The sequence below is a fragment of the Triplophysa dalaica genome, chromosome 17 (assembly GCF_015846415.1).
Source record: "Triplophysa dalaica isolate WHDGS20190420 chromosome 17, ASM1584641v1, whole genome shotgun sequence".
Taxonomy (NCBI): Eukaryota; Metazoa; Chordata; class Actinopteri; order Cypriniformes; family Nemacheilidae; genus Triplophysa; species Triplophysa dalaica.
Window position 1 is genome coordinate 254,161 of NC_079558.1, and position 256,331 is coordinate 510,491.

General features: G+C 37.2%; 8 protein-coding genes and 2 long non-coding RNA genes across 25 annotated transcripts; 4 read left to right on the plus strand and 6 right to left on the minus strand.

Annotated features, from left to right (window-relative positions):
• Nucleotides 1-12,446: 12,446 nt before the first annotated feature.
• Nucleotides 12,447-20,037, minus strand: LOC130439530 (uncharacterized). Its single transcript, XR_008909465.1, has 3 exons — nucleotides 19,980-20,037; nucleotides 18,001-18,178; nucleotides 12,447-12,573 (listed from the first exon to the last, which is right to left on the minus strand). It is a non-coding gene; the product is annotated as an uncharacterized LOC130439530 (long non-coding RNA).
• A 1,982-nt stretch (nucleotides 20,038-22,019) lies between these two features.
• On the plus strand, nucleotides 22,020-28,872 carry LOC130438578 (uncharacterized). Its single transcript, XR_008909350.1, has 3 exons — nucleotides 22,020-22,124; nucleotides 23,426-23,463; nucleotides 28,645-28,872. It is a non-coding gene; the product is annotated as an uncharacterized LOC130438578 (long non-coding RNA).
• An 8,588-nt stretch (nucleotides 28,873-37,460) lies between these two features.
• Nucleotides 37,461-52,371, plus strand: ppp2r2d (protein phosphatase 2, regulatory subunit B, delta). Its single transcript, XM_056771422.1, has 10 exons — nucleotides 37,461-37,659; nucleotides 37,908-37,982; nucleotides 44,981-45,078; nucleotides 45,181-45,346; nucleotides 45,494-45,606; nucleotides 47,484-47,661; nucleotides 48,080-48,244; nucleotides 49,476-49,645; nucleotides 49,816-49,907; nucleotides 50,120-52,371. The coding sequence occupies exons 1-10, from the start codon at nucleotides 37,650-37,652 to the stop codon at nucleotides 50,397-50,399; spliced, it is 1,347 nt and encodes a 448-aa protein (XP_056627400.1). The 5' UTR covers nucleotides 37,461-37,649; the 3' UTR covers nucleotides 50,400-52,371.
• On the minus strand, nucleotides 41,361-58,119 carry bnip3 (BCL2 interacting protein 3). 2 transcript variants are annotated; one of them, XM_056771424.1, is made up of 6 exons: nucleotides 57,981-58,119; nucleotides 56,447-56,612; nucleotides 56,198-56,276; nucleotides 55,595-55,701; nucleotides 55,352-55,501; nucleotides 41,361-41,892 (listed from the first exon to the last, which is right to left on the minus strand). In XM_056771424.1, the coding sequence occupies exons 1-6, from the start codon at nucleotides 58,021-58,023 to the stop codon at nucleotides 41,859-41,861; spliced, it is 579 nt and encodes a 192-aa protein (XP_056627402.1). In that variant the 5' UTR covers nucleotides 58,024-58,119; the 3' UTR covers nucleotides 41,361-41,858. The 2 variants fall into 2 exon arrangements, with proteins under 2 accessions (XP_056627402.1, XP_056627401.1); XM_056771423.1 differs by lacking the exon at nucleotides 41,361-41,892 and adding an exon at nucleotides 52,611-54,097.
• A 511-nt stretch (nucleotides 58,120-58,630) lies between these two features.
• jakmip3 (Janus kinase and microtubule interacting protein 3) lies at nucleotides 58,631-90,696 on the plus strand. 12 transcript variants are annotated; one of them, XM_056771414.1, is made up of 26 exons: nucleotides 58,631-58,769; nucleotides 59,412-59,612; nucleotides 59,827-59,921; nucleotides 64,709-64,947; nucleotides 70,825-71,067; nucleotides 71,152-71,394; nucleotides 77,977-78,177; nucleotides 80,618-80,737; nucleotides 82,161-82,307; nucleotides 83,536-83,667; nucleotides 83,752-83,787; nucleotides 84,014-84,085; nucleotides 85,376-85,498; nucleotides 85,708-85,836; nucleotides 85,935-86,018; nucleotides 86,372-86,434; nucleotides 86,669-86,767; nucleotides 87,000-87,098; nucleotides 87,330-87,389; nucleotides 87,499-87,564; nucleotides 87,637-87,705; nucleotides 87,792-87,869; nucleotides 88,852-89,058; nucleotides 89,565-89,630; nucleotides 89,754-89,851; nucleotides 90,127-90,696. In XM_056771414.1, exons 4-25 carry the CDS (start codon nucleotides 64,813-64,815, stop codon nucleotides 89,802-89,804), a joined length of 2,523 nt encoding a protein of 840 aa, XP_056627392.1. In that variant the 5' UTR covers nucleotides 58,631-58,769; nucleotides 59,412-59,612; nucleotides 59,827-59,921; nucleotides 64,709-64,812; the 3' UTR covers nucleotides 89,805-89,851; nucleotides 90,127-90,696. The 12 variants fall into 12 exon arrangements, with proteins under 12 accessions (XP_056627392.1, XP_056627386.1, XP_056627394.1 ...); XM_056771408.1 differs by having other exon boundaries at nucleotides 89,785-89,851; XM_056771416.1 differs by having other exon boundaries at nucleotides 87,330-87,383.
• Nucleotides 90,697-92,430: 1,734 nt separating this feature from the next.
• dpysl4 (dihydropyrimidinase like 4) lies at nucleotides 92,431-102,926 on the plus strand. 2 transcript variants are annotated; one of them, XM_056771950.1, is made up of 14 exons: nucleotides 92,431-92,994; nucleotides 96,227-96,315; nucleotides 96,680-96,864; nucleotides 97,291-97,455; nucleotides 97,632-97,693; nucleotides 98,231-98,311; nucleotides 98,441-98,509; nucleotides 98,798-98,918; nucleotides 99,014-99,170; nucleotides 99,275-99,416; nucleotides 99,493-99,663; nucleotides 99,752-99,931; nucleotides 100,124-100,295; nucleotides 101,750-102,926. In XM_056771950.1, the coding sequence occupies exons 1-14, from the start codon at nucleotides 92,632-92,634 to the stop codon at nucleotides 101,839-101,841; spliced, it is 2,049 nt and encodes a 682-aa protein (XP_056627928.1). In that variant the 5' UTR covers nucleotides 92,431-92,631; the 3' UTR covers nucleotides 101,842-102,926. The 2 variants fall into 2 exon arrangements, with proteins under 2 accessions (XP_056627928.1, XP_056627929.1); XM_056771951.1 differs by lacking the exon at nucleotides 92,431-92,994 and adding an exon at nucleotides 93,429-94,346.
• Nucleotides 102,927-103,334: 408 nt separating this feature from the next.
• LOC130439117 (E3 ubiquitin-protein ligase TRIM39) lies at nucleotides 103,335-107,704 on the minus strand. The gene is made up of 6 exons (XM_056771547.1): nucleotides 107,243-107,704; nucleotides 106,307-106,402; nucleotides 105,642-105,872; nucleotides 105,482-105,504; nucleotides 105,278-105,396; nucleotides 103,335-105,130 (listed from the first exon to the last, which is right to left on the minus strand). The coding sequence occupies exons 1-6, from the start codon at nucleotides 107,636-107,638 to the stop codon at nucleotides 104,595-104,597; spliced, it is 1,401 nt and encodes a 466-aa protein (XP_056627525.1). The 5' UTR covers nucleotides 107,639-107,704; the 3' UTR covers nucleotides 103,335-104,594.
• A 2,266-nt stretch (nucleotides 107,705-109,970) lies between these two features.
• kif5bb (kinesin family member 5B, b) lies at nucleotides 109,971-123,170 on the minus strand. Of its 2 annotated transcripts, none has more exons than XM_056771394.1 (26): nucleotides 122,953-123,170; nucleotides 118,882-118,969; nucleotides 118,610-118,683; nucleotides 118,272-118,376; nucleotides 118,029-118,077; nucleotides 117,772-117,827; nucleotides 117,581-117,668; nucleotides 117,123-117,247; nucleotides 116,594-116,698; nucleotides 116,359-116,504; nucleotides 116,008-116,156; nucleotides 115,729-115,919; nucleotides 115,549-115,617; nucleotides 115,229-115,435; nucleotides 114,996-115,139; nucleotides 114,676-114,864; nucleotides 114,295-114,412; nucleotides 114,086-114,141; nucleotides 113,838-113,947; nucleotides 113,661-113,762; nucleotides 113,520-113,580; nucleotides 113,363-113,434; nucleotides 112,967-113,071; nucleotides 112,660-112,876; nucleotides 112,391-112,522; nucleotides 109,971-112,302 (listed from the first exon to the last, which is right to left on the minus strand). In XM_056771394.1, exons 1-25 carry the CDS (start codon nucleotides 123,076-123,078, stop codon nucleotides 112,395-112,397), a joined length of 2,880 nt encoding a protein of 959 aa, XP_056627372.1. In that variant the 5' UTR covers nucleotides 123,079-123,170; the 3' UTR covers nucleotides 109,971-112,302; nucleotides 112,391-112,394. The 2 variants fall into 2 exon arrangements, with proteins under 2 accessions (XP_056627372.1, XP_056627373.1); XM_056771395.1 differs by having other exon boundaries at nucleotides 114,676-114,861; nucleotides 122,953-123,168.
• Nucleotides 123,171-136,246: 13,076 nt separating this feature from the next.
• On the minus strand, nucleotides 136,247-161,992 carry epc1a (enhancer of polycomb homolog 1 (Drosophila) a). 2 transcript variants are annotated; one of them, XM_056771051.1, is made up of 14 exons: nucleotides 161,606-161,992; nucleotides 153,351-153,510; nucleotides 145,305-145,450; nucleotides 144,764-144,970; nucleotides 143,769-143,917; nucleotides 142,748-142,895; nucleotides 142,512-142,670; nucleotides 142,301-142,390; nucleotides 141,862-142,010; nucleotides 141,428-141,780; nucleotides 139,781-139,881; nucleotides 138,607-138,748; nucleotides 138,190-138,523; nucleotides 136,247-137,830 (listed from the first exon to the last, which is right to left on the minus strand). In XM_056771051.1, exons 2-14 carry the CDS (start codon nucleotides 153,448-153,450, stop codon nucleotides 137,764-137,766), a joined length of 2,145 nt encoding a protein of 714 aa, XP_056627029.1. In that variant the 5' UTR covers nucleotides 153,451-153,510; nucleotides 161,606-161,992; the 3' UTR covers nucleotides 136,247-137,763. The 2 variants fall into 2 exon arrangements, with proteins under 2 accessions (XP_056627029.1, XP_056627028.1); XM_056771050.1 differs by lacking the exon at nucleotides 161,606-161,992 and adding an exon at nucleotides 158,231-158,644.
• Nucleotides 161,993-163,806: 1,814 nt separating this feature from the next.
• On the minus strand, nucleotides 163,807-216,437 carry si:ch211-27e6.1 (serine/threonine-protein kinase H2). The gene is made up of 5 exons (XM_056771988.1): nucleotides 216,399-216,437; nucleotides 216,060-216,274; nucleotides 190,122-190,205; nucleotides 171,476-172,379; nucleotides 163,807-165,687 (listed from the first exon to the last, which is right to left on the minus strand). The coding sequence occupies exons 1-5, from the start codon at nucleotides 216,435-216,437 to the stop codon at nucleotides 165,367-165,369; spliced, it is 1,563 nt and encodes a 520-aa protein (XP_056627966.1). The 3' UTR covers nucleotides 163,807-165,366.
• Between the last annotated feature and the right edge of the window lie 39,894 nt (nucleotides 216,438-256,331).

Consider the following 256,331-nt stretch of genomic DNA (forward strand, 5'->3'; position numbering starts at 1 on the left):
AATATATGGCTTCTTGCACTGCCTCAGAGTGCCTCCATCTAGCGCATCCACAACATCAAGTACTTCGTGATTATGTTTGAAAGGTCACATGTGACGTAAGCTGAAGTTCCGGCCCAGTGTTTACGAGTGTGGAGAAGACTGTTCGAAAGTTCTTGGATCTTAAATAACACGTTGTGTATCGTTGTGCAAGATTATTGTTTAAAATGGTCAGTTCGTGTGCATAACAGGGATGTTTGAATCTTTTGAAATCTACGTCACGCGAAACCTTTCCGACGTGGTTGCGTAATACAGAAGTCTTGGACATGCAAGCCATGTATTTATGTTTTAAATGCATATCATTTTTTTGTTTTCTTGGAAAATGACAAATCGTTTCGCTAGACAAGACACTTATTCATCGGCTGGTGGCGTATGGAGCCTTTTGAAGCTGGGGTGCAACTGAAATTTGGTGCATTATATGGAGAAGAACCCGAGAAAGCTTTCCTCAAAAGCCTCAATTTGTTTTCGACAGAAGAAATTAAGAGACACAGATGTATGACATGTGGGTGTACTATCATACAATTTTCATTATTATAGTGAACTATTTTTGGAGTAGTTTGGATTGTCTGATGTACTGTTCATGCTTTTCTGTACTCATTGGACACCTTTCGGTCAAACTGACTGGTTACAAGGATAGGGCAGAAACTAACGTGGCCCACATCAAGAGGGGTTAAAATGTCTCTCACCTTTTGATGTAGATTCTGATGGAAGACTCCGAGCATTGGAATGTGGATAGATGAACACGAATATGTGTGAAAAATGACTTAAGGGGGTGAGAGAGAAAGTCTGGTAGTGATGAAAAGTAGAAGCTGGTGTGCAGTAGAAGCGAATGGAAACGAAGCGAGAGCACGAGCAAGTGTTTTATAGAGAGGCCTTGTACCCATACAGCATAAATTAATGGATGTAAATTAGCAGCAAACACTTACGCAGATCATAATAAGCTGCCGCCTGTAGCGTGTGGCCTTCCTCTGAGCTCAAACCCTGTTCTCAGCCCGTCCCTCATCGGATCTTACACAAGGACACTTTCTTTTAATTGGCATGTAATGCTCAAAATCCCACTGAAGTGCTTGCTAGGCAGCGCTATTGAACGCGGCCTTGTTTTTTCTCTCCACATATTTCTGCAGGTACTTCAACTCCAAATGGTGATTTTTTTCTTGATGAAATATTTTCTTATTTTCTAACTTAATATGAGGAGCCGCTATTTGATAAGTCATGTTGATTCCCCTTCTACCAATACTTCCCATAAGAAAATGATGCGCTCAATCACAGTGAGATTAAACAGATACCAAATAAAAACTTTTGCTTAAGTCTCCTGTGTCTCACATATTTCTCCTGAGAAAAAAGCCAAATGAAATCTCGCAAATGTCTCCGAGATTCAGAAGAGATCTCGGCATTATCTCAAACTTAGCTCAGATTTGTCAAGTCAAAAGTGGAGACCTCAATATGAAATCTTATTTTACATCTACATTTATTTTACACTTTCATACTCTTCATCACTTCAACAATTCTCTCATTTGTTTCTGTTTTTATTGATCCTTTATTTTAAGTTGATATTTAAATTATTCAATCAAATCTCCAGAGCTATGAAAGAGCATCATCTGAGCAATAAAATAAAGAGTTTGCGTGCATTCAAGGTTTTGTTTTATAGTTTTTTTTATTTTATTTTAAGATGAAATCTTGAAAATCTCCCTGATTTCTTTGCTAGAAAACAGTTTTTCATACTTACGTTTTCTTGCATTTATTTTCATACTAAACTGTGATCCGCTATAGTGTTCGCCTGTAATGTGGCGTTTCATTTACACGAAATAAGTGTTGAACCTCCTCTATGAATCTTTCGACATAAGCACTGTTCTTGAGCTTAATTTATGCTGTGTTTCTATCAAAGTAACTTTCAGCTGTAAATGTGTCTTATTCCTGGCCCTCAAAAGATAAAACACGACATCAGTGCTTCTGTTAGCTTTGCAGGTGTTTCATTTGTCAGCAAAGATTTTTCCTGCAAACCAAAGACTATGCAGTGCTAGAATTTTCCTGTACACCTGTTCTCCAGGTGCCTGGTTATCAACAAGAGAATCGTGTACCTTGTTTTTCTCTGCTAACGTATGCGAAACAGGTCTTATGTTTAGGCCGTGTATGAGTTTACGTAGGGCATTTTGTTTGCTTATTAAATCTCAGTGGCGCTGTCATGTTGATGAACACACATCCGGTCTATAAGTCCAACTTTAAGTGGCATTATTTGCCTGCTTTAAAATCAGAAGCGGGTCACTTTCTGATTGGAAATGAAGCGCAGAGATATTTCCATTTCGTATTTTGTTTTCTTGTCTGTGTGACTTTTGTTTGGGACACATCTCCAGTGATGAGACAGAGATGCACAGTAAGAGTTTGTCATGAGAGAGATAAACTTCTGACATCTGAATACAAATAAAAACAACTCTGTTTTTCTGCATGCCTAGAAGCTTCAGATGTAGCCACTTGCAATACTAAAGCTAGAAAATCTAAGTCTGCTGTTATTCTCTCTCCTTGAAGCTAACAGCAGGGTTTAATTCCCAGAACCACTAACCCTGTTTAAACTCATTGATTACAAGTGAGCAGGATTCATTGAGAAGAGGCCAGATCCTGAAAGATCTGGTGAAATCTTTTCATCGAATGGCAGATGTTGACTGAACTTCTTCCTGGAGGAGAAAGACTGTTGGGTAAGATATATATATATATAGACTCCCTCCTACAAGCCCACAGGCACACGTTTCAGTTTATAATGTGAGATTTGAAATCTTGTTGAAATGAATGTTTACACCGGCCGAGCATGAAAATGCAGAGAAGTCAGATAGTTGTGCAAATGCCACCAGCCATGATCGATTTTCCGCCAGGTTAGAACGATTAGATTTTTGTCGAGATAACATGCAATCTCTTGAAGTCCCCGTGAACCGGAAGTTGCCATCGTTTTTACTTCAGTATTCTTACACATTTCCGAGTGAAAAGGAATTTCAAAGGTGAAAATTTGTGGGAGTGTCTTTTGTTTTTTTACTCCAAATTGATTGGATGTGTAAAAACAGATGTTGAATTGATTTTGAAATGAAACTGGAAACAGACTGACAGTTGAACGGGAGGAGTTAACAGATGCTCCGCCCAAGCTATCTAATTTACATCATTTGAGGTGGATAGTCATTTAAGGGCGGAAGTACATTCTCAGTTTTTAATATGAGGGTACATGAATTTTCAAAAGAAAACTACCCACATTGATAAGCTTTTTCCTATAAACGCTACGATATTTCATGAAAAAATAATTTCACTGGGACTTTAAAATGTGCTCCTTAAATAAATGGCATTCTTAAAAGCATGAAGCATGCATATGCCATTGGCATTATATTTAATAGTCTACTGTTAAATTGGATAAATGTAGTTATTTCTGAAAATTGAGTGTTTTCATATCCAAATCATACCCTCACATCATTGGTGTGATGCTATAAAGTTAAGCTAAGTAAGTCAAAAAATTTGACTTAAATTGAACTTCACATCGTGACAAATCTGCGTCTGAAAAATATATTTTGGATTTTTAGTTTGCATTACGTAAGACTAGTTCAAATATATTCATCCATGCATTTCAAAGACTGTGTGGTGGTGTTTATGTCTAACTAGAGGCGGTACACAATATCTTCAGGTTGATTTGAAGACAAATGTTGCAGCAGCTTTAGTGGAGGATATGATGCGTAAGGAAGCGCCATAAAAAAACGTATGAGCTTGAAACCAGCGACTGTGTCCTGATATAGAGAGATAATCAGTTTTCTGGAGCACAAGTATCAAGGGAAAAATCCCAATGAAATATGAAATGAAAGCTTTCAATGTAAACCCAATCAAATATTCATGACAGAAGAAACATCACAACTAAAAACTTCAAACATACTCTGTGTGAATTTATTTCTCTATTTAAATCAAAGGTGATAGTGTATGTGCTTCTACTGAAGTCTCTCTCAAGGGGGAAACAAAGACGGCAGAAGGATTGTAAAGGTTAAATTTGGATTTTTTTTATGTATGTCAGGAGTATTATTTCTGGGGTACAAAATTAGATGTTTACATTTCCTGAAAAAATGAAAGCGAGTCATGCTTGTTGTCTGTGTATTAAACTGCTACTGGGCTCCTGAGATGTTGGTTGTTGCTAAGGTGTTGCTAGGGGTGCTCTAGTCGGTTGCCAGGAGGTTGCTTCCTGTCTGTTTGGCATTAAATAAATATTGCAACATTGGCTTATTTGTTTATCCCAGCAGTAATGCCATGTAATTCCATCTAAAATCAATAAAATGACTATGTTTTGCAATATTTACAATGTTTTTCAGATTAATCCTGGATGTCATGGAGTTGTGGTGAAGATAGACCTCATTGAAGTGCCACAAAGACCTTGACAGTCAATCTGGATGTGGGGTCACGGGTTATGTAATTTTTTATCTACGTGAGTGTTTCTCTTTCTTTACAGCTCGTTTCTCTCTATTTCTCAAGCCTTTTATTACTGACAGACCTAAAGACATTCGAGCAATCACTCTAGCCAGTAAACAAAAACATATTTTTGTGGCAGTCATGTTGTTTGGGATTCAGGTAAAGTGCACTCAATGGAAGCTGTGTTGATATGTCATCGCAGCATGTCATATTCGATTATTTTAAAGGGTGACTGAAGAGTGTTTGGTCGCCTCCAAGATTAGGGCAGGAGTAGGCGTGCTGAACGAGACGATTTTTCTAGGAGGTGGGTGGATATCTTAATTCAGTTTTGTCCCTTTTTCTTAAGCTACTTCTCATGCACACACAGTTTTAAAACCCACACGAAATTAAACGGAGACCATCTCCTAGAGCAGACTTCCCAAAATGTGGCTTTTTTGAAAGCAGCAGAACTTTTATCCATGATATAATAAGAATATATGAAGAGTTTGGTACCAAAATGATATAATAAGATTTAAAAAATCATGTTTTTTTATTGTGCAATTATTATCAATCAAACTTCAATTGGTTTATTTTTTAAGCCATAATAACCAGAAAACAATTGATAGAATAAAGCAATGTAAGTCGCTTTGGATAAAAGTGTCTGCCAAATGCGTAAATGTAATGAAACAGCTAACTTATATAATAAAACATAATAAAAAACATGACTTTGATCTCATGATCTCATGTAATATATGAAATTCATAATTGCTTTAAATATATATATATATATATATATATATATATAAAGCAGTAATTATTTTGTTTTTTTACTAAAATAAATTAATAAATGTTAACATTTTTACACATAATTATTATTTGTATATTTTTTTGCTTTAGTGTGTTTGTAGAAAGAAAACTATTAAATGTTGTTTTAAGCATCTATCTATATTAATCTTGATTTCATTTATTAGCAGTTGGTTCGTGTCATGGAATCTGATTGGACGAGAGGAATTCAGAGAATGCTGATATTGGAGTAGCACAAGTAAAGTTTGGTTCATTGAAAGAAACGTAAAGAAAGAAGCTGGATAGGAGGCATTTTTTTTTACATCTTTTAATGTAAGTCAAGCCTTTTGTGAAAGTCATTTTTATCAATTATGCATCCAATTTTAGTTTGTGATTCTTGATGTGCAGTTTTCGTAATTAAAGAGTGAGAAAGTGTCTCACTCTCCTCCTTATATTGTGCCACAACAAAATGTGTAGCTAAGAGTGATTCCCTAACACACACATAAAAAACAATACTGTCTTTCTACCTCTTTAGTATTTCTGTAATTTGTTGCCTAAAGGTGACATCAAAGTCTTTAGTTCTGAGCAATAACACAAGCCAGGTGCATTTTTGTGAAAACATGGATCGCATTAAACCTAATAATCCAATGACAGATGCTTCCATTAAGAGAAGTGCAGGTGTTTTGAAAATGGAGGAAACAAGATGATGTGTACGTCATGCTATAGATATTTCATTCACATAAACCCAGATAGGGTCATTGTGACAGGCATTAAAATGTATCAGATCAGAAGAGAAACAACACGTTACGTCAAAGGAAGCAATTTACTATAAAAAAATTCACATGCACAGCGTCTGTGGCACGGAGACCTGCCTCTGTGTTCAGATACTAAAATGTCTAATTCATAATAATTAGAGCAGTAATGATGTTCTCAGGAGGGAACCAATATGGCCCAGGCACAAATGTCAAGAGATAGAAAAACAGAAAAGCAGCAGTTTGTCATTGAAAAGGCAATCGATCCACTAGTCTATGAAAACAAAACATAAAGGTTAATTAATCCCTCTAAACTTGATTTTTCTCATTTTTGGAACAGGAAATGAATAGCTGTAATCACAGTAGTATGTCTATCATGCTAATTTCCCATTAAAGGCTTTTTATGTAAATAACAACGTTTAGTTGTGGCTGACATCACTGGTAATGCAGCTCTAAACAAACTTATATTTCAACATATAATAAATATAAACAATGTCATCTTTTACTCGCCCTTATGTCGTCCTGAAACTTCAGGGTGTCCTTAAAATGTCTTAAAAAGTCTTCAATTCCATAATGTCAAAATAAGGATTTATTTGCATCAAAATGTCTTAAATCCACGTTTCCAAGGTCTTATAAATGCAGTCGAACCGACACCGTAAAGATTTTATTTTCATTTTAAACTCATGTACGTATATTTGTCACACAGAACAAGATAGGAGTAACCAAATAACACGTTCGAGGGGGGTTCGTTAGGTGAGTTTACAGGACATTACCACATGGAGAAAAGTTAGAGCTTTAGCCGCGGGGAAGTGCAAATTTGTTGCTATGAAATTGGTCTTAAATTTCATTCTGCATGGTATTAAAAACGGTCTTAAAAAGTCTTAAATCTAACTCTCAGAATCTTGCAGAAACCCTGAACTTTATGACTCAAAAGAAGATATTTCGATAAATGTCGCGGGGATTCTGTGTCATAATGGAAACCAATGGGGTCCAATGTTGTTTGGTCACTAACTTTGTTCAAAAATAAATTGTGCAGATGAAGAAGTCATACGATTGGAATGACGTAAGGTTGAGAGGGATGAAATAATTATCATTTTTTGACAAAAGGTACAAAAGCTGGTGCATTACCATTTCAAAAAGTACATTTATGAACCTAAGGAGTACATATTAGTACCTACTACCTATTAGTAAATATTGGCATCAAATGTATACATATCAGAACATAAATCGTAAACATATCAGGAGTACCGTCCAAATGATTAATTTTTTTGAGTAAGTAGACAAGATTATATATATCTACAATCACGTTTTGAGCTGAAGAACAACACTTTTCATTAGATAAAATAAAGGGTTATTGTCATATGAGTTGTAAATGCATTCTAGCTTGGCATGAAAATGGTATTCGTCCACCTCCGTAGTCTTTTTATCTCACATACTTTTTTAATGATGTACTACTGCATGTTAAATTTCCGCTTATCACTTATGCAAACACACCATTATGATGTGTGATGGGTGGTTGTCAGGGCGTTGCTATAATTGTGTTGCCAGGATGTTCTGGGTGGTTTCTTTCGGACAAACAGTGGAAGAATGTTTAATACTTGAGGGCTTTAAAAATTCTGCAAGCATCACTTGTTGATTTAAGTGAATTTTATTTTTCACGTGATGATGATTTAAAATAGGATTATATTTTGTATTAAGAAAGATGTAACGCTAAATAAGTCTCACACCGTCGTCTAAGAGCACACGCAGACATCACAGAATGAAGCCACGATAATCACACCCGACAATATCTGCCTGAATAACAGTTCATTGAAGTATAACACAAACCCACTGGCACAGATTTCAAACACTGCTCCTTTTATAGGATGCATGCTTAAGATCATTCTGAAGGTGACTGCCTGACAGAAATGACGGATTTAAGAATTATGGGTTTGCATATTTTAGGATCGCACCGTCGAGTTGAGCATCCCTTTGAATCGCATGTATGTGGATCATCTTTCTCCTCGCATTTCGAAATTGATTCGGTAAAAGCACAATAATGGCAGATTTCTTTCGTTTTCTTTTATGTTCTGCCAGATACAACAAAAAATATCCTATGTTGTCCATTTGGGAGACACCGCTACATTTCTATGATAATTGCTTACATGGCATATTATTGAGAGTCAAAGCTATCTGCGAGAGCACTGCTAATAAACAGTGTCCGACTGTGTCTTAAAACACATGTCATGCCATAACTTACGGTCAATTATTTTCCTATAGGGTACGGTTATGATACAGAAGTCACTTTGACACTCACAGGTTAATACAGAGGACTGATATTCAGCGAGCTTTACTTCACCTAATTGGCCCTTTTCTTGGAGCAGGTGCAATAGATGCATCTTTCTGCGAGTAAATTTGGGCCCTGATAGTGTCATCAATCACTTGACCAGCAGTCTTGGCCTGCAGGCTTCTCACACCGCCCGCGTGCAAGGATTTAAGGTGACACGCTGTTTTGGTAGGAAAGACGAGACTAAGTGGCTTTTGTACGATGTAATGCAGTTTACAAAATGAAGGGAAAATATTTGTTCTGGATTTTCATAGCCAGAATGTACAGCTACTAAATATTCTGCAAAAATATACATTTCAAGCCATATAAAGCTTTCTGTAATTTGCACCAAATGCAATGTGGTTTGAATAAATAATTCTCATTGAGGTTGAAGAAAATATGACCAAAATAAGACGTTTTATTGTCGCCTTGGTCATATTCTTGTTTAGGGTTTTTTGAGAACGAGGGCACGTCACACAGCTTGTCTATGTTGGCATCAGCCCGATTTGGCTTTTCCTGTCGTATGAATTTGCATTTAGTGTCAACAACAATACATATGGGAAGTGTTTTCTACTCCTTTAAAAATCTGATAAGCAGATTAATTTAGCTTTCCTAACTATGCATAATTATATGCTTCGTTGCATTTTAATATTTGCATTCACCATTGTTTTTCCCCGGTGGCCGTGACCCAATCAGAACAGAACATTTCTGAGTCACGACACGGGGGTTCGAGAACCGTTGATTTCAAAAGTTAGGAATAGTTTGTGACTTCAGCATGACAAAACACGCAAACTATGCATAAAGCTTTATATGATTGCATGATTGAAAACATATGATTGATTTTTTGTAGTTTCATCACCGTGCATTACCTAGTTCTATAAACGCTTTGAAGGGGTTTTTGAACAGATGTTGGGGTGACAGGCACAGATATAGCCTGGAGGAGATTTTTCATCCCTGTATTTCTCATTCCGTATGGGTTTCCACCCTTGTAGAAGGTTTAACAACCTGTCACAGAGTTGAGGGAAATATCCGTAGGTAACGTTTAAAAGACAAAATTATTTCTAAATTATATTTCTATAAAAGTTTGTAAATTAGGGTTGTCAACCTTTTGATTCATACAATTCACGTTTTTTATTTATTTAAAAAAATTAAAAAAAATTGAGAATTCAGAATGATTCTGTTTGATTCAATACAGCAATTTATAAGAATAGTTCACCCAAAAATGTAATGTTGAGTCACGTTCATGTCATTCAAAACAATATACAAGTCTTTCTTTCTGTGCAACACAAAAGAAGATATTTTGAGGAATGTCTTAGTGGTTTTGTGTCCATTTGGTGGTCAGCTTTGTTTGGTTGTCAATGTTCTTGATCTTCTTACGTGTTTTGAAGTAGAAAGAAACTCATACAGGTTTAGAGGAAATTGTCATTTTTGGAGTAAACTTCCTTTTAATTTGGTTATTTTAAAATGCTTTTATGGGAACATTCACTAATGTTTCGAATGCAAGAAAAGAGTGCTCATTGCTGTATATGTAAATGGAAAATATTGCAGCATTTCCTGGACATAAGGCTCCTAGAATACCACAAACAACTAAAACATGTTACTAAAGGAATAATCACAATGGAGGAAATAAAAAATCAACAAAAAATTCTTATGTACGCTGACCAAACAATGTGACCTTAAAATTAAAAACGTACATTTGCCTAGAAACTTATTTTATGTAAATATTGCAGCATTGTGGAAAACACATTCACACCATTATTAGATAAAGGCCTGTAGCTTTACTGTGAGCCAGAAGTCATTATTTTACTATTTATCAGTCAAACTCATCCATACAAAAATCTTTAACTTGCATTTTTGTTCTATGATTATTGACTTTGTCGTTTCACCTGCAAGAAGATCAAAGAAGCAGTAATTCAATAAAAAATGTCTTAAGCTTCAGTGTTTTAGCGTGATGTTCTATTGGGTGTTTTTTGTGGTTTGAGGTTTGTGCTCAGTCGAGTGAATGTACCGCTGTCAAATATGAATGTTATCTACGACTGAGCAATGATGTGGAACAAGAAAAGCCCACACACTGCACAATGAAACATGTACATACTGAAAACATACTATATACTCCAGTGTAACTTGCCAACTTATTTTAAGAAACTGTGTTTCATGAAAAAAATTGAATGGCTCGTGAAGGAAAAAAGCAGCTGAGATGTTGGTTACAGCCCCGTCAGGCTTGCATGTATTTTTAGACTGTAGTAATTACTACTGTCAGCTGATTATCTGTACTTGTTAATATGAATTAATATTCATTGGTAAAAACTGCATTCATGCATGCAGTTGTCTTGATGATGTCTGAGGTGAAGAGATGTTAGAGAAAAGAGAAAAACAGGTTTCATAAGTTTCATTTTACACGACATATTTGATTGACAGTGTGCAAGAGTATTTGCTGTCATTGTTTAACATGTGAACAGAGAAAGTAATGAAAACACACGGCGCTGCTTAACATATTCTTTTCAATTCTGAGCTTTTATTGGCTATTCTTTGTTCCTTACTTGGCCAAAGTCATTATTTAAAAGACATTTTTTATTAAAAAAATTATGTTCGTTCATACTGAAAAAGGTTTAGAGTTGCACAATTTCATACATTTAAGCGTACACCATGCGTGGAAGACAAAGAGAAACATTTTATTCAAGCGTTCAAAAACTTTGACCGTTCAGTGTATACATTTTTGGCTGGTAGTTATACGCTACATCAGCAAGAGGATAGAAAATATTTTCTAGCTATTTGAGACTGATATGTATTTCAATGAAGGGAGATATCAAAGTTATTTACAGAGTAAACTATGCTACACAACTCCATAAAGTGCTGTATGCCTTCCTAAATATGGAAGCATATGTGGTGCAAAATTCAATTTGCAATGTAATATGCAAACTGGCAATGCAGTATGTAAATTGACAATGCAAGTGTGTATCTAAATATACATTTCAAATAACGTATGTGCAACATAAAAATAAAAGTTCATTTATATCAATTTAATTTGTCAGTTCCTACACTAGTTTTTGCACCACAAAAACAGTCAATATCTTAACATAATCATTCAGAAACAAAGACAACAAATACTGAACGTGTTTATGATGAAAACGTGTATGTGCAAGCGATTTAATGCTTTTATTATCTCTGCAGTCAAACGTGTTTTCAACACCTCAAAACAACACACCTAACTAGCAAATAGCGATGCTGGCTCCGCCTTTACGCAATGACGCTGTACCGGGGCGGGGTCAGCTCGAAATGCATTTTCAAGTCCACATTGAATTTTGCACCACTCAACGCGCTGTGTGTAAATGAAAATGCAATCCCAAATGTTCACCACTTAATGTTAATGCATTAAGGGAAAATTACATTATTATTTTCTTTTTGCTACAGTTTTGCTTGACTATCTTAAACATATATAATCAATCTGGGGAATGCATTTTCATTTTCATTTTGCAACTTATAGAGCGTTAAAAATATCCATTTAAATAACATTAAAACTAGTGTAGGAACTTACAAATGTAATTGATATAATTGAATTTTCATTTTGCACCTAATGTTGCACATACGTTATTTGAAATGTGTATTTAGATACACAATTGCATTGTCAATTTACATACTGCATTGCCATTTTGCATATTACATTGCAAATTGAATTTTGCACCACATATGCTTCCATACCTAAATGTATATGTAAATGCTTTTCCTTGATTTATTCTGTGTGCTTGTAGCACCCCATATATTAATTATGAGTTTCATGAGTTTATTATGAGTTGCAAGTGAACTTTATTCCTGAAAGTGCTCCTGTGGGGTTAACAGCACAGCTTCTGCACAGAACCTACTTCTGTGTCTAAATGTCAGAAGTCCTTTTTGCAGAACCACAGGGAACATTTCAACATCATAACTCAGTCTGCGGCACTCGGATTTGATTGGAACCTTTCTTTAGCAAACCTCAAAAACACCACATTATCAATGGTAAGTAAGCTTTTTTTAGAGGTGCATTACATTTAAATAAAAACACATTCAAAATTGATTAAAGAAGAATGCAAAGACGGAACATTCTGTTAATTTATGTACATCTTTTAATGCTACAAGAAGCCCCAAAGGCTCACATGTAAAGACACTACAGTACATGAATTACATCTCGACTCCTTCACAATAGTTATTGATGATGATTTTCAGGTTGATTTGCAGGTATAATGGGATGTTGCACTGAACGGCGATGTCAGGGGCAGTCCTTTAATCACTCGGCTTACATTCTCAATAAGCATGACAGACCTGTAACAGAAGAGGACACGATTTCAGCCGCGAAATCAACATTTTTTTTGCTTCGGGTCACAAGCAACCTGTACTGCGATACACACCTAAGGTGAAATAAATATATCATTGTATATTAGTCAGATAAATCAAACAAAACACCTCGAGCTTTGCAAGGTGTCCTCCAGCTGTCTTTCAAGCAGAATGTTTCCTGCGTATTCAGAAAAATACTGGGTTATTTTCAACCCAGCGCTGGGTCAAAAGGGGACAAACCCATCTGCTGGGTTAAATTAGCCCGTGTTTTTATTTGACCCAACAGTGGGTTGAAACAACCCAGCATGCCGCTGTAAAAACAATCCTGTTAAATAATTACCAGCACATTTTACGAACATTTCCATCAATGCATGAATGCAACTTTATGCAGTGCAAAATGTAAAATACTTCTTAGATGTAGTAGGCAACTGTACTCTAAGTTGTTTTTACGGGACCCGCGATTAGATTGTCTTGAGAGAAAAGGCGTAGTTTAGTTTTTTCAGAATACATTGACCTGTCGTTTGTATGTGATGTGTGCGTTAGGAAAAGAGATTAGTGATGAGAAGAGAGATAAGAAAGAAAAGGAAGGTGCAGTTCATTATAAAGAGGAGGAAAGAGAGCGAGAGAGAAAAACAACAATATACACAGAGAAGAATGGATTATTGTTTGTTTCGCAGGAATAGCTTTCAGTGCCCCAGTGCTGCTCTGCAACTGTATTGATAGCCAGACCCGACCAATTTACTACAACTTTCTATGTACAGTGTGTTGCCCAAGTGATAAAGCGTCTCTTCAGAGGTTTATTAATTATTTATAGTGTGTTTCAAAAGGAGAGCAGATAACATCACTAGCTTCCCTCTGCTTTGTAGGAGAGAAAAACTGCCGTGGCTTGAGTGGATAATGCTGTGGTTGTGATCTTCCAGTGTACTCTTGAAATTTTCAGAAGCTTTTGAGCTACACTTATCTGTCTGTAACTTTGGAAATCTTTCCGACAAATCTGCTGTGGTCAGAGCTTAAGGATCGTACAATGCATACTACATTGTACATGGATTTTATATTGAATATGTGAATGGCCATTGCCTGGCGTTGTGGGTTGTTTCCACTATTTGAAGGCAAAATTGTTCTGGGTGGGTTTAAGCGCATTGCATATTGGTGTTTTGTGCTTGTTTAAAGTAGTAAAAAACAATATGGTTCGTGTTTTGCTGTCAAAATAAGTCTAAAGTAAATATCACAAGCAAACATTATACGTTTAATAGCTTACGATCTAAAAAGGGAGATCATGTTAAAGGTATAGTTCACCTCAAAATGAAAATTCTGTCATGAATTACTCAACCTCAAGATGTTACAAACCTGCATGATTACTTATTTTAAGATATTCTGAAAAATGTTAGCAAATTACATTTCTGAGGCACAATTGACTACCATAGTACAAAAAAATCAAAGGTGGCTCAGAATTGTTTGTTTTCCTAAATTTTTGTTTTCAACAGACCAAATGAATGACTATGGTAGTCAGTGGTGGCCCAGAAATATCAGTTGCTAACATTCTTCCAAATATCTGGGTTAAAACAATCCAGCATTGGGTCAAATATAGAACATTTTCTGGGTTAATTTAACCTAACGGCTCGGTTTATCACTTTTGGACTCGATGCTTGGTTGAAGACGAGTGCAGATCCTTTATAGCACTTCTCTTCTCTACATTTTAAAGATGTGAGAAAGAAATATATCACTTACAATTTTTTAATGCCAAACCTTAAATATGAGCAATATCTAAAGTGAAGCTAAGCCTACCAAAAGAAAGATAAAATTTGAGTTTTATACAGTGCCTGCCAATCTTCTTTTAAATGGGCTTGACCACATGCCAAAGAGAGCCAAATTAAGACGGCAGGCACTAAAGGGAAATTGCACATTTGACATCTTACCTGCTGTCTCCTCATTTCCATCCGCTCCATCTCTCCTCCTGACCCAGAAAGACGGATCATTGCTATTATATACAGGTAGAGCACAGCTGTTTCTTTCTTCAGAAAAACAGGCTGTTAGAGAAATAACCTGGCCAATATCCCACTGGCTTCTGGCCCTTGAAATCTTTAGAGAAGGATAAAGACACTGTGCTGGCGGAGAGATTCGGAGTAGGCGCGGAGGGCTTCATGGCTCAATGGTAAACGCATTCAAACAGTCCTCATGCTGAGATGGGTTGAGGGTTGTCGTCCTAAATGAGATGCTTTTTGAAATATTCATATGTGAACGGTTGTGAGGGAGAGAGACCTGACAGACAGACACGGCTGGAGGGAATCGTACAGTATTCTTTTCAATATCTCCGGGGCACACGCTCACAGACTTACGATTCATTCATTCTTCCCAATTTCGCCCAAAATGACAACCAATGGTGGGGTCGTATTTAACGCCCTTGTGAGTGAATTTAATTTACATATTTAGAACGTAAAGATGCTGTGAATCATAATACAGTACAAAAAGAGCGGGAAATCTGACCAATCACAGAAAGGCCTATTTTATTCCCGAAACATTTCGACTTTATTCTCGAAACATTTCAACTTTATTCTCATTACATTTTGACTTTATTCTCGAAACATTTCGACTTTATTCTCGAAACAATTCAACTTTATTCTCATTACATTTTGACTTTATTCTCGAAACATTTGGACTTTATTCTCGTTACATTTTGACTTTATTCTCGAAACATTTGGACTTTATTCTCGTTACATTTTGACTTTATTCTCGAAACATTTTGACTTTATTCTCGTTACATTTTGACTTTATACTCGAAACATTTGGACTTTATTCTCGTTACATTTTGACTTTATTCTTGAAACATTTGGACTTTATTCTCGTTACATTTTGACTTTATTCTCGTTACATTTTGACTTTATTCTCGAAACATTTGGACTTTATTCTCGTTACATTTTGACTTTATTCTTGAAACATTTGGACTTTATTCTCGAAACATTTGGACTTTATTCTCGAAACATTTGGATTTTATTCTCGTTACATTTTGACTTTATTCTTGAAACATTTGGACTTTATTCTCGTTACATTTTGACTTTATTCTCGAAACATTTGGATTTTATTCGCAAAACATTTCGACTTTATTCTCGAAACATTTCAACTTTATTCTCGTTACATTTTGACTTTATTCTCGAAACATTTGGACTTTATTCTCGTTACATTTTGACTTTATTCTCGAAACATTTGGACTTTATTCTCGTAAAATTTAGACTTTATTCTCGAAACATTTCAACTTTATTCTCGTTATATTTTGACTTTATTCTCGAAACATTTGGACTTTATTCTCGTTACATTTTGACTTTATTCTGGAATCATTTGGACTTTATTCTCGAAACATTTCAACTTTATTCTCGTTATATTTTGACTTTATTCTCGAAACATTTGGACTTTATTCTCGTTACATTTTGACTTTATTCTGGAAACATTTGGACTTTATTCTCGTAACATTTGGACTTTATTCTCATTACATTTCGACTTTATTCTCGTTACATTTCGACTTTATTCTCGTTACATTTCGACTTTATTCTCGAAACATTTGGACTTTATTCTCGAAACATTTGGACTGTATTCTCGTAACATTTGGACTTTATTCTCGTTACATTTGGACTTTATTCTCGTTACATTTGGACTTTATTCTCGTAACATTTGGACTTTTTTCTCGTTACATTTGGACTTTATTCTCGTTACATTTCGACTTTATTCTCGTTACATTTGGACTTTATTCTCGTAACATTTGGACTTTTTTCTCGTTACATTTGGACTTTATTCTCGTTACATTTCGACTTTATTCTCGTTACATTTCGACTTTATTCTCGAAACATTTGGACTTTATTCTCGAAACATTTCGACTTTATTCTCGTTACATTTGGACTTTATTCTCGTTACATTTCGACTTTATTCTCGAAACATTTGGACTTTATTCTCGAAACACTCCGACTTTATTCTCGAAACATTTCAAATTTATTCTCGAAACATTTCAAATTTATTCTCGAAACATTTCAAATTTATTCTCGAAACATTTAGACTTTATTCTTGTTACATTTCGATTTTATTCTCGATATCTTTTTTTATAATTTTTTTATCGTGGCACTAAAAGGCCGTCGTAGTGATCTAGATTTTTCACTTTATTGCCGCAAAAACTCGTCAAGTAAATCCTATAAGCTCAATTGTAGTGTCTTGCACAGTGTCTTGCACAGTGGCTTCAGACCCGTCTCTTATAAACTCGGCCGGTTGGATGCACATACACTAGAGTCATATCCAAGATGCAATGAATCAAGGCTAAAACATGCTAATGACTCTAATTGAAACGCTCTCTGTACTCAAGTAGGGTGGAGTGTATTGGCTGGGCTTTAGGCTGTGTTTTAATTAGCAGACTCATTCCTTGTATTGAGCCACAGGTGAGAGGCCACAGGGACACACTTTTTGAAATATCATCATGGTTGTTAGCCACATTGCCGGCGGACAGAATTAGGCCCAGTGAAAGAGTGAGAATAATTAATTCATGAGGAGGTTATGTCATACATATTGGAGCTGCCTGGCACCTCAGACTATCATATATAATGCAAAGAGCCTCCTTGAATGGATTTGCACAATTTTGCCAGATTTGTTAGACAGTGCTCAGAATATTTAAGTTTAGTTTCAGAAGTGTCAAAATGGAAACAAATGAGAAAATATATACAGTGGTGTTTAATAAATGAAGACTGTAGGGCTACAATTATCTATTAAATGTATTGAAATGTTTTTCAGGATTCTTTTAATGCTTATTTCTATTTATGTACACATTCTGTGTCTATTTCTTACTATGCAAATAAAATGATATTTAGTCTATGTGGTGCGGTCAGCCGTTATATATCGGGGTATTTTATAATGGCTTGGTACTCCGCTCAGCCTATCAGTATCAAGGACCAGAACCGACAGTTTTATAATATACAATATATATTAATAATGAAAACGATTTAATTTCATTCCTCAATTGTACAGTCGTTGACTAGGGCTGTTGAGCTATTGTTTACTCATTTTTTTTTTAGTTAATTGAAAAAAATGTGTCTGTCTGTTAGGGCTGCTATATAAAATATATTTAAAAACTGAAAATTACATTACAAATCCAACAATGTTTCACATTGTTTTTGGAAAAATATAAGCATACTATCTGTCTCGCTGGTCTCACTGCAACCTGCATCAACCTAAAACTTTAACTGCAAAAACCTTTTGAAGGATTCAAATGACTCATCGCAAACCATTGTGAGACATTTGTGATATTTTGATTTTTTTTCAATATATTTTACAGCACTGCTGTCTTTTATTGTATATCTCGTCCTCCATATGCATCATAAACGCAAGACAAACTCTGATTGGTGGTTTTACATGTCAATCATGCGACTCTAGTTATGTGCGCACCTTTTGCTGTGTGTTTGAGGGAGAGTACTTCTGTATCTTTAGTAGTTTTCCAAGGGCATCTGTTCTTGTTCATGAACACAGGAACGAGTGGCATCCATCTCAGGAAGATTGCGTGCTATCAGTAAACCACAGAGGATGAGCCGCTGCGGGTTCCACACAGGAGAAAATATTGAGACACCTGGATAATGGAGGAAAGGGTGAAAAAATGAGCACATTTACAGCGGTCCCTCTTCCACAGCTGAGGCCACAGCAACCAATAAACCTTCGCCTGCTTCGAGGGAAACACGGTTTTGTTTCGTGGGTTTATCAGGCAGACCCACACGAGCCTCCGCAACCGAAATAACACTCCTGACAAAAACATTTGGATCTTGGTTCCTCTTGTGAGAAAAGCAGCGACGTGTGACTGCAGTCAGTCAAAAGTAATCCTGGGGTACGACCTCGGTAGGCGTTCTAATTTTAGTCACTCTATGTTTTTCACAGATGAGACAGCGAGAGAGAGTGAGAGAGAGAGAGAGAGAGAGAGAGAGAGAGAAAGAGAGTGAGAGAGAGAGAGAGAGAGAGAGAGAGAGAATTGACATTGAGTGAGTAATGTCAGAGACAATGAGGAAGGGATGCAGAGATGTTAATTGAGCAAACAAACGTATCTCCACGCTGCAGCCCTCACTCATACCCCGGGTACCCCTGTACCAGCTGATGGAGAATAAAATATAGAGAGAAAGAAGAGCAGAGGACTTTACAAGAGAACTTTCTTAGAGGATAATAAGCTTATGATAGAAACTTCTCTCTGTTCCCTTCTATGTAGGCCAGTTTTCTTTTGACTGGACTCGTTTCACTTCTGTGCTGGTTTTACTGGGAGAACCCAGATGAAAATGGTCTGGCTCAGAAATTGCTCTTTCATAGCTCAGGAGATTTCATGGTTTCAGATGTTTCATTCGTAAGTATGAACTTAGTATTAGATGTTTCAAAACAGAAACAAATGAGAACATTTTTGATATATGGAGAAGTTAAATAAATTAAAAACTAGGGCTACAATTATCATTTTATACATTTTTACCAATATCTTCTTTATTTTCTTTCCTTATTTCTTTTCATTTAAACGTTGTATGTCTATTTCTTATTAGTTTTCTTATATCTTTATTATATAATGAAATTTTGTTGCTACTCTGTTTAGTTATATTTAGTTTTATTTTATATGTTAATTTTAATATTCCTTTTTTATATTTGTCTTTCTTTCCTTATTTTAATTACATAATAATCTAGATTAATCTAGATTAAAATGGCTCATTTGAATTCTGCCGAAGGCATTCAGAATATGTGTGCTACCCAAATAATGACTAAAAGTAAGTCTTTGAGAACGGGTTTCTCAAGCCAGGTGGCGCATTAGACCAGGGGCTCATCTCCTGTTTCCAAAATGCATCACAAACTGCTTGAGAAAGCTGTTCTACTATGATAATTTGTGATGAAAATTAAATTATGTTCAATAAGATGAACTTGTGTTTACTTCCGCATTAGCTAAGGGATGATTTGCGTTTAGGTCGTACTTGAGACTGCAAGAGCTCCTACAGTACATTTACATTTAGTCATTTAGCAGACGCTTTTATCCAAAGCGATTTACAAAGAGTGAGGGAGCAACAAGCGATATGTCATACAGGAGCCATAATACATTAGATCTCAATACAAAGTTACTGGTTTCAACTAAAGCTAGACCACTACCTGTTAAGAGAAAGTGTTTTTTTAAACCAATTCCGCATTGCACAAGGTGCAAACAACCTTAGTCTTGTCGATGTTTCTATTGGGAAGCTACTTAAAAATTAATATTCCCTGAAGCAAACGCGGCGGCTTTATAGCTGCATCCATGTTAGCACTTCACGTTTGATGCGGTAATTTCACAGTAACGTTATGTTGTGTTCAGACCAAACGCGAATGGCGTGTCAAGCGCGAGTGATTTATATGTTAATGCAAAGAGCCAATAGACCTACTTGCTGCGCGAATCGCGCGAATGAAGCCCTGATTATGAGATGATGAGGCGGCTTCTGCTTCCGCGAATGACGCGAATCACGCGAGTTGAAAAATCTCGTTCTCGCTCCGTACAGTGCAGTTAAGCTGGTATACATCCGCGCTAAAATATCAAGGTGAAAGTCATCATAGCTTGCGTAGTATAGACCCAGCTCACAACCCAACTTTGAGAATAGATTAACGGCGACATTTTTTTTATCGCGCGATAAGAGTCTCACTGCGTTAACGGCCCACCACTAATAGTAATATACTTTTTAAATTTAAATATATACAATTCAATATTATATATATATTTATAAATAATTATATTTATTATTTATTTAATGAAAAACTGTGTAATTGCTGTATATTTGTATCGTTATATTTAGTTTTATTTTATGTATTTTCTATCAGTTGTATTTGATTTTTTGTGAAATCCACGATGTAAATAAAATGGCTAAACTCCTATCTTTGGGTTGTGGGGAACAAAATTCTTGTTTCATACTTTCACATATTTAGGTAAATTTGATGGTTTGTACTTTGTTGTACAGTGATTTTGTCTTAAGAATGCATCCGTATGCTAATCCAACACAGCACTGATAAATAATATATTTATATATTTTGGAAAAATTAAACATGAAACGTTTGTTGCCAAAATTGTTTATCATTTGTTGTTATTTGTTTTCTAATGTCATTTGAGCTCCAGGTGACAATTTAAAATGCATTGAAGATGACAGAAAAGCAAAGAGAATATATTATTCCATAAATTACACTTTTATACATCAGTAACCTAATCCAGCTCCACGCTTGGCATTTCTAAATGACATCTCACAGTGCGCCATAGAGTCATTTACTGTTATTATCATTTCGTTTAGCTGGTAATGGAAATACAAAAATAGATTTGAATGATATTAAATAAGATGTAAAACAACACTTTCTCCTTTTTCTAAAGAAAATTCAAGTCGCTGTGGGGTTGCTAACATGTTCCTATTATTTATTCTGGTTTCTATGGTTGTAAAGATATTCTAAAGCCTGAAGTTTCTCTTTAAACATATTTTTTTACCCATTTTTGTATACAAGGCAAAAATTGTAAATTGTTAGAAAATAAATACCCGTTTTTGAGATACCATATTTATGCGTGTACCACAAATGTATAAGAAACTTTCTACTGTATGTTTAATAGTTATTGTTACGGGTTTGTTCATAAAAGCAATAGGATTAGTGAGGTTGTCTTGTGTTTGGCAGTTCAGTTATTAGAAGACATCGAAGGCAATGGGAACTCTGAACACATGAGTTATGAAAGAAAGGAAAATGGAGATTATTTGCCACCGGTGAGAGTGACTGTGTTGAACTAAGCTTTAGATCAAATATACACAGTCCATTAAACCCACGAGGGTCGCTGTAAAACATTTCCATATTAAAAGGAAAGGAAGGTCATTCCTTTTTTCATTCGAACACTTCAGAATAAAACAACTTGACCACTTGTTCTTTAGCAGAGCGAGTAATGATGCAAAATGAACTCTTATGATAAATTAAACAGGCATGTTATATGCTGTCAAGAAAGAATATATTCTTGCAAGCGTCTGCGAACGGGAGAGTCAAGGGTTTCTGCTTTGAATACATTAAACCTCGATAGCTACATAACACCAATTGCAAGTGAATGAAAGTGTGGTCTATTCTTCAGTCTTTGAATGTATCGTAGATCTGATATCATAGCAGTAACCCACAAAATCAAGCACATATTCTGTCTTTTTCTGAACACATCGACTCTTAACGTTACAAAAGTCGCTGAACTCTATGGCCTTTCATACGGTAAATAAAGACGAATGTTTGTCGTGGAAAAGGCTCTAGAAGATGATGAGGGCCAATCTTGATGTTCTCAGATCTGCTCACCATCGAGAGTGAGCAATCCTTCACACTTATGTTGAGATATTATCGCTCTCGCATCATTCTCTCTTTCTCTCCTTGGCTATCAGGAGTGAGATTTCATCTCCTAATGTGACTCTCCCTCTGGAGGAGACTGAGAGAGGGGGCAGATATCAGTCAGAGATGCTTCCAATTGTTGGAATCGCATCGTCAGAGGGAACCAGGGTCGACAAGGGTCAGCGTAACCTCATGAGAAGCAGCAGGTACTGTAAGATACATGGTGGTGTTTATGTGAATCCGTATGGTGTGATTAGTATTTACGATGTACGTACAATCGAAGCCCCATCCCTAAACCTTATAGCATTTTTTTACTGGAGCTAAAGATGATTGTACCAAAATGTATGAACAAGATATGAAAAAGTCACCATTGTATCTGAATAGTTTTTCACTGATGCATTCTGGGGTCTTCTTTGAGGATGGTCTCTCTTGCCCTGCATGCATTCGTTCAAAAGCTGCACCAGGGGTTTGTGGGGACAATGCAAAACCTTCAAACATTTCTGCCGAAAACATCTTTGAGCAAGAGCGAAAGGTTTTTCAGGTTGCTGTGCTGAGCATGTAGCTGTGAGCCAAATATGTCCAAATGTTCTTGCCTCTCCACAGTTTTGAAACTTATTGTTGAAGATATGTGTGGACCGTTTTTAGCATTCGCCCATTCCCCTGACAGACTTTTTGGAGATGTTGTAGAAAACCCCAGAAAATGGCAAACTGCATAATTTACAAATAAAGGATTTTTTTAATTTAAAAGGATAAATTACGTCTCTAAACGTGGTTGTCATTATGTTGTGGTAAATCTTTAAAGCACAATGGTTTGTGATGTTCAATAGTCCAGCTTGTTTTCAAAGCGTTCTCTGTGTCGATGAGCTGACAGCTTTTCTCTTATCTCCATAGAACCAGCAGCTTAGAATGAACACGCGTTTATTTACATGTATTGTTCATGCTTTCAATTTTTGCTGCCTAAATTATGGATATATATATATATATATATAAAGTTCACAGTTGAATTTACATGATTCTATTTTTGAGTTTGTAAGGGTTTCTTTCACAGTCACATAATTTATAATGTCAAAAGTTTAGGGTCCCTTCCTCATTCTTAATTGAATATATTATATTATATGTAATTTCAAACATTGAAAAATACATCTCAAATTGAAATATTTTAAGATCATGAGAAACATTTTTGTCAAGTTACCCTACACTTTAGTCTATAGGTCCATCGGCAAAATCTTTCAACTATTCTTTCAAGCAATTTTATACATACGTTTTTTTTAAGATGCACAAGATGAGATTGCTATGATTAAAGGCAAAAGGCAGATGGATGAATAATAAAGCTAAAAGAAGTCAGAGAGGGAACAATTATTGTGTAATTGGCTATTTTATGGCTTCAGAAGACCTGAAATACAGCCATGAGAAATGTAATGTTGACTCTTTTTATGTTTGTGGGTCTTTTATGTGCTGACCATCAATGCTGTGCAGAACTTAATACATTCTCATTTATGCTTCACAGAATAATAAACCAGCATGCAAGTTGGGACCAACATGATGGTGAGTAAATAAGGACCCAAAAATGTTATTTTTGTTTAAACTACTCCTTAAAGGAACAGATCACCCGAAAATATAAATTCTGTCTTCATTTACTCACCTTCATGTTGTACCAAATCTGTATCAGTTTCTTTATTCTGATGAACACAGAGAAAGATTTTTGGAAGAATACTTTTAACCAAACAGTTCTTAACCACCATTGACACCATCAATGGGGTCCAAGAACTGTTTGGTTACAGGCATTCTTTCAAATATCTTTCTCTGTGTTCATCGAAACAAAGAAATCTTTACAGATTTCGATCAACTTGAGGGTGAGTAAAAGATGAAAGAATTTAGATTTTTGGGTGAACTATCCCTTTGCGCAAACTCCTTACATAGGCTGGATAGAAAAACATGGTCCAAACAGAGCTTTGTCGCAAACGTAGAGTTTATCACACAGTTAAGTGATGATTCCCATCATTTCTAAAAGCTATTCGAGATCTGTAACCTGATGCAATGTGGGTTAAAACCTGAAGAAAAGCTTTGTTTCCATCTCCTTACACCGCCTGCAGAACATGATAATTGGGGGGAGTTTGAAAGCCCATTTATATTTGGAGATGTGAAGAGACAGAACCTGACGTCAGGCATGTGTCTACTGGTATTAAAGTAAACATCACTAATGGACAACAGTCCTGAAAGCAGATCGAATCTCATCTCTGAGTTTGTAGAGATCAGTTTGGTTTCTGTACGTCGACAGCAGTTGAAACAAATCCATTAGGGTGCATTTACTGACTCGTGTATGGGGATGTGAGTCCTCTTTGATATATACTTCCATCCTCCATCACAATAGAACAAGTAAACATGTGTGTTTCAGATTTGTGGACTTTCTGTGCCTGTGTCTATAGATTTACAAAGAAAATGTCCATCCATACGTGTGAAATAAAACAAGAAGAATTTATTTTCGTGTAGTGATGCAGAATAATTTGATATTAGCTAAATATTACAAATTCATATTGTAATGAGTCACAATAACATTGTCAGATTTGTTTTTTATGTCCGTTCTCTTTCAGAAGTTGCAATGACGCTTTTTTGGCCAAGAAAGACTTTGAGACATGTATGATGTCTATGTAACTTTTAGCTTTTTAATTCGTTTGAATTTAAATTCATTTGACAAGAATAAAGCATTTTCGTATCACTTATTTTTTCCTCAACATTGTGCAGCTCTACCTTTTAGAAGTGATGGACATCTACCATACTCCCCTTCGCTCAAAATGCATTTTTTTATGTTTTATCCCACTGGTTGTCTTTATGACAAATCTGTCGTAATTAGTAGTTCTGCCCTGTTTTATGATGCAATTAGTATTTTCTCACCCTCCCCGCATCACATTTTATGGATTTTTCCACTAGCACAGAGCATTCTGAATTAATTCCCCTGGTCATCAACGCACCGCAAAGATTTGTTTAATTAAATGTTTACTATAAATGACTGAGTCGATGGAAACCAATTAACTCTATGCTTAACAACACCGCACATCTATATAGGTGTTTAAAATAAAGAGGAGACGAAACGAGCCATGGGTTCATTTTGGGTGCATCAATTTAAATCTTTAATGGAGACAAAGGATGATTTGCTTTTGAAAAGTAATCTCTTATATTGAGGTTTTAGGGGGTTCGGCATTATGTCAGGGAATTTATTTGAATCTTCAATGGTGTCTTGTTTGTGAGAGATGTTACTTCCGTTAAGGACTATTGATTTGCCCCTCGCCTGTAGATGTAGGACAGCAGTATATGTGCGCTGCCCCCCCTCAGGCCAGTTATAAGTCAAGTTTTCTTTTTTTACTTCCCCTTATTCTTTGACCACAGATTTTTTTTTACATTTTCCTTCTTTACTCGCACTACCTGTCATCTTCTTGTGTTAGAAACATTTATACATGCCAAAGGTATAAGGACCCTAAACGGATATGTAATGAGAAAGACATCATACTATTCAATTTAATACAAGAAGAAAATAATATTTACTTTAAAAAGTTTTATTTTATTACTCACAGTAGTTTCTTATTCCAGCCTGCATGTCAAATGTGTTATGAGATGGCTTATTTGTATGAATTGTTTGTTGTACAGAAACATGATTACAAGAAAAAAGTCAATATTCAAGCCCAGCCCCTAACTCTAACATCACTGGCGCTAAAGCAAATTGTACTAAAATATACGAAAGACATCGTTCCAATTCCTACGAATTAGCCAGATGGTAAAACAGAAAAGTTTTTGCCGTGAGATTTTTTTGGTAATTCTTGTATCGTTTTGCATTGTTTTTTTTTACATTTTACCTCAATATGACATCTCTGTTTGAAACATCAAATTAGAGGTAAGTTTATATGATAAATCATTATTATAAACTTAGCATTGTGATTAGGGGAAAGGAAAGAAGATAGTTTTCGACATTTTGTCACTTGCTAGGGAACCAAAGATAATGGACTGTAGATTTAAAAAAAATCAGTTTTACTTTATTTTAAAAAATAAAAGGTTACCTGTATACTAAAATGTACCGATCAAGTCATAAACAGAAATAAATTCCTATTTATTTAAGTTTAATGAAATGTGATGCATTTAAAACTAATCTAATTGAATTTCATAAATTAAGCATTGTAGCACTAGTTATAAAATGTGAATTTCTTGCAGTCGAATTAAATTATTTTATCTAACAGCTATAAGTTTGCATCTACCATTTAAGTGAAGTTTTACCTTACAAATAGCTTAAAGGGATAGTTCACCCAAAAATAAAAATTCTGTGTTATTTATTTACTTTTAAATAACTCTTTCTTCCGTGAAACACAACAGAAGATATTTTGTGAAATGTCTCATTGGTTTTGTGTTCATACAATGGAAGTCAATGGAGGCCGATGTTGTTTGGTTATCAAAATTCTTTGAAATACCTTCTTTTGTATTCTGCAGTCAAAAGAAACTCATGCAGATTTGAGGGTGAATAATTCATTATTATTTATTTACTGGGTGAACTCTCTTTAAAGAAATGAACAAACTCCTTGTTATGTCTCAAATTCAAGCCTCTCTCAAGGTCACGATGGATCATTAAAATCTCTGCGACAATGCTGAAGTCCTTTGCGCTGACCAACGTACAGAAAGCCGAGACCATATGCTCCACGCTTAACAGCCGAATTTTAACCAGCTCTGCTTCTTCCTCACACCGCTCGTGTCGCTTTGGGATATGCAAAAACGAAGGCCGCAGAATCGCTCATAAATGCAGGCTCCACGTGTCCCATAATTCTCACTCATTGTGTTGCCGGGTTTTAATAGGCCGGCAGTGTCTGAGCACCGTTTGCTAGTCTCTTCCCAGCATCTCGTTCCCTGAAGTGAATCTTCATTGATTTAATACGCGCTGGGAATCATTAGGGGTCTGCCGCACAGACTGTTGACCGAGCGTAACGGACCGTCAGCTTACCTGTAAATGTGGCTGAGGTGAGGAAAACGCCAGGCCGGACGGAGCTTTTCTCAAACCTGGAGAATGACTAATAAACTCAACAGTTTCTGTCAGCTGAACCTTTCGACAAAGTGCCAATTAAAGCGCCGCCTGAGAAACAGTCTGTTGAGTTTGAGAGATGATTGTTTGGTGCCCCCGAGTTCTCGCCCCCTGGTGCCTTTGTTTTGCAGCCAGATTGAAACCCGCTCCTTCACAACTGAAGGTGCATACTAAACTAAACGTGGTCTGAATGACATGTTAAGTTCTCGAAATAGAGTTTTTGCTCTGGGACATACAGGGGTGCACAGAACAAAGTTTGGAAAGCTACAAGTTTAGAAACGTTGTATACACCAAGCTGGAGAAAGTGCTTTTGTTTTTTACTCACTCTTGATAATTACCTTTTTCTAGCACGTTGTAACGTGGACGAGCGTGACTCGAACAAGCCTGGGGTTACGGAACTAACATAGACTATTTACAAACGTCTCGGTTCATTACAGTCATCTTTGAGTCTAAGACTTGCAAGGTTTTTTTCATCCCGTGTGCAGCAATAATCATCATTGAGTGTCAGTAAAATAAAACACATTGAGCTCAGGGGCAATGAAATGTGACCGTTGTGATGCTGAGAAATGAAACTTACAGATGCAAGAATGCGGCGTTTCTGAAAGGAAGCCAACAGTTAATGCACATCATTTTTCTCATTGATTAGCACGTTTTACATAAAAATACATCACGTTGCAATGGCTGAATGTGCCGAGAATGTCGTACCATCTTTTTAGAAATTGCAGACTCTAAAAGGATAAATATTTATATTTTGTCAAAGAATGATGTTATTGCTCTGAGGTTGCTCTTTTGTAGCTCCGGAGATTCGAAAGAGCTCTCAGTTGTGTTTCAAAGATGTGTTTCTTCAAATTGCTTAAGATTAGATTAGATTCAACTTTATTGTCAATACACATATACAAGTACAGTGTAAATGTAGTTTAGGTCTAACCAGAAGTGCAATTAGCAAGTGCAGGATATACAGTGTGAATAAATACAGAATACAATATTAGGAAAATACTATACAATGGGCATGTACTATGAAAATATGACAGTCGGTATGTACTATGAACAATATAAACAGAAGGATATATACTGTGAACATTGCGATACCAACCTCAACCACTAGATGTCAATGTATTATACGGTTTGTTGAAATGCGACCGACCTATAGGACCCATTGAACAAATTGTTTATTCAATAAAATGAACATACAACAAAATCCAAAAGATCTTTTATTCAATACAAGTATTATACAGAAAATATTACTACAAATTAATATTAACATAAATAAAACAAAAAATATAGTTATAATATTAGACACTAGCCAAGCACAAAGTTATCTGAGGGTCATTGCATCCAATGAAACGGTATATATATAGACCAAGAGATTCTCTTTCTCATTTTATCTCAACATTCAACTCGCAGTGAATTTAAACTTCAACATGATTAATTATGAGCTGTTTATTAATGTTAACATTTTGCATCATCGAAACTGCGCTGTCACACCTTTATATATTAGCAATTTTGCCAAACGACCTGTCGTCATCCAATCAAAAATCTTCAAGATAACCGCCAACCCGAGATGCTGATCATATCACATTAACATCATTAGTCATTGGAGAGCAGACTTGTTCGCCGAGCGGCCTCATTTCACATTCTTTGCTTTCCCATCACTGATTTCTCTCTTTCAGGCAGTTTGCTGATGCAAAGGAAGACCCCATGAACCTGTCAACTCTCATCCATGAGCTGTCTACAACAGCCATACCGTGTTAAATCCTTCCGTCGCTGGGTATGACATGGTGAAAGTTAGCTGAGCTCGTGGAGTCCTGAGTCAGTCGGTCTGCTGATAAAATCACTTTCAGCCTGCAGTCACCAGATAGCAGCTCACAGACCCGGTCCAAACACGGCAGGAGCGAGTAATTAATCGCAGGGGTTAAAGGCCGTCAGACACGGTGTTAACGTAAACTGATGCAAGCCTGGAGATTACAGTAGTACAGTGTTTTCTCACAAGCACGTCTCTGGACTTATCATTCGCCATTAGCGTGTTTAATCAACAAGGCCTAGAGAACAAATGATAGCGGTGAATAAATGAGAGCCAGCAAAGCGATGCAATCCAAATCAATCTACATGCTTCATTTCTTCTGGAAATGAAAAGCAAAATAAACGAGTAATAAACTGCTGCGTCAGAATATTTCCCTGCTGTAATTTTAATATCGCTAAAGGAGCAGACTCGGGATATTCAACAAGTCACGACTTGATAGCGTCCTGAAATATTTAAACAAGACTGTCTGTTAACAAAGACTGTGGTGAGGTGGCACTGCCCATTCTTGTTACGCAGTACCTTTTGAACTTTGGGTCACGGGACATGACAACATTAATTTAAAATGAATTGGGCCAATTGATTAAATCTGCTCCATTATGTTTTCTTTATTGTAATAGATTTCAGCAAAGCATCTTTGACATCTGTCTTAATAGTTTTAGTTAAGTTGTCCACACCACAATTATTTTTAATAGTTTTTATAAATGTATTGTTTGTAGAAGGTTTTATCGGACGCACAAGTCTGGCCCAAAGTTATCTTCCTTCTATCGTCTGGGTTTGGTTATACTATAACCATTTATTATACATTTCATAAATATTCATATTAGTTAATATTAATGTTTTATTGTATGTTCATTATAATTATACCTTCAATTAAAACTCCTCAACAGTTATAGATTCGAAGAGGTCTACCGGAAATTGAAGCCACATAACACTTAAAAAACAGACAAAAGGTCAAAATAACAAAAAATGGTGCAGTGTTTTCAGATCTTGAGTACTATAAAAAACGAGTTCATATTTATGTTTAAACAATGTTTAACATATATTTTAAAGGTGCAGTTTGTAACAATTTTGCAGAAAAATATCCAAAAACCACTAAGCTTGTGTAACAGTATATATTTTGTTTTTTCCAACTACTTGTGTATCATGAGTCAATCGCCATTCTAAACGGTGACACGGGGCTGTGCAGTTGCCTATCAATGTCATCATATCCGTGTTCCCCTTTGTTACCACCTTTAATGACGTAGAAACTGCACGACAACCTTCACTGCATTCCATTTCGAAGGGCTCATCCCTATACCCCAAGCCCTTGGAATGGATCAACCTCTGGAGTGAGAGCTTTGATGGGTTAAAGGGTCTAGGGGACCAAACAACTGTTTCTTGAAGTGCCGTTCTGCGTCATCATCCCACGACCATAAGGAGGTGGCGTCACCACGCAAAGAATCTGCGCAAAGAATCATGGGAGCCCGAAGTGACCATCAGTTGTAATCTTCGAAATCCTTCATTCTGAAGGGCCGTTTGAAGTGGCCAGTTATGAGCAATTCGGTTTGGAATGACCCTTCAGTATGGTGGCCATGATTGTTGTCACTCCGAAGTTCCCTATCCCAGTTGGAACGCAGGGAGTGTCGTGGACAAATGCGGAAGTAGTGTCTTGCGAGCCACTTCATTTTTTTTTAGCGGTCACTTATTTATGGACCACAATTATTATAACGATTATAAACATTACCTCATCTGCTAACATGATTACTCATTCCCGTGTGATTGATGGCCATCAGCGATGGAGTTGAAGACAACAGATCGCATCATTCCACTCTCCTTCACAGCGTCATCAAGCTACGCCATTGTCGTTTGGATCGATCGGTTTTTATAAACTGCACCTTTAAGCTATTTTTTCACAACTTTCTTTTTTTTTTATTCTTAAAGTCTTTCAAATTGGTTGACTTTATAACTCCTGATGTATGTTTCTGTTGAAATCCAACAAATACATGACTGAGATGGCATCAATACATCTAGATATGCAATTTTAAGTAAAGCAAACACGTACGTTACGAATGAATAAATGTAAAGAGTAACTGGAGTGGTCTCTTGAAATGTATTCCTTAAAAGCTGCATCTCTCACCGTAGCTTTATACCATTTGACCTCAGCATAATTTATGCTCTAATTGATTTACTTCACATTCACTGCATATGCAAATCCCAGCTTTCTATTTCCTTCTGTAAAACATCTTATTGAATATGATACTGTTTTAATTGCTGCATCAGTTTTAATTGTGTATAATTTAATTGATCAGCTTGGAGGATATTGTAGTGAACTGTCAAAACCCAGAGTTTTGCATTGCAGAAGACGGTAATGTGGTGCTCTGCCTCCAGGCGTCAAACAGAACTCATGCTTATGAAAACTGGATTGTAACGAGGAAAAAAATTGCAGCCATAAGTTTGGACAGAGTTCAACACAATTTTAAAAACGTTTTCCGTCTCCAGAAAGCTCAAGGGCACAACGAATCGTTGAGAGAATTTTGTCATTTGAACATTAGAAAGTATGAAGAAGGCGTTTTAAAATATTAATCTGGCGTTGGATTTGTAGCAGTGTTGTCACAAAATGTCAAGTATTCATATTTCATTTAAACGTGTACAAAATCTATTCTTTTTACAGAGGAGTACTCTCTTAAAGGAACAGTGACCCCAAAAATGAAAATTTTGCAAACCGGTATGAACAACATAAGCAGGGAAAATTGTAAATTTAACGATTCTTTTCCATGACTACCATGTTTTATCACGGTTTATCATAGTTTCCAAGTAAAAATGACGCAGTTAACAGAAAATGTCACAGCAACAGCCTTGTATAAAACACGTATCTGTCTGTCAGTTTTGCAGTATTTACGAGAGAATAATGAAGCTCATCAGGAAGGCAGATGGGAGGTCATTTCAACCTTTCAGCTTTGTTTTTTCCACAAATTTCTGACACGCTTGGCTGCAAATACAAACAATTAAGCTTCCAAAATGCGCTCGACCTAAACTGTCTGCACAATTCAAACGGGTTTCTAATGAACTGTTTTGGGAGGTCAGCAATCAGTTGTTGTTCAATTTACATGACAAGCCTGAGTGAATACAGAGAGAGCTTCACCAGTCGGGTTCTGTTGAGTCGGCTGCTTTATACCTCTAGAAAGGGCACTGGGGATGAACGTGGAGCTTCGCCATTTGTTACGCCTTAAATAATTCAACAATGCCAAGGCTTTTTGTCAGCAATAATTTCTCATGGAGCTTATTGTGACAGAATACTTTTGTAGGTGTGGAATGACATTTTGAACTCACAATTACGTTGGTTTTGTAATGGTGTATGAATAAAGTATTTAGGAATAAGATTTGCGTGTTATTTCCAAGAGGAACATTTTATTGATCAAAGGATTGCACTTACCTATGAAGTTCTACCTATGAAAAACAAATGATACCGTACTTGAAAGATCGAGAATGGAGGTGTAAAATGCATGTGGATTAGGTCAAATAATCCGGATTTGGGTACATTTGATGAGAAATTAATTATATTGAGATATTCAATAATAATGACTTTTGATTGCAGCTCAGTTTGAGACGTTGTTGAGATCTCTTCTGAAACTCCAATGGAGACATTTGGAGAGATTTCTGATTCTTTCTCAGGAAAATTATCTTAGACACAGATGACACTAAAGCAAACCTTTCCATTTGATCCATTTTATCTAATTGATGTCTATGAGAAATAATTGAGATATTTAAGAGATTTCAACTGTGATTTTTCTTTCTCATGGGTAACAAATCAAGAGACCAAAGAGTTATATATTGTCATAGAGTTATATAGACTTGTTGTATTATTGCTCCTGTATGACATATCGCTTTATTGATCCCTGAACTCTCTGTGAGTCACTTTGGATAAAAGCGTCTGCTAAATGACTCAATGTAAATATATCTGTTGTATTTGATCCTGTTATTTTATGTAACATGTGATGTTTTATCTACAAACATTATATTTTATAAAAAATATGCAGACACATTCATCTATAATGATATAAACAATATGCATCAGTTATCCAAACATGATGTGAAATTCTGCAGGCTAAAGCATACATTGTGCACTGCACCTTATGGATAATGGTGCTCTTTCAGGTTTGATTTATTGATGTTCATGCCCTTACTGGCCTCCAAGAACGCCAGGACCGATTTTCTTCATCGCACACTTGACTCCGCCTCTTCAATCCAGCAGGTCTCATCCACCGCAAACGGGTGTGTTATGACATGTAAGTGGCTGATTATCCCAGCTCAATAATGTGCTGCCACACCACACACTTTCATCTGACGGTGATGTTGTGTGTCTGTTGTTGCTTTTGCCGTGAAGAATTGCCACTTTGCTCCCTCTCCCCCTGTCATGTAAAGAGCCATCATGTCAAAACAACGAAATCACAAACATCAATCTCTCTCCCTGCTCGCCCCCGACACACGTGAGATGTCTAAACATTACGATAGTGAGCTGACTACCTAGACAGCGTTTTACTGTAGATGCCTTTCCCAAAAACAATGATGATGTATTCTGCAGTAGACAGCGAGGTGGCTCATTATATTTTGACACAGAACTAGAAACGCATGCAAACACTACTTAGTGTTTGCATTTCATTCATCGACTGGATAGGACTGTATTTCAAATGTTTGCTGGTGTCCTGTACATATGACCTAAGGTCTGGTTTCACATACAGGGTTTAAGGCTAGTCCAAGACTAAAATAAATGTGTGACCTTTCATTATTCACTATAACTTCCAATATATCAGTGCCATTGTTTTGTCTCAAGATGCACACCAGTAACTAATGCGTTTTTATAAAAGGGACATTCATATCTTAATTCAACTACGGCACAGTCCTGACTTAAACTTAACCGGGTCTGTGAAACTGGGACAAAGTTATTTTAGCCCAATAATCTGCGTTCCAATTGTTTACCCTGCTGATAAGCTTAAAAGGCCTGTGCTCCCATGACTTAGTTTGATCCGAGTATAAATAGTTCATTGGAAAAAGGGGTTCTTAATATTTTATGAACATGGATAAGTAGCTGGATATCAATGATACAAATAAAATGAGACTAAAGTGGAAGGGAATAAAAGAAGGGCCGGAGAGAAAGAGAGAGAGGGAGAGAGCCCATAACAAAGATAAATCACAGATGAGATCTCCTCAATATCTCAATTATTTCCCTTAGATGTGAATAAGATTGAAACTTTTTGAAGTCTCCTGTGGTTATTTCTCCTCAGAAATAGCAGCTCATCTCAAATTGAATTCAAACGTTTCTCATCAAATTGACTCAAATCCAGATTATTTTACAATCTACATTCATTTTTACACCTCCACACTTTGTGGACCTTCAATATTTAAATCTTGCTTGAGAGTTTAAGCTTATGAAAAGCATAAACAACTTTAACAAATAAAAAAGCAATAACGCTTTTCTGAGGAGAAGCATCCAATGACAACAGTATTGGCGTAAGCCTCTTAAAGAAATGTCTTGAGGAGCTCACAGCGGATAAGAAATCACATCCCAGCTAATGTCTGCTGTATTAGGACAAATGTCACATCTGCAGCAGGAAAGTTGCGTTTAAATTTTCTCCGGACTGATGGAGAAATAAAGGCGTAATAATTGAGGTGAACGAGATGAAAGTCTGCTTTTCTTCCTCTTGTAAAGTGCGCAGGGTTTTCGGTGCGATTTCCAAGCTAATTTAATTCTGTTTATTGCACTTAAAAGCTTGTGTTAGTCCCCACATCGACTACTGACACAAAGTGTGGCTTTCATTTCCAGCTTGTCTGGTTCATTAAGAGACACTAAAACACTCCCTTATATAAGATAATTGCATTTCCCTCTTTCTCCTCTCCTGACATCACTTATCTGTGGATTTGCAACCATAAACGCAGGCACAGGCCCTGTTTAACTGTGCCTCCACTGATTTTGCATTAGACTGTGTTTTGTTGCCTTTTAAAGGTTATAGTCTTCATGGACAATTCCCAGTTCGTTAGTTTGGTGTCAATATTTATCAATCGTTAAACTTCGATAAGATTTCTGCCTGTGTTAAATAACCCAAACAACATTGCCTGCCTTATCAGCAGAGAAACAGCTTTGCATTAGATACCGTAAATCAGGTTGCAAAATAATCAACCCTTCACTTACCGCTGATGACTATACAGCCACCAATGTATACATGACTTATACATAGTCGTTGGATGGGGATCAAAAGTGCATATGTTGGCTTATACTGGAGTCCATTTATATTTAAAGTCTGCCATCTGGTGGTCTTTATAGCCATTACGCCACAGAAATGGTCTGTTAATGTGGAAAATGAGGGTATGATCAATCCCTCAGTAGGGTTCTAATGCACAATCAATGTAGTGTATTTCAAAGCTTTCAAAAAAGTGCTGTCAGAAAGATTTAATTTAATGTGACCAAAATAATACGTCGTATTAATGACTAAATATGACTGTTCTGATTGAAATTCAAAATGTTTTTGAGCACAATAATTACAAAAGCTAGACATACAAATGCATATTTGTGATAATCTTCAACACTATTCATTTTTAATTATGAAGAAGACATAATGTGTAAACATGATCAAATCATCTAAACAGCATGCAGGCATACTTCAGCATCTGTCGCTGCAAGTCATTTATAAACGATCAGTCAGAAAAGCTTTTATTAGGTGTTAAAAGAGTGTGTCTGTTGTTTAAGTCACTGCCCATTTGTTTTATTTCTCATTACGGGTGAAGGATGATGGGTTCATGTTGTTGTGATGATGGCTGGTGGTAATGACAGTCTCTTGAAAGATGTCTCTGTTGATATTCACTCTAGTTCACTCTAGAGTCGTGCCAACAGATAATTTATTCATTTTGATATTACTCATTATACTATATTTATATTCTCTTTCAATGGACTAAACAAGACATTGGTTTTCCTTCTTAAGTCATTTTTGAATGAAGTTGTCTTATTGGTTGTTATTAAGTTTAAATCATGTAAGCGTCTTGCTCAATGATGTAAAATGTACAGACTTCATACTGTTATATCAATATTTGATCATGTAAATTCACAGGACCGTTATAGGAAGTGTAATATATCAACAAAAACTCACATATAGCAACAATTACTCTTCTGATTTATATCAAATACAAGTGGCTCCTCCTTGTGGCGACCAATTTCAACTACAGCATCATCAAACAGATAAAAAAAACATCATTTCTAACAGAGAGTTTCAGATGTGTGTTTATTTAGAGACATGGTCAGAAATTAACTTTTCCATTAAGGGCTTTTTAAGTATTTGTAACTTTATTAAATGTATACGTGAACCTGGACAGCAAAACCAGTTTTATGGGTACATTTTTCGAAATTAGCGTTTTACATAACAATAACATTTAATATTGACGTATGAGGACATGGAAACACGTACATACACAGGCGTTTTGCCCCAGACCACTCTTTAAAGGACAGTTTGGCCTTTGATGTTGTAATGTAACAATTGTGGCCTAAGAATGTCATTGCTATTGTTCATTTTTGTGTTTCTTTTTTATTTTCCACCGCTTTTTACTTGTTCATTTTTTTTCCTGGCAAAGTGTCATTCTGTTCAAAGAAAATACACTCCATTGTCCATGGACAATATCCGGCTGAGATACAACTGTTTAAAACTCTGGATTCTGAGAGTGTCAAAGAAAATGAAGATATTGTGAAAATGGCCTTTGAAGTTGTTAATCAGAGGTGCTGTGACAGGCCATCCACTTACAAAAATAAAGTTGTTGTATATTTAAGGTAAGAAATTTAAAAAATATCTTCATGGACCATGATCTTTACTTAATATCCTAATAAGTTTTGCCATAAACGAAAATCTATCATTTTGACCCATACGATGTATTTTTGTCTTTTACTAAAAACTTTCCAGGGCTATTTAAGACTGGTTTTGTGATCGAGGGTCACATATGTGTTGTCTTTTGTACAGTCATGATTTAGAAGTTCATAGGCCTACTATGAAATACCATAAATGTCAACTAAAGCCATATTTACACTTCACCTTGGATTTGGGAGGATTTTGGCCCCAAGCTTCAGTTAATTTTCAACCATTTTAAGGTCTGTTATGTTTTTTTTTAATTAAACACATGCATGTGTTCACAGAACAGGCCTCGAAACCTATTCTAAAAGACTTTATAACATATTTAGCCTTTAAATATTTCAAACATTGTTTTTTAGACAATGCTCAAAAGCTATGTGGAGGAAGTTGTCCCTAAAAACAGCTTTCCTAAGGTCAATTAAATGTATAAATCAATTATGTTTTCTTAAATGTCAGCTTATTTGTCCTCTCAATGATACCACACCTGTCACTCATCCAATCCACACTAGCTTTTTATCGACAGTCACATTATAAATAGATTATATTATATCTACATTATATAAAATATTATAAAATATATATTTTAAATAGGAATAAATAATAATATTTCAATGTAAAAACTGGTATACGATCATACAAGTAACTTAATAACAAGTGCTTTTGTTAAGCCTACTGCCTTCTAAACACTCTGCACAAATCCCTGCGCAGCAACAGTCAACCAAGCGCGTCGTTTGCTGTATTGAATAACGTCACTCCCTGCGCAAAGCCCCGCGCAGTGACGACGCGCCGGGTGCGCTGCTGCGCTCGATTAAATGACGTCACCGCGTCATGTCGACGGGCACTGTGCGCCATCTTGAACCGAAGCGAAATCACGGGTAGGTCCCGATCGCGCTGATTTCGTGCGTCTCAGCTCGCTCTCACTCCGCGCTCGTTCGCACCGTGCGCCCGCGATCACCCGGCTGAGCTCGAGGAAACTCCGTACCGAAGGCTCGAACCCGAGACGGAGGCGATGATGGCAGGTAAACGCGCGGCGCGGGGGTTTTTGTGTTGGTAGGCGGGGGCGCGCAGCAGCGGTGCGGCCTAAACATTAAACCAGACCCCTTAAATGACACTAAAGCGAGCCCTTGTGTGTGCTGCTTTACGGTAGCATGCATGCTCGTGCGGGGTGTTTGTGCATGCGAATGTTTGCATTAGGGGGTTAGCTTGATCGTGTGATTCTATGAGGTGGATTCGAGCATGCATTTAAATGCACTTGTGTTTGTTGCAGGGGTTGGTGGAGGCAATGATTTCCAGTGGTGCTTCTCCCAGGTGAAAGGAGCCATAGACGAAGATGTTGCAGAAGGTAAATGATGCTTTTTTCGTGTTTTTCGACACACTTGAGTGAGTGTTTTATGTTTGGAAAGACAACTGGATGAAGAATGATGGCAGGGATCGTTATGAATTCCCACTATTATAAATGTAAATGTTCATATTCAAGAGAGTATCGTTATATTTAAAGGGGCCGTGTTTAAATGTTGGTCTTATGTGTCTGCCAAACATATCTTATATACAGAAGATATTTTGTTGATTTTAGTTCGTGATTGTTAGATTTGATGTCATCTTTATGTTAGGGCAACTGCAAAGTTGACGGTTAACATTTTCACATAGATGGTGTAATACTTTATTAGGATGACAGTATTTTTCCATTCAACTATGTGTACTTAAAATGTTTCATATAGGTAGGATAGGATAATATTGTGATGGGGCAATTGCACTAGAAATACTGTGCATATTATTCCATGTTTGATTTATGTTTCGCCATCTATATGGTATGGCAAATGAAACGTTGACAACTGTCTCAAACATTTGGGCGTTTCAAATGTACAGCCTGTTCTGTCAAAACATGCCAAAAATATTGATGACTCGTCTTGCGTTCACAGGCGTGCTCTCATTTTTCTATAGAAATGCAATCTTTAAAGAAAATGATCCTCGCCTCTGACTAGTTAGTAAATTGATGTCCCACCTCAACTGTCTGTCCTGAAGGAATAACGTCATAACAGGAGAGAAATCTTCCAAGATATTTGGGTGATTAATCCTATGTAGTAATTTGCTGGGCGGTCTGAGGGACCATCATGGCACATTGTGGATTATAAGTAATATCATTTTTTTTTGTTATGACACGTCTTAAATTGATGAATGAGGCGGGTGCCGGTGGGTTAGTGGGAATGTGTGCTGAATTCCTGGGCTTCTTAAGGGAAGCACATCCTGTCTTTGAAAGAGCGGAAAGCACGTCTGACTGGTCCGACCAGCTTGTTTTATCCGTGTGCCTCATCCAAAGATGAGTCTGCCTCCATGATGGTGATCCAGATACGAAAGTTACATAGAAAACAGATTTGAAGATGTGTGTTCTCCATACAAGACTATGTTCAAGAACATGAGTGCATTGAACTTTCCCACATGGTTTTGCAGGGAATAGTTGTGCGATTGTTGTATTGTGACCATTTGTCAGTAAGATGTGTTCAGGGAAGCCTTCAAGGTTGAAGTTTGATATTTTCTGTAATGCGTTTCAATTCACTTCATTTTGTTACTTTATTCGTTTATTTGACCTCCAGACCTCCGCTTCGCCCTCTGTGAAAATAAAAACAGATTTTTAGGAAACGGACACACATGGACTTGGGTAATATCATCCCAGCGGAGTGGCCCTTATGTGCAAGAGATGGTTATTTAAAGATCACCGTGTGATTGCTTAAAATGATAATCTTCCATGTAGTTCTGTGGCGGTGGGAATTTCTTTAAAATGCCGATGTGATAAGTAAACACACTCAGGAAAATATGTTTGTCTTGTTTTATCTTTACCCATCAAGGCATGTGTTTGTGTATCTGGTCCAGTGTTGTGATAGTATTGTCATTTTTTAGTTCCGACACTGTGGTCCATAGAATCGATTTTATTGTGACTGCCTCATATTTATGATTATTAATTTATAACAAACATTTTTGTAACTAGAAGTTAGACTTTTTTAATCTGCACTTTTTTGGTTTTACTTTCATAGCTCAAACAAGAAACTAGAGGATTAGTTGTGAATCCAGATAATGGCGTCATCTTCTTGTTATTAATACGCAGCCTCATTTTCATGTGCAGTAAAAATGGATCCTGGAGTACCGTGGATGCTTAAGACTCATTTATTTTATTGAAATAGATGTGCAAAACATCTTTATAAAGAAATAGGTTTTGTAATGTTGTTAGTGTAGCTCAAACCTTCTGCTATATTCTGATAACAACCATTGTTGCCTCTTAGATCTAAGAAATCAAGATAACACTGCGGCCCTTTTAAACATTGTATCTCCCTATTTGATGACTTTTATTTTTGTCATAAATCATTATTATTTGTCATCCTTTATGTTTGTCTCTCGCAGTGGTGTGGTCTGGGCTATACGCATGTATTTCGGTGTGCGCTTACTTTTTCCACAGCGCTGACTTCTGAAGATCTATATTAGCGTATACCCTCCTTATACCCACTTGTTTTGCTGCTTAAAACATCTCCAAGCTGCTTTTGTGGTGATTTTGATAACCACTTTTTTCTTATTTTAATCACACGATTATTCTGTTAGTGCATTTTATAAAAAAAAACAGTATTTCTCACGGCCCGCCTACGACAACCACATCAGAGAGAAATTGACACTGGATTCACGTGATATTATGATCATTATGATGAATCATGAGTCTTTGATATCCGTCACAACTTTAGCTTTTAATGACATTAAAATGGCACTTCCTTAGCCCTACTGTTTAAAAGCTCACATGTCAGAATCCTTACGTTTTCTCTGTGTCCTCATTCCCTTTACAATGGTTTTACACATCATCGTTAAGTTCATTCTAAGTTTTTCAACCACAATATAGGCATATACTTTTGCACAGAGCTGGCAGTGTTGCAAGTTACATCTGTATCAAGTAAAATCATGCAAATGTTTTTAAGTTATCTTTTGCAGCCTATGTGATGTGTTAGAAACATACGATGTTAAGTAAAAAAAAAAATACTGTGGTCAACAGTGCTGGCAGAGACCTGTTTTTTTTCCCAATGCTAAAAAATAGTTAAATGATAAAACTCTCTATTCCTTAAACCTAGTTATATACGTGCTGCTGTATTGCCTGAGTGACTTTTATTCGAACAGAAAAAAAGCAATGTAAGCACAATCAAATTTGTATGAGTGAACGAGTTTTGGTTGAAGGGTCCGTGTCAGAGTTTCCTCATCATCTTACCTGCCCAGCGCGGTCGCAGGACACCCCTCTATTACCCTCCCCTCGGGCGAGCCCACGCCGTCCGCACCGCATCTTCTCCCCGGCTCTTAAATCTTCGGCGGCTGTCTTGTGTTTGCGCTGCCGACACCCTCTCTCTGTGCTATAATGGCCTCTCTCTGCCTTTCAGGATGGGTATGTGCGCGTTTATCTCCGTCAGACTTTCGCAGCGAGGGCATTGCTTGTTTTTCAGCCGTTCCAGGTCAGGCTTGGTCTGCGTTTCCCAGTCCGAAGAGGCTCCACGGTGGTCTCGTGTCATCTGATGTTGTGTTGTTTGGGTTTGCTGTGTGATGCTGAGATTTTATCTCTATCCGAGAGGCGCTGATGTAATCGATGCTGTAGGTTGTGGGGGGATATCCGATGTGGACGTTGGCTGCTTCGGGACGAATCGCTAATATTTGCTTAGTTGGCGCTTTTTTGGGGGGATGGGTGGGCATCATTGGTGATATACCTGACTGTCTTCTCCGCAGCTGATGCTTTTATTGTTTGTATACAGTACTGTAGCTCAGCTCAGCCTTTACAGTTTTGTGTTGTTGTTTTCTTGACCAGGAGGAGGATGTGCAGACGCAGCACAAGATTAAAGATCAGAATAGTTAATAACTGATCGTGTTAATAACTCAAACATGTTTAGTTCACCTTTACTTTTTAAAGACGCTTGCATTATATTCGTGACAATTATGGCACATTTTTCCTCCATTTTTTATAGCTTTTATTTGTCTAAATGTTTTGTAATTCCATAGAATACAACGATGTATAAGGGTTGAGAATATACGGTACATGTGAACTATGGTGTGATAGCAAACATTTTGATTATATTTATGTTAATGTGATATTATTATATATATTATTTTATAGTACATATATTAAATCACAAAAAGCGTCCTTTATCCAGCTCTATCGTCTCAGCTCTTGTCAGGTCACCACTTCCCATTCTCAGCTCTGCCATCAGGTCTGGGCATGAACTGCATCCTGCGGTAACCTTGGAACAAAGAGACAAGACTGGCTGAGAGTAGACAAACATGAATGTACTTTGTTGTTAACCAGTCTATTTATGTGATGATCTGTAGATTTGTGTTTTTTAAAGATAATAACAGACGTTTTATACTTGTGCTACCTGTACTGTTTGGGCTGTGCTACAAAACTTCAAACCTCTGTAGCACTAGTGCTATTTGCAAAAACTTAATTTTTCAATCATCTGTATTTCAATTCAGATTGTGGATCGAGATTCTTTATGAAGATCATGATCTGCTTTTTTGGGAAGATTGCCAATAGCTCTATGAGAACTTCACATAAAATCTTCATGAAAACTAGTAGGGATGCACCGATACCAAGCTCGTGTACTCGTCAAAATAAAAGTCCTGTTAACTTAAACAAACGCTTTGTGGCGTCACGTCAAAATAAAAGTCAGAATGACTTGAACAAGTTATAATGCACCCACATTTTACCACACCACCCCCCTTGAATTTTTTATAATAAGTATATTGTTTACTTTAGCAAACTGAAGTAAATGTGCTAGTAAAATTGTCCTACTTATCATATTTTTTTTTACTTCATTTAAAAATAGTACTTCATTTTAAGTAGACCTAAAAACAAAAGGAAAAAAAATATTGTAATATACTGGTTTATATTACTGGTACATTATACAGGCATCGGGTATAGGTATCTGTATCGGTGAGTACGAGAAAATAATATCGGTACCCGGTCTTTAAAAAATGGTATCGGTGCATCCCTTAAAACTAGTTTTAGAAGAATATAGTTTCTCTCTTAAAGATTTGATTGAAATATAATCCTGCACAATCTATCAGGTTTTATGAGATTTACAGACTAATGCTCCAGTCATCCCATTACTTTCTCATGTAGGTGTGACTGGAGATTGATTCATCGCACGCACACACCTCTTGTTTTATAAATTTGTATTAACTAATGGCTTTTTTTGTCTTGTGGAAAACGAATGTGGAAAATGCTCTTCCTCTCTCTCAGGCTTGTTGCTAAACTCTCGGGACGTCTCTATTTATATATCATAGTATAAGATGCTCAGAAAAGGCTGTTCAATTCTCCATGAAATCAAACTGGAAAATTCTTAGCGTTACACAGTTTGGCGGTGATTATTATAAATGATTTATCCGTGCACACCGTTATTATTTTTAATTAATTTGCACTTATAATCTTTAATCAAAAACGTTAAGCTCCTCTCCACCTCTCAATAACAACTATTCACTACATGACGGTGAGAACAAAAAATAGGTAGAACTATACTGCTGTCCAATGGTCAGGCATTGTAAGCCCTCCCCTCCAGACCCAACTAACCCCCAACCAATCAAAAACAGAGTGCGGAAAAGAAGTCAATCGCAACTTCCGTTTCATGGTGACTTTAAGAACCTAAAGGGCCAAAAAGCAAAATAAATTTCACATATATCTACATGTTATGCTTTCAGAGACTGGAAACATAAAGCATAAGCTATACTTATTTTTTCTGAGCTTCACAGCATCTGGGCTCGTTTTTTCGTGACTTTCACTTCTGTTGTGCAATCTAGAGTTGTTTCATAGATCATAATGTTGCCGAATCAAATGACTCTGAATGTTAAAATATGTTCTCCGAACACTGGGATGTGCCATGTTATTTGTGGATCTACAGGGTAGGTCTGATCGTTTTGGAGGAACAAGTTGATTTGGTGTCTTGAAAACTGGGTGCGATGAAACATGCTGTTTATGTTTTGTATTTTCTCATATCATAGCCTTCAAATCTTTTTTAAAATCTGACACCATAAAGTGTTGTCATGCTTCAATCTTGAAACAAAACCTGTAGCACTGTAACTTCCTGCATAGTAGCAATTCTCATTGGTTGTTTCTTACCATGTTTTACTTTGTGTAATCTTTGTTCTTAATAGATACTGTACTGTCTTTTCTTCAAAGGCACCGGATTCTACATTTACCACAACTTCTTTGTTGGTTCAGTAATAATGTTTGCAGTAAAATAAAAATGGATTGCGTCACTGACGGCAGATTATTAAGGTGTGAATTTGGCACCTGTAATAAACTGATGGTTGAGTTTCAGGAACACTGAATCGTGCTTCTGTTCCCCGACGTCCTTCCCTCTCAGTGAGTGATCAGAAGAGAACGGGAGGGAGAGAGAAATTCACATGAAACCAGATGTGTTAGGATTGTGTAGTGTCACAGGTTCATGTTTAAAGGAATAGTTCGTCCAAAAATGAAAATTCTGTCATCATTTACTCGTCCTCGTGTGATTTTTATACCTGTATAAATTGCTCTGTTCTGATGAACACAGAGAACGATATTTGGATGAATGTTAGCCATTTTCAGTCCCGGACAACATTGACTACCGACAGCAGGAGAAAAAATGTAATGGTAGTCAAAGGTGCCCCAGAACTGTTCTTCCTCAATGTATGTGTTCAACAGAACAAAAAAAATACAATATCGTTATTCCTACTATGGTCGTGGATGTCCCAGAATTGAAAATGTTTAACATTCTTCCAAATATCTTTCTCCGTGTTCAATGGAACAAAGAATTGTATACAGGTTTCGAACAACCTGAGGGCTGAGAATATTCATGTTTGCGTGAACTATCCCTTTAATGTTCATCATAAATGAGACCAAGCACAGTTTTTTCCCTGTGTTGATGTATTTCCTATTGGAACAGGAAGTTGTGATGGACATATATTGAGATTTTTTTATATATATATATATATATATATATATATATATATATATATATATGCTTTACATACTTTGCTGGTCGTTGCCAGGTAATGTTGGAGACGTGAATGTACAATGTTAAGAATGTATTTCGCAACACATTTTATTGTAGTAATGATAGGTTGTTAAAGTTTAAGCATTTAGGAGACTAGTTTAAAGGCAGGAAGTTATTTTTTATGGATTGATTGTGCACCATGAGACTTTAAAAATGTCCATTATGTAAATAAATGGAGGTCTTTTATGACCTTACGTTGGCTGAAGTGTGATTTTGTGTGAGATTTATTTTCTCAGTTTACGCATTGAATGCATGAAATAAATGATCGTTCTTAACTATCTTCCTTTTTGGTCTCCAGCGGATATTATATCAACTGTTGAATTTAACTATTCGGGAGAGTTACTAGCAACAGGAGACAAAGGGGGAAGAGTCGTCATATTTCAGCGAGAACAAGAGGTGACGCCACCCAAAGATTTCTATTATTGCGCTTCATCTTCCTATTATCAGTAAAATGGAGTTGGTGTTAATGTTTGTTCACTAACCTGTTCCCCCTCGCAGAGTAAAAACCGTTCTCTCTCCAGAGGAGAATATAACGTGTACAGCACTTTTCAGAGTCATGAACCGGAGTTTGATTACTTGAAAAGTTTAGAAATCGAGGAGAAGATCAATAAAATCAGATGGCTCCCGCAACAGAACGCTGCACACTTTCTTCTGTCCACAAACGGTAAGAACAGAAGCTTAACTTATTGAATTATTATTTTTGTGATGCCTAGCAATTTCTTTAAATGAAGTGAGCTCACAGGTTGACAGTTCTTTTTATTGAATTGAAGTAGAATTTCATCTGTACGTTACGTTTTGTTTTCTCAAACAGACAAAACCATCAAACTATGGAAGATTAGCGAGCGAGACAAACGGGCGGAAGGATATAATCTTAAAGATGAAGATGGAAGACTGAGAGATCCGTTTAGAATCACATCGTTACGGGTGAGCGATGCTTGTTCACACTGCTTTAACAAATATTAAATGGACAATGTTAGATCTTTATTAAATATTACATTGAAAGAGCTCATTGAACCGTTTAGATGTGTTGTTTTTACTTTTGAGTCATTTTTATGTTGTACATTCATGTTATTCTTTATTTTATTGTTTTTTTTATTATGCTACATTGAGTCATTTAGCAGACGCTTTTATCCAAAGTGACTTACAGAGAGTTAAGGGAGCAATAAGCGATATGTCATACAGGAGCAATAATACAATAGGTGCTTATACAAAGTTACTAGTTTTAACATAAGCTAAACCACTACCAGTTCAAAGAAAGAAAGAGAGCGGGTTAGTGTTTTTTTTGTGATAGCAACTTTTTGTTTGCCGATTAATTGAATTAGAAATAATTGCTATAGTCGACATTATTGTTATTTTATAAATATTTAATGCCACTGATTAAGGAGTCATATGGCGCGAATACGTGTTTTTCTGTGTCTTTGGTGTGTTATAAATTGCCCATGCATGTATTAGACACGTAAAATTGCAAAAATTAAAGTGTCTGAACAAAAGATGAATTCTATCTAAATGCTCACCCAGACCTGCCTGGTGTCTGATGTAACACCTTGTGTAACCACACCCCCAAATCTACGTCAGTTCGTGGTATGATTTGACTTGGATCCCCCAAATGTATACGCAAGTAAGGTGGGAGTACCTGTCAGTACAATTGCTTTGGAACCTGATGTTCCAAATATGTTAAAAGGTGTTACACTTCCGTCACACGCTTGCAGTATTCTACCAATCACTACGCACTGGTTAACTGGACAATCATAGCACAAAATGACATTTGAGCGCGCCAAATCACAGAGATGCCGATTTGCACGGGACTAAAATAATCACAGGATCTCTATGGTATTTGCAGGGGGATTTTTACTTTACAAAATATAGACATGACCGATTCGCTCAGGATTAAGATCACAGACAACCTCTGCAATTATTACAAATGACTAGAGGTCCACAGGTAATTTTATTCTCGAGCGAATAGGGCTTTAAAGTCACCATGCAATAAAACAGGAAAATTCTAAGGCCGTACTCGCATATATCCCGGTTGCTCTCAACTGTGCCGGAGCGCGACTGTCCCCAATCCCCGCTGGACTGCACTCACATTGCACTTTACAATCCAATTCCGGACATGCTTTCATCATTACGATGCGACTGCATCACATGTAAACAAAGCGATCACTCTCAGCACAACAGAATCCATATCAATGTTCAGTTTGGGGCTTTTTTGAGGTGTTTAACTTCATGTGCGCTGCACGGACCGATCTGCTTAAGAGATGTCAAACGTGAGCGGCTCGTCATGTTTTTATCTCACATACTTTATAATCATAAAGCCGATCGTTACACACAGGGTTGCATTATGTTTGACAAACCTAATATCTGGAGTAGTTTTGGCTAGGGCAACACACCCTGAACGTATATTGCATCACCAAAAACTACAGATGTCAAGTTTATATATCGCGTGATAAGTTAAGCCATAATTTGACTATCGCGACAGGCCTACCTCGCAGTGTTCATGTCTCGTAGTCAGGCTGGCGTCAGGTAGCTGAGCTGAATTCTTTTATTATATGTGAAAGCAACAGATATTTCAAGTCGACTACAGAACATTTCATATGTTAGACATTATGGAAAGTAAGAATTTGAACATTTTGGTCGAAGTACATTTTATATAACAATCAAGAATAGTTCTCTGACATAACTCCTCAGAAATCAGTACGTTTCATCATGTGAATCCAGGATGAGGGAGACTCATTATGGACTTATGTTTTTTCTCGACCATGTTAATATTTCATGAATCGTGTCTCTCTCTGCCTGATCTGCAGGTTCCTGTCCTGATGCCGATGGACCTGATGGTGGAGGCGAGCCCGCGCAGAATATTCGCAAATGCACACACATATCACATCAACTCCATTTCAGTTAATAGCGATTATCAAACATACCTTTCTGCAGACGACCTCAGAATAAATCTCTGGCATTTAGAAATCACAGATAGAAGTTTTAGTATCCTTTTAGTCATCAGTTTTTTTCATCGTTTCCTTTTGACCAAAATATAATTTCGTTGTGTCTTAAAGGGATAGGTTGATAACAATGAAAATTCCTTCATTTAATTTTAAACCTGTATGACTTTCTTCTGCAGAACACAAAAAAGATATTTTAAAGAACACTGATAACCAACCTACATTGGATGGAGATAAAACCGCAGAGACATTTTTCTAAATATCTTGTTTCACAGAAGAGTCACATTATTTTGCTGTGGTATAGTGAACTCTAAGGTCAGAAGGTCAAGGACACAATCCCTTTAAACATCCACCAATCGCCTGCTACGGACCATCGTGTCTCCAATCATTAGAGGTTTAGATGTTTTATGGCTGAAGTTCTCTACTATTTCTGTTGGTTTCCTTGACCGGTTCACCCTCAGACATTGTAGATATAAAGCCGGCCAATATGGAGGAGCTGACGGAGGTGATAACAGCAGCCGAGTGCCACCCGCATCAGTGTAACGTCTTTGTGTACAGCAGCAGTAAGGGAACCATCCGTCTGTGTGACACGAGAGCGGCCGCGCTCTGCGATAGACATAGCAAATGTGAGTACCTCTGTCTGAACGCTTTGTTTTTAAACCTTCTGTTTCCCTTTTGTCTATTTTTAAGCGTTAAGCGTGTCCGTCCCTGACACAGTGTCCTCTTTTCCTGGAACCCGATCGTGTTCTCTCATTAACAGGCTATGGAAAGACCGTTTTTTTTTTTGTCAGCAGGGCTTCACGTTACGTAATCTCAGGATTATGTAATTGATCGAACACTCTATTCTCAGCCATTTAGAGCAACCAGCTGTTTACTTCCTGTGCAGGACATTAGGCGTTCAAGTACATGTCATTGAAATTAGATGTGAGCAACAACCCCCCTGACACACACCTTTAACCCCTCTTTCATTTCAGTTACTTAGTTTGCAACATTTACTTTGCGTATCTGTAAAACTAGTCTCAATTTTTGGTCTCATCCTATAAAGTGGTAAATGAAACTGTAGGCATAATTGTTTAAATCTTTCAAACTGTTGTATGCTAAACTATTATATGCTAAATAAAAAATTATGTTTTTTAGTGCACTATTATTTTCATTACATTGAGGTAGTGATGCAGGGCTCAAGACTGCGACCAAAATGGTCGCAAATATGATAGTTTTTTATAACGTGCGAGGTAAATTTGTGGAATATTTCCATATATTGAGCTTTGCAAATGCAGTGGTTACCAAAACACATTATCACTAGGTACCCGTTTACAAGTTCGATAAATCATTTTTCAACTGAGTGATTCACATTGCATTTTTACTAATGCAACTGACATCCTCGCTCTTCCCTGGTTGGTTTATTTTTAAGGTGCATAAGCATTTAATTCGAGAGTCATGCTTAAAGCTGATGCGTTGAGGGTGATGAAGATTATCTTTTACTCCACCCTGAGATTTGTTTTTTGCTTTTATGGAATGCAGTTGTGCTTGTTATTTATAGCGGACAACATAACAGAGTTTGGGTGTTGCTCTGCCCTGGAGGCCCCGGGGTTGGCCGACACAGACATTTATTTCATGAGTCTCTACGTGATTAAAGCTAGTAAAGGTGATTTTAAAGTATGAAATTAAGCAGAAGTTTGTGGTGTAGCTGTGACTTTTAGGAGTCACGCAATACTGTATTGCTATCTCTTGAAGGGGAAAAACTAGTATGATGTGCCAAATGCTGCCTTGGAGGGCATGTAAAATGTGAGCTGGACGTTTCTTGAGATTTGCACAACACAGAAAATTGTCATCTCAAAATTATTATTTTTCCTAAAGTTTTTGAGGAGCCTGAAGACCCCAGCAGCCGGTCGTTCTTCTCTGAAATCATCTCCTCCATATCCGACGTGAAGTTCAGCCACAGCGGGCGATATATGATGACTCGCGATTACCTCTCCGTCAAAGTCTGGGACCTGAACATGGAGAACCGGCCCGTGGAAACCTACCAGGTTATTTATTTTGACTGCTGACATTCCAAATGTGCTCGTGCATGTTTCTTAAACGTTTTGAATTATAACATTCTTCAAATACTACTGCGCAAAGTTTCAAGATAAGCTTAAACATGTCTTGTCTCCTTGTATCTTACAGTTTTATTGATCATGTGCTCCTTCAATTGCAGGTACACGAGTACCTACGTAGCAAGTTGTGCTCGCTCTACGAGAATGACTGCATTTTTGACAAATTTGAGTGCTGTTGGAACGGTTCAGACAGGTGAGGCCTTATTTAAATATTTTATTTTATAAGGGCAGATACATAACGGCAAAGTGTTCATCTTTGCAAAGTAACGATTGATTAAAAAGTTTAAAATTTGTTGTTTAAAGCAAACCAATCAAAGCTTTGTCTTCCTGTTATTGCTTGCAAATCAATAAAATGTGATCGCGTCCGTCTCTCATTGGTCAATTTCCCGTCTGATTTCCGTTCAGTGCCATCATGACGGGTTCCTACAACAACTTCTTCAGAATGTTTGACAGGAACACACGCAGGGACATCACGCTGGAGGCTTCGAGGGAAAACAGTAAACCCCGTGCCATGCTCAAACCGCGGAAGGTGTGCACCGGCGGGAAACGAAAGAAAGACGAAATCAGCGTGGACAGTCTGGACTTCAACAAGAAGATCCTTCACACCGCCTGGCACCCGAAGGAGAACGTCATCGCTGTGGCCGCCACCAACAACCTGTATATATTCCAGGACAAAATGAATTAAAAAAAGTGATTTAAAATAAAAAACGACGACAAAAAAATAAAATCATGAATTATCCCCGTCCCCGTTTCTCTTGGCGCAGGCCCGAGGACGCTCGAAAACACTTTGCAACGTTAAGCCTAGTCGTAAATCTGTATGAGAAATATGGCCCTATCGTCCTCTCGAAGAATGAATTGAAGCACTTGTGTAAAGGGAGATGAGACAGACCGCATATTTGGAAAAGCCCGTTAATAATTCACGACGACCCCTCCACACCAAACAACCCCGGGGGGTCGATGTCAAGCAACTTACACCAATGAGCATTAGGAGGCCAGAAATCACAAGTCCTACATGTATTCGTCTTCGGCTGAGCCTTACGTTTTTATGATTGACGACCAAAAGTATGGAAACGCTCCACAGGACGAGTAACAAGTCTCGCTGTCAAAATCGTATGTAGTCACTGTTCGACTTGAAATTCAGACCTTTGTGAAACACCATGTTTTGTTAACATTCCTTCCCCTGGCCTACGTCTCAGGCCCTGTCTACCTTTTTAAGCACTTGAAACAGGTCTCCATTTTGGTCAGTGGACAGTTGTTTTTACTTTTGTTCTGTTTTTATTTTCTATTGTTTTCTCATGCATAATATCTACTCACTGACTGTATCTATATATTGCACCATCCGGTGTCAAACCACTCAATAAAAGTAACATAACTACAAAGAGAAAGTGTTTTTACATTACGAGCAGGTATGTATGGGTTTTATGTTCTTCGTTCGCATGTAATCTGCATTTGTAGATCTGGAGAGTGAAAATGTGAACCCGGACTGCTGAAGCCGGACTGGAAATGTTATAGAGGAATTCCAGAAGAAAAAAAATGTGTAGTGTATATAGATGAATTTGGTTTTTAAAGATTAGGCAATGCGAAAGGTAAAAAACTGAATAGGAAAGGGAATTCCTCTGTAATGTGCCGGTCGGGAAGCAAATCTGCATATTGTAGTACTTGAACTTGCGGTTGCACTGTTAGAATGAGGACATTGGCCATGATAAGTGTCAGTATTGCTGTCTGGTTTTCATTTTAGATCATGTTTTTTATTTTGTTTTTATTACAGTTATGTCTTTCTTTATTTTGTAAAGGGATTCTGCCGCCTTATTAATTACCTCGAAGACTAGATCTCAATATTCCCAGCGCTTACCCACAATGCTCATCTCCCTACGTGCTTTTCTTTTTGAGCACTTCGTTGTCCGTTTATGTGCTGCTACGGTTCTGCGGCTTAGTATTTGGACACTAATAGAGACATCACACGGTCAACGTTGACCGGCGTAGAACACTCCGATCAAACACGATGTGTTGAGTGCCTCTTTAAGACAGTACTGACGTTCCTCCAGTCAACCGAAGATGAACACAGATCACGTGCTGTTTTTGAGATGCTCGTAGTTCACTTCCTGTGCAAATGTAAATGATTTGTGCAGAAATGTGATCTGGTTTCTCCCGCATCAGTACTTGGTTTAAGGAAAGCAGTGATGACAAACTGAAGGCTGCTGAATTTTGACATGCAGCAGCTAAACTTATGTCAAAATGACAAACGTTAACTTGACGGTTATAAAGTACAAAGTTATTGTATAGCTGATTGTGACGCTCTTGAAGTCTGGGAGCTCGCGGGTCGGATGAGAACTCTGACCGTGATCCTTGTTAAATGATGATGATGATGCTAACATTGTGAAAGTGTACACTTGTTTGATTATTTTTGACCAAAGTTAAATAAACTTTTAATTGTGTTTATCTGAAAACAGCACACTGCCCAACACTTCTTCAAGCAACACTAGCCAATTTATAATACAATTGTATTATCCTGCACATATGTGTGTGAAGCAACATGTAGAATGCTTCTTTGTCATGTGACTTCACGATACCTCAGATATATACGTTTTTTTGTTTGCATGTATGTTTTTTGTTTGCATGTTTATGTAAATTTGTGTTATAAAAACTTATTTACAGAATGAATCATAAGGTTTTCTTATGAGGTTCCAAAAATCATGATATTATTATTACTTTTGTGAAACCTGTTAATGGGGTAGTTTGTGCCTTTGAAAAGCCAAAAGCATGCTTTTTCTGCAGAAAACAAAGATATTTTAAAGAAACAACATTTGACTCCATTGACTTCCATTGTATGGACACAAACCCACGAGACATTTTTTCAAAATAACTTCATTCGTCCCACAGAATAAAGAATCATACACAGGTTTTGAACGACATAGGGGGAATTGACAGTGTATATATTTATTGGTGAACTTGTTCCTAAAGAAACGTAAAGGACAATTTTAAGATACTCTAACAAACTACACCGTATATGACTCTGAATATAAAACGGATTTATGAATTAAGTCAAAGAGATGTTTGTGCTGAACCATTAATGCAAGTAGTGCAGACAGGTGTTGAATATTTTTTTTAAATGTAAGGTTAGGTTTAGGGTTGAGGTAGATGTAGATGTAGACGTTAGCTTATACAATTTATTGTAATTTTGTAAAAGTTTGAGAACCACTGCTATAAGCAATAATCTTTGTAATGCCCACCTTCATATTCAAATCAAAATATAGGACTTCAACCTGTAAAAGTATTGACTTAGAATAGTGTTTTATCACTTTGCAAGAAATTTGAAGATTCCAGGACACCTGTTACAATTGGCAGACATTTATTTCAGTTTAAGTCCCTCCATTGATACAAAACCTCTATGAAATTAACACATACACTGAATGTGATTGTGAAGGACTACAAAACATGCACAAAATTTCCCTTAAACTCCCTGCCTGATTCAATAAGGCAAACTTTGAACCGTTTCAGACGGACAAGAACATTCTTGGAGCTCAGGTCAACACGAAGGCAAGCTTAAACAACATTGCTAAATGCATATCTCAGGTTTTTCTCAAATAATGTGTACCTGTCATTTAAATTCAATTGAGATTCAGCTGTTCATATAGTAACCAAATGTGTGGCTATTATTTTAACAATATGAATCTTGAGGACGGTTGCTGTTACAGCAGTTGTGTTCTATGTAATACTGTGTACTGCTCAATTCCCAAAGCATATGTGTATGTTGGTGTTTGAAATAAAAACCAACAACCTCATGGCACATGTAACTGCACGGTGTCATTAAAATATATGATTTATCAAAGCGTCTCATAAATACAATCCTAGTTTTGATATGGGGTAGAAAGTTGGAAATCTCTTCGAAATTCACAGTCTTGTTTTCAAGTACGACATATCTAGAGCACTCAGAATCCAGCATCTTGTGATCCACTTGTCTTTCCGTTCTACCATTTCTTTCTCTCTCGCTCTCATCCCTTATTCCCCTATTTGATAATCCTGCCGTAGTATTCAGTCTTGTTACAGGACAATACAAAATTATGAGCAGGCATAACATCTAATTCTATCTCGTGGCCTTCCCGTGCAGTGATAACCATGGAACGGCGTATTATCTGTCGAGTCAAGAGAGGAACTGTGGGAAAGGCCAGTTAAATACACATGGGGAATCGAGGCAGTGTGGCCCACAGCCAGGGAGAGGAAGTGGATCATGTGTGACCTCGTCTTATCTGCATCTACACAAGCACAGATTGAAGATAAAGCAGCAGAGATGGTTGATGTGCGGATGTGAGAATTTTCTTGCGTTATCCTTTCACGGGTTCTCAAAAGGTGCCGGAGGTGGTTATACGTCTTCCAATGTACACTCTAAAGAGGAGAAGAGGGTGGTTTGTTGGAACAGATTGATAACGTGGATATTCAATAACTAATAAATTCAGTGAGGGATTGAGATATTTCAGTATGTCCTCAAATGTCCTCAAAACTCTTTCAAAGCGATACCCAATTTGAGGCTTTATTCTTCTCGCTGTTGCCATGAGCAATCAGAAGAGAAGTGCCAAGTCATGATAACCCCTGTCGAGCACGCTAGCATGCATTCCAGCACGCAGACTGCATCCACCGCTGACCCGTATCAAGAGCAGGACTGCTACTGTTAAATATTGTGTCTACCATCACAAGTATAAATACATTAAACTAACTGGAGTTTATTAAAATTCCATTGCTGTTCATTGTAGTCATTGTATTTAATAATACAAAAATCACATTTTACAATACTTGAACTTGTCTATCCTTAAATTGTTTTGTGTAATAATATTTTGGCATATACTGTATCATGGGTCATATAGCTGTAGAAGACTTAAACCCTGTCTACACCGGACCGCGCCACAACACCGCTTGTTCTAATGAGATTGTTGTGTCGCGCCTCATCCAGTGTGAACAAAATGGTTTCTAATGCGTTTTATTGTCTTTTGTCTTGTCGCATCGCAGACATGGTTTTAAAGGAATAGTTCGCCCGTAAATGACAATTTTGCCAGTTATTACAAACCTGCACTTGTTTCTTTGTTGGGCTATTAAAGATATTTTAATTAAATTTTGTAACTAAGTCGTGTTGGGTCACCACTGACTCCCATTGAATAAAATACTTCTATGGGAGTCAATGGTGACGCAAAACGGACAACAAAATGTACATTTTTGGGTGAGCTATTTCTTTAAATACAGTGTATAAGATATGGACCACTTTAATGTTATTTATTAAACTTGAATTACAGGCTTAAACTTCTTTTACTTTACAGAAAAGAGTAGCTTAGCTACTGGGTTTCAACAAGAGGGTGAGTACTGAGTATATAATAGAACATGTCATGAACATGACATCATTCTGCATTGAATTTCATCTTCTATTGCTTTGATTCTTCTATTGCAAAGTTGACGTTGTTGTTTAACGTGTACTTTGAAATGGAATTCAACCTTTTTTGTTTGGTTTGAATAGATACATCAGCTGAAAATATTCATTGGGTTTGTAAAGCATAAAATGAGGCACTATGATTCTGATTTAACAATACTTAGCCTAATGTTACTCTGGTTACGTATCATAAGAACTGTTCCTGGTTCATAGGTCATACTCACCCGAGACCGACAGCAAGGATGTGTGAGATGACGAGAGAGGGCAGAAACACTTTAAGGAACTCTGTAGAGAAGATTCCTCCTTTCTTCATCACACTGGTGTTCCTCATGCTCAGTGTGCTGGAACGCTTCGGGTGCTTCAGTATAAACTCCCTACAAAGGGTTAATTTACTTCATTATGTTCTTCTTTTTATCATCTAAAAGCATGTGAAATCAGATGTCAACTTTGTTTAGGTAGGTATCTACTTGGGCGGTAGGTTTTCTGGTCGACTGGACCAGTCCCAGATCCAGTCTGCATTTTTCGTCATCAGCGTCTCCACCTCTCTTCGCCTCTCCATATAATCTTCCTCTGACTTAACCCAGACAAAACAAAGACCAGAAAAGATGACTTTCTTTATTTCAAGACATAAGGTTTGTTGACAGTATCATAGAGGTTCATGTTGGGTGGTTCTTAATTAACTAAAATCCTTTAATGCGCCTTAAGCCGTAGATTATCCCTTACTTAACTGATCTTTTTAGTGGGACATATTAAAAAAATGTATAAATAATATACGTTTATTTTACATAATTTAACTGTTGGATTTTTTTTGTTTATTTAATGAAAAAATAAGTATTTAATTAACAAATTAGATTTTTAAAATACACATATAGAAATTTTTGAGTTACTTAATTTACTTATTTTTTTACCTACATTTACTCAATTTAAACAGTGTATTTCTTTGATTTCACACCTTTAAAATTGACTTGTGTAAAATCAAATTTTTGTGTGCACTTGTGTACAGGTATGTCTTCAATTTGAATCACTGTACATCCTAAAATTAGTGTGTTTTTCAAGGCAGTAATATCTACCTGAGAGCTGTTTTTTTCTCCAGAGCTTTGGACCTCTGAGCCCCTGCGCAGTTGCAAAGGAGTCTGGGGCCTCGGAGGACTGGTGAGAAAGTTGACAAGATTTATTACACGCATGTTTCACCTCTTATAGGTAAACTGTGAATTTCGCAGCCAGGATTAATACCCAAAAAGAGTGTCTATTTAAACTGCATTTAACATTAACATACAACAATTTATAACTGAATCTGATTAAAAACTGATTTCACAGACCTGTCACATGGTAAGCTCCCCCTGGAGCTGCTCCTGCCCGACTCGTGCTGAGCATCTAGGAGCATTTTCTCAAGGTCTCCGCTTGGGGCGCTGCTAGCGCTTTGCTCCTCTGCGCATCCTTTAGGAGTGCTGCCACCTCCATTAAAATTCAGCTCCACCCAGGAACCTGCAGGAAAGGCAAAACAATATCTATAAGCTTCTTGTTCTTACAGTTTTTCAAAGAAAGCTTGAATATCATCATTTTATCTGATTATTAAAATGCATGATCATTTTATTTAGATTAGATTCAAGATTAGATTCAATTTTATTGTCATTACACATATACAAGTACAGTGTAACGAAATGTAGTCAAGGTCACTCTTTTTAACAAGAATTGTTTGTCTTTTGACCAGTACATTTTCATGTTTCTAATTCAGTGATTTTAACACTCCTTCACAAATAATATATGTATAATACAGATATTGCTCTCATAAAATGTATTCTAGCTGATAAAATATTCTTAATCTTAACATAAATATGTATATTGAGTATAAACACATTTCCACAGTTTTGCATCGCAAAATTCTATAGCAAATGTAATTCAGCTTTGCATACATACAGACATGAGTAACAAAAGTAAAGTGGTGTAATCATGGAAAATATTTAAAAAACATAGTTTACGTGATATTATGGCAAATTTTGATATTGAAAAATATATTAAATATTAAAAAAATCATTATGGACTGGAAAACATTCCAAAAATTCACCTTAATCACTGGTTTACATTGAATACCTAAACATAGTTTCTCCACAAAATGTCATGAATATTGCTGACACTCGCATATAAAGATTTTTCAAGCTCTTATTTCTCATTATTTTACGGAATATTAAATGCACAAGTCATAACTTTATATTTTATCAGCTTCATTTAAAAACGGGATAGGCAAGAGTAAAGTAAAGTATACAGATAAACGAGGGCATGTACTGTAAGCACATGAGACTTGACCCAGAAGAAAACAAACAGGACGCTATAAATAGCTCAACCCCGCCCACTGCGTACTGAAGGGCAGGTCCGAACAGATCGTCACTACTTGATCATCCAATAGAATTAAGCCTTGTGTAACTCCCGCCTTCTGTTATAAGGGAGCGCCGACGTGGGTTTGTTTTTTCTCACTTTAAAGGGAAAACGGGTTTAAATGAGCATTTATAAAATCGATTGCGCGACATCTCGTACGCTCAACTCGATGAAACGTAACTTTATTCATGCAATAGTGAATTAATATATACTTCTGTTCACTCCCTTGTCAGAGTTAAGGGCACGTGCGTCATGCTGTTTTTCATCGCACCTGCCCCTCGGCACATATGCCCGTAATGTTATTAAGATCTGGACAGCACAATTCATGTACAATTGGATTGCGATACATTACAGATTGTCACACGATATGTATCCGATTAAACACAAGATCATTAATTTAGCAATTTTCACTTTACTATTTTACATTCAATGGCAAGCTTGGTTGCGTTACAGCACAAGTGTGTTTATTTGTTTACATACCCTGAAGGTTTTCGTCGGGTACGCTTTGTTTCTCTGTCGACATGTCGGTCCCTTAACAATAACAAACAACAGAAGATGATTCGAGTCCTTATGGATCCTTAGAAACGAGTCGATATTAGGATAACGTTATATAGTAACGGCCAGTGTTGTTCATGGGTTATATCACCCGAATAGTCTGTTTATATTGCACGTCAGGCATAAACGGCATGCGGATTTATATGACGGACGGACGAATTGGGGTTTTTATTCTGTGAATGTACACAGCTTGTGATGACGCAAGAGACGAATGACAACAATACTGAGACACTGGCACACAGGATGCCAGATTGGGCGAATTCTCATCGTTGTTGCCACTTGCCAGATTGTGCAGAACCCTCATTTGGTTGTTGCCAGATGTTTATTTTTGCCACATTTGAATTTGTAGTCAGGGGTGGATTTATTTTAGTAAAATAATTTTGTATTATTTATAATGCATTTCTGTATGTTTACCCAATTAAGTTACAGCGGCTAGTTTAATAGTTTAGGAAAATTGACTCCCTTTAAAAATAATTTGTCATATTCAGACAAACTAAATGTTTACATTCTACATGTATATGACGGATGTTTTATCATGCAACGGATGTTTTCACAGTATTTTTGATGGCTTTAAATGTCATGATGGATTTATTTCCTGTTTTGAATGCGACACGTCAACACTAAGGGCTGGAACTGTCATCATCTTTAGCCAATCAGCCGTCAAGATGTCTTTTTCTTGTGGTCCAGAGGAACCATGTGACTTTTACAGCTCAGGTAATTTAGCACCTAAATCTCAGGATGAATGGGAATGTTTGCTTTGGATATCGTGTATTATAGATTTTGAAAATTAATGTTTTTTGCAATACTGTCTGATGCCTTTACTGTCACAAAAGTGACACCATGCCCCTTTAACACCAGTCATTATAAGTGTCGAGATGTAAACATCTTGGCTCTCTGTTGCCATCTGTTTGGCTGGAGGATAAATCTTATCTCATCTACACTAGGATGAAAACAGTATGTGGGATGCAGTTTCTAGCAGCATCCGTCTGGATTGATCCGCATACTGTATGAATCCTATAATGCTTCCAGATGTATGAGATCTATACAATGTGCACGGCAAAATGTGTGTATAGCACAGGCTGTTAGGTATGTTTATTTGGTTCTGTTTGTTTTTATCTGTAAATGCATGGGAAACACATACGATCTGTGCAATGTGTAGGATAGCCCATATATGCGTTCATTTATATATGCATATTTGTGTAGTTTTTATTTCTGTAATGGGGTGAATGGTGACGTGATGTTGTGAGAAGATGCAGTTGCTGTGCATTGACCAGCGGGCGGCTACATTAGCTGCAAGCATTCTCAGTTTTCCAGCATCTTTATACTCCTCTCTCTCTTTCCTTCTTGCATACACAGGCTGTCACAAAACCGGGAGAGAAGCCAAATATACAGCGCATCCAGCTGAACTGCCAGATCTTACCGTGTGTGTGTGTTCTCTCTGCATGTGTGTTGCTGTGACTGTCTCCACTTCTCTGCCTCCTCCCCTCCTCTCCTCCTCCTCTATCCTGCCGGCATCATCTCTCGCTCTCCATCAGGGATGGTGGGAGAATGTTTATGGTAAGTGCAGGGATTCATCTCTCTCTGCCTACAAAATCTCCCTCCATTTCTCCATTTTGCATTTGTTTTTCTTTGCTGGTGCTGTGCATCTCTACCGGCTTTACCGAGGATTCATTCGTCAGCGCGGGATCCACGCAACCCTGTTCTCCCTTGGACACAAACATGTTATGCGTGGAATTCAGGCCATGACAACGTCCATCCCTTGTCGTTTCAGAGCATGTGCAACGACTCGCACGGAACGATGCAGGACTGTGAGCATCTAAACCCTGCAGACTAAAACAACATCAAAACCCAAATCATGCACTTAAGGTTAGTCTTCTTTGAGTTAAGTCCCATCCTTCACTTTTGGCTGAAACGGTGTGATGGGTTTGTGTGATTAACGGTTAATGATCCTGATCACAGCCTGCTGGGATGTTTGTCAGAACAGTCGATACGAGCTGTGAAATGCCCAGTGCAGTGGGGGAATGTTTATCACATGATGCTGGTAGCAGTTGCAGCCTCGCATGTGCAAGATGGAATAATGTCCAAGGGCTGTCGTCTTCCCACTGGGATATTTGTTGGAATGTTCCCGGAGGACCATCTGCGATGCAGAGCCTCGTTCTGCTTGATGTTTATTTTATCGTTAAACCTCGGCACAGGTTTCATCGGTTGTATGGGTGGTGTTAGGAACCAATGACAACATTTTGTTTTGAGTCTCTGTCCAGAAGCTGTGAACTCGTTGAACCAGACAGTGAGTTAACGCGAGGGTGTAAAGGAGATCTACATAACCTACAAATGATGTCTTAGCTCCGCTGGCACCTTATTGATTTATATTCAAAGTTTGACATCCAGTGCTTTAGTCGAGCTGCTAATAGATGATAATGGAAAAAGTACACAAAATATTGACAAAATTGTCATGCTTCAAAGTACGTTTGTCTCCAAATGCCGGCAGGTTTTGAGGGATGCAATGTAAATTTAGAATTAACATTCTGTTATACTTCAAACTTAAAGGGATAGTTCACCCAAAAGTTAAAGTTCTGTCTTCATTTACTCACTTTACGAGTTGTTCCAAATCTGTATCAATTTCTTTGCTTTGATGAACACAGAGAAAGATATTTGGAAGAATGCTTATTATAGTTCTTGGATCCCATTGACTACATTTTACATTTACATTTAGACATTTGGCAGACGCTTTTATCCAAAGCGGCATACATTGCTTTATCCTATACATTTTACATAGGTATTTGCAATCCCCTGGGATCGAACCCACAACCTTGCGTTGTTAACGCAATGCTCTTACCACTGAGCTACAGGAAAGCTAGCGTAGTTGGATAAAAACTTTATAATTGTATTGTTCTGTTGAACACAGAAGAACATATTTTGAAGAAAATCAGACAGCAAAAGGTTCACGGGCACTTTTGACTTACATTGTCATTTTTCCTACTAAGGTAGTCACTAGTCAACAAAGAAATGTTTACAGGTTTGTAACAATTTGAGAGTAATTCATGACAGAATTGTTGTTTTTGGGTGAACTGTCCCTTTAAAGTAATTTATTTGTATGTTTTGTTAATTTGCATGTGATTGGAGACAATGCAAATCATAAAAGTCATAGGTTTTTTTTAATCAAAATTTATTGAAATAGATGAATGACCTTCGAGTTATTAATCTGTACAGTACATTTATGCTATGGCCGTAGTTTCTTAAAATTTCAGATTTTAAAAGGATCATTTTTCTCGGTCACTTTATAACGTAGAAGTCACTGTAATTCAATCAGATTAGAGGCTTTATGTATTCCTACATCCACAATTTTAAAGGTATAGTTCACTGAAATTATGAACACTGTTATTTTTTTCGATATAATGGCAGTTTATCATAAGCACATCGATAACTAAAACAGCAATTAAAGTTTAACACCAACTGCATGTTTTGAGAACAATAATTCTACAACTTTTATTTATCATAGTTCATTTTACATTTATGCATTTCGCAGACGATTTAATCCAAAGCGATTTACATTGCATTATCCTATATATTTTGTTTCTAAGTATGCTCGATCCCAAGGGATCGAACCCACGACCTTGCATTCTTAACGCAATGCTCTTACCACTGAGCTACAGGAAATATATATAATTTAGATAACATTAACAAAGATTTACGTATAATGATAAAATGCATGGCTCGCTGTTAGTTTATGCCAGCTAATGCATTTACTAATGTTAACAAACATTACCTTTTAGTAAAGTCTTACCATTAATAGTTTTCTTTAAAGAGCTGTTTTCTTCAGATATTTTAAATTTGTTTGCGTGGCCTAGAAATAATAACAGAATACAAAGCATTCAAAGCAATGACAAAGCATTCCTTAAATTCTATTCACATAGTTCAAGTTTTATAGTTTCACACTTTCACACTGGGATTAGTCCAACAGTAAAAGTGTTGTACCTTGGAAATACTTAATCCCTGAATACCAAAGTTAAGGCTTTTATGCCTGAAAGGTTCTTTGCGAAGTGCCTATTAAATAAAGTTATAGCACACTTCGTAGCTTGATTCTCATTTGTTGGAACTTTGTTAAAATTCTCAGCAGTTTCCCGACAAATGTAGTATCCATAATGATTTCAAACATCATTATAGTTTTTAAGATTTATGCGAGTGAAAGATTGCTGCCAATGTGTAATTCAAGATTCATTATTTATTATTTGTCACATACATACAGTCAAGTAAATATGCAACTACTATTTTAATACTATGGTAAATGCCGTGTCAGGGATCTGTCTGAAGAGACTATTTGAGACTTACTTCAGACCTGTCAGTATAGCTGCTGTTCATATGAAAAGTGCCGCTATCCTTCCCGATGATCCACATAATGTATTCAGTGTGATTGACAGAGATTAAGGGAAACTCATGTAAGAGTCACCTGCTTCAATACATAATTGCTGTCAACATCTATTATACTTTCACAGGTACATAAGTCGACGGAAATATGTGCAATATATATGCCACATGCTTCTTAAAAATTGAGCAGAATTGCAGTCTACAAGTCTGCAATACTTGAAGTAAACTCGTGCAGTGTACTTTTAAGTGCGTATCTTATTACACGTTCAATAAATATGTGATGTACTGGTGGTTTTGAGAGCCAATCTGGCACCTTTAATGACTTCATTAAGCACTCGCTGTAATTTTTTTGTTTAAAAGTTGATGAATATGTGGCTTGTCCCTCCATATAGCTGAAGGTTTTGTGCATTGTTTTTAAACTCCGAGACACAATAACAAGTTGTTATGTCTATACAAGAAATCATTGGACAGAAATCCTGTGCAAGACATTGAGGACTTCGATTATCTTTCACAGTTGACAGTCTGCTGAAGTGATCGGTCAGCCATATGGGGGAAGGTTTCTGCTGATATTAGATCCGGATTTATGATCTGTCATAGTATTAAATTATTTATAACTGGAGAGAGGAGAGAAACTTGTCTAGAAGGGTTTTTATGTAGATAAAGCTCAGAATGTGATATTACAGCTTTTGAATTTCCATTACTGCTGTTTTACTGTGTGAGAAATGCCATTTTGTGGTAAAAATGAGATTTAGCATGTGACATTAATGTCTTTGCAAGGTGTAGGTGTTTTAGAATGCTCCAAGAAATTGTATTTATATATTTGTTGCTACAAAGACTTCAAAGTTGTTAAAATCGTTTCACTTTCGGCTTTGACTCAAATGTTGCTTCTTGGAGAAATAAATAATGGCAGAATAACACAATTGTTAACATACGATTAAAGTATCGATTGAAAGCAGAGCGTTGCATAGATCAATTTTATTGGAGTCTTCAAAAATCTGAACACAGTTTGAGACATTCATGAGATCTCATAGCACTGAGACTTGCAAACCAAGTTTTTTTCTTGGAGTATCTTGAAAGAAATCTAAATTCACATATGTCTGATGCTGATATAACAAAGAAAAATATGATAATAATGAATGTCATGAGTCAATAATTGTACTCAAATGCAGAAATAAGTTAACGTTGTCGCCCAACAGTGTTTTGCATCTTAACGTGATGTTGCAGTGGTTATTGCCGTTGTAACTGGTGCATGGCAGCATTTGTCTGGTTAAGATGCACCTGACCTTACATGTATTTAAATGTTTTTTATGTACGGAAAGGGCACTACCGAAAACGGAAAAGTGCCATCTGCTAAAAGCACAAAATAGAGAAAGATTTTAAGAATATATACCACCTACCGCGAATCACTTCAGCTCCTCTGAGGCCGCCGGAGGAATAACCAATGAACTGCTGCCTTTTTCCTGTACATTTTGTGTATTATGGTATTCAGGATACTTTACCAGGGATTGTCTGAGCCCTCCGACTAAATGGGGCTCTCTTTTATGACTTTGATGATGCCATCTCAGTTCAAAAAAAGAATTTGGCCAAACAAACTATATTCATCATGATGTTACCCCTTTAAAATGAATGCACACAACTTGTTTATCACATTGTGTTCTGAGTTGTGGAATTAGGACATTTCACACAAATCCTAAATTTGGAGTTGTACAGCTTGGTGAACTTTGATGAAGATGTTTTGATGCAACAAAACTCATGTAATTCATCAAACTGGCAATTACAGGATGGCTCGAAGTAAATGATCCGCCTACAAAATATTCCTGGTCGCTCAGTCTTTTGTCTTTGTCTCTGCACCTGTTTGCTGCCTTTTTCTCAGTCGAATGAAACGGATGAAATAGTCACATATTTTATATTCAACTCACGAGTCTCTGTTTTGATGTCTGTGACTTAATCAATAAACAGTAGCATACCACTGCAATGTGCATACTGAGACCAGGAATGTGCATTACAAAAGAATCAGAATGATTTTAACTTTAAACAAAGCAGAATATGCAAATTGAGCAAGAGAGAGAATTTTAATTATTAAGTTCATTATTCAATTAAAGATTTAAATCAAAATTTTGCAGAGCTGCGAGGCTTTTGAATAAAATAGGCCTTGATGTGTCCTTCCCCAGTAAAAATCTGAATACACGAAAAAAAACTGCATTAGATCAGTCCATAAGTTTTGTGTTTTTGCATTTTGTGAAAGTCAATCAAAATGTAAGTAACGAAGTCTTGTGTGTCTATTGCAGGCGGGTGCAAAGATGTAGCTGAAGAACGAACGTTACAAAATCTTGACCCTTCACAAACTCAGGTCATCCCTGAAAGGGGCGTGGCCTGTGGCGCATTGCCCAACATGTCCAAGAAAGCATCCGGTGGGCGGGGCAAAGGGGAGCGGCCTGCTTCCATGGCAGCCTTGCAGGCAGCCAATGAGGAGCTGAGAGCCAAACTCACGGAAATCCAGATTGAACTTCAGCAGGAGAAGAGCAAGGTTTGTGTCTAAAGCTGCTTATTATGCCGTGGCCTCATGGACTTGTACATCCAGTGTAGTGATGACAAACAATTAATATCTATGAAAAATAATCATCAGCTAGCGATTTAAAAGCGTTACCCATGTGCACCCGGGTGTTGATTTTAAACCTTAACCTCAATCAGAACCGCTTCTCAGAACAACAGAGACACTCTCTGTTTCTCCAGTAAGCAGTAGCAGAACCCTGGAGACAATTTACAGCAAGAGACATGCTGTGTAAGACACCGGGCGCATCCATTTGTGTCATACATGAAGACTATTGTTCACTCAGGCCTGACAACAGGAGAGACAGCTCCTATGTCCCCACTTACTGTCAGTCTAAAGAAACCCAACATAGATGCGTTGATGCTGGATGCCAGCAGCCGTATGACGACACTTCTGTAAGGCATTTGCTGTCAATATGCTAGAAAAAGAAATCTTTATTTTTTACAAAATAAATAAAAGATGGTTTATAACAGTAAAAGTATAGTAGCATGTTTTTTGGCGTGCTGATTTCCATTTGTAAAGCAAAAGTTTTACTACAAAAACTGTTTAAGTTGAGGTTAATATAGTGAGACTATGGTTTTTCTACAAATAAAACTAAAAACGTTAGTTACTATAGTTCATTCGCATGTTCCTAATCCTATTTCACATGTCGCATTATTGCTTGTATAAGATGTCTCGTTTCAGTGGCTTATAGTCATTTTACGCACAGTTCTTTACAAGTTGTGTTTATCTTTTCTGGGTTTCTTTGTTGTTTTACTAATCTGTCATGATTTTTGGAGGCGTCAGTCACTCACAGGCAGGGTAGGGCTCAAGATGTAACGCTGGCTATCAGACAAATGTCTCCAAATTCTGCAGTTCTTGACATTAAGTCTATATGCGCTTTGTTTTTCTAAAACGATCATAAATATATTTTCTCTTTCTCTCTCTCTGTCTCATTGAATAACATGTTTGTGTAATCAGAAAAGCAATTTTGAAAAAAGGTAATAGCAACACATTTTGCTTTTGGACATAATAGGCCTCTTGGAGTGTTTTATCAAGGATGGGAATATTAAAATAAAACACTCCCATTTACGCAGGATGTGCACGGGCAGAAAACATGATTCCGGGTAATTTACTCTTCACTTTTGAATTAAGATGAATGTCTTAGAAGATCACAAATGTAACAAAAGGAAATCTGGACTACCGTCTGGAAAATAGGACAGCCATAGGTGCGAGAAACAATTCAAGCGATAAAATGGCATGCTTTAAATAGATCATATTTTACACTAACTATCCATAACTATAGTGAACGTTTTGTTTTGACACATTTACCATTGTCAAAAATAGTTTTAAAAGTTAAACTGTCTGATATTATGTCATATGTGCCTCATTGTTTTATCTATTATTCATCATTCAGTAACAATGATTACAATGATTGTTCATCGTTTCTCTGGTCTTTATCAATGGTGCCATTACCATTAACAATGAAACTGATGCTGTTGTGATTAATTGCGGTAATAAAGATTTCACTCTTGGTTGCTTAAACATATTCCGATCATGACACTGACATACATTAATGTCTTCAGTGATATTTATGTATACAGTACAGAAAGGCCTAAGCACCGAGCCTCCATGTTTGTTTGTGTGGGTTATTAGTGGCGATCAATGTGTTCCTGGGTTCTTTCTTGCAGAACCTCGCTGTCATTTGTTCTGACACAGTGAGGTGTGTATTGATCCTAGCGAGACACTGCAGTGTGCACACAGACACACTACAGGCGGACACTCAAACATACACACACACACACACTGGACAGCCTCGTGTGAGAGTCGCATAGCATCAGACTGGTTTACTTTGAAATGATCATGGCCATTTAAATCAATGTACATCACATTTTCGATGCACGCATTTTGGTTCTGTTTATCGATTCCTGACTTTTTCAGTCACTCGCAAGTGGCAGTGAGTGTCTGCCAGGACCTGAAACAAGGACCTTATCTCATTATGCACATGCGCAGTACACTACAATCGGCACTATGGCTGACCGCAGAAAACGTTCAGAAGTATGGTTAAACTTAGTGAAAAAAAGATGATAGTAAAATGACAAAATACAGCTAGTGATAAAAAGACAATCAGTTTTGTTTGTTACTTAAAGAAAATAGTGATCAGTTAAATGCATTCGGGAAGCTTCAAGACAACATGTTCTTGTTTGTTTAAATTTTATTCATTTGAATTATTGATTAAGTTACTTTTTAATCTAGTTTGTTTTATTTACAAATAATTGTTCAGATAATGGACTATTTAGTGTTTTGAACGACTCCTGAATGAATGATTCAATAAAAAATTCATTTAAACTTGGGCTGTCGAACGATTAATCGCGATTAATCGGATCCAGAATAAAGGTTTGTGTTTATATCTGTGTAATGTGCATATTAATTTTGTATTTATAAACACAACACATACACATATTTAGGAAATATTTAAATGTATTAATTTAGTTTTTACCAATAATTGAAATTTTAAATAAAAGTTAACAGATGGCGTACTGGTTAGGTTATAGCCTAAATGTGGCAAGAATAAAAGGTAAAACATTTTTCTTTATGTATAATCTGCTATTGTTTTTTTCTCCCCAAAAAATATTGGAATTGGAACAGAGAATCGATAAGAACCGGATTCGATAAGCAGAATCGGAATAGCTAAAATTGAAACGATACCCAACCCTACACATTAATAAAAGCTATAAAACTGCATTAAGAGACGGCAGCTCTCATTTATAAAACATCATTGTAAAATATTATAAAGCGTTAAATTAATTTGTTTTTTGATTCATGAAAGAGATGAAATAAAGTTGTCTTTAGAATAATTCTTCAGAATAAAGATTTGTTTGCGTTGTGAAATCAAAAGTCTAGTTTCTGGCTAGTTTTGTATGACCATTGGGATGATTTGGTTATGGAGATCTGGCAACCCTGTCTATAGCCTAACATGTTATTTCGTAAATTAACTGAGAACATTTTTGTATGTGCTTAAAAGATGTCTCCCCGCTGTTTTATTAAAGGATAATGTATGTAATCTTCAACGATCTAATAATATCTGTGATGTCAGTGATATTGAGTGTCATATCAGAAGTATTGAATCATTGCCGTTATCCAATCAGATGAAGTGTTTATATTCCCAGTGAGTTTCACACTCCTGTCAATCATCATGACATGGAATACACAGTTTTAACAACCTCTAAGAACCCCCTTCCCCTTGAGAAACCCCTTGAGATCATCAAGACATAGATGTAATGTAATGTAAACCATTAACCCTTAACCGGCTGTCGGTCAACAGCTCGCCTGACACTGAACCTGCTTTGACAGAATGTGTATAGTTCATCTCCGCTGATTTAACAGTGTTTCTCAATACTAATAGACCAATGAAACCATGTAAAAAACACACGTGATTGATCAATGTCGAAGCCATAAAACCTAATCTTGTGAAATGGCAGCGCCTACATAGCTATTAGTAATATAAATAAGGTCCTTCCTTATGTTCTTCTCCATAAAATGTTTCTCATCTGTTTAAACAGGTTTTCTTCCATGTTATAAAGGGATTTTCTATCATATTTCCAGAACACCCGCCCTCAAGTCTAAATGTCAAGATGTCTGACAGAGAAACTGAGGACTGATAGAGACGTATAGAAGAGACTGATATAGCAGAATTTATTTGACATTCTTTGCATTTACCAAACATCAAAGTATGACTTATTGATTTACTTATTCAACTATTTTCCACTACCAATGATGCAATCTTTTAATGAACCGTATGTTTGGGTGTTTATTCGTCATCAGTGACTAATGGGATTTCTTGGTCTTCTGCACTGCCGACTCTCTGGATTCTAAACCTCATCTCAACATATTCTTCAGATGTATTTAAATGATAAACTCCCTGTGGATTCACGGTAGACTCATGTCTTCTGTTATTTTGCTCCACTCTGAAAACAGACGGAGCTGAGCATCTGACCCAGTTTAGATTCAGTTTGATGTTGTGTCAGCCCTTTTTTCATTTCAGTTTTACTGTGTTCTTCTTTCTGCCAACAATCAGTTAGATGTATAGAATTAAGCAGACCTACAGGTTATAGTAGGATTTGTATTGTGTTTTCATGTCCGTGTACTGTACTTTTACAAGCATGGTAAACATCTCTGTTACTGTTTCTTTTTAGTAATTTGAACATTCGTAACCGTAAATATTCTATATAAAGCCGCGGATTAAATTAAGAGGCCATTCCAAATGTTCATGTATTCAGCATTTCTAGATATACTGTGGTTATTTCAGTCCAGTGTCTGTTGAATTTCAATCAAATCAAACCTCAGGAGAGACATAAAGTCATCCAACAGCAACGTGAAAAGACTGACAGCACGACAAGACACATGAAAACTGTGATATAATCCAGGTTAATATATTAAAAAATATGTTTCAACTTTTCCTAAATACATGTAGAAATATCATTGTTGAATTGTTTAAAAGTGAATATGAACTTGTTGACTTTGCACATATTTACCCGTTTCTCCAGTTTTAATTTTCTTCAAATAAATACAAATAGGAACAATATTTTATTCAAAATTTAGGATAAATACAGTCATCCGTCGAGTGTTGTGTTTTGGTTACATGTCAATAAGGAATCTCTTGGTTGCATTTACAGTAGTAGTTGTTTTGTTCCTCATCACTAGCCTGTGGCAGCATCTGTTAGGTTGTGTTTGAGGATGGATGGACGTGTCCTAATGTGACCCTCAGTAGTTTGTTCTAGGGCCTTGTCCTGACACACTGACGCTCTATTTTTAGGCCGCTCTGAATGTTTTGTACTCTTGACCGAATTATAGAACATTGCCCACCGCTGTTGTGCAGTGTCACTTTGCATAAACATCTCAGTGTGCATTATGCATGGTATGATAAAGCAATAAGCCAATCTAGGTCATAGCGACTTCACAGTACATAACAGGTACATGAACGAGCGTAAATATAGCTCAGAGGTTAGAACATGATGGCGCTAGCAACACCAGAGACATGGCTTCGATCCCAGGGCTTGCACAGAATCAAAGTGTATAGTATAGTGCAATGTAAGTTTCTAAATGTAAATTCTCGGTAATGCACAACCTCAGATAACGTACTGCTTTTATGAATGATGAAAAGATGCATTTGTTTAGTTAAGATATTTACACTACTAAGAAATGCATTTTACCAACCAGCTTCCATATGCTTTAAAACAGTATTAAAAGAGTTTTGATCTATTCTGGGCTTTTATTGGTTGCTTTTTTCTAATTATCCATCCCAGCTCATGCATTCAATTTTTTTTGCAATTTTGGATTTCTGACAAGAAATGAACATGTTGGAAAACTAATCGATTTTGTTATTTACATCCAATTTCATACGTTTAAAGAGACAGTTCACCCATTTTCTCTCATTTTCCCTCGACTTCTCAAAATCTGTATAAATGTCTTTGCTCTGATGAACACAAAGATAGATATTTTGAAAAATGCTTGTAACCAAACAGTTCTTGGTCACCTTTGACTACCATATTTTTTAAAAAAATAGTCAAACGTGCTCCTGAACTGTTTGCTTTACCACATTCTTCAAAATATCTTCTTTTGTTTTCGACAGAACAAAGAAATTTACGAAGCAATTCTTCCTACTTTGGTAGTCAATGGTGGCGAAGAACTTTTGGTCTTCTAAATTTCTTTTATACAGATTGGAAACAATTTGAGGTGGATTAAATGAAGACAAAATTTTCATTTTTGGGTGAACTGTTTCTTTACTCATACAACACTAGATTAAGTTTCCTAATGCCATGGCTCAATTGTGACTGGTGTTGTACATTTAGTAATGGTTATATCTCCTGTCAGGTCAGTAAGCTGGAGAGGGAAAAGTCTCAGGAGGTCCGTCACGAGCAACACAAGTCCACAGTGGTGGTGACGGAGTTAAAGGCGAAACTGCACGAGGAGAAACTTCGAGAGCTGCACAGCGTCCGGGAAACGCTCCTACGCCAACATGAATCCGAACTGGTGCGAGTCATTAAGATCAAAGATGGAGAGATCCAGAGGCTCCAGGCACTCGTGTCTGCCCTCAGAGACGGTTCCACTGATAAGGTAACGCAAAGTTCACATTAAATTCCGGGAGATACATTATGGACCTCAAAAAGATGATACCTGGATGGTTTTCTCAATTTGCAGGTGAAGTCTGCGCTAGTGGCGGACGCGCGAGAGGAGGCCAGGCGGAGTTTCGAGGGGGAACGCCTACGACTGCTGCAAGAAATCACAGAGCTGAAAGGGGTGAAGAGGCAAATGGAGGAAGCCTTAACCATGGCTGTGCAAGCGGATAAGATCAAAGCTGCCGAGATCCGCAGCGTCTACCACCTCCACCAAGAGGAGATCAACCGCATCAAGAAGGAATGCGAAAGGGAGATTCGCAGACTGGTGCGTTGTGCTGTTTTGATGCATGTAATGTGTGAATCTATATGACATAATCTGTCTGAATACATTCCGGACCCTGAGTAAATATCCAGTCATGTTTATGTTCCACACTTTAACCATAGACTCCGTAAATGGGGTGGCAGCCAATAATTAAAGCTGTGAGCTGCTAACACAAAGCATGCGGGCTGAACTCAAATCACTTAACCCCAGGTGACTCTATAGGGACCGTCCGTGAAATGAATGTGCTGAAGGAAAATCTTTTGTTAACTGGCGAGGCTTCGCACTAGGGAAAACGCCACATGTGTTGCCACGATAACAGTTCAGATCGCACGTAGTTCACGTTGCACCTTTAGCAGTTTTCGTTTTCCTTCAATTGATGTTCAATTGACATCAAATTGTGTGCACATTTAGTTTTTGGAAATCGTGACTCGTGACATAGCAAGACAACAGGCAAAATATTTCTAAAATCGCTGGCAAAAATCTGAATTAAATAGCAAATGCCTGATTTGAACTGTACCATAACATTGGTTTGCTCAGCTTATATTGTGCTAGAATCACATTTTTTGAGGGCCGTATTGAGCGCTCCTTTCCTCTCCATTCATTGTAATGGCGGTGGCACATCTTCTTAATATCATCATATTTAACAATATATTGAAATTATAAAAAATAGCAAAAAAGTTTACTAATAAATATGATTTAGTCAAATTTTTAGGTAGATGAAGGTAGCAGAGAGGCTTCTACATGAATGTTAGTGCCTGTGAAACATCAACGATCATTAAGAATTGGAAACATGTATGTTGTATATATCATTTTCCGTTGTTAAATGCATTTTATTATAGTTTTTATTGATGTAAAGTATATTTATATCGTATTTTGCAAGCTATTCTATTTCACATCTTTCTTCAATAATGTGCATAACATGTGATGTAAACCTTCCTTTTAGATGTTCCAGGAAATCTTCCTTATCAGTAAACTCAGGTTGTATATTTAGCTGAAAGTGTGAAGATCGCAAAACAGCAGTGTGTGTTTCTGTGTGTGCTGCTTTGGGTGTTTTCTGTAAGATTTTATCTTCTCTTATAAAGCTTCTCTGGGCTTTTTGCCATTTACTGGAGTATGAAAATATCAGAGCAGGTAGTGCCCACTTGTATCGATCCCTTCCTCCTGTTGCAGAGAATCTACACTAACTATATCACTTGACATCTCCAGTATAAGTCAAAAATTGTGGAAATGGGGGTCAGTATGGAGCTTTGAAAGACATGTAGATTTCTAACTATGGAGACGTTTTGGAAAGAAAGAGGAAAACTGTCTGATTCTCTTCCTGTCTTCTTGCTTGATCTTATGTTATGGTTAAAACTTTTGGTCAAACTTTACTTTAAGGTCCAATTCTCAATATTACATTAACTATGACTTTTACCTCAGTAAACCAACTATTTGTTGCTTATTAATAGTTGGTACACTCTACAAAATGCTGGGTTATTTGTTTAACCCAACAGCTGGGTTGAGCCTGTTAGGTCATTTTGTTGGGTTATTTTCTTAGTGTTGGGTCGTTTTTTAAATAACCTAATGCTGGGTTTGTCCATATTTGACCCAACGTTGGGTTACCAAAATAACCCAAATTGGGTTGTTTTTACCGAGCCTTTTTTTAGAGTGTAAGGTAGTTGTAAGGTTTAGGTATAAGGTAGGATTAGGGTGGAATATGGTCATGTTGAATATGTGCTTTATAAGTACTAATAAACAGCCAATATGCTAAAATAGGCATCTAATAAGCAGCTAGTTAATAGTGAGAATTGGTCCCTATACTAAAGTGTTACCAAACTTTGATAAAAATCCGTTGAGTAAAAGTTACTGGTGTGTTTTATGTGGATTGAGATAGCAGATGTGTGTGTGTTAAGGCCTGTGGTGTTGTTGTGTGCTGAATACGTATTGATCTTTTTGAGTATTTATTATATCAGGAAGGTAGACTTGGGAATGGTAATATCATAATCACATCAAGAGAGCCATGTGGAGGGGCATGCAAGGTAAACACAGTTTGTGAGAGTGTGTGTGCTGATCTGACTCTATCTCTGCCCTTTGTGGTTGGGACAGCGCAGTCAACCAAAACAAGACTCTGCTGGAGGCCTGTTCATCATTTTAGATTTATAACCAGCTGTCTCAGGATAGTATGCTGCGAAGATGACCTTGAGAATGATTTTACATACTTAAGTACATACTTGGGGGGCACGGTGGCTTAGTGGTTAGCATGTTCGCCTCACACCTCCAGGGTTGGGGGTTCGACTCCCGCTTCCGACCTGTGTGTGTGGAGTTTGCATGTTCTCCCCGTGCCTCGGGGGTTTCCTCCGGGTACTCCGGTTTCCTCCCCTGGTCCAAAGACTTGAATCGTAGGTTGATTGGCATCTCTGGAAAAATTGTCCGTAGGGTGTGAGTGCGTGAGTGAATGAGTGAGTGTGTGTGCCCTGCGATGGGTTGGCACTCCATCCAGGGTGTATCCTGCCTTGATGCCCGATGACTCCTGAGATAGGCGCAGGCTCCCCGTGACCCGAGGTAGTTCGGATAAGCGGTAGAAAATGGATGGATGGAAGTACATACTTTACTTGTAGGGGTTACCCAAAAAAACTATTTATCATTTTTTATGTTTTTTTTGATAGATGCTGCATTGACCACTGAACTGTACATCAATGTATGTCTATGAACCTAACAAACGCCATGACACATGAAATCATAAAAAAATAATGATATTAATTGATTTGTAATTTAAGCACAACTGTTAATCATTAGATAGGCCTATATTTAAAGAACAAACCTACCTTACAGTACAGACCTTACTTCTAACTCTTAGTGAACTGAAGACCACCTGCCCGCCCACACCAGGGCACTATTCTATTCACCAGAGTTAGGAAACAAACAACCTAATGTTGCACACCAGATCTAGTAAACAATCTCAAATATAAAAAAAAATAGATGACATCAAGAACTGAAGACCACCTGCCCACCCACACCAGGCACTATTCTAGAATCAACACTATATCTGGGACATACCAGAGACGTACATTATCTGTCCTTGAACCGTTACAGTGAATATTTCATCAAAAAATTGTCTAAATCTAATGTTTGATTTCTGTGAGTTGTTCTGTCAAGGAATATGTCCTTTATTAGGTTCTCAGATATTGTCTCTTTATTAAAAACACTTTTGAAAATCACACATCCTGTCCTTGTCCTCAGCCAAATTGGACCTACAGCTTTAATGCTTTTGTTATGCTAAAAAAAGATATTTAGAATTAAACCTCAATCAATAACAAGTTTAACCTGTTATCATTCACATATCAAATGATTGAAATCATACAATTATACATGCATACTACAAATAAATACTATTTGGCAACCGTCCCCATGTTCTTGGTCAGTCCTGTCCTGTCACAGTTACATTAAACTCGACATAAAATGTGTCCAATACGCCTTTGGTTTGAAGATGACACTGATCAACTGCGAGTTCTGTCGTTGAATTGTATGATTTTTTGGGTTTTTGAGGAGGGCGAGCTGAAGCGTTAAACGGTAAATGTACATTTCTGGTAGAATTTTCGATCTAAACAAACTAAACTACAGCAGATATATCACAAAAGTGTGTTTATTTATAAATAAAATATCTTCTATTGTGTTCCACAAACAAAGTACAGTTTTTGAAAGACAAACTAATCCTTTCAGTCTAGTTAAATTTGAGTAAATCGGAATAAAAAAAGAATATAGTTGCCTTTCATTGCACACACCATGGTGGATAAACTTCTCAACATTATTATGTAAATTGTTTGATGGATTGTACGTCATTATTTTTTATAAAATTTGATTTCTAGTTTTTGGTGGAATTTTGTATTTTTTTAGCTATGATGTGTCTTGATGTATTGAACTTTTTAGTGTTTCTTACCTAGGGGTCCGGGGCCCTAGTTACTCTTCATATGTGCCTTACTGGATACCTGGATGTTACAAAAACAATGATTGTTTTCAGTCAGGTTTCCTGAACAGATTGTATTACTGAGTCAGTGTTGTTATGCTGTGCGGGTTGATAAGTTCAGATGTTCAAATGTTTTTAAAAAGATTAGACTTTTAATCAGTATATGAATGGCTTAAAGTTGTGTCTGCATATTACAGACTGTGTGAATAGTGTTGAGTCTGTGGATACGGGGTGTAACAGGTTTAGTGTTAGAGTCACAGTCTGACAAATAAAAGAGAGACTCGGTCATTTGAGGGGTTGAGATGGCAATACAAGACGGGTTCTGATGCACTCTGGGGACGGCGGATTACTTCTCCATGCCATCTTTCTATCTACCCCATTCTCCTACACAATGCATAAATATATGAATCTATAAATATAATATATTTTTTTTACAGTTTCTAAGTGTATTGTCACTTAACATAAGACAGTGAACACCATAGGGAGGGACAAACTGCTTTAATGTTATGCTCACCCATGCTGAGCAAAGACTTTAGTTGGCTTGAAATTCAAAGCTCTGTTGGAGAGGACGCCGTCAGGTCTTGCCGAGTTCACACTCATTGTTAAACGCTGGAGCAGCAGGAGTTTGCTGTGTGGGGTCCATTTCTCATGTCCGGTCCTGAAGCCCTGCGGTCTTGCCTGTAGCCAGAGTCATCACTGATATTTCTGTTTAGCTTCAGATGAAATTAATTTATCATACGCATGAATCACCGAGGCAACAGAGGCGTGTGTAAAAGCATGCATCATAATCAGTGTGTTCAGGAAGGTCACAAAACATGACATTTAAAATGCAAACATGCTGTATAATGGGTTTCTATGCTGATTAAGTGACTTTCTTTGGCTGCAGTGCATACGCACGTTAGGTATTATAATAAAACAGAATATGGAGTTTTCCTCCTAAATATGTCCTTTGATAGAACACAGATACAAATAGACAGGCCTAGGTTTGCATGGAGATGCTGATCACCGTGGTAACGACTACATTGGGCGTGTCACTCTGAGCGAATGAGTCACCAGATGGAAAAGAGAGAGATCAAACGAGAGATGTTCTTTCATTCACTTAAACCCGTTTTTCTTTGGTAGGTTTAAAATGACTCACATGCTATCTCTAATGAAGAGAATCGGACAAAAGCGTTGCCAGTATATCACCACGTGTGTTTATTGTCATTTTAGTGGACCGAAAGGGGCCGCGGTGTGTTAGTTGTGTTACGGTTTACATTTTGGTTGTGTCATAACCCCCGTTGTAGGTTATTTCATGGCAGAATCTCATTGTGACAACGAGCCCCATGCAGTGTGACAACATTAACTGCTGTTGGGGCATGTTGTCACAAAGGTCTATGTGGTTAAATTACTTTTTGCCTGTGCAATAACGATGAAAATTGAGTAAAAGTCGACTTTTAAAAAAGAACCCTATCCTGAGAAAGTGTGGCAATTACAGTCAAACATGTAAAATGTTTGAATTAGCATTTTTATCATGTTCACATTTACATGAAGAGCAGATGTCATGAGAGGTGTTAATCTGATTCGGTGTTTGGATGAGTGTTTATTTAGAGTTTGCTCCTCATGTGTGATGTATAGCTGGTCCGCATGAGGCCGTCGTGTTCATCATGTGAGTTGTTAGAGTTGTTATTTGAGGAAGTTCAGTCGAATGATTTTCCCTTCGTGGAATGTGAATGAGTTTTGATATCACAGAGATCTGAATACTACTGTACATCCCAGTGTGTGTGTGTGTGTGTGTGTGAGAGAGAGAGACAGAGAGCATGTCCTGATAATAGCAGCAGAGGAAGGCTAGAAAATATAGGGAAGCATGCAGGACAATTTTTAGTTTTGAGAATAAATTTAGGCTCGTAGGCTTCTTCTATGTGCTCTTTCTGACATGAGAGTCATGTGCTCATTTTTTGGTGAACTGTTACTTGAATGTTTCACATAGTCAGTCTTTGATCCAAAACATATGATAAAGGCCAAACATGATGTCATCATGGTTAAATGGTTGTGTATTTTGGACGGTGTGTAGGACAGAATGCTGTTGATATTATTTTGAGGAAGGGGTGTGGCTCATCACTGTCCACCACCCAAGTTGTCATGGTGACTGCTGCATCAGTGCTACAAGATAATGTCGGTGGATGCGCGTGTTCGTGTACCATTTACTTGGATGGAGAAGGCAGTCCAGTGATGTATTTGTGTTGTGTTTATAACCTGCCACGTGGACATTCAGTAATGAGTAATGGCAGTAACTGCCATTTACAGTAATATGTCATGCTTACAATATATTGACTCAAAACGTTTGGAGATTATAACGTTTTTATTAAGTAATTTCCCTACTTCTTCTTTCAAATTACATCGTTAAAAAAAAGTTGTAAATTTAAGTATAAAACCCCAGAGCTGGTGACAGGTCTGACTCCAAAGATGTTTACATTATTGCTATACATTAATTTTCTATTGTTAAAATGATTGGATGCTTATTTTCTGGTTGTGCAGCCCAGTGTTTGATCTCGCTGATGTCATGTTGTACTGTGCTCTTCTCACCGTGTCCTGCATTAGCTGTATGTATGATCATGTGTATATACAGTGTGTTTGCATGACTGTTGTGTTCTGTCCTGTAGATGGATGAGATTAAAGTAAAGGAGCGTGCCGTCTGTGGGCTGGAGAGAGAGCTGAACGCTCAGGCGGGCTGCACGTGGAGACTACAGCAGCAGAAACAGGCTGTAGACACGCAGCTGGCCCTCCTGCGAGACTCCAGCCCCAGACGAGAGGGCCCTTATTCACCCGCTACAGGAGATGCAGCAGACGCCATAGCTAACCCTGTAAGAATCTCTCCTTCATTCAGAAAACCCTTAGCTTTCCACACCTCACGTTTGCTTAAAGGAGCTGTATGTAATACATTTGCTGTATTCAATCAAAACAATACCTTAACATGTCTGTAGGCATTTAGGAAACATGCTAAGTTCATATATTGGTTTGTCCAAAAAACAATGCTAGAGCCAGCTAATCCACTCTGAAATGTGCCCTAATGTCTGCTTTTGTTTTGGTCCGTGTGACCCCGCCCACTGACAATTTACCCACTAGAGTATTAAACAATTTTATTACGGTTATTAAAACGAGACAACAATATGCCCCGTAAATACGACCTCTGCATTTTGAATTTGGACTGCCATACAAAGCTCAACCGCTAGGTGTCATTGTTACATACGGCTCCTTTAACTGCACTGGAATCAGTTTTCCTCAACCCATGTGTGTCATTTATATTATAAAACACGAGGGTTCTGGAGATAAAACGTTATGTAGTTTTCCATGTCTGGACTGAATGTATACAGGGAATTCTTAAGCAGATGGATTTTGATACATTTGGGTTGGAGGAAGACATTAAATGTCCAGTTTGTGATGGCAGCTTTAGACACATTGAGCTTTGCTCGCATTTTCACACTGGAGAGCATGACACTATCATCTGTTTCTACATCACACACATTTATAAACATTTCATAATAAGTCATATATAATTTAACATATTTTAGCAAAACACAGCTAATGGATCAGTCCATGCACAAATTTGGTTGCGTGTTTGTGTCTTGTTGGCGTTTGGCTTTGCGCTTTCTTTTCACCTCAGCTTTTTCTGCCAAACTGTCCCGTCATTGAATTTTACTGACACTAGTATCTTCATCAAAAACTGCTGCAACGTGAATAAGGGCCTGTTTAATAAAAAGTCTGATATATTCATCTTACATCTTGCTCATCCATTTGCTGTATAATGGACTAATAGTATGACAGGTGTGGCGTATTATTGATGACATTAGACAGGTAGTAGCAAAATTAGTTTTAAAGCAACAAAAATTTCTGTGCCACTAGCAATAGAAAACAGTATTGCAAAATGAATATAATGTAACAAATAACATTTTATCATTGGAAACAGCCCCATTGGCTTCTCAAACACACTTCAGTTTTGTATGGACCCCTAGCACAGAAATGACCCACTGCACCTTTAAAAAAGTATAAAAATGATCTCTTGTCCATCTGCATCTTCACCTGAAGTCTTGTAGGCTAGAGGTGAGATTGATGTTTCTTAAAAATCACCTTCTCACGAAAGTATGGAATCCGATGGATGATCACGTCATACACTCACACAAATACTTTGTATTCACACCTTTGGTGTAGCCTCACATCTTTAGATATCATATGATCATATCTGCGACTGCTTCTCCACACCTGCAGAATGTCTTTGGCTTCTCTGTGTTGTGTGGTAGCAGTCACACCTGTGTCGGGTTCAGCTTTGATTTTCTCAGCGGGAGAGAAGTCCAGTTTGTTGTTTGATCAGTGACCTTTAAGCTCTTTGTCAGATGTGGTCACACCAGAGCAGTAGCACCTGCCTCTCTTTCCTCAGTTTCTACGGTTACCTACTGCAACAGCATCTCTTAAATACATATTGTGTATCTGTGTTCACTGGAGACTTGATCTCACAACATCAAATGACTTAGACTGTAAATAAGCATTAATGTTAAATGAAATGTTAAACTTTGTGATCAAAGATTTTGTATTTCGCATGCATAAAGCAGAATATATAATTCTGTCTGAAACAAAACTGAGTATTTGATCAAAGATTTGAGGTCATCAGCTTTGGCAACTGATTATTTCTCTTCTTACTGTAGAAGATTTTTGTGGTTTCATCTGAACCAGGATAGATAGTGAAGTTTGGCGGAGTAATAACGCTGAAGACACAATAACAGCATTTTTTAATTTTTGTGTTTTGCTTATGTGACCCTGGACAACAAAACCAGACATTTGGTACATTTTTGAAATTGAGAAATTGATCATTTTGAACCAAACATCGATATTTTGGCTATTACAAAAAAATGTCCCGTCCTACTTTAGACTGGTTTTGTCATCCAGGGTCACATATTAAAGTTGCAATCCATAACTTTTTTGGTAAAAAGAAATGAGCAAGTTATTGAGCAGGTAGATATTGAGCAAGTAGATAAAACATAAGTGTGTTCTTACTCCACCCTGATTTGTAAAAGATTTTCAGAGATGTTTGACGTCATTTGACATCTTAAAGATAATAAGGGCCAACGTAAAGTAACCTGTGATTTTTTTTGTTTCAGATAAAGATCAGACAAAAGTTATGGATTTCAGGTTTTACCGCTTCGGTTGTGTGATTCATTGAAATGGGAATATGTGCTTTACAGATGAACAGAATTACACGTCAGTCTGTAGTGTTTTTTATTCCAGTTATCTGCAGTTGGTTTGTTCCAGGTGCAGCAGTTGGATGAGAAAGACGCTCGAAGGTTCCAGCTAAAAATCGCAGAACTGAGCGCCATCATCCGGAAACTCGAGGACCGAAACACTCTGCTGTCAGAAGAACGCAATGAACTGGTGAGTATGTGCTGCTGTCAACTCTTATTTACTGATTACAAATTTTGGTTTATAGGTTTTTAAGACGTTTCCTGAATTTGAAGCTCAATTTTGACTACCTACAGTACCATGTTTAGTCTCATAAGAATTGCTGTTTGCATTGTGAACCTTGTTTGCATTTTTGATACTGTATTAGCATAACGTATGAGAAGTGCTTTCTGGGTGTTATTTGATAGTGTAAATGTTCTTAGTGATTGCAGTTTTTCGAGACTCTAATCAGTGATGAATGACTGCAGTATTTTCGTCTCTCGGCTCAGACGGGCTTTAAGATCTGTAGTATCTATCTAAGATCTATAATATATTGTATCATCCAATAAGTCGCTCTGGAAAAGTGTCTGCCAAATGCATAAAAATGTAATGTAAATGTAAAAGAGGGATAAAAACAAGTCACGTTGAGTATACACTTGTATAGATTGTATTTGCAATGTGGTAATGAATTGATCTTTTATCAGAATTGCAAAAATGATTGTTTTCAAACAGTTTCTTTAACTTGTTGCACAAACAGATACAAAAGACCGACCTTAAACTTAAGGGCTGTTCACATTATAATGATTACTATAAAAAATTACTTAATTTAGGAGAAAAGCATGGTTCACACCATAACTATAAAGATAAAGATACAGAGAACGATATCGTTGGGAACTTTCAGAACTATTTTTTTCCATCTGATGAACGATAAAACACACTGTCTACAGTTTCTGCCGGATAATGTTTGACTATTGGTCATCGCAATGCAAGTTTTATGTCTGAATTAAAAACTGTTGTGCACGGATCGCTGTGTTTTTACGGCACGATGGCAAAACAAATGCTTTACATCCCGTATACATCACCCAGGCTTACAATTAACGTTACGTTATTCTTATCGTCCGCTGAGATGTAAATATAGTTATCCTTATAATGTGAATGTGAACAACTCAGAACGTCTGTATAGACGGAAGCAACAACATAAATAAACGTTACTGCGCATGCACCTTTTTGTGGCCTTAACTTGATTTCTGGTTCACACCCGCAAAGAAGAGAGAAGATTATTTCTGATGACAAGCAAAATAAATTACAAGTTAATTATTTGGCTATAGCGAGATAAAAGCAGGTCTAGCCAGTATTATTTTGGGTTACCAGTAAACTTAAATGCGACAAAGTTGAATAGAAATATGATATAGAATCAAATTCAATAAATTGTGTAATTAATACAATTATTATACAATGAAATGTTCATATAAATTAATAGGAATAAAAATGTATATAGTTATATAATAGCCACTAGCCAGACCGAACATGCCACATTTTTGAATTATGTGTTTAAAAATGTGTTTAAACCTCAAAATTTCAACCTGTGCCATCCCAGTACTCTCAAAAAAATCAGTTTCTGTGTGTCTTTATCCAGTTAAAGCGCCTGCGAGAAGCTGAGAGTCAGTATAAACCCTTACTGGACAAGAACAGACGAATGAGCCGAAAGAATGAGGAACTGGCTCACGCTCTGAGACGCGCGGACAACAAACTGCAGTTCATCACTCAGGAGAACATTGAAATGGTATTAAACTCACTAAACTTACAGTATCTACGTTTGGAAAGTTGACATTAAATAATTCATCTGTTATTTTCAGCTGTGCTTTTTCACAGTAGTTTGTGTGTAAAATAAAAAAATATATTTCTAACCTAAACATATTTAAACACACTATTCACTTTTTTCAAATCCTGAAATATATCAAGGATTGTTTGAACTAAATTCTAATGCTGAAAATAAGTTTATGGAAAAATCTTTTTTAAATTACCAATGTTTTGCCGTGAGATGCATTGCTTGTATCAAATACAGTAAATGCACCTGAGATCTGCTTTTGAACAGATAAAAATGCAAAATTCATCTCAGAAAATAAATGAACACTTCATTGCAGTAAATATATTTTCCCGTCTGGTTAAAATATTCTTCCATGGTAATTTATCTGCAACTGTTTAAATGTCTTAAGACATCATTTCCAATTTCAAGATAATTTTGCTTTTGATTTATTTCTTCTTTCTGCTTTATTCTACCGTGCAAGCTATATAGGCAATTCTAGCGCTATGGACGTGACATAAAAATGCCTCGAGAATGTATTTGTAATGAATATAGTGAACCATCCGTCCGAGTCTTAACAACAGAAAAATATCAGTCTGTGCAGAAATTTTCTATTTAAAAAAGGGAAATAAACAAGCATTACGGATGTGACAAAAAACGACAAACTTTGTAGGATTTCTGTGAATTAAAATGCAAAAACCTGAGGCAATTATACCCAACAAATGGAGAAGGGATGGCTTTTGATATTTATGACTTTATTTTATGTGATCAACTTGAAATCTTGAAAAAAGCACTTATCTGATGATGAAGAATGATGCACTAAAAGATAAAATAAAGGCTTTAGAACCTTGAGGAGAGACCTCACGTGGGTATTTGAACCACCAGATGTTGATTTGTGTGCTGTAAGCATAGTTAAAACCTTTGGTAAAACATCACTTTTAATGCTAAGCTTGACATTGTGTGCTGTAAGCATAGTTAAAACCTTTGGTAAAACATCACTTTTAATGCTAAGCTTGACATTTTCACGGAATTGCCCATATCAGTTTTCTTGACAAGGTAGTATGAGTGTTTGATATTGGCGTAACGGGCTCTTCATCTCACGTCCACAAAATCGGATTCTGATCGGCAGACAGGAGTCATCCGGTGACACTCTGCTGTCAGTCACTTGCATGAGATGTTAGTCGATCTTTCCGTCTTTCTTTCACAGAGAGAGAAGGTTGGAACGATCCGCAGGCCCAGTTCTCTGAACGATCTGGATCAGAGTCAAGAGGAGAGAGAGATCGAGTTCCTCAGACTACAAGTCCTGGAACAGCAGCACATCATCGACGATCTCTCCAAGGTAATCGCTCGACAGACGCTATCGCAAATCTTCTGGACATCTACAGTAGATGTGCAAACTGTTCTGGGATCTTTTTTTTTTCAGGCGCTGGAAACAGCTGGATATGTGAAGACTGTGATTGTGAGTTATTTTACCTTCCAGAAATATTCACACCGTAAGATGTGAGAGGAAGATGTGATGAACACAGTCCAGATCAAAATGTATCTAAATGTGTCTCTTAATGACATTAGCAATTGCTATAATTCTGTTGTTACAGTATTTCTTAAAGGCCTCTTCAGGTCTTCTCATACAGTAGAGAATTTGGTTTTATTTCATGTGTTTTGATCTTTAGTGTGTTGTGTTTCAGGAGAGAGACATGCTGTTGAGATACAGACGACAGGACAGTCTGCGCAGGAAGAAACCAATCAGAACCTGTCGGGTCTGTCAACATCTGCACATATATTGTCAAACACTTTTTTATTTTTCCAATGTGACGTGGACTTTTTTTTCGCTCTTTCCCCGCCATTATTATACATTAAGAGATGCTTTTATGCTTTTGAAATAGTAGAGCATCTCTGTGTGTTTTGATCATTGTTTTAAACCAGGACTATCTGGGGTGCGTTTCCCGAACAACCACAAAACTCGCTGGTTAACCACCATAGTACCACTTTGTTTGAGAAACTAACTAGCTACTCGGGACTGTTTTCTCGAAACTTCTTCGCACATCTGTCGTTTGAACAACATAGGTTCAACAACATAGTAGATGACGTCACGTAGGTGGTGGAGTAATACCGTCTTCTAACAAATCCGTTTATATCGATTTATTGTCATATGATTGCTTTAAATGATGTACACTGCATCTGAAAAAAAATGTTGTGATCGTATTTTTGCTCTCTATTGTTTTATTTTATTATGTTTAACTCATTCATAAGTTTCCTCCTACGTAACTCCGCCCAGGGATTCCCCAGGGTCCTAGGTAGGTCAACGCACATGTGAGCTTTTAATAAAACGATGCTTCATTTTTCTTGACAATTTTTTTTTTCTTGAATTTTTATATTTAGAATGATTGATATTGAATGTATTGTTTGCTTATATACAGCTCTAGACCTGTAGTTCCAACAACACAACTTTGCAATGCTGCTTGCGATTGATCATGAAAAATGGCTCTTGGGAAACATTTGAATCGTTGGACTATGCTGAAACGACGGAACTTGCGACCGTATTTGGCTAACTATGCTTTTGGGAAACGCACCCTTTTGGCAATTTGATCAGTGTGACCATTTTCTTTGCTTTTTATTTATATATGTACCCACATTCGAGAGGTGCTAAAAACAAAGAGCAAATTAAGATGGACTAAAACTGTTTTTGTAATGCAATATGCCTTTTCTCTTTTTTTTGCTATATTTTATGTTCATAATTGCATAGAAGAAAATATTTTTAGGGACCATCAAAGTTTTATGAAAATTATAAAAAATGTTGTCGCTGTCTGGCTACTTAAAAAGAAATGTGTGCACGGAAGGAGTAATATTTAATATTTATAGTTTGTTGTTTTTCACAACTTTATTGATCTTAATTTCTTTTACAATATATGAAATATATATAAAAAATAAACTATATGTAAAACTTATGAAATGTAGTGATTTGCAAACTTCCACTTTTCTCTCACTTCTGTGCTTTTTCTTTCTCTCTCTGTCTCATTCTCTCGCTCCTTCTTTGTTTCTCTCTGTAGCCGGTGATAGAGACATTTTTTGGCTATGATGAAGAAGGCTCTATAGACTCGGACGGCTCCTCCATTTCTTATCACACAGACCGAACGCCGTGCACGCCAGACGATGACCTCGAAGAGGTTTGTGTGCGTATGTGTCTGCTGACCTACTTTATGGGCACAAACATTTAGGAAAATTCCACTTACAAAAACAACTTGAGTTTTCAATTCCATGGGTTGGCATCTAAAGCCCCATCTCTGAATCAATACTTCAAAGTGGAAACCCGGCTTATATCTTTGTGATGCTCCAAATGTTGTGTTTGCACGGGTTACAGCTGTCGTCTCTCTGTATTCAGGGAGTGCTGAAAGAAGACACAGAGCATCGTTTCCATCAGCTGACGATGGAGTATCAGGCTCTTCAGCGGGCGTACGCTCTCCTTCAGGAGCAGGTCGGAGGGACGTTTGATGCAGAGAAGGAGGTCAAGGTAAATCCAGGTCAAAAAAACTCCCCATGGTGAGTCGCTGTGGGTCATACATTCTTATATTCAAATCAACATCCTGGCTGATGGTTTGTGTGTTTTAGACTCGAGAGCAGCTGCAGGCCGAACTGATCCGCTATCAGAGCAGAATATCAGATTTGGAGTGTGTTCTGAGTCAGCAGGGACAGGTGAAATACTACATTACAGGCGACTGAATGCATTTTAATACTGCGACTCATTCAACAGTACGTGGTGTTTACATGATGCATTACAAACGGGTGTGATGTATCTTATTGTGCAGTGGTTTAGTTTGTGAGATCTCAGCTGAGCGTTTTTTGTACCTGTTGCTTTGAGAGCGCCTGTTTGGGCTCTTGTGGGAACACAACAGATACATCATAGAACCATAAAGCAAAGACCATTTTCCTCCATTTTGCTGGAAAAATCCTGAGATCAGAATGCCACCGGAGACAGAGAGACTATTATGGCTGTGGCTATGGTTATGTTAACATCAATCGACTGAATTCCTATTGACACTTTTCAGGATATGAAGTGGATCGAGGACAAACAAGCTTTGTACAAACGCAACCAAGAGCTTGTAGAAAAGGTAATGTCGCACACTTAATGCTGACCTTTGACCCCGAGACCAATAATATTGTTACCTTTAAGTATTTGGAGATCATACTGTACAAGATTTAATGTGCCTTTGATTCTAAACTAAATAAATTTGAGTTATTTTGTTATAAGCTTCAAGGCACAGAAGCCGTAGGAATGGCATGCAAATGATTGTTTGGACATGATGTTAATTCTGTTATAAAAAGCAACATGTTTTCGTTTACAGCTTAAACATATGGAGAAAGAGGAGACGCGGTTGAAAAATGAAATTCAGGACATAAAAGACCAAAACGAACTCTTGGAGTTCCGAATTCTTGAACTTGAAGTGAGTTTTAATGTCATTTCACGGCCAATACATCAAACAGGATTTAACATGTTTGCAGCAAAGAAATTTCAATGATAAATCACTTTTGGCAGAGCAATTTCGATCCAGTCTGGAGTTAATCTCCATTCTGAGAGACTTGCCCTCATGTTATGAATTACTACTGTATGGCTTTATATAAATATGCATAAATGGTTTCTTTATAGTGTGTAAGAATCATCTTGTTTTTTCACAGGAAAGAGAGAGGAGATCTCCAGCCATAAACTTCCAGAATATTCATTTTACCGACGGCATGAGTCCCTTACAGATCTACTGTGAGACAGAGGGAGTCTCTGTGAGTTGTGACGACATGCCCCGTTCTGAAAAAAGCATTTTAAAATACGTTTGGATTTTACGTCAGCTGTTCTTTTCATGGTTTTGAAGTCCATATCAGAAAGGAAATTATAGTGATTATAGTCAGGTTTCATTGAGTTTTAAGTGGACCTGACGGACTAACGCTGATTCAGCACCGATTTAATCCACTTCTGTATGAAGTCAGAGAGTAAAAGTCTCTTTCACGTTACAGGACATTGTGATCTCGGAGCTGATGAAGAAACTTGATATTCTGGGGGATAACGCCGTAAGTGTATGTTGATTTCATATGTAAATGTGTGTGTTTAATAATGCCTGAGTGTGTGTGATGTTCGTGCGTGTCTCCATCACTAATGCGTCTGTTTTCATTGGATGACACACAGAATCTGACCAATGAGGAGCAGGTGGTGGTTATTCATGCCAGAACGGTACTAACCTTAGCAGAAAAGGTATGGGATGTTTTCTATTCTTTTCAAGGGAAGCAGTGATGTTATGAGTGTTTGATGATGTGTTGTGTTCAGTGGTTAGAGCAAATTGAGGTCACCAAATCAGGATTACAGCAGAAAATGTTGGACATTGAAAGCGAAAAGGTATGTTTACATCAGTGTGCAAGGCTTTTCCTGGTGTGGTGTACTGTTGGATGAGAGTGATCATATTCTGTGGATTTTTACCATAGGAGCTCTTTTGCAAACAGAGGGGATATTTAGATGAGGAGTTAGACTACAGAAAACAGACTCTGGATCAAGCGCATAAGGTAAATTTGTCCTTTAGGTTTATGTTTATGTTTATGTTTATGTTTGTTCTTCATTTAAATATCGGACGGTTTGCATAAGCATCACATTTGAATGCTTGTATTGTGTTTGTTCTTTGGGAATATTATTAAAAGGAATAGTTAATCCCCAAAATAAAGTCATTATTTATTGTCTATTCGAACCTGCTCAAATGCAGAACACAAAAGAAGATATTTAGAAAAAAGTTGGTAACAGAAACCCTTTGGTCCCCTTCAACTTGCATTGGTTTGGTGTCCATACAATAGAAGTCAATGGGGACCAACAGTTTTTGGTCAGTAACATTTTTCTAAATATCTTCTTTTGTGTTTTACAGAAGAAAGAAAATCACGTAGGTTAAGTAAATTATGACAGAATTTTCATTTTGAAGGTGACATGTTACCTTAAATATTAGGTTTAGGATTAACATTATCAAATAATAAAAAAAATTGTTTTACTTAGTTCTGAAGTTACATATCTTCTTCATTATCACAATTCAACTAAAATGTTATTGATTTAATAAAAAAATTAAATTCAGCTTTTGTTTTAGTTTTTTTGGGACTGACATTGAATTATAGAATGTAATGGGAAGATATACACTTGACAGTTTCACCTTTTCAGATAAATAATATAATAAAATGTTGCATCAAATGACACATCTGCATCTGTATCACATTTAAATAGCTTTATATAAAACTCAAAATGTTGATTTTTCTCTATTAAAATGCATGCTTACATTGGTTTACAGTGTGTACTTTGGGGCTATCTTTGAAAAATATTAAATATAAATAATAATAATTAAATCCTCAAATGCCCAAAAGACACTGGGATTCATTTGAGAATGTATTTTCTTCTCAAGCACTGCAGACATACAATGATCTCTCAAGAAGTGCATTTCTGTTGTCTTGTGCCCCCTGGTGGTCAATATTTGTCACGACTGGCCCACACCCCTCTTTCTTTTTCTCTCAGCGTATTCTTGAGTTGGAGGCGATGCTGTTTGAAACTTTGCAGCGAGAGGAGGCGGGCGGGAAGATGTCCGAGCTGCTCAGCGAGCTGGACCGTGATTCGCTGAGGGAAGCTGTCAGTCAATGGAAGAGGCAGGTCCTCAGCGAATTACGAGAGAGAGACGCGCAGATACTCAGAGAGAGGATGGAGATGCTGCAACATGCTCAAGCGGTACCTGACTCTTTATATACACTGTGTTATAGTTCATAAGATCTTATTTCTGTTATACTTTTGTACTGTTTGCATGGTTTATGAGTGCACAAAGTAAACAAATTAATCTTCGTTTTCCTGTGAAAATGTTTAACCATCTCTGGCATTCATTTATGTCACTATTCCTTTTTTTATCGAGCTTAAACCTTCCTTCTGGCCATCAGTAATTTTTAATGCAATGGATAAAATCACCCACATATTAGACAAGAACGGTTGTTTTTGACCCCAAGTATTAAAATTCGACGCATAACGTGTCTGTTTATGCTACAAAAAGTATGGCCAGAAAGCAAACATTTATCTAGAAACCCCTATAAACCCTCCAGCATCGCTACCTTGGCAACCGCATAGCAACTTACTTAAATCCATCCAGAACTCCTCAGAAACAGGTAGCACCAGCATCATAGTGACTTTGGCATGGGTAAACAGTAACATGTAACCTGCTGCTGATCTGTTTGTCTCGTTCACAGAGGATAAAAGAGCTGGAGGAGTGGATAGAAACACAGAAACGACAGATTAAAGAATTGGAAGAGAAGGTAAACGCATGTACATTTATCTGTTTAAATTCCGATTTAATTTCTCTTCACCCCTTATATCTAAACCAATATTCGTTCTCTTCTCTTTGTTCCATTGTCTTGTTTTTTTGTTCCCATGTTCAGTTTTTATTTTTATTTTTGTTCTTTTCTTTAGCTTTCATTCTTTGGTCGTAGCTCTTCCAACAAGCAGGAAGCGATGTCACGTGGCGCTGTGGATCGGGGTAATGCATGACAACTTCAAGTTCATTTTATTAAGTAGCCTTAAGCAAAGCTCAAGTTAAGTATACTTGATGTAGTAATTGTTAGTACTGGTATATTTGTAATTGTATCATTTCAATATTTTTTGGGCATTATTGGCCTACTTTTTAGTGCACTACTTAAATATTTTAGTTAACACAACTAGTTCACAACTACGATGCAACTAAGACAACATCAACACTTCAAGTTCAACAAGTTCATGTTTATAGCTGATTTTTGATGTTGTTTTTTTGTGCAGATCATGGACCTCAAGTGTTCTATCTTCTATAGCAGAGAAGCGGTCGCATTTGTTCCATCACGGGTTCAGCTATCAAGCTTCTGCTTTTGTGAGACTTTCAACCATTCCCGTCAAATCTCCACTGGCCACCTGTTGATCTACGGCTAATGGAATATGGTGCTCTCTATCTTGTGGACTAAAGCTGTTTTTATCCTTCTGACCTTTTCAAATTTGCTCTGTTTGACCTCTTGCGTGAGGTTTTTAAGGACTCTTAAATAGAAACGCTCTCCTTTCCCTGCTAAGCAGGCGGTGCTGGAGGCTGCTTCCCTTTGGAAGCCTAATGGAACGAGAGGTGTTACGTGGAAACCCTTCCCCTTCAACTGTTTACACGCACTGTGCTTTGGTTCCTGGTGGTTACGTCTGGCATTGGCGTGGTGGCGCTAACCTCCCTGTGCGTTGTGAGAAATGTGACCGAAAAGTATATCTTGGAATTAAAATGTTTTATTTTGTATTGTAAAGGAACTGTATTTCAAAATAAATTTCTCAGAGGATTATGGAAAAGAATATGAAAAAGGACGGTATCTTGGTATCTTTGCTTTGAGTGTTCTGGGTAAAGGGGTACGATCAATCTTATATCGTAAAATATAAAGATGGCTTTGATATTTCCGGTGCCTCAGGTGTTAAATGTGTTTTTTTGGCCTTTGGTGGTCATGCATTGTAGGGCTTTGTTTTGCAAGCAGCACTAGAGTCTGAAGAGGGCACTGCAGAGTTGCAATTGTGTAAAATGAGGACTCCAAATTTTCTCCAAAAAATGAACAAAAAATAAAACGCTGTAGTAGGTCAGACAGTTTATCAAATCAGCAAATAAATGTGTTATATTAGAAGCTAAACAGTTGTTTATTTAGTTAAAAAAATCACCCACTGGTTAAATTCAGGTATAGAGGGTACGAGAACTGGAATGAAGGACGCAAGATAGTTTCCTTCCTCTAGCTGATCTGTTTTTTTCATTCCATCACATCTGCAGCTCCCAAATGTCTCAGCTTTACAATCAAAGAGGGATCCGGCAAGTGAACTGCTGTCCAATATGTGCTGCGGTGCACAGATACCCAGAGATCCTTTGTGTTTTCAGAAATAGGAAAATGAAAAGTAGATGTCCTTTATGATTACAACCTTTTAAGTTCCTGCAAAGTATGCTGCTAAACTTATTTGTAGATTTTTGGAAACAGCATTTAATATGGAAATACAGTAAGAACCTTATTTCATTTTCCTACGATACACAACTAAAACTATTCATTTCAAATGTTATCATTGATATGACATGTTACTGTTAGTGGTTTGCTAAATTGCACTGTATGTTTTTTTGTTTAGATTCCACGTGTCGGATGCAATGGAGTGCAATCCTCCCTCTGGTCATGTCTGAATAGAAATGATTCATGTATTTTAAATAGTTGGATGTTGGATGAACTATAAACCTCATGTCTTCAGGCTATTCTAACACCACTGCCTGTATGACGCATTCTGGTTTTAAAGAGTTTTTAGCGTATTCATCCTCGGGGGCATTCAGCATATGGAGCAGAATTCCTTATCCTTCGGGAAGATCTTTAGATCTCCAGATGGACTTTCCCAGATCTCCACGTGCCCAGATGAGGCCAGACACATTGTAAATGACGCTCTGTGAATTTGGCATCTGTCCGTTTAAAGTAACGCATTTTAATTCCAATTTACAATGAATGCGCCAATCCTTCTGTCTAACTGAAGATGATGCATAGAGTTCAACATTTGATAGCAGATCTGTGGTCAGTGGAATCCAATTTCTGAACGGGGCATCATGAGACCTCTCATGGGTCAATGAAACCATGCATTGTGAAAGATTCTTTGCTGCCTTAAATTTTTAAGTAAAGTCAACTTGGCGATTTAATTTAGTTTATTTTGATGTGTTGAAGTCATGTAAAAAAGCTGAAAGGACTTGTAAAGCCAAATAGTGCTTAGAAAATGCAAGGCAGCCGCGTGTGTCCTATATTTGAGTGTTTAACATTTCAAAGATTGAACTGTTTCAAAAATACTTTAATGTATATGTAGCAGTTAACAGTATTTCTAATCTAATGTAAATTAAAAAAAATCCAAGTTTCTTTGAAAAGATGAAATTTTAGAGGATTTATTGTTGAATTTAGCAACGTTCATATGATTTGTCTGCTACTCATTTACAGCAGAAGAAACTGGTTGTGTATTTTACAAATGTCTTCTGTTGTCACATTGTATTGATTCACTCTGATTGGATTCTTTGCAAAACAATCGATGTGTGTTTTTTTCTCAAGGGAGGGCTTGTGTCTTTCCTAATCCAGTGAATGGAGGATTTCAGCACCACGCCTCTCTGGACAGCTCCTATAACTGCGCGTGCTGGACTGACGACTCGAGACTTGATACCCACAAGGAATGACGGTGTCCCTGGAATACTAGACATACTCAGATTTCCTCATTTCTTGCTAACTAATTTCATTTGGTAAAGTCTAACGCGAGTTCAACTCAATGGCTGAGAGAAGACTTCTTCCCCAAGATGACGACCAAGGTTCCATGCTTTCCAGACTTGGGACGGACAGCCCCAAACCCCGGGTGAAGTTCGGAGGCATGTTCTGTAATGTCGAAGGGGCTTATGAGAATAAGACTCTGAATTTTGAGTCGTACAGCCCCAGCTCTGCCAGGAGGAACCCCAAAGGACGAGTCGATGATCAGAAAGACAATTTCAGCGATACTTCGAGTGTCAGCAACTTCTCCAGTGTGAGTCAAACGCCTCCTAGCCGAACACAGCCGCACATCCCGTTTTGTGCTTCACCGGGTCAGACGATCGTATACCCGACAGGACACAACCGTCTACAAAACGAAAGACGAGAGGTAATAACTGCTGTTTCAACATTAAGAATATCTATAATATATATATAAAAGTTAAGAACCAACTTTTAACAGACAGCTGACATGTTAAGCAATCCGCGTTTTCATTGTGACGTGCGTGTGACATCTGAAAACATTTTTGCTTATTCGTACATCTAGTTTAGATCATTAGCTTTGTCTGGATACACACCACAGCTGATCTACTTTTATTTTAAAATGTAGATCTACAAAATAATGTTGATATTTATGAAAGTCTAAACGTTGTTCATCTATACATAAAAATAGCAATAATTATATAAAATAATATTTAATATAGTAAACTACAGTAGAACTCTAGACACAATGTGTTTTAAACCTTACTAAATACGAATGTATTGTCTACTCCCAAATAAAGGTGCTTAAATTATTTTATGGTCCTAATATTATTAGTAGTAGTAACAGTCAAGCTCTACACTGTTAACCTTTGCTGTTGTTTTGCAGCAGGTTTGCCAGTAACTTGCTGTAGATGTAATTACTTTCTTATAATACTGTTTTCAATTTGAGTTAAACTTTACTTTTACCAAAATTAAAATACTTTGACTTTTGAGATTCAAAATGAAGAGACTGGGTGACATCCTTCCTAAGCATTTTTGTCTTGTTTTTTAATTAAAATATTTGAAACTTCTTAATTTACGATACATTTACACAACAAGAAAGGTGACCTAAGATATTTAGTCTTGTTTCATGAAAAAAAATACATAAGGTTAGGTAGGTAAGTTTGTTTAAAACAAAATTGTAAATCTAAAGTAACTTCCTGGCAAACCTGCTGCAAACTACATCAAAGTTTTACAGTTTATACTGTTATTTGTAAATCATATATTTTTATATTATCCAGTTTTTTAGAAAAGCGTCCACTTGTTTTCAAAAAACTTCGAATTAACAACAATAACTTTTTTATCTCACAAAGAACTAGCAACACAGCCCTAAAAACAACAGTGACAAACAAATCGATAAGAAATGTGTTACTTCCTGAGATCTTTATTTTAAAGAGCGTCTTTCTATTCAGCCTCGCCCCATCCAGCCTCCGTGAATAGGCTTCAAACCAGCAGATGGTAAGCGGACAAAGAGGGTGGGGGTTCCAGAGGGCTTTTGTCTACTTTGCCTATCGAACCCCGATACTAGGAAACTAAATTACACCCCAGAATATTGACACCCGTCCACACCCGCCCGTGCTCTGCGCCTTTATCCTGACGCTCCTTTATAGTGACGAGCGCTGAGCGGCCGCGCATCTCGCGTTTTCCCATCTCGGAAATCAAAGCTCTTCCCAAACCTCCGGCATGTCTTTCCAAGGCAAGAAGAACATCCCTCGTCTAACGGTAAGCAATGTTAACAGCAGTGATTGGAGTGTAAAACCCGAGGCCACCGATGTTTTCTGAACGCGTAACGGAGAGATGGTGGTTTTTATTGTGCAGTCATGGATGCGAGCCGCCGCCGGCAACAACCTGCTTCTAAAAACGCCGGTAACACGAGACGAGTTGCACTAAATGCACTTAAATAATGCGTTTAAACATGTAGATAAAAGCACCCTGAGATGTGTTAGATCAAAGTCTTTATATATGCCATGGCGGAGGCGTTAGCATTATACACCGGGTTTGCACGTCCATTGTGTCTTCCAGTCATGCGTTACGGTACTACTGGGTCATCCGCGGTGCGTTGCTCTTATTTCTTTCCAAACAGCTCAATGACATCGATGTATCCGTTCGGTATAGGGGTATGTGTCCAGTTGCGCGGATTGGAAAACGTGAGATTTGCGAGCAAAGTCGGTCAAACGTTCAAAGTGCTTTTCTGGCACATACGTCTGTCTGGGGGCGCTGCCCATGATCGGAGGGCCCTGCCCGGCTTTTAAGAAACGAGAATCCATCCATGTGCACGGCAGGAGCGAGAGCGCTGTTAACACAGCCAAATCGAATCCAATTCTCTTCCGGAATTTGAGTTTCCTGACCCACATTTCAAGCACAACGCAAAGTAGCTTACAATGTCAATCACCATTGATTTATATAGAAAACAAGAGAATTCTTTAATAAATCATCTTGTGGTTTAAATAACCAAAAGAATAGATTGGGATTTATCCAAAGCACAAAAACGTCTCATAATGCATTACAAAAGAAATCAGGGAAATTGTATCATGAAGTGCAGCTCTGATGGTGCACACTGCATCCCAGACTTCCATGCCTGGTCTCTCCTCAAGCAACGTTGTGGCCCAGAATCAAAGACGCTCGGTGGAATTTGGGCTGTGCCAGTGATGGGCCGCCCGTGGAAGTGTCACATTGCATTAATGTGAAGCTTTGTAGGTTGCACACCATCAAGGCTGTGACCCAGAGCTGTCTGATAGAGATAAAACAGCCCTTAGCAGGAGTTTAGGAAAGTGTCTGATGATCTTGGGCAAGGAAACTCCGGTTGGCACGTTTAACAGCATGAATGTTGTGCTTTAACAAACCCTGGTATAGTTTCATGGCAGGGGTGAGCGAAGGGGCATCACTACAACTAAACAAGGTCTCCTGTAAGATGACTCATATATTGCATTCATAGGGCATAATAGTGCGAAAATGGACAGTGGCAAGTGTCATTACCATATTTTTCCCTGTTAATATATTCATTTATGCAAACCAAAAACCAGCCATGCATGAATAATACAGTAAATAGAAAAACTCTTTCACAGATGAATAGAGTTTTCTATTATCTCTCTTTTGTATTCTTCAACTCTGTCTAGAGTTTTTGTTTCTGGTGTTTGAATGATTTAATCTCTCATTTGCTCATTAAAGAAGTGTGCATATTCTAGATTGTAGGATTTGCATTAAATTAGAAAGTTTTTTATGCTCTCTGTGAAACTGTGATGACCCAGTTCTGAGTTGGAGATATACTTGATTTTATTCAACTTCAAGGCAATTTTAGTTTAATCTGATTATTTTGTGATTGAAGGTTTTACCTAATACCTTATGACCTGACCTAATGCTTTATGATAAAATAATAATAGAAACGATATCAAATTGTTTTTATTTATAAAGAAATTGTCTAAAATAAATGTTCTGCCATAATTTTTTCACCATAAGATAGATCCAAACCTTTATCTCTATCTTCTGCTTTTATTTTTGACCAACCCATTGTTATGATATTATGATCTATGAAACCATGCTGCACTACATATACAGTACACAAGTCAATCATTATTTTATTCTGTCTTTTCTTCTTTGCTCAGGGTGATAAACTCATCATTAAAGGTGGAAAAATCGTAAATGACGACCAGTCGTTTTATGCCGATATTTACATTGAAGATGGGATTATTAAGTAAGAGACTATGATTTAAAAAGTTTTTTTTTATAAAGTTATTTTTATATTATTTGCACACATTATTTTATTTTATACATTATATATTCCAATATGTACAACGAAAATGCGATTATTAAGTAAGAGTGTATGATTTAAAAAGTTTACATTCTTTTAAAAAGTTATTTATACATTATTTGCATACATTATTTTAGTTCAGTTTTTATTGCCTATATTAATATATAAATATATATTAATTATTATATCTTTCGTGTCATTTTTTATACTGCTTGCACCCATTTAACAAATTTATCATTTGAAATAAAATATAAAGAGATGTTCTGCTTTTATTCTACAATGTTAATTCTTTTCTTCTGGATGGCAGGCAGATTGGAGAGAATCTCATCGTACCTGGAGGTGTGAAGACAGTGGATGCATACGGGCACATTGTGATTCCGGGTGGTATCGATGTGAACACAAGTCTCCAGGCCTCTCACATGGGGATGAGCCCGGCAGATGATTTCTATCAAGGCACTCGTGCTGCTCTGGCTGGAGGAACCACCATGATCAGTATGTCAAGATCGTCTTACACCCTACAAATGAGAAGAATCTCAATTTTATGAGGTCATTAACTCATGAAGTGAAAACATCAGAAAGCGTGTGTGTGCTGTACAGTATTACGCTTACGAGCTTGTCCGGTCTCATAAAATCAGTTGAATTGGGGACGCAGCGCTGTCACAGACGGTTCCTCACTGCACATCTTCCTGAGGCCATTCAGGAGGAACAAATGTCTTCCTTTCTTTCTGTGTTTGTACCTACAACGCTTACATTTTAATTTGATAAAAAATGCTTGTCACTCAATTCATGAGGTCATATTATAATTGTATAAGGATCAAATATTATAGTTTAGCTGCACACCACGATCACTGCTTGAAATGTATTTATGAACACGACAAGTATATTTCATCTGTGTGTTTGTTTGTTGCCTTATTTCAGTTGACCATGTTGTGCCTGAACCGGGAACTACTTTAATGTCCGCGTATGAACAGTGGAGGGATATAGCAGACACGCGGTCTTGCTGTGATTATTCTCTGCACATTGACATCACACGCTGGCATGAGGGTCTGTTTGAGGAGCTGGAGACTCTGGTCAAAGATAAAGGTGATGTGACATTTCAGGTGTGACTTACATTTTTCTGCAAAATGCATTCTAAGATTTTCTAAAGCTAAACAATTGGACGTCCCTAATTTAAATCAAATACAATGATTGCCAGCACATTAACGTTTACTAGACATTTCAGAGATACATAACATTAACTTTATTCTGTCTTGGTTTAGGTGTAAACTCTTTCCTTATCTTCATGGCTTACAAGGACCAGTATCAGAGCTCTGATACTCAGGTACACTTGCTATGTGACATTTCTTTATTTCAGGTTTTTAGCCAAAGGTTTTTGTTCAATGTTTACTGTACATTTATAACTTGCATGACCATACAATATGATTAAAGCTGCTTTCAGAACCCCTACAGTTATGACCTTTTTTAATGTAACGCCTCTTACCATATTTGATACGTCTTGTTCCAACGCAATTGTACTGACAGGTACGCACACCTTACTTGTGTATGCATTTGTGCGGTCTTAGTCAAATCATACCACCAACTGACTTAGATTTGTGGGGGTGTGGTTACACGAGGCGTTTCAGGCAGGTCTGGGTGAACATTCGCTTTTAGATAGAATTTTGCAATTTAAGGTGTCTAATACATGCATGGGCAACTTATAACACACCACAGAAAAACATGTATTCGCGCCATATGACCCCTTTAAAAAGTAAGGTTAAGTTTCTTGAGTAAAGATCTTGTTGTAGATTATCAGGAAAGAGACATGACATACTGTCTACAGGTCTTTTCTTAAAAACTGACACATCTCTTGTCTTTGTAGATCTATGAGATGTTTAGTGCTATGAGAGAGCTGGGGGCCATCGCACAGGTTCATGCTGAAAACGGTGACATCGTTGAGGAGGTAACCATTTATAATGTACCCCGAATCTGAATGAGGTCTGAGTTAATGTGTTAACATTAGGCCCTTCATTTTTTTACGTTTCAATTCCATCCTCTTCCTTCTGTTTAATGCTTTATACTCAATCTATAGGAACAAAAGAAGGTTTTGGACCTGGGGATCACTGGGCCAGAGGGACACGTCCTGAGCCATCCAGAGGAGGTAGGTCCTGACGTTCTGTGAAATATCTGAAAACACCTTAGCTTTCAAAATCTATGAATGCGTGTTCATCTGTGAGAAACTGGACAGAAAAAGAATCCAAAACTAAATATCACATTCACACCAGTCGGATACATTTCCGAACGATACCTCAAATGCATGAATTTAGTTTTGAGAAAAGAAACAGCACCATCTGTTTGTAGCGACTTTGCTTGATGTTTCCAATCACTCAAATTATGAATCATGTTAAAATCTGATTTGCTTTAATAATCATATTCTCTTTTTCTCCAGGTTGAAACTGAGGCTGTGTATCGAGCGATCACCATTGCTAAACAGGCCAACTGTCCGCTCTACATCACAAAGGTGATGAGCAAACCAGCCGCAGATGTCATCGCCAAAGCCAGGAAAAAGGGTACGGAAATCTATAGCGTGTAGAGCTGAAGCAGATACTGAAAGGAAAAGACAAGAAGAGGAAGTAGATCTGTTTTAATTTATTAACATGATTAGGTATGGTCATCTATGGGGAACCAATCACGGCCAGCCTCGGCACGGACGGATCACACTATTGGAGTAATGACTGGGCCAAAGCTGCGGCGTTTGTGATGTCCCCGCCCCTCAATCCTGATCCAAGCACTCCAGATTACCTCAGTTCACTTTTATCCTGGTAAACAGCCAATTTATTCTCTTATTTAGGCTTTTGGTGATTTTACCGAATGTCCTATTTTTTCACAAAAATAATGTAATAACACAATCGTATTGTTTTGTCAGTGGCGATCTTCAGGTTACAGCCAGCGCTCACTGCACCTTCACTACCGCTCAGAAAGCCGTCGGGAAAGACAACTTCACCTTCATCCCAGAGGGGACCAATGGCATCGAGGAGCGCATGAGCATCATCTGGGAAAAAGCTGTGGTATGTGTCCTCGCGTCAGTTCGTAAGGACATCATCTTTAACTTAAAGACTGAGCAGTGTGTTTTTTATTGCACAGGCGACAGGTAAAATGGACGAGAACGACTTTGTCGCGGTAACCAGCACCAATGCTGCGAAAATCTTCAACGTGTACCCACGCAAGGGCCGAATCGCTCCGGGATCGGATGCTGATCTTGTTATCTGGAACACCAAGGAGACTAAAACCATCTCTGCCAAATCTCACAACCTCGTATGAGAATTCCTTCCTCAATGCATGTGTCTAATATAATATTTTTATTTTTATTTGAGGCTGTAGTTTAACATTCCATCTTCTGCAGAATGTGGAGGTGAATATCTTTGAGGAAATGGAGTGCCGTGGCTTCCCTGTTATAGTCATCAGTCAGGGCAGGATTGTTCTTGAAGATGAAAAACTCAATGTGACAGAGGGTTCGGGGCGTTTCATCCCCAGGAAAGCCTTTCCAGACTTCGTCTACAAGAGAATCAAAGCCAGAGGCAGGGTGAGATAAACGGGGCCCAATGGTCATATTCACACTGATTGCTTCGGGAAAAGCAATGCTCTTGTGTTTAAACTTATGTTATGAATACATTTGGAGGTATACATGTACAATTATTTTCTCTGCTTTTAATGTTGCAAAATATTAAACATTAATCCTCTCAGGGGTCAATTTCTCCAATATTTTGTTTTGCAGATGGCCGATGCTCGCGGCGTTCCTAGAGGAAACTATGACGGCCCGGTTCATGATGTCATCAGCATGACTAAATCTGTGCCAGCCACACCGACCACTAGAGGACCCTCCTGTCCAGGAAAAACTCCACTTGGGCCAGCCAGAAACTTACACCAGTCTGGATTCACCCTGTCTGGTAGACATTACGTTGATTCTGTTTTCTCTCCCTGTGTTTCTGTGTTTGCTAGTAATGCCATTTTTGAGTAAAAGAAAGTCCTATGATTTCTTATGTACTTTTTTAAATGTAAAAAATGACACAATTTTATGAAATACATAATAGGATGATGGGGCACGGTGGCTTAGTGGTTAGCACGTTCGCCTCACACCTCCAAGGTTGGGGGTTCGATTCCCCCTTACGACTTGTGTGTGTGGAGTTTGCATGTTCTCCCCGTGCCTCGGGGGTTTCCTCCGGGTACTCCGGTTTCCTCCCCTGGTCCAAAGACATGCATGGTAGGTTGATTGGCATCTCTGGAAAAATTGTCCGTAGGGTGTGAGTGCGTGAGTAAATGAGTGAGTGTGTGTGCCCTGCGATGGGTTGGCACTCCATCCAGGGTGTATCCTGCCTTGATGCCCGATGACTCCTGAGATAGGCGCAGGCTCCCCGTGACCCGAGGTAGTTCGGATAAGCGGTAGAAAATGGATGGATGGATAATAGGATGATATAAGCTATGCTTTATTATGTAGAGTATTAAAATTTTCCAAAGTAAAAACACTTGGATAAAGATACTTGAGCCTTCAGAGTAAATATACTCATTTTATTTGACTCGTTTTCTTTTTAATGATGGTATGAACCTTTCGATCAGACTTACAACAAATTAAAGCCAACAAGAAAGTGTCATTTTGAATTTATTTAAAGTAGAATTTATAAAAAAGCAGAAATCACATCAATACCATAATCTTAGAATCAGCCCATTCTCAAACTACTTATATATTTGTTCTTTTCAAATATTTGAACATTTGCAATATTACAATATATTGATTTTTAACTCATCATCAGTAACAAAATTGAACAATTCATTGTTTTATGGAGCTAATGGATTTTCTCATTGAATGCGTGATTCCCTCATCATTTTTTTTAGCACAACAAGACTTTTCATTTGATTTAGTTTCTTAATTTTATTTAATTTAGTATTTTATTGCATACTTTTTATTTTATCTCATTTTATCATTACTTTTTGGAAGAAAATGTGAAAAACAAGTTCCACCTCTAAACTCTGACTAACGTAAACTTCAAAGAAGCAGATCATTTAAAAACCCCAACACATGAATACTGATAAAAACGACTAGTATAATTTATTTTTTGTGAGCAAGTTATTGCACACAATTTTTTGTAAAGAATAAAAAACTTTGTGAAAAAAACTTGACATTAAAAAATGTGTGCAATTAACACAAAAAATTCAGTTTGACTTTGTAGCACATTACACATATTATGTCCTCATCGCTTTGTAGAAGAGTGTTAAAAGCATAAATGTAAATGATCTAAAATACATCTTGAAGATGTTATTGGTAAACGTCTGTTTTGGATTCAGTGCAAGTGTACTCCGAAGTCTCCAAAGCCTTCTTATCTTTTGTTTTTTTGGTCTGTGTCAGGCACTCAAATGGACGACCACATTCCCAGGCGCAACTCTCAGAGGATTGTAGCGCCACCTGGAGGCCGTTCCAATATCACATCCCTCTCTTGAGCTGTGTGTGCACCCAGGGATCTGAGCCACGTATAGCAGAAGTTCCTCTTCCCTCACCTTCCGATTTTATAACATCTATACCATGCAAATATTTATTCCAATAAATCCATAAACGCTCCATGACCTCCAGTATGCAGCACTACAGCTTGTCATGAATTCATAATCTTTCTGTGTATCTGCCTCTGTTGTTATCTGATCAGACTCACTCATAATGTAGCATGCTCCTTTGATCAGATCAGACGTCGTTCTGCTTTAGCATAGCATCGATGGCATAAAGACGGCTAGTGATTGTTGTGTTTGTGAACTGAATGCATCTCATTCACTGCCTTTAAACCTGCGCTTATTTTCTCCTCCAGCATAGATTTTAAGTAAAAAAAATATGTGATTTCTCGCCACTAGCAGCATCAGATGAGATAAAGCCAATAAGGAAGCAACATTGAGATGTACTGTACTGCTTTAAATTCTCGGTTGTTTGTTGCCATTAGTGATGCAGAAGTGACCTGTGTGGCTCTTAGGTGCCGTAATCTGTTAATGTGCTTAAAAGGAAAATTAAAAACGACCTACTGATGGTCTTAGTGCTAGAGTTCTATAAGAAAACTGTCCATGATGGATCCCTGTGAATAGAGCAAAATATGTATTGTAGACTAATGCTTATAGCCACATCTATGATTTACAGATTTTGCAAAGAAAAGTGTCATTGTGCAAACGCTCATCACACAGATACTGTGAACAGCAATACATTTTTGTAAGTTTCTACAACAAAACAATTGGTGCTCTCGATCTTGAAGTGCAGAAGTCACTTTTTGTACCCAGACAAAACTTTTGATTTGTTTTGAGGTGAAACCTTGTTTATATTTCTGTAATGCAATACATTACAAAGAGTCTTTTGTAGTCCTTTGAATGTGTGCTGGGAAATACGTAGTAGATGTTATTTTCGTGAGATATCTCGAGGCCTGTCGACGGCGCTCAGATGAGAGAAAATGACCTGTGGTTTGTCTTTTGTACCTACTTGTTTATTTGTGTAAATATTTTTCGGTTTGTTTTTCATATTTTGTGCATGATGTGCATGTCCTCAATACAAAATAAAACGTTGCTTTCATTTGGGGAGTTTCTTTTCAATATCATTGTTTTAAATGATCCACTTCTCGAGTTTTAAACACAAGTTGGATGCTTTACAATCAACTCTACCCTAAGCTTCGTAGACTACTTAAGTAGTTTTTTAAATTATACATTATGTTGTAAGTGCATAAGCGTGCTAGTACTTGGGACTCAATTGGCCCACTTCTAAGAGTTTATTTAAAGAATTTATTTTGCACTATATTTCTAAAAGTTCACAAAAAGTAGACTAAACGTGTATTTTTAGTTTAAATGAAGAAGACTAAAATTATTCCTTTATTTTCAAGGGTGTGTATTTTCTGAAACCCTAACCTTTTTTCCAGGCATTTGTGAGATGACATTTTTAAAATGAATTAAACACACTGCACTCACGGAAAGCAAGTAAAAGCTGATCAAATCTTTTATTAAAGAAATTCTACAATAAATAAACCATGTGATCATATAGGACAGTATTTAAACAATATTCCAAACTGTAATCTTAAATCTCATGACAAGGCTTGCTTAAACATTTAATATGCTTCAGTTTTTAGCGCATCACAATGTTTCATAAACTAACGTTGAAACACCCAACAATGACATTTGTTTACAGCTCTAATTCTAGCTAATATGAATCCCTTCATCCATGTGTGTTCAAGTTGATTCTGCATTAACTAGTTATTATAATCTTATCAATACGTTTTTATTGTTGAGTTTTGCATTCAATCTTCATCTTCAATCTTATTCAACTAGTTAAACATATGGTATTAACTAATGTTAACAGATGAAAATGTATTGTAGTTTTAGCACGTTAGTGTAGTAAGTGAACCAAGTGGCTGCTTAGGGGCTCAGCACCACTAGGGGGCCCCTAAGAGCACATGAATTTACAGCTTTTCTTGTGATATAGTCACAACACACATCCATTTCCTCACGCAGGGCAGTATTTTTTTCTGTGGTGTGTGTCAAAATTTGATATATTACCGACTAAACGCAACATTGCAATATGATTTACGCGATTCATGTAATTTATGATTATCTGTTATCTATTATATATTACAATAGCCAGTTGTATATATTCTGCTCAGAAGGCTTGGGCGGACCCATTTTCTATTCAAAGTTCCTTCTGTATATTTCATATCTGTAGTAGGGCTGTGGTTGCAGGAAAGAGTTAAAAACATTATGTACATTCCAACAATTCAGACGAGGGAGAGCGAGTATTACTTTCTTCATATATGTCATCCACCGGGACTGATGAATCTGACAGCTGGAGATGACATCAGTGTGTTATAAAGAGATCTGTTCACACGCTTTAACACAAGAACCACATACGCAACAACAAATTCATGTTCAAGATTCACTTTATACATTATTGTAAAGTGATTGTTGATGATTCAAATTTGGGTTGGATAACAACACTTAAAACATTCAAATGACCTTAGATATTTGGATTCAAAGAAACAAGTAAAAACTTTACGCATTATGAGTTCTGTTACCTGCCTAAGATGCTTTTACGCACCATTTTACGCACAACTAAAGACCTTTAAAGAACGTTTAACCTATACAGCTTTTATCATACTTTGATGATTTTGCTTAACGTGAGCTAAATCTTATTGAGGATAAAACTTTAGAACGAGGTCTTAAATCTCAATAAATTCCCTGACTTATTCCGTGTAAACAGACACTTTCTCTCCCAAGATACGCATCGGATGCCTCTTACACGTGTTGGAGAAATAAGGAGACAGCTTCTCCGTGAACTTGTGCTTGTATTTGTACAGCAGAGTGTTGTCGCTGGCATCCGAGAACATGACTCTTCCACCTTCCCAGTCGAGTTGAACTCGTATCTTCTGCGGTTTCTTCTTAAACGTCAGGGGAGCGCTGGTTGGCGTCTGCGCGCGATACGCGCCGCCAAACAAGCAGACGGTCCACATGCCGCGTTCAGGGCTCGGAGGCAACCATTCTTTACGCTGCACGCTCTCTGTTACCACCCCCAACGCCCATTCGGTGCAGTCTCCGACCTCAACATCCCAGGTGTGACGACCAGAGCTGAAACTCTCAGAGCCCAGGACGCATTCGTAGAAGCTGAAGCGCTCAGGGTTGTCGGGGACCTGTTGGTCTTCTTCAGAATAGCGAATGGTGGTGAGGTCATCAGAAAGAGTTACGCAGACGTCTGCTGTGTTGGGGTCCAGGATAACGGGATCTGAAGGGATGGGACAAAATAGCAATTTAACAAATGCATGTGCAATACTTTAGTATTTTAATTTAATTGATAATTCAACGTTTCAAGCCATTTTGGATAAAAGCGTCTGTACATGCAAACGAATGTAAATTTGCTGTATCCTCTCACTGTATGTGACAATGCTCTGCATGTTCTCCCACACTCTGAATTTAAGGCAACCAATGTGTTTGGCAACATCAATTAGTGCCTCCGAGATTTCCACTGGGTCCTTTACCATACACTCAACCCTGGGATGGAGAATGAGAGAGAAAGTGTATCCTTACTCTGCAGCTTCATCCAATCAAAATCGGTTAAAATCATTCGTGTTTGTACCGTTCTGATGTCTTCTTGTAGTTCTGTAACAAAAAGGAAGATCTATAGAGAACTTCTAAGCATACCTGATACTCCTAACGGTTTCTTAACTGAGATCTCATTAGGTCATAATCGATTGAACTAGGAGTGGTGTTTCTTTAATGGTTGATTGTTTCCTCACCCTCAGAAACTGGAGTTCATCTTCATTCATGGCCTCTTCTTTTGAACGAATGGCCTCTTGTAATGTCATGATCTCATCTGTTAATCTGTCCATCATCTCCGTCATCTTCTCACTCTTCTGCTCCTCTTCTTCACCAAGAGCTCTCAGCATTGAGATCTCCTCGTCGTGCAGAAACTGATGGAGTTTCTCAAAGTTCTCTTTTATCAGACGGAGAGTGTTCTGTGCCTGTCTCTGATCACAGGTAGACAAGACTTTTAGTTTTATACAAATTGTAAACAAACTGTAATTTCACAGAATTTTACTGGTATTTTTTTCACAGATTTAGTTTTTTCTACGCATTACAGAAAAAGATGACACGTTTTTTTTATAAGAAAATAAGTATTTCTGGTACCCCAGGTGATGGAAAATGTTGAAATGAATATTTAGTCTACTTTTGAAATATATATATAATATTTTACAAGACAATTGGGGAAAGTATAAGTTTACAGGAAAAACTGTTATTTTACAGAATATTTCTGGCACCAAGTATATTCTCTCGGCCACACTGGGAACAAACTCATTAATCTGTTAAAACTTGTAAAAGCCCCACAAATCAGCCAACCTATCTTGTTAATTATGTCTTAAATTGATTATTTTACTCTGAGGATTATGAGAGGAGATGTTACCCTGATATGTGCTGAAGTTTGCTGGCAGTTTTGCTTGGCTGTGTTTAACATCTCCAGTTTCTCCTGCAGGGGGCTCAAAGCTGCTCGAAGCTCCTTCTGTGAGAAAGAAATCAGGTCAAAATACATTTGTATGAATCAGCTTTTGTGTTTTGTGTGCATAAACATTCATAAATAAACAGAACTAGCTGTTTTTCAAAACTTTTAAAGAATATGAAATCATTTATATTTTAAAGTTCATAGAGTATTATTTATATGTTTAGGGCTATATGAATACAACATGTTCATTTTTGTAAGTTTAAATCCAAACAACATTTTTAATACTTTAAAGTTCACATGCATCCAGTATTATTTATATTTTAAAGTTCACACCTGTATAGAGATTTTTTTGAGTTCACATACAGTTTTTTTTAGTTTATATCCAAACTGTGTTAGTTATATTTTAAGATTTTACATATTTGCAATATTCTTTATATTTTTCATTCCACAGGCATACAGTATTTTTATAGTTTAAAGTTCACATGGATACAATATTTGCTAATATTTTCAACTTCACAATGACTACAGATTTATTTATTTTTTAACATCCACATGCACACACTATTGTTAATATGCTATTTTAAATGATATAGAATTATTAAAATATTTATATTTTAAGTGCACATGGGTACAGTATTATTTATAAGTTTAAGGCTTTATGCATACAATAATGTTCATATTTTTAAGTTCATCTGCATAAAGTGTTATTTATATTTTAAAGATTACACTTCCTACAGTGTTTATAGTTTAGGTTAACATGTATACAGTATCGTTTATATTTAAAGGCTATCTGCATAGATTTGATATTTTTATGGTATATGAATTCAGTATTATTTTTCATATTTTTAAGGAATCTTCATTCCCCCACACATTTATCAATACTTTATACCTTCCCCCCACCTTAAACTCTTGTGTAGCCTCTTCTATGGAGTTACACTCATGATCTTCATGTTCTTCCCCTTGACATTGATCACAGATCAGTTCCTCATCCTCCACACAGTACTTCGTCAGCTTCTCTCCATGCTGTCTGCACAGTTCCCCATCCTCCTGGCTTTCTCGTCCCTCTACTCCGTCTCCCATCCGACACGGTTGCCCTTGAAAGAGCGAGTCGAGGAGACCATTTAAAACACTGTCCAGCAGCTCACGCCCGTAGCACTCCGTACACCCCTGCCGGTCTGGCCCGAGCTCATGTTGACACAGCCTTAGACACTCCGGGCACAGACTGTGTCCACAGGGTAACAGAACAGACCCTCCACACTGACACCCGGGACATACAGAAGACTGATCTTCTGACATTATGATGGTCTGGATGTGTTTTTGAATGTCCTTCCCCCACTCTGTGTGGTCTGAAGATCTTTGGTTGTTACACAATCATATGCTCGTGGTTATTGAGGGAAATTCCCATCTGTCTATTTATAAGAGAGAGTGTCCATTTACAGTGCTGTCAAAAAGTTCAGAGTCACTTGAGTGAAATGTTTTTCTTGACTATTATAACTTTTGCCCGGACAGCATGTCTCTAAATGTTTAAAATAAGTTTTGTAGCAAAACCATAATTGTGCAAATATATTCGTTACTATAATGGCAATATTTGAAAAATGTGTATTCAAAGATAAGATCCAATAAAACGTTTTTTAAACGGACAGAGCAATGAAGAAAAGCAAAACAGGACTTCCTCTAGTGTGATTTAGAAAGCATCTCAGGCTGAAACCCCCAAACATACTTAATAAAATATTAAAAATACAAAGTTTCTGCCAAATTTAGTCAAAGGGTGACTACACTGAAGATGCTAAAATATTACAAGTTTGTCTAGATTAATATTACAATGTTTTGTTTTTAGTCACACTATTATTCTCAAATGTATAAAAATATCAATACAGAATGAATAAATTATCCATAACTTTTGAACAACTTGGCTTAAAAAAAAGTTATTAGAAGATGACAATAGTGGAAAAAGACGATTTAGGAATCTAAATGTTGTTTGAGCTGTACTTTTCTCAAAGGGTTTTCAAGATGTATAAACCTACTTTTATTAAGAGCCTTACAGCAAGTGTGATTTTTTAATCTATTTACTAGCATTGGACACAAATATTGCAGATATTTTGACAACTGTGTGGAGCAATATAATAATTTACTATTTGTTGATACAGATTAATAGCCCTGCTGAGTCACTGAGTCTGTGTGTGTGTGTGTGAGAGAGAGAGGGAGAGAGAGAGAGAGAAAACAAGAGAGAGAAAAAAGTATGTCAAGTCACATTTCGAAACGAAATCACTCTCTCAAGAAAAGAAAACATTTAACCCACCGATGTGAACGGGCTTCAATAGTTGTTTTGCACGAAATTTGAAACTTTTCTTGGGAAAGTTCCGTCAGCACAAAACAGAATCCGCCTCTGATCCAGTGATTTCCACACATGTTGGTGAAAGTACGCAGCGATATAAACAAATACAAATATTAAACTAAATATTAGCAACAACACTGACAAGTATGACATTCAAAGGATATCTGTGCTCAAAATGAGGCAAAAATGTAGATAAAAGCTTAATGTATAGGTCCATTCCCAAAAGCACAAACATAGAAAGATATTTTAAAGTTTGAATTACTGGTTGACTGTATACGGTTTGTAAAAACGAATATATTAAATACAATTAGAGAATGTTAAAAATGGTAACTACATGACTATTTGTCAAATGTTTTTACATTTGTTACCTTTTTGTAGTGTTATTCAATTTGCTGTTAATGGATGCAATTGTTTTGATCATTTGCTATGGTTGGAATTTACTCATTTCACAGTGGACTATTTTTCCGTAGAGTTCTGCTAAACTTTATTTAAACCAGTTGTGGTCAGTTTGATCTGCAAGCAATTTTTTACCATTGTAATTAATCGCAATACTACAAAAGCTCAATCATAATGTGCTACAAGCAACATTTGTCAAACATCATCATCATAAATATAGCATATTATCATTACAATACCTCAATAAGGTTTTAAAAAAGCGACAGGAATATGACCATTGGCATTTCCTGGAACTACCTGTTAATCGTTTTCCTTCTGCGTACCATATTCGAAGTCTCTGAGCGAGAGCGCCCTCTGGCTTTCGGATGTGGCGGCATTTTACAGCAATTCATTGAGAAGCAGAGAATAAGAATTGCACGATATATCGCCTCACAGCCCTAAATTTACTGAACAAAAAACAAAGTTCAATAAATAAAATCTGCCAACTGTTTCTCACGGAGTTACATAATAACACTTAACATTGAGTGCTCCATTTATTTATGAATAGATTGACTATATAGTTTTATATTTCTGCACCCCACAATACGTCATGCACAGATTTTGTAGTACTGTATGTGTGGAGGGATTACAGAAAACAGCCTCCCGATTTGCGCTACAGTGGATCTTCGCGATTACCAGGATAATGAACTATAAAATCTACCAAAATCTCTTTCCTTAATGTTTTGAATTCAGGATAATACATTGACACCAGTTGTTGAATAAGCACGCACACCACATGCACTGATGTGGTATTTTAAATAATAGGCCATATTCAGTATCTTAATAATAATATAATATTCATACCCGTTTAAAACACCAGTTATCCACATTGCATAAAAACAGGACAGACAAACTTAATTGTGTTTATTCTATACTTTATTTGCAATTCATGTCAAGGGGTGAAAACCTGCCTACAGTAAGCAACTGAAGGAAATATACACAGCAATTCAGTCTAGACACTTTGAAGAAGCAACTGTACACACATCATTCCGTTACCATCAAGTCTTTACATTAGAGTGTTTTCCTCAGCGACTGTTAAAAAAGCAGATTCAAGGCAAAAAAACAACAACAATGACATTCCTTAAAACACATGACCTTCTAAGCTCTTCAATGATAATAATGATAAAATTCAGTGAGAAATTCAATGTTTGAGATGCAAATTTTCAAGTGCGCTTTCAATAGAGATGGTACTTTTTAAAGTGCTTTTATAAGTTCTCTGACGACACGACTGCTAAACACATGAAACAAATATAAAATTGCAGGACTGCTGAGTGTGGTTTTGATTACTTAATCTTCCGTACTGCAAACCTTGCACAAAACCAGATTAATATTGCACACAAAAATCCTAAAAGTCCATCTTCAATATTCCTTCTGCTGCTACAGTACTACAGTCATTTACAAAGGACACCTAATAGGATCTGGATTCAATTAACACGGAAAATATAAAGGAAAATGGAAACCGAGTACATTGGTATCTACACATACTTTTCATAATAAAACGACATTTGCAGACTTATAAAAAAAAAAGAGAAAAACAAATGAACGGCAAAATTATCTATCCTAAAATAACACAAAATAAATAAAACATTACCTAGTTGCGAGTACTGTAAAATGAAAACATTGCCTAAATTGTATTAAATAAGCCCCGCCCACCATTAAACAAGCCCCACCCATTACCTCCAAAACTCAATGAAAGGCAGTAATGTTGTGCTGAATAGAAAGCACTGAACGGAGAGCAGATCTAAAAAATCAAACACGAGGAAAACAGAGTACACAGCGGACAACATACAGACAATATTTGGTTGTGTGATCCAGAACAAAAATGCCGCATGGGTTCCCCGGGTTGTGCACCTTGTTGAATTGATCGGCAAGAATCGGATCTTTCCAATATGGACCCTAAACTGCACCAGCTAAAGTCAAATACAGTGTATGTTCAAGAGAGGAGGTATATCGTGACTTCAATGGCTGGTTGACCACCGCACAAGCCTCTCTCCTAACAAGCCAAACAAACTAACGTGATCGTTCACGTACCTTCATGTTGTTCTAAACCCATGTGACAGTCTTTTGCACAATGTCCAGAGGAATCTATCACAAGGGGAATGTGCCTGATTGAGCCGGACACATTTTTAAAGCTGAAAATCAGAGTCAGTCATTTGGATCCACAACGACATGAAGGTGTGTAAATGACAGAATTGTCTTTTTGGGTGAAGTACTCCTTTAAGCAAACAGCGAGGTCCCCTGCCCAGGCATGAATAAAAACTAACTTCTAAATAATGTATATACAATCCCCTTTGAGCATAGTTTAGGAAGATCAACGGGGAGAAGTCCACACGTGATAAATAAAAATGATCGGTAGGGATTTCAGCTGTAGCGACACGACTCTAGCTTATGTCAGAACTAAAGCTAAACATTGAAATGAAAAGGGGACATTAAATTCTTGTTCTTTACACCTAGCGTAGACTCATCTAACACATCAGGCTGTGACATTAACACCAATGCAGATGATTATTATTATGTGGTAAATTTACCTGTAGCTCAGTATCTACATGAAGCAGCCGTTTTATTTATCTTTTTGTCTAACTAACTTTACTCTCCTGTGCGTGTCTGAAACAAACTATTCCGTTTTTCGTATATACAGATCAGTTGTAGTGTTTAACATATGTAGGCGAAATGTTCGATAGAAACGATTGAAAGCGAGAGAGAACAAGCTAACTCTCTATACAAAATTTAAATTCAACCGTACATAAATAAGGCTAAAAGCTAGGGTTTTTTTGTATTCCTTTAACCGTGATCATTCATTTTTGCCTTTTTTCTTTTGTAAATTTGTAATACATTCAACTTGGCACAGTGAGGAACGTGGAGTGCAGTATTTGAACAGAAACCTACTTTGCAGGAGTGAAGAGTTACACGTGTGTCCACTGGTGCGATCTTTTCAAAGGGATGATATAAGAGATAATAATGGAGAAACAACTGTACAGCCCAGACGGGGATAGTTTTTCTTGTTTCATAAACACAAACACACACATACATATATATATATACATATATATGTATATATATATATATATATACTTCTATTCATTTTTATATGCACTAAACCCTCTCGTGAGATGGAATGCCTGCTCAGCTTTTTGGGGTGATTTCGGCTTCAGCTGGGGCTACTGGGTTATATATATTCAGCATTCAACAGCTAGAGAGACAGAGAGACGGAAACAAAAAGATTAAAACTGCCCAGAAGAAAGAAAAAAAAGTACATTTAAAAAGATAAATCTACTCACTTTATTACTGTTTGACTCCGCCTCCACGGATGCTCAGTGATTGGTTATTCTGGAAGAGCCCTGCCCCCGAGCGGTTAACATTAGGGTGGGTGGGGGAAGCGACAGGGGGTTGGCCTGGTCTGATTGGCTTGGCTACGAAACGGAGAATTATAGAAAATAATTCTGACTTATTAAACATGCATTTTATTGAGGTCATGTGACAACAGTAATAATGTCATGTGACAAAGTAGCATTTGCCTAGACATTACGCATAATGTGAGCGTACTGACCGATCTGAGCCGAGTGTCCTCTGCGGGCCATGTTCTTGGCTCTTACAGCCTCTTTGATGCGGTCCACCTCCTGCTGATAGCGCTTGCGGTCACGAGCCGCGTTCTCTTTGGCCTCTTTGAGCGCAGACTCCAGAGCCTTCACGCGTTCCGCCGTCGCCCGCAGACGCTTCTCCAGCTTCGGCAGCTCACAGCGCAGGTCTGCATTGTCGCGCACCAGCTGCGGAAGGATGAATCAAGACATTGGGTTAGTGCGAGTTGCAAGAAGTTAATGAGGTGTGTCTGTAGTACGTCATGGAGGTGCGTTTACCTGCTTGTGGACTTTAGTGAGCTGTTCCAGGTTGTTCTCAAGGAAAGAGATCTTCTGCTTTTGAGCGGCGCTGCCACCCGTGTCGTCAGAATCCATCTCAGCGCTCTGTAAAATTTAGTTTTTACTACTTTTCACCAGTATGCGCATTCTAGAAAAGCATCTTTATAAATGAATCTACAACTATCAAAGCGAAACCGGAGTTAGCTTTGACATCATCTATATGCAAGCATGCTACTAAAGAGTTTGGACGATTAAGTTATGATCCTTCTTTGAGAGATAACAGACCAAGTCCGACAAGTCTATCATTTTTAAAATATGCACACTTAAATTTTGATTTTATCTAGAGTCGTATTCGACCTTGTGACAGTAGGAAATACTATTTTGAATCTGTTGTACCTTCTTGACCCGTGTGGCCAGATCTTGAACAAATAGTTTCCTCAGGTTATGAAGAGTCTGCAGTTCTTTGGCCTGAGGAGACAGAGTCAAAGATCATAGAATGCACAGATAGATCCAGATAACCCACATCTCTCAAACACAAAATAAAATGACGTACCACCGTCTCCTCCAGGCCTTTGAGATCCTGTCTGGCCTGCTCTCTTCTGTCCTGCATCACCCTGCGAACACATTTCATCGTTACCATAAGAGAAATCTTTTCACATCGACTTTGAATGTCTCCGTGCTGTGCGTGACGTACGTGAGATCGTGCAGTTTGCGGCTCTTCTCCTGGTCTGTGGATTTGAGCTTCTCGTGTTCCACCTTCAAGCGCTCCTGCTCCAGCATGATCTTCTGGTTTAGACTGCAGACACAGAGATATGTGAGCAGGTGAACTTTATCTAATATGTTCACTAAAGTGTTTGTGTGAAAGGCTTACTCCTGTAGCTCAGTGATGAGTTTCTCCTTAATCTCCAGCTCGTCTCTCAGGCTGCTCAATTGTTTCTGATGAGCTTCTCTGTGATTGTGGATCTGCTGCTCCACCGCGGTCTGGACACAGAGAAACTTGAAGTTACAATCCCTCTTTAAACATTGAGAATCTGTACTATATCAAACCTTAATACATTTGTGAAGTGTGCATGTCTTTTAATAGAGCTTATGGTGATAATGAAATTGCAAAACATTCACCTGGACTTCATTGGCAGACTGTATCTCGTTCTCCTTCTCCATGGCGTGAACTTTCTCTGCACGAGAAAAAATAAACCGAATCATAAAACCAAGCCGCTCACCACAAGAGGGCAGTGGTGTCCAAAAGAAGAGGCCTGTTTCTCAGATTTAAAAGACGAATTTATAGCACAATTGAATCAAGTTAAGAGAGAAAAGAAATGTGCGTGTACCCTGAGCACTGAGTTTGACCAGTTCTTCATTTAGAGAGTCCACATTCTCCTCCAGCAGCCTCTTCTTCTGCTCTACGTTCTGTAGATACTCCGTCAGAGACTTGATCTTTGCTTCATACTAAAGACAGAAAAACAAATCACAGAATCCATCGTGAAAACGCCAAACTATAGCCTTTTTTTGCTTTTGTCTAAAGTCATGCATTAATGAACTGGCTGTTTCAAAAAGTAAGGTAATGACTATCCATTTTGTGTGGTTCCTCAGACAAACCATCTTGTCTTCAGAAGCATTAGAATGTAGATTGTATGGATTTCTAGATAAAGTAAATCTTCAAGGTGGAATATGTCATATACTTTATGGTGTAAGATAAGCTGAGGCAGTACCTGAGAGATCCGGAGCTGGCAGGCAGCGAGCTCTTTCTCGTTCTCGTCCATCTTTTTGTTGCTCTCGGCCTGAGTGCCCTCCAGTTGTTTGCTGCGCTTCACCAGAGTCTTCACCTCTGACTTCATCTTACTGATGTAAAGACGAGCCACTGTGAACTCTTCATCGATAAGACCTCCACCCTCATGCTGCTGAGAGAGAAAATTAAGGTTAAAGAAGTTGAAAAGCATAAAGAAATGTATATACGCCTTAAAATAAGACAAACATCCATTGGGGTTTGATGGTACTTTTGCGAGTACAATCATGATTCTACGCTTTATACCTTGATGTCATTGCTGCCCACGGCAATGCCGATCTCAGCCAGATCTTTGAGTAAAGATGACATCATCTCAGTCACTCTCTTCTTCTGATGGTTGGTCATTTCCTTCAGCTTCTGCAGCTCCGAGTCGATAGATGCAAGAACACACTAAAATAATAAAGAGGACCAACGTAACCTTTTTATTAGTGATAGATACGTTCAACAAGTATAAATAAGAAACACGAGTTCATCCTCACAGATTTCTGATTCAGCTCATCGCTCAAAGTCTCGAACTCCCTGGTCTTGTCCTCCACCTCCTGACTCTTCTGATCATAGTTGACTGCGAGCTCCTCCAGGGCCTGCAGGACCTCCTTGACTTCCTCTTTAGACGCCTCATTCTCCATCTGCAGACGCGTGAGCTCCGCCTGCAGGTTATCGTGGTCCCGTCGGGTTGAGACCAGCAGCTACGATGCACATATTGAGACACGGAGCGCAATAAATATGCAGCAGCCAATCAGAGGGCAGGACACTGATGTTTAAAATCTCAGAGGAAATACATTTGATGTTCACATCTCACCTCTTCCTGATCCAACATCTGCTCCTTGAGTTTCTCAGCCAGCTGAGACTGCTGGTTTATCTCATCATCCTACACACAAAAAAGAAAACAGCAATAAGGTAACACGTTCCATGACACACAAGGTATGCTAATGTGCAAATCTCGTCTATTCATTTTTTTATTTGGTCTGTCTGGTCTAACCTTGTCATCCAGCTGTTTGTAGAGTTTGGCCAGTTCAGCCTCACATTTCTCACGCTCAGCGTCAGTCAATTTGAGGCCGGGCATGCTGGGAGACGAGGCAAATTTTTCGTTATTCACCACATTATCCAGGGCCAGAACATCTGCGTTGGCCTTCTCTTTATCGTACTGTTCCTCGACAGGCACGCTCTCGCCTGAAACACAAAAATAACAAGTTGAGATGTGCGATTCTCAATAAACATACTGTCTATCCTACTGTTAGACTAATGTGTATGTTTTTACCAGTCCTCCAGCGGTTGAGCTCGTTCTCCAGCCAGGTGATGGTGTTCCTCAGGGTCTTGTTCTTCTCTTTCTCCTTCTCGTATTTCTTCTTCCACTGTTCTGCTGTCAGCTCCACATTGACAGACACAGTGTTCTTAATGGTCTTTGCTCTGAGGACATCAAAACACACACACACTTAAAATATAATGCATCAGAATACCACAGCGAGCCTATTTTGCCTCCTAAGCTTTCAACCGTGGCCTCTGTTGGCCTTTAAGAAAGAGGATTTTTTGTGTTCTAACCAGACAAAGGTACCATCGTGCTGTGTAGCCCCACCCACATACGATGAATCTCATTGGTCATTACCCTCACCTCTGTCCGAACATGAGTGTGGTTTTGGTCTCTGCCTCATTATATGACGAGGGGGAGCAGCAGATGACAATGGTGGTCCTGCAATTTCCACCCAGAGAATCCTGCAGGATCCTGGTCATTTTACTGTCTCTGTAGGGAACATACGTCTGACAGAGAGAGAGATCCATCATCCCTCCATTCACGTAATGTTGCCATTTAACACAGAGACATACACCGTCAGGTGCAGAACACCTACCGAACCCTCGGCCAGAGCAGAGATGACGTTGCCCAAAGAAGACAGAGATTTATTGATGTTTTTGGCCTCATCCAACACAGCGCCCTCTGCTCCAGTTTTACTGACCTGCGATTACACACACAAATCACGTTGTGCATCATAGACAGATTGGTGCGCGGACACATTAACACCCCGTAATAATGAGCTTTTCCTCCTCACATCACTCCATATATATTCCCATGTGCTCTCACGTGAAAATTATGCTAAACAGCTTTTTCTTCCGATAGCCAGTCGCGCAAACAGGATATGAATCTACCAGGATATGAATGTCTCATAATGCATTGCATTCTATCGACAAAGGACACAGATTTCTTGTGGTGAGTGTTAACTTGCGTCCAGCATTTATAAAGAAATACTCAAGTCACTTCACAGGTTATGTCATTATTATTATTATTACAAAAAAGATTTTAAAGAGAAACAGAGGAAGCAACTAATAGAGAAAGGAGGAAGTAAAATGAGAGAAGTGTAGGAAGAGAGGATGTGAGATTACCTTCTCACTTCCTGCTAAATCCACCAGGAAGAGTTTCCCGCTCAGTTTCTGCTCTGTTTGTGTGTTCTCCTGCTTGACATTGATCAGGAAGATACTGTGACTCCTGGAGCTGTGCTCATTCATGTCTGACACAAACAGAAAACAAAGACAAATATACACCTGTCATTGAAACTTAACTATGGCTACATCAAACTCCACAAGCAAACGTAAAATATAGTGTTTTTATTGAAGTGGTAATGTCATTATAGACCTCATATGAAGAACAAAACAGGCAATATTTTAAAATGCCTTCTTTATAAAGCCAGTGGCCTGATTATTTTTGAAAAACATTAAACTTTGTGTTTCACAGAAGTATCTCATATGGAAATAAATGTTGATTCCTTTTCCTTTAATAGGACAAAAGGTGACAGAAGGGTTATGAAAGAAGAAGGGTATTTGACTGATTTGGGTGGACTTACTTGTTACTGCCACATGTCTGTTGGATTTGCCTTCATCTATAGTGTCCATGACCTCGTCAGGGCTGCACACAAACCGTTCGGTACAGCCCTGAAGAAACAGAGAGAAAGACAAAGAGAAAAAGAGAGGCAGAGTAAGCCATTTTGAATTACTGCATATACATTTTAAAGTTTTTTACACATTAAAGACAAACCTTCACATAAGGGACCCTGTTCTTGTCTTCATGTACAGACAGATTGGTCTTGGACACTGTGTGTGAGTGAGAGAGAGAGAGAGAGAGAGAGAGAGAGAGAGAGAGAGAGAGATGTCATTTACAATGTGAAACAGATCTTTTCTAAAGAAATATTATGAAAATCCTGTTGGACCTGAGACAGTATACTGCGGTCCATAACTCTCAAAGAGACATGAACATGACCTGTCCATAACATATTCAGCTCAAGTCATACGTACCATCCAGCAAATCCCTGATCTTGTCCAGGTAAATCTCAAAATATGAGACCTGCCAATACAAAAAACATCAAGATTTAGCTAGTTCTAAAGTGCAGGATTAAAGTTTCTGTAAAATAAAACAAATCCCAGATCTTTTGACAAATACATTACAAATATTTCCTTAGTCTTTTTTTACAAATCATGTCATAGAGATCACACTCATAAAGAGTAGCTATTAAACCTTTTCCTTCAAGTAGATCATACCTTGATGTGGAATTCCAGGTTTTCATCCATGGAGTAAATGTAGTTGAATATATCCTGGACGATTCGCGGAATAATCCCCATGCCGTCTGGATCGTGCAGGTTACCCTACATGAACACAGCCAAATACTTAAGATATCAACATATTCAATTTACTGTAGCTGGTGTATGGAACAGTTAAAATATTAATTTTAGATCAAGATATATCCTAACATAAACCATGAGCAGATTATTATATCCTAGGAATATCACAGCACAAATTTGTATTAATTTCATCATAAACAAAACACTGCTACCAGAAATTATTATTTATTAAAATGTTTCTAGATGATTTATTTTACCTCCATGGTGTGTGTTTTTCCAGAGGAAGTTTGTCCGTAAGCAAATATTGTACCGTTGTAGCCCTCAAGCACATCTGCAAAGAACAAAGACAACAGTTCAAATGATTTAAATATGGTCCATTATAAAAATACAGTATAATGAGGTAGTGGCAGAGACCAAACCACATAAATAAACACTGTATTCTGTGACAATTATATGAGAGTTAAACACATGTTGCTCCTAGATCATGTTCTCTGATTGTTTGCCGACTCCTGAAGACCTTGCTGCTCACCTTTAACAATCTTCTGAGCACATGCGTTATAAACCTGCTCCTGAGAAGTGTTCGACTGAAACACACGGTCAAACATATACGGCTTTCCCTAGAAAGAGAGAGAATGACATGTTATTATACATTAAAGTCTATTTTATAATATTATAATATTATTTTCCATTATATTTACACCTTTGATGGCCTGAAGCAACAGGGCAATAGAACTGAATCTGCTGACCGAAGTCATAAGATTCAAAGACTCTCTATTTAAAGCATCATTTCATTCTTGAAGGAACAAACAGAGACTTAAGCTGTTTAAGCCCTTAACCAAAACATCTTATACATGATTCACAACATGACCTTTTCATTTTCAATTTCCGTCAAATATCAAAGGTGGTTTTCCACTGTTAATCAGACATTTTTTTATTCAGACATTCATTCACTTTCATTCATGTCAGGCTAATATACCAAGGCAACTGTAGCTTTACAGGTCTATATCATGCTTTATGTACGCCCACATCCTTCAGCTGTCCGTCCTAAAAATAGGGCGAGAAATTATAGATCCACCCAATAAAAGGCATCAATTACATACCGATTTAACAATCAATTGGTCTAATGATAATCTTCTCTATGTGCGTGTGAGATGCCTATTTTTCCTTGAAGCATTATAAAACAATTAATGTTTAATTGTGTCTGTAAGACGTTGTAAGGATGTGTCAGCATTGAAAGCCTATCATAAGAGGAGAGGGTATTGGACTGAATAATCCTTTTTATGCAGGAAAAGTTAGGGTTGGGCAGATAGACGATGACATCGCCCATCGGAGATGGCTGACAGCCATCACGATGTTGGGCTGGTATAGTGGTTCCCCTGCATGACGTCATTTTTGTCATCAGGAAGTTCAGCGGTCGTCCGCAAGACAAATGTTAACTGCCAAGTCAACTGTATGACATTCTGCGCATGTGTCAAGCTTATCCATTCGTTCTTTACTGCGGTCGAGCATGACTTGGAAGTCGCGAAACTTGTCAATGATGACCTGAACTGTGCACGTCCACGATGGGAGCGGGAAACAACAGTGACGTGTGACCCGCGCAGTTAACAACCTATTCACACACACAGACACAAGACTCGTCTTTCCACGTGAAATAACAACTGGAAGAAATTCAAAATGTTCAAGTCGTACATGCACAAATACACGCTGTCTTGAAAACTGGTCGCTAAATGCGATTTGGTGGCAGCCTCGAGCCCTGTATAAGTGTTTTTTTATGTTTTGGCATAGGAAACTGATACAACCCAGCCCCCCATGTCATCGTCCATCACGGTCTTTCACTGTAGGCATCGTCCGATGCCAATTTGGTAGACATCGGATGGTCTCTAATCTTCTGTTTCACACACCCATCAGAAGACAACAGTTATCAAAATCCTGTCAAATCCACCCCTCACAACAAGACAATAGAGATCTTCTCTAGGCCACCTCTGTATAGGATGTACTACTGATGGCAATAACATTAAAAACTAATTTATTATATTAAACACGAACAATGTATCAAGTTCATCACTCGGTCTAACATTCAGCGACCCAAAAGCGGCAGTAAGCAAAGGTCATTTAGGTCAGCGATTGCAAAACTTTTTCATTCTAGGACCCACAGGTATAATCTATGTTGAGATAAAATATTTTTAAATGAAAATATGGGGAGTATACACACTCATCCTCTATAAGTAGAAGAGTTTTAATTTTCCCTAAATAGAATAAATGAAATAAGCTGCAAAATATAAAAGCGACTGTTATTGCCAGTCATTAACTGGACTAAACAGTTTTTTTGTGTGTCATTCAAAAGCCAAGTGACTTTCCACGGCCCACCTCATGCCACTGTGCGACCCACAGTTTGAAACCCCCTGATTTAGGCAATAGGACGGTACAACATCACAACCCAGGAATGCCAAAATGATGATTTATTTCACAGTCTTCAGACAGTCACAAGACTACATGAAGAGTGTTTATGTGTTTCTGCACATCCTGAGGCCACCTCCACCACCGAGAATGGAACAGCACTGTTTACAGCTCTCAGTATTCCCATTGAGGGATTATACTTGCGTACAGAACGGTTATGGTGATGGGAATGTGCGTCACATGTTCGCTTCAAACTTTGAATAAGCGCGTGTGTTTGCACGCAATAAAGAGACAAATAAAATATTCATGTGTTGTTGTAATTACAGCTTGTTCTGTTGGGAATTCACTGTGAAATTATAGAGATATCGACATAATAAACACTCCGGAGAGAGCTGGAGATACAGGTCTGGGTTTCTTCAGTGCAGCATGATTTATTGCTCATTTATGACGAGATTTACCTGCTGAAAGCCATTACGACAACACACCCGCTCCATAAACATAAGCAGAACTGGTCAAGTGGTGTGTGATAGTTGTGCTGGTGCCCAATGCTGACTGTTCAAAACAGCTGGAGGACAAAACCCGTTTGGCCGACTCACAAGTACACACAAGCACACACACTCACACACACATAAGTCACCCCACCGGCGAACAAAAGGGCGAGTGTTGATCAGACAGTAGTGTCACAGCAGAAATCACCGCCCAAGAACGATAAAGATACAAACGGTAATAGCATTAGCAAATAAACATATTTGTAGTCTTAAACAGACCATAAGACAGAAAAACAACCAAAACAAATACTTTTTAAAATTAAAATGACCCATTACAGCCAGCTCACTCAATGGGACAATAAATACGGTGCATCAGAAAACTTTAGGACTTAAAGGAACAGTTCAACCAAAACTGAAAGCGATGTCTTCATTTACTCACCCCTTTTACATTTCTTTGTTCTGATGAACACAGAGAAAGATATTTGGAAGAATGTTTGTAACCAAACAGTTCTTGGCCACCATTGACTACCATTTAGGAAAACTTGCTTCATAAATGTCTTTGTTCTGTTCAAAACAGAAAAAGATATTTTGAAGAATGTAGGAAAGCAAACAGTTCTGGGACACTTTTGACTACAATTGTAATTTTACTTGTAATCAACGGTGGCCAAGAACTGTTTGGTCACAAGCATTCTTACAAATACATTTCTCTGTTCATCGAAACAAAGAGTGAGTAAATTATGACAGAGTAACTGTCCCAATAAGTACCAACCCACTGTCAGTCAAAAACAATACTACACATTTCGTACATGCGAATGCATTTTCAGATGGCAAATACATGTTGCTTTAAAAAAAGCGTATTCTGGTCTATTTATTATAGAAAACAGCTGTTCATACTTATGTCATTTACTACATTTATTTAGTAAAGACTTTAGTAAACATGACATATAGAAACATATCTACAGGGCACAAATCAATGAACATTCTGGCAATAAGGTGGCTTTTCATATATCCTAACAAATATAAGAAAGAAAAGAAATACAAGTAAACACACTAAAGGATTTAAAACAGGCTTCGATCATTTAGACAAGTTTTCCAAGTACGTTAGGCCACATCATAACCGGTTATCCCCATTACATTGCACAAACATGAAAATTATTATATTATACCGATATTTCACCATATATCATATTCGCAAACGCATTTATTAAAAGCAATACATTTATATACGCTTTCTGTTTGTGATGGTTTAGAAATGACAACAACCGACCATATATATATTAGCACACCGGCTAGCTGTCACTTCAGATTTATAACACATATTCTTTTCAAAATCTGCCCTTAAGTGAAAAAGTTATACTGTAATATTAAGATTCATTCATTTTATTTTGAAAATGACGTAGTTTAATGGTAACTTCAACACCCTCAAGTGTGCTGCTGCATTACGACCGGGGACTGTTAGCCACCGAGCTAACAACGATAACAACTATTCACTGCGCTTTAATATTAGTCGTTTACAAGCTCACATGTCAATTTTACACAGAAAACGATGCTAAAACATAAACTGCGCTATTATTTGAACAAACATACCCATTAAATGTGATATTTTCTGTCAGGAAATATCCGCAGGTGGTTAGCAGATGCTAATACAAATACACGGCGGGTTTTCCGCAGTATGTAAAGCGGGCGTTTAAGATGAAATAGCGACACAAACTCACCCCTACGACCACATTATCTTCTCCTTGAAATTTGGGGACGTATTTGTCCCCTCTTGTCACCTCCGAGCTGTTTAAAGGCCGAAAACGGCACATGACTTTGATGGTGCACTCGGCCGGGTCCGCCATCTTCAACTGTGAAGAGGAGGAGGTGGATGAAGACGATGAGGAGGAGATCTCCTCCCGACCTCGGCCCTGTGTGTGCGGTGTGTCGGGGCCGGACCTGTCGGGGTGGGGCTGGACCTGTCGGGGAGGAACTGGAAGTGGGGTTTGATTGAAGGGCTTCTGGATGGGGATGAGTGACGTACAACCCCCGACACAACACAAATACACACATGAGAGAAGACTCATACACTCACAAATGCATTTTTTAGTTATTTATTGCAGCATTTGTCAAAACCTTTTTTTTTGTAAAAAGGCTTTTGGATTTATCTCGGTGTAAGGCTCCAGTTATGTTTATGCATCTCTTGGTCAGTTTTAAAACTGAAAAAAGTTGCATAAAGTTAACATTTTCCTGCAAACCCATACACACACACCACCCTACAGTAGATATATTGCAGATACAGCATTGATTGGGATGATTCAGGGATTCGTCTTGTCCTGATGGATGTGGGATGTCAAGGGACGTAAAGAGAAGCTTCTGGAGAGCTGAATGCTGAAATCTTGGCAAATGGATGTTGCACGGTTAAATTTAAACATCTTACATCAGCTCTGATTCAAACCCAGAAACAGTATTTGTGAATTTAAGCTTGTTGATTTACAAGTGTGTTGAACAGATAAAGATAAGGTTTTTATAAGACATTTTTGTTTGCAGCAATGCTTTTAATATATATATATATATAATATACACCTTGCATGTACCTTATAACTATTGTATAGAAGAACATATATATATACATAACAGAAATTTAAAGCAGACGTGTAATGGATGTCAAAATACAATCTTTATATCGCGTCTTGAAAATATCTTAACTTGTTAAAGATCTCATATCCAACACAGCTGATATATACAGCATAACGTGTCTGATTCGTCAAATCTGTTAGAAATTGAGTGTTGTATAAGCACTTCTGTATTCATAACCTCATGCAAAGCACTGAAAATGACTCAACACAAGCGCTGGACACACAGACATTCTTGGGTGTGTCAGGACACATGTCTGCAAACTTTCCATAACCTCACAGGCTACAGTTGTCCATGGCTGGAAAATATGTGTCTGTTTTGTCACATTCAGATTGACTGAATATCAACTGTGAGATGAGCTCAGCATGTCATTTTTTTAACAAAACTAATGTTTCTTGTTTTCTCAAGTTGATGGCAAGATGTGTTAGTGACACCTTTTTACATTTACCTTGTTTTTAATAAACACCAAATGTGAACCATGTTCAACATTTATTCTCACTTCCTTACACCAGAATTTTTAAAAGTATCAGTAAAATCTTCATTGATTTATAGGTTGAGTTCCTGTCACATCTCTTCAATAGATTACACATAAATGTGTGTGTTTCTGTTATCTCCGGTCACCACACTACATGATCCAGTCGTGCATGCTGTCATCCTTGGCGAGCATCATCAGGATATCACAGCGGCCGACCGGAAGCTGGTGCAAGATAGGTTTCAATGGTTCTTTCAACAGCTAGATGGATGAGATACTGTAGAAGGAGAGAGAGAGAGAAAGTGTGAGTATGAGTGTGCTGGGATCCAAAATAAATGGGTGTTTCTGGGTGTTGCCAACATTAAGAGATTTATAATTTTCAAAAATTTGACTGATGAAAACAATAGGATAGAGTTTCTTATTATAAATGAGTAATAAAACGTAAAAAAAAAAGAATTCTCTTTGGCAATCTTTTAGGGATAATTCACCCAAGATAACTCTTTCATCATTTGCTCATCTTCACATCATCCTAAACCTGTATGACTTTCATTCTTCAGCTGAACACAAAATAATATATTTTGAATAATGTCGGTAACCAGACAAAAGTACTTCACATTGATTTCCATTGTATGGACACGCAACCATATTTCTCAAAATATCTTCTTTTTTTGTTCTACAGAAGAAAGAGTCACGTACAAGGTTTTGAATGAAATGAGGGTGAATAAATAGTGACAGAATTGTTATTCTAGGGTGAATTATTCCAAGTTTGATCTCAGCTTCAATTATGATATCTGAATCTGCAGTCGCAGTTTTATGAATCTGCTGTTGTCTTCATGCGTGAGATCATTTTACAAGCAGGCATTAAGTAAATACGTGAATTATTTCAACATTCTGCAGCTGGCCCTTACTCATACAGAAGTCAAATATGATCTGCAGGAAGGACAGAGAATACAGTGATGTGTGTGTGTGTGTTTGCGTGTGTGTGCCTCTGTGAATAGTGAGAAAACAGCTGTTCTTGTCATCCTAAATAGTTACCCTGTGAATAATCACATAGTTTGAGAGATCAGAAACATTTGGCAGACACTTTTATCCAAAGTGACTCACAGTGTATTCAAGCTTTAGATTTTTGTCAGTGTTTCCTTTGATCGATACATGACCTTTGTGTTGCTACCACAATGCTTTACCTACTGAACTACATTAGTACTTTTGACTCGTTTGGCATAGAGGATACAACAGCGCCCACTAGTGATGATAGAAAGCTATGACATGTGCTTGATGGTTTGCATTTCCATGGCAGTGCTCAGAAAAGTACAGGAAAAAATGCTTTTCATATTTCTTTTCAGTCTATGTTTTATGTACATCTCAAAAATATACTTAAAATTACAATATAAGGAATACTCCACCCAAAAATGAAAATTCTGTCATCATTTACTCAACCTCAAGTTGTTCCAAACCAGTTAGTAAAGTTAATTATTTTAGTTGTATTAATATTTTAAATGAGCTTCTGTTTTTAGATCTTTAATTTTCGTTAAAGTTTTAGCAATTTTGGTGTATGGTTTTGTCATTTTATAATTAATTTGTTTATTTTTTATGTTGTTATATAATATTAATTCATTTCTTTTTTTAGTTTTATTTGAGTTCTTGTTTATTCTTATAATTTATTGCTTTATTTTTGAGGCAACATTTCAATTTTTGATTTAGTCAAGTCTTTCTTAGAATTTTTAGGTCAACATTTTCTATTGAGATATTGATTTCAATGAACAGAGACGTTTTTAAAGTTTCAATTTTAGTCAACTAAAATCACCTTGTTCCAAACTTGTGTAAATGTATTTGTTCTATTGAACACAAAGAAAGATATTTGGAAGAATGTTGGCAATTTTCAGTTCTGGGACATCATTGACTATCATAGAAAATTTCAAACGGTGGTTAAAGGTGACCCAGAACTGTTTGCTTTACATTCTTCAAAATATCTTCTTATGTGTTCAACAGAACAAAACAAAAAAAAAATCTACTATAGTAAATGATGTCACAGAACTGAGAATTAGCTAAAATTCTTCCATATTTGTGTTCAACATGTTTTTATATGAAAGAGCTATTTCTATCTAAATACACTGAGGATCCCCTTGCATGGAACTCACCATGTTGTTTCTACAGTATCCCTAAATGGACAAACAGCTCTACCGAGCACGTTTCGCAAGTACGTAGTCTCCTTTGGCAAAGAAGCGAAAACGTGACGACATCTTTGTCCTGTAAGGTCCATAGTTGTTTGAAAGGGAGGGGTGAGGGAGGGTTTCATACACTTGACCTTTTAAGGCCTGCAGGCTAAAGCCTGAATCTGAAGGAGGAGAAAATGTAAATATTTTTTGGAGTGACGCATTTGGAGAAAATTCTAAATAATCAACATTATCTCACAGGCTTCATTTTGACATGTGATGGCTACATCTCGTTACCATAGTTACACAACCACCCCCAATCGAAGTCGGGGTGCCGGTGCCGTGACAAGATTAAACAAAACTAAATTGTCATTAGTGAATGTTGTTCAGCAAAAAGCTACAGATTATCCATCATGCTAATGTACGCCATATTATCGAAATACAGATGTTTCCTTTGCTATCAGCTGTCTGCATACATAAAACTAAACTACAATGTAAGATGGGCACATGATTGACATTGTCATTCTAGAATGAAAATAATATAAAATGAGATGAACAATTTCTGAACATTTTTTATATTTGTGTCACTGTATGATCATTTTTCTATGATTTACGGTTTTCTACATAAAATCATCCTACATAATGTATAGAACATTCTGTGAACATATGACAGTGAAATCTTTAACATTGACTGAGTGAGGGCATGTGAAAGATTGAAATCATAGTGAATGAACTTTATTGCTCCTAATCTCAAAATAAGATTGAAAATAAGAAAATAAAATGAGATTTTGATCACATGTCTTCTCATCTGTTTTTAAGAATTTGCCGAACTGAGACTGTGATACTTACACCCACATACCACCCACTGCATCATAGCCACAGATTTACTCAATCTATTTATGATTTCAATAAATGTGGTATTTGTTATATCTATTCCAAAATATGTTCTTCCTCACTGCCTTTAAAAATGTTGTGTTAAAAACATCTCTGTGTCTTGTTGAGGGCCACACATTATGTGCAACTTTTATCTTGTGTTGTCCCATTATTTACTTCACATAAATAACAAATGTGAATCAAAAAGTGTTAAAATTTCCAAAATATGTGTTATTATTAATAACATCCTTTTTGAGAGAGCGTGGTAGTCATGATAAATAGTTTTCTGTCTAAAGGTTTTACCGTAAAAATAACTACTGATTAAAAAAGAAAAAAGTTTTAAGGTTATAATGCTGATGAGAGTTTCTGTGGTTTGTCGTGGTCTGTGGTCTGTTGATTGTCTTATTTTGACTACAAAACGCCGCAGAGCTTTACATTTACTGCCTAACCAACTAGGCCTACTTTTTGTTACTGTTGTTGTTAAGTGTGTACAGACATTTCAGTCCACTTGTACACTTAAGTGATGACAAACGTTACTTGGCATCTGAAACGTATTGTGTTGGGGTTGCACAAATGCCTTTAGACTTCAGCTGAAGTTACTATAGCAACTGCTGCAAATTCATTTGCCAGGTTTTGTGTTAGCATTCTCCTGTTGCTTTCAATATACTGAAGGTTAATTGCCTGATCCCAGCCTGCTATACGTGACGGCACGGACGGTTCAGAATAGCCGGGTCCCTTCCGGTCAACGGTACCGATGCGGAATGTGAATCTAATACGAAATATGTCTGCAATGCAGCACGCCTCCCATCACATTTGGGAATGTTTGGTGTGTTTTTTATCTCACCAGGGCCTGTGTTGGGGAAATCATTAATGTTGTGTGATATCTGAATCAGCATTTTGCATTTGAGTTGTTTTTTATGATTATCAGGTAAGAGTGAAGCCAATTGATTCAAATAGACGTATATTTATATTCCATTATGATTTTAATTTAAGGATGCGAAGATAAACCTTGTAACGCATGCATTGGCCACTAAGGGGCGCTTTAGGTCATTAATCACAATCTGACAATTTTTTCTTTTAGTTCAAAACCTACATTAGTTATTTCAGATTGAGTATACCAGTCAGCTGTCTGAAAGATTAATCATATTTATAAATGAATGAAAATGTCAAATGGAAAAGCTGGCATCCATCCGATGCCCATGTGACACAACAAAAATGATGAAAAACATGTTTTCAAGACATTTCAATTCATCACATTTGTGAAGATATTTTTTAAACAATTGGTTCTTAGCCAAACCAGTACACACGTTATATTTGTCCTAGAATGGAAATATTGTTATAATCAGACACAACCTAAATGCTCATTGGAGCAGAAAATATATCTAGTATAATAAAAAATAAACAATAATATTAATATGGATAGTACAAATATAAATATCATAAAAACAAGCTAGTAAAGAATGTAAATTTAGTATACCCTGTGTCTTCTCAAATCTGCTTATAAAGGAAGAGATTCATCACATTTTTTGGAAAGCATGTCATTAACATAAATGCTGACACAATTCACACATCAAAGTCACATTAGTACAGTGACCAGGTTTTTTTTCTCTTAACCGGATTTTTACCCCACCATGACGACCGTTTGGTTTTTCACATTGACTTTCACACTCCCATCTGTGCTGTGAAAGATATTCTTTAATAACTTATAAAGCTTACATAACATTTAAATTTGTCCTGGCAACACTTGTTAAGTGATAACTCATTTAGATTCTGCCATTTCACAGCATTTACTGTATGTGTTAGATCACTTGAGTGGATTGACAGAAGATGTACCATGTTTGGACCTAAGAAAGGGTTCAGAATGAAAGGAAGCAAATGTCTAATGAGACAAAAAGGTGAATAATACGAAAAGAGAAAATGTTTTAAATGAAAACCAAACAGTTTAGTAGAACACTGTCATTTTTAGAAACGGATAGTTCACCAAAGAATGCAGGTTCAATACTAAAATGCTCTGCTTTTGCATTTGTATCCTCATTTTTACTCTAAATTATACTAAATAGTTTCTGTGTTTTGTATGTTTATAGTGTGTGGACTTGCTTCGTCAACAAAATATGTTTTGCTTGATCGCACAATAGCTTTTTGATACTAATTGTTTCATAAATTAAAATCTGATGTTTTGCACAAAGGATTTGACATGCAGAATGTTGCCCATTTTATTATCTTTAATAGTTCATCAGTTTATGTCATAACCAGACTTTTTTACTACGATATTTTGTCTTGCTTGCTTGTTTGCATCCTCACTGTATAGAGTCCTTAATGTACAACTGATACAATTTATTTAATTATAAATAATGTCTTTAAAATAAATAGCTTTATAAAGCTGTTGATAAAAAATTATGTTTCTCTGAATCTGCCACAACATAGACTGATATAAAACATCGACTATAGGGGGCGCCAGAGCATTGCCCCATTTGCACAACAGCATCATACACAGGCATAAATGTTTACAAATCACATCTTACAAAAATTAACTGTAATTACCACATTTCACAATATCATAGCTACAAGTTTGTGCAATTTCGAAGAAAAGCTCAATTGTAAGAGCATTGCAGCATAGGTTTAATGTAGCCCACTCATAAGAACATTTAGCTCCTAAAAGTGACTTTGAGTCCAAGTGTGTCAAATACGTCAACTTCTAACTTGCTCTTAGTAAATTTGTCCAGCTTCTTCCAATGTTAGATCTCAAGGTTAATTCATATTTATTATAATTTATAGAACAACTATATCTTGATGCAGTGTCCTTGCATTGCTATTCAATCACAGTAATCTGGTTTCCGCTCACAATGACTGACCCTCCAGCGTGACATCCTACATTTAAATCTGATAACAGATGTCAACTGCTCACTTTTTGGGAGTTTTATACACAAAGTCGATTTAAACAGTCAAGTTTCAAGTTTTGTTAAAGCATCAAATTATGAGGAAAATGTACAGAAGGAAGTAAATACAATTGGGAAAAGGTATTGATTAGACACAATTTATTGTGTGTTTTGTTCTAATATACGAAAAGAAAAATGCAAAGACTAACAAAACACTGAAAATATAGTATACATTGACGCAGCTAAATCGTTTATACATACAGTATATATATATTTTGTCGATCCTGTCTTGTTTTTGACTACAACAGTCAATCTCCTGGGACCTGAATCCTCGGTCTGTTAATTTTGGTCATGTGTTGAATTTTTTGAGCAACAACCCCACACACGACCACCCAACACACATATACGACTCTTAATACACCTTTAAAAATATATTTGTGACTTGAAGGAAACAGTGTGGAATGCATTTCTATTTCCCACAATGCATTGAGCTTGACTGTCAATTTCCAATGTGGCCAGTATAGAAAGAAACCCCCCAGTGTGCACAGTTTAGAAGATATAATAAGCCACACGGGGAATCTCTGCATTCACAATATTGGTATTCTGTAGTGTAAAGTAAGAGGTGAGATGGCTTGTGTAGGTAATACCAACTTATTGGTCTCACAGGTGCGTTTCATTAAATATTAACTAACAACACACACACACACACTAAGCTATACGATGCGTTTCAGTCTGATGAGTCTAATTGTTTTGGATGTGGTTGCGGGGCACACAACACACACAGCCCTGGTGTGTCCGGGAGTGGAAAAACTAAAAGCTTTGTGACAAAACTCTAAATTTAGAAAGCATGAGTAAGACTGCAGGAGCTAAAAAAATCCATCTCAGTATACAGCCAAACTGTTCTACAAACAAACACACTGCACTACATCCTCTCTCTCCAAAGTCCGTCTTCAAGAATCTCTCATATCGTTCGTTCCCTGCCGTTCCTCTGGATTGAAATATTGATCTGATGACACGTTTGCAGCTCGAAGGCAATTTTAGAAGATTAACAGCTTCACTGAAGAACAAGAGAGAACTAAGAAAAATAACGCTTGTCAAGACAAACTTTGAACGTTGTCTTTGTTAAAACAATTTGAAGATTACTTTTATGGTTATATAGGGCTTGTGTACTTTAAATGCTCAAGGTGAGATTTGAAATGTAGTTTAGGTCTTGGCAGGAGTCTTCTACGGTGCTCTGGTTGCTAGGTGGTTATTAGACAGAATTACTTGTATTTCCTTCGTCGTGTTTTAACTAGTGCTTTTAAGCCTGATTAAAGCCCAGAGTTTCTTTTCCATCCACGCCGGCAGAATAAATCTCACAATGTATCACGGAAGCCAATTACAGTGATTATCCTCAGATCTGTCCTTCAGTATAGCTGCTACACATTGATCACCGTATTGACTTGGAAAGGAATGATTACGTAACCCCACTCCCATGTAAAAGGCATCACAGCATTTGAAGAATATTAAGAGATAGTCTTGTGTAATTTAATGAATAGAAGTGTTAAGAGCACCTTACACAATGTGTAAGGACCAGATGGAGTCTCGGGGATAGAGGTTTATCTGATTTTGTGCACTTAACACACAGAAGACCCCCACAACCACAAAGACCAACCATATAAACAACACAACTACTCTCCTCAACCCAGTGTCAGTTCCGTTCTCCTCTTCCTCTCTCTCTCTCCGGGTGGATGAGGGTGAGCCAGGTGCACCAAACACAGAGACTCAGTTGTGACTTGAGGCCTCTCAGTGATCTCGCTCTCCTCCAATCTTTACGTCTCTCTCCTCGACCTCTCTGACTCTTCATACTTTGAACAGGTGCATACAAATACTCTCTCTGCATGGATGCCAAAACAATTCCTGTGCCAAACATCTCAGATGCTCTATTTCTGGTTGGCGTACTGTAAAAGAAAAGGTATAAACAAAAATTATTTAATGTTGTGACAAATAAATGCTCAAAACAGAGCCAAACAAGTTAACACAGTAAGCGTAAACAGGGCTGGGTAAATAACAGTGTTTAAAGGGATGGTTCGCCCCAAAATGAAATCATATCTTACTCTCATTTATTCATTCTCATGTTAGCCTAAACCTGTATGAATGAATAAATATAATGTACAGAGTAATTTCACCAATTTCTAAAAAGAAGTTCAACCTTGACCACATGGACAACACTTTTTTTTATTTCTAAAGTCTTTGGATATTTACATGTAAATATTACGCACATTTTCATATTTATTTTATGCATAAAATATTCTTATTCATCTTCTTCACATAAATTAGAATTTATGTTTTTTTTTCAAAATATTGAATGTATACAGTATTTAATGCTGAAGAAAATTAACTGTAAATTATTTGAAATTGAAGAATAATTTAGTTTATCCAGAGAACTGTTATATACTGTAATATACTGTAGGGCCTAATCAATTACACTTGGGAACAATACTGTATTAATATTTGTTTTGTTTGTTTTGTACCTATATTTAAAAAAATCACTTGATTAAATTGCATTTTAGCATTAACCAAAATGTCCGTAAAAAAAAGGAAAATGTAGGCTACTCGTAATTTTCTTTCGATACTTTATCAGTTTTTACTGGATTTTTTTGCAGTGTACTTAAAACAAAGCGTAAAAGACTTACTTTTTTAGAATTTAAGGATCAATAAGGAACTATTTAAATATATATTTTTAAGTGTTCCCAAGCTACTTCTACACTAAATACAGCAATAATGATGAACAATGGTGCTAATGACATAAAAACAGGCTATAAAACAATGAACAAACACTCCTGGGGACTTTTAGTCGAATCAGTGACTCAAGACGTTATTAACTCCATAATTCACTGAAAACCAAATTACAGCACAGACAAATAAAGATAAAACATCTTTGTTTTCTAGAGACAATAAAAAAAAGATATATTTTGTGACTGCATTGTAATGAAGTAACAACGGCACATTTTCCCAGCTGTAAATGTCAAACCCGCTCAAGACACTACAAATCTCCAGGGAGGAAGAGGCGGTTGCCATGGCGTTCGGAAGGCAGCAGTAAGGATCTATTAGAGAGAAATCAAAGTGACATTTTGAATGGACATTGATGAGTAGCTCATAGTGCAGCTACGGATCAATCATTCTGCACCACAACACCGTCTCAAGACGGCAGACAAATTGGATTGCGTCTTAGTCTAACAACAATTAATTTCACAGCATTTCTCAGTTTTTTGAAGGTTGCGTAGAAGAAGATTCAAAGTCTTTTATCGCGTATGATCTCTGCACTGCCTTTGTTGTCGTGATGACTCAATTTTGGCAGTCGTATTGACGGAAGCGCAACAACTTTCTCATCTGCAAGCATTGCAAGGGAGACTTCATTAGGAGTGTCTCTGTTTTTAATGTAGGACGCTTGTGAGCATTTGAAAATGATGAAACATCCATATGCACAAACTTATGTTAACTGCTATCTTAATATGTGGAAAATTAATTGGGTATCATAGCAACAGCAGCGTCTCTTACGACTCAATGGAAGTCGGCAGGACTCGTCCTTGCTTTCTCTCTTGGAAAAAAATAACAAAAAGGTCAAATGATTTTTCTCACACTCCATCAACTCAACAAACGGTGAACATACTGCAGGATTTTATACTCTCACAGTAATAGAATCTAAAGCCAACAAACCCACAGGAAAAATAGTATACTTCAGTATATACTAAAGCAGTAAAATTCCTAGATACTTTAGTGTTTGTTGAACCATACCAGAGTAAGTCTGACTACAGATTATTCATTCACTACAAATACAGCTACAGAACATTGTAAATTACATTAACAAAGGGCAGTTACTAAACTAATATAAAGTATATTACAGTTTTCTTCTGTGGACAAGTGTAAATGTATACTTTAGTACTTACTACACTTGACCAATTCACTAGTTAATACTACAGAATGCTCAGTATGTACAGTAAATACTAAACTATACTACAGTATTTTCTAAAGTTGAAATAGAAATATCGAAGCCACTTTATAGATTAACAGTCCTCAACATTTATGAAATGATGACAATGATGAATAAACATGATTCAAATGTGTGGTTTAAAAAGCAACTTTCACTCAACCATTCATTTAACAATTGTAAAAATATAAAGCAGATATTTTAGCACCTTTTTAGATACATTTGAGTGAACACATATTTGAATGAAAATAGTCAAGACGATTTATCTTCGCCGCACTTCATCTGACAAAACATTTTGATTCTCATAAGAGCAGAATGAGTCATGAGTATGTTTGGCTTTCCCAGAAAAGACAAATTGAAATACATCCATTCATCTACTATACAAGCACACAAAAAGCGAACGAATGTGAATGTAAAAGGCTTGTTCTAGTGAATGTTGTTCTAGTGGAGGCAATTTAATTCTTGGAGATGCTTCAGAAGGCTGATGGGGACTCAACCACGTGATGCGCCGGGTCGTGTTCTGCCTCATACACATAACTTTGCATCTGTAATCCCTCTCTGATGTTCGCTCATCATGTTTATTTCCTCGGATCAAAGCATAAGGAGAGTGCTCGGACGCACACAAACACTCAATAACCATTTCCAGCATTTGCTCTCCTCTTAGAGAAAAGACCCTGAACCTTCCAAAAAATTCACCTTGAACAAATCTGAAGAATTCAACTCTGACGTATTGAACTTTTCCTGGATCATTTATGCCACGGACATGAATCATACCTCAAATATTGAGGCTTATTATGATTAAGAAAGGGTTACCATAGCTACGTTATTCCTGACTTTGTCAGCAAGGTTAGAAGATATAAGCACTTAGAAAATACTGTCTCTCATTCCTGCCAAAAAGTATCAACATTTTTTATGAAATCATTCTGCACCTAAAGTTTTTTTTCAGATTGCAGGATGAGGTAAAGGAAATGCTTTAGACTTTTTAAATAAAGAGGGAAGAGCCACTCAATGTCATAAATCCAAACCTCCTGTTTTTTGCTTAAATTACATCAACGAATTGAGCAAATCTGGCCTGCGTTTCCCAAAAGCATCGTAACCTAAAGTTGATCTTAGAACCATGGTCTCAAATGGAGCTACGATCATCGTAAGTGTAGGATTCTTTTGGAAAAACACAGCTCTGTGCATTTCAAGGCATGTGATAAAATTTTAGTTCCGTGTCAGCCACCGCTCTGCTTTGAAAGGGGAAGTGAACCATTGGTTGCAATTCGCAGCCTTACCACCAGAGGCGCCAAATACACTGGAATCCAACTTTCAACTTTTTCTCTGATAACAATCAACAAATAGATTATAAAATATGTAATGCAAGTCGCTTTGGATGAAAGCGTCTGCCAAATGCATAAATGTTAATATACAAAACAAACAAAGAAGAAACATATTGATGTTTTTTTCAATGATGTGAATGATTGTGATGTCTCTGCGGATGTCAACAGCTCTTTTCACACTGGAGTACAAACTCCTCAAACACACAGATGAAGCAAATGCAGGTTTTACTCTAAACAAAACATGAAGCAATCAAAAAAAGCTATTCAAGAAGCTCAATATGAAGCTCTCGACGTTCAAATGTTGCTATGGTAACTGTTTCAGCACTCACAACTAAAGGTCGATAAAAACAATGTTTAGCTTTCTGGCACACTGAGAATTAAAGAATAGACCTTTATATTCAAATTCAGTTTAAAAGCTGTAAAATAATCTTGTATAAGAGACAGCGAAGAACAGACGTTTATTTCACACAATCGATTTATTGTGTGCATTCCCTGACAGAGAGGGATCTCATCTGAGAATCTGACAGACCAATCAATGCATGCAGTATATAAAATTGAATTTGTTGATTTTGAGAAGGAAATGTCCTCCAGCTCACTTGCGATGACTTTTAATCATTCAATAAGACTACATTAAAAAAATGAACATTTCGTATAAAACTATTGTGCTTTTGACACGATGAGCTTTCTGACACGGTTCACACAAATGAAACAAGAAAAACAAGAGACATGATTCACATTTAATAACCTGGGCTTTATTGTCTGATTTATGTTTGAATTGTCACATATCTTTTTTCACTTATTCAATAATATTTTGTTTTATACTTTTCACATTTTTATTTAATTTTTTCGCCTCCCTCCAGATCAGACCAAAAAACCCCTGGAGGAGGGATCAGTTCAGCCAGTGGACTGGGCATTGGAGACCCGAGCTCGAAACAAGTGCATACCGCATTACAGCGGTCTTGATCCGGAGCATCCTCTTCACGGAAGAGACTGAGCAGGACATTCCCAAAGGAAGGCACAACCTTTAACTTGTGGTTTTTCAGGCCTTGAAATGGTCCAGAGTCTGCTGGGTAACATTAAGAGAAAGAGGACAAGATGACGGCGGTTTTCCGTCACATTTCTCCCTCCTGCTATTTAACCGGAATGATGACTCTGATGCAGCGGCGGTGGACATTTATTGGCCGTCGCGTATGTGGTTTATCAACAAGCAACCAAAAGATGAAGTCTTTAGTTGACGAAGCGCTAAGGACGCTTCACCACAAGAACAAAAAAAAAAACGAACTCTAGAAACTCAAGATGATACAAAAATAACTTTGTCGTACAAAGCAATAAAAATGGGGACGACCTGTTTCCATTGTATGAATTAACAGACACGGAGTTTATACAAAAATAAAACAAAAAATATCAAAAACAATAGTGCTTAGTTGATAAGGAAGCTATGGAAGCCCCCATGAGAAGACTTCATCCCTGGTTTTGTTAATATTTGGGATGATAAAAATGGAAGATTCCTTTAACCACGCCCATAATTTGCCTCCCCTGAAACCAAAGAGCGCCAACCCCAAACATCCCATCCCTCCTAGAAGAGAAGGGCAAAAAAATAAAAATTATGCATGACACCATTAACGTTCAAGAGTGAATCATCTGAACTGAAAAACCGAAGGGGGAATTTAGTTATCGCCAGCTATCAAAACACTTATAACATCACAGAAAACAACCGAGACACAGTGTACGAAAAAAAAAACGGGAGAAAAAAAATAACTGTAAACACGGCACAATAAATAGGCAGAACAGCAGGTTTCCCCGCCATGCACATAGCCAGTCACACTCTTTGCCCGCCGACCTCACGGCTCACGCTCACATTCCCCCCGACCCACCCCTTCCCGTTTACTTTTCTATATTGATTCCCAAAGTGCAAAACATCACAACTCAACAGTTCGTTATTCAAGTAGCGTATATACAAGGGTGGTGGTGGGAGTTTTACAAATATGTAGTTTCTGTACATTGAATATTTGCCGCATTCATATTTAACATGTCACTTTTCTGAACAGAAACAAAGTATACTTTTTTAAAAGGGTAACAGAATAAAAAAGGGCCATAAGAAAAAAAAAATAACGAGATGAAATTTGTCATCAAGTCTAAACGGTTGCCTTGGAAACCTGCAGTCCTTTTGCTTCCCCAAACCCGGTTGGTGCACAGCACCAGAAGACTGGACTGGGCGGAAAGAGAACGTCGCCCAGGCAACGGTCACTACGTCACCTCCATGGCCACTGTGTTCTCTGCTATACTGTTGAGCTTTTCCTGTTCATGGTTCTCCCTGTGAACAAACGGGACAAAATTTGAAGTAAACAATATGATTCATGCAGTTGCGTATCACATGCAACGTTTCTGTGATGCCTAAAGGTGAGGTCACAGCCAGCAATCATATACCGGCAAAGAAAAACTATTCATTCTTTAATGTACAACTTAGTTCAAGGCTAAGTATCAATGTGCAGTAGCAAAAACCGTAGCACAGTTTTTTTTTATAAATCAACCCACAAATGATTATAACGTAAAATTTAGTTTCAAATAAAGTTATAGCTAAATTACTCGTTATTCAAGATTCGGTTTGGTGTAGTTCACAGAAATAAATTGCAGTTGAAATAACATTTATAGAGAAAGTTCATATTTCTTTACCCGGTGTTGATTTTGGGGAGCTGACAGTTGCTGGCGGCAGCGAGCTTCAAGGCAGCGGGTGGCACATTGCTAAGACTTCTGGGAAGGTGACGGGCGTTCAGACTGGCGATAGAGGGTGCGGTCACGCTGAGACGCAAGTTGTTGCCAATCAGGACCTGAGAGGTGGAGTTGGCCGTGTTGTTACCGTGGTTGCCTACGGGGTTGTGGACTGTGTGGGCGGGGTTTACGTTAGAGTTGGCAGAAAGAAAGGTGGGTGGGGCAACGGTGGAAGTTGGTTGGCTGTTGAGTGCAGAAGCTGAGGATGTAGTGGAGATACTGAACCCCTTGTTAACTCCTAAAAAGCGAAAAACAAACAAACATGAAAAGCAGGATCACATGCTGATTGAAACCAATTAAAAAAGCTCTTAAGTGACAAACCTGAAGCCTGGATGACCCCGTTGACTCCACTTCCCACAACGCCATCTTCTTTGACCTTTAGGGTCAACAACTGGTCACAGGTCATGAGGGCAGAGGCGGCAAACTGGGCGCTGACCGAGTCCAACGTCTTGGACACCAGAGACTGAAAACAGGACAGGAGAGTGTTACACAAACCGTCAGACTTCAGGAGCCTCATTTATCAACAGTTTATATATACACAAATGTGTGCGTAGTGTGTGCGTAAGAACAGCTTCACACATAGTGTGGGATCCACAAACTTCTACTGTATTGTGTGTAAATATAAGCACACCTCAGAGCAAGCTTACGCAGATTATGTAGTGGTAGAACAGTGACACTACAAAAAGAAAGTGGGACCATGTGTTTCCTGTGTCCTTTATTTGCAAATACTCAATGACTAAATTCATAGTTCAAACCAGTTTGTATAATTGGTGAGAGAAGCTATAAAAGACCGACGGGAAGCCATTTAAAATGTAGTTATAGTGTCATGGCTGATCTCACTTTGCTGAATGATTTGGCAAACCTTCTTCTATTGAAAGCACAATGTTAAAGACACACGTAACTGAACAATTTCTGAAAAAACAAATAAAAGAAAAAAACATTCAAACAAACTGAAAAAGAACAAAAAAACTTTGCACGTCAATCATTTTAACAAAAAATATATAAATTCAAAACGTATTGCTTTTCTATTACTACATCGCTTTACCAAATCATAATAATGTTGGAATTTCACCAAAAAATAACTGTAAACTCTGTTTATTTTCTGAACATTTTAATTCATGCTAAATAAATCTGCTATAAATCATTTTGAAATTAAAAATTGAGCAATACGTGGTTTGTGCAAAGAATGCGTTTTCATAAGACCGCTGTGATCTGTTCAGTGAGACCGCAGAGTACATTCACGTGATTTTTAAAGGGAGGTTTCATCACCATGACCATGAACGAGCATGGCTCTTAAGAACATATGGGATTTATCAATAATGATTACTCACTCGTGTGCTTAAGAACCGTGTGCACACGTTAGACAAATACAGATTTATTTGTACGTAAACACATTCTAGATTTCATCCCTAGGATAAAATGTATAATCTTTTCTATGCACTGTTGATAAATGAGGCCCTGGGACACAAGTGACATGCACGCCTCTCGTACTCACCTGGTTAGAGAGCGTGTCGTTGGCCTGTATCTGCTCCAGCTGTTGTTTCCGCATGAGGGCCAGCTGTTCCTGATGCTGTTGGTACTGATCTGCAGTAAACACTGAGACACACACACACACACACAGTCAACATTCAACAAATTGTAGATTATTGAATTGCATGTGCAACCAAAATGAGAAAATCCAGTTTGGATTATAATAAATTTGTTAAAGGGACAGTTTACCCCCCCCCTTTTTTTAATCACTTTTTCATCCTAGTGTCATTTAAAACATTTATATGACAATTTCTTCTGTAGAACACAAAAGATATTTTGAGAAACGTCTCAGCGGTTTTGTGTTCATTCAATGGAAGTCAATGAAAACCAATGTTGAAGGTTACCAACATTCTTCAAAACATATTTCATATTTTTTCAATCATCATACCTTCTAATTTTATCAAGGTTTTCAACTATTTCACCAGATCTGGCACCAGCAACACTCAAGAGACTAAAGCATGTTTTAAAAGACGTTTTTGGGCGAATTACTCCATTATATCTTTTTCCTTGGTTACATCAACAGAAAAGCTTTTTTCTCAGATGATGATGAAAACACTTTCTCCAGAATAATATGCACCGATCAGTGTTGGGTGTAACTAGTTACTTAGTAATTAATTACTGTAATGAAATTACTTTCCCTTTGAAAAAGTAAAGTAAGGGATTACTCTTATTTAAAGTCTAACTTTAAAATCTGTGTTTTAATGCATAATTCTCACATTTGTCAGGTATTAATTCTACTTTGTGTAGTTTATATAATTTACTTGAATGATTTAAAAGAGCCATTTCATGTCTTTACTTGAATCACTTACTAATCAACGTTGATAAATACTATATAGAAAGTAATTAGTTACTAGTAATTCATTACTTTTTCAGAGTAACTTACCCAACACTGGCACCGAAAAATCACATTTATAACATTTATAAACAAAGTAGACCGGGTTTAACACACATGACCTGGAGAATCTTGCAAGCATGATATTTAACAAGAGATGTGACCTCTCAGTACCCAACACCCATCCCTGAAAGAGGCACAGGTGAAACTGACCTCACACCAAACACAACCACACAATAACGCCAAACACAACACTGCAAAGTTCCCATTAAAAAAAGAGCAGATCCTTCACACACACAATAGAAATCAGGCATGCTCGCCATGATGCACAAATATGAAACAGAGAATAAATCGCCTTCACAGTTTGCAAACACTTTCTCCTCTGCATCATTTGAAAGCATTTCATTTGAATGTTGGCCGTGTGTAATGAGGTTTTATGAAAAGATGCAGCTGTGTGTTTGTCCCTCCTGCTTCATTGCTTTCCTTTGCAAACCAGAGTGAATTAATTGCTCATTTAAATACATTAATCTCTTGAGTGAATCTAAAATGAATATCTGGTCAAGTGTCGGAAGACCTTAGCTTTTTAAAAAAATCCCAAATCGCCATAAACAAGTAATTACCATATATGCATTCCTAATTAAATTTAATTTAATGGATTTTTGATTTGTCTGTCCTTTAAGAGTAAACAACAGCAAAGATAATCAACAATCTACATTCTTCACACACTATCCCTGATCAACCATGAGAAACACACCCGCTTGCATGCACAAGTTTACTCACCTACAGGTGGTGGTCCCGCTGCTCTTCCCTGCGTATTGGCACCAATCACGCCCCTGACAAACCCCTTAAATTGTTTCCGTGACAGCGCATCCCCTGCGCCCGATTGGCTGGTTAGTGTCCGCGGTTTAAAGTGCCTCCAGCGGCATGCTTTGATGTTTCTAAGGATCTGTCTCATGTCTGAATAAGCAGGAAGCGAAGAGGAAGGTGCGGGCTGAGATGAAGAGGACGCGTGGATTGAGGTAATAGTCTGGGAAGTGGTTTCCAAACGTACAGCAGCAGCAGGTAAGGAAAATTCCGGATCGAGATTTTGAAATACGCCGTCCAAATCCGAGTAAGCTCGGTCCAGGAGAACCCTAAAGGAACGAGAGTTATCAGATTAGGAAAATGTTGAATTAAAAAGTAGGACGTTGTGCAATGTAGGAGGCTTTGCTAACCTGCCGCCCCGTCCCACCCGTCGCCGTGCCAACCCGACACAGCGGCAGGGAACGTTGAGAGTGGTGAGGGAGTACCGGAACCGCGGGTTACATGATCCTCCTTCTCTTTCGCTGCACCAGGGCCAGCTGCCGCTTTGATCCAAACGGGCCTACAGGTGCAATAAAATAAGAACATCAACAGAAAACAAGAAAAAGGAGGAGGGGTGACTTGTGTGACTTGGAAAGCTGTGGACCAATCTTAACGGAGCTCATTTAAATACAAGCACATACTAAAGATGCAGTCACAATTGGTATTTCAACTCACTATGGTTTGACACAAAGGTATTGGCTAAATTAAGCAGATTTGAAAAACAATACTTGAAAAAAGAGGACAGAATTAAAAGACGTGTTCCAGAGGAAATGACAGGACATGAGAAATGAGGTCAGGGTTGACACCTACAGTGTGATATACGCATCCAGCTTTCCTCCTGAAGGCAAACGCTCCATCAGGCTCGTTTTCTTCCTCTGCCTCTGATGACCCAGAATGCATCTGCACAGGAACAGGAAGTCCAACATTAAGAACAAAGTGCAAAATTCAAACTTAAAAACCAACTTGGAAGTCTGACATTACTGCACCACCAAATCGTCACAATCGCACAATTCATGTTTACCTGTGAAAAGGGCTCCTCATCTGAGCTGGGAAAGTCGTACTGGTTGAGGTCTTTAGGGTTAAACATTGAGGGGCCAGTATGCAAGGGGACGGAGAGAAGTGGCATTTTGGGCTTCTTCTCGTATTTCCTTTTGGTTCTGACCACTTCGTTTTTTTCAGGCTGAGAGAACAGAAACAGATATTTTACCTCTGGATCTTCTTGTAACTGGTGATACTTTCATTGCGTTTGATCCCTACCTTGGTCTTGTAGTCTTTAAAGTCCATATGGTCCTGATGGCGGTACTGACTGTTGCTAGAGAAGGGCATTATGGGAATCTTGTAAACAGGTTTTGCCATCGCTAACGCTTCCGCCATCACCTCCGAGCCAAGGTCTGGCATAGTGTTTCTGAAAAGGCGAAATTTGAACACTTAACTTTGTAGCCGTCTCTGATCTCATCTTTGTGAATGCAGGGCAAATTGGCTACATTTCAAAATATTTCACTGCATCAGCAACGCTTTTTGACAGGTAATAGCTCTGTAATGAGTTCCAAGTGCTAACAGTAAATCACACATTATGCACACACTATGTATGAGAGTTATTAAGCAAGACAAATCACTAATGGCGCTCTACCCTGATGATGTGCCCTTTACGTACCAAGAAGGTGAAGAATAATTGCTCATCTAGCTATATAAAACAACCATTAATTAGAATACGTGGCTAAGCCTTAGCCAATTAAAAATACACGACCCATTCTCATTATGCTTGAATGTGCACGGCAGAACGCTAAATAACAGATGCACGTAAATATACTCCAGAGCCAAGAAGGTTATTTTTAAATACAATTTTAAGAATAAGTCTAAGAATAAGAGCACAGAAGAAATTAGCGAGTTGCGTTTGAATTAGTGTGAGAATAAGGATGAGCGAGTGGGAGAGAGAGTGCATTTTTAATTGTCTGTGTGTGCGTGTCTATGTCTGTGTGTGTTAGTACATGTGAATATTGTGTGTGTGTGGAGCGTTTGTATGTGGGTATGTCTGTCTTCTGTGTTTTCACCTTATTCTTGTTTTTACAGGTATAACGTTTATGGTTTTGCTTATAGTCAATACATCTCATGAACAGCTGCACTGTAGCAAAGAAAATTGTAAAAAGTACTATATAAATAAAGTTGAGTGCATGTGAATGTATGCATTAAACACTTGAAAATCTGTGTGTATTTGTGAGTGTATACATGTGTGTGAGTGTGTATATGCAAGCGTGTGTGTATCTGTGAGTGTGTGTACCTCTTCTCCACAATCTCCAGCGTGAGGTGCAGCAGTTCTCTCTTACTCTTCTCTCGTTTCTTGATCATCTCCAAGATGGTGACAGCGCGACTCAGGTCCCTTCTAAGTTTGAGCATCTTTTCATACGATGCCTCATCATTCTTACGATTCTGTGAGACCAAGAACAATAACGGTTTAAAGAAAAACATTAAGAGCCTGGTTTGACAGACAAGGCACAGCTTTAAGTTTTCAAGTTAGCTCAAACATGAATTTTAGTCTGGGAAAATCTATGTATTTCGATACCAAAAGCAAGTGCTATTCTGATAGCGGTTTAATAAAACAATGGCCAGTGATCATTTAATAAATAAAAAAAGCAAAGATAATTTGTCACACAACGCAAAGATTTTCTGTATATCTTTCACGCTCCATAAGCTAAGCAAATCTCAACATGACCGCAGGCGTGATGCAGAATTACTCGCCGCCACAGAACCGTGTATAATAATCACCATCCGATGTTATGTGATTCTCAATTTCTCAGCTCAATGATCCTTAAACTCAAACTCATAACCCCAGACTGTTTAGCAGACAAAATAAAGACTAAACAGTCGGAGACAATCTGATAACTGCTTACGGCAAGATTTTCACATCATTAAGAGTCGGATTTCAGAACGGATAGGCCATCGCTTGGTCAACTGAGATGATCTGCAAATCTATTGAACGTCACACTTGTCAATTGTGCCACAAAATGACTCAAACATCGGTCAAAAGACTCCAAACGCTCATCCCTTTAGTCCATTTTCATCCAACTAAATTACAGCCGTTTCTGCTGCATAAACCTGGACTAACACCTAAAAAAGGACCTCAGGGAAAACCACGGAGTTGGTCAATAAAGCAGAGCCATTTAAGGGCTGGATGGATCGAACCAAGCAGATGCCATGTTAGGCTGCTTCAATCTGCACAGCGGGACCTGTTTTAGAGAATAAAAGATCAATACAGCCTTCGGTTGGAGCGCTCACCTTTCTTGTCTGCATCTTCTCGGTCCGCCGCCTGAAGGCCACGTACGGGTCGTTGGTGCTGGATCCGTCACGCCTCTCCTGTTTGATGGTCGGAATGAGGGATCCGCTTTTACTCATTTTCCTCTTCCTGCTCCAGTACTCGAACACGTCCCTGATCAGATCGTCATCCTCTTTTAGTAACAGCTTTGCTTCCTGTAGGGTCACCAGCTGTGGCAAAGAACAGAGATGTTTTTTATATTGTAGTTTGCTTTTGTTACTTTGTTATGTATTTATCTGCCAACCTATTAACAACACATTATAAAACATAATTAATATTTATATTGACATTGACAAAAAAAAAAGACTAATTTCCTTCAAAACTAAAGAAGCAAGCACAGAATAAAAAGGGCATAACTAATAGAGATGGAAAGATTAATAACTCTCTGCAAGGTTTAAAGATTTCATGTCAAGAGGTTCTCCTTAATCTTTGAGTCCATGGCAGGTAAAATCCCTGAGGTTGCTTTCTAGTTCACACTAAAAGTGGCAAATCTTTCTTAATAACCTGCTGTCCGCTGCCTTTCTCCAATCTGTCAATCATCTCCTCGAACTGCAGCGCTCCCACCTCCAGCTTTTTCTTTAGCTTATTCACAAAAACTTCATCCTCCGAGTCAAGATCATAGTCCGGCTGTTCTGCATCCAGACTGAAAGCTGAAGAGAAAGAGACACATTAAATCTCACGAACAAATTCAAATGTCAAAACTTGGTCACGATATTTCCTTTTCTCAAAGTTCGTGATTGTCTCAAAATAATATCTATAAAAAATGGTAAAGGCCAGGCAAAATAAGAAGCCTCAATTCTGATACACAACTTCTGGTAGTTAATAGCTTTCTATTAAAAAAATTCCAATACACAAACTTTGTTAAGTCAAACAATGACAGAGGTTTGACAGTCAAAGATTCAAAGCATTAAAGGAACGGTTCACCCAAAAATAAAAAATTGTCATCAGTTACTCGACTTTGAGTTGCTCCAAATCTGTATAAATGTATTTGTTCTGATGAACACGGAGAAAGATACTTGGAAGAATGTTTGTAAACAAACAGTTAGTGGCCACCATTAACTACCAAAGTAGGAAAAATTGCTTTCTAAATTTCTTTGTTCTGTTAAAAAAAATGTAGGACAGCAAACAGTTCTGGGGCACTTTTGACTACCATTGTAATATTTCCAACTATGGTAATCAATGGGATCCAAACAAAGAGATTTATACATGTTTGGAACAACTAGAGAGAAATGTATGGGTGATCATTTTGGGGTGAACCATCCCTTCAAATGTTTGAAGGAAACATCTTGACAATATTAAAATCTTGTATCTCCATATTTTGTGATAACTTTTTTTTTTTACCATAAATCATTATTAATAGTCACCCTTTATGTTTTTCACAGGGGTTTTGCAAATGTCAATAATAAGTACTTTTTAAATTTGATAACACAGTATTTAAAGGGACAGGTTACCCCAAAAATACAATTCTTTCATCATTTACTCACCTCCTTGTCAATTCAAACATATAGGACCTTCTTTATTTTGAAGAACACAAAGATATTTTGAAGTAATTTGGTAACCGAACACTTCATCACATCTATCATGTGAACAGAAAACTAATGCAAGTGAATTTGTGCCAGTTAAAAAAACATCTAAATATATTTTGTGTTCTGCAGAAGACAGTCATACAGGTTTGAAATAAATTTGGACATCCAAGGTTTTGGAAAGATAGCAGAGATAGAATTATAACGACTAGCCTATGCAAGCGGAATTATAGACCAATCATATTTAACTGTGCATGAGGCACATTTTTATTGCTTTCGTCTTGTTAGAGGACAGTTAACATCAAAGCTCAGATGTGAATATTATAACAAGATATGAATATTCATAACAAGTGGCATTGACCAAAAAATAAAGACTCATTTCCCTCAAATCTAAGCAACCAAGCAATGAATAAAAAAGACAAAACTGAGACAAAGATTATCTTCGCAAAGTTGCCCGTGAAATATTTAGGCTAGACATTTTCTAATTGCTAAACAACCTTCGGCTCAACCTTCACTGGAGTCTGCCGTGTCATTCTTTGAACTGCTTGGCACTTTGTTGTCTATTATTGTGCTCGCATCGATTTCAGGTTCCTTGCTCCACGCTACATAAAACTTAAATCTTGGCCAAAATAAACTGCAATGTGGAGCAGACGTGAAATCTCAAGAGATCAAGGAAACGCTTTAAAATACGTTCCTCATTTCCGTTCTTCAATATCCCATAATTCCCACCGCCTTAAATCCCCTCTCTCCCTAATTCTCAGCTGTCTGGAGTGTGAAGGAGCGTGCACAGACAGTTTCTGACAGCAGGACACCTCCAGCTTCCATTACAGACACCCCAGGGGCTGCCAGACTTGCTTTTACTCTCTCTCTCTCTCTCTCTCTCTCTCACTCAAAAACACACACAGCTATAAAATTCCCAGTGATCCCAGTTAAATATTGACTACCACACACAGTGAATTTCACACATTAAAACAAGGCCTGAATAAAAGGCTTCTTAGAATAGGGCTGGGACGATACATTGTGCAATTCTCATGCTCAGTTTCCTCAATGAATTACGGTTAAAATGATAAATATGATTTAAGGTGGTTAAAATACAGTATAATAGGGGTGTGAATCACGATACTGTTCATGATACTTTACTTGCGGTACGATAATATCATGTAACGCCAATGTTGCGGTAATCAATATATTGTTTGGCAATTCTATTACGATACATCACGATAACTGCCTAACTATGAAAACAAAATGACCATGAAAAGGATAAGTGCAACATTTGTCTCTTTATTCAAACATTTTTCTGTAGGTAAATTAATAATACCAACATGTGTAGCCTTTCAAGTAAATTAAACATTTTATGCTTAAATGAAAAGATTATTTTAACTCAATTGAACATTTAATATCTTTTTTATATTTCTAAATATAACAGCCACTCTTTGCAAGGTCCAGTGTGAAATTCCTGGGCTGATCTATTCATAAATATTTTAAGTTTACACACTGGATACCCAACATATTGCCACAGAATTTGTTAAAATACATAGGTATAAATAATAATATAGGTATAAAAATACCAAAGTAATATTAAACGATTAACAATAATTCATTTATTACCATAACTTGTTCGGAGCGGTTGATATATAAATATATTAAGTAATGGCAATTTCAACAACTGGAAACATGAAAATGCACATTTCACTGCAAAAAATGTTAATGAAGTTGGCCTTAACATAAGACTGGAACTTTTTTTCCGTACCTAAAAGCAATGATTTTCCTCCTAGAAGTTCAAATAGGGTAGCGGCCTTCAAATCGCACGGATGTTTTTTTGATGTTTTAAAACGCGCTGTGATTCTTACGTTAGTTGAAATAAATACAATTCAAAGCTTAACAACACAAACACTGACCGTGAACTACAAAGAGAACAATATTTATGCGGTGCTGATCAGAATATCTTCCTCAGATGACCATCACGTAATAAACAGGGAAACACGCACTATATGGCTCCTTCTTTGTTGTGGGGTATTTTTTAGGATCTTAAAGTTATCAAGCCTGTTTACTTTATTAACATAATAAACAATAAAGCCAGATATTCTTGTCAGATCTGGGTTTTGTTAGCGGGAGTTAGAGAAGAGCAGGGCGTTTTCTCCGCTGTCTGGTTATTTACGGTTGAATAAAATAGACCTATATGCTTGTTTTCCTTATAAAGATGTAAAACAAAATAAACAAGATAGCCATAGATCACAGACGGTCAAAATATGTTGCGTTTTGTTAGCTTTGATACGTTTTTGTATTATACTGTTCTGAGCAGGTTTAAATGCAGTTTTTATGTGTTGTTCTATTCTTTTAATTTTAAAAAACCTACATAGAGCAAATAATATCAATGCATTATGAATATTTAATGATAATTATAAGCTTGATGTGAAATTTTGACTAAATAAAAACGTAACAAATAATGTCATTAATTTAATTTAAATAAACCAATATTAGAATATTCGTTTTTTTATGAGCTTAAATATTCGAATATTAAATCATTAAAAAATGCACATCCCTACTAGAAATGCATTCAAAAGCTGTTGAAAGTGGAAAATTTAACATATGTATAGAAAATATGCTCCATGGGGCGTTTCGGCCAGCAATGTTTTTTTGTCGAGCTTGGACCTTCTCGACCAATCACGTTGCTCGTATGTTGTCATGGAAACGACAGGTCTATGTCATTGGTTAGCTGTGAAAAAGGGCGATTTTTTTCCAGAAAAGTTGAACTTTTTTAACCTCATACTGTAAGAAAAAGATGCCGGTGCTGACATTGAAAAAAGCACTCAGGACTTTTAATGAAAACAGACGCTAGCAGCTTCATGTGATTTCCGGTTAGGGAACATAGGGAGCGTCGATGCACCCTGGTTTTAGCGGTGAATTGTGGGAATTTTTAGAGAACGAACTTTTCAGTGGGTAGTATCACAATCAGGGCTCCAGACTGCGACCAAATGGTCGCATTTTGCGACCAAAATTTGAGAGTGTGCGACTGAATTTTACATCCAGTCGCACATTTGCTACCAGTAAATTTGCCTCCCCCACCCTCCGTATTTTTTTATACATTAAACGTGGAAGGGGCACGTCAATGATCAATGAAATGAGCAATGAAATAATCAATGAGACGCGAGCGCACACGCACGCAAACACACACACACTCGCAAACATACTCATGAGACGCGAGCACACACTCGCGTTTCATTGAGTGATGCCTGTCTGTGAGGCGGCCAATGCGTGTGAGAAGAATAGGAAATGGCCACTGTAAGTGGCTAAAATGCGTGGAGGGGGAGGGGCCTAGAGATAATCGAGCGCGCGTAAACATCTGTGGGAAGGAAACGGAGACAAATATCATCACAACCTGATATGTGACCCTGGACAACAAGACCAGTCGTAAGTCGCACGGGTATATTTCTGACAAAAGACGAAAATACATTGTTAGGGTCAAAATGATCAATTTTTATTTTATGTCAAAAATCGTTAGTATATTAAGTAAAGATCATGTTCCATGAAGATATTTTGTAAATTTCCTACCCTAAATATGTCAAAACTTTATTTTTGTGAGTCGATCCCTTAATATCGCGAACAAAAAATGGTCAGAAACATGCCTACAAACTTAACTCGCTGCTGTCCGCTCTATGAAAACTACCCATTCAAGTTTGCTATCTATGTAAAGTTAAGAGATTCCGCTTTCAAGTTAATCTACTCTCTTCTATGTCATTACAAGGGTAAGCCAATAGAGAGTGTTAAAACAAACCTGTTTCCTCTTAGCAACGGCCTGCTATAGCGTCTCACGTGCGCAGCGTACACAATCCGTCATGATCGCGCTTCAAAACATGGATTCTGATGGAAGCGCGTTTGCTCAATCTAAACGCTAATGACAGCAATAATTTAACGAACCTAGTAAATGATTGTTTCGCAAATCATTGGGAAGATAATACAGAATGTCCAGAGACCGGCTTGACATAAGGGGATGCCCCAGAAGACGACGAATTCAATCAATGTTTAGATCGCTTCGACTCCATGCCATGAAGGAATACAAAGTGTTCACTGCGGACTCAGAATTCAACCCGCTTGAGTGGGAACATTTTTCAAAGTTCAGGTCAGTCAGTCACATACGTTCTTAAATACCTTCTTTACAAAGTAGTGGTTTTCATGAGTTGTTTATGTCAAAGTTATGCCAATTTTGCTCTGACAAAATGTAAACAAAACATCATCTTAGCATGTAGATCTGCCTCTGTTAATGATGACTCGTGGCCAGCTCAAGTGTAAAATTTTATATGTTCCTGGAGAATTATTTTTATGAAATTGTGTGTGTATACAGTTTAAGCTGTGGTAAATCAATGGTGTAAGTTTCATTTATTTCCCATCATTAGTAATATGCGTTGCTAAGGACTACTTCTGGAAAACTTTATAGGCGATTTTCTCAATATTTTGATTTTTTCCACTCTCAGATTCCAGAATTTTAAATGGTTATATCTCGGCCAAATAGTGTCCTATCATAACAAACTATATACCAATAGAAAGTGTATTTAGTCAGCTTTCATGTGGTGTATAAATCTCAATTTTGAAAAATTTACCCATAAGACTGGTTTTGTCGTCCAGGGTCACATATGTGCGTGTGTCTGAGCTATGAGCAAGCGAACTATTGATTCGTTCATCCGACCTGCGGCTAGTGTACCAGTGCCAGAGTCTACAGTGTCACCATCGGATGATGATGCAGAGTCAGAGGTTGGTGTGGCGAAAAAAAGTCACATTGTAACTGTGAAATGACCGAAAGGTTACTAAGCACTTTGTTACTAAGCACTTTTTTTATTCTGAATGTATGGTATTTTGTTTACTATATGTACTGTCATGACAGCGATGGTGCTGTCAGTTTACCTTGTTGTTGCATCTTCAAAAGTGCAGAATAAAATGTGACACTGAATTTGAAACAGAACATTGTAATTTCTGCATCTATTATTAAAGTATTTATTAGTAATACAGTGGAAATTAGTAGATTTGGTTAGCATGTTGATTTACGGTATGTGCCCCTAAATTTTCTGGTTGTGCCCCTAAAATTTTCTGTTGGGGGCCACTGTGCTCCTGGTGAAAAAAGTTAGTCTGGAGCCCTGACAATGCAGAAATGTATAAAAAAACAGGTTGAAAACAAAAGCTTTTATCATTGTTATAGCGTCAAAAACAATAACTTTTACAAATATCAACCAATAATAAGAAATAAATTGAAAGTACATCTTATTGATTATTTGTCAGGTGTTTAATTAAATATGATGAAACATATTTTACTCCATACTAGATTTGAATAAGAGAACACATGTTAGGGCGATGATTAAGGTAAAGATGCCCAAATTACTTGCTGTACAATAGTGTAGTTAACATACCTAGTCAAATACATATGTAACAACATTCATTGCTTGATTTTTAAGTAGTAATTTTTTGACACATCAGTACATTATAAAAAATTACCCGTCAGTATCAGCACCAAAATATTGCTAATTGATATTTCTTCCAGATAGCAAGCAGTGGGATGGCTTATACAGCTTAATAGACATTCAAAAGCCGCACTTTGTTGCAAGTTACGATTGTGTTGCGTTTCATATTCACATTTACATCAAAATAATTATTCTGCCACACGCCCATTAATAACTATAAAACTACGATTAGCGGATCATTGCATTTTATATGTTAAATTACGTGATGCCATCTTTAGCGTAGCTAGCGGACTAAGCCAACTTTTTTAACTGTCAGGAATGGAAATACAATCCATAAAATTTTGCGCTTTAGATTTGTTTCTATGTGGTATTCAAAAACACGTTAATATGAAAATTTACATGACATAACTCATATTTCACCTTAGGTCTGCAGGTGGGCGATTAATTGAAAAGTAATAGAAATCGACATTAAGAAGCTCTAACCGACGCATTGTTATTTTGTATAAAATAAAGTGAATAAACGGGGCACGTTATCAGCCGTCTCGACGCGGCTCACATAAAATTTCTGAAATGCGTGACTGATCCAAAACTCTTTATCTTATCCAACAAACAAAACGTACGTCTTAAGAAAGCTTAAAATGTCTGCTTTTAAATGACCCGATTCAAATGGAAATCAAATATTCTGTGTTTATGTAATATGTGTGAACATTGATACGATATATTCTTCCAGCTCTGCTCCCATTTAGACTTTTAGTCCAAAAATGTGCATATTGTGAGAAATACATATATACTGAAACACGTTTACTTCATATTTCTTCGGACAGACTGATGAATATAAAGCTCCATTCAACTATTAAAAACTGCATTAAACTCCGTCTGTTTCTTTCGCGAGACAGCTCTTGTGACGGCAGGGTCCTAATGTACACCCGATTTCTCACGACAAATGTAAAAAAGAGGATATGCTAATTTGAGTTTGTTTCATTAGAAATAATACACCACCTTTAGTTAGGATATACATACAAAAACAAAATAATCGTTCAATAATTGCAATCGAGAGAAAATGTTCAATTAATCAAAATTTAGATTTAAGACCAAATAGCCCAGCCCTAGTCTGCAGCGCTTCGCCTTCCCCTACTCTTCCCAACGTGAGGCCGTTTACATCAGAGCGTGCGACTGCGAATGGCACTTACCCAACATAAACTTAGTATCATTTAATCCAGTCAAAGGAAAGGCACATTTTCTTCACAGTGATTTGACCTGTCCGCAAAAACACTACATGCATTTTCACTACCGTGATATACCGTATTACCAAACACACATGCATACATCCAAAGCGTCCACCACACCACCAAATCACAACCTTTAGCTCAAGGGGCATTGAGTGACAACTTAATTTCCAGTACCAGGGCGGCAGATGTCCGTGGACGCCCCCAAAATTACACTAAACACTGCTGCTCAGGATTGGAGGACAGATGTTATCACAACAAAGAGTTTAACCTGTCCCCCACTGCAATCTATGCCATCTGAAACACTGACTCATTTAAGCGGCGATTCCTCATAAGCATCTGTGTACTCACGCTGTATGTGAATGAGCTGCTTTGGCATCTTGAAGTCTCCGGGGTAGAGCGAGTCGTAGTAGGCGATGTTGCTCTCCGCCTCTGGGACGGGAATCACCATGCTCTCCCTCTTCTCTCCGTACACCTGCTGGGCAGAGATCGCCCTCTGGAGATGGTGTTCCTATGGTAACCATACAGAGAAAGATGCTTGAGTAAGCGCTCCCCCATTCACAAACCAAAGATAAACATCAGCTTCTAGAGACTGTGACACTGAAAATATTAACAGCATCCAACGGACATAATTTATTAGTTAGAATTTTGTGAAGGTAAAACAACTATAGCTACACAGCCTTTGTCAGATCTTAACAATCTCTAATCAACATTGGAAAAAATCTAATGTTTGCAAATTGGACATTAGTCACATCGCTGCTAATTGTGGGAAAGTGTTGGTAAGCAATGAAGATGTTAAAAATCTTTAAACTCGTAAATTTGGTTTGTTTTTTGAACATGCAGTATTCTCGTCACTTCAAAAAAAATCAATTGAGCCACTTTGAGCATATGGACCAATTTAAGGATTTCTTTAGTATTTTTCTGGACCTTGACAACAACTATAACCATGATGTCTATGAGGAGGTCTGGAACTCTCGCTGATGATCCTAAAATATCTTTGTGTTCCGAAGACGCCGGGGGGTCTCAAAACATGTTGAACGTCATGTGGGCGAGTATTTTGAGGTGAACTTTTCCTTTAAAACAATGAACTTTTATTAGTCTATTAGCAACAAATCTCTCTCTCTCTCTCTCTCTCTCTCACACACACATAAAATGACTCAGCTGTGAGTTCGCACTGAAGACTTATGCAAGGAGGCAATTAAGGAGACAAAAGCCAGACTTCCTTTGGCAAAGTCCTCTAAATAACCTTTGGATTGCAAAGGCTCATAGCGACCCCGTCACTGACCCAAGAAAATCACAATTACTACCAGATGAGGCAAAAAGAACACAATTGTCGTAGCAGGAAAAAACCCTTAGGGCAAAGAGAAACCTCAAGGTAAATTTATTAAATTATGCACGAGTCGGAAAATGTCAACTACGATTTCTGGTGAACAGGTAACCTCGCCTAACCGATGCATGTAGACAAAAAGAAAAATACAACATAAAGTTCATAGACTGACTAGCTTCACGTTAAATATAATTTTAAATTTTGGTACATACTGGGTTATAAACAGAATCTTAAGCAATGGCCAATTTAAAAAACGTACAATGTATTAAATGTTTATAAAATCCTTTAAATAAAAAACGCTTTTTTTATTACTCTCAGACAAACTAACACAAACAGCAGGCACTTTTATCACCCGACACATTTATCATCATCTCAGTTGGGTTGTATCACCCAATGGTACAGATGAGAGCTGCTGGGCAACAGCATGTCTAAAAACTCGTGTGGGAGGAAACGCTTCACAAAAATACATTCCAAGACCTTGGAGAAGGGTCAAAGAACTCCATTACAATAAATGACCCAATCAAAAGAAATGAATACAAAGTAACGGTTTGTTGTCCTTCAAGGAAGTTTCGTCCCTTTAGGCCAAAGCTGAAAGTTTGATTTATAGACAACATTAAAGATTGAATCTTCAACCACTATTTAAATTCTCTTTTCACATCAGTAAAAATTTCCCACAGCTTTGCATCAATGTTTTAGGAGATGCTGATCTTATGCAAATGCCACATGTAAGCGATTCTGGAATTCTGGAACTGTTTGGAAAACCCGGTCAAACTTGTCTGGAATGTTGCCATGACCTCTAGCCTAGACTACACTGCAGAATCCCTGAGAAAACCGGCTTGATGGATTGAATATGCTCTCCTTAAATGGGTTAATAAAATAAGAAAATAGTTCTAAGGCTAGAAGCCCCCAAATCGATAGCTGATGCGGTCAAAACAAACTCACGTCACACAACGGATACGTCCTCTCATGCTTGGCAACGAGGAAAAAATAAGTCGGAAAAGAAGCTACATTGGCTGTAAATCAGAAATCTATCTACACACAAAATGATGGTTACATATGAGGGAAATTCAAGATTTAGTATTGTTGAAATGTTTCATCACGTCGTTTGTTTTTCCCACATGATTATCAAGTAAATAAAGATTTCCATGTCTGCATCAATGATATGACATGAGCGAGGAAACTCTGATGCATTCAAATGCATTAAAACACATCTGCATTAAAAAAAAACAGTTTCACATACTACTGTTGATTTGATTAAACTTGCTCAGCGTCTGCCAACTTGGTTGGTAAAAAAGGATTTTTAGCACCTGGTGGAAAGACTGGTTTGTAATCAATGGTTTAAGAGTAACTCCATAATTACAAACCACTTACATAGCGTAGAAATCAAAGCGTGCTTTAATGAAAGTGCAATTACAGAGATATTTCAGGTCTCCAAAAGTTCCCATTAAGTTTGAAATGGAAGTCTTAAACTACAATTTAACTCCCAGAATTCCGTTTTGATCTTACAAGTCTAAAGATAACAGATCATGTAAAGTACAGACGTCAAGCAAAACATTGCACACAAAACAACTTTAACAGTGCAACAGATTTATGAAATTCAATCGGGGCCAAAAACTCGGATGATTATTAAGGTGGACCCTAGCCCCCAAAATAATTCTGTACTAGAAAAAGTGGTAATAGAAGTGTAACATGTTTTAACTCAAACGTATGATAAACTAAACAAGCAAGTGCACTGAAAGGACATTTGGATATGTCAGTCTCTTCATGTTAGTGGAAGTCAATATAACATGCCCTGCAGCCATCATGTTATGCTACAAACATCCAACAATACAACACAACAACCAAACTATCCGGTTTCCAATTGTTTAACCAAAGATCGCCATGAGGCTTAAAAACAAAGCCAAAGATGATCAAAACAAACACTATGGAGACGTTTATTCAAGCTGATCTCACAGGAATTCACAATTATATTACAAGGTGGCGTTTCTTATGAAAATTCCTACGTTGCGAATGGTACAAAAATGTACGATGTCTAGAAAATAAGCAATACTGATGCCGCACCCGTAACCCTGAAAATCAAAGCGTACTAATGATTTCGTACAAATCAAATGAATTAGCCAAAATTAGCCACATCGTATAACAATTACATTTTTGAGAGATTGTGTTGACAATGCTGCACAAAACTCTAATGCAGTCAAACATCCGTGCAATTCAGAACCAATTCTCTAAAGTCAACATCGCTGGGTAATAGTGAGGGGACTATGAGGAATGCTGTCCTGTGATGAGAAGGCCCATTATGGTCTTCACACATCATACTCCCAGGGGCACAAGCCTATCTATAAATCAAAATATTAAATAATTGCGGCCCCATATGTTATGCATTATACACTGTAAACAGCCTTACTATATAGACCAAAATTCAACTTACTGTTACAACCGTAACACTGACAAATTAAAAGATCAACTTAGAGCTTCACATGTTTGAAGAATTCAATGAAATAATTTCAAGTCAAACTAATTCCTACTTTGTTCAATCTATTCGTATTAAACAGAGTTTTCATTTTATTGTTTTGATGACATTTACTGGCAATATCAACTTTTTAGTAGAGTAATAGTAACTTTGTCAATTAGCCAACATCTATTTCAGCATGCACAAAGTCTCAAAAATGCCATTCGTTACTGTTTCCTGCAATGCAAACTTATTTGCACTCATTTGCAGGACGAAAAAACAAAATGGCAACAAACTATGAATTCTTGAATTACTGAACAAAAACAACAAAATAAGAGTTTCTCCCCTCCACCACAGCAGCCTGAAACACTAAACATCTGCCACTCTGTATGTAAGAGAGTGCAAGAGACACTTGACACACTTCTGTCATTGATGCTGGTGGCCAGTGGTCCCTCAGGAGCACACACAGAGCAGCTGCATCTCTCAGAGGCCTTCAGCTCAGTCTCATTCATCAAGACCTTTGAGAATATCCATTACTGTTTCAGCTGTTCATTCGACTTGCACAAATTATTCTGCATAAAAGCCAAATACATACATGTAAACGTAAACCAGCAAGTTATTTTGTTCCACACACAATAAGACAATTTAATGTATTGCTAATTTTGACAGTTGCATGCTGGGAATTATAATTAAAAAATGCCCAGGTAATAAGTTTCACTTAAAGCCCTGCAAAGTTATCCCAAAGTTAAACATTTGTTAACAAGAACCATAACAAGCTCAAAATAAAGTGAATATCAATTTGTCTATTTTACATTTATTACAAATTTACAATTAAATGTTGAAAATAATTGAAAAAAGCCCAGGTATTCTCTGCTTTCTTAAGAACCGATGTAACATTTACAAACAATATTAGAAATATCTCCCCCAAAAATAACTACAAGATATGGTGAACAATACACTCTTAAAATATAACTCTTAAAAAGCGAGTCTAAAACAACGGAAACTTCTCAATTATATACAAATTAAAAGTTTTTATTACTTTTACAGATTTTCCCAAAAGAAAATGATTAAATTCCCTGATATTTATCCGCTTTTCTGACAGTGGGAACACAGGCTGTCATTTTCTCCCTCTGGCGGTCGCTTGGTGCTACTGCAGACGCGCGGGTAAAAAAATCCAACAAAATGTCGGTCCCTCCGCGGTCACGTGACTCCTTTTGTGTTTTGCCGCACGACTGACGTGCGAACAGACCGACACAACCCGACTTTTACACACCAAATAGCCAGAAAACACACGCAAAATTGTATACCGACCGTTAAATTCGACGCATGCTGCAAAACGGCCCCAAAACACCGTGTAAAACGCTACCCTCTCGGGCGGCCATTTTGTTGCATCAAAACCTGCGCAGACCGACAGAAAAACAGATTTATATTGCGTTCGCACGGTTAAAATCGTACCGATTCCTCGTCCTTCTCCATGCCGGTGGGCATCTGCGGCACGGTGCGGTTGATGGACGCATACTCGTGCAGGTCGGGCAGATCCTCGCAGCGGAAGACGGGCAGCGGTTTAAGCGCGTCCAGCGCCCGCGCCCTGAACGACAGTTTACTCATTTTACTGTATAAATCTATCCGATCCCCTCACAATCACCCATAAAACCGCCACAGATCTCATGGAGGAGGATGGATGGAGGTAAAGGATGAGGAAAAATGTTGGTGAAGTAGAGATCCGGCGAGAAAAAGCGGAGGCGGGTGTGTGTGTTTTTCTCTCTCGCGCGCTGCCTTAGTGCGCCATTCGCAACATGGCGGACATTAAAAACTCTTCAGCTCTCTCGATCGCGTCCTGGCTTCCCTCCTCCCTCATCACTCACACACTCCCGTGCACGCGCGCCGCTGCTATTCCCGCAAGGCACGCGCTCACGGCCACGGCGGTACGTGCAGTCACAGATTGATGTAAATTACCTTTACACACATGAACATCTACATTATTGCTAAATTACCACATTAAGTTATAGTTAGCATAATAAAAGTGTGACATTTAAAAAACGGACAAGAAATTAGTACTAAGGGAAAAACGTAAAAACAACTTGCAAAATCGGATTAGTACTACTGCGCGATTTTATAACCTTATTTTGGGAGAAAATGAATAATAATAATACCATGTTACCTTATATTTTATTATTTTTTATATATAGCCTATAATTAAATTATTTGTTCTAGAATGTTTTTTTCTGTAAAGCTGCTGTGCAACTATGCAAATGTACGAAGCATACAACTGAATTGAATTTAACATCTTCAAGAACTTATTACTTTTATGCCCATTATTTAAACTGTAATGCTGTTGTTATAAAAATCCTCTTTAATTCCTTAAGACATTATTTGTTTCTCCGTTTTTGTTCCTAATCGGACACTCAGATAGTTGAAAAATTGCAATTGAAGGTACTTTCTTCGTATCTGATGCAGAATGATTTTGTTGGATGTTACCGTGTAAAATAACATCTGGTAACAGAACAGCGCTCATTTTGACAATAATTTCCCACCAGGACTAATGTTAGTATACAGCGCCCTCTCCTGGTGAAATCAAGAAAAACAGGGTTTAACTAGGGTAGCCTACCTCTTTTTTGCAAGTCTTAGAAAGCAATAAACGTTTTTCAGCAAAACTGTGAATTACTTCTCTCAACACATTTTTCTTTTAAGAAATGCATTCGTGTTTGATCTAAATTGGCCCTTCAATGGTAAAACAATCTTATAAAAGCAAAACTATTTCATCAAATGGTACAAACGGCATCATTTAAATTTACGGAAAAGCAAATTTGCACAAAACATTCCATATAGGATTTAAACAGATTTTAAGGATTTTCAACAGATTTCACTTTAGAACAACAAGATAGTTTTGTGTCATTCGCACGTCATAGGCTTATTTTTATGGAGTAATGAGCACACATGATAGCTTACAGGAAACATCCACATGGTGATGTTATGTCAGACAATTCGAAATACGTATCATGTCTATTTGTAATACAGTAATATTCTGAATACATGTTAAAGCAACTAGTGCCATATTTACATATTTTCACCATCTCACTGTCAAAATATGTTTTGTTTGCTGCTTTTAAGAACAGATGTCAGTGTTTGTGTAAATGAACAACTATTTATCACCCACACTGTCATTAATAAACAGCTGCTTTGCAAATATAGTACAGGATCACAAAATCAGACATGCTTAGATAAGTTCGAAATGAAGCTCAGTGGTAAGAGCATTGTGTTAACAACGCAAGGTTGTGGGTCGATCCCAGGGGATAAAAAGCGTCTGCCAAATGCATAAATGTAAAAGTAAGACAAATTACCAAATAATGCATCTACGCAATTATTTCAGTGATATCAGATTTTAGAAAAAAGAATATAAGAGTTCAATAAATGCTGTTTTTGGGTTGGTCAGGAAGTTTTGAGATCTGTAAGTATATTTACTGCAGAGCAGACAGAACATTATTTATTATACAGTATTTTAGCGTAATTTTAAAAAATGTATCTTAAAAGTTAAGAGTGACCATGACCCTGATCAAGATGTACCACTAAGGAAAACTCCCTGCTACTGAATTATTTTGAAAGTAGTTTTTTTAAGTAAAAACACTTCTGCTACAGGCCAGATAGTAACAGCACCGTCACTACTATTTTAATAAATAATACATGAAAAAATAATGGCATAGAAATTAGAGAATTTCGGCTAAATAAGAAAAGCCTGTTATCACCTTCGGATAATGTGCATGAGGATTGAACATGTTACACTTCATTTGATACATATGTAACAATTCAGTAATGTATCTATTGACGGACAGTGTCAAGCCCCGCCTACCAGATACAGTTACTGTGTCAGCCGAAATGAGATCATGTATCTGGAGGTCAACCACATTACACACACTCAAAAGGGGACATGATCATCAAAAATGATAACACACTTTGGGTTTAGTCACGGCACCAATGTGTCGTCGAGCCCTTTACGCTTTCAAATGAAATCTCATAATTATTGGATGACTCGACAGAGAAGGCGGAAAGATCAGATTCATGGCGCCTGAACTATCCTGATTCAGAGTATTTCATCTTAAATAAACCTCACCGGCGTTACAAACCGTGATATACACATAATGTTAACACATGTTTCTAAAACAATATGAGATTTAAATCTGTTTTTTGTACAACTCTGTTGAGGAGCGACGCAATGACGCAAACATTCTTAAAACAAAGTAAGGAAGTGAACGTTTATTCAACCACGTCTGCAATGAATGTCGATAAAAAACACAAAGATACATATATATTAAATACATATGTAACACATATACGCCCACTAAACACGACTTTAAATAATGGCAAACTATAAACATTTCGTTTTGTAAAATAAAAGACCATCAAATATCCATATAAATGCAATGTTTGAATTGTCTGTAAAAAGTACAAGCTCCATCTGTGCGTTTAAACCCCAGAGGTCCCAAAAGGGAAAAAAACTGGCATCAACACAAGAACAACCCTTATTTAAAGTTCGTATTATAAGCAGAATAAAGCTATATTGGTACTCAAATAAGATCACTGTTGTGTCATGTGCCGTGTTTAATCTATTATTGAAGCTTCTGTTGTTCAATCTATAGATTTGTTTTAAAGATCAAGCAGAAAAAAGCCAGAGCGACACACAACAGGCCACCGTTACATCTCATTTTGCCCTGCCAGATTATCACCATCTCTTGACCAAACCAGGAACAAAATCTGACATTTGAATCCAATAACGCACCAATCCAAATATAAAAAAGTTGCCCATAAAAGCATAAGGGTGGAAAAGTAACTTACCAGTTCAACCACCAGGGTGGATGGAAACAATTCATTTTAAACATGTCAACACCGAATTCACAAAGATTGCCAAATAGGATCGTGGAGTTCGGGTGGAAAGCGACACACACCAAACGCATGTCCAACTCCGAAATCGTCATTTTTGGCTATGAGATCTGGATCTTTACCGCATCAGAACCGTGGTGGAGTAATCCGACTTCGTATGAACGATCATATAATAATCCGTGCGTAAATGTTAACGACGGCGCCATTGCGCGCGGATGCGCTACGCATTCACTTCAATGAAACTAAACTCTCGTCTACTGGGAAAAAGAAGTAGCAAGCAGACGGTTTTTTACGACGAAGTCTAGCTCGATAGAGTCGTAGAAAGATCTGGCTCGTCCCGTAAAGGGTTACTACAGTTTGCGTCGTAATTGGTTGGAGAGAGACAGCGATCACCTGTGGAGAGCTGCGGGGTTGGTCGAGCTCAGAGAGAAGGCAGGCAAAGAGGTGTGCCCTCCACAGGCAAAGTTTGAACGCAGATAGATAGATAGATAGATAGATAGATAGATAGATAGATAGATAGATAGATAGATAGATAGATAGATAGATAGATAGATATGTAACGTGAGATCATCAAGGACTTGTCCCAACATTTGACTTCTTTGGAATAGAATCGGTAACCTTCAGGCAGATAATTCTCATGTGTGAATATCAAATCAGATGGATATATTGTAAATGTAAAACATGTCACCTATAGGCCAACATATACTGTGCCGAAAGCGACTTGTGATGAACCACTGACAGGGAACATAGACTTGTATTCGTATATACAGTATGGGTTTGACAAACATTGACCTTGATTCAAATCTTAAAATTGGAAATATAATTTATTCATACAATAACTGGAATGTAACCGAAATAAGTGGATCTTCAATAACATTTACAGTATATTGATGTTCATATAAAATATTGATAGTAATTGATATTAATATTTAAATGACATTTTGATACTGACCAAGAAACATATTTTGCATAGTTTCCTTTATAGAGAATATAGAAATGGGGAGGGATCTGTACACCTGTTCATTCAGACTCTACCACAGTAGCCTATAAAGTGAACTCAGTTTTCTCTCTGTTTATGTATCCATGGGTTAGATCCCTGCCTGTATTTCTATTCTCTCTGAGTGGATTGAGGTGGTTCTACTGCATCTCGTGATGAAGAAAAAAAGAATCCTCATATGCTCACTAAGATCCAATGACAAATTGTGCATCCATGTGCTCAGGGTCTGATATCGACACTTGATTTCAGCTTATGCCACTGTATATATAAATATGAAACTGTTATATCAGAAGGGCAGTATCTGCATGGATAAAAAGAGGCTTGGCTGTCTTAGTTTTAACAAAACCCAGTTCAACTGTTTAGCAGTCATGAACATCAGTGAGCAGTGTCTGCACTCCTTGCTGCGATATAGAAATTTCAGATCACATGACTGCAAGAAATGTATCTCCATACGCCATCTAGTGGTCAAGGCTATGAACAGTTGTGTCACCATTTACTCGTTCTTGCGTCATTGACACCTCCCGTTTGAATAGTGGTATGGACATTTTTATTTATTAATGATTTAAAAACGTTATTAAAAATATTCACAAAGATCAAGTCTATTTTTGAGAAGAAAATGACTTGTTTTTAAGGTGTGCATATATGATCTAACGTAATCTTTCTAATTTTAGGGGCACACTAGCATACAGACAACCTTAAAGCTAAACATGAATTAAACACAAAACTCAAATTTAAGAGTTCGTTATTTGAAGGTGTATTTAACTGCGCAGGATGCAGGAACAAGGTATGAACACTAGGAGGCGTTGTTAACCGAGTTAAATAAAGTAGGCAGCTTGAACCAGCACACCATAATTCCTCCTAACAATGCAGTCTGGCTAAGGGCAAACAAAACAACCTTCTGTTTTACACTCCTCATAAACCCAAACAGGGCCACAGAGTCTTTTTGCGACATAATATTATGACATCACTTAGTGTGTGTATACTAGGTCATTATTGCCTATGAATGGCAATATTTTCATATTATTCTACATATGTATTAATCATCATGCATCTACACATGGCTTTCATAGTGTGTTAACAAAGAAAATTCTTGAAGTCTTTATCACATCTTTATTGGACTCATATTGGTGGAAGACAGATAAAGCTGCATTGTGTTAAAACTGGGAACATCCCAGTCCCAAACTCAATTGCCCCAAATCTCACAGACACAAAAAACATCTGAATCCACTTCCAACCTGCGGTGAAAATCTTCCCTCTGATGTGCGGCTGTCTGTGATTTCAGAGACCTAAAGGCAGTGTTGACCTCAGAGTTTCACATCTTCATGATCGCTGAGAAATCTCAGTCTATGGCTTTCATTGGTCTTCATCACTTTTAGCACATGCACCCTAGTAAATGGGGGATGAGATCTGTTTGGTTACTGACATTCTTCCAAATACCTTGTTTTTAGCAGAACAAAGAAATGTATACAGGTTTAGAACAATCTGAGCGTGAGTAAATGATAACAAAAATTACATTTCAGGGTGAACTGTCTCTTTAAGGCCTTAAATGGCACAATGTATTGTCCGGCAACTGGATCATTCTCCAGTAGAGGGAGATCTTTTCCTGTTTCCCTTTTCCACCTTGGACATTTAAAACACAAGACAGGCACCTGATACAGAAAAGAGAAATACTAAAGCACAACTTGCTTGTAACACAGACATTAAAGGCTGTGGCCTAATGAAAAATTCAAAAATCTCTTAATCTAACATTTTGATCCGCATTTATGTGTACACCACATTCTTAATGTTTGAAGAACTGCATTAGATATTATTTATTTGTATTTTAAAATAGGAAAAATCCTTATACGTCATTGACACATGTCGATACATCATAGGAGCCATCAACATATACAAAATACATGGGGTGACCATGTGAACGTGCTCACCACATTAAACAATTGTGATATTACATCAACATGAATAAAATTTGATCTAAGCATGTTATCTACTGCAATTTTAAACCTGGTCTTTTAATGTCCAAATACTGTTTCTTTATCACTCCAACTAAAGTTACACAACAAACGGTAAACCATGGCAACTTTTGACTCGTCAAAGACACAATTAATGTACAGTATGGCTCATCATCAAAAAAAACCAAACATCTGACAGACGCTCAGACCCTGTGCTGATGTTACACTTCCTGGTCATTGGCGTATACAACGGCTTGCGACTCTTTAGAGGTGTAAGATCAGCCATCGGATTAATGAAGGATGTGAATGTGAAAGAGCAGACCAGAGGTGCTGATCTGTGAGTTTCCTTTTATATCGCAGAGTGTAAAACACACCGCTGAGCACATCTCTAATGATAAATATGCTGAAGGTCTTTTTCATACTAATCTGAAATTGTCCCAAAGTCCCTCTAAAGAAAGTCACCTTACTTTGCGGTAACGTTTGCAGGTGCAGCTGTCATACTGTTTTCTCGTGTCCATTACTTGGTATCGTGACTGATATTTTTTTAATATTTCTGACAAAATATTAAACCTGACATCAACTGTGCACCATGCATTTTGTTTAAACTCAGATTGCGCAATAAACCTTTTCTAGGTGTTATCCAGATTGATTTACTGAAATCTACCCTCATATATACGCGATTTTGTAAACAACATTTTTAACCCTTTAGATCAAACGTCTGCTAGATTTGGAGACATGCATCAAAGTAAAGAATCCAGTACATCAAAGCATCAGCTTGTGACCTTCAAGCTGCTCTGTGATTTGTGGCCAAGTCCCAACCGTGGAGCAGATCCCGGCGGTGACCCGGGTTTCACCCCCAAGTGTGAGCCGGGAGTCGAGCCCGAGCTGGGGCATCGAGATGAAGCATGTGACGCCCGACGCTGGAGATTTCGGGATATGGAGCGGTGCAGGTTCTTATTAGAGGAACACGCTGCCATGCTGACCAGCCAAGGATGTTTCAGAGCTTCTTCAGCCGTCATCCGCTCCTCAGGGTCATAGGTCAAAAGGCGATCGATGAAGCTTTTGGCTAGTGTAGATACGGAGCTCCATGGCTGAGAGAGAAAAATTGTGTTAATATTCAAGTGGTCATGTTGGAACAGTAGAAGTGCATTGATTTCATTTGTAACAAAAAATGAAAACAAGTGGCTTTAATTTAAACGAGAGGAAAGAAACATTTTAAGCAAGAAAGTTAAAAGGGGTCATATGGCGCGAATACGTGTTTTTCTGTGTCATTGGTGTGTTATAAATTGGCAATACATGTATTAGACAGGCAAAATTTTGCAAAAATTAAAGTGTGGGAACAAAAGATGCATTATATCTAAAAGCGAATGCTCACCCAGACCTGCCTGAAACGGCTCGTGTAACGACACCCACACAAATCTACGTCAGTTCGTGGTATGATTTGACTAAGACTGCCCAAAAAATACTTAAGTAAGGTGGGCAAACCTATCAGGACAATTGCTTGAAACCTGATGTTCCAAATATGGTAAGAGGCGTTACATTTCCTCCACATGCTTGCAGTATTCGACCAATCACTACGCACTGGTTAACTGGCCAATCATAGCACACCTCACTTTTCAGAGCAGTAAACTGTATAAAAAAATCAGAGAGGCGATCTCTGCACGGTATGTGGAACATACAGCTGTTTTGAATCTTAAATCACGATAATATTCGATTTAGCCATGTCATATGACCCCTTTAAGAAAATTATTTGTTTTTAGAAATGAAGCAATAATAGATATGCTGTTCAAAATGAAGACCAAAAGCATTATGACATTTTATGGTTGCCAGACCAGCATCAGCCCATCCGTTCCAAACTGGTGATACAGCCGACCACTTTACATTCATTACTGCTTTTACATTCAGTCTGTGTTGAAGCCATGACCGATCCCAGGAACAACAGCAGAGCTCAGCTGTAAATGTCAGCGAGGACACAGCCCGAGAATCTGCCTGAAGAGAGGACCATCACTGACCTGAACTACAAACACTTCTGAATTTCAACTGCATTAGATATCAAACGTGGCATTTTCGCCTCGCCGCCGTCCGTGTGCGAGGACATTAGTCAATAAATGTCAATGGTTTTCAATGGATTTGTGATTCGTCGCTAATTTCAAGGAGTTAATGAACATCTCCGGCATCAGAGAAGCGTTCAAATGGTTATTTAATGGTGTAGGTGGAACAAAAGGAATGAAGGAAACAAGTTTTCTTTAAAGGACCCACTCTTTGGCTGTTTAAGAGGCTTGGTTATGTTTTTGGGGTGTTTAACAATGGATGTTCGTGTTTCTAATAAAAAAAACGGTTTACATTTCACATATTTCAAGTCTATTGTTCATCGCTGTCCCACTTCTAACAAAACGACTGATTCTTCCAGTCTATATGAAGTCCCTCCTTCCCAAACATTCTGATTGGTAAAGCTGACCATGTCTTTCGTGATTGGTGATTGTGATTGGTCGGTGCCCCTCTCATGTGTATTCGTGTAGCGGAGGTCTATCAGTGCTTGTTAGAGATCACAATTTTTTCCCTACTATGGCGAGGGAAAGGACACCGGACCGAATGGCGTCAGACCAGTAATATTAATTAACACTAATAACAGAAGCGTTAATATAGCTATTTTATATTGGACCCGAGTAGGATAAGAAAAAAACAATCAGGTTGATCAGGAGACATTTGCAAGCTGGACTTCAAAGGACGTTTCATAGAAGTGTTTAGGAGGTAAGCGAACACACACACAATATCAGTGTATTACACAGAACAGCTTTCACAGCCGATGTTAAAGTCATGGAAGCTGTTATTTGACGGTTGGTTATCTTACAATGTGTGCAGCTGAATTCTTATTTCCAGCTGTAGGACTGTGATGAAAGTGAAAGTAGTTTAGCGCATAGCTCAGTCAAATGTTTACGATCTCTGATAATCGAACACAACTCCAGCGGCTCTTCCTCTTCTCTAAGACCTTTTTTGGCGTATTCCTGTGGGCGGAGGTTATTAAAAGCACTCGGAATGGTGACATCATGTACCTGGGAAGTAAAGGGCTGTAGTCCGGTCCAGACGTTCACTGTAGTCCTTGAAAAGCGAATTCTGTTAAGACAATATCTCGCTTGGTACTGAACTTTGAGCTTTATCATTTTGCAGGTATTATTTATGCTCTAACAGCAAAATTACACACTAACTAAAGGTTGAAAAATGGGATCGCAGGGAATGTGCTCTTTAAGGTCCAACTAGAATCAGTTTTTTAAACAAAAAACAAGAAAGTAACAAGAAATGATCCTGTAATGTCAAGAACAGGAATCACAGGAACACACTTTAGTACAGAAGTGTACTAAAAGTAGGCTTTTCAAATTTTCATTTTGAAGTCCTGGATATTTATTCCTATAGTTAAAAGGAACCTTTGCAGTGTTCTTATGAGACCGAATCAATGAGCAAGACTTCGGCCTCATTCCAAACCACATTCTCTCTCTCTCTCTCTCTCTCTCTCTCACCCACACACAGTAATGACAATTAATCAGCCATGAAATTGACAATTGCAATACGCCTGCTGACGAATAGAATTTTAAGGAGCAGGTTTCATTCAAACACAGAAAAATAAAAAGTATACGTCCTACTTCACCAGAAAAAAAATGTACATTCATTAGTTTGGGCATGGTCCTGAAGAACAGAATCCACTTATTTAATGAGGGAAAAGAGAGAAAAATCTCACATCAATAAAACAGCAGGAGCTGAAAGACTTATATCTTTTTTTTGACATGTGTAGTTTTCACACTCCGATCTATCTTTCTGTCCTATGGAGTGATTGTGTATTCATGTGCTTAAATACATATCTGTCCAGAAACGTGGGCTCGTGCGCTGCATGCGTGTGGGCAAGTGTGTTAAACCTGTAAGCCAGGGCTGGCTGCTTTATAATTACACATCATAGCACAGCTTTCACATTCACAGCGAGAAACAGAATATAATTAGACTTTGAAGAAAAAAAAAGAAAAAAACTTTTAAAGGTTTTGTTTTGCTGTTGAGTGAAAGTGTTCTCTATAAACGTTGAAGAAATGGAATGCAAGTGAACGATAATCAAAGTGATTCAGCCTCATCTCCCTAAAAACTATCAAGTAATTCATATGAATTTGTACAAAGTGGGGCGTACAAAAACGTACATTTATTAGATGAAAGCAATAATGAAGGACCAATAACCTAAATACAACGTATGCGAAAGCAGATCGTACAAAAATGTGACAACAGCTTTGTACGAATTCATATGAATTTGCCACACAATAGTTACACATTTTCATGAGAGGGTTTATCAAGAATTTCCAAAGATAACAAAAATACGTTTACATTTGACCTAATGTGCATTTTAGTTCAATTAAAATATAGATTGACAAATAGTAGACAAATCAAATGTGTCCTGGTGTGTCAGCTAAAATTTTGACATAAAACCTAACTATGAAGATGAATCTCTCGTACGCTATTTTATATTATAAATAACCGTTAAATATTATTGTTTTCTAAATTGTTGCTATATTTCACACCATAAGACATATGTACGGTATATTTGTCAACAACCCATTTGTTTAATGGGAGTAGCAGTAATATGAATGACACTCATTCTGCATGGCATGTTTTCTGTATTATTTATATATATTTATGTTATATATGTGTGTGTGTGTTTATAAATATAAAAAAGTTTGGCCTTGTTTTTATATCCTGGTGGGGTCCTAAACATGAACACACAAACTCATGAGGACTTTTTTTCCAAAATTGAAGTCCCCAAGGGCAGAAAAGCTTATAAATTGTACAGAACAATATTTTTTTTAAATATAAAAGTGCCCAAAAAATATTTAGTGGATAAAATATACAGTTTGTATAATATAAAAACCATTATGCCTTTGGTCTGTCCCCACAGAGATAATAAACAAAGTCATGTGTGTGTGTGTGTGTGTGTGCGTGCGTGTGTGTAAATATATACATATGTATGCATTTATATGGATGTGCACGTGGACTGTACAAATACATATATTATATATAATAATAATCATTTGTTACATTTAAATAGTGAACATGGAAGTGGACTGGGGAATCTCCTCAACCACCACCAACGTGCAGCATCCAGCTGGATGATGCGACGGCAGTCAAATAGCACCAGAACACCAACCACACACCAGCTAATCGGTGAAGATGAGAACGAGTGATGAAGCCAATCAGTAAATATATATTTATGGGGATGATTAGGATGCCATGAGGATGGACAGAGGCGAATGGGCAAATTTGGCCAGATATTTGATGTCTGGTTTGTTATCGGCTCTATCTGACATACCACATCCAATGAAAAAAGAAACACTCTATTTTAAAGAATAACCTTTAAAAGGTCCGGGAATGGTTTATGACAGGGGTTCTCGGCATAAAAAAAGAAACCAAATGTTATGATAAAGCACAGTAAGGCTTGAGTAAGGCAGGATATTAAACCACTTATTCCATTCCGAGTCTTCCGACTCTATAATTTCACGCCACTAATGGCTGGATGTGATAAAATACGTGTGAGAGTTTGTGTGTGTTTGCTGTTTAAAGGTGATAAAAGCTCTGTGGTGAAGCTCCCCATCCCCTCTCATTACAACCACCCATCTCACGCACCCTTGAAAGGAAGGCACGCTAGCATGCTGTGGGTGGGCAACACATCAGTCAGGTTGCTGGTGGCTGTTTACACAGCTGACCAGATTTAACTGTCCCACACACGCGCGTTTGCCCTTTGATTTACACTTGAATGTCGAAGGCTGAATGTATAAGATGGGTTACTTTAGGTGTCTCAGAACAGGTGATAATACACTTCTTACTGTCAAGCACACCCTAGTGTGCAAGTGCACCGTGAAATGCTAACATACCCCTATAAAGGAACTACTTGGTTAAACATGTAAACTAGTGGTGTTACAAAATATCGGTTTCAAGTACCCTGATATTAAATCATTTTCAAGTTTGTTTATCAATTAGCATGTGTTTAAAATCTTGCTTTAAAGTCCCAGTGAAATTAAAAATCACAATGCCTATTTTTTCATTAAATATTGCAGCATTTATTGTAAATTGTCTATAAATCAAATCTCTTTTTAAAATGACATGTTAGACGTTAACATGCTCCCCTTAAACTTTCAGTCTGCTGCCAGTTCCATTACAATTGCAACGACTGTTTTCATACATCCAATCAAATCGCAGAGAAAGACGAAAGCCACGGCCACAATTTTTCTCATTCGAAATCAATTTTACTTTGACTTTACGAGTTACATTGATTACAAACTCTTTTTCAATGTCTAACTTCATTCATATTGTGACTCATAACATTTAAAAAGGTATTATAATTAGCATGAATTTTTTTGATTGTGTAGTGAAAATCTGTTAATGTGACATACAACCATCAATGTAAATATGGTGCCCAAGCAGAAAAACAATCCAATCGACAAATGTGAACCAGACTTCACATATACATGCACAGGCTGAAAGTTTACGCAACATTTACGCATTTGGCAAACGCTTTAATCCAAAGCACAGTTATGTTACAGTACTCTTCAGTGCACTCCCTGGGAATTGAACTCATGACCTTGATGTGACTAGCAACAGACAACAGACAAGCTATAAAGTGATATATGTAGTCATATAATCTGAGACTCTCCCCTCAACAAAATCCAATCTCAAGTGGTCACAAGAGGCGCATTTAAAACATATCGTCAATACTAAGCATAAACTGCAATCCGTCGGTTTGCGGTCGCATGCGCCAAGATGAATGCTAATAGGTGTAAACGGGCCCCCTGTTATACCTTCTCTCTCGCCCCCCTTAAAAAGAGGTATAAGAAAAGCTTTTTTAATACTCACATTGCCATGGAAACTGTAGTTGCCCCTGAGGATAGCCCTGAGGAGGCGTGGTCGACTGTTCTGATCAAAGGGCAGGGAGCCGCTCAGCAGGATATATGTTATGACACCCAGCGCCCACAAATCCACAGCGCTGTTATACGCTCTCCCGGCCACCATCTCAGGGGCCAGGTACTCTGGTGTGCCACAAAGTGTCCTGAGAGCCCAGTCTTTAGTTTTACTAGTACGACAGTCCGTGCTGTGGGTTGCAAGACATGCGTCATCTTCATTCTGAAGTAATAGACTCATCTTTTTAAGTTCATAGTTTGGTCTTAGCTCCTTAGTTTCGGATGTTCTTAGGTTAAAATGATCATTCATCTGATCATCTGAAATATCGTTCTCTGTGGTACCGCTATCCTTAGCTAATCTAGAAGTTGCAGAAGCGCTAAAAGCATTAGACACGCTTGCTGCACTCTGGTTGTCCCAGCAGGCAAGTCCAAAATCGGTGATGATCAACCGAGAGTCCTGACCCGGGTGGTAGTACAGCAGGTTCTCTGGTTTAAGGTCCCTGTGAGTGACACCCAGGGCGTGGAGATAGCACAGCCCATTGGCCATCATCGTCAAGGCCTTGGTGGCGTCACGCTCTCTAAAGGTCCCTCGGGCGATCACACGTTCCAAGAGCTCTCCTCCAGTGGCCAGCTCGAGAACGAGATAGACTCGATGAGCCGTTTCGAACACCTCGGCCAAGTGGATGACGTTAGCGTGGTTGACCCGACGTAGGACCCCGAGCTCTGCCTGACAAGTGTCGTGACCCTCCCGACCTCTGACCTCAAGAAGCTTGATGGCAAAGGGCTGGCGTGTGCGTCTGTGCTCGGCCCGAACCACACGGCTGAAGCTGCCTCGACCGATCAGAGCTTTGATGTCATACCTAAAACAACAGAACAGCATGTAAGTAGATATTAAAACACAGGCAAAAGAAAGTGCCTGCTATGTTTCAGACTATTGTGCTGCGGTAATGGGTTACATCAAATCAAATTACATCACATCATGACACATAATTTCATAAATTAAAGATCATTATTACTTTTATTCTGGCATTAAGTGCAGCTTACATTACATTACACTGGCAGACTAATAAATGTACAGCATTTAATTACAGCAGACATCTGTAATTGACACGTCATGTTTGATAACTTAATTCTGCCATTTAATCCAACTCATATAATAAATAAGGCTTATAGCAATCAAAACGTTTTAATAAAGACTGTGGAGCAGAATAGGCCTACGCTATTATATAGTAGTATACATTCCTAAGTACAGTCAACATACATTTTTGCTTTATAAATGTTACTTTTTGCACTTTTTCGAAATGCTTTAAAATAATGTTTTGGGTAACTTTCTTTGTGTCACCATACGCAATTGTTTCTTTATTTTATTTGGGACTTTGGACACAAACAGAGTATTTATAGAAAGTGAATTTGGCATTAGTGCGAACATTGTATAAAAACACTTACATTAAAAGCAGAAATCAAAACATTAGAACTGATGGGAACACGAACTTTCCTCTGTATTTTGCGTCAAAAACTGTTCCTTTAAATTTCTCAATTTCCTATTTGTATTTGACGTTTTCTTAATTTTGTAAAAAATAAATACACTAAGAAATATTTTTCGCACACTATGTATGTTACATACACAGCTCAAATTGTAATGTAGTGCGCTATTGGCGCAAAGCTGAAGTCGGTACCTCGCAATGACACGCGGGTCAAACTTCGCGCGAAATTTGGCGTTTGGGTTTTTCATCCTCTTCTCCAAATGAACGGATTCATTCATTTCTTCAGTTGGTCCTTCCTTGGGTGTTCTTCGATCTCTTCTCCAACTCCACAGACAGGCTCGTGTTTTGCCTTTAAACCCGTCAAGCTGTTCTTGTTTCCCGCACGCGGTAGATCGCAGCGGACAAAAATACTCCGTTTTCGAGGACTCGGGTAACACTTTACCAGAACCGCTTCCCATCATTGACGCATTCAAGCTTGGAAATTTTGCGGACAGGTGGTATCAGATGCGAGGATAAATTTTCGCAAACCTGCAGACAGACCGATCGACGGATCGAGCTCGCGCTTGTTAGCGCACGTGAACACCGCAGGTATTTTGCGCACCTGTAAACGGTGTTCGTACAGTAACTGCGCAGCAGGTGTGCAACAACTCGCACCTGTGTGATGAGCGTTTGATCTGGATGCTGTTTTACAAGTGTTCAAACTGTCTATTATTGCCCTGTCAGGTAAAACAATTGACAGCTTGATGAAATGTTGACTCGTTGCAATGGTACGTCTCGTTTTCCCCGTTACTGAACCAACGTTTGTAGTACCTCGATTTAACTATATAACAATACTTTTTATTTACGTTTTGTAAACAAATAACCATTACCATGTTTGTGTATATGCATATAGTCCTAACCATAGTTTATTTAAAGGCCAATTGTCCATGATATTTGTAGTATGTAGGCCTATTCTACAAATGGTATTCAATTAGCTATATAACTATAGTTTGAGTTTAGTAAAACCATGGTTATTTTAATAAGGTTAACCCATACTTAAGTATTTACAAGTTAAGTTGAACTCTTAAGCACCATATGTAGTATTTAGTTTTTATAGGCTGGCCTACTTATTTATAGTTTCAAACATTGATTTTTGGCATTTTGATTTATTATTTATATTTATAAATATATATTCATATATATATATATATATATATATATATATATATTTACTATTGAGTGTGTGGGGGCAATACTGATGAAGTAATATTTTGTATTAATATTTATAAAAAATATATAATATATATTATTAGTATATATGATTTGCATTATTTGAACAACGTATAGAACTTTCAATGGAGCGAGCAAAAGAGAAATATCACAACATAATAGTGTTAAAAATAAGGTGAAGGTGGCAAAAACTAATTCAGCATTTTTTTTTACAAAACATAAAGCATTATAGAATCTCATATCATTTGAATAAGTCATTATAACGGATACAAAAAGGTCTTTAAAATGTAGACGAAATGATGAGAAATGGCTTGAGACGGAACATTCTCCTCATTTCTTGAGTTTCTATTTTCAGCAAATGTGGATAATATGCCGTCGCGATCCGTCATAAAGAACAAAGACTTTCATTAGTTTTAGAGACAGTAAATGAATCCGAATACAATGAATGAATCTTTTCAGGCAATCAGACCAGAGTTCAGTCTAAGTAATAATATTCCAGTACATTAAATCATATTGTCTGACTATTGAATGTAATGAAAACACGTCTGATATTTGGTACTCGGGGACAGACTTTATAATAACAATATGAATATAAATATTCAATATTATTACAGCCTCTGTAATAGTTTGTGAGATGGCCAGAGTGTTTCAGGGCTTTTTAATATTTGTGGAAGATTTTGTAGTTCACTTCTGAATGCCCCCACTAGAGTGCACTATTGAGTTTAGAATGTTCATCAAAGTTGATTGAAATAAATGGATGTGGAGTGTAATTAACTTGTTTTGACTGCTGCGATCATCCATCGTAATCCTCAAATAATCCAGCCCTAATCCGTTGCCTAATCTGAAACCTTAATTTCCATGGAAACGACCCAATACCAAGAAGCCCAGCAATTATGGGTAGATTTACACTCATGTGAAGTGTTTGTTGTGTTTTGGTTATGATGTCACTTCACACGCAGCGTGATAAATGCAGTCGTCACACACGAGAAAAGTGAATAATCAGAGTGATTTAAAATCGTCGAGATGGAGAGGAAAACTTGAAGCTTTGTTTTATAGAATAACTATTATTGATGGACAGAAAATAAACAGGGGCAAAGGGGGAGGGGGTGTCATCGTCCATTTCTGTAAATTGCATCTCATAAGAGGACATAAACTGCTTGTGGCTGATACAAAATCTATACAAGTGGTCAAACAGTCTTGAAAATGATCAATCTAGCTAAATGAGTACCTCTGCACGGATATGCACAGACTGAAACTAAACTTTAATGAGACACACACACACACACTGCACTGATATGCTCAGACTGAACCTAAACTTTAATGACACACACATTGGTTTCCTATTGATGAAGTGAATTTAAATCACAGTTCAGATGGCATTCTCATGAGATTGCTAAAGATCTACTCTATTGAACCTCTGTCCGATTATTACACACTGTCCTGCCATTGCAGATAAATCACATTAAGTGTGTGTTTGTCACCATCATTAAACTTTACATTCTTCCAGTGCAACTACACAAACTTTTATCACATTTTCTGCCTGCGGTAGTTCTGTACATGAGTATAAATGTAATGTCACGGAACATGTTCTCTCTCTGTTACTACTAACAGTCGTAGTTTATTTAAAGTCATGAGTTCAGGGTGTTCATGGGTATTGCTCACAAAATACAGCATGTGGTTTTAGAATAAATAATTATACATTTAACACAACTTAAGCACAAAACCTGTTTGCAAATAAACATTTTATCTTTTGAAAAGTTGTATTTATATCAGTGTTTATATATTATATAGCATATTTTAAAAACTTTTTAAAATATAAAATGTATTTTTAGTTGCAAACAGGTTTTATGCTTAAAATATGCCATTAAAACAGCGACATCTGCTGCTTGCGTCGCTTACTTTGCCAAGGGCTCTGCCCTTCGAAGGGAGTAGGGGATAGGAATGATAACTTCATTTTGGAATTTTCCCTTCAACAGTTTGTGATGGTTCGATACGTGAAGTCAAAGACACGCTATACATCGAGGTACTTCGAGGGACATATATGTACATATATGTATGTTTATTAAGTATGTTATTTCTTTACTTTCTTGGAAAATGACCAATTGTATCGCTAGACAACACCCTTATTCATTTTCTGGTGTCGTGTAGAGCCTTTTGAAGCTGTGAAATTTGCCTCCCCCTCAGTTTAGGTGCAATATATAGATACAACCCTGGAAAGTTTTCCTCAAAAGCCGCAATTTGTTTTATGACAGAAAAAAGACTAAAATATTAATGAGCATCAGATGAACTAAGCCAGATGTTTTTTTTTTACAAAATCAGTCATATTGGCTCGGTGCTATCATTGATACGCATCTATTCGTCTGTTTTACATTAATGAACACTTCAAACGACGATGTGTTCTAAGCTGCGCATATTGTAGAGGCCTGTAATTGAGAAATTGATTATAACGGCAATACTTCATTAGTCAAAAAAAAGAGACTTATACCTTTCAGAGGTCTTTGAGAGCTGGTCAAGATCGATCTCTCTGCACTCTTTTGTCCACCCACTACTCTGTTTTTACATTTATTTGCCTAGATTTACTAAGCAAAGGAGTGCTTTCTTCTAACCGCCTGCTGAGCTGATTCTGTAATAAGCAGCAGCGACTCGGCCCTGCGGTATAGAAACTAAACTAATCAGAGTGTGGCTCTGCTTCTGTCAGCTGCAGGAGAAACTCCTCCGTCATCGGAGTTTCTCCCGGGAACCCTGATGAATACTCTCATTTTCCCGCACACACACCGTCGGAAGAGGGGTGCAGGGAGGGCCTGGGTCGGCAGGGGTCAGAACACAAATAGTCCTTGACGGCTTGATTGAGAAAATCATGAACATTGCACTAGTCGCTAAAAACTTGATTAAAGTGACTGATCGCTCTGCCTGTTTCTCCTCCTTGATGAAGCCAAGTAGATGCGCCGCTCTCCGAGGCACAATTAATGGACGCGTTTGCTAATTGGTTTTTGCTGGTGTTGGCCTAAGGGGGTCCGGCGGGAGAGAGGAGGCGACATGATGAGTTGTATTCAGTAGATAACCAGAAAGGGAAATCAATGGGTTTCTGGATCCTGCTGGACGCAGCAGCGGTTCTGTTCAACGGCACAGATTGTTCGTATCAAAAACACATGTTGATATACAGTACATGATTATCATCGGTGGGCCTGTTTAAAACGGTCAGATTTTTTGCATAGTTTAGCATGATACTTTAGGGATTGGAAACTGTAAGGAAAAACAACCGAGGTGGGGGACATTTAAATATATCATTTCAAAACATATTGAATGTTTAATCTTAATTAAATAAATAGATTTCAGTCATTTTGAAAGCTTTTTCACGCAGCAGATTATAATGAGGTAATGTGATGTTTATGTGTTTCTTTAGGTCATGCCTCTCAAAGAATCTGGCAGGTGTTCGAAATAATTGGGTGGTCGTATTTTTGTTTGCACACCGAATGCAGGGCTTGAAACCCATTTATGTTTTTAAATTCATGTTTCTATTATGGATCAGGCTCTTAAAGCTTGCACTGCCTCAGACCCGTTTTTTTCATTTCTAATGAGTCTCTGCACCAATGGGCACCTTCGTTGGCTGTAATGTTTTGATTTTTGAGCACGGCATGACATTTTTTTTCTTTTTGATCCTTCCATGTTGGTGTCTGTCTAATTTGGCTGCTACCATGTGATGGATGAATTTGCTCTGAAGTAGCGCAGAGTTCAATTGGACTCAGGGTCTTTGATATCAACGATAAAAGATAAGGGAACTTTTTTTTCTTAAAGGGATAGTTCACTCAAAAATAAACCACCAGTCATTAATTCCTACTCATGTTGTTTAAAAATTGTATACGATTCATTCTTCAGGAGCGCAAATTAAGACATTTTAGAAGTTTAGTTTATCAATGAGGTCCAAAGTTGTTTAGTTACCAACATTCTTCAAAATGCGTTTTGTGTTCTGCAGAAGAATAACATCATACAGGTTTGGAAGGACAGGAAGGTTATTAACAATGAAGGAATTTTTGGGGGTGGGCTTGCCCTTTAAAAGTTGATCATAAGCCAGATTACTATGATTTCTGTGTTTATTTTTCAGTTTTTTTTTCAAGTGGTCCATGACCCTGTCATAACAAACCAATGACCCCATTTTGAGTCGCCACCCTCTAGTTGATAAGCGCTGCAGTGCTGGCATCTCTCTTGAGCTTTTTTAGGAAAGGACATGAGTCATGAAGGCAGGGAGGTGATCATTCAGCAACATTTGACATCTTAAGATGGTCTCTTGATGTGTCTTGGTAAAGGGAAAGCATTTAAAAATCCAAAACATATTGCTGTCATACATCTCAGTGATAAAGTGGAGTGGTTCAAAGGGCTTAAAATCAGTGTTTGTTGAGAAAACAAGTGCTTTTTTTTAAAGCAGTTCATCCCGCAGCCTTGGGAAGTCATGACGGATTAAAACCATGACGTTTGTAGCACAACACCACTTAAAAAGACATTCCAGTATTATTTTGAGTACTGTATTTCTTTCACATTGAAAGTTTACTCAAAAGGCTAAAATTTGTCAGTAGGGAAGCGCTCAGTTAAACACAAGAGATGCCTCTTAGTGGGTCGAGCTTTCAGAAATCTAATAACCCTTCTGTACATCCATCAAGCCGCAGGGCAAACTTATTTAAGCGCAGACCCCATTCAGCCAGGGCACAAAGTCTCATGCATTCAAAAGAAGCCAATTTAATTTGAATACGGGGTTGTCAAATTACTTCAATTATGCTGCACCCTGAATTTCCTTCACATGGATCGCACCAAATGGATTATGCTTCCTAATTACTGAGGACCTTTTCAAGGAGAAAGATTTCTGTCACTTTAATGTGGTTAAACTCTTCTTTTTCTGTCTTAAGTGCACTGGTTGCCACTTAGCTTGAAAGTAGCTTAAATGTTTAATCATCAAACAGTAGCGCCTTGTTTAACAAACTTGCTCGAAGACGTCTATTTCAATATTGTGGAGATGAAACTGTTGCGGTAGACGAGAACAGCCGAAGAACAGAAATATAAACTGAATAAACAATCATGCAGTTTTTAATTAAGGTTTAATAAAGAAAAAACGATGCACACACTGCTGAATATTGGAATGACATATTACCTAGACACTGTGAAAGCCGATATCTGAAGTGAGTGCATCTTATCGCAAGAGCACAGCCCCTCTACATTACATCTCATAATTTATCTACATCTTCTCTTTCACAGACGTCTCATATTTATTTACACACTTTAGAAGGATTGAAAGATATGGGTGCATGCTGAAGTACTTCATTTACGCTGTTATGGTCACAGTGCATGAACGTTCTTGTTCACATTTATTGCCCCTAGTAAATGCCATAATGAGCAGACTAACCCCGTCTGAGGCTGTAGGTCACCTTCACTACACCGTCTTCAATATGATATTCCTTTTGCCTAAATCTTTTTACCTGAATTTTGATTGTATACATGAGAATATATCATCGCTGTCAAACGATGAATAAAAGTTTGTGTTTACATTATATATGTCTTCTTACTGTGTATATTAATTTTGTATTTATAAACATACACATACATGCATATATTAAAGAAAAATATAAAAATAATAAACATTTATTTAAATAATTGGTACATTTCAATAAATACATGTAAATATTTCATATATATATATATATATATATATATATACACCCTATGTGTTTATAAATACAAAATTAATATGTACACAGACATACATTATTCAAACAGACCTTTATTGTGGATGCGATGAATTTTTTGATAGTCTTAGATTTTTTGATAGTATATAGTTGTATAGACCACTTTGCAAGATGTAAACACTAGTCCAGAAGCATTTTTTTTTTCATTTTATTATTATTTTTATATCTTTCATTTAAAGTTAACTCTTAAAAATATTAAATTAACATTTTGATTGGGTTATAATATTCTGTTTGTGTAATGTTAAAAAACTGAAAAAAACTGACCAGCTTTGTTTACGTCGTCTGAAGTGGTCTATAATAAAAAACAAAAACAAATATATTTATTTCAGAAGAAAATACAGATTTGTTTAATTCATCTCTTCAATAACAAAGTAAACATATAAAGCTAAACAAAACAATTTTACATATTATAGTCCTTTTTTGGACATTTTTGAAACAGGGCTGCAGGGATTTGCTCCCATTCAGTCATATGAGCATCCTTGAAGACGAGCATTGATATTGGCCCAGGGGGTCTGTCTCACGAATGATGTCAGCCAATTCAACCCAAAGGTGTTCACTTGGGGTTTAGGTCTGTATAGGTCAGTAAAGATCTCTCACACCAGACCTGGTAAACAATATTAAATTGTTTTACACACATCATTCTACCATGGTACTGCCATAGTACTTTACTTTTCTTCATATTTCGGGCTGTTGTTTATTGATTTGATATGGTGGATACAGTTTCCTATTGACTCTATCCTCTGCTTGCCAGCTCTGGAGTTGTCATATTAGGTCTATTCTCCAAAGTTCCCAATTATTTATTTAGCCGAAGCCTACTTCACACCAAACCTTTCTAAAGGTGTGCTTTACGAGAAAATTAATAAAGAATGTGTTGTGGTATGCAAGGAATCTCGCCCCATACAGAGAAGAGCTCTCTAAACCTTTTGAGCATCAGCTAAAACACAGCAAAAGCACTCTCTTATGAAAGCCACAAGATAAATGTAGTGGCCTGTTGTTAAGATGAAGTTTTCTAGGTCAGGGAAGTGATGTGGTCTTGTTCAGCTAGCTGATGAAAAATAAAGCAAGGAAAAAGCTTGTATAGCTTTCTTTTCAGCTCAGTTTTAAATCCAAATGCTAGTGAATGTGACTTTCATCGTGCAACCTTGCATCTGTTGTTTGTAAGTTCTACTTTTGTGTGCAACACGAGCTGTCCATGGTGCTGAAATTCAACAGCCAAAACATGTGCTGTCCATGGTGCTGAATTTTGCAGCTTTGAGGTCAATGTTGCGGAATCTTTCTTTTAAAGAGTTTGATTTGAATGCTATTAAATGGCATCGTTGTGATTGTTCATTTTTTCCACAGTCACCACACACAGTTTCTAGGAGGATTCAATGACAACTAACCAAGATAATGTAAATATTTTTAATGCAGACATAATAGCCGACAAGTTGTTATTCTGTTGGTGTAATTAGGTCGAAAGTAGGCTAAGGAAGTTTGGACGGCAGAATAAGTTGTTGTGATTGATTGCATGTGATGTAATACAATTAAAAGAAATCAAGGATTTGCATTTTAATGAGATTATTATCATCAGTTAGAAAGATTCATTAGTCTGTATTAGTTTGGTATCAGTGCAGACAAGTGCAGCCAGCGGAGCATGAGAAATGTAATGACATGAAAACGCTTCAATGTAGCGACGAGACACACACGGACACAAAAACACACACATTTGGCCCAAAAGGCACATGGAGATATGCTGCGTTTGGCTGTGGGGTGTCTGTGTGAGCAGCAGAAACTAACTAGATCTTTAAATAGAACTGTCATAACCTTAGATCATATCACACACACACACCATCATCATATCACATAATTTTGTATCATCTTGTCTTTTCTTGGCAGACATGGCAATGATGGCTGGCAGATGGGTCAGAGTTGTCATGACGACAGACCATCATGATCTGGTGACTCAGATGTAAGTGTGTGTGTGTGGAAATTGAGCGAACACTTCTGACACCTGCTTACCTAGACAAAATAATGTTTTGCCAACTAGAATAATTCACAGATTTTTGCTTCTTACGGCTTAAATACTTTATACTTTTTCTTGAGATTGTTTGTTTTTCTTCTCACAGTATTCCTTATCTTTACTGGCACAATTTCTCTCTCTCACACACACACACACACGCACAGTTTGTGTTTTTTTACTCAATTAGGTTTAATCATGGGAAGTCATTTGGTGCCTGAACAGGGTTAATTAATGAAGTCAAAGAGACGCCCTCATTTTCCACATTGATTATCATCAATTAATTTACTGTACACACAGAGATAAGACAACTGCAGGTCATTTATTCCTACAGGAATGAAAAAAAACCCAGAATCCGGTTTCAAAAGAGTAAAAGAATTTAAAAGAGTAACCTTTAAGCTGTTGTTTAGGTTAAAACCTTTAATGTGTTGTTTGTGATGTCAAAAATGAAAATTCTGATTTTGTGCTTCAAAAAGGCACCATTTTGTCAGAGCGCTTGTATATCATTTATACTTCTTCAAAATCAGCCATTCACATTTGGAAACACTGACATCTAAACAGAGCAATGTGTTTGTCTGATGTCATTTGGAATATGAATACTGGAACAGCAATGAGGATTTTTCTTTGGTCATTGGTGAACCAGTCGCTGAAAGCCCAGCTAAAGTAATTTTTATTTCATAATTAGATTTAGATGCTCCACCAAAAAAATGTATAATGTTATTATTTACTCACCCTCCAGTTGTTCTTAACCTGTAAAAATGTATTCGTTCTGTCGCTTTTTATTGGACATCATTGACTAACATAGTAGAAAATATTATTGTATAATTTTTTGTTCTGTTGAACCGAAAATGAGATATTTTGAAGAATTTAGGAAAGCAAACAGTTGACTAACATTTAAAGTGTTCCTACTATGGAAGTCAATGATGTCCCAGTCAGTTGCTATCATTTTTTCAAATATCTTTCTTTGTGTTCAACAGAACAAAGAAATTTGTACAGGTCTGGAAGAACTTGAGGGTGAATAATTCATGACAAAATGTTCAATTTTGGGTGATGTTGAACTATCAGCTTAAGACTTTTTTGGATCTCCATTTTTTCCTGGACAGATTTTACTAAATTTGTGAGTAGGGCTTGCATGATTAATCGCGATTACCAATAAATCATGCTGAAATCGCGCTGGATGCGATTATGCAAGGCATCGATCATTTTTTGTATGCGTAGCTTGTCCGTGAGGCACGATCAGTAGGAAATGCTGCTCGATCTAAAACCAGAGGGAGTTTGAGTCGCTTATAACGTGCATTTAAAAAAGCAACACCCCTCAAACATGATCATTTTAAATATACTTTATTACCATGAAAATACCTGAGGAGGCTTGAGGAACAGTGACAAAAACATGTCCTTACGCATTTTCTAGAACTACGTGTGTTATTGTCTTCTTCTGCAGTGCGTATTTGGAGATTCTGCACGAGTGTGTAGCAGCATTTACCGTACTTCACTAACAAGTTGTGCATAAATCTCATGATATATATTTTGGTTAACCATGCAGCCTTATTTCTGAATAAACAATCTCCTCATCATAGTGCAATGTCAGTGTCCATTTTAGCTCTGGTTTTCAGACATCTCCATGTTTACAAAGTTTTTCTTGTTTAAAACATATTAAAGAAAAAATAATCAAGCAAGTATACACAGACTTATGCTATTGTTTTGAAGCAAAAAAATCTTAAAAAATATGTTTCATATCGACCCCATCCATCTTTCTGTTTGACTACTTGTCTTTCTGTATCTTTTAATTCTGTGTTTTGTAGGATATTGACGATGACGTTGATTAACACACAGCCATTTCTTTATTGGTATGCGTTGACGGCTCACGCTTGGCTGTGCACCAGAAAACGTGATTTCTAAACTTTCTGACATCTAGCGGCTTAGCCTCCACGCTGGCGCATCACTCAGCGCCCACGCTGTTTGCATCGTCTGCATCACAAGCATTTAATAGTGAGCTGTTCCTTCACCTCCGCCTCATTGATCATGAGACAAACCCTCAAGAGCGCAGCATATTAAGGCCTGTGGCGGACATAAAATGTTACAAATGAGCTCTTGCGCATTTGTCAGGCAGTTTAAGAATCATGTACAGGTATGCATCTGTTCAGAGAGCACTGTTTCTGTACTAGTCTAACTCATGTGTGCTACCTCTCATCCACTTGCACTTTGTGGGTATTTACGCTTGGTCACAAGGATCGATTGCATATTTACATTCAAGGAAATAAGGATGTACTACAGTTTTGTAGAAGTGAAATTTTGGGCCTCGACCACCAGTTTACAGCTATTTAACATCCACATTGTTTATAGATCTAAACGGTTGACTAAAATAGTACAAAAGTACAACATTAAAATTCTGTATTTTGCATCTACTAATCTACTTGAAAAAATGTCATAAGATAGAAATACATTAATATTAAGATAGACATTATATGAAGTAGAAAGATGCAAATGTTTTTGTGCTCCCTTCCACCCCCACACTTTTGACTCCAGTCTGAAATGATCTATGCAGAGCAGCATCTCTGAACTCTCTGATTTCAGGAGGAAGGTGGAGGACGTGTCCGACATAACTTACCACGCCAGAGAGACGGAGCGAGGGTGGGGAGAACACAGAGCGTGCTGCGTGATCAATAATGAGCTGAAGAATGGCTGTGTTGTCCTCCTGCTTTGCTCTGAAATGTGTCATTATAATGGGGGAGGAATGCAGAAGTCACAGGCAGTGTTTTGACAAAGAGCTCAGTCGTTCAAGAACATCTCAGGCAGGAATCTTGCTTGCCAGATCTTACAAAGGCTTAGTTAAGAAAAAAACCCCCAATGGATTTGATTGTTTTTTTGTTCCAGTTTTAGAATTGTCACATACCCACATGTCCCTACTTCGCAGGTAAAACATATTGATATTTGCAGAAGTTCAGCTTTTTGTGTTCTGTGTTTCTAATAGCAGATGGAAAACAATGCGTTATCATCGATAAAGTCAGCCCTCATCTGATGTGAATTAGAGTTTGTGTCACTCAGCTGTTTAAATGATTTCGGGTTTGCAGTTTGGTGACTTCTGTGTGTTTACCAGTAGAATCATTCAGTAATCCTGCACATTTAGAGCATTCAGAGCCAACATTCCGAATTTAAACACTTTAGTTATTTGCCACTTTTCTTCTTGAGGCACCTTTCCCAAACAATTGACGAAAAAAACTTACTAAAGAAGAATATCACATGCCATAATGTAAATAATCTTGGCTAAAGTTCTGAGATATAACATAGAAATATTCCACAGCCACCATTAGTACATGGGCAGTTGACAAATATCATGTGTCCTATGTTGTGACAGCAAACATTTAGAATAAGACAAAAACAGTCGGACCATGAGGACAATATCTTGTATCCTATTTTATATTTTAAATAGTAAATACATATTAAGATTTATTTGCTTATAAACTAAACTAGAAGAACATAAAAAACAGTCTGACAATCAAAATGATATTCCAACAGTTACTCATCAAAATACACTTTTCTTACATTTTAGGAGGAGGTAGAGGGCTGAATTGTATTTGCAGAGCTCTTAAAACACTGTAGTGAGTGTATTGTATATCAAATTATTACTGTATTACTATAAGTTATATTTATTGAACATTTTTACATTTATTTCCACTTTCCCCCGCACCTCTCTATTTATATTGGTCTCTGTGTTTTACAAGAGCTTTATGGAAAAATTTATACATTGCACTAAAGTGTATCTTTCCCTGAAGACTAAGCGCGGATTTCACATTTCTTGAGTAAACGTATAAAATAATGCATGTCATTTTCTTCTCCGTCTTACCTGCACTCTCGGTCTAATCTTATATTTCCTTCGATCATCAACACATTCACACACTTGCTTTCTATAACATCAATGATGGCAATTCCCCGCTCAAACGTTGCATTAATTTCCCCAGGCGTATAGGGCAGAATTAGTACAGAGATCCATCTTCGGGGTCATTCAGAGAAACACATTAGGAAGATCTTTTCTGTTTTCTTTTATCTCCCTGCTGATCTGTAGCTTTTTAAAGCAGCGCACAGCACGACTCCAATCTCGGAGCCCAGCAGGAAATGGTTAATGTTACATCACAAGCTTTGACATTTTGATGCAGGGTTTTCTGGGATCCAGCGGCTGGGGTCATGTGAAATAATCGTGCTTCCATGACCAGCTAGAAAGTCAAATCGGGTTTTTCACAGGTCCCGTCTTTCTTTTTTTGGGAACTATCTATTTAAAAAAGGTTACCATCCACATTGATCTCAGTGGCAGTAAGTTTGCCAGTGAATCCGATTGTAATGTCAGTAGCAACAGATAATGATATCAATTTCAAGATTTTTAAGTCATCCAAATAGTCTGTCCACAGTCTAAAACAATCTTTGGTAATTTCAAAGCAGTGTTGGGTAAAAAAATGGACTAACCAATCAATCCTTTGGGTTGTTTCAACCTGTAATGCTACGTTCTTTAACCCATTGTTGGGTCAAAGCGTATTCTGGGGGAATTTAACCCAACTGTTTGGTCTGTCCATTTTTGACCCAACGATAGGTTCAAATAACCCAACGTTCTTTAGAGTGCAGTGAAACATGACTGCCAATAGAGAAACAGAAATGCCAGAAAGAAACCAGTATTACCTTACACTATAATGTATTAAAACTGGCCAGATATGCTTAGCTCACTGTTAATATGATATGATATATTGAATTTTTCTCAGACACGCTGAAGGCCTAGCTCTAATGTATATAAGAGAGATTAAAAACCTCATATCGTTCCTGTATACCAGCCATCCTGGTCAAATTACTTGAATCATTCAACGTTCAGATTTTGCATATTATAGCAAACAGAGAAATTCAAGGCCAGAATGCGTTACTGCATAATGTTTGATACAGACAACATGGCTGCAGATTTAGAGGAATGAATGCGTAATTGTGATGTATTAAACACAGACCTAATGGTGTTCACTTGCTAAAGAAGATCATATATCGCATTAACAAGCTTTGACACACTGCCGTCTACAGTAAAAGCAACTGCGCATTAACATTTTATAAGGCTTTTCGCTTATGTAAACAAACTATGTATTACAGCACAGTCTTTGTTTTTGTGACCCAGTGAGGTGCCTGTGTCAGCAGCATTTTAAGGCATTTAAGTCTGAAAACAGAATATAAGCAGTTTACACAGATCAATTCTATAGGCCGTTTTTACAACATGCGTCCATGTACAATCCCATAATGCACTGCAACAATCTCAGTAAAGAAAAACGTCCTGTCTGGTGCACAAGGAATTAAATGCTGATTGTAATTTTTTAATTTGTTTACTTTATTATTTGAACTAACCAACCTGATCTCACAACAATTCGTTACTATTTTACCATCACTAGCATGCAAGCAAATTGATCAAAAATGTACGAATAAGATTGTGCAAATTGATAAAAAAATATTGTGAAAGGGTTACAAAAAATACGCGAAATGTGAATCGGGCCTAATAAGTGCTTAAAAATAAACGAACATGGCAACACTGCAAAAGAGCGCTCTCCAACAAAATACTGCACATCTGTCAGAGATACATAAGTTTAATTGATGGACGAAGCGAATCTTAGCTGAAAACAGTTTATATTCTTACAACTCCAGAACGTTGCTATGGTTACTAGAGTGTCAATCACCACAAACGCGGACACTTGGAACTATCAGTGCATTCACTCCCGCATTGAAATGGGGTTGTCTCTCCCGAAAGTTTGTAGTTTGTACGTGTACGTGTTGTTTTTCATAATTATCAGGAAAGCTATATACTCAAAGCTGTTCCTATGGGTGCTATCATTTATGTTTACTTTCGAAAAAAGGGAGAGGAACATGTTGTTTACAAGTTGTCATTTATGATTCCTCATGTCATTTCATCTCTCCAATCATTAGGTAATATACACTGTTCTTTGAAATTGTTAAATAAAAAATTCTACATGACATATAGATTCGGTGATCGTATCGGCCGATGCTGATCGGTAATCTGCCCCATAAATCCTGATCGGACCACCTTTTTTTAACCTAATTTAGTTAGGATGCCCCCTTAAGGGGTCGTACACCGGATGTGGAATCACCAAGCCAGGCAGCGTCGCGTCTAAAACAACTCTGCTATTAATGTGGAAGAATCGGGAGGTTTTTCATTATTAATGCGCTGTTTTCTGTTTTTCCCAAACAGATAAATACATCTTGCAGTTTATGGTGAAGTCAGTTGTAGAATAAAGTCGCCGACAGGCGTCGAATGGCGGCGCCGGTGTGTGTACACTCATAGAAAACAATATGTTCATTTTTACAAACAATAGCACTACGCTGCGCGGCTCAGCGGTTCCGCGTCCGGTGTGCGACCCCCCTTTTGAAGGCAGCTGGCTTTGCAACAGAACTAGGCTGAAAAAGGAGAAAAATAGAGTTGGCACAAATTCGTTTGACAATACAACAAGCGCTATGACATAATTGGAAATGTTGAAAGGATTTTTTTCATTTCAAAATTCAGGTTTATTTAGCCCAAGTTCTTTATGCAAAGATCCCAGATAACATCGCAGCTCTGCAGAGCGCCACATGAAAATAGGCTCACAGAAAAGAAGTCAGAAATAAGGCGAGAAGAGCTTCAACTGTTCACATGCACGCTAATACAGAAAGTTAGAGCTCAATTTGGATTTCAATCAGCTTTACTCCTATAAGAGTGAACGTTCAAACACTCAGAATAGAAAGTAAACAGAGAAAAACTTGAGCGGATGAGAAACGATCAGTCACTTTTGCGCACAGCTTTGGTGTCGAACGTAATGAAGAAAAATGCGCCGCTGTTTTCTCGCCCCTTTTGTAGACAGTTCGCATGTTAATTGCGATGTGTAACAGCACAGCTAGTATTAGCGCTGATGACGAGTCGCACATGTGTGGAAATCAAAGGTCTCTGCTCGGTGACGTTCGTCTCTGCATTAGCATCTGCTGGGCCATACGAGCACAGATAAACCTTTAACCAGACCCATGGATCTTCATTACCGCATGCCAGTTACCGCTGAAATGACTGCCAAATGTCTCTGTTAGCCAGATGCTACATTTAAGCGACACCGCGGGGATGCGTTTAGGTCAATATCATCAACACGCAAGAGCAGGGACGCTTGAGGAGAGTGAAAAATGTGTCTGATCGTATAGTCATGAACGAGTTTCGTGGGACTGTTGGGAAATATGTTTACGTTCTTAAAAATTTGACTAATCACTTACACATTGTATAGATAATGCTAAATAAAAACGTTTTTCCATACAATTTAAGTCAATGGGTCAAAATGTTGTTTGATTACCAACGTTCTTAGGAATATCTTTTTTGTGTGTTGTGCAAAGGTTTGGAATAACATGAGGCTGAATAAATGATGAAAGGATCTTTTTATTTTTGCGTGAACTATTCCTTAAAGGGTCTCTGTACTTTATGTGTCAACTAAAACCTAGTGTTTCAATTCCACGGTACTTAAATGAAGATTAAAACCCAAAGTGCATATAGATGCATTCACATTCTCTTTAGTGATGTCTGAGATTTTTGTACCATATGGCGGGTGTACGTCGCAAATGCACCGATCTCATATTTACACTTGCGCCGTACGCTTTTCATTAGTCGGAGCAACGTAGACGTGCCGGCTGCCAGCTGCGAATGAAGATACATTTGTTTTTTGACAGATAAATAAGATTACGTCTATTTGTCATGTTTTATGAAATCAGTCGTGGATTTCAGACGCCATTTATTCTTAGATGTTTCTCTTTAAAGAAAAAACACATCCCCGGTAACTGCCTGTAACCTTTCCTGCAAGAACAGGTTCATGTTTGTATCAATGACTTTTTGCAGTTTAAGCCTGACATTGATTAAAAGTTATTGAAGCAAAGACGTGAGGTCATTGATATTTACGAATGAAAGTATCTGGGGTCGACCTTAAAAGACATTCATTCAGTCTGTATATTTCTCATACACAGACGGATTATTTAGAATAAAAGAACAGACACTTTTAATAATGCCAATTTTCATCAGACATTGAGAATTGTGAACGTTCACATGATTTCACATATTTTGGTCTAAGGTAGACCCGCATTCTGTCACTCATGAAGTGCGAGATAGCACAGTAAACTCTATTCTCCCGTTCATCTGTCACTCACCTGTCAATCTCCAGACCTTCCCTTCCCGCGCTGTCAGACAGCAGCTGGGGGTCCAGCCGAGACGATGGCTTATTTACATGGCATCTGTTGGATACAAAATGAAAAAGCTAACTTAATGCATCTAATCACCCAACCAAATGCTGTTCTACTTAGGAAATTTTGTTTCGTTTTGGCATCTTCATCATTTTGAAATGGCAAAAAATGTTGATTTTGACTTTCTCAACCAGCTTCTTGGGGTTCACATCTATTCTGGACACTAATTGGCTGATTTTGTCCAAATATTAGTAAATCCAAGTCATCAAAAACTTTAACTAAATATATAGGGTAATAGGTACTGTATATGTTGCCACAATTATATTTTTGTCTACGTAGCTAATTTTAAAGTCCCTGTGAACTGGAAGATGCAAATGTTTTTACATTCGAGTGAAATGGAATTTCGAATGAGAAAAACTAGTGGGCATGGCTTGTTTTCTCACTGCAATTTAATTGGATGTGTAAAAACATCCAATTTAAGTGATTTCAACCTATTGACTAGTTGTATACATCTTGCTGATGTAAATCTATATAAATATACACCTGTGAAAAAAATGTAGACCATTCCAAATTAAATGTAATCATCATTTCTAGATGTATTGTGGTCATTCCAGTTCAGTGTCTGTTGAATTTCAACAAAATCAAACCTCAGGAGTGACAAAGTCATCCAACAGCAATGTGAAAGACTGACAGCATGACAAGAAACATGAAAACTGTGATACAGATTACAGGTTACAGGTTAAAACATGAACTTGTTTTCTTAGCAGTATTTGAGTTATGAAGAAATACAAAGCATCTCTTCTGTTATTTTGACCGGTTTCTCTTCTTTCAAAGACAATATTTTTATATTACTGAGTTAGTCGTTTACAGAATGTAACAAAAATGATAATTTTACCTAAACACATACCTATACAATTGTAAATTCAGCAAAACTGAGAATGATATTGAAATGGTAACTTTCCCATGGCTGTATATTTCTATCAGGCAATGTTTTGCAGATCACTTTTTGAAAATGATCTCTGTACTTCTGGAGATTCACAGTTTACCAAAATGCACACAAACTGTGGCAGGTACATAGAGCAAATACAGGCTTTGCTTTCGGCAGATCTCATTGTTTGTTTCAATTGCAAAGGGAAAGTGAAGGAAGACTGTGTTCTTCTCAAGTGTAGCACACTTTCCGGTTACATAAGCACTTACATCCGAACAAATGAGAATTTGAGTGTTCCACAACAATGAACTCAGAATGGTAATTTAATGCACTCTTGTCGTTCATGTGTAACGTAATTTCAATGTTATTTTCAGGTATTCGGAGCAGAAGATAAACTATCAGCAATCAAACCAAACCAGAGTCCTGCGAAAGTCAACCAGAACAAACCAACCAAGCATCGAAAAGCCCCACAGATGGATAGAAAAACGCAGAAAAGACACGGTCGGGCGTCCATGAAAGTATTGATTTTATAGGGCGTCTTGTAGAGAGATGAAAACGAGCTATTTCTTTCAGACGGGCTCGTGAGGCCGTCATTAAACCAGGCCGGCTCTGCCGTCTTCATACAGTACGAGCGGTGACAGTTTTTACACCTCGCCTGCCAGCGTCTGCATCCCAGCGCGTATCTTTTCCTGGAACGCACACTCAGCGCATTTCTCGTGACATATTACACTCAAACACAAAACAATCTCCCGGCTACCATGCATCCGTGTCAACGTGAAGGAAACAAATCTGCACCGAGGTGTTTACACACCAACTAAATCTTCTCTTTCAGAAACACCGAACAGGCAAGAGAAACTAATTACGCCGAGATTTACATGCCGAGAGGGTGTTAGAGCTAGCTTTTGCCCACGCTGGCATATTCATGGCACCTTATAAAGATATTTATCAAATACGGAAATGCACACATGGTGATAAACATAAACTCGTAGCATGTGTTAGTAAAATAACAACCCGATTGATGTTTTCTTTCGCGCGTGGATGTATCAACATTTTTGCTGAAGATAGAAGAGAAACAGCAATGGGGAAACGGTGTTTGAAGTTAATGTTAAAGGTCAACTGCTAGGAGTACAAAAAACTACAGATATTATTTTTGGAAGTCATCTGGGACAAAACACAAGAGAGGGAAAGACATCTGTTCCTGAAATAGTCCCAGCAGAGCAACACTGTGAAATCTGCACCGTCTGCGTTTCTGCAATCTTGAATGGTTTCATCTGCTCTGATGTAAGAAGGCATCATTACTAGGGCTTTCAATTTAACACATCCATTCTGTGTGATTAAGATATGTTATTAAGATTATGTCATGAATTATGCACCCTAAACTATATTTAATTACCGTAATACTTTACAAAAGTATGTAAAGGCCCAACCAGTTTCTTCAAAGGTCCTACATTGGCAAATATTAATATATGCAATTATTTTGATCGATGATTCATTTTTGGATATAGACTTGCAATAAATGGTGTGCCATCAGAAAAAGAGCCAGTTATGTGGTGCAGAGTCGTCTGACAATAGAATGCTACATAATTGTGTCACATTCGGTTTTGTTTCATAACACAGTTGATTCATGCATCGACCAAAGGCTAAAATGTAATTTCACTGAGGCCCAGAAAACGCTTTACAAATCCCTTCCAATGAAATCCTGCGTTTGATGTATTACTGCTGTGGCCTGTTCTCTGCCTCAAGATGGAGCACACGAGACGCAGCGTTTCCATGGAATCGTGTCTGGCGGCATGGCAACCAGCAACTTTCCCTTGGCAACGAGAAACAACACAGTCAGCCACTTGGTAAAGGTGAGAAGGTAAAAAGTCTCATTTTAATAGGAATCATGTGTTGTCTAGTGAACTTAAGTCTTATAGTTCTGTTAGACATTCGATAGTTTAATTCCCTAAAGGCAAAGTGTACACGTGAGCACATGTTTATGCCTAAAAAAAGACAATTTGCATACTGACACTCAGACAGCTAGGTGTTGACCGATGGCATGAAGTCTGGTCGACATTCGTCTTTTTCTGACCCACTGATCAGACAGTTAGTGACAATCTGACAAACAACCAACCAAAGTTGTTTTTGTCTCGCTTGCCGTTTGAGTTTTTCTAAATAATAAGCTTTTTTGCAAACAAGAGACAAAAAGTTATTGAAATAAGCAGATGTGGCAGGTTGTGGGGATATTGTTAGGTAGCTTGTACATTAAATGCATGATTTTACAAAAGAAAAATGATTCATAGCAGCTTTTAGATTCTAGTTTATTTTTGCTTAGCTAACACTTACCCTGCTTTTTGCTGTACAATGCTTTATCTACATTTAAGAAAGAAAAAAATATTTGATATATTCACTTTACCGTTCAGACAGACGTTGGATCCATATTAATTATATTCTTGTTGATGATAGTTTTTGTATCCTTGCAATACTCGAAATTATACATTTTTTGAGGTAATGGATCAAATAGATTTAATGTAGCTCAACTTGGACTGGGCTTTGTGTTTAAAATTAGACATTATGCTTGTGATCTTGACTGAGATTGTTACAAAACATTTGAATATGTTAAAAAAAAACGTTCTGGAACCTGTACGATCGCTGGGGGAGTATTCAGCACAGCAATACTACGTAATAAGCCCAACTGGTTTTTTGACAAGTTGACCATGTTAAGCATGAGAAGACAGCACGTTTAACATTGTAACGAAGTCAGAATGCATTACACCATCATTGCAGCACCCCTTTAAAGAACCTTTGACTGAATGGTTCTTTGTGGAACCAAAATATGGTTCTTCTATGCCGCTGTGAAAAGCTTTAAACACTTGTGTCTAGTGCTGCTTATGTAGCTAGCGTTTTAAGGGATCGTGGGTAAAGTCCCGACCCAAAGGGTGTGTTGGAATCTTTTAAATCACTCTCACGATACTTAGATGTCAAATGGCAGTGTTGCATGTAGGTTTATTGAAGAGGAATCCCATAGTGTACTTCGACAAGCAAAGTGTATATTTATACGTTTCATTTTGATATTTTAGTAAAAAAAAAATATATTCTCATTCAAAAAGAAGTATTTTAAACAATATTGTGTATTTTATGTAGAATTAAGTGTAGTGAAGCAACATGATACAATTTATTCTATCTGCGTCCTATTGGAACTTTTTTTTTGTTGGTCACTTATTAGGCTCCATTTATATGCAGCCGTCTTGTAGGCAGTAGACGGCGAGGCGGCTTGAATTTATAGTCATGGAGTTGAGTGTCTTTTTGTGTTTAGAGTAAATACACGGGTCAATTAATCTGCACTACATTTTCCCAGAGGCCCATGCGGTCATGGATGAGTAGAGACAACAACAAGTTAACCTCCTGCAACCGGCGCCCGTCTCATTTGTATGTAATCCACCGCATCCACATGTACATACAGTACACACAGAGGCTCATGCAATATCACGTAGTGACATCTAGAAGTGCATGAACGGAGACCGCTTCTCTCTCGCTGTCTGTTTTAAACATGATCCAACTAATCCCACACCGGCTACGCTAGAATACAGATCAGTACCTGACAAATAGTTTTTACTCAAGTGCCGAGATATTATTATGGAGAGACGTTACTGTCCAGAACATGCCAACGGTGCACGTATTTAAACCATATATGACAGGTTAGAAATTGAGTTAAATTAATTTTTGTTATCGGTGGTTTGCAAGAGATTTGACGGATTCTCGATTTGTTTCAACTTGGTCTCAGATGTGTCTCCTAAAATTGTTTATAAGACATAAAAAGAAACGAATGGAGCAATGATTAGATTACATGTAGAGTGTGGAGGTGTGAAATTAATGTAGAATAAAGAGGTAAAATAACCAGGTTTATGTGATGAGAAATGTATAAGTGCATATTAAGATCTTCAATCACATTGACTTTTGATTGCAGACTTGACAGATCTGAGCTCAGTTTGAGACATCTTTGAGATTTCTCCTGGATCTCTGACAGAAACATTTGTCTAATTTCTGGGTCTTATTCTGAGGGGAAACTATATCCAAAAAATAAAGCAAAAGTTTCCATTTGTTCTCCATATAATCTCATTTCTTTTCTTGTTTTAATGATTCTAATATTGCTTTTGTAGCTTGTATTTAATAAGGTTTTGTTTTGGTTATGATGTTATATGTCTTATATGTAGATGTTGATTGTTTTAGGTTTGAAGACATCCAATTAAGATTGGATTTAAACTATTTTAGATTGAAACTATTGTTTTTCCAGCAGGGCGGCGCTATAGTCACAATCCCATTTCTGTCCTGTTCTCAGCGTACGCATCTCGCATTCTCCTCACGGACGCACATAGTAGACTCTGCCCAATACTGATACGTCTCTACGTTTGCATTTAGTGACAACACGGTGCATTTAATTTCCTTTCTTGCCCTTTACAACACATTTTTAAGTGGATTTTTTTATATTCAGAGCGCACAGCTTGAGAAAGGAAAGTGGCCATTTATCAGGCCTGTCAATTTCTCACTACAAACACATACAGGTTAGCCATTGAACACCTGCCATTTAAACTCCACTTCCAGAGCTCTTTCCGGCCTGCGCGCGATGCTACCGCAATGCTTCCGCAAATTATGACTTATGCTAATGGCTTCAGAAAGGCCATAATGAGAAGTGAAATAGGAAAAGAGACGCCGTTGAACCACATAGATAAAAACACGAGGATGTTAATGGCCATCGGAATGAAAAGTCAATGGGAAACACGAACGTCTCGAACCGCTGGGCCATTGCGAGTCCATTTGTATCCCAGCGGACTATCGCTAATGCGCAATCAGGGGTTCGAACGCGGGAAGCCAAATGAATAATACACTGGATGATGTTTGCTCTCCGGGAATGACGTGGATCCACGAGCTGGCGCGTTGCTCAAGGGATCACAGTCTTGCGCTCCACCTCGGGGAGTTATTATCGAGTTTATATTGAGCGTAATGAAAGCAGGGGGGTGTTAATTTAGCCTGAGGATAAATGGTGAGAGGCAGACATATTTAAAACTAATTCCTCACTTTAATGTGGGTGATATTGATCTAGGCTTTACCATCTGGAAATTGGTACAGTAACTCAACCGAGGTGTATATGTATACTTGGGAAAATGTGTATAAATGTGTACAAACGTATTGTCAATTTCCAATATAAGCATAGGCCTAACTTGTATCATGTTTTTAAAGATGAACAATGAATGCGCAAGACATGGGGTACCAAAGTACTTGGTCAAATACGATACTTTGCACATGTTTCAAGAACATCCTTATGTTTTAATGCAAGTAAATAACTCTGACCTTTTGTACGAACTAAATAATGAGATGATTTCATTTTAACTTTAACATTTTCTGCATATTTTCAGGTTTTAAATAAAATCATTTACTGAGTTTTTAATGAGATCGTGATTTTTTTAATGAATGGACTTGCACTTAAAAAAGTAATTATTGTAAATAAACTATAAGACCTTTCAACCCTCAAGCGTTTGCATATGTTAGTAACTTCTTGACAGAAATGGAAAAACAGAAGGGACTGAGAACACAGGCGTTCAATCTGAAAGCTAAATCCCGGGGTGATTGAATCCTTTATGAGTCAAGATTTCACGTGTATTTATCCCTTTCTCCTTATTCATGCCACACAGAATAGATTTAAGACCATGGGAAAGCCGGATCAACTGACAGTTGTTCTTATTCTATCCAAACAGAGTCAAATGAAATGCCAAAAAATGGTTTTGTGGTATTAGATCAAAATAAAATCATTCTGGTATTCCTATATTTATCTGTTAAAGGTCCAGTGCGTGAGACCTCATCAAGTGGCAAGGTTGCGAATTGCAACCAATGGCTCACTCCACCACATCCTCTCCCATTCGAAACACTATGGTGGTTGACACTGAACTAAGATGTCACGTTTTTGCTTCTTTGTGTAGGAGATCATGTATTTACTAAACGCTTTCTGTAGAGCAGTTTGTCAGTTTAGGGCTATTGTAGAAACAACATTGTGAATTTCATGTAAGAGTGGGTGTATGTAGATAGAAATAGCTCATTCTAGGGTTAAAAAAACATAACGCTTCATTGTGTAAAGTACACATACACATCTGAATATAGTTATGTATATTATATTGCATTTCTGTCAATGGATCCACCAAAACATTTCAAATTGGACCTTTAAGTCTTTGCAAAGTTATAATTTAACATCTCGTCTGGCAAAAGCTGTGTTTCTCGTTGATTTGCACAATATGGGTGTATAGTTTTTACACCAAAAACATCTCACAGAACTTGCCTTGTATGCTAACAAAATAGAAATATGGGACACATTTTAAATGCATTACTTTTATGGCGTTTAGTCTTGGTTTTATGTTTGAAGCTGGACAGCCATTTTCTCAAATTTTCATATTTTAATATTCAAGATTTAAAAAGATTTTTTTCAAAAGAAAGCACACACTAAATCTCAACTTTTCAATTTAAAATCAAATTAAAATTTTGGTTCAGTCAAAATTGTTTTACAAATGACTTGAATTCAACTTCTATTAAACTGACTTGACGTTGAAATTGGTTTTTAAATCATTATCTGTACTGCTCGTTTTGCAAAATGCTTTTTACCCTTGAGTGCTTTGCTGTAGATCACGTCTCCAATCTTCTGGAGAAAAACAACATTTTTCATTAAGTAAAGTGCATTTGGTTTGCTGTAGTGAAAAGCATTTTAAATTTGACCGTAACCTCAGCCAGGTCCAGTTTCCAGCCGTCTGTAGGCCCCGCGATCTCAAGAGGTTCATTCAGAGCTTCTTCACCTTGTCTGTGGTAAAATATGCCCTCGTGTCCCAAGCACAGTTCAAGAAACCTTTTGCGTTCAACCAGCTGACAAATGATTTCTAAATTTCTTTCAGCAGAGCATAAGATAATGAGGTATTTAGCCCACCAGGACTTAAAGACGTATTGACTTTTAAGGAACAGTGTTCAGTTTAGCATGCGTTCAACACTCGTGTACACAGAATCAGAAGGAATCTGATGAAAGAAGTGGGCCGGTGGTCACATGACCTGACTGAAACTGCAGATCTAGAGTTCCCTCACTGTGAGTATGACACATTCTCCTTACAAATCACTGCGAGTTAAGAACAAGAATGTTTTGTGCTGTGACCTTCAGTAAACCGATGTCTACCCAGAGCAAAACCACTGTGGCTTACACTCCTGACATTTTGGTCTGTGTGCAACAAACATGACAAAAAGGGTTCGGATTGGGTTATGCTTGTGAACCTGGTTTTTGCTCTTTCTGACATAACAAGGCAACATTGTGGAACAGTTTCAGGTTATTAGTCAAAATGGAAATCTGAGTAGGAGAAAATGCTTTTTGCTGTCTGCGAGAAGCAGTTGAGAGCATAGGTATAAATAACTAGATGCCAGATCAAGCGTTACCACGTGAACACCACGTGAGCACGCTGGGGTGTGCGCTACTGTGTGGCAAAGCACTTGTGCGCCGTCTAGTTATTTATATCTATGGTTGAGATACTGAAGCAATCTCAACAGTGATTTTTATGCCAGGGGGTCAGAGGTCCTCTAAACAAATGTTTACTGTAACAATGCTTCAGATTCATTAAGAGTTGAGCTCACTGCAGTCTGCCGTACATATAAACTTTCATTTTTCATTTGCTTTACCAACAATTCCATATTCTATTCAAGCTAATGAGGAATATTTCCAATATTTAGATTCTGGTCTACCCACACAGATACATTTGATGTCCTATAACTATATGTTTTTCTTTTCTTATAGACCACTTTGGAAAACGCTGGTAGGAAGAACTTGAAATTTCTGTTTAAAACATTAACGCTTAAACAAAATACAACCAACAAAACATTAACAACTGAATCTTAAACGAATATCTCTATATATGTAAGATTAATATGAAACCGAAAGTGCTTTGCATTCGAAGTGGTCTAACAAATATTTGTATTTTTTCTTGTACACTGTATTTTTTTGCTGTATTAACTTTTCATGTTTTAATTTCATTTTAAAATTTCATTTAAAATTTATTTTTACATTACATTATTATTAATATTTTTATTATTATGGCCAGTGGTGAGTTGCTGTCATTTATAGAAATAAGGCAAAATTGCTTAGAGATACATCTCTTTGTTTGGTTGCACACAAAGAAAAATATTTGGTAGAATGTTAGCAACCGAGATTTCTGGGCCACTATTGACGACTAAACTAGACAGAATTATTGTAAAAAAAATGTTAAATGCAAAATATTTTTTTAATCAAAATTATATTAACATTTTAGGATTGTTTAGATATGCAGAATGACGCAGAAAGTCTGCATAATAGTAGTCCATTTATATAGAAAACTATAATAAATAAATACAATAATTATTATATTAATAATATAAATAATAATGAAAAATTAATACTGAAGATTGAATGACAGAAATATGCAAAGCGAATATTAAAAAAAAACTCTATTTAAATAAGAAGAATTTAGGGGAAAATCATTATTATGTTCATTATTGTGTGAACTATCTCTTTAAGCAATTTTGCCTTATTTTTATAAACGACAGCAACCCACCACTGAACATAATACAAAATATAACTAATAATATAATATAAAAATAATTGAATCATAAAAACTTCTGGATTTAACTTTTTCTTCAGAGAGATATAGTCCCTACAACTCCCTTCAAAAACACACCTGCGTATGAAACCTGTGTCAACAGTGTCATCTATTCGCATCAGTTCATGTATGAGTTATTCCCTCCCCATATCAGACACTGAGCACACTCTGTAACAGACTCATGTCAAATACATGATATGTTTAATCTGCCGAATACACCAGTCTTATCTGTGTGTCCATCACTTGATTTATACTCTTACTGTCACTTTATTGTGAAAACACAACAAACACCTCATGAAAAATGATTGAAGCCGGTGTAAAAATAACGGTACGTAGCCTACTAGGAAAACATATTCGAGTTCCAATCGACTGATACTGAAACTGTGTAAAACATCAGTTATTCACATGAGAAGTGTTAATACTGTATTTAATCTAAACAATATGTTTTTTTTAATTCAGCTTCTCGACAGAACGATGCGCATAAAACTGATTTATTCAAACCGTGTTTCAATATCAAATAAAGCTAAAACTCTTTTAACAATACATCATCTAAACTGACCTACCGAGAGACTCTGCGTGTGTTCTCTGTACAACACTTACAGAAGCGGTCACGTGCAGTGAAACGAGTATTTCACACCGTCTGAGATCAGCTGGAGACAGGAGGAGCCTTTGGCTTCTGTCTGACGCGCATCAGAAGATGTTAACGTAATTTAAGCTCACATCTTATTGACAAAAGTCTCTCATGTGCAAAAGAGGCTCCTCGAGGAACGTTAACGATATTGTAATATCCTCCGTCTGTAATCGCAGTCTTCTCATACCTCCTTGTTCTTCTCAGTGTGAGCTGTCAAAACCCAAAGCCTTTGATAATATTGCTTCCAACTCTTTGAAGTGGTTGGAATGCAGTCGGCTCTTTGTTGAATTAAATACAACTGGACGGAAAAGACTTTTGCACGCACAACAAAGAAGACAGGGCATGTGTATGGCAAACCGTGTTTGTTTATGAAGAGAAAAGTAAAACTGTAAATAAAGGGAAAGTTCAGCACAAAATTGAAATGTTGTCATGATTTATTTACTGTAATGTTACTTAAACCTGTGTACGACTCAACACAAAATAAGATATTTAGAGAAATGTTTTCTGCTCATACAATTGAAGTCAATGATGGCCCATGTTGCTTGGTTACCGACATTCTTCTAAATATCCTCTTTTGTGTTATTCAGAAGAAAGTAAGTCACACAGGTGTAAAAACCCACGTAGTTGAGTAAATGATCAAATATTTTTTATTTTTGGGTGAACTGTCCCTTTAAAGATGTGACAAGTTACAAAAGCATCTAAGCTTGAAGGCGAGATAAGAGCAAAACACATAAACTTCACTTTATGGTCTTGTAAAGCGAATCATAGATAGACGCACTCAAATGCCTAGAATACACAGAAGTCCTTTATCTCTGCTGACTGTTTATTTTAGCACTGTTTTTGTGTACCTTTATATTTGTCAGGAGGCATTTCTGTGAGCGAGTGTGTTTTTTGCACGTGTGTGCACATACATATACAGCAGGCCAGATGGGGAAGCGCAGCTGGCGTTCCCCCGTGTGTTTTGTTTTTGGTGCCAGTCAAATGGGTCCTGGTGTCTAATATATGCCTGGACACACTTGGCCAGGGGGGCAGAATTTTTGTGGTCCTATTTATGTTTACAGACGTTTCTGCATGAGGATTAAAGTGTGTGTGTGTGAGAGAGAGTATGAACGCAGGTGGTTGATGATGTGTGTGTGGTTGCCAGATCCTCGCACTGAAAGCTTGTGGTAAATGAGCAGGTGCTTGTGATGGGTCATTTACCCTCATTTTACTCTCTTGGCCTCAAAAGATTTTCGAGATTTTAAGCTTTTTTCCCTACTTCTCTTTCCCCTTATGTCATTTCTCTTTCATTTGCCTTGTTCAAGATCTGATGGAAAAATGACAGGAAAATCAGTGCGTGTTGCATTATGTATGAAAGTTGCCTGCCAAGAAATGATGCGAACGGAAAATGATTTGATCTAGTCGCTTAACACCCCCGCCCTCCCGTATATCTAGTCTTTATCTCGTAGATGTGTTCCAGTAATCCTCTAATGTTTCATAGATTTAATTTTATCTTCCCTACATCTAAAATGAGGTTCTCTTTATGCCGTGATGCTTTTTCTGCTGGGGTTCAGTGCTGTTTTTGTCAGAACTTGTCTTGTGCTGAACCGACATTTCCTGAGCACTGACAATTCTTTAGTGAAATGTTTAAGTTTTCAAGTTTTGGCTGTTTAATTGTATGAGTAAAGTTTGTTGTATTGTCTGAAAAAGTAGAACATTGCATATTGTGTGTGTTTTCTTCTATCCCAGTTTATCACTCATAAAGGACTGTAAGTTAACATTTGGCATGAATTAGGGGGCGGAACAATAAAAAAAAACAATACATCGTTTTCCCGATATTTCAGCATTTTTCCACCATCGGGTATCTGGGTATATTGGGTATTTTCTAGTATCGGATTCACCGATAAGCGACGCCATCTTGTGGTCATTTTGCGGGCAGGAGCGTCATTGCATCAGAGCATCTATAGGAGGCGAGACAGAAATGACAGCGTCCACAGGTTACATTTACTCCCATGCTTTAATTAATAAAGTTTATCTTACATGAGAGCAATTAATGCACAAATGAGATGTGTAATAGTTAGTGACTGATATGTAGTTTATGCAGCTTTCCTCTTATAAATAGAGACAAACTCACAGTGTCCTATAGCCTAATCCACCAATTCCTCTCCCAATAAAAACGTAACTTAACATGAATTAAATGAAACAATAAATTAATTTTATGTTGGAAATAAAAGAGATGAATTGAATTACCTTTGTTGCTCATCATTTATATTGCTGTTAACTCACTGTGTTGATGCAAGTTTTAGCATAGCCACAGCATGTAGTTAACTTCAACAAGATTAACTTGTTTAAAACACCCTAAATTATATTATCATCGACTATATATAACCATTATTTCGCTAATAAATATCTAAATAAATACAGCCTTGTTGAATTAGTTATTTATTATCTATCTTATTATCTCTATTTATTTTAATATACCGTTAGTAAATGCAGATATAAACACCGATTTGTCAGCAGGTATTTCATAAGTGTGCCAAAAATATTATGACTGTAACATACCAGTTGAGGTAGTAGTTTTATATTTCTTATGTTTTTTAATTGGTTAGAATAATTTTTCAACAAAGACACTTTGGTAACAGTGAACTTTTTTTTGCACTCCTTCAGACCCCCCTATTCATTGAATATAAATCCAAATTGTTTTGCTTTGTATGCAAGGAGGGAGTGATTGTTATAAATAAATAAAAAATCTCAGTTGGGTTGTAATCAGTATGTCAAAAACAGAAGTATAACAGTTAATAAATATCTGTTCTGCTTATCAGATATCAGGCACACAAACATGCAAATAATTGGTACAGTATCCTTATCTGTTAAAAAAATCAATATCAGTCGATCACTAAATTAAGATTGTTGATGTTATTTTGCCTTATTATTTTCCCAATTCTGATAAGTATACATACATGCCAGATTTAACTGCTCTGCTGAAATTTCATCTTACCCATCATGATTGTCCTACCAGGCAAGCCCACATATTACATCATTTCTGGCATTGTTGAACATTCTTCATATTGATTTACAGAGATAATCCACCCCAAAATTTAAATGATGGTAGATAGTTAGAACTGTTGGTTGCTAACATTTCCCAAATATCTTTCTTTTTTGTTCACCAGACAATTGAATTTATAAAGGTTTGGAACATCTGGAGGGTGAGTAAATGATGACAGATTTATCTTCGGGTTAGTCATTTACCTTTTTATGACTTATTAACAGTAAATAAATAAAACAAGACTGGCAAATTCCAAATTGCATGGTTGTCACGTGTGCTTCGTGAAAAAATTGCCGCTCTTTGTAATAAATCAGTTGAACCACTTAAGTGTATGTTCAGAATAGCATAACACACAATACTCTTCATCTTTCATTCACAAATCCATCTGAATCAACATCCTGACTCATCCGTCTCCATCGGTTGGACAACTCACTGGCTCAATGTAATTGTCTGGAACTGTTTTAGAGAACAAAACACCCACGACCAGCAGATTATAGACATTTGAGCTTTGCAGTGAATAGCGGTTTATGATGTTTTCTCTAGAACAAAGGAGATCTTCGTATTATCATGTTTAATATCACACGCAAAGTCTTAGATGTACTAACTTCATTAACAGCAATTCATAAGAACATCATTCAGGCCAAACTGAACGTGCTGTAATGAACTCCCGAAAAGATTTTCATCTGAGCCCGATGTTAGGTCAACTTTGATGCCGCAGCACAAGGAGAAGATGAAAAAGAAACAGTGGACGATAAAATAAGTTTCACGTTAGCCATGCACCAGAGGAACAAATGTTAAACACAGATTTATTTTCTTGCGATGAAAATTAGGCGAGCGTACTAAAAATACATCGTTTTATTGTCAAATCCCTGCTTTGAAGCTCTGATCCCAAACGCCTCTTTGATCTCTGACCTTGATTCCAGCTAGGCATGTTTAAGGCTAAGCAGATGCCATGAAAGGCTCAGAGGAATCAGAAATACTTTAATAAAACCACTTTGAAGATTTTGAGATCTGCGCACGGCTCTGCGAAAATAAGATTCAACCCCCCTCCTTCGTTCTACGCCCTCCTCGTTCCCGATCTCCATTCTTCTTCGTGACCTCTCTCTCTCTTTTATGTTGCAGACACTTGGAAATCCACCATCGGGTCTCCATCAGTGAAGAGAGAGAGGCAGATTTAGTGGTTGATAAGCAGTCAGGCGCACGGGCGTACGCCTCAGCGGGGCACCAGTACTCAGCCCAGAGCAAACCACTTTCCCAGCAACCCTTAATGGACAATATTACATGAAATTGTGTCTATTGTTGAGCAGCTGGGAGTCGGGAAGTATCAGAAGCGTCTTCTTCTGCGCGAGACGGCTGAGAGGTTCGAGTGGAAAGCAAGTCTGGCCAGCTAAGACTGTTTGCTTTTCTGTGAAGATATTGCGGACATCATGTTTTGTATGGCAAGAGTAGATGAACAACAGGAGCGAGCTGTTTAAATGGTTTTGCCTGAGAAAGAAAACAGTCACCGGTTAAATTGTTGCTTTATATGATGTATGTGGTCTTAGTATTTTTGTTATTTTGGGTAGATATAGATGTTCCAGCCTCAACATATTTTTTACAAGCTAATATTTGCTTTATAATTGATTCACCCAACGGGGGAAATTAAACGGATAGTTTAATTGGTTTGCTACACATTGGGTTGACCTAACACGTAGCTACTGGTAGATAGGAATACTAATGAGATTACAAAATTGTTTTCCACATTTCTGTAAGAAAGCACAAAACACATAACATAAGCTAGGTCTGAAACAGTCTCTATCAACCATATAGTGCACTACAGTAGGTGTTGCCCATTTCGTGGTCTCTTAAAATCTGAATGTAGGAAGGATGTGTACGATGTGTACTTTCCATTAAAAAATATATTTTTCGTGGAGAACCAATAAACACAAATGCTGTGTCTGAAACCACTCCCTATCTCCTATATAGTGCACAACATTAGTGTTGGCAATTTTGTTGTGTAACTTTATTCCCTTCATTTCTCTTTTAGGTGTACATTTGGTGTCTACTGTGATTTTTATGTACACTTTCCTTTAATTTTTCCATTTTCTGTAGAGAACCAATACACTCATGCTGTCTCTGAAACCGCTCCATATCTCCTATATAGTGCACAACATTAGTGTTGGCAATTTTGTTGTGTAACTTTATTCCCTTCATTTCTCTTTTAGGAGTACATTTGGTGTCCACCGTGTTTTTTATGTACACTTTCCTTTAATTTTTCCATTTTCTGTAGAGAACCAATACACTCATGCTGTGTCTGAAACCGCTCCATATCTCCTATATAGTGCACTACATTAGGTGTTGGCTATTTTGTTGTGTAACTTCCCTACATTTCCCTTTTAGGTGTACCTTTTGTGGCCATTGTGTTTTTTCCAATACTTTCCTTTAATTTTTCCATTTTCTGTAGAGAACCAATACACTCATGCTCTGTATGCAACCGCTTCAAAGGGGACTACATTAACTGTTGACCATTTTATAGTGGTGTCTTAAAGCAGAGTAAACAGCTTCAACATATATTTTCACTCACAATCCGCTCTGATTTTGCACCCTTTACAGTGTTTTTATGAATTTAATCGGAAATGCATTATTAAATGTAGGAAACAACGTTTTTGCTTCCTATCAACAAAGGCAATAAACATGGCAACCTTGATAAAAAAATTCCCATGGTTTAATATAGTAAAAATGTAGCAATCGTGTTTCTTGTGAATTTATTTGAACATTTATATAACCACTGTTTTACCATAAATATCATGGTTGAACTACGGTTACTGTATAGCAATAACATGGTTCATTTGTGGTGACCATGGTTTCTTTTGTAGTAAATATATTTTGGCTTCCAACACGACCTATAAAGTCACACAGATGTTAATAAAGCAAAAGCGTTATGCTTATGACAAATATGTCAACATAATACTGTTGGATGCTTTTGTTCACTTTTTCTAAATGGACTTACCAGTCTCTCTGCTGTAAGGAACAGTGAAGGATTGAGCCAACAAACATTTAAAAAACATTTGTTTATTCTAATAATCGCCTATTTTTAACAGGAATAAGCTGTTGGAGTGATCAAACTAAGAAAAACAACAGATTTGTGGCATACGGCAGACACAGAAATATGATCTTTCACATTGTTTTGCATTTGACTACTGAAACAGTCACATGAAAATAAACATTTTTTTCATTACAGTTGTGTTTATGTGTTTATTGCGAATATGTGTTTTACAGCTCAAAGTCCAAAAGTCATAGTAACAAAAAAGAAAACAAGTAATGTAAAATAGAATAAATTAAATATTAAAATGACTGAACAAGGATTTTCTTTGCAGCTGTTGACTGACTTCCTTGGAGCATCCTTGTTTCCTAGTGTGTGACATGGGCGCTATTAGTCATATGAGCTTACAACAGCAAAAATGACATCAAGATAAATGCCTTTTATCTTCCAGCTGATCACATCATGTATACCACATCCATTATATTGTGATTATATAAGTTATCGTTTCATGCTTTATTTCTTCTGTTTAACAATAGCCAGTTGTCTGCACACTAGGAAATTCCTGTTACACAGCACTTTATGAACTCTATAGGTTTAAAAAAACTTTTTATGCTGCTCTTGTAATTTAAGCATTTGTATGAAACAGTTCACTGCCAATCTTAGACAATTAAACTTTAATAGAAGTTCAGCTATAACTTTATTCAATGGTGTTGCAACATAAGTTACTGGAGCCATTGCTCAGTTAGTAGACATGAAGGTGTAAAATACATTTCCTTTTGATGTTTTTTTAAAACCAATGATCCAACCAACAATTTTTATGTTTTCCTTGAAGTCAGCATAGATCGTTAATTCAAGATTTCTAAGCAAAACATGTATAAAATTGAATACACATCACAATAGACATTAAGCACTAAATGTTTGGGTTTTCATGCATTCGGACTTCTTTACAATGTTGCTTAACATGGTCAACTTGTCAAAAACGAGATGGATGATTAATGTAGTATTTCTGTGCTCGATACACTCTCCCAAGGATTGTATAGGTTGTACAGAAAGTTTTTTCGAACATGACGTTACATAACAACTTTTCCAAGTCCCTTATTGGGCAATTGTCCCGGAAAAGAACGCCCATGGCATGGCGAATGAAAAAGCCAGCCCCACGCGTCAACCGACGAGCGATAGAAAGACCCGCTTACCATCAACATTGGCTGCGCTGTAGGCCTGGAGCTTGCAACTCTTGCGTGAGAAGTTGAGGTGTGTTTGTTTGTTCATGGCATTTCAGTGATGGATCTTATAGAAACGGTGGATTTAACGCTGGATTTGCAGATCATTTGAAAGTGATAGATGGAGCGGTCCTAGCGCTAAAAGATGCCATACATGAACCGCACGCGCTAAGTGAAACTAATCAGGCAGCTTTGTTTTGTCGGCGAACCACTGCGTATGTGCATAATGTAAACAACACATTAAAGTGATTCAACAGTTAAGCAGGGATAATGCGATGATGTATTGTGTGCTCGTGATTTAGTTCCTCCATCCGCACACCCTCAGCAGGTCATTTGTTTTGGGAAATAATCACACAGCTGTATCTATCTTTGCTAAATGTGATCAAACTAAATACTCTTTGATGATACGAAGTACGCAATAATAGTATAGGTGCTCAAGATTCATATGAGATTGGCAGAAACTGCACGTTTAACCGGACCTTACAAATTAAAAACAGTTGAAATATAAACAATATGTATTCGTACAGACACACATGAATTATAAAGAGTTAAACATTTTCAATCATTTTTATTTTATGATCATATGCATAACCTTTCCTTTCTGTTGATAATTCTGTGATCTGTTTTAAATCAATTATATTTTCCCAGGTCAACTACTGGTGATGAACGTTGAGATGACTGCTGAAAATCTACAGAAGATTTCTTCAGCGTGGCATCTCCTTGCAATATTAAAGTAAGTTGACGCATACACACACACAAACAGGCAACACAAGTGCACAATAACACAGACTCGCTCACGTGTACGGCCAGAGCGTGAGGTGAGTACGCTATTAGCTTGACGACAGTGATACAAGCCAGTCAGACCGCTGTGAATCTCATCGATCAAACCACAATGAAAGTCAAGCTGAGCACTGATGAAAAAATTGTGTGGGAAGCTGTGATGCATTCTGGGAAACGGTTGTAGCCCATTTGTCTCCAGCAGCTCTTAAGCATAAGACGAGTAAGAGAGGAGATTTCACAGCATGCGGTTTATGTATTTTGTAAACCTGTTCGTAACATTGATGTGATAAATATGTTAAGGCGCGTGTTAGGTGAATGGTCCCTTGCTTGATAAACATTAATATGCTATAAACCACAAAAGAAATTAATAGTTGAGCGTTTTTACAAATTGTTGCTGTTTTGCATAGAAAAGTTCTTAGTGAGCAAAATGTTCTTTCATGTATTTGGTAAGAGATTCTCTGTATCTCACAACGTTACAATGTGAATGCTAACCTTCAGTCCTTGATCTAATAGCATTTCTAAAATCCAAATTCAACTGAATCTGGATCAGCGGCTTCAAGGAAAAATATGGGGAAAATATTTAATAAAACATTTTTACGCTTCTCATTTTACTTGACCTCAAATACTGGAATTGAAGTAAAAAATGTGTACAAATTTAGCACTTAACTCTATAACAATTGGTGGTTCAAGTACAGCAGTCATCATCTCATCTGGTTTTAAAGAATTAAAGGAATAAGTCTGATGCTCAGATCAGTCACTTCAGAGCAGTCTCAACCAGGATGGCATTCAAGAGGACTTCAAATGATAAAAAAGACAAAATGGGCATAATTTCAGTTTATCTTCAATTACTCTCCCTCAAATTGTTCATAATCTGTATAATTATTTTTGTTCTGATGAATAAAGAGATAGATATTTGGAAGAATGCTTGTAACCTAACAGTTCTTTGCAACCATTGACTACCACAGTAGGAAAAATTACTTTATAATTAATTTTTGTTCTGTTAAACACAAAAGAAGATAATTTGAAGAATGGAAAAGCAAACAGTCCTGGGGCCCTCTTGACTACCATAGTAATGTTCCCTATATGGTAGCCAATGGTGACCAAATACTGTTTTGTTTCAAGCATTCTTCCAAATATCTTTCTCTGTGTTCATCAGTCAAATAAATATATAGAGATTTGGAACAACTCAGGGGTGAGTTGAGTAAATGATGATAGAATTTGATCCCATTTGAATAAACGAAATCAGACGTCAAAAAAGTTGAGATCCACTCCTGTTAGAAACATTGTTGTGTGCGGTCCTCTCCTTATTTCATTCATTCTTTAAATTATAACCAAAAATGTTATATCACCCCAGTCTTGTTTATTCCTGTAAATTCCACAATTAGTAGATGAATCCAAAGATGTCCTGTGTTAATAAATCTCCCTCAAATGTAATTTAGAAAACTAATCCATCCAAGTAGCGATTAAGGCTTTTAAACAAAGATTTCGTCATCAGAATTTGGAGCTTTGGTTTTCCTGTGCAATGCTGCAGTATAATCCGAAGCGTGCAGTTCTGCGCACATAGTGCCGTTTTCAAAGGCATTTAATCAAAGATGAAATTAGTTATTAGTGAAAGGCTGTTGGCAACCTAACAGTGTCGTTCTAAATGCCTCCCTCAAGGGCTGAAGTAATCGACATTTGTTTTGCTTTGTTTAGATAGATACGGATACCCCCAGGGGCCACTATTAGTAAAACTGTCACACACACGCTGACTGAAAGGCAGTCAGAAATAAGCGTGCGTAGAGGATGAGGTCTGTACCATAACAGAACGTTACAAAGCCGCCGAGCACAACTCTGAAGAGACGGCTGATCGGATGGACTTTTTTACTCTTTGAAAGACAATTTATTTTCCGTCTGTCCAGAATATAAATCAAAATAGAGTGAAAGTAAAAAGATGCAAATTTAATCAAAACTTTGATGGATTCTTGTGTTATTGAAAGGAAATCACTGAGCGGGGCCGTGACATTTTGGAGATAATTTAACAGATTGCGTGCCATTGTTCTGAAATCGGAGCCAAGCATTCTGTGAAGATCTGACAGGTGCTGCGTGCTCAACACACATCGACAAACCACGATTATCTTTCCCACAATAAATTTAATTCCAGGGCGATAATACCATTGTTGACAATAGAAAAATATCATCTCAGGTCTGCCCATCGCACAAATATCAGAATGCATTACAAATAACAAATTGGCTGGGTTTATCATTTCATTGCATCGGTCTGTCTGTTTACTGGATACAGCGAGTACTTTTTGGGCTAGATGTCACATGGGAAAGTTGTCACAATGGCTAAATCTTAATGACTAAAGTGCGAGTAAACAGTATGTTAAATAATCTGTATTTGTATGTTAGTTTCATTCACTTCAATAGACAAATGGTCCTATTTTAATTATTTTACAAATTATTTTTGTAAAATACAGAAGTGGCCAAAGGGGATGTCCAACTTTGGAAATTGACATCTTTATGCTTTATTCAATATATTATAAAATATAGATTCAAAGTTTTTTTGTGTTGTGTAGTTTTGCTCGGTATGTAAACTGATGCTCACCTTTGGGAAGAATTCAAGGAAGCTTGGAAAAATTGTGCCAAATATCTTTTTGAGGCCCAAGAGAATGACAACAAAATAAGATCAACAAAATGTTATTAACTGATAAAACTGCAGTCAGAACTTTATTTCCTGTGAGCTTTTTGTTATTCTGTGCATTTTTTGTATATTTGAAACCCATATTCCCTAATATGCTTTAATTCAGTGTTTTTTCCAGTTTGTACCACATTAAACCCAAATGTTCTATAAATGTGCCCTCCATGCATAACTTTTGGCCAACTATTGTTAATTTATAAACTATAATTTTAATATCATCGTATTATTGCATTTGTTGGGTAAATGAGCACAAGCAAAAAACGGCACTCTTTAAGAAAGTGATGCCATAAAATAACCATTTTTATTATTCAAAAAAACATTTACTCAAAGGATTATTAAAAAAAAAAAAGTTATTTTAAAGGGGTCATATGATTAGATTTTAGATTAGATTAGATTCAACTTTATTGTCATTACACATATACAAGTACAGTGTAACGAAATGTAGTTTAGGTCTAACCAGAAGTGCAATTAGCAAGTGCAGGATATACAGTGTGAATAAATACAGAATACAATATTAGGAAAATACTATACAATGGGCATGTACAATGAAAATATGACAGTCGGTATGTACTATGAACAATATATACAGAAGGCTATATACTGTGAACATTAATGTACAGGTGGTTATGAACAGATAACAATATAGACTATACAATAGTGCAAGTGACTTGAGTGTGCATTAGTTACAGACATTAGCTATTAAAGTTACAGTGCAGTAGATGAGTTGATGCGGTTATTAAAGGTACAGTGCAGTACATGAGTTAATGCAGTTATTGAAGTTATAGTGCAATACGTGAGTAGATGCAGTTATACATTTACAGTGCAGTAGATGAGTTAGAGCAGTTATTGAAGTTACAGTGCAGTAGATGCGTTAATGCGGTTATTAAGGTCACAGTGCAGTAGATGAGTTAATGCAGTTATTGAAGTTACAGTGCAGTAGATGCGTTAATGCGGTTATTAAGGTCACAGTGCAGTAGATGAGTTAATGCAGTTATTGAAGTTACACTGCAGTAGATGAGTTAATGCAGTTATTGAAGTTATAGTGCAGTAGATGAGTTAATGCAGTTATTGAAGTTACAGTGCAGTAGATGAGTTAATGCAGTTATTGAAGTTACAGTGCAGTAGATGCGTTAATGCGGTTATTAAGGTCACAGTGCAGTAGATGAGTTAATGCAGTTATTGAAGTTACAGTGCAGTAGATGCGTTAATGCGGTTATTAAGGTCACAGTGCAGTAGATGAGTTAATGCAGTTATTGAAGTTACACTGCAGTAGATGAGTTAATGCAGTTATTGAAGTTATAGTGCAGTAGATGAGTTAATGCAGTTATTGAAGTTACAGTGCAGTAGATGAGTTAATGCAGTTATTGAAGTTACAGTGCAGTAGATGAGTTAATGCAGTTATTGAAGTTATAGTGCAGTAGATGAGTTAATGCAGTTATTGAAGTTACAGTGCAGTAGATGAGTTAATGCAGTTATTGAAGTTACAGTGCAGTAGATGCGTTAATGCGGTTAATAAGGTCACAGTGCAGTAGATGAGTTAATGCAGTTATTGAAGTTATAGTGCAATAGATGAGTAGATGCAGTTAGCTATGCAATAGATGCAGTAATGCAATAGATGAGTTACAGTGCAGATATGGCTTAAATGAATATTATCATTTGTTTAAGATGTAATGTAATGTGTATACACAATTTAAGGTTAAAAATGCTGTATTTTCCACATACCGTGCATGTTTGTATCTCTTCTTTGCCCCGCCTCTCTGAAACACACAGATTTTTTACAACGCTCATCGCTCTGACAGCGAGGTGTGCTATTATTGGCCAGTTCACAACTGCGTAGTGATCGAATACTGCAAGCATGTGACGGAAATGTAACGCCTCTTACCATATTTGGTACATCAAGTTCCAACGCAATTATACTGACAGGTTCGCCCACTTTACTTGCGTATGCATTTGTGCGGTCTTACTCAAAGCATACCACAAACAGACGTAGATTTGTGGGGGTGTGGTGACATGAGGCATTTCCGGCAGGTCTCGGTGAGCATTCGCTTTTGGATAGTATGCCTAATTTGTTCCCACACGGTAATTTTCGCAATTTTACGTGTCTTATACATTCATGGACAATTTATTTACACCATATTTATGCCATATGACCCCTTTAAAGAACCCTTGAAACAGGAAAGGTTCTTTGGATTTGAAAGGTTCTTTATGGGACCAGTCACCCAAAAATGGTTCTTCTATGGGATGGTGAAGCACACTTAGGAGTGTGTTTAGAATATCATTATTACTCTCTTTTAAAAGACTTTTTCCGCCTGCCATTTTTTGTTTTATGCTAACCTCATTTTACTAGCTCAATTAACAAATTTCTAAACTTAGTTTTTGACATGTAAATGTTTTATTTTTGGCTTGGGGGTGTTTTAAAAAGTTATGTGGTAATATTCAGTTCTCTGTTTGCAAAGGTTATAAAGAGCAAGGGCAAGTTGATTCCTCTCAATATGACCCCTTTTAGACATGTTAGTGTGGGTGGGAACTGAACCCTCTACCCAGTGCATGTTAATCAAATCTTCACCGAATCGCCTGAAATGATTGCAGTTCCAGTAAAGTGGAGCGGCACTTTCGAGCGAGACTTTCGACCTCATCGAAAACGAGCGCTGACAATTTAGCTACGCTCCATTACACACTGAAAACACAGCGGTGCTGTAGAGAGGAGTCGCTGGTGAAGAACCAGTGTCAGAATGTGACTCTGGAGGTTTTTTGGTGACCAGCTTTAGATTCCACTGTATTATATTCGGCTGGCCGGAGATGTGAGAGACTTGACGCCTCTGTTCTAATCCAAATTCCCCTCCTAATTCTTTCCTCCCAAACATTAGTTTCCAGACACTCACAGTTTAATTATTAAAGTCGCTCTGTGAAATACAGCACTGTGGAAAATCCAGAGAGGCGCGGGGTGTACTTTTGGGAGAAATTTTAATACGTTAGGAGAAAATGGAGAGAGATATGTTTGCGCTCGACAATGTTTTGCATTTCGTTAAGACGACATAAACAAATTATAAAGGAAACATTTCAAACAGAAAAACAGGATGGATATGGACAATTTATGACAGCAATAAACAATTAATTAAATATATAAAATAACCTCAATCTAAAGGTTTAAAGGAGCAAGAATAAGGGCAGTCAAAGGATTAATCGCAAGTAATTAAAGGTATAGAGAGAATAAAGGTTTGTGTTTACATACTATATTTCTGTGTTCTGTGCGGATTTATTTTGTAATTATAAACAAAAAAAAGCAAAAACAGACATTATATATGTGACCCTGGACAACAAAACCAGTCTTTTGGGTACATTTTTCGAAATTGAGATGTTTGTATAATCTGAAGGCTGAATAAATAAGCCTTCTATTGATGTATGAGTTGTTAGAATAGGACAATGTCTGGCTGGGATAAAACTTTTTAAACTCTGGAATCTGAGACTGCAAAAAAATCAAAATATTTAGTAAATTCCCTTTGAAGTTGTTATTCATGGGCACTGTAGCAGGCCATCCACTCACAAAATAGAGTTTTTATATATTCAGTGTAGGAAATGTACAAAATATCTTCATGGAACATGATCTTTACTTAATAAGTCTGGCATAAAAGAAAAATGAATAATTTTGACCCATACAATTTATTTTTGTCTTTTACTAAATATGTTCCAGTGCTACTTAAGACTGGTTTTGTGATACAGGGTCACTTATATGTATTTTTTATTTTAGGAAATAGTGACATGTATTTATTTATTTTTACCAATAATTTAAATTATCAATAATTGTTTATTCATATGTTTAATTATTTTATATTTTTCTTAAATATATGGAAATCGTGATAAATCGTTTGACAGCCCTAGCAAGAATACTAAATTAAACTTTTATTTGCATGCTTTTTATACTTTATGCATACAAGTTTATATTATTTTTTGACAGCACTTTCAATGAGGGTTGTTTGAAGATAGAAAGTTAACATAATCAAGGTTTTTGCTTGTTTAGTAATATACATTAATTTAGTGATCAAATAAAATACATAAAATAAAAAGGTTTGCACAAGTAAGTTGGATTCATGGACTGATAACTTCACTGTTCATGTGATGTATTGTGCGCAACTGCAATAAATATACACATGCTTTACAGAATAATAACAATATTGCTTTCTCAGATTTGTTTCAGATTTCAGCTATTGCCAGTTTTGCTACCAATATCATTAAAACATCCAGCAGTAAGAATGCGCACAATGACGAACAACACCGGTGACCTTGGATCTTCCAGTAAAAATTAGCAATCAATGTAAATGAATCTCAATGGAAGTATCCTAATTATAAGAGTCATGGTGTTGAATAACTTATTTCAAATGAATACTAGTATAATTTTGTCATGTTGTGTTTCTGTAGCTCACTTGGGAGAGGTCATGGGTTCGAATCGCACAAACAGATGTACAGATAAAATGTAAATGTTGAATGTACTCGCTTTGCATAAAAGCATCTGCAAAATACATAAATATAAAATCTACATAATGTTCAACTCACTTTTTTTGTTTACGGTTCATCTTAAGGGTACAAATCGGATGAGCGTCTAGACGGCGTGAGAACATCTGTACTGCAGCCCCTCGCTTTACCGTAACAGAGGGATTTCTAATTAAACGTACACTGACAGCTACATTATTTAAATATGTATAGGCTCATGTCAGCTCGCCGCAAACACCGTCCCGTGAAGGAGCTCATTAGCCCAGTAGCTTAAAATAAGACGACACAGACACGATCAGACATCTGCATTGTAATTCGGCGACTTTGCGACACCAATTACGCCAACACGAAATTGAGAAAAGTCGTGCCGTTTTCACCCTGTTCCGCGCCGCCCTTATTCATCTTGTGTCATGACCGTGAGAAAGGCAGAGGCGGCTTTTGTATTGCTGTTTAAGTAAGCCAGCACGCCTGTGAGCCACCAGTGCGACCCATCACTCAAACGCTGTTAAATTAGCTTTCCCGCGTGTCATGTCGAAGTCGCCGGATCCCGTCTCGGCATGAAGTCGCCCCGAAGCTCTTCCTGTCAGCTTCCATATCTCAGCCGACGTGTCAGGCCGCTCCGTGGGCACGCCGAGGTTCCCGAAAGGCGGCTCTGCTGGCGGAGGCCATGCATCACCTGAAGACAAACCCTCACCTCTCTTTCTGTTTATCTCGTTCTAAGCGAGACACCGCGGGGGCCAGATATGCAAAGGGGAGAAATCGACGGCTTTAGTTTCTCTCTGCTTTTCTCTTTTTGCTCCTTATCTCGAAAACAGAGAGGGCTACTCACAAAAGACTGACTTTTTTAAACGGTCTCTTTCTCTGTTTCACTTTTGACATCGCGCCGAAGTGAGAGGACGGGGGTCACCTGCCAAAAAACATTTTCTCTTTTCACGTACAGCTTTTTTACCCATTTGCTTTTCACGACAACACAAAGAAACTCATTTAGAGCTTTGGAAAGTCAGATCCGTGAATGTAACGACGCTCGTCTGTACTATCACCGATACTCAGCCTCTCAGTCTCGGTGACTATAAATGAATTTGCGCACAAAGCAAATGGTTCAGAATGGAGCGAGGCTGCTGGATTTATGAAGGCGATATCGCATTTGAAAAGATGCGTGTTAAGGTAGAATTCTCCAGAAGAGGTCCAGTTGAAAAATCAAGAATTTCCCCTCTTGTCCAAGCCAGATCTGTTTGGTGGGTTAGTTTGGTGGTTTTCCCCTACTGGTGGATGTCGTAACTACACCACTGAGCTCAAAAGCATATTTTTTTAAAATTCTGATGGTATGATAAAAATTAACATGTTATTTCTTAGTACGGATATGTTTTACTAGTAAACTAATAGTAATAGTCTTTTTTGCAATGATCCAAATGGATAACCTATACAATTATACCAACCTGTATATTTGATCAGTATGTGTATTCACTTGGTTTAAATCCAAAACCTTAGCCTTGCTACCTCAATGCTCTACCATTTGCTAACAATTCTCTACAAATAAATATTTTTCCTTGTCTGCATCCTTAGATGCAAATAAAGTTTAATTTCTTGTAAAGATAGATAGATTTGGCTAATGTTGTCAGGAGCTACCAGAATTGCTTTTGTGTTGGCTGAATCTTTATTTAGAAACCTGGCACCGGAGAATTTGATCAATCAGAAAGGATCCTGGTTTTTAGCAAAAAATTCTACAACGTCACCAACATTTTGGATTGCCTGGTTGTAAGTAAATTAAAAGCAAATTTCTATTTTTTTTGCTGAACTAGCCGTCTGTAGCAAAACACAGCAATGCATCATAACATTCTACAAACTGTTGTGATAAAAACAACTCAATCCGTCTTAATTAATGGGATAGTTCACTCCCAAAAAATCTGTTATCATTTGTTTTTGTCATCTCAAACCTTTAGGACTCTTGTTTCTTCGGTAGAACACAAAAGAAGATATTTTGAAGAATGTTGTTAACTGGCCCCCATTGACTTGCATTGGTTTTGTGTCCATACAACAGTAGTCCATAGAATAGAAGTGAATGGGTGCCAATGCTGTTCGGTTACCAACTTTCTTCAAAATATCTTCTTTTGTGTTCTGCGGAAGACAGTCAAACAGGTTTGAAATGACAAAAAGGTCAGTAATGATGATGAAAAAATCATTTTTGGGTGAACTATCACTTTAAGAACACATACCTTTTAAGACTGAACACATTAGCAATCACCAGATCACATCTGCAACTGGAGTGCAGTGATGCAGAACCCTCACCTTAGCAACCACATAGCAACACATATTTATACACCTACTATTTGTTACATGATGTTGTTGTGTTATTTGAATGTATAGCCGTATCCGACCGGATTCCACTTCACTGTAGGGAAAAACAGAAATGAACCATATCCAGATGATCTCATGAGAGGTAGCTTGTGTATTTCGGTCTGGGAATGAGACAGGCTAGGGACTGTAAAATCCAAACAAGACATACCATTGTCTTCTGAGGTTATATTCATCCACAGCACAGATTCACAATCTCTGTTCAACATGTCTCATTCTGACCGCCTGTGTTTTTGTCTGCCTCCTTTTTCCTGTTTCATTGTTTTTTTCAGAAGTAGCTCCAGATGATCAGACAGAAGGCACGTGCGTGGAGCCAACAGGAGTCACAGGCAGTTCATTATTATTATACAACTTCATAAAGAGAGAACACTGCCATGAGGTCATAAAACATTGCAAAAAACAATTTCTTTTTTGGGTCTTGGGTCCTATTCAAAGCGAAGCTGGTTCATCTTAGAGAAGTTTGCAGTTTCATCTTGGGGGAGAAGAGCTATCAGACAAAGGAAATGTGTCTGTACTGAAGCTGGAGAGAGCTTTCTAAAGATGCACAAAGAAGATGCACTAAAAATCACTGTCAGGCCGCTTCAAATCCATCCATCTCTCCTCTGTTTGCAGTAACAGGCTTTTCCGTGGTAGTTGGTGCATAGCGTCAGACCGGCGTTGGCTCGGTCCATCCTGCCACTGGAACGGATTGCTCTCATTAGATTCTTTAGCCTCTGGGTCAACTCCAGCTTCTGGATCTGCGAGCGAGCTGATATTCCAGAACCCGGGCCAATTTCTCTTATGTTTTCTTTATCGCTCGTGCGCTCGAGAGCATGTGGGAGACATCCGGTATTGTGATGAAGAGTTTTACGCAAGACTGACTTTTCCATTTTTTTATTTTTCACTCCCACTGGAATTTAACTCCGCTCTCCCAATTTATAATAATTATCTTCCTTTTCAGTTTGGGTCATGTTCCACAATCTTTTTATCATCAAAATAATAGCAAAATTATGGACACTTAAACCCAGGTTAACGCCGTATTAAACCTGTAGAAATGCAGCGCGGGTCTCTAGGGTATCCCATCACTTATGGAATTTGGAAACGTCCGAGTTTTGTTTATCGCGCAATTAAATGTTTCTGAACTATGAAATGAGTGATGCCTAAATTCATTCGAAATGCAATAAACGGGACGTGTTTTCCAAGAACGTCTGGGATCTTTTTAACATGCCGTGGAAGGTTAGCGCATCAGCGCTGCTTGAATTTATTTTCCATTCTCCCTTTATCACGGGCTGACGGCAAATATTAAAAATGAATTAACTCAAAGATAAATGTTTAATGGATTGTCTTATTACACTATTTGAATGAAATGAGAGGATCTGCATCAAGGAATGTGGGAATCGCAGCGCGTTTGCAATCAAATGGAGCAAAAGACGGCAGTGTTTTGTAGAGCTATGATGTTTGAAACTACATGTATATTATTTATATTCCTTTTATTATCCAAGAGCTCAAAGTGAGCCAGTGTCGGTTTTGATCATCTTTTTCTACATATACAAAGCTATGACACAAAAGCTGATGTGTTCCATTCTAATTTGATTTTAGATTTGAGTTTGACCCCCAAAAATTAAATTCTGCCATTAAGCACCAAATGGCACCCTGTAATGTGGGAACCAAATTATATAGCAAGCTGCTCTTTTTTATTCAAATCATTATTCTGTCAAGCTCCAAAAAGCACAATGTGAGAAATGAAAATGCTTTCCATACAATTATGGTCTTTATTGGTCATAAGTAGCTGAGTGCCAACTAAATTGAAATGCCGGAACTATTTTTCAGTAGAATCGGTTTGGAATGGGTTAAAAGGACATATATTTTCTTAAATTACAAAGACAAACATTTAGAATAATATGCCTTCCAGAGTTGCCAGTTCTCTGGTTTTCACGCAAAATTGTGCTGCTTTCCAACTGCTGCTGTGGGCTGTTTTTATTCCGTGCCTTAAGAGCAGAAGGATTGTGTTCATCTGTGGTAATTGTAGTAAATTGAAGTTAGATATGAAACCAGATGTGTTTATGACAACTTCTGTACAGTGATTTTAAAGTAATTACTGTGTAATGCATAAAAGCGGCTTTAAATTATGTAATTGTGTAATGTAAGGTATACATTTCATATTTAGAAATATATTTTTATATATTCTTTTTATATAATAAATATTTATTTTTATTTTTGGGATGGGATGGGGTTGTTAGGCTTCTTGGACTTGTTTTTATTGGCAACTGTGTTAGTTTCGTCCTGCAAATCTGGCAACACTGATGCTCTAATGTAGTACACAATAAAAACATGCATTTAAAAAAAGAAAAAGGGTACATTTTGATTGCTTTTTTTATATATTGTGAATTTGTGATTAAACAGAATTTGGTATAAACCTCACAAATGTTTTCTAAGATTATCTCAGATTATTTCTCATTTTATTCATGCAGCTGTTCCGTTTAGGTTCGCCTTTGCTTTGCTTTCATCTCCAACTCTATGGCTCCAGATGATTTTTATCAATGATCTTGTATATATTATGATCATATAGTCCACACTTATGCCCCAGTATGACCAGCAAACTTTAGTAATTGTCTCCTGTGCACCGAACACCAGAGCGCCACAAGAATGGATGGAAAACTGCCCACAACATCATTTATACAACGTCATTTAGGCAACACAGAATAACTCGCAAGACACACGAGGGAGTCTAGATAAAGGTTTGGGATGATTTGAGCGCAATTACTTTCATCTGTATAGTGATTGGTCTCTTTTCCGTCTTTGACAAATGAGCAAGACAGAATGAGCAATTTGGCTGATGTGACATGAAAGATGGATTCATTCATTTTCTGGTGGAATACAGAGACAGACGGCTGAAGAATTAGCTTTTGTGGTGAGGTGGTTATTATAGACTGCAATGACCCACAATAGGGAAAATGGGGGGTTTGAAAACAAACGATTCGCTCTTATGCGGTTTTCTGAACGCACACCAACCCGATGTGTGTTTCTCGCCATAATGACCCCATTGCGTCAAACCTTCCTCCCTCTCATACGTGCCCGGGTCAGTTGTCCGTAATAACGTTGCGCACCCACAAACACCTCCCCGTGTACCAAAGCATCATTGCTCTCAAGGACGAAGCTGACAGCTACGGGCTACGGGTCCATTACTTAGAAGGAAATCGCCCACTTGAGCAAAAGACATCCCTGTGGTTTCATGAAACATGTTTCATGGCAGACACTTCTGGCTAAAGTAAGGGACATAAATTAAACATGCAGACCCCCGGTTCTAATCGCCAAGGTGTCTGCGGTGGAAGTCTACCATTATGTCTTCTAGAGCCGGTGTGAAAAATGAAACCCTTACAGCTGGGGAGGGAGCGAGAGGCTTACGATGAAATTAAGCATGCTGATGTGCCGTGCGAGAGCAGCTGGGGGAGGCAGCATTGCATTACCTGTGTGTGTAATCTGAAGAGAGCCGAGCCGAAGAGAGAATTTCATGAGACAGGCTGTGCGCGCGAATCCACCGGGTCTGTTATTGGAAATGTATTTATGCACCCGTTGCTGGAAACGCGAGCGTGCTGGTTTGAAATGGAGAACTGAGGACTTGGAACATCCAAGCAGAAAAGGTGATGGGAATTAAGTCATGTAAAAATATTACATAGGTAAAAACTGGGAAGGCTTGACTGAAATGTTTCTAATGATATTTTGCTTTGAAGCCACATGCTTGGGTTTCAAATAAGTTTTGTACAGAAACATATAATTGTGCCAACATATTTGTTTCTTTCATTACAAAACTTATCTTATATTCCAAAAAGATGGCTTTGAAATGGATGACTTGTGAATGAAAAGCAGCCACTAAGAGGCCACAATAGATGGGAGCTCCATAAATCCTTTTTAAAAAGCATCCCAAGGTGAGACCTCAAGAAGCTGACTGATGCCATGAGAAGATTTTAATCAATTCTTAGTAAAGAGCAGCTACAAAAAAGATGCTAAAATATAAAAATTCTGTAGAAAAAAACCCCAGTATTGGTAAAGAATTACTTGTATATGTTAACTAGAATATCACTATACCGCTACCCCCATTTACTTCTATGAGTTTTTAAAGCAGTCTTTACCGCAACAACATGGTGACACCATTGACATATCGCAGCAGCGGGTCAAAGCGTTAAATCTAGTGTATCTGTGTGTCTATGATCAGTGCAACTTATTTTTCTTTTCTATCTTTATAAGATTTAGTGTTCCAGGAGGTGATTTCTGCACCTCTAGTGGAACCAAATAGAATTGCAACCAATGGAATTACAAAACCATTCCCCATTCTCTGAAAATTCAAACAAAACTCTATGAACAGTTTTTGTTTTACATGTTTATTTTCTATCCTTTCTTTGCAGTTTTTAATTTTTTTGACCATCGTGGAGACAAGTGTGAACTCTTAGGAATCAATTTCACGCAGATTGTATAGACTTTATGGTTTCAGCAGCAACAACATTAACAAACGTTACGCAGCAAAAGTAACTTCTGGTAGACCTCCGCAAAGAATCAATTACCGTTTAGTAGTTTTAATTTTATGGAATTTATATATTAATTAATATTAATATAAATAAAATATAAAGTAAATTGTTATATTAGAACCAAAAACAGACCGGAAGCTAACTTCGGGCCATGCGCGTGTCCAATAAAACAGTCTATATGCATGGTGCTAAAAACCCAAACATCTGCATACATTTTTCTTTGAAATCATTTTATGCAGAGTCAGCGATAATCGTGGTTGTTAAATTCAGCAGAGCTATATCGACTAATTTCATGTACTCTCCTGTCGTTTCGCAGATCCATGTGTTTTCGAAGAGAGCTGATGAATGCTGCGCCTCATGTTCGAGATGGCAACATTGCAAGCAAATAGTGTGTGCTTTAATTAACTCAGCTGAACGAGAGAAGTATGAGGAGTCAGTATTTATTATGTCCTGAGACAGCCGGGCCAGGGCTGTGCCAGCGTCCCAAAGCAACCCTGATAGCTTAATTGCCCCGAGGCGAATAGACTACACTTATCAACCGCAGTCACTTTCCTAGATGCTACAATAATGCAACGCAATCACAATGAGAGACGGAGCAATAGTGCTTTCTGATTAAAAGCATCCGAGATGCATCCATGGGATTAATTGATGGATAAGATCCCTGTACGTACATAAATAACACGTTTATGAGACACAGCTGTTGATGGCAGAAATGTTTCACATGGGGTTGGTACGTCACATTGAAATGTACAAATTTATTTCAAATAGTTGAGTTAAAATGACATTGTCGTAGATTCAGCACTTGTTTGGATTATAAAAAGCTGTTACAAACCAGAATGGAGTCTGATGGTTGGATGTAAAACTCTAATGGGCATGACAGTACACTTCCACAAGTCTACATGTTATAACCATGAGCTCACCAGTGAACAAAAAACTCTTGTGTAAGTTGATTTAGTTGTATTGCATTATGTTGATATCAAAAACATCCAATGCTTCATTACAGTACCATAACAGAACTACAAACTACATTAAGTGATAGTTCAACCAAAAATGAAAATTCTGTCATCATTAATTCACCCTCATGCCATTTCAAACCTGTATGACTTTCTGCAGAACAAAAAAATAAGATATTTTGAAGAATGTTGGCAACCAAACAACAGCGACACCCATTCACTTCTTTTGTATGGACACAAAACCAATGCAAGTCAATAGGTATCGATGTCATTAGGTTACCAACATTCTTTACAATATCATCTTTTGTGTTCTGCAAAAGAAAGAAAGAAAGTCATACAGGTTTGAGATGAGATGAAGAAGATTAAATGATGACAGAATTTTTATTTTTGGGTGAATGATCCCATTTGTGCATTCATTCAGCAGGACATCGTCTCATTTTTGGAGAAAATGGTACCAGTGGCCCGTGGGGAAACTTGATAACATTTAAGTCAAGGCAGTTTTAAAACTAGCAATCTAAGAGCGAAGACAATAACCGGAGGAGACCAGTTTTAACTTCTTTCACTGCATGCAATCCAGCTTCATGTACAGAGATCTCCAGCGAGATCATTATCATGAATGCTCCATTTACAGCTGATATTAAATATTTACAGTACAGTTCTCCTCTTGCCAGCTTGTCTTCTGTCTTTTTCCTCTGAACTCTTTAATTTCGTTAGTGTGAAATTTGTGGTATGGAATATGTGGTACGTCTCAGACACTACAGGAATAGCTGTGCAGGTGTAAAGGTCAAGATAGTATTTCAGTTGGAGACTATAACAGAATTAACATTTTATGAGGTTAATTCACCAAGACTATCATCGCACAAGAGAGGGGAGTTATTATGACTGATCTCACTCTTAAAACTAAGCTGTATGTCATATGTTCTGGTATGAACGCTGGTTTCTTAAAGATCAGTATCTACTCAGCGAAGCCATAGAAGAACCATTTTTTGTTCCACAAAGAACCATTCAATCTCTTGCTCACTTTTAATAATTTGAAGTAAAGACGTTCCGATACCCTTTTTCCCTTCTGGGCTCAAGGTATCAGCAGAGACCAAGAACTGATCCGATACCTTGGTTTGTATCTGTTTACAGCTGTGCTACTAGCCCTGCTTGAATTATTTTATGCTGTGCTTCATACTTATCCTTTATAAACATGAACAAATACACACAGTATCCTATTATCTGACAGACATTTGACAGTAATATCTTAAATCGCAGTTTTACTGGCTGCTTGGTCAACTCTGAAATACTGCCAAACAGTGAACATCTTGAAAGCACTTTTTAATTTCTTCTTCGTTGCTCTACACAGTGATTACTTATGACGACACAGCACAACTTTCTGTGTTTTCATTCTGAGCAGAGAAGAAAAAGTGATTTCCCATTTGTAGCATTAAGTAAGGCTAGCGAACATAACTAGGTCCTTCTTGAAACATTTTTGAACTTTATGTGGTAATGGTATCGGAACAACCCTATCTTTTTTTTCGACACAAAGAAACTTTTGTGAAACAGAAAGGTTCTTCAGATTGTATTAAAGGTTCTTTATGCAACCAAAAGGTTCTTCTATAGCACTGTAGATCCTTTTGAAGCACCTTTTCTCTTTTTAAGAGTGTACTCTTAAAAATAAAGGTCCTTAGGCCATGAGCCTACTTGATGTCTTTTTGACAAGAAAAACAGTGCAAGAGGGCAGCCCAGTGAAACAGACAGGCAGCATAACGGAAGTGTTTTTGAATTACGAACAGAGAGCATCTTTGCAAAAACTTATAACATATTTAAAACTATAATTCTAATTTCTCGATAGAAATGCAATCAGAAGTTATTGAAAGTGAAAGCTCAACTTACATTTATAGAAAACTATGCTCCAACCGGTGCTTTGGCTGGCGATTTTTTCGAGCTTGATCCTGGTCGACCAATCACCTACCTCGCATGTTGTCATGGAAAGGACACACTACTCGCTTGTCATTGGTTAGCTGTGAAAAGGGGCTTGATGTAGGGCGTTTTTTTGAGAAAAGTTGAACTTTTTCAATTTAAAAAGACGCCCTGAGATGCTGAAAAGACGCCGGCGCTTGAGTTTAAAAAAAGCGCTCAGGATGTTTTTTGAAAACACAGTTTACATAGGATTATAATGTACAACAGATGCTAGCAGCTTTGAAAAAGAAGTCAAGTATGAAGACGGCCTTAAAAGGTTCTTCAAAGCGATGCGATAAAAGAACCGTTTTCGGTTCCACAAAGAACTAACGACGATTCTTTAAAAAAAACCATCTCTTTTTGTAGTCTGAAGAACCGTTGTTTGACCCCAAAGACTCTTTATGAAAGAAAAGGATGTTAAAGGTTCTTTATGGAACCATTTAGACAAAAAAGGTTATTCTTTGGCATCATGAAGCACCTTCATTTTTAAGAATGTAACTAATTCAATATTTCAATGTCTGAACTTTATATGAAACACACAAGAATATATTTTGAGATGTGTCAGTGTTTTTGTGTCTCTACAATGAAAGTCAATGTTGTTTGGTTAACAATGTTCTTCAAAATATATTTTTTTGTGTATTTTGCGAAAACATGTTTGAATTGACACAAGTGTGAATAAATGATGAAAGAATTTTCATTTTTGGGTAAACCACACGATTAGAACAGAACGCTAATAGACACTAATCTCCCTCCCAGAATCCGCCTTGATGTTTAAGTCTCTGCCATGAACACAAGCAAAGACAGATTTCATGGCATTGTGTAGCATCTCACCGCCTCCTCCCCACAGCTGGGCCACGTGTTAGACGATAAGTCATACGCAATTAACAGAAGCCTGTCGGGTACCGGCAGAACGAGCGAGGCGGCTTGTGTTCGGCGGAGCTGCGCTCTTGCTCATTATCTCTTCCCCAACACTTGTGGCACTCTGAAATTGAGCGCGGGTGAAAATAGAAACCGGGTAATTTGAGCAGCAGTACGCTGGTTTGCTGCTTGTAGACATTTAATGGAGTTTGACCTGACACGTTGAGTGCGGTTGGAATCGGAGAATGAGGTGCGGTAACTACACAGCGTGCGTCTAGGCTGAAAACATGTGAGGAACATGGGTCTGGATCAGGTGTTTTAACCAGATAAAAAGAATAAGAAATGATGGTACAGGGCTTTATTAAAAAGAATGAAACGCATCATTTTAGTCCTGGATGCTGATTGGGTCAAGACAAGATTTTTGTGGTTATATTTAAAGGGTTTACTCAAAAATGACAATGCTTTTACTTTCTAACCTTCACGTCATTCCACATGAATTCATCCATATGAATTTTATATCTTCTGCAGAACACAAAAGATTTTCTGAAGAATGCTGATAACCACAGAACGTTGGACGCCATTGACTTCTATGGTATGGACACAAGTTCACTGAGATATTTGTCAAAAATATCTTCTTTTGTGTTCCACAGAGGAAAGACATGATGATTATTTGGGTGAACTATTCCTATAACCTACAATTTGGGAAAACGGGGAACCCTGACATATGGAAGCAATTCTGGTGCCCTAGGCAATGCATGACCATGTTTCTTATCTCCAATGAATAAAAACATGTCATGATTCAAGATCTTTGTCTTGAATCGGTACTTTGGTAAAAAAAATCCACAAGTCCATTAGTCTCAAGAAAGACAGGGCAGAAAGGTGTTTGTGTTTAATTGTGTTTAACAGAATAAGTGACAGGATTACAAAACTTTGTCTGTGCTGAAAGTGTTTAAGGCAAAATTTTTTTTGGACTGGAACGAAAATTCCAAAAGCTACAGCATATTTTCAAGATCTTTTATCTAAAAAAGATCAAGAAACATTTGATTCTTCATGTTATAACCTCTTCAAACTTCTACAGTGCATTAACATTAGCATTTATTTTTATTCATTTTTAACAGCGACTTCAGGAGCTTCAAAACTTTCTACAGTGTGCAGAAAGCTAAAAACTACAACATGCAGTACATCAGAACTAACAAGAGCGAGGCTGGCGTACATGTGATGTACAATCGCCCGATCGGTGATCTACGATCATTTCAACATGGGTCACCTTGTTTCTGCGCATTTCTATCTTCTCATTTCTCATCCTCACTGTCAGATGACAATGAAATCGTCCCAATTAATCTCTTGGTGCTATGATAACTCACTCGTGACGGCAGATTGCTGTTGTATCCCTGTCAGTGTCGGTCTGCCAGCGGATAGATCTGTGTGACATTAACCAGCAAACTAATAAAGCTCTTTCCCAGCCGTCAGTCAGGTTGACTGCTCTCTCGTTTGCGGCAAGCTCTTTATCAACCACCAAATGTCGACGACAGCTGTGAAGGTGTGATATCGATGTTTAGCTGTACATGCAATCACCTGATCCGATCACTACATCAAGATTTCATATCCAGCTGGAATTAGCTCCATATATCTTGGTACTGGAGGTCAAATGCGTAATATATTTTACTATACGATGATCTGGTTTTGTGGGTTATGTATTGCATCTATGACGTGTTTGATGTAATTCAAAGCTACTTTAGCATAATAAAGTCACGTTTGACAGTTTTTCCATTTGACGGTTTTATATTTCATGCGGTTTGCAGTTTGATTTAATGCTTGTCTTGCAGAATAACTGAAAATGTGATGTGAAATGCACGTTGTTCCACATTACCAGAAACATGTAAATTAAAAGGGAATATTTATACAAGAATAATGAATATCAAATGGTCATAGCAGTCAAATGGAAAGTCGGTATAGTTCAAAGATAAATTGTACATTTATTCCAAAATAAAAGATTTGGGACGTCATTATTAACTTACATCTATTTATTCCAAAAACAACAGGATGTTGTTTTTCCAACACTCTCAAAAAAGATGTGTTAAATAATAAACAAAAATTTAGCTTTAAGGATTTTATCACATTGTGTTTTGTTAACATTAATTGAGTCATTTTGTGTAGATTGCAACGTGCAATTCAAAACTATTTCACGAAGTTTCTAATATGAATTCGTACAATTTCAACTGTATGTTTTAATAGCCAATGATTTGCTTTCACGCCAGTGAAGTTAGGTTTAGGGGTGGGGTTAGGGGAGGAGCTTCTGTATGGCATGTTTCTAATAATCGTACAATTTGTACACTTTGCAAAATAGTTAGGAATTCCTGTGAGATGAGGATGAATGTGTTCAGTTGAGACCAGATTGTGTTGTTTTTACGCAACAGTTTGTTTCGATTTTTTTAAGAATCTTAAATGGTTGTTTTACATGCACATGTTAAACAACTCAATGTTGTTTAAAAAAAAAACATTAAGTCCAAAAATAATATTTTTGTCTTTAGCAGTTTCCGCATAAATGTTTGTAATGCTGTCACTTATTATGTTTTACACAAAGAATCAGAATTTTAAGTACAGATGACAAAGATCTTGAATCTTGACAGTGTTGTTTTTAACACGAGTGTATTTTAATTTTTTAAGAATCTTAAACAGTTTTTTACATGCAAATATAAGGGTGACAACAGCCAAAAAATGACTCATGTGCTGTATTCTGAATCTTCGAATGACAGAACTGTCATTATTTTAGACAATTCTTTGAAAAGAGTTATTTTCGGAGTCACTAACAATGATTTCCTAAAGAACACCAGTAAAGTCTAAAATACTCTGCCATACTGCAGTGTGTGGTGTTATGTAGAACAGAGATGAATAGAAACGCCCAGCGTGTTAGTCTAGCCCTGAATTGTCTCTCCTCTGGGAGGCTCTCTGTAAACAGGCTCCCTTAGGTTCCTGCAAATCCCTAACAAGCATCATTTCAGCATCATGCCGGCTCTGAGCAACACATAATTATCGGTCTCTTTTCTGTGCCCTGACCGCAAACCTCCGGCTCTTCAGGTAGATCTGGGGAAAGGTTCATTAAACATTCATCTTTTGGGCTGAAATAACTACAGTGTTAAAGGATGTTGCTTCTGTTTTCTTACTTTAGGTGAGAATAATGAGATGAAAAACAGTCGTCGCTAAAAATGGCAATGCAGAAATTGTTGTACACATCATTGCAGTCGTTTCTTTGAAGCCGCAATCCGTAACTTTATGTAATATGACGTCAAATTCAAGTCCCAGTGAATTTTTTTTTTTTAATGGTAAATAGCTTATCAATGTAATCTTCTTTTTCAAATTCCTGTACCCTCATAATCTTCATTTTAAATCAGTTTGAAGCACTTCCCTCTAAAATGACTATCCATCCCAAAATTTGGTTGGTACTCACACTAGCACGGATGCTATCAATCGCATGGCAGTAGGGAAGCACAAGTTATATATTGAGTTAAACAAAAGCGTTGTCAAACTTTTAACTAGAAATAAGCACAAATTCAACAACTTTGAATTGAATTAGTGTTGAAGGAAATTGAGTGGAAATACTGATAATAAAGGAGAAATGTCAGAACTTGTGACGAGTGAAGTAGAAGCTTATTATTGTAGTATACAAGAATGTTGTGGTAAAACAATAATAATATTTTTTACAGATCTAAGAGCCATCGTGACAACTTAACCCTCTGGTAAACCGCTATTGGGGCATGTTGTCACAAAAGCACCACGGGTTTAATGACCTGTATATTTTTCCTGTCCAATACTGCTGAAAATGTTTTTCCAGCAAAGCATTTAGGGAGTTGGTCTATGCAGACATTCTCTTGGGAAATATTTACTGAAGTTTGACAACCATCCCCGGTCTTCCCTATATACGACAGCACTGTTAGCTTCCTATTTTGAAGGCTCTTAAAATTGTAAAAATACTTTTTTCTTCTGCTCTGCTTAAATTCTTTATTTACAAAAATGTTTTAAATGTAAATGTGGAAAAGTGTCAGAGATGATTACTTCGTACAGGTAAATTTAAACACTTTTAACTAGGTCAGGTTAATTTTTTTTTGTCTACCAAGGAGGTCCTTACGTTATGTAATCCCCATCACAGCCAATAAAACTGACATCCAGAGCTTTGCAACGTTCTGCCATTCAAAAGCAAATGAGTGTGAAAGACCGATTGCATCCCTCCATCCTTTACACCCTCTCTCTTTCTCCCGCTCGCCCTCAGAGTTCATTCTCTCGTTTTATCTCATTCTTTCATTGTCCCTTTTTTCATTCTCTGGCCATTCCTGGGGACTGCAGATAGCTGGTGGCTCGGTTATAGAGGATGGTTGAAGATAAAAAATATAACTATGCAATTTTACACTAAAGGTGACTTCAGAGAGCTGTTGGCTAAGCTTGGCTGTTATCTCTCGGAGAACGCTGTTCTGAGAAATAGAGGTTGAATACGGGTCTCAAACCCAGCCAAGTTTCCACACTGAACATCTGAGCTCAAAAACAGATGAAAGCTACAGACACCATGTATGAAGGAGATTTATGGGTTTTCGCATTGTTAGACCAATGGGATCATAGTGTAGGCTTTGATATGCCATGCTATGCCGTTCGCCTTAAACGCAGAAAATTTCCAGACATATTCTTGCTTGTCAGCAAACAACAAAGACATGCTACTTTTGATTTATTTCGAATCAATAACTTGAGGTACAGCACAGTAAGCATAAAACCTTTAGGATTTACAGTAATACATATCCATACATACATTTACAAACATACCATACCCAAACAAAACTTTAAGAACTCCTTTTGAGTTAATGTGGATTCAGTTGAATTTGCCACATCCCACCAAAAGAGGAAATGCTATTCAAATGTACAACTTTATTATTTATTATAAATTAAATAACGTTTTTTTTTTACATTTTTATTTAAAGTTTATTATTTAAATAAATATGATGATTTTTTTCCCATTCGGTGGAGTGAGAAATGGGTAGTTTGCCTTCCTATTTGTATGGTAACCCTGTTAAAATTCAGATCACGTTTGGTGTTTTTCTTTCATCTCTTGTATTATATATGACCAAGCCCTTAATCTTTGCAGCACAGAACAATATATTTGAAACAATATCTGGGAATCACTAAAGGTTTTAACTCAGAGCTCCATTTCAAGAAAAGCAGTTTCACTCGATAGAAAGGAATATCTACCCCAAAGCTCCCGTAAACATACCAGTTATCATTCAACACAATATCATCCCAGCGAAATAAATAAATCCCCCGATAACATAGTAATCATGTCTCCATTCGCACACTTAGACCCTCGGCTATATTATGAACATTATTATTTAACGCATATCCCTGTAGAAGAGAACCGAAAATTACACACAACCTTTTCTCTGCAACATCAAATGAAACAACATAGATCATATAGTGGAGAAACCACCTGAGCGGTAGTGTACAGAAGCCGAAATGTGTGGAGGCAATATCTGTGGATTGCATATATTGAACCTGCAGTATCAGACATCTCTACGCCAACAAATCCATTCATAATGGATCCTCAAGTGATCAGTAAGCCCAAGGTCCGTCGCAAATGAGAAAACAAGACATTTCTTCTTTATGTGCTACACGCTTAAAGCCAAAACTAATCGTGCAGACGAGGTGTCACGGGAGGATTGTTTCTGTCTAGAGAATTTTGAGAGTAATTGGTCCACATGCATGGTTTATTTTTATATTTACTGATACGTTCCTCCTGATGATTACTGACCAAAACATAAAACAATCCCCGATGAGTATCACTGCTTTGATAAAGTCTGTTATTTTTGTCTGTTTTTTTTCATGTACTTCCTGATAATATTTTGCTGCGTTATGTACAGAGAGATTTCAAGAACAAATGACCACCAAAATAAACATCAGTGCCCCGTTGCATGAAACCCCTTAAGTTGAGAAAACCCTTAGTTACAGGGTTAAGGGAACCCTTAATGAGAAACAGGTTGCAAGAAAAAACCTACGGGTTCACTAAAGAAACTGTAGCCTGTTAACTGTCACCCGTCCAGTACACCTAAGTTTGGCTCAATATTGTGCATGTCATTTCTGAGGGGCCGCCGGCTGTTATTACTTTATTAAATGTTTAAATGTTATCCGGTTCCCGTCTCCTTCCTTCCTTTCAATGAACCTTGTTACACATACCTTCAATTTTTTTTGTGTGTGTTTTTGATTTTTTTAGCAATAATCAGCTACTTTTCTTTTTTCAAACGAGACCAACCGTAAGTCTGTATTCCAAACAATTCATATATTACCACCATTTTAGTTCCAACATGTGTTTTTATGTGTAGGCTCAAAAAGTTCTCAGACTGTTAAGCCTGTCAATAAGTATTTACTATTAACCGCTAAAGAGTTCCCTTACAGGGCTCTAGACTGCGACCAAAATGCTTGCAAATGCAATCGTTTTTTATAATGTAAAAAAGTGTTAAACATAATTTTGCACCGCCAAAGATTTATTTAACATTTAATGTGATTTATGAGTGGTGAATGACGCACTTGTGATAATTGCAGGAAAGAGCGAGCAAAGTGCTTGTGCACTCCCTCGGTCTCCAAACTAAAGTGTGTATTTTGCTTCATTCGGTGTTGCGCAGACAGAAGGACATAAAAGCACAACAGGACAGAGTGCTCCATATGCTTTTAAAACCCTCTCATTGTACATTGATGTCATATTCCGGTCGTGCTCCGCAGCGAATAATTAAATCGAACACATTGGTTTCTTAACTGTCTCTCTCTCCTTCACACGATAATCAAAAGCAAGGTCGGAAGTCAGAATCAATGTTTCACGTCGCGCATTTTGAGAATATTTATACCTGAATGACAGCTGGGTGTCTGAATGTGCTCAAATTAAATATTGCCTTTTCTTTCCTGACAAGCGTTCTGCACATGCAGACGACATAAAGGAAAAAGCCTCAACTCACAAGAGTGGTTTATACGATTTAGTTTTTAAAGTTTATTTATGACAATTTTTAGTAATAAAGTACATATAAAATAATTTAGTTCTGAGTTACTTTTGAGTTTTGGAATTTATATCTATTTGCATTTACATCTATTATAAATATCATGATGCAATCATAATCGTAACACCATGGCATCTATCGTATTGAACCGTGAGCTGAGCGTAACGTTACACAACTAATGTGAATCGTACAAAAGTGTAAGATATAATAAAGCCCCACCCCTAAACTTAACAGACCGAAAACAGGTCATAATAAAATGAACATATGCTATTGTACAATTTCACATGATTAAAAGCCGCCCCATGAAATAGTAACAAATTGCAATGAGATTGTGTTGAAATACCACAAGCACATCTGCTAAACGTATAACGAAAGTTTCGCACAGTAAAACATCAGTCCATATTCTTTCGAATGTAGGAGTTTTTTTCTGCATTCTCAGCTTTCGCCATCTGAGATTAGCTGCGTCCATGTCATGTTGTGTTGATTTTGCATTATGGAAAGCTGTTTGTCCCTGTCCTTGTTTAGAGCTTGAGACAGAATTTAAATTGGGTTAAATAAAATAGTATATTGATATAGATATAATATTAATATTCTTATTCTTATTGATGTGAATGGCTGTTGAACCACGTGAACTCTCTGTCATGGACTATGGGATACCTTTTCACACCATATGACTGTGATATTCGTGATGGAAAGATGTTGTTGACGGCATCAGGATGGGTATGGGGTGTATCACTCAGGTGACGCACAGACGGGTCTGTCTGTAGACAGCTCACAGTGAATGGAAGGGTTTGAAGGCTGAAGGTTTTAAGTCTTTTAAAACAAGTATGACGGTCATGAACAATGAGCGACTGTGTGCGGTTCCACAAAGCAGAAGAAATCCATGAAACGGCAAGATCCGAAAACAGCTTAAGTCATTATTAAACCTATAAATACAGATCCATCTTATTAATATTCAACATGGAATGTATCTGTACTGTTTCATTGTCATACTTCAAAGCATCATTGGAAATTATATGCGACCTTAAAATTCTATGAAATTTTATTTTGTCATTTATATGGTTCTATAATGAGATCAAGAAAACTGCCTTGGTTGGCTAATACTGCTCAATAAAACTGCAGTACTGCGGCAAATCATTATAATAAGAGCTTTGGTTCAAGCAAGCATTCAGGCCCGATACATAAAACCTGTGACCGCACCAGACCACAACAAATGCCATCGATTGGAGGCTTATTGAAGATAGAGATAATCATTCCCACCTAAGAACCGAAAGCAGCCAATATAGAGTTAAGAAATCAATACCTTCACGGCTTAAGTCTAAAATCCCTCTCTCACTTAACACACTTTGTATGGATTCTCTCTTGTTTTTCTTAAGATATAAAATAAAGATCATATAGATATGTTGGATTTAAGTGTGATGACTCGATGGATCTCTTAATATGTTCATTCATTTAAGCGAGGGTCTTCATTAAAGTTTAGTGGTGGGGATTTTGATTCATCACAATCTTTGGAATTCAAATAAAAAATATATTCTACTCACTTTTGTAAGTAAAAAGCATCTGCTAAACACCTAAATCTAAATGGAAGACTAAATCAGATTTGTTAAGGATTACACACAAAGTATTTACTAGTAGTCTTCTCAGTTTATTATTAGCATATTTATTCAGCTGCAATTCATAACTTTTAAAGTCTTTACTTTACTTTTAGCAACGGGAAGGTTAAAATTAGTAATTTATCAGTTGCATTTTTGCTAGAGTTTGGTATAAAATATAAGTTTGACATCATTTAAAACCATGTTAAGTTTTGTAAAGTACCTTGCCATTTATGTTTGAGCAATTGGTGATATAGAGACAAAAGTTACAGCAGTAAGACTATAAGCATATTATTCCCAAATGACAACAATTTTCCTTCATTCTGTTAATTTTTGACAGACACACACGCATGGCACGAAGTTAACTTCTTGTCAAGGTTGGTTATTATATAACAATATGTTTTAAAGGTACTTTATATTACATTAATATTTAATTGAATATTAAGTTTTTGATTTTTAGCAGAGGTCTACAGGAAATTAAGTTTGAGCCGCATAACGTTTGTTTTTCTTGTTGCTACCGTCTATAGTTTTCATCAAACTATACATATTAGCCAACAAAAAAGCTCAAATAAGTCTATTTAGTTTAAACTTCCTAAAACAGTGTTGGGAAACTATTAAATTATACTGTGTTAAACAGGCCAACAAAGCACTTCCAATGAGGGTCACTTACCATAAACTTGTCATTTTAATTCTGTCTGCTCATCCGTCATTTACACCCATTCATTCCTATTAAACTGTTTCCACTCCCTTCTTCTCACACATTTATTCAGGAAGGTCCTCCGATCAATTATAATGTCCTTCACAGCTCACCCTATAGGACAATTTGCTCAATCTCTGATTTGGTCATGCTGTATTTTTTGCAGACAACGCTTTACAAAGGAGGAAATAATAAACCGATCCATTGTGAATGAGACCTGAAGGCACTGATTTGTTCACAACCAAAACTCCTCCTGCAATCTGCATTCAAAATAATTCTCACCATGTGGAGCTCTGTCGCTTATGTGATGCTGCGTGTTTTCTGAAATACAAACACAGCTGTTTATTCTGCTGATGTCAGAAGCCGTCAGACGTCAACACACTCCTTGTGTGACCAACAGGATCCTGTATCTTCTCTAAAGGATGTACTGGCCACGGTTCAGCTGTTAATGATATAAAAATAATAATATAAAAATGATATTTGAGCTATCAAACAGGCTCAAATGGAACATTGGTTATTAAATGATTTATTTTTAAGACAAGTACGACAGACATAATGACAGCAATTAGGTGGGATAGATGGGTGAGTGAGTAATGGAGGTGAAGGTGATAGTCATTTTCAACACCTGAAATGAGATTTTTAATTGGCTGCTATATAGCCTATTCTCATGACCAGACCTCCAGAGACTCGGCTTCAAGAAAGTGAGCAGAAATGTTCAGAACTGAATGTTACTGTAGCATACTTCTTGATGTGCAGTAGGCAGTATAAAGAGTATACAATTATTTAAATACATTTACATTTAAGCATTTGGCAGACGCATTTATCCAAAGCGACTTACATTGCATTATCCTATATTTTTTTTACATAGGTATTTGAAATCACCTGATCTTGAACCCACAACCTTGCGTTGTTAATGCAATGCTATACCACTGAGCTATAGGAAAGCATAAATATACTGGACCACAAAACCATTCCTTAAGGTCTCAGAAGATTTATACATCATCACAAAGCTGAATAAATACGCATTCCATCTGTAATTTGAGAATGCCAAAAAAATCGAAATATTGAGAAAATCATCTTTAAATTTGTTCATCAGTTTTGTAGCAAGCCGTTGCCAAAAATACAGGTTTGTTTTAAAGCTCCCTATGGTTCAACACTGTAATGACGTTGTGGAGAGTAGATGAACCCGAAGGCAGAAATTCTAAGCTTTACGATACCAAACTTGAGTGAGTGATTCCCAAAGAGCGGGCAACAGTCAAGGAAGTTTGAGGCGTGTTTCTGGACATTTTTGTTCACGTTTTGCTGCATCCACTCACAAAAAATAAAGTTTTGGGCATTTACGCTAGGAAGTTTAAAAAATATCTTCACAATCTTTTCTTAAAGGTGAACTGTGTAAGTAACAGAGACCACTATTGGCGTAGTTGGAAATTGCAACCTAAAGCTCCGCCACCATCCTCTCCCTTCTATTAGAGTAGCTACGGTTGCCGTCACAGGACAAAAGGGTTCAATAAATGATAGCGGCCACTATCGGTGGTGTTGATAATTGCAATCTACATCTCACAGGCGAACAACACACTGAAGTTACGGACACAGGACAGAGATGTCGTCGTCTGAGACAGCAGAGAGTAACCTTTGCAAATCAAGTGACGAGGTTTATTTACAAAGAAAAACAAATTAATTAAATTGACTTAATTCATTATTTACTCTAATCGTTATAGTGAAAATTATTGTTACTTGTATAACATTGTGTCAGTGATGTATTCGCTTATTTTGCATTGCATTTTTTGGCACGGTAACTTGGTTCGTAACATACAGCCTATTTAAACCGCTTGCTAATGCTAAAGTCAGGCATCACCCCAATTGATCAATTGTATCTTCTCAAATCTTCGTTGACACTGTATTACTGATAAACTATGCAACGTGGAAGTTTGGATTTTATCCTATCAATTATTAAATTACACATTTGTATGCACAGAAGCTAAGCAGTATTATAATATAATTTACACCCGATGTATGCAAATTATGATTGTAAAAATGATTTCTAACTTGATTTGCACACGGCCATGCAAAAAGGAATTATAGTACAATAACAAAGTGCTAAAAACAAGAAAAACTCACTTGATGCTCATGCTCATCTATTAGCTAAAGCTATCAAACAAACACTTCACTTATATAGCGGAAAATAGACAAACTTACCGGTCCAGCAGAAAGCTTGCAACTTCGGCGTCGCTTAGCAAACCCTTTTCCTGCTTCAGTGCCCTCCATTTGGGAAAAGCCATGCCGATGTTTATTCGGGTTTTCTGCCGTTTTTTGTCTCGAGTTCGCCTTGCTGCGTCGTATTTTCTCTTTTTTGAACGAACAGATTGACGCTCTAACGGCTCTTGTGCGGAGTATGTGTGGTCCGCCATTAGCGCAAATTTTGCTTCTTACTGCAACAAAGAACCGTTTATATTTCTACTAAAAAACACGACAAGTAAATGCTGTTATTGTTCTTCCTCTTCTTCTGCTAATCCTTCTATGTAGTCGCTTTAAAGCTGCCCCAAAAAACAGCCGAAGAAGAAGAACATATTCTCGCGCATCCTTCGTTTTACGAAACGCGCTCAGTTTGTCCGTGTAGTGCTACTATAGAAACATGGCTGTGCACATTAATAAATTACATGTAAGGGTGTGCCCGCGGTGTATATACATAAAATGGCTCATTGTAAGGTAATATAAACATTTCGTTTCATTTTGTAAGGTATTTCTTCACCACTCACAACATAGTTTTGTATTATATATTACATTTAGGTGAATAAATCCTTCAAAATCCTACACATTATACCTTTAAAAGAATAATCGATCAATTTGACCCATAAACCGTCTTGTTGATTGCGACAAATATACTTGTGCTACTTATGACTGGTTTTGTGGTCCAGGTTCACACAGTATGAAATTTCAGGTACTTCTTTACTTCATACATACTTTTAATAGTATGTTGAAACGGTAATTATTATTTTCACAAAATGTTTCAAATTTATTTATAGTAGGTTACATGAGCTCACTATGTTTCATGGAGTCTGTTGTATTTTAAAACTATATGGAAATAATTCTTACCTATACCTATATAGACTATTAGGTTTATTCAGTTTTCCTCAAAAAGATGTTTTACAAACACACTTTGGTTCGAAAACTGCATGTAACACATGTATACATTAAACTTTCCCATTGCCACAAGATGTTTATAAACGAGCCATCGGTATAAGGGGAGTAATAAATTACACTGATGCTGTTTCATTTTGATTTATTTTCTTAGTTTATTTATTAAGCCCAAACTGGTGTCTGAGTGATGGAAAGTGATGTAAGAGGGTGCAATACTTTCCGAGCTACTTTTTCAGTTGTTAAATGATGTTCTCATGGGGACATTAAGTCATCTTGTCATACTTTAGGTTTGCTGGAAGTTTAGTTGAAGCACATGACATTACATACATGGCATTAAACTACCATACACATTTTATAAAATAGGAGACGTTAATGTAACGTGCTGTGGCGACTCAGTGATGTGCTTTGCATCATTTAACATTGTCACAGGCTTTTAAATGCGTTCGCTATCAGCATGTCTTGACGTGCAATTAGCCTAACAAAAAGCTAAATATACTTGTGACACACATATGCATGTCAGCAGTTAATTCTGTTCCTTTCTGTCCCATTTCCTACATCTACTGACGGTCTTGTCGCGTTAGATCATGAGGGGGAAAACATTTAATGATATCTATATTCAGCATCCAATTGCTTATTACCCATTTAAATTAAATTTGAAATGTGGACCTTGGGTTTGGGTCTAAAGCAGGGACTGAGTCATCATTATTATTTTATTATGAACCTTTGAAGTCAGGGCTCGCTTACAGCATTCCTGAAATTATGTTCCTGCAGGGTAATTTACCTCCAAAGGCCCAACAGTTAAATTGTATGTCAGATTAGCTTCCTGAGGGTAATTTACTTCGCACAACCCAGCAATTACACAGTTTAATGCTGATCTCAGTTCAGCCTTAACTCATACTACAGCTTTTTTATTTGAAGAGCACACAGATAAATTCTTTTATTTGACCGAGATCAGAGATATAAGGAATATGAATTTGGACTTTCCTCCATTTTCCTCTGATTTTATTTTAGGTCATGGTTTCATTTTTCAAGAAACTGATCAAATACATACATATTTTTTATCCAATGTAAGTTACTTTGGATAAAAGCATCTGCCAAATGTCAGTTCAAAGTCATGCAATACAAATTATAAAAACATTTAATCACATCAGAATATAGTCTTTTCATGCCCATCGAAGGAGAAAGATGCTTTTTGTCCAAATGGTGTAGTTCCAGCATCTACCAGTGGGGGTCACAATGACCCATGCAGCGGAACCTTGACCTTGGTGACGTGAGCTAAAGTGAGCACTTTTTGAAAGACAAAAACCTTCAGTGAAGTTGTTAAATGAGTAAATCTTAAAGAAATTCCAGGTAAGGTACAACAGCCCAAACTGCTTCCTTATCTACCATTTTTTGTTATGGCTACATTTATCTTATACCAGTCTGTTCAGAAAAACCCCAAGGTCTAGCAGCAAGGCTGTTTTGATGTACGGTCCTTTCAAGGTGTACATTTCATCAGTGTGTGCGCCATGGGAACTGAACCCATGAACTTGGTGTTGCTAATGTAATGCTCTACTAATTCAGCAACAGGAACAGGAGTATGTGCTGCTAACCAAACAACGATTTCCATTAGCCGCCCAGGTACATTAAACCCCCTTGTTTCAGACAAATAAATTGCGTAAATGTATACAATGTTGGAGACGTCATTCCTTAGAAAAAAGCAGACACGAAAGCGGAAACACCAAAGCAGAGACTACAAACAGTTACATGGGACGCCACAATTGCGAATGCACACACCTCCAAACTGACAAAATTATTTTTGTCATTCTTTAAAACTGACACAAACCCAGTGACCGCTAAGGTAAAAAACTGCCACCTGCTTCATTCCTATGGGGAGAAATGGCTTGAATGTTCTTGAGTATTAGGCAATTAAAAGACTTGATAGTCATCTGTTCTTCTTCTATTTTATTCATTTACTCTTAAATAAAGAAAATCATGCCACAACAAAAAAATTCAGTGCTTCCATTGGCTGCAGGCTCTTTTTTACGCAACATATAATTCAGCATCTTAATTAATGGCCTCTTTGCCACTATTGTTTGAGCTTTTTGAGTATTGTTGAGTTTTGTGGAAAAATCAAAAGATGTAACTGTTGGGGTGAAATATTTCTTTAGTTATTCCACTTATCAAATCTAGACTACGTTGTGTGAATTTTGTTAAGATGAATATGTTAAAAATGCTCTACGAAAAGCAACAAGAATTTGGTGATTAAAAAAATCTCTGCATGCAATCTGATTGGAAATATGAATTAATGTAATGAAAGTTTAGAATTGTATGTTGATTTTTCATAATGAATTACCAGCGCATTTTAGAGATAATAAGAAAAATGTTTTTTTACTTCCGTATTCTGACACATTTCTTAGTGAAAAGGAATTTTTAAAGGAGAAAATAACTGGCTTGCATTTTTCACTGCGAATTGATTGGATGTTGCATTGATTTAGAAATGAAACTAGCAGCAGATTGACTGTTGAAGGGGAGGAGTTAACAGATGCTCCGGCCAAGCTATCTAATCTCCTGAATAACGCAGAATTGCATCATATAAACATCATATTCACTCTTTTTAAACATAAATGCTTTAGCATTGTGGAAGTATAAAATCAAAGGGACAGTAGAAAAGTATATAACATTTACATTTTCCCATTTGGCAAAGACGCTTTTATCTTACTGTATATTTGTTTCTTTCTTTCTATATTCAATCCCCTGGGATAGAACCCATGTCCTTAGCGATGCTAGCCCCATGCTCTAACCACTGAGCCACAGGTAATAAAATAAACCAGTCTAAGATTATTTACTGAATTGAATGACCAGGCTAAGCCGCTTGGTTAAAAGACAAACTACCATAGAAGACTTGTTTAAGCTATTTTGTCTTTCCTTACAGTACTATACATATCATTGATGGCAATAATATCTGAACAAATGAAATCCGATGCATGTTTTTTCTCACTCTGTCAATGTTTGACATATTCTTCTTGTTTTTCTGAGCTGAAATGAACAACACTTTAGTTTCACTTATAAAACGCATTAATTACAGTGATTGCGAGTATGATTCCCGCTGTAGGTTTACCACCCCCAGCATCACCGCATTTCTGCACGAATGCTAGACCGTGACAACTTCATCAATTAAACCACTGCTTTGCATCTTACCGCGGTCAGGGCCTCGTCCACGACGGGCATTAGTGATCTAATTACGGTTTTGGAAGGATAATGGTTTATTTACAAAAGGCGACCAGACGTCAGGGTCACGTTCACTCAAAATAAAGCAATTTGCACTGATAGACCCTTCAAACCTGCATGTGCATGTAAATGAGAAGATTTATTGATGTTAGACTGCTCTTTTCCTTGCCCCACTTGTGTGTAGAGGCTTTTGGATCTCAAAAAGGTCTGCCATCGCTATGCTGTGAAAAAGAGCATTATGAAAAACCATGTGAGGAGTTTGGTGCCCCCTATGTAGAAGTTCTCAAGTACAGATGTCAAGCAGCACTAGAAGTTATAAGACACTTATCCAGAGCAACTTAAAGTGGTATACATTAATATTTCTATACCCTGGGAGTCGAACACATAACCTTTGCAAACCACAGCCCAATAATTACGATTTAAACTTCCAAAAAAGTCATTTTTACATCTAACAAACAAGAATTCAGAGAACAACAACATGGCTTTCCATTCTAAATAAATAAATGAATGGTCTAAAACACTGGAAAAAATATGTTTTGTTCTAATCAACAAAGTGGAGCATAAATGTCAAGCACACTAGTTGTCATGTTTTTAGTTGTTTTCCTTACAAAATGTAATCTCTAAACTGGTAAAAGGAATGTGGAAATAATTTCAGGTTAGTACAATTTAACCACAAGGAGCTATCTAAGTTCCAGTAGTTCTTAGGTAGCTGCCTTATATATATATATATATATATATATATATATATATATATATATATATATGCACGTTTCCCTGTGGAATTGAAAAATGCACACTTCAGACTATCAGAGGAAGCAGTTGTGCACCTGTATGCTATTCTTTTCACAAACACAGCATGCAAACCCAGTATCATGTGATGTACTGCATTACTTTATGCACACAATAGTAGAATACGCATATTCCGATGTAAGGATAGTTTTACTTTGATTTGCGAATCTGTTAATGGGAAAACTATTTAAAAAAGAAAATTATTTGGTTCAAACTGCGGTCATACAACATGTTACTCGTCACAGCAGTTGAGAGGCAATAGTGGTGAGCGAGGTAAAGGGCAATAAATACAAACATCACGAACCACACACGATCGTCATGTAAGCTTATGTGGGCCACAATTCTAGCAAGACTGCGCCTGCGCACTAGCTGATAAGACGCTTGCCATTCATTTTCACATCTGCAATCAATTTAACAGCGTCATCAATAAGTTTTACAGCACACGTACCTGAAGCAGCCTGGTTTGTTTAAACATCTTTAAATGTGCAACTCCATCACGATATTACAATAAATCGATCCTCTCCAAATTCCCTCACATTTTGTAGGCTACTAACGACAGGTGTGAAAAGATCCTAAAGCTTTAATGTAGTTGGCTGGTACGTACGTTCAGCTCATAGACGATTGGCCAATTGACATGTCAGTCACTGCTCTCAGTGGGCGGTTCTTATCTGCGTGGGGAAACGTCCTAAAATACACGCAAAACTATGGACCTGAAGACATTTTATTTTACTACACGTTTAATTTAAGGGACGAGTACATGTTAAAAAAATATTTTCACACGAAATTATTGAGATAATCAAATCCAAAAGGCTGATAGCTATGAAAACTGATCGACGATTGGCCAGTTTACGTTACGTGTGTTTACGATAAGTGTCTTTAAGTCTGCGTGGGCAGTTCTTTTAACGTAGAGACACTCTCGAAAATGCGATGCAGAATGATAAATATGCCACTCATAAAAACTGTGTAATAATAATAAAAACATTCGGTGTTCTTTAACATTTCTTCATTCCCGGTAGCCCAGGATTCGGCTGTAGGCTCAAGCGCTCATTCGGCAGGCTTTAGAATAGTTTATATAAAAAGGCAGGTAGAAAACAAGCATATTTTGCAGTCTTTCTTTCTGTCTCATGAGAATTAAATGCAATCCTATCAGCTCTCGACAGGTTCAGTAGGAGTATAGCTCTGAGTTGGAACACTTTCTACCGTGGGTGTTTTTGAGCTTTACTTGGACAGAAAATCTGGTGGCTCAGGTTATAATGAACTGTCGGGTATTATTCTTTATTTGTGACAGATGCTCGGTTTAATTGAAGCGAAGGAGAGATTTGAATGACATTATGTGCAATGATTTCAAAGTGCTGGCTAAATAAACACGTCTGGTTTAGATGTACAAATAAGACTAAACAAATAAACCTAAACCGAGCATATGTGCATCTGTCAACATTACAACATGGCAAACGGCTTTATGTTTACTGGCCTAATTTGGTTAGCCTATATTAGGAGATCGTTCATTCATTCATGATAAAATATCCAAATGTAAAGATAAAGTCGCGATTTACTTTTCTAGTGTAAATAACATTCTGTAAAAATAAAACATTGATAAGTTAGCCTAGATATTGACTGATTGGGACCATTTCAAAGTGGATTAAATTAAACATCGATGCTTGTTATCTCAACGTCTTTGAGACTTAAAAGTGGTTTTCATTGGCAGGGTCACATATTTTTATTATGATATTGACACATCAATTCTCTACTTTGAAAACATTTCATTTAAATATATATATTTTTAAAGTACATAGTAAATAAACAATCATTTTTTATTGTACCTCAAAATGACTAAAGCGATCATAAAATGAATCGTTATGGGAACCAGAAATATGACTTGAATTCTCCATCTGTACTGTGAAATGTTTATCCAGTCAGTACAGCAACAGGCAGCCGCAGTTGTTTTTTAAGAGTTTCGTCAGCCAAATTCTTGACACACTGCATATGTCTTTGCCTTGTATCTGCTTGGCCCAAAAGCAGAAGAAACAATCCCCTGTCAAACAATCTGCTCCGGAGTTATTGTACAACATTCTCCCAAAAACACACGGGTGGATAAGTCTTTATACTGATAGTATCGCTTATTTATGTTTTATGGAAGATTTGCAATATATTCTATACACGTATTTCATAGTGTTCCTGTTTTTCTTGATTTCTTTTTTCTTATTTATATATTTTTTGACTGTACTATTTATTGTCCAATATTTGCTTGTAACGATGCTTTGCAACAATGCATAATGTGAAATAAATAACTTAACTGATTGAAGGAGCAATCTAGAGCAGTGTTGGGTGTAACCAAGTTACTAAGTAATGAGTTACTGTAATTCATTACTTTTCCCTTGAAAACTTTTCTGTAATTTAAGTACAGTCACTGGGGGCACGGTGGCTTAGTGGTTAGCACGTTCGCCTCACACCTCCAGGGTTGGAGGTTCGATTCCCGCTTCCGACTTGTGTGTGTGGAGTTTGCATGTTCTCCCCGTGCCTCGGGGGTTTCCTCCGGGTACTCCGGTTTCCTCCCCTGGTCCAAAGACATGCATGGTAGGTTGATTGGCATCTCTGGAAAAAATTGTCCGTAGGGTGTGAGTGCGTGAGTGAATGAGTGAGTGTGTGTGCCCTGCGATGGGTTGGCACTCCATCCAGGGTGTATCCTGCCTTGATGCCCAAAGACTCCTGAGATAGGCGCAGGCTCCCCGTGACCCGAGGTAGTTCGGATAAGCGGTAGAAAATGGATGGATGGATGGAAGTACAGTCTCTTCTGATGTAATTGAATTGAATACATCGTGTAATAAATGAATTTGTGTAATAGTGGAATTCACATACAAATTCAAAGTCTAACTTTAATATATAATTTTCACATTTGTAACACTTAGTTAATTGATATGATTTATTTGCATGAATTGAAAGAGTCGTTTCATGTCTATCTTTGAATCACTTAACTTATCAAGGTTGATATAGAGTATAGAAAGTAATTAGTAATTCAATATTTTTGGGCAAGAGTAATTTGAACAGTGATCTTATTACACTATTGATAAGCGCACATTGACATTACTGCACTATTCAATATGTACTTAGTAACTAGTAATTTATTACTCTTTTAGATAAACTTGCCCAACACTGATGAAGAGACACATTTCATCATAGAGAAAATAGAGATACACTTAGAAGAGGGTAAAGAGATAATGCGGAAAGAAAAAATTAATAAAGAATGTGAGTCAGAGAGAATTTGGTGAAAATTTCGAATGTGATAAATTCATTGCAAAACATGTATAAGTGTTTTCAAACTTTAAAGGGATGTGACAATGAAAAAGACACTTTGTACCCTATTTCCAAATGAAATCAGCGTTTACCACCTGCTATCACCCAAAACACATCTTAATACCTGGTGAAAGCAAAGCTGCCTTAATCCCAACGCTGTCTCTGAAAAACAATCGAGTTAAGCCTAAATCCGCAATTGATTGTAGACATTTCACTTGTGATTTTCTCTCATATGAAGTAGTAAAAAGATTTAAAACAAGCTGCAACTTGAGCGCTGGGGTGAATTAGTATTTCATCAATGAGAACAGATTGTCTGGTTCAGTGTGTGCTGCAGGTCTATTGTCTGTGACTGACTGTGCATTTGTGTGCTTTATGTTCATGAGCATTTCTGTGTGTGTAACATATATTCACATCCTCCCCTCCGGCATTCCATAAATACAATCTGTGGCATCAGCTCAATATTCCTCGGCCATCGGCAGCTCACTCCGGAGTGTTAATGGCTGGGCTGAACCTTTGTCCCGCCATATAAATAACACTTGCGTACAGGTGACCCGTGCTGATGCAGGGACCGGCAGGGTAATGTGAGACGCATGCTCGGTTAAACCTCCAGTGTGGTGTGTACAGGCGTGCAATTACTGTATTTATGTGCTGTTTATGTTTATTGAGTGTTGGGTAGATGAACGTTCAAAGTTGTTTTACAATTGTCAATATGTGTAGAGCACATCTTTCTACATTACTGCATCAAGATCCATTAAAATGATAATTAGCTCACAGTTATGCCAATGAATTATATTACTTGACGGAAGAAGTGTTTGCTGTGATTGTAATAATCAATACGGTGTCAGTTTTACTGAGCTTTGGTGGATCGTATTGCTGCTGCTAGCATTTTATGAACGGAATGACAAGATGACTAAAAGACGATTCTTTTTACATGTTAAAAAAAGATTTTCAATGATACCATGTATTCTTTACGTTTCATAGTTGTCCTATTTTCTATGATTTGATTGTCTTCTGTACTCTTTATCTTTATGTCTCTACTCTGCCCTAATATGTATTTATTATTAAGGACATTAGCAAGCAATGCACAAATTTTAGAAATAAATAAGATTTTTTTTAATCCAATTAATCATATATTTTATATTATGTAGAAATATGCATATAGAAAAAATGCATTTGAAGGGATTGTTAACCTGAAAATAAAATGATTTATTCTCCTTGTTTGTGACGCTTTCTTCAGTGGAACACAAAATAAGATATTTTGAGACTGTATTTATTACTAAAAAATATTTATAATTTGCTCATGATTTACTAGTTACCAGACATTATAGACCCCATAGATTATAGATTCCATTATATGAACATAAAACCACAGAGACATTTTTCAAAATATCCGCTTTTGTGTTTCAAAGAAGGAAGAGTGAGGGTGACAACATGAGGGTGAATGAATAATGCCAAAACAATATTTTTGGGTGAACTGTGCTGAAACTGTTACTTTAAAGGGGTTATATTGCGCGAATATTTGTTTTTCTGTGTCTTTGGTGTGTTAAAAGTTCCCCATGCTTGTATAAGACACGTTAAATTGCATAAATTAAAGTGTCGGAAACGCAGGCTCCCCGTGACCCGAGGTAGTTCGGATAAGCGGTAGAAAATGGATGGATGGATGGAAAGTGTCGGAAATAAGATGCATTCTATCTAAAACAAATGCTCACCTAGATCTACCTGAAACGCCTCGTGTAACCACACCTCCACAAATATAGGTCGGTTCGTGATATGAGTTGACTAAGATCACCCACGTAACACGCAATTTCGTTGGGCGAATCTGTCAGTACAAATACTGTGGAACTTATGTTCCAAATATGGTAAGAGGCGTCACATTTCCGCCACACGCTTGCAGTATTCAACCAATCACTAGGCACTTGTGAACTGGCCAATCATAGCAAACCTTGCTTTTCTGAGCGATGAGCTCTGTAAAAAATCTGAGCATTTCAGAGAGGCGGGGCAAAGAGGAGATACAAACATCTCAAGGCGACAGAGATACAAACAAAGGCAACCGTGCATTTTCAGTGGCCGGTCCCAGACTATGGAACAATCTTTCTTTATCTGTAAAATCTGCATCATCTGTCCACAATTTCAAATCCAAGTTAAAATCTCATTTGTTTATCCCTGCTTTAATTCATTATAACTTTATTATATCATATATTATAATTCATGATTGACTTTGTATTACGTTGCATTTTACTAAACAAACGAAAATATTAGTTTTAGCCGTGTCATATGACCCCATTTATCTGCATTTTGTACGCATATCTCTATATAATATAATATGAATAATGAATTTGATTTAAGTGAAGCGAATTAGTTTTTTCAACTAAATACAGAATGGTTTAGAAACCCTATTCTCAGGCTGACTTAATTCAATTTAATGTAGAAATTAAATGTACTTTGTTACTCTAGTAACAGTACAAAATATGTTTTGTACAAGGTGCTCAGATTTATAAGAACTTTTGACAAGCTCCTTGCCGAGCCATGCTGTGAAAGTTCCTCTAAAGTCCATTAAATTACTTTTTCTTTTTGATAGTAAGTGCAAATGATTATTGCAGACTTTGATTGAAAATCTATTATGTGTGTGTACAGCATGTGACTTAATACACCAGTTACCGAAAAACTTCAATTTGTTCAGACAAAAACCTCAAACAAACCAACCTCAGCCTGAACAAATGAGTAAAATATTCATTCTCTCCATGTCTCATTATAAAGGTAATAATATCATTTTCTTAAATGTGCAGCTGGAGGGACATTCTCAGCTGGACGTCATCTCTCATCTAGCACCAGCGGCTATAACACAGACCCACCTCAGACCTAAAAGAACAGACGTTCAGCTTATTAACTGTAGAGGCAAAAATTTCACAGCGTTTGACTGCAGAATGATCCTTTATAGAACACAGCTTGGAATGGTTATGTAGATATCTAATAACTGAAATTACCAGACGTGTCTTTGAGGTGGCGGCTCTTGACACATTTATAATTCAGAACATTCACCGTATATAATGCTATGAGCCGAAGGGTTCTGCTGTGACCCACCGATCGCTTGTGAAGCTCAAATGCCTTTATGGACTGTGCAGGGTCTCTAGACATATAACCAAGTGTGCGTTGCAGAAACATTTCATGTGGTATTCAGAGTTTAGTTTACAGTGTACTTAAACTTTACTTTTGCACTTTTTCCGTTAGAAAATGTTGAGATTAATTTGTTATGTTGCCTCCTGGTATAACAACCACAATGCATTATTGATGTTATTTGCCTATATTATTGCTTCAAAATAAATACAGCATTAAAGAAATGTACATGTTTGATTGAGATTATTTGCTTAGTTTAGCATGAAAAACCTTCCAGTTGGGTTTTTGATGAACGTCACATAAAGAAACCGGAAAACAAGTCTCATTGCATCTGCTTTATGTCTGTTATGCACTTACATGTAAAGCTGTTTCAATCAAAATGCATTTAGAAAAAGATTCTAAAGATGAACTTATAAGTTGTCCATAAAATGTTAATATATAAAAGTTAAAGATGCACTGATATATCGGTAGATAAAAGCAATGTCACAATATCGGCTGATAGTTTAGATCATTAATTATTCATATTAGTTTAATTTGAAGAATCGAGTATTGACTTCAGCAAATATCATTCTCAATAATCTGAAATCGGTATTTCAAATTCTTAAAAAATAATAATATATGTTTTCACTGACATTTGAATATAAAAATAGAATAAAATGCCACAAATAAAAAAAAAACAAGTAGCCAGGTTTGGCTGACTTCCTCAACAGATATCGGTGTTATATCAAATAGGTGTCAATGCTTTTATCTGTTTCGGGTTTGGTCATGTGACGTTCTATGAATGATGTTCAATATAAATTCAGTGTCCAGCACCAAAAAGCTGTTGAGAAGCTTGTCATTGTGAACTGAAGTCCATTGCTTATAATACCCAGTTTACCTGTTCGACACAGTCTTGTGTGTCAGGTGAGTGCTCTGGTTGTTACTGGCTGCCTTAGACCAGTGTTTCTCAACCAATGGGCCAGGATTCAATAGAAAGATTTAAAATAAGAGAAAACAAGCATTATTATACGCTTAAAGAACTACAAATCAAAATGAGTGTTGGTTATATAAAGAATATACAACTTTCTAGTTATTTGTCTAGAGTATTTTTTAAATGGGCAGTGAGGGTGTATGAAGTAAAAAAGGGGGTTGTAATTCATAGCCTTTAAGAGTAAAATGAATAAACTCTGAAACATCAATCACGAAGAATGACATAATTTGATAAAGGTGCTTGCTGTGCAGATTTATGAACTGCACCCTGTTGCTGGTTTGTATCCAGATTGGGTGTGAATTACCATTAAAGTGCAGAAAACACATGGGAGAGTTTGATTAATGTACCGTGCATGGCACACACTGTGTTTTTGCATTTTAGCAAAACTTAAATGGCAAAAAAGGCTTCTGGGGAATTCCCCCTCAAAAATCCCTTGTGCAAGTGTGATGAAAAGTGCACAACTAATACAGCTTTAAACACATATCTGTGGTCCCCAAAGGAAAGTAAAGAGAAGATTAGGTTTACTTGCACGACCCAATAAATAGTCTATAATTGAGCAAAATAGAACAATTTAAAGTTAACTTAATAAATAAAAGGATAAGGTAAAGAAATGCATTTACTGCACTTCGTGTAAAAAATGAAACCTCGATAAAAACTAGAGCCAAATGTGTGAAGAGCCCATATTTCTAATAAAAGGTCATGCCTTAAAACACATTTCATCTAAATATCAAATAAATAAATAAAAATCATTTTGGTCCACAGCACTACAGGTTGTGTTATGGTTTGCACTTCATGCATTTGTTTTATTTTTTAGCAAGATAAAAATGTACAAGATCCGAACAGGATTTTTTGCCGTTTGCAATAACCACTGGGGTCGGCAAGGGGAACAGGAAAAGATGATAATAAAAAGCCTTGCGGCTACATTTTATTTCTTGGTTTTGTGGAAGTCTCCGTATTAAATAAACCCTCCTTCGAGACGGCCCGGGTTATTGCTTCCTTCTCAGGAGGTGTTTCTCCTTCTGAGGAGCACAAATTATGCAAGCATGAAAAGGCTGATGTCTGCTTAGTGCACACTAATGTAAATGCATTGAAATGTCTACGACTTCTGCCCTCAGGTCTTCATTCTGTCAACCACGGAGAGGATTAGCTCAGGGATTTTTGTTCTTCGAAATAAAATGTAGGACAAATTGACTTGCATATCCTTGGCTAAATAATCGGTTTCGTCGCGCTTTCCCACGGGACATGAGACAACGGAGGAGAATCATAGATATACTCCTGAAATATCACTGGTTTACTGCACAGTTGTGGAGGAAGTGCAAAACAAGTCAGGATAATTCGATGTTTACACTATTATACAAGTTGTCAAATAGTTTGCCTTAAACGTTTAATTTTGTCATCATTTGTTGCAAACCTGTATACATTTATTTGCTGTGGTAACATTAATGAAAGTTTGTAACTAAGCCATTTTTGTCCTACTATAGGAGTCACCATTGACTCCTATAGTAGGACAAAAAACTATAATGGTAGTGAATGGGGAACCAAAACGGCTTAGTATTCAATAAAAAAATGAATGCATCAATCTTTGCAACAAATGTTTTGAAACAAATGTCAATTAAAAAGGGTTCAATTCTATGTGTAGTAAACCCAACCAAAATAATTTGCTGCATGCCTGATAATGTATACACTTCCACTGTGTAATTATATTAACATTAGGTTCTATTTGTTTTGCATTGATAACTGGGTGATGAGTTTGGTGGTTTTCACTTCGAATCATCCAGCAGCGGCTGCTTGACCAATGAACCCATAACGCACATCTGTGGAATGAAGCAAAACTCAAAGAAGCAGAAAAAACACACAATGGAACTGCTATCAGCAAAGAAATGTCCTATCAGGGATGCTGTCACCGGCCAAATTCGATCCATCTTGGCCTGCCATTTCAACAGGAGGATGATGAAGTGGCCTGATGGAGGAAGAGGAGAGAAGATGAAGAGATGATATACGGACAGTGACATTTGGAGGTGCTTGAATGTCTCGCTGGATCAGTCCCTTATGATTTATTTAATGTTGAAAAGTGACCCGAGAGTATAGATTTGGAGGCTCTTCACAAGAGGTTTGGATTTTCAGACAGGTAGAGATGACAAGATCTTCTTGTGCTGTCATTTTAAGGAAATCCACACTGATCTTGACATGACATTGTAAAATGTGATTTTAGCTCTTGTGAATACAGTGACTGGCTGCGTTCAATCCATTTACTGATAAAACAGTCTGTAGAGCCGTCAGAAGTACATTGATTCTTTACCTGACATGAGCTAATAGCAGAGTTTCATTGGCATCTCGTCGGTTTTTGGTGGAGAATTTTTTTTGTCAGTTCATGCGTCATAATGTCTTGTCTCGGCTTTAGGAGGCACAAAATGTTATTTTCTTATTTTTTGGGATGCACTGCACTATTAAAATGGAAACAATACCTGAGGGAAACACCCAAACCAAAAATAATGAATATATTTTATTAATTAATTAAAGTATTTCGATATCATTTTATATTTCATGATTAAGAATGGCATAGAAGTAAAAACACAGTATGCCAATCTTCTCTCAATTTCAACATTTACTTCCTTTGAACACTTCTTAAAATTACTGGTAAACAAATACTTTTGAAGTTCCTGGGCAGTGGCCAGAAAATAGGAGGTGGTACTTTTCCTTAGGTTTTTAAATCATTGCAATGGCATGCTATAACCACAAAAAGCATTATGTTAAAAAAGTGTATTTTACAGCTGTAGGGTAAAATGTTATCAAAAAAAGTTTGTAACAAAGTTTCTTTTTCTACTTTTGAAATGGAAATTCGTTAATATTTTGAGGACTTTTTAAACCGCTCTTTTATCTAAATATGTCATATGCCTAAATATTATATAAAAATTAAATAATTGAATATTTGAATATAATATTTAAAGGAACTTATCAAAAAATTGAAACTCAGCTTGATGCATTGAAATGATTTGAAATAAGTACAGAAACTAGAACTGAAGTAAAAATAATAAAACATGTAGATGGTTTCAGCAGCAACAACATAAACTAACATAATTGGCCCAAACTTCTTCCAGTAGACCGCAGCAAAGAATCAGTAACTGTTGAGTAGTTTTAATTTAATATAATTAATAAACAATACAATTATCATCTAATGATTATCAATATAAATTAAACATAAAATAAATGGTTGTATTATATTAAACACAGACCGGAAGTTAACTTCGGGCCAGCGCCGGCGTCAGATGCTACCGTCTGGCTATTAAAAAGAACAAACAAACTAACTGATGAAATAAAGGACAAACGCAAAGTTGCTAAAAAATAATATTAACTCTAAAAATACAAATAGCATATTCAAAATAATAAAACAACTACAATAAAAAAAACAGCAACAAAAATCAGTAATAACTCTGATGTACAGAGTCCTATGACTTTACAATGGTAATATAAATAAACAATATTAAATTGGGTTCCATTAAATACAGAAGTGTTACAAAAAATGTGTTTTACAGTTACATGACAAATGTTCCAAACCAAAAATAAAGAAACCCACCCACAATGCAACATGGCATGCAGGTTCCATTATGAAACCTTTTCATCACACTTTCCATTGGCTTTAATGCGTCTGTCTATTCACCAGCTCCATTAATCAAATATGTCCTCTGCATAGAAATGTCATTGACTCCGAGCGTTCGTTTGCAGATATTTTTCCACGCTGAATTATTCAAATTATAATCCTGGCCCTTTGAACAAATATGTGAAGGGAAACGTACACCGCTCGATAAAATATTCATGGCTGCCGAAGGAACCGGGGACTGTGTTCGTTCTCAGAGGTTTTAATATGCAAACCGCTGGACAGTGTTCAGAGTGTAAGCCATCTGATGTGCTTGTTTATCATGGCGTGTAAGAAACAAAATGAGTTACATTGCTCTCTGGTGATGTGTGACCTCTGAAAGACAAGTTTGTGTATGTGCTTCCGTGTTTATTGGAACGGACAGACTTAAAGCAAATATGCAAATATAGAGACGCCGCGCTTTACATCAGCACTCGCTAAATTGCTTCCTTTAAGAAAGTGTCAATTTCCCCGACAAATCACGCTGTTAAAATAAATACTTCAAACACAATTCAATATTTAGCAAGTGTTAAATAATACATTCGTGCCAGCCCACTCTTCAAATAGCCTGCATTTCTTCTTTCGTCAATATTCCAGCGCGGATCTACGGCGGTAATATTCACAAATGTAATAATAAACTGTTAAATCCCTTTGTGGGGAGAGTTCAAAACGCTCTTCAGAAAATACGCCACTCCACGAAATGAGGATGTATTCATTTGTTTTTTGGGATCTGAGATGGTCTCAGGTGTTGTTTCGATTTTTATCTCACAGACAACAAAAGCACACCAGCAACATACTAAAAGCATATACTTGCAAACATCCACAGCATCCTAGTGGTGAGTTTTTGCATAGGCACATAAAACATATTGTTAAAGGGATAGTTAACCCCAAATAAAAATAATGTATTCCCTGTGATTCAAAACCTGTATGCGAATCTTTCTTCTGTGGAACACAAAAGAGGATATTTTGAGAAATGTCTCAGTACTTTCTGTGTTTATATGGAAGTTAAAGGCACAAAACACTGAAATATCCACTGTTTACTAGCGCTGCTCACACTTATCCACAATCAGTCCAGTAAACCCTTACCATGAGGTTCTCTTATATGCTTGCTGTACGCTTGTGTTTTTATGTGTGTTTGTGTTCCTACAAAAAAGCAACTTCCCCTGTTGAAAAGAAAAACACACTTAAAAGGCATCGATGTGTTTCTGAGATCGTGCCCTTTTAAGACCAACAGATCTAATCCCAATATCCGCGTCTGCACAGCAGGACTCCTGGTGTCTTGAACATCAGCAGCGTTGAGGGCAGAACACATGCCTGCAGAATACCAAATGCACACAACACAACGTTTATGGCATTCTATAGAACATTTAAGCACTGAAAATGAGACCTGAATGTGCGTACTTAAAAAAAATAACCTTCACGAATTACTGTTTGAATTTGATTGCATTGCAATTTTGATACAATCAATATATATACAAATAAATAGGAAAATCATGTGATTATTTACCCAAACCCAATCGTTTTTTTTTTTTTTCTGACACATTATTTGATATTGTAGATTCTACTCAGACTCTGAATAGACTGTGGTAAAAAGCAATTATGTCATTTGGACTCTTTTTCAGATTTGTTGTATTTGTATCAACAAAAATAATGTTAATTTTGGTGCACTGTTCCTTTAACTCGAGCTGAGGTAGCTTGTTTCTTATTACAGACTAAAACGCTTTACACTTTACATTAAATTAGTTTTATAAGCCATTCCATACCGACAACATGTCTGCATTAAAACATACCTGTAAGAAAGTCAATTTGCCAGAAAAATACCTTGAAACACATTGAAAAAACAACAAACAACTCACTGGATGTTATGTAACCGGATACTACTTAAGTTTATGCTGCTGGATGGAACAATTGTAGTAAAATCCAATATTTTTGTAAAATAAATCTTATACAGCTATAAATATTTAAATAAATTTCAAGAACAGCCGTCCTTCAAAGACAAGTCATCATTACCTCCTTCTGTAGCAACTTCCATCTTTTCTCTCTCATACCTCATCATGGTCATACATCAACATTTTCTCACACACAAACTACAAACACATTTTCTTTCCCCCCCTTAACTTCTCTCTCCCCACATATCTGAAATGTAGTAAGTTTAGCTTTTTAGCCCGAGTCTTTGATGTCTTTCCACCTTCGGTACGGCTTTGAAGACAGAAAATTCAATGTATGCAAAATATCTGTGCCCTCGATTCAAGTCTCCATTTCTGACCTAAATTAAAAGAAAGCATCACTATTACTAAACAAAACAAAACAAAGTTATGGATTTGAACTAACAAAATGATAAATAACACAGAACACATGATGGATAGGATTGGAAAAGAGCCGAGCCAGATTTAACCTTGCAAGGAGCATGCTTATTTTTTAGACTTACACAGAATATCCCGTTTCCTTGAGAAATAAAGTGATTCATAAATTTCTGTAGAACCATGCAGGGCTACATTTTTTTTCTCCACAAAATTACCATTTCGCTGACTACAGTCGTTGTGCAGGTCAAATTCACTGCCTGCAACCAGCAGTTACAGTTACTTCCCTTCGGTTGTGTTAACAAGACATCTAAGAGGTGATTCCAAAATGTCAAGGTTTAGTTTCTTACCTGAAACTGATAAACAGAACAAATCAAAGCAAGGAAAGTTGAACACGTAACACTCAG

Coding starts and splice junctions, on each gene's coding strand:
- LOC130439117 (XM_056771547.1), bottom strand. CDS start 107,638: ATGTCAGAAGATCAGTCTTCTGTATGTCCCGGGTGTCAGTGTGGAGGG. Junction 105,505..105,641: donor ATGAACTCCAGTTTCTGAGG/GTGAGGAAACAA, acceptor TTTTTGTTACAG/AACTACAAGAAGACATCAGA. Junction 105,397..105,481: donor TACAAGAAGACATCAGAACG/GTACAAACACGA, acceptor TCTCCATCCCAG/GGTTGAGTGTATGGTAAAGG.
- jakmip3 (XM_056771408.1), top strand. CDS start 64,813: ATGTCCAAGAAAGCATCCGGTGGGCGGGGCAAAGGGGAGCGGCCTGCT. Junction 87,870..88,851: donor CTCTGGATCAAGCGCATAAG/GTAAATTTGTCC, acceptor TTTTTCTCTCAG/CGTATTCTTGAGTTGGAGGC. Junction 89,631..89,784: donor TTAAAGAATTGGAAGAGAAG/GTAAACGCATGT, acceptor TCTTTTCTTTAG/CTTTCATTCTTTGGTCGTAG.
- si:ch211-27e6.1 (XM_056771988.1), bottom strand. CDS start 216,437: ATGTCAAAAGTGAAACAGAGAAAGAGACCGTTTAAAAAA. Junction 216,275..216,398: donor GAAAGAGACCGTTTAAAAAA/GTCAGTCTTTTG, acceptor TGTCTCGCTTAG/AACGAGATAAACAGAAAGAG. Junction 172,380..190,121: donor GAAGGTCTGGAGATTGACAG/GTGAGTGACAGA, acceptor CTGTTGTTTTAG/GTATGACATCAAAGCTCTGA.
- epc1a (XM_056771050.1), bottom strand. CDS start 158,383: ATGAGTAAACTGTCGTTCAGGGCGCGGGCGCTGGACGCGCTTAAACCG. Junction 145,451..153,350: donor GCAGCTCATTCACATACAGC/GTGAGTACACAG, acceptor CTTTCTCTTCAG/CTTTCAGTCTGGATGCAGAA. Junction 137,831..138,189: donor CTCCCCAAAATCAACACCGG/GTAAAGAAATAT, acceptor GTTTGTTCACAG/GGAGAACCATGAACAGGAAA.
- bnip3 (XM_056771423.1), bottom strand. CDS start 58,023: ATGTCGACAGAGAAACAAAGCGTACCCGACGAAAACCTTCAGG. Junction 55,702..56,197: donor GAGAAAAAAACAGCTCTCAG/GTAGATATTACT, acceptor GTCTGGGTTAAG/TCAGAGGAAGATTATATGGA. Junction 55,502..55,594: donor CCAGAAAACCTACCGCCCAA/GTAGATACCTAC, acceptor AACCCTTTGTAG/GGAGTTTATACTGAAGCACC.
- dpysl4 (XM_056771950.1), top strand. CDS start 92,632: ATGGCTGAGAGAAGACTTCTTCCCCAAGATGACGACCAAGGTTCCATG. Junction 98,919..99,013: donor CGCCAAAGCCAGGAAAAAGG/GTACGGAAATCT, acceptor TAACATGATTAG/GTATGGTCATCTATGGGGAA. Junction 100,296..101,749: donor GTCTGGATTCACCCTGTCTG/GTAGACATTACG, acceptor GGTCTGTGTCAG/GCACTCAAATGGACGACCAC.
- ppp2r2d (XM_056771422.1), top strand. Junction 37,983..44,980: donor AGACGAAGATGTTGCAGAAG/GTAAATGATGCT, acceptor TTTGGTCTCCAG/CGGATATTATATCAACTGTT. Junction 45,347..45,493: donor CTTTCTTCTGTCCACAAACG/GTAAGAACAGAA, acceptor TTTCTCAAACAG/ACAAAACCATCAAACTATGG.
- kif5bb (XM_056771394.1), bottom strand. CDS start 123,078: ATGGCGGACCCGGCCGAGTGCACCATCAAAGTCATGTGCCGTTTTCGG. Junction 116,699..117,122: donor ATTTAGCAGGAAGTGAGAAG/GTAATCTCACAT, acceptor GTGTAATCGCAG/GTCAGTAAAACTGGAGCAGA. Junction 113,435..113,519: donor AAGGCCTGGAGGAGACGGTG/GTACGTCATTTT, acceptor CTGTCTCCTCAG/GCCAAAGAACTGCAGACTCT.